Below are 245091 nucleotides of genomic sequence, written 5' to 3'. Positions count from 1 at the left end.
CCCTGGCTTGATGGTATTTGCTGGGCCATGAGTTTACAGATTGTAGTTCATAATTCTGCGGCTGATGGTCCACAATACCTCCTGGATGCCCAGTTTTGATTTGTTAGATCTGTTTGAAACCTGTCCCATTTAGCATGGTGGTCGTGCTGCTCAACACAATGGAGGGTATCGTTGATGTTAAGACGGTGCTTTGTCTCCATGTTGGCTGTGTGATGGTCACTCCTAATACTGTCATGGACAGATGCATCTATGACAATTCGATTGGTGAGGATGAGGTCACGTTGTTTTTTCCCTCTTGTTAGTTTCTTCCCCACAACCCGAAAACCCAGCCTCGCATTTTTGTCTTTTCGGGCTTGGTCCGGAATGGTGCTACTGAGCCACTCTTTGTGATGGAAATTGAAAACTCCTACCCAGTGTACATGCTGTACCCATGTCACTTTCCATGCTTCTTCCAAGTGATATTCAATATAGAGGAGTATTGATTCATCAGCCGAGTAGGGGAGAGAAGTGATTGTAGGTGGTAATCAGAAGGAGGTTTCTTTGCCCGTGTTTGACCTGATGCCATGAGACTTCATGGGACCAGAGTCAAAGTTGGGAACTCTTAGGACACCTCCCTTGCGATTGTAGAGGACTGCGTTGCCAAATGTGGAGGGTCTGTCCTTTTGGAGGGAGGGACATAGCCAGGGATAACGATGATGGCGGTGTTTAGGACATATTTATAGAATCATACCTTATGGACAATGTCAGGCTGTTGCTCAACTAGTCTGAGACAGCGCTCTCTCAATCTTGGTGCATTCGAGGTTAGCGAGGAGCATTTGGATGGTTTGACAGGACTGGGTTTGCAGTTTACTTTCCTGGTGCCTTGGTCGTTGCTGGGAGATTCAAATTGTTTCATTCCTCCTTGTCGACTTTCTCGCAGTTGGATACGATTGGCTGGTTTGCTCAGAGGGCATTTAAGAGTCAACTTTCAAAGTCATGTAAGCATATCTAACCTCTTAGTTGCATCTATACTCTTTGCCTGAGTCACTTGCCATGGTAGTTAATTCCACATTCTTACCACTCTTGATAATGCCGTTTCTTCTGAATTCCCTTTTTGAGCTTTTCATAATTATATTTCTCTTTATGGCCTCAGGTTTTCTCTTCTCACAAGCAGAAACACTCTCTGTGCAAACTAACAACAGCCTATCCTAATTTAAAATAGCTCAGTAATGTCACCCCTCAACCATTTCACCCATAGAAATGAGACCCAGCCAGTTTATTCTTTTCAGTTACTCATAGTCTTGCTGAGCCATCAGAAGGCTTTGCTAAAAATCAGCATCTGTGATTGTCTGATGGTAAGCCGTTCTGGAGATGGAATACACAAAGGAAATTATTGCTGCAGCAATTGGAAAATAATCCTGCAACTTCTCTTCCCAAAACCTCAAGTTCTTCTGCAAGAAAATATTTATATGCTATTTTAAGATGCAATAGCCTCGTACCCACGCAATCAGAAATTTGGAAGTCTAGGTGCTCAAACCATTAAAACCCAGCAGGCAAGCACAAAAGGAATGTTGGCCTCCGTGTCAAGGGGCTGGGATACAAAGGGGAGAAATGCTTCAGTTACACAGACCCTTGGTCGGGGCTCACCTGGAGTACTGGGTTTGGTTTTGAGCACTGCACTTCAGGAGAGATATTTTGGCCTTGAAGGGAGCATGAATAATTCATCCGATTGATACCAGAGCTTCAAATTAGGAAGAGAAGACGAGTTTCGTAAATTTGGCTTGTGACCCTTGAGTCAAGGAATTGGGGGAACTGATTGAGGTGTTTAAGATGTTCAAGGATTTGATTGGGTTAAATACTGTCCCGTTGTTGCTCGAGAATATGGGGACATGAACTTTAAATTGAGATGTTTAAGGATGAAATCAGGATAATCTGGAACACCACCATAAAGGCTGTAGCTGCGGGAACAGTTGCAGCTTTCATTACTAAAATGCAGATTTTTGTTGGAGTTAGGGTATGAAGGGATGTGGAACAAAGGTGGGTAAATGCATTTTCTAATGCAAGTCAGCCATGATCTAATGGGAGAATGCCTGAAGTGCTGCATAGCCTGTTCCTGCACATTTTGTTCCATGGTTAAACCATTATATGCAAACAATTTTTCATTAAGAAATGTCTCCGAACTCTTTCTCTTTCTCCCCCCCCCCCCCCCCCCCCCCCCCCATAAAAATCCTCAATGCCTCTTTGTGACGTTTTTGCGTGAACATCCTCCCAATGGTGAAATTATTGCAGGAAACTGCGAAAAGGAAGAAAATGAACAAGCAGTGGTTTTCTCCTTGACAAATGTTTGTTCCTCTTCAAAACAGGGAAAAGCCGTGCTTCTGTGTGACAAGCTGACAGATGGCACTTTCCTTGTGCACCACTTTCTTTCTTTTTATCTCAAAGGTGAGTGATTTTCCTTTCTTTGGGGGTAACATTGAGCTGGATGTGTATTGGAGTGTTGCAGTATTGAGTGTATTGTTTACAGACCATGAACTGTTGCTTCACTGAAGATGCAACTTGCACACTGTTTGACATTGATGTCACTCGCATGAGATGGATTGATATTTGACAAACAAGGTGATCAGGCGCTTTGGGGGATAAGCTTTGGGGGGGGGGGGTCGAGTAAGCCAGACCACAATATTCAACCAGGCATCAAATAACTACTTAACCCTTCACTTTGCTTGTTAAACTGTATGAATGGCAATCTGATCATTTGTAGAATCATAGAACCCTACAGTTCAGAAGGAGGCCACTTGGTCCGTCAAGTCTTCAACCCTTCGGAAGACCACTCTACCTAGACCCAGTGACCCCACACAACTCTCGGACGCTTGGGGGCAATTTTACATGGCCAATCCACCTAACCTGCACCTCATTGGATTGGGGGAGGAAACCAGAGCACTCGCAGGAGACCTACGCAGACATGGAGAGAATGTGCAAACTCCACACAGTCAGTCGACCAAGGTTGGAATTGATGCCTAGGACTGAATGATGCCTTTGGCTTGCTAAATATTATTGGATCAACATATTTCTAATTATACCACCAGCCTTCCATTAAAATACCTACCAATTGTTGGGTAAATTAAGTCTTCCCATTCATCAAAGGTCAAATAACATGGTCATGAACTAACAATTTGGAGCCAACTAAACAGTAAACTTTAAACGTTGAATATGTAAATAGATTGTTTTTATTCATTCTCGGTATGAGGGTGTTGCTGGCAAGGCCAGAATTTATTGTCCATTCCTAATTGCCCATGAGAAAGTAATTAAGTGGGTTACTCACCCATTTCACAGTTTACTGACCAGAAAATCAGCTTCAGTGATTTTGTTTGAAGAATAAACGTTGGCTTCTGTTATTTTTACACTACGTTTGTGTGGGTCTGGAGTCCGCTACAGCTCAGACTGGATAAGGATGGCAAATCTCCGTAACAAAATAACACGAGTGAATCAATTCATTTTTTTCAACAGTCTGATAGTTTCGCAGGCACCATGTCTGATGCTAGCTTTTCATTCCAGATTTCCTGACGAACTGAATTTAATTAATAAACTACTGTCACGATATTTCAGCTTTCAAGTCCAGATTGCTACAGTATTCCAAATCTCTGAATGACTTGTCCAGCTCCAGCAAAACCGTGCTGTTGCACCCTTACGTTATTACTGATATGGGATTATTCAATATTGAGTTAGCGATAAAATAAGGTCGAGGTTACAAATGTTACAATTAATCCACAGTGCTTTGGCTATTAACTGATTGACTTACAGATATAAATGTGCGATATTAGATGACTTGGATGACAAGTTGACAGCATTGAATAGCTTGTGTTTTGAATTCAACCCTGCACTTATAGCTACCTATATTTCCTGAATTTATCGTCTAAAAATGTTCAGGTTAGGTAGATTGGCCATGCTAAATTTGTCCTTGGTGTGGAAAGATGGGTTACAGGGGATAAGGTGGGGGTCGGGGTTGTGTGCCCTCTCAGAGGTTCGGTGCAAACTCAATGGACCGAATGGCCTCTTTCTGAACTCAGGATTTTACGATCCACAAAAAAAGACTACATCATAGTTATGAAATGTAGGCCAGACCAGGTAAGTACGGAGTGAACCAGACGTGTTTTAACAACAGTTGACAATGGTTTCATGGTCACCTTTAGACTTCTAATTCCAGATTATTATTGAATTCAAATTTCACCATCTGCCATGGTGGGATTCTAACCCAGGACCCCAGAGCATGCCTCTGGGTCCCTGGATTACTAGTCCAGTGACAATACCACTATGCCACGGTCTCCCCAAGTATTTTATTTGGGGCGGTAAGAATCCCAAAGCCTGCTCCAATGGGACAGACAGACAGGGGCTTGGCTCTCCCAAATTGATTGTTTTATTACTGGGCTGCTAACATCCAAAACATTTGGGGCCAAATGGAGGCTCTCTCTCTTGCACTATTTCTCCTCTCCTTGCCATAGTTACTGCACCATTGCCCTTTTCACCTACTAGATTTGCCTCGAACCCAGTGGTGTGCGCCTTTCTTTGGATTTTGAAAGTTTTAAAAAAATAAATTCAAGATGAATTCAAAATGTTTAAACTTTTTAAGCTCTCTTGGAACCATTAAATATCGAAACACCATATTTCAAATAGTTTCATTTTCAATGCCAGAGGTATTAACTGCCAGTAATTAACACTTATCATTTGGAATATAGTGAGCTGTTTTGGGACTGGTATGTAAGGAAGGATGTGTTGGCCTTGGAGGGGTCCCAGATGAGGTTAGCAAGAATGATCCTGGGAATGAAGTCACAGAATCCCTACAGTGGAGAAGGAGGCCATTCTGCCCATTAAATCTGCACTGACCCTCTGAAAGAGCACCCTATCTAAGCCCACACCCTACGCTATCCCATCACGCAATAACCCCCACCACGCAATAACCCCCACCTAACCTTTTGGACACTAAGGGGCAATTTAGCCTGGCCAATCCACCTAACATGTACATCTTTGGACTGTGGGAGGAAACCTGAGCACCCCGAGGAAACCCATGCAAACACAGGGAGAACGTGCAGACTCCACAGATAATTGTCCAAGGCTGGAATTGAACCCGTGTCCCTGACGCTGTGAGGCATCAGTGCTAGCCACTGCACCACCGTGCCACCCTGAGAGAAGATTTTAAAGCATGTTTTGGGAGTGGTGTTTGGAAACACTCGCGTGACAATCACCTGGAGTGATTTTCAGGAGACATTCACTTGGGGTTCAGAATGGAGAGTGTTTCTGGCTGTAGGGATTCGATTCTAGATACTACGGGACTTTGCTAGATAGCTTTTGGGTGTATTTGTCTACTTTTGGCACAGATTCGAGCTCCGAATATACTTGGATCGACTTGGTGACAACAGTATAATGGGTGGAGTAAGAGTGGGATTCACATCCTTCATGGGATGATGCATTACAATTAATGGTCTGATGGATTGGAATGGCTTTGTCTGCAGTCAAGTAATTTTCCACAACCTGGTCCTGTAGTAAAACGAACTACAAGGAGAAATTATAGACAATAGGAGCCTTTAGGGAGTATCCAAGCAAACATTTTCCTCAATAAACTAGGTGAGGGTCCATGGTAGAGTAGCTTAACCATAGAAGGATGGATTTTGATCAAGTGAATAACCTTTTTTATTCATGCTTATCCTTTTCATTACTCTAGCATATGGGGCAGCACGGTGGCACAGTGGTTAGCATTGCTGCCTCAGTCCTGGAAACTCGGGTTCAATTCCAGCCTTGGGTGACTGGGTGGTGTTTGCACTTTCTCCCTGTGTCTGTGTGCGTTTCATCCAGGTACTCTGGTTTCCTCCCATGGTCCAAAGACGTGCAGGTTAGGTGAATTAGCCATGCTAAATTGATCCTTGGTGTCCCAAAGGTTAGGTGGGGTTACGGGGTAGGGTGTGGGTCTAGGTACGGTGCTCTTCAGGAGAGTCAATGTAGAATTGATGGGCCGAATTGCCTCCTTCTGCACTGTAGGGATTTTATGATATTTGTATGATTCACATACCTGAATTATCCCGGGAAGCTGGTACAGTTGGTTCTGGTCCCATCTCACAAATTGGGCAGGACATTCAAAAAAGGACCCTCAATTTTCCATAGCTGCTCACTACCCAAAGATGCCTACTGGAAACTTTTCCACTGTTTACAGTCTGACCAGTTTCTTGCAATCTGAGCCCATTTGACAAGCAAGTATTAAAAAGACCAGTCTGTATTGTACATTCCAGATGGTATATCTGATTGTTTATACTTTACACCAGCCTACTCTCACTCTAATGTCCCCTTTTCCTCTTGTATACATCAACGCTCTGTTGAGATGATTGATGCTTTGACCACTCCACATGTCAAGAAATTCCTTCTATATTCTTTCTTTGATTTGTTTGTGGCCTCTTGTTCTGGATTCAACCATAAGTTTCTCCATTTAACCCTGCCAAAGTGCTTCATAATTTTAAAGGTTTCTGTCGAGTCTCCTGATATTTATTTGACTATGTTAGAGAAGAAAATCCTGGGACACAGGCAAGAACAAGCCAGTCCTCATTTGTTTTGTACAACTTGTATATATTGGGTATGACTAATTGGAATTCTGACTTCGATGCAGTGTTGGATTTCTGTAAGGGTGTGCTTTGTTTAACTTGTCACTAGATTTCTGTAGAGTTAATGGAAGACGGAAAATGATGATTTGGGGAGTCAACTTATCCTGAGAGAGCATTTTGGGGAAATCGAGAGTAGAAACCCAGTTTAAATTACGCAGCTTGTTTTTTTAAAAAAGTACTTAGCGTGATGTTTGTTTTTCAGGAGGTTGCAAAGTTTGCTTTCTTGGCCTGGTCCAGTCTTTTAATCATTACAACCTCGTTGCCCAAAAGCTGGTAAGTATGGAACATAGCGGGGCTTGTTCATTTGTATGGTGTTTATTGAAGATAATTTAATGCTACATTAAGTGTATATTTTAAATTTTTACCACTGTTTTTCTGTTTTTGTACGTTTCTAATATTATATCCACAACTAAGTTTGTCATACTAACAGGGACAATGGGGCGGAGCAAATGTGCTGAATGGTTGATTATGAACTAATACTGCTTTGGTCATCTGTATTCCTTATGTGATGACTCCCTCTTGACTATCCAGCACTTCCTTGGTCGTCTTCAGCTTTTTGTTCCAACAATAACTATGAGGAGCTCATAGATTTTGTCACTAACATTGACACCATCTGATCAGCTGCCTCTACCATGTGCCCCCCGCCCACCCTGCTACCTGTGAGGTCACACCCTATTTTATTTCTCCTGTCTTCCTTCATACTTTTTCTGTTCTTCTTCATTAGATCCTCCTCCTGCCTGAACCCAATTCCCACTAAACTCCTGATCAACCCACTCCTGGTTCCCACGTTCGCTGGTGTGAACGCAAGTTCGCAAATGACACCCTGTGTGATTGTCACAAAGGCAAACCCATCAATACTCACACTTCTTGTCCTGATTCAGACATTGGCACAATTTACCACACCATCCTCCTTCAATGCCTCTTCACTTTCGGCCAGTTAACTGTGTGGATTTTATAAGTTAGAACGTAGAACATACAGTGCAGAAGGAGACCATTCGACCCATCGAGTCTGCACCGACCCACTTAAGCCCTTACTTCCACCCTATCCCCGTAACCCAATAACCCCTCCTCCTAACCTTTTTGGTCACTAAGGGCAATTTATCATGGCCAATCCACTTAATCGGCACATATTTGGACTGTGGGAGGAAACCCATGCAGACACGAGGAAAATGTGCAGACTCCGCACAGCCAGTGAACCAGTGGGGAATCGAACCTGGGACCCTGGCGCTGTGAAGCCACAGTGCTAGCCACTTGTGCTACTGTGCTGCCCACATGGTAGCACAAGTTGTAATGTCTTCTCTTGCTGCTCCCACACCATTGCTTCTTGGTGTCCGCCAAGGTTCTATTCTTTCTCCCTCCTATTTCTCATCTACATGCTTTGCCTTGATAACATCATCCGATATTGCACCATTCATTTTTACATGTACGTTGACGACCACTGGCTCTACCTAACTACCACCTCTCTGGACTCCTCCTTTGTTAAATTATCATAACTGGTTCTCTAACAACCACTGCTGGGTGAGCAAAAATTTCCTCCAATTCATTATTGGAAAGAATGAAGCCACTGTTATTGGTCCCTGTGTGAAACTTTGTTCCTCTTCCCTGGGAACAGTCCGAGACACAATTAATATGTTTGCAATCTGTTGTCCCATTTGAATCGGAGATGAACTTCTGGCCACATATTTCTGCCATCGCTAAAATTGCTTACATCCATCTCTGCTACGTTGTCCCATCTCGGCTGAACTCTGTTGAAATCCTCAATCCCTTTGTTACACCTGAACTTGACTATTCCAACACAGTCCTGGTTTGCCTCCCACTGTGAACCTGAGGTCATCAAAATTCTGCTTACCTATCTTTTAACTTGCACCAAGTCCTGTCTTCCTGTTACCCCTGTGCTCAGTGACTTGCATTGGCTTTTGATTCAGCAATGCCTTGATTCTAAAATTCTCAAATCTCTCCATGGCCTTGCCCATCCCTATCTCTGTGATTTGCTGAAGCCCCATCAAATTCTGGCATCTTGAGCATCCCCGATTTTAATCACTCAATTTTTGGTGGATGCACCGTCAGTTTATTGGGCCCCAAGGTCTGGAATTTCCTCTCTAATGCTTTCTGCCTCACTTCCTTTGAAACACCTGTTTGATACAACTTCTGACTTACTATTTCCTTTTGTAGCTCATTGTTGTATTTAGTTTTATAATCGACTTGGGATGTTTTGTTACAGAGGTGCGTTACAAATAAGTTGTTCTAGTGTGGACTCAAGGTTATAGAAGGTATAACCAAAGTTGTAATACCTTGTGTTACAGGGAGTTCATCTATCTGCAGCCAGAGAAAAAGGACAGCTAGTGTTTCTGGAAGGACTCCGGTCTTCGCTTGATCTCATACTTAATAACGGGCAGGAAAGTGCATCACAAATACCATCACCGTTGCAGTTTCTAAGGTAAGGGACCTGAGTAATGTTGTAAATTGTGACATACAGTTTTGTGGATTATGATTCTTACTTCAGGGAGTTGTAGAAATTGGAGTTCTCAATTAATTCTAGTTCTTTTGACTTCCCTTAGTAATTACGTTTCTCAGATAGAAGAACAGGAAATGCATAATGCAGTCCAAGGATGTGCAGGTAGGTAGACTGGCCACACTGAATTGCCCCTTGGTGTCCAATGGTTAGGTGGGGTTACAGGGATGGGGCAGGTGGTTGGGCTTGGGTAGGTTGCTCTCTTTTTATTTTTGGAAGGTCGGAGCAGACTCGCTGGGCCAAATGGCTGCCTCCTGCACAGCAGGGATTCCAAAGGGGCTGTCAGCACCTGAAATTTGTAGTATTGCTTGAAGCACTTTTTCAAGAAGGTACTCCCTATTACACCTGATGACTGATTGTTCTCTATGGAAGAGAACCTGTTTACCTGACCCAGCCTGGCCTAAATTAACTCCAGTTTTTTGCCAGCTTGGTTGACTTAACTGTGCTCTGAATTGCACCTTGAACATTATTTAGTTGCATTAAAATCATACGACCATCAAGAGAAGCCGTAAATGTCAGTCTTAATAGCAATGCCCATGTCCGTCCTGAGAAGGAATAAAAAGAAACACAACGCCCATGTGTCCAAAGCATCTTAAGTAGTCTGATGTCTGTCTGTTAGTCTGGTTTGGTAAGGCCACTGTCTTTAGTAAAGATTCTAATAATCTGAGAACTGTTGAGATGAGACAATAGTTGTAACTGCTCATAGATATGAGCTCCATTTACCATCTTTTTTTAAACTACATTTAAGATCTCACACTGCTGTGGTGGGATTCAAATGCAAAATCTCAGAATTATTCATTCGGGCCTCGGGACTACTTCATCGGTGAGAATTGGAAAAACAGTGAGGCTGCCCCCCCCCCCCCCCCCCCCCCCCCCCCCTTCCCTGAGCTCTGTGTTCTCAGCCCCATGGGAGATAGAACTTTCAGGGATGCCAGTCTTTTTATCTGTGACAGCATTATTGGCCTTGGGTTTTAACAGTTGTGTGAATACTGTTATCTGGTAATTGAAACATAGCTCTTGAGAGCAGCGGTCAATGTTAAAGTCTGTGCCAGAGCCTTGTCCTGTTGACTATGTAGAGAACGCCCTTGAAAAGAGAGGGACTGTAGACGTGAGACATTGGGAGACTGACACAATGGTTAAAATGTATCTGCTGGCCACGGCAGTATGAAGAATGTATGAAAGGTAGTTAAACATTTTTTGTGGACTGTTTCATTTTTTTAAATCAAATTTTAAAATGTAAAACCTTTCACGATCTCTGGATGTTTCAAAATGCTTTACAACCAATTAAATACTTTTAAAAATATATATATATATATATATATATTTCTATTCTCCTTTTGCACATTTTCTCCCAAATGTAAACCCGAAAATAAACAATCATCATTAACGAATGCAATGTCAATCCCCATATCAATATCCATGATCCCATCCTCCCACCAAACCTCCAAACATTAGCATGTTAACATAAACAAGTAACAAAAAGGAATCCGGAGTCACCCATAGTCACCATTAACACATACAGTCCCAGCCACACCCCCCCCCCCCCCCCCCCCCCCCCCCCCAAAATATTCAATGTAATCCAAAGTGCATAATGAATAACGCCCATGAATTGTAGAACCCCTTCATCCTTCCCCTCAGTTCAAATTTGACCTTTTCAAGAGTCAAGAATTACAGCAAGTCATCGCCGCCCCTCCACCGTAACAGGATCCGCCTTCGGACAATCAACGAGGTGAAGGCTACAACATCTGCCTCTGCGCCCATTTCCAACCCTGGCTGGTCCGACACCCCAAATATGGCCTCCCGAGGGCCCGGGTCCAGTTTCACGTGCACCACTTTAGAGATTACCCTAACACCTCTGTCCAATAATCCTCCAGCTTTAGACAGGACCAAAACATATGAACGTGGTTTGCGGGGCCCCTCCTGCAACGTTCACACACATTTTCTACCCCCTCAAAGAGCCGGCTCATCCTCTCCCTTGAAGGTGTGCTCTACATACCACCCTCAGCTGTATCAGCCCCAACCTTGCACACGAGGTGGCGGCGTTCACCCTCCAGAGCTCCTCACACCAGAACTCCTCCATACCCTCTCCCAACTCTTCCTCCCACTTTGCCTTGATCCCTTCCAGCAGCGTCTTCTCTTCCAAAATAGTCCCGTAAAGCACTGACGCTACCACCTTTTCCAGTCCCCCTGTCGTCAGCAACTCCTCCAGCAATATGGAAGCCGGCTCTATGGGGAGCTCTGTATCTGCTTTCTGGCAATGCTTTGAATCTGCATGTATCTAAATATTTCCCACTGCACCACCCATACTTCGCTCTCACCTCTTTCAATCCTGCAAAACAGGTGGCATGTGATGCAGTGGTTAGGACTGGGACTACGGCACTGAGGACCCGGGTTCGAATCCTGGCCCTGGGTCACTGTCCATGTGGAGTTTGCATATTCTCCCCATGTCTACGTGGGTTTCACGCCGACAACTCAAAATATGCAGGTTAGGTGGGGCAGCAGGGTAGCATGGTGGTTAGCATAAATGCTTCACAGCTCCAGGGTCCCAGGTTCGATTCCCGGTTGGGTCACTGTCTGTGTGGAGTCTGCACGTCCTCCCCCTGTGTGCGTGGGTTTCCTCCGGGTGCTCCGGTTTCCTCCCACAGTCCAAAGATGTGCGGGTTAGGTGGATTGGCCATGCTAAATTGCCCGTAGTGTCCTAATAAATGTAAGGTTAAGGGGGGGATTGTTGGGTTACGGGTATAGGGTGGATATGTGGGTTTGGGTAGGGTGATCATGGCTCGGCACAACATTGAGGGCCGAAGGGCCTGTTCTGTGCTGTACTGTTCTAGGTTGATTGGCCACGCTAAATTGCCCCTTAATTGGAAATAAATATAAAATTGGGTACTCTAAAGTTTATTTTTAAATCCTGCAGAACGGCCCCCAATAAACAAATCTTCTAAGTGTCTTAATTCCTTTCTCCTCCCATCTCTGAAAATTTCCATCCCACTTCCCTGGCTCAAATTTATGGTTCCCCTGAATCGGCATTTCCCTTGACCCTGCCCCCAACCCGAAGTGTTGGCAAAACTGCCTCCAGAGTTTCAATGAAGCTATTATTACCGGACTCCCTGAGTATTTCCCCGGAGCTATCGGGAGCGGGGCTGTTGCCAGTGCTTTCGGTCCCGACTCCCTGCACAAACTCTCCACCATTCTGATGCACCGGGAATCAACCCCTCTGACCCAGCTCCGCACCTTCTCCACATTCGCCACCCAGTAATAATACATCAGGTTCGGAAGACCCAAACCCCCTGCCTGCCTTCCCCTCTGTAGTCGCACCTTTCAATTCTGGCCGCCTTCCCTCCCCAGCACGGTAGCATTGTGGATAGCGCAATCGCTTCACCGCTCCAGGGTCCCAGGTTCGATTCCGGCTTGGGTCACTGTCTGTGCGGAGTCTGCACATCCTCCCCGTGTGTGCGTGGGTTTCCTCCGGGTGCTCCGGTTTCCTCCCACAGTCCAAAGATGTGCAGGTTAGGTGGATTGGCCATGATAAATTGCCCTTCGTGTCCAAAATTGCCCTTAGTGTTGGGTGGGGTTACTGGGTTATGGGGATAGGAGGATGTGTTAACCTTGGGTAGGGTGCTTTTTCCAGGAGCCAGTGCAGACTCGATGGGCTGAATGGCAGTTCTTCTGCACTGTAAATTCTATGTATATGAACGAGGTACGAATTAAGTACTTTAAAAGTATAATCGCTATTCTGATATAGGAAGAGTGGAAGCTAATTTGCATATTAAATCCCATAAACGGCAATATGATTACCAGATCATCTCTGTTTCTGATGTTTGAGGGATAAATATTAATCAAATATTTTAACAAGTTATTGGTTCGTCATGTATTTAACAAAACAATTGATTTACAGAATGATGTTTCAGCTTGCCATGGCAGCATTTCTTTAGTAAATATTTTGTCTTCCAGCTCTCCCAATGCAAGTCTCCAGTGCCTCTATGACTTTGTTCGTGTATCACTACAGGAGACCAGTGAAACCACTTGGCGGTTTCCTGTGCTTATTATCGATGACCTCAGTGTCTTGCTCAGCCTGGGAGTGAGCCCTGTAAATATCATGAATTTCCTGCATTACTGCAGGGCTACAGTATGCTCAAAGTTCATGGTAAGTTTCTCCCCTGCTCCCTTATCAAATCTCCTGTAGGATGTTGCTGAGCCTGTTAGATTTTTGTGACAGTTCAGTGTCATCCTAGACATCCAAAAATGTACTGAACTTATTTTCACAACTTGATATGGTGGGAGTTTTACTTAAAACGTACTGAATTGCTAGCCCATTACCAATGCCAAATACATTGAATTAAGTAGCCATACAGCACAGAAACGGGCCATTTAGCACAGCGAGTCCACTCAAGCCCCCTTCCATCTTTCCTCGTAATTCTTTCAGCATAACCCTCTACAGTATTTACTTCTCCCTTGTGCTTATCTAGCCCCTCCCCTCAGTTAGGTATATCGGTACTATGTCACTCCCTGTGTTAGTAAGTTCCATATTCTAACTTCTACTCCAGCGAGCATAGGCCTAAACTGCTCAATGTCTCCTCATAAGATTCCAGTTTATTGCCCTCGTACTGAATTTGGAATTGAAGCATGCAGTCATGATCACTATTCCATAGGGAATCCTTTATTACAAGATAATTCGATAATCCCATGTCCTTACACAATACAAATTGTAAGTTGTACTTTAAGTCCTCAACTAATGCTCTCACTCAAACAATATTTTTGGGAAAATCATTTGTCTTGCAGGGAAATATAGTGACATTGGTGCATAACACAGAAGATTTAGAAGATGAAGAAAATAATTTTGTTGTCAAATCATTGAGTCACCAGTGCCACATGATATTACAGGTGGAAGGGTTGACTACTGGCTACTGTAAGGATATCCATGGTCAGGTATGACAGTTGCAATGATGCTTAAACAATTGGCTCCATTAATTACTGATTAATGTTTTTAAGGGCTATTATAAGCTATAGTCACATTTCACATACCAGTGATCTATAATCCTGCTGATTATTTTTCAGTTAAATTGAATTACTTCATAAATGACATATAGGTTTATAAGGCCTGATTCTTTCTGCAGGCTTATCAATTAATAATCTTTATTGTCACAAGTAGTCTTATATTAATACTGCAATGAAGTTACTGTGAAAACTCCGGCGCCTGTTCGGGTACATACGGAGAATTCAGAATATCCAATTTGCGTAACGGCATGTCTTTCGCGACATGTGGGAGGAAATCAGAGCACGCAGGGGAAACCCACGCAGACACATAGAGAATGTGGGACTCTGCACAGACAGTGACCCAAGCCGGGAATCGAACCTGGGACCTTGGCGCTGTGAAGCAACTACTGTGGTGCTGCGCTGCCCAATGTAGTGCAGTGATGGTGAAATCCTGAGCCATACAAGCCCGAAAGCACTGGGATCCTGGATCTGTGCTGAGTTGAAAGATCTTGCACGTTTTCCTCAGTGACAATTAAGTAGAAAGGGTTTTTTTTTTAAATGCTATAAATCCTATTCAATATTGAGTGATCCCTGGTGCAGTATGGTGAACAATGCAGCTGAATGATCAAAATTCTATCACTGTCCCAGCTCATGTAGGAAGAATGACTACCGGGGGGAAGAATACCTGATGGCTATTGTCATCTGTAATACTACCACCCAGTCCTTGTACTTCAACTGGGACTCAGCTGCATTTTCTGTCAGCCAGGCATAGACCCCTGTTTATATAGAAAATATCTCATGAAAGTGCATATCTGGAAATGGGGACCTTTCCCCAATCATTTAGGAAAGAGAGCAATGAGGGAATGTTCCCTAATATCTCAATACAGTTGATGTCATATTAAATATCTAGGAAATCCATAAATAGCTTTGGAGTGATTTGTAAACCTTGCATGACACTAGATTTGTATTGTCAGACCCAGTTGATGGGTGCCATGACAAGTCTCCCTGCACTTCCCTTCAGAGTTGATGCAGATCCTTATTCTGAGAAGATCCTGGAGGTTTTGAATTTATTGAATATAAATTACTATACACCAAAGCTAATGTGTAGTCTAAATGGGCCCTTGAATACTGGCAAATTTGCACCATACAAAAACTATGGGCATAAGCATGTGCTTCTTGAATTCTGAGTGACAATTCTTTAAAAAGATTTTTAAAAATCTCTCATGCATACAGTTGACGGTGACCTGTCGTTCCCCTTCGCCTGTCAAGTCTGAAAAGAATGTCAACAAAATCTTCCAGTACAAGATACAAGACAAAAATGTGACCTTTTTTGCTAGAGGAACCTCATCTGCCGTGCTGTAGGGAATTATTTTGGAATTGCTTCACTGACGTGAGGAGTGGAAATGACTCAACCTTTTGAAATACATATGAATCTAATTGGTTATGATGTGGGTGGAACAAGTATGAGATGTCTGGATTTCAAGTAGCGACTTCTTTGGGGTTCTTTCGATGCATGTGTATTTGGTCATTTATTTGCAAAGGGTGTAACAATTGTATTCAGTTGTTATATGTCACATTTGTAAGGCATAAATTCATCCACAAAGATTCATCTGCTAGATAAATTTTACAGTGCCGAACCGAGAATTTCTATTTTTGAACTCTGGAACTTTAATATTTCCATTTATTGACTCATATCCACGTAACTCAGTTTATTTCAGTATTCACCAGTTCAAACTGAGCAAAAGAAAATATTTTTTTTGTAAAAGTTTTATTGAGGTATTTATGATTTTATAACAGGAACTGAAGAAAGTGCACATACAAATATAAGCATAGTGCAAAGGCCGTCTTCCTCTCTCGCAGGTCCCACCTTTCTTGCACCCTAATCTAAATTAAACTAAACACCAACCCCTCCCGTCGGTTAATTTTCCCCAAAGAAGTCGACGAAAGGCTGCCACCTCTGGACGAACCCTAACGTTGACCCCCTCAGGGCAATCTTGATTTTCTCCAGACAGAGAAAGTGAGCCAGGTCTCTGACTGTGGGGCTTTGAATCCCTCCAAGCTAATAGTATCCGTCTCCGGGCTACCAGGGAAGCAAAGGCCAGAACGTCTGCCTCTTTCTCCTCCTGGATTCCCGGATCTTCTGACACTCTGGAAATCGCCACCTCTGGACTCGGTGCCACCCTTGTTTTTAACACTGTGGACATCCGCAAACCCCTGCCAGAATCACCTAAGCTTCAGGCATGCCCAGAACATATGAACATGGTTCGCTGGTCTTCCCGCACACCTTGCTTACCTGTCTTCTACCCCAAAGAACCTGCTCATCCGGGCCACAGTCATGTGAGCCCAGTGAACGACCTTAAACTGTATCAGGCTGAGCCTGGCATATGTGGACGCATTGACTCTACTCCATGCATCTGCCCAGAGACCATCCTCGATCTCCTCTCCTAACTCCTCTTCCCATTTGTGTTTCAGGTCCTCTGTCTGCGTTTTCTCTGACCCCATGAGTTCATTTTAAATGCCCAAAACCCCCCCCCCCCCCAACCCCCTTCTCCCATCCACATTCTGGAAACTACCCTGTCCTGTATCCCACTTGACGGTAAGAGCGGGAAGGTTGAAACCTGCCTGTGTGGGAAATCTCGCGCCTGCACGTACCTAAACTCATTTCCACCCGTCAATTCAAATTTCTCCTCCAGCTCCCTCAGGCTGGGAAAGCTCCCCTCTATAAACAGATCACCATCCGGTCCTGAGGCTTTACCCGACTGCATGGCCTTCAGCCCTTCTGCTATTTCTTCCATCCTAATCGGGGCCCTCAGCCCTTCCACCAACCCCTTGTCCACCTTCGGGAACCTCAGCCTTCCTAAGAATTGCCTCATCCCCTTCTAGCCAGCTGGGAGTTCCGACTAATATAGCCTGCTATAAAACTTCTTAAACGTTCTATTAACCCCTGCTGAATCTCCGACCAGGTTGCCATTCCAGTCCCTTGCTTTCCCAATCTCCCTGGCTGCCTCCCTCTTTCTGAGCTGCTGCGCACGCATTCTGCTGGCCACCTCTCCATATTCATAAATCACCCCTTGCCTTCCTCAGCTGTTCCACCTCCTTTCCTGTAGTTAACAAGCCAAACTCCGCCTGTAGCCTCCATCGTAACCTTAAAAGCCCTGCCTCTGGGGTCTCCGCATATCTCCTGTCGACCTGAAGTATTTCCCTTATTAATCGGTCCGTCTCTGCTCTGTCTACCTTCTCCCTGTAGGCCCGATCAAGATTAGCTCCCCTCTGACCACCACCTTCAGCGCTTCCCAGACCATTGCAGCCAAGACTTCCCCCCCCGTATCATTAACTTCCAGGTGTTCTGGATACATTTCTTCACCCGTCCGCACACCACTTCATCCGCTAACAGTCTGACATCAATCTCCAATGCAGGCGTTGGCCACCCTCGCTCACCCGTAGGTCCACCCAGTGCGGGGCATAATCCGAGACTATGATCGCTGAGTATTTAGTATCCACTACCCCTGTCAGTAAAGCCCTGTTCAGGATGGAAAAAGTCGATCCGTGAGTACACTTTATGCACGTGTGAGTAGAAAGAGAACTCCTTCACTCTCAGCCGCCCAAGCCTCCATGGGTTCACTGCCCCCATCTGCTCCATAAACCCCTTTAGTTCCTTTGCCATTCACGCTAACCATGATGTAACAGCCTCCCACATCCGCAACTATTCTTCCCGCCTCGAATGACACGCCTCTAGTCTTAGCGTCCAGCCCCCAGTGAAATACCTGTCCGACCCATCCCTTCCTTAATCTAATCTGATCGGTTGCTCTAATGTGCGTCTCCAACATTGCCACGTCCGCCTTCAATCCCCTCAAATGCATGAACACGCGTGTCTTCTTAACTGGCCCATTTAGACCTCTAACATCCCATGTGATCAGCCTGGGTGGGGAGCTTCTTGCCTCCCCCGTTGGCCAATCAGCCATCACCTTTGTTGGGTCAGTCTCCAATATGCAGCAGCCCCAGGATCAATGCAGAAGGCATACGGATATAGTCCAAAAACAAAAACTTTTTTAACATGAACTCTGCTGCAAAGTTCAAACACCTCAGTCCACTGCCAGCCCATCCTTCTGGCGAATTCCATCGTTTCCTCGGGCGACTCTAAAGTAGAAATGTTTCCCGGTTGAATTTTATAAGAAATATGCGGACCTGCTGGGCCCCCTGTTGGTCAGGACCTTTAACGAGACATGGGAGGGGCGTGTTCTGCCCATGACGATGTCTCGGGCACTAATCTCCCTGATCCTGAAGCGTGATAAGGACCCCTTGCAGTGTGGTTCATACAGGCCGATTTCACTGCTGAATGTAGACGGCAAGTTGCTGGCGAAGATCTTGGCCACTAGAATAGAGGCCTGTGTGCTGGGGGTGATACATGAAGATCAGATGGGTTTTGTGAAGGGGAGGCAGCTGAACACTAACGTGCGAAGGCTGCTAAATGTGATAATGCCGGCAGTAGAAGGAGAGGCGGAGATTGTGGTGGCATTGGATGCGGAGAAGGCCTTTGACAGGGTTGAGTGGGGGTACTTGTGGGAGGTGTTGGAAAGGTTCGGGTTTGGGGTGGGGTTTATTAAATGGGTGAGGTTGCTGTACGAGGCCCCGATGGCAAGTGTAGCGACAAATGGGAGGAGGTCCGAGTACTTCAGGCTCCACCGTGGGACGAGGCAGGGGTGCCCCCTATCCCCCTTGCTTTTTGCGCTGGCAATAGAGCCTCTTGCCATGGCTCTCAGGGAGTCGAGGTGGAGGGGTTTGGTGCAAGGGGGGGGGAGGAGCACCGAGTGTCGCTGTATGCAGACGACTTGCTGTTGTATGTAGCAGACCCGGTGGGGGGAATGCCAGAGGTGATGGAGATTCTTGCTGAGTTCGGGAGTTTCTCGGGCTATAAATTGAACCTGGGCAAGAGTGAGCTGTTTGTCGTGCACCCGGGAGATCAGGAGGAGGGGATTGGTAGGCTCCCGCTAAAGAGGGCAGTGAGGAGTTTTAGGTACCTGGGGGTTCAGGTGGCTCGGAGCTGGGGGACTCTGCACAAGCTCAATTTTACTAGGTTGGTGGAGGAGGAATTTAAAAGGTGGGACATGCTGCCGTTGTCGTTGGCGGGTAGAGTACAGTCCGTTAAAATGACAGTGCTCCCGAGGTTTTTGTTTTTATTTCAGTGCCTCCCCATTTTCGTTCCGAGGGCCTTTTTTAGGAGGGTGAACAGCAGCATTCTGGGATTTGTTTGGGCGCATTGGACTCCGAGGGTAAGGAGGGTTTTTTTGGAGCAGAGCAGGGATAGAGGGGGGCTGGCTCTGCCCAACCTCTCTGGGTACTATTGGGCGGCTAATGTCTCGATGGTACATAATTGGGTAATGGAGGGGGAGGGGGCAGCATGGAAAAGGATAGAGATGGCATCCTGCGGAGGCACGAGCCTGAAGGCACTGGTAACGGCTCCGTTGCCGCTCCCTCCAACGAGGTACACCACGAGCCCGGTGGTGGCGGCCACCCTCAAAATTTGGGGGCAGTGGAGGTGACAGTGGGGGGTTCAGTGGAGACCCCGCTGCGGGGAAACCACCGGTTTGTCCCAGGGAACATGGATGGCGGGTTCCTGGGGTGGCACAGGGCAGGCATTAGGAAGTTGGGAGACCTGTTTATTGACGGGAGGTTCGCGAGCCTTGGTGAACTGGAGGAGAAGTTTGAGCTCCCCCCGGGGAATATGTTCAGGTACCTGCAGGTCAAGGCATTTGCTTGGCGACAGGTGGAGGGGTTCCCTTTGTTGCCCCCGCAGGGGGTAAGGGATAGGGTGCTTTTGGGGATGGGAAGGTGTCTGACATCTATCAGGTAATGCAGGAGGTGGGGGAGGCGTCGGTAGAGGAGCTGAAGGCTAAGTGGGAGGGGGAGCAGATTGAGGAGGGGACATGGGCGGATGCCCTGGAAAGGGTGAACTCCTCCTCTTCATGTGCGAGACTTAGTCTCATCCAGTTCAAGGTGCTGCACCGTGCCCACATGTCCGGATCTAGGATGAGTAGGTTCTTTGGGGGGGCGTCAGGTGTTCGGGGAGTCCAGCGAACCATGCCCATATGTTCTGGGCATGCCCGGCACTGGAGGAGTTCTGGAAGTGGGTGGCGGGGACGGTGTAGAGGGTGGTGAGATCCAGGGTCAAGCCAGGTTGGGGACTCGCAATATTTGGGGTTGGGGTGGAGCCGGGAGTGCAAGAGGCGAAAGAGGCCGATGTCTTGGCCTTTGCGTCCCTAGTAGCCCGGTGGAGGATCTTGCTGCAGTGGAAAGATGCGAGACCTCCAAGTGTGGAGACCTGGATTAATGACATGGCGGGATTCATTAAGTTGGAAAGGGTCAAGTTCGCCCTGAGGGGGTCGATATAAGGGTTCTTTAGGAGGTGGCAGCCTTTCCTCGACTTTCTGGCTCAACGATAAGGTACTAGGTCAGCAGCAGCAGCAACCAGGGGGCGGGGGGGGTTAGGGGGATAGTGTTTAAGTTAATTTGCTTATTGTTAATTTATTCTGTTGTTTATTGGGGGGGGTGGGGGGTTTGTTATATGCGTTGTTACGGGTGCCGGGGGTGTTTATTGTTATTGTATTGTTTCGTTGATATATATTTATCAAAAAATTTCAATAAAAATTATTTTTAAAATGTTTTTTTTTTAAGTTAAAATGTTGCTCTTCAGAAGTGACCCAAAGACATACAGCATACACCAGTCCAAATTTCACCTCCTTGAAAAGGGTCGACTTTATTCGGTTGAACCCTGCTCTTCTAGCTACGTCCACACTCTGATCTTGGGAGGTACGCAGGATGCTGTTCTCCCACTTACAGCTCTGTGTCTGCCTGGCTCATTAAAATACAGTCCTAGTCGTACCTGTGGAAACTCGCCACCCTGGAGGAGGGGGGGGGGGGGGGGGGGCTACCGCCTCCTTGCTAGCCCTGTTCACCTCCAAGGATGGGGTGAACGTCCCATCCCCCATTGGCTTCTCAAACATGTCCACTATATATGCCCAACATCCGCACCTTCGCACCCCTTCAGGAGACCAATGATTCTCATATTCTGCCAGTGGGATCTATTCTCTGGATCCTCCACGTTCTCCTGGAGCCTATTCTGCTGGTTTCTCAACATCCCCACCTCTAACTCCACCGCTGTTTGGTGTTACTCCTGCTCAGTCAGCGTCTTCTCCACTTTCTGGATCGCCCAATCTTGAGCATCCAGTCTATGTTCCAGCAGAGCGATCGATTCCTCAATCGGGTCCAAGCATTCCTGTTTCTGCTTGGCAAAGCCCTCTTGTATGAACTGCATCAACTGCTCTGTCGACCGCTGGGTTGTCGAGCCGGTCCTCCGCCATCCTTTCTCCCGCTGCAATTTCAACCCAGGCCTTCTCTGTTTGCCTATTTCTTCCTTTGCGAGCACTCCTGGTCTGCCTCTCCATGCACAGATGTAGGATTCCTCCTCACAATTACGTCCACCATCAATTTTCCGAGTAAAAACCGAGAAAAAATCGGGGAAAAGGTCCAAAGGGTGGGCTCGAGTGGGAGCCACCAAATGTGAGACCTACTCCTCCATGGCTGCCACCGGAAGTCCAAAAGAAAATGTTGCTGTATTGCTTTCTAAACCCTCATTTTCTCTTTCTTTCCTTTACCCACACTTTCAGCCTTCCCTTCTGAACAATCATCTTGTATTTTTTTAATGTATTCATGTACCGGTATTTTCTATTAAAGGAATAAATCAAGTTTCTGCAACAGTTCAAGTTCCTGGTGTCTAAGGCAGCCTTTGACACAAGTTAATTTATTAAGCAGTTGGCTGAGACCTATAGTAATGGATGAGCTATCAAAGCTTAGCCCTCTTGCAGCATGTGACAAGTGTTGCACTTGGTGTTGAAGTCATTGGGCATCTGATCAAACTAAACTGGGTTGACCAGGAAGGTGATTGTGGTTGTTGGAGGGAATTATCTCCGGCCTAGAATAGTGTTGCAGAACCACAGAATTGTTACTGCACTTCAAGTGGCCATTTGGCCCATTGTGTCTGCACTGGCTCACCAAAAGAGCAACATGGCTTTGTGCCTTTTTCCCATACCCCTACGCACCCTGCTCAGCTTAGTGATATTTTCAACGACTTCATCAATGACTTTCATTCTGTCTTAAATTCAGAGGAGGGGATATTCACTGATGAATATGCCGCATTCATTACAATTCACAACTTCTCAGATATGGAAGTCATTAATGAAATGAAATGAAAATCACTTCTTGTCACAAGTAGACTTCAACTGAATTTACTGTGAAAAGCCCCTAGTCACCACATTCCGTTGCCTGTTCAGGGAGGCTGGTACGGGAATTGAACCGTGCTTCTGGCTTGTCTTGGTGTGCTTTTGTAGCCACCTAAGATGGACACTGGGCTAACAAAATGGAGAACTGCTAAGGCTGTAGGGAGAAAACAGTCTTAGCCAGGACAAGCAGTTTGCAAAGGCTAATTAGCATTCTGCACGTATCGAAACTAGTTTATGGCCAGGTGCAAGATCTCAACCAAAGGTGTAAATAGCAAAACGCTTTGCATAGTAATGAGGTGATCAAGATCCAGGCCCACACAATAGCAACATTTGGGTTTGAATGGATACTTTGAGTGGACGCCCAGACGAAACGGCACCAGAAGTATCCATCACAAAAGACCCTAGAGACCACCCCACCCATCGAGAAGAGACCCTCAGATTGGGGGGGGGGGGGGGGGATTTGTAAGATATCGATTGGGAAATGACTCAATCGATACATGGCAGGTAAAGGCCCGCCCAGAAGAGGCACGGACATTGGGGGACCTATAAAGGTAGACCCCGCACATGGTTCTGTCTGTTGACTCCGGCTCAGGTCTGTTTTTGCTCCGGCCTCGCTGTCTGTTGTTGCTCCGGCTTACTGTTCTGACTCCGACTCCAGCCTCCAGATCCTGTCTTCCATCACCAGCCGTTGAGCACCAGCCATCGTTCAGTAAGTGCCAAACGACGCTCGCTACGTGACCCCGGCATTACCTATACTCTAGCCGACTATTAGAGAACAGAAGGTGCAGTCCGGAAAGGAACAAAGGCCTTGTCCCCTGACCTTGCTGGTTCCTACTTAGATAAGTATTTAGTCGTTTAAATAGTAGAAATAAGTATTAGTCTTTAGCGTATGCATGCGTATTTATTATATTTGTATAATAAATATCAATCGTTTGAACTTACTAATCGGTGTATAGTTTTATTACTTTGAACCTGACCTTGAAATACTTGTGAGGTGTCTATATACGGCACCTGGCGACTCCGAGCTGAAAATACACACACAGAGCTGTAGCAGTGTTAAGCACACGGCCTTTAAACGGAGGCGTGTTAATACACTCCAATAAACGCGTAATACACTCAAGTAAAACGTGCAACACTTTCAAAGCCAGCAACTTAGCCCTGTGCTAAGTCTAAGGCTGTGTTAAGGCTGTTCACTTTGAAGAACTGCAGCGTGGTGGCAGCACACGAGAAGGTTCTTGCACTTGAAAGAGCACTTCCCCAGGTGAGGGCCTGTCGTCTTATTGTTGAAATCCTGTTGAATGGTGTTTTGTCCATCCGGTCTGGTTCGGGGGAGGAGCCGGGCAGGGTATGTCTCTGAGCCCGATCCCTGGTGAGAAGTGGGAGACGAGTTCCCAATTTCAGGTTGAAAATTGGCTGTCATGCTTTGGTAACCGTGACCCGGAGGCTGCGTGCCTCAGATTCAATGGAACACAACATATCCTTGTCTTCAAGATCAGGGGTCAGTTTGGCCCACCAATCACTGACCCTTTATTGTCCTATTCTCAATGGGTGTTGTGATGGGCTGGAGATGGCTGAGCCGTGGCCTAGTCTGTGGACCGCCTATCCTAGAGAGATGGCATGGTAGACGTGGTGATGTCTCGGGCTTCAATCGTTGGAATCCTTGAGACCCTGAAGAGTGCTCGTTGATCTAGCTTCATCCTTTGTCTTCTCTTGCAACAGGGAAGATGTCTTCATCTTGCAAATTTCCCTGTGGTCCTTCTGTAATCGTGGACATCGCTCCCAGGTGATCATTTGTTGTCTTTTCTCCTGCAGAGAGGTGCAAAATGTGAGTGTGGTGGCCAGTTTTGTTGGTTATCCTAAGCCAGCAGAATTATATTGAGTCAATTGTGAGAATGTGATTTGTGCACAGTTTTACTATTGGTTATTGGGGAGGATGAGTAGAACTGGGGTGGTGGAGAGGGTTGGTTCAGTCCTCACTCAGATTGAGGATAGCCGCCAATTAGAGCGAATCTATTTCTGGTTTGGTTTTCTGTTCAGCAATTATTTATTTTGTTTCTTTTTAGGTTAGCGAATTTAAGAATTAATGTGTTTATCCTGCGACGGCCTGGGCAGATTTCTTTATCCTTGGGAGGGCTGGTTTCCTTCTGACTCTCCCTTGAGGTTTAGGTTTTTTTTCCCCTCTTTCTCTCCAGTTGGGGGTCTCTATCTTCCAGGGTGGGTTTGAAATGTGGCAGAGGCATTTGGCTCCCATTCCCTTGTTAGCTTTTTGGTCTTTTTGTTGAGATTGTCTCTCTGGGGCACCCTGTCGCTTTGATCATAACCTGTGTGTGTCACTGCCAGTCCCCTCTTCACATTTGTCTGGAATTACCTTATGTCTACCTGGGGCCCGGATTGGTATTTCACTGTGTTGTGCGGCCTGTATGTAACCCCTCTTAGGACTGTGGTTATTGCGCTTTTTCCTTTTGGTTTTGGAAGGATGAATATGCTCTTGGCTTCCACATGGGTGCAGATGGGTCTGGTGTCCAAAAAGGGGTCGGTGGTCTCTTTGGCGCTGCTGGAGTTGAGGGAGATGAGTGTTGGTGTGCACCCAACCATGGCACAGGAGGCTCATCATAATTTTCATGGTGATTGTGGGCCTGTGGGGCATGGGAGAGAATGGGCCGTTTTGTCATGTTTATATGACTTTACCCTGTCTATTCCAATTTTAAGAATACCCCTCGGTCTCATGAGGCTATATGATTACCTAATCTTGTCGAATGATTGTATCGCGCCGATTCTGATGTCATTTTCCTGTTCCACTCTGAACTCAGGTATGTTAAGCCCTATTGTGTAACTTTGTTGCGTAGTTCTGTAAAATCTCAAATGTTCTGTTTAAAAAGAAAAAAAAAAATCCACACCGACAGGGGTTGTAAATGGGGACATGCCTGCTCTATGTGCCACTAGCATCATCAAATCCTGAGCATCATGGGATCTGGAAGAGATGTTTGTTTTCACTGAATTCAAGTTTGAGTGTGACATGGTGTCCTCATTACTGCTCTGGTTGGTATCAGCTCAGGTCGGTACAGATCGTAAGCTGAACCTGGATCTTTTAGCTCTGAGCAGCCATCAGTCTGAACTGACTTATTGAGTAATGCTGGCTGCTGTGAGATTAACATCAAAAATTTGGCTAAACTGCAAATATTTTGACCGTGACTTTGCCTCAGTCATTCTCACTTTCCAGTAAAGGCAGCAGCACTGGAATTTTTAGTTTGCAGGTGTGGCACGTCATTCATGTTTGATGAAGGACATGTTGATGTAAGGAGTTTTATTCTCCAGCTATTTATTTTCAGCCCCATGAATGCACTGATCATTTATGACTTCACCCAAATTAGGCATTATGTGTTTGTTAGCCTTGACAGTGAATGACAGCAGACTTAACTATAGGGAATGCCACAACAAACTGCCATGATCTTCTGACGCCTGTCAATGACCATGTGTTTCTTCTCGTGACGAGTTGCTCGGTAATTTTTCCCCCTTTGGGGAAATGAGGATTATGAAGGTTGTGGGCTGTTGTTTTGGGTTGAAGCGTTTGCTGGGGAGGGCTTGCCTGATATGGACTGAGACAGTGGAAGGATTGAGGAAGTGAGCTGGGTGGTCATTGACACGTGGAAGCAAAAACCATGTAAATTGTGATCAAGGAGGGTTGATGAAGGAACTAACTTTGATCCAAGGAAGGATCCTAACTTTGGAGGTGATGAGAGGATTAAAGAGAAGTCAGTTGTTGAGATACCCTAGCTTTTGGGGGTGGGGGGGAAGGGAAAGTCAGGGAACCAAGAGGTGAAGGGATCAGTGGGAAGCGTAGCTGCTTAGGATTACAAAAAATCAAGAAAAGACAGAGCTCAGGAGAGGTTACGATAGTCCCCATCTCACAAAATATGACACAGTGTATGGAAAGGCTCAGTAAACCAAGGTCCACCACACTAAGAAAACAAAAAGGGACAGTCAATAGGGAATTAAAGGTGCTATATTTAAATGCCCGCAGTGTACGGAACAAGGTAGATGAGCTTGTGGCCCAGATTGTGACTGGCAGGTATGATGTGGTAGGCATCACAGAGACGTGGTTGCAGGGGGTTCAGGACTGGCAGTTAAACATCCAGGGATTTACAACCTATCGAAAAGACAGAGAGGTGGGTAGAGGGGGCGGGGTTGCCTTGTTAATTAGAAATGATATTAAATCAATAGCACTACACGACATAGGGTCAGACGATGTGGAGTCTGTGTGGGTAGAGTTGAGGAACCACAAAGGCAAAAAAACCATAATGGGAGTTATGTACAGGCCTCCTGACAGTGGTCAGGACCAGGGGCACAAAATGCACCACGAAATAGAAAGGGCATGTCAGAAAGGCAAGGTCACAGTGATCATGGGGGACTTCAATATGCAGGTGGACTGGGTAAATAATGTTGCCAGTGGACCCAAAGAAAGGGAATTCATTGAATGTTTACAGGATGGCTTTTTGGAACAGCTTGTGATGGAGCCCACGAGGGAACAGGCTATTCTGGACTTAGTGTTATGTAATGAGCCAGAATTGATAAAAGACCTTAAAGTAAGGGAACACTTAGGAAGCAGTGATCATAATATGGTAGAATTCAGGCTGCAATTTGAAAGAAAGAAGGTAGAATCAGATGTAAAGGTTTTACAGTTAAATAAAGGTAATTACAGGCGCATGAGGGAGGAACTGACGAAAATCGACTGGAAGCAGAGCCTAGTGGGAAAGACAGTAGAACAGCAATGGCAGGAGTTTCTGGGAGTAATTGAGGACACAGTGCAGAGGTTCATCCCAAAGAAAAGAAAGGTTATCAGAGGGAGGATTAGGCAGCCATGGCTGACAAAGGAAGTCAGGGAATGCATCAAGGCAAAAGAGAGAGCCTATAATGTGGCAAAGAGTAGTGGGAAGTCAGAAGATTGGGAAGGATACAAAGACAAACAGAGGATAACAAAGAGAGAAATAAGGAAGGAGAGGATCAAATATGAAGGTAGGCTAGCCAGTAACATTAGGAATGATAGTAAAAGTTTCTTTAAATACATTAAAAACAAACGGGAGGCAAAAGTAGACATTGGGCCGCTCCAAAATGACGCTGGTAATCTAGTGATGGGAGACAAGGAAATAGCTGAGGAACTTAATAAGTACTTTGCGTCAGTCTTCACAGTAGAAGACATGAGTAATATCCCAACAATTCAGGAAAGTCAGGGGGCAGAGTTGAATATGGTTGCCATCACAAAGGAGAAGGTGCTAGAGAAACTAAAAGGTCTGAAAATTGATAAATCTCCGGGCCCAGATGGGCTACATCCTAGAGTTCTAAAGGAGATAGCTGAAGAAATAGTGGAGGCGTTAGTTATGATCTTTCAAAAGTCACTGGAATCAGGGAAAGTCCCAGAGGATTGGAAAATCGCTGTTGTAACCCCCCTGTTCAAGAAGGGAACAAGAAAAAAGATGGAAAATTATAGGCCAATTAGCCTAACCTCGGTTGTTGGCAAAATTCTAGAATCCATCGTTAAGGATGAGATTTCTAAATTCTTGGAAGTGCAGGGTCGGATTAGGACAAGTCAGCATGGATTTAGTAAGGGGAGGTCGTGCCTGACAAACCTGTTAGAGTTCTTTGAAGAGATAACAAATAGGTTAGACCAAGGAGAGCCAATGGATGTTATCTATCTTGACTTCCAAAAGGCCTTTGACAAGGTGCCTCACGGGAGACTGCTGAGTAAAATAAGGGCCCATGGTATTCGAGGCAAGGTACTAACATGGATTGACGATTGGCTGTCAGACAGAAGGCAGAGAGTTGGGATAAAAGGTTCTTTTTCGGAATGGCAACCGGTGACAAGTGGTGTCCCGCAGGGTTCAGTGTTGGGGCCACAGCTGTTCTCTTTATATATTAACGATCTAGATGACGGGACTGGGGGCATTCTGGCCAAGTTTGCCTATGATACAAAGATAGGTGGAGGGGCAGGTAGTATTGAGGAGGTGGGGAGGCTGCAGAAAGATTTAGACAGTTTAGGAGAATGGTCCAAGAAGTGGCTGATGAAATTCAACGTGGGCAAGTGCGAGGTCTTGCACTTTGGAAAAAAGAATAGAGGCATGGACTATTTTCTAAACGGTGACAAAATTCATAATGCTAAAGTGCAAAGGGACTTGGGAGTCCTAGTCCAGGATTCTCTAAAGGTAAACTTGCAGGTTGAGTCCGTAATTAAGAAAGCAAATGTAATATTGTCATTTATCTCAAGAGGCTTGGAATATAAAAGCAGGGATGTACTTCTGAGGCTTTATAAAGCACTAGTTAGGCCCCATTTAGAATACTGTGAGCAATTTTGGGCCCCACACCTCAGGAAGGACATACTGGCACTGGAGCGGGTCCAGCGGAGATTCACACGGATGATCCCAGGAATGGTAGGCCTAACATACGATGAACGTCTGAGGATCGTGGGATTATATTCATTGGAGTTTAGGAGGTTGAGGGGAGATCTAATAGAAACGTACAAGATAATGAATGGCTTGGATAGGATGGACGTAGGGAAGTTGTTTCCATTAGCAGGGGAGACTAGGACGCGGGGGCACAGCCTTAGAATAAAAGGGAGTCACTTTAGAACAGAGATGAGGAGAAATTTCTTCAGCCAGAGAGTGGTAGGTCTGTGGAATTCATTGCCACAGAGGGCGGTGGAGGCCGGGACATTGAGTGTCTTTAAGACAGAAATTGATAAATTCTTGATTTCTCGAGGAATTAAGGGCTATGGGGAGAGAGCGGGTAAATGGAGTTGAAATCAACCATGATTGAATGGTGGAGTGGACTCGATGGGCCGAATGGCCTTACTTCCACTCCTATGCCTTATGGTCTTATTCCAGTACTGGCACCTATGGTTAGCTCAGAAAATTACCTTGCCCTCATTGCTTTTGTATCTACTTTGAAGCCCAGTCATTTGCCAAATGTTTGGCCTCCTTTTTAAACCTCTAATGGATGTCCTGAAGCAGTTCACGGCCAAGTAAGTACTTCTGAAGTGTAGCCACTGTCCTGTGATGCAGGAAAGGTGGCTGCTGTTTTTTGCACAGTAAGGTCTCACAAAACTCAATAAATCACGAGCTAATTGTTTTTTTTCGTGTTCGTTGGTTGAGAAATAACAATTAGTCAGAAGGGAGAAATGACCTCCACTTTGCAATAGTGCCTGGGGATCTTTTATGTCTCATCCAAAAATAGCAATTTGGAAAGTGCTGCGTTTCCTAATCACTGCATAACTGAATTCTGGTGAAGACTCGATGAGCAAAAGGGGCCTCCTTGTGCCAAAACAATTAATACCACCAATCAATTGGAGATGTTTTCCCTTCTCTGCTCTTTGTGCAAGTTGCTTCAGTTGTGGGTGACCGGAGTAAATCCGTCACTCCTCTTTTTAACAGCTATGCTGTTGCCTGACAATATTTAACCTTTTCTTTAAAAAAAAAAGTCCATTAAGCCAACGATTTGTGCAAAAAAGACAGGAGCAGGAAGCGAGACATTTTGTGCGTGGTAGTACAGTGGTTAGCACAATTGCTTCACAGCTCCAGGGTCCCAGGTTCGATTCTGGCTTGGGTCACTGTCTGTGGCGTCTGCACGTTCTCCCCGTGTCTGCTTGCGTTTCCTTCCGCGGTCCAAAGATGTGCAGGTTAGGTAGACTGGCCATTCTAAATTGCCCATAGTGATCACAAAAAAAAGTTAGGTGGGGATCGGGTGGAGGTGTGGGCTCAGTTTGGTTAGTCTTCCCCGTGCCGACCTGACGGGCCAAATGGCCTCCTGCACTAAATTCTATGTCGACGTCTGGCTACAATGCTGCATCCAGCCTCCCACCTGGTGGGCGGGGTTAATCGAGTGCAGAGGGAGGGCTGGACGGGGTAAACACGGGAGCGCGGAGGGGTAGGCGTGGCTGACCTTGTTTCGGAGCGCGCGCGTGTGGCGGTGGGCGGGGTTAACCCGGGAGCGAGGAGAGGTGGGCTAACCCGGGAGCGCGGAGGGGTGGGCGTGGCTGACCTGGTTTCGGAGCGAGCGCGCGCGCCGGTGGGCGGGGTGTGGCTGACCTGTTTTTTTTGGGGGGGAGGGACAGGCGCGTGCAGGTGGGCGGGGTAACCCGACGGCGGGGGCCGCGCGCCCGCGCAGCAGCGACGCGCGCGTGCAGGTGGGCGGAGTTATCGCGGAGCAGCGACGCGCGCGTGCAGGCGGGCGGGGTTAACCCGGCGTGCGGCGGCGGGGGTCACGGAGCAGCGACGCGCGCGTGCAGATGGGCGGGGCTAACGCAGCGGCGGGGGCCGCGTGTTTCGCGGAGCAGCGACGCGCGCTCGAGCGGCGACTCAGCTGAAACTCAGGGACTTTACTCCAGTTCTCAAAACCCCATCGAGGAGGTCGGCCAGGGGTGCCGGGGTGGAAGGGAGGAATTAAACTGCTGCCAGGTAAGGGGAGAGGATCCACCTCGGTCCGCAGAACCGGTGAATGTCGCTGCTTTACTTGCCTCAGCTGGTCGGTGTGAGCTGTGGGGAGGGTTTATTTGAACAATTTACTTTCTGCCTCAGCCTGTGAGTGAGAGAAGCTCAGCTAGGCCCAAGCGCCCTGCTGGATTTGTTTGTACACCAGACAGGCTACTCTTTATTGTTATTACTTTTCGTTTAAGAAAAGCTCATTTCGCTCCCTCCTTATTCGGAAGAGACGCCGACACCTGCCAGAAAATCTCATCGCAGCCAGAATCAGCAGCAGTCACTGCTTCTCTTATAAATTCTTTTGCATTCATAATGTCTTCATTTTTAATCAATTATTTTAAAATGCATTTGCCCCACGGCTTAAAATATTACGGATTTTCCGAATGTTTCATTTATTTACTTTGCTTCTCGTTATGACTTTAGTTTTTAAAAAAAATTAAAGTCAGGACTGCTTTCGTCTCAGATATTGCGAAATTGGCGCATTTTGAATTGGAAACTGTACATTTAATTTCTAATTTGGAATGAATCTCGAGTGATTATATTAGAACCTGCCAAGCAAACCTCGTTTCCAGTGAGATTTGTTTATCGTAGGTTACAACTATGTTTCCGAAAAATTAAACGTTCCTCTCTATATAGTTTCTGCTACAAGTCCGCGTTTTCTTCTAAAAATCTACTTTTCGACCTCTAACTTTCTTCCCTTTCCACACCCTGCATGCCTTTCCGTGCACTCTTTATGGTCTGTCGTCTGTTGGGTGTTGTTTCTTCCCGATGTTTGTTTCCATTTAGTAAAACATTGCAGGTATTGTTCAATTCGTCTAAGTGGGGCAACCACTATAATGGCAAATTGATCCTCTTATTTTACATTGCGTCCCATTTTTGAGGTTGATACAATGAGCCGATCCACTGCACGAATTTACATTGTAACAATACAGCATTTTTTGTATATATTCGGGAAGGACGAGGTGCGCAAATTATTACAGTGCTGCATTTTGGCCTTTCTCCATGACAGCGCTAGCCTGTTTACAGATCGCGTGTTGCAAAAGTGTACCGAAATCATAGCTGTGAAACGGCAATGTGATTGAAATTCTTCGACATAACATTATGAACATGTTCGCCCATTGATGTAATTGGGACTTTACATCGCTATGGTTATTGATGCTTTAGGCTATGGTTATTTCATGATGGGACTACCACTCCGATTCTCTGTATTCTCAGTCATCACCAAGACCATATTGTTACATTGTATTTGATACATTACAGTGAATCACCATACGATTATTCAACAAGAAATTTTCTTGCCTTGTCCATGACACGCTCAACCTACTCAACCCTATCCCACTAAACTGCTGACCTCTCAACTCTTTCCCCCCCCCCCCCCTTGCTGTTGGTTGACATTGGTGTTGGTATTCTATCCTGGGGTACTGTCCACATGATTCCTTCAAATCTGGCGACATCACCCCTCTCAAACAAAAATTCCATTCCCCTCCAATGTCTTTCAGCATGCTATCGCTTCCCAAATCCATGCCTCATTTCTGGGAACTCTGTGTTTTAAACCTTCCAATTGGGTTCTCATCCTTACCACAATACTTAAACAGCACTCCTCAAAGTCACAACTGACACACTATGCAGCTGTGACAATGGTAAACTATCCCTTCTTGGTCTTCTGGACCTGGTTATAGTTTTTTTCAAGGTTACTGGCTGCAAGGCATACTGAAGAAGAAGGGCAAACAGACATCTATCATGGTACATGTTGGCACTGACAATGTCGGCAGAAAAAGAGACGAGTTCCTGGAAAACAGAATTTAGAGACAAGAAAGTAGATTAAATAACAGGACCCAGAAGGTAGAAGCTCTGGATTACTTCTGCGCTAGAAATATGAGAGTAGTCCAGATGAATGGTTGGCTGGAGAGATGGTGCAGGAGGGAGGACTTTAGATTTCTGGGATGGTGGGACCTGTACATCGTGTTGCACCTGAACCAAAATGGTATCAGTGTCTTTGAAGGAAGATTTGCTAGTGCAGTTGGGGAGGGTTTAAACTAAGTTGGCAGGGGTTTGGGATCCTGAAAAAAGGTTCAGCAGGGATACATACATAGACAAAATTAGAGGAGACAGCAAGTGAGTCAGGAAGGCATAGAATGTCAAGACCAGTTGAAGTCACCAGGGAATTTGGCAAAATTGGATGGTATTTATTTTAATGTAATGCATCAGACGAACAAAGCAGATGAATTGAGGGCTCAAATTAAAACATGGGAGGTATGATGTCATTGCCGTCACTGAGACATGGTTGCGAGATGGGCAGGAGTCACAGCTCAATATTCCAGGATACAGCAACTTGATTTGAGATAGGGAAGGAGGTAAAAGAGGAGTGGTGTGCCACAATTTTAGTCAGGGAATCAATTACAGCAGTAAGAAGGAACAACATCTTCAAGTAAGGTCTTCAACTTAAGCCATTATGGGTTGAACCTAAAAACCAAAAAGGAACAGTCACATTGCTGGGAGTGTTCTACAAACCCCATAACAGTCCAATAGAAATAGAAGAGCTGACATATAGGCAAATTTCAGTAAGTGTAAAAGTAATAGGGTAGGTGATAGTGGGGGACTCAACTTTCCCAATATTAATTGGGGTAGCCGTAGTGGAAAAGCTTAGAGGAAGTGGAATTCTTAAAATGCATCCAAGAGAATATTTTAAGCCAGTATGTAGAAGGACCTAATTTTCGGTAGCTAAGCTGGGTATCAGTGGGGGATCATTTTGCAGACAGTGATCATAACTTTGATAGGTTCAAGATTGTTAGGGCAAAGGACAAGGATGGGCCTCAGATCAAAGTTCATAACAGGGGAAGGCCAATTTTAATAAGCTATGATTTTGCCAGAGTGGACTGGGAGCAGACACTTTTAGGTAAATCTGTGACAGAACAATGGGACATATTTGAGAGGAAATGGGGCAAGTACAGGGCCAACATGTTCCAAGAGTGGGACCAACAAATCCAGTGAACCCTGGATATCGAGGGATATACAGCATTAGATAAAAAGGAAAAGGGAGGCTTCTGTCAGATATCAAGGGCTCAAAAGAGCAGAAGCGTTGGCAGTATGTGCAAGAGGGAACTTAAAAAGGAAATCAGGAGAGCAAAAAGGGGACATGAAAGGATACTGGCAGGTAAAATAAAGGAAAATCCCAATTTGTTTTACAAATATTAAGGGTAAAAGTATAACTAGGGAAAGAGTAGGGCCCACTAAGGACCACAGTGGTAATTTATATGTGGAACCAGAGGATGTAGATAGGGTTCTGAATGAATACGTTTTGTCAGTGTTCACTTGTGAATGGGGCAGTGTGGATATAGAAATCGGGGATAAGGACTGTGTAGGGGCTGGTTTAGCACACTGGGCTAAATTGTTGGCTTTCAAGGCAGGCCAGTAGCACGGTTCGATTCCCGTGCCAGCCTCCCCGACCAGGCCCCGGAATGTGGCGACTAGGGGCTTTTCACAGTAACTTCATTGAAGCCTACTCATGACAATAAGCGATTTTCATTTCATTTCATAAAATTAAAAGATTAGCATAGACACAGAGTGGTCTGGCAGGCTTAAAGGTAGACAAATCTCCAGGGCCAGATGAAATGTATACCAACTGTGGAGTGAGGCAAGAGAGGAATTAGGGGTGCTGGCAATAATTTTCAATTCCTCTCTGGCCACAGGAAAGGTGTGGAGGGCACGGAGGATAGTCAATGTGGTTCTATTATTCGGGAAGGGATAAATCAGGAAATTACAAGCTAGTCAGTCTAACCTCCGTGGTGGGGAAACTATTGGAAGCAATTCTGAGAGTCAGAATTAATCTGCATTTGGAGAAGCAAGGATTAATCAAGAACAATCAGCATAGTTTTGTTAAGGGGAGGTCATATCTGACTAACTTGGAGTTTTTTGAAGCGGTGTCCAGGCGTGTCGATGAGGGCAATACATTTGATGAAATCCACTTGGACTTCAGCAAGGCTTTTGATAAGGTCCAACATGGGAGACTGATGGCAAAGGGAACAACACATGGAATCCAAGGAAATTTGGCAAATTGAATCCAGAATTGGCTGAGTGGCAGGAAGCAGAGGTTGATGGTCAAGGGGTGTTTTTTTGACTGGAAGCCTGTGTCCAGTGGCATAACCCTTGCTGTTTGTGGTTTATATAAATGATTTGGATATGAATGTAGGAGGGTTGATCAGTAAGTTTGTGGATGATATGAAAATTAGTGGGTGGTAAAGAATGAGGATGATATCCTTTGATTACAGGAGGATATAGGCGGGCTGGTCAGATGGGTTGATCAGTGGCAAATGGAATTCAATCCAGTTGAGTGTGAGGTGATGTACTTGGGTGGACAAACGAGGCAAGGGAGTATATGATAAATGGCAGGACCCTGGGAAGCGCACAAAGATAAGAGGGATCTTGGTGTACAGGTATACCCGTCCCTTAAGGTAGCAGAGCAGGTGGATACAGTGGTTAAGAAGGCATATGGTTTCCTTGTCTTTATTAGCCAAGGCATAGAGTGTGCTGGAATATATAAACCATTGGTTAGGCCACAGCTAGAGTATTGTGTGCAGTTCTGGAATCCACATTAAAGGAGGGATGCAACAGCACTTGAAAGGATGCAGATTGAATTGAATTTGATTTATCGTCACATTACTGAGCTATAGTGGAACGTATTCTGTACAGTCCTGAGAAATTATTCCATATATGAAAAAACATGGGACATGCATAAATACAGAATGTAAATAGATAGGCACTGACATTAGGTCAGCATACGGAATATAGTACTACTCAGTGCAGAAGATGTGTGAAGAGAGCAGTTATTCAGAAGTCTGGTAACAGCGGGGAGAAGCTGTTTTTGAACTGTTAGTGCATGTTCTCAAACTTTTGTATCTTCTGCCTGATGAAATGAAAATCGCTTATTGTCACGAGTAGGCTTCAATGAAGTTACTGTGAAAAGCCCCTAGTCGCCACATTCCGGCGCCTGTCCGGGGAGGCTGGTACGGGAAAAGAGACTAACCCGGAAAGAAGTTGGAAAAGAGAATAACTCGGGTTGGAGGGGTCTTTGATTATGCTTCTCACTTTCCGAAGGCAGCAGGAGGTGTAGACAGAATCAATTGATGGGAGGCGGTTTTGTGTGATGGATTGGGCTGTGTTCTAGACTCTGCGGTTTCTTGCAGTCTTGGGTTGAATAGTTGCCATACCAGGTTGTGATGCAGCTCGATAGATGCACCATAGAATTCATTGTGTTTTATGATTTGAGATGTATAAAATTATTATTATTTTTTAAAATAAATTTAGATTACCCAATTATTTTTTCCAATGAATGGGCAATTTAGCGTGGCCAATCCACCTAGCCTGCACATCTTTGGGTTGTGGGGGCGAAACCCACGCAGACACGGGGAGAATGTGCAAACTACACACGGACAGTGACCCAGAGCCGGGATCAAACCTGGGACCTCAGCGCCGTGAGGCAGTTGTGCTAACCACTAGGCCACCGTGCTGCCCTGAGAATTATAAGGGGCATGGATAGAGTAGACAGGAAGAAACTTCTCCCCCTTGGTGGGGGGATCAATGACGGGGCATTGATTTAAGATAAGGGGCAGAGGGTTTAGAGGGGATGTGAGAAAAACCTTGTTACGCAGAGTTGTGGGAGTGTGTAACACGCTGCCTGTGGAACTCACTGCCTGAAAGGGTGGTGGAGACAGAGACCCTGATATAATTTAATAAGCATTTAAATAGGGCAACGTGGTGACACACTGGTTAACATTTCTGACTCACGGTGCTGAGGACCCGGGTCTGATCCTGGTCCTGGGTCAATGTCTGTGTGGAGTTTTCATATTCTCCCCGTGTCTGTGTGGGTCTCACCCCCACAACTTAAAGGTGTGCTGGTTAGGTGGATTGGCCATACTAAATTGCCCCTTAATTGTAATTCTTTAGTGTTTTAAAAAAAAGTAAGAGGAACAGGTGAGGCAATGTTGCTGCCCTCCTCCTACCTTTAGTTTGTGCAAATAAACTAACCCTTTGAGTTCTTCCTGTCTTGTGTTTGCTATGTGGTATTAATAGAAATTGGATCACGTGGCGGATAGCTGTGGCAGATACGTAATGGTGAGCGGTAGACTTCAAGGGGAGCGGGTGGTGCTGGTCAATGTGTACGCCCCAAATTGGGACGATGCAGGCTTCATGCGGCGCATGCTGAGCCGGATTCCAGACCTGGAGACGGGGGGCTTGATATTGGGAGGATATTTTAATACAGTGCTGGACCCGGCGCTGGATCATTCGAGGTCCAGGACCGGTAAGAGGCCGGTGGCGGGGTTTATGGACCAGATGGGAGGGGTGGACCCTTGGAGGTTTATGAGGCCGGGAGGTAGGGAGTTCTCGTTTTTCTCCCACGTCCATAAGGCTTACTCCCGGATCGACTTTTTCGTCTTCAGCAGGGCGCTGATCCCAAGGGTGGTAGGGGTGGAGTACTCGGCGATAGCCATATCAGACGACGCGCCGCATTAGGTGGGCCTGGAGCTGGGGGAGGGGAAGGATCAAATCCCGCTGTGGAGGTTAGACGTGGGGCTGCTGTCGGATGAGGAGGTATGTGGGCGGGTCCATAGGTGCATAGAGGGGTTTTTGGAAGCTAATGACAATGGGGAGGTGGGGGTGGTCTGGGAGGCGTTGAAGGCGGTGATCACGGGAGCTGATTTCTATTCGGGCACACAGAGAGAGGGGGGGGTGAACAATGAGAGGGAGAGGTTGGTGGAAGAAATGGTAAGGGTGGACAGGAGGTACACGGAGGTCCCAGAAGAGGGGCTTTTGAGGAAGCATCGTAGTCTGCAAGCGGAGTTTGACATATTGACCACCCGGAAAGCGGAGGTGCAGTGGAGGAGGGCGCAGGGGCGATATGAATACGGGGAGAAGGCAAGTCAGATGCTGGCCCACCAGCTCCGAAGCAGGAGGCGGCGAGGGAGATAGGGGGAGTTAGAGATGTAGGAGGCAACCTGGTGCGGAGTGCAAGGGGCATTAACGGGGTGTTCAGGTCCTTTTTGTGAGGAGTTGTACTGGTCGGTACCCCCTGGGGAGGAGGGTGGGATGGACTGCTTCTTGGACAAGCTGGAGTTCCTGAGAGTGGGGGAGGAGTGGGTGGAGGGTCTGGGGGCCCCAATTGAGTTGGGGGAGCTGATCAAGGCGTTGGGGAGTATGCAGTCAGGGAAGGCACCGGGGCCTGACGGGTTCCTGGTGGAATTTTACAAGAAGTTCTCAGACCTGCTCAGCCCGCTGTTAGTGCGGACCCTGAATGAGGCAGGGGAGGGGGGGGCCTTGCCCCCGACGATGTCCAGAGCATTAATTTCTTTGATCTTGAAGCGGCATAAGGACCCCCTCCAGTGTGGATCTTACAGGCCGATCTCGCACCTCAACGTGGACGCGAAGCTGCTGGCCAAGATACCTGCCAGGAGGGTGGAGGATGTGGTCCCGCAGGTCATTCACGAGGACCAAACATGTTTTGTGAAGGGGAGGCAGCTGAATGTCAATGTGCGGCGGCTTCTTAATGTCATAATGATGTTGGCGGTGGACGGGGAGGCGGAAATAGTGGCATCAATGGATGCGGAGAAAGCTTTTGACAGAGTGGAGTGGAGCTACCTGTGGGAGGTGTTGAGGAGATTTGGGTTTGGTGAGGGATTCATTAGGTGGGTGAGGCTGTTGTATAGTGCTCCGGTGGCAAGCGTGGTGACGAATGGGAGGAGGTCAGAGGACTTTCGGCTGTCCCGGGGCACAAGGCAGGGTTGCCCCTTTTCTCCCCTGCTCTTCGTGTTGGCGATTGAACCCCTGGCCATGGCACTGAGGGAATCGAGGAACTGGAGGGGTATTGTGCGGGGGGGGGGGGGGGGCGGAGGGGAGCACAGGCTGTCTCTGTACGCCGACGATTTACTGCTGTACATTGCGGATACGGCGGGGGGAATGCCAGAGGTGATGAGGATTCTGGGGGAGTTCGGAGACTTCTCTGGCTATAAGCTCAATGTGGGGAAGAGTGAGCTGTTCGTGGTGCACATGGGAGACTAGAAGAAAGGGATAGGGGAGTTCCCGCTGAAAAGGGCAGAGAGGGGCTTCAGGTACCTGGGAGTCCAGATAGCCAGGAGCTGGGGGGCCCTGCATAGATTAAACTTCACAAGGCTGGTGGAGCAGATGGAGGATGAGTTCAGGAGGTGGGATGTGTTGCCACTTTTCCTAGCGGGCAGGTCCAGTCGGTTAAGATGACAGTGCTCCTGAGGTTTTGTTTCTCTTCCAGTGTTTCCCATTATGATTCCGAAGGCTTTCTTTAGGAGGGTTAACAGGAGCATTACGGGGTTTGTGTGGGTGCAGAAGACCCCGAGGGTGAGGAGGGTATTCTTGGAGCGAGGCAGGGAGGTGGGTGGATTGGCGCTGCCCAACCTGTATGGGTATTACTGGGCTGCGGAAGGTGAATTCCTCCTCTTCTTGCGCACGGCTTAGTCTAATTCAGCTAAAGGTGCTGCAATAGGGCACGTGTGACTGGGACCAGGCTGAGCCAGTTCTTTGGGGGAGAGGGCAGGTGTTCGGGGAGCCCAGCGACATCACACCCACATGTTCTGGGCGTGTCCGGCATTGGAGGGTTTCTGGAAGGGGGTGGTAGGGACCTGCTCCAGGGTGGAACCGGGCTGGGGGCTCGCTATTTTTGGGGTAGCATCGGAGCCGGGAGTGCAGGAGGCGAGAGAGGCCGGTATTTTTAAAAATAAATTTAGAGTACCCAATTATTTTTTCCAATTAAGGGGCAATTTAGTGTGGCCAATCCACCTATCCACATCTTCTGGGCTGTGGGGGTGAAACCCACGCAGACACGGGGAGAATGTGCAAACTCCTCACGGACAGTGACCCAGAGCCGGGATTTGAACCCGGGTCCTCAGTGCCGTAGGCAGCAATGCTAACCACTGTGCCACCGTGCTGCCCCGAGGCCGGTATTCTGGCCTTTGCGTCCCTAGTAGCCCGGCGAAGGATCCTTTTGAAGTGGAAGGACGCAAAGCCCCCGAGCCCGGAATCCTGGATCAACGACATGGCCGAGTTCATTAAACTGGAGAGGGTCAAGTTTGCCCTGAGGGGGTTGGTGCAAGGGTTCTTCCGGCGGTGGCAGCCTTTTCTTGATTTCCTGGCGGAGCATTAGAGGGTGGTCAATCTCAGCAGCAACCTGGGGGGGGGGGGGGGGGGGGGTCTGGGGAGACTATGGGTTCGTTATGGGGGTTTGTTCTTACGGTTCGATGTTAACTCTTGTTAATTTATTGTTTTGTATTGGTGGGGGGGGGGAGGTTTTTGTTTTTCTCTTTTCATTGTTGGGATAAAATTTGTTGTTGGAAAATTTGAATAAAAATTATTTTAAAGGGGACTTCCGGTTGCGGCTATGCGGAGCTAAGCCGCACGTTCAGCAGCTCCCGCTATTTAGGGACTTTTGGGCCGATTTGAGGGCCCCAAACGGCGCTGTTTTAACGCATCCCGGTGGGGGAAGGTGTCTGGAGGAGCTTTCCACACAATTTATGGTGCTCACCCGTAGTGGGACGAAGGACGAAGCTGCAGCAGCTCCCCAAAAAAAAACGGGGGAAGAAAAACAAAATGGCGGCCGGCGGGACACCCGAGGACTGGTGGAAGTGGGCGCAGGAGCAGCAGGCCTCTCTCCTGCGTTGTTTTGCGGAGCTGAAGGCTGAGTTGCTGGACTCCATGAATGCAACTACAAACAAGCTGCTTGGGACCAGGCGCCCCAGGAGGTGTCTATTCGGGAATTGCAGCAGCAGGCCGTTGAAAAGGAGGAGGAGGCCGTGGTCCTCGTTGGGAAAGTGGAGTTGCACGAGGCACTTCATAAAAAGTGGCAAGACCGCTTGGAGGAGCTGGATGTTCGTACGAGGCGAAATAATTTGAGGATCCTGGGCCTGGCGGAGGGGCTGGAGGGGTCGGACCTCCCAGTGTATGTGACTACGATGCTGAACTCGTTGATGGGAGCGGGGTCCTTCCATTTGCCCCTGGAGCTTGAGGGAGCTCATCGAGTGATGGCCAGGAGGCCTAAGGGAAATGAGCTCCCGAGGGCGGTGCTGGTGTGGTTCCATCGATTCAGTGACCGGGAGTGTGTGCTGCGCTGGGCCAAGAAAGAGAGGAGCAGCAAGTGGGAGAATTCGGTAGTGAGGATCTACCAGGAGTGGAGTGCGGAGGTGGCTAAGTGGCGGGCCGGCTTCAACCTGACAAAGGCGGTGCTACATGCCAAGCAGGTCAGGTTTGGAATGTTGCAGCCTGCGCGCCTGTGGGTGACATACAAGGACCGGCACCATTACTTCGAGTCCCCGGAGGAGGCGTGGGCCTTTGTACAGGCGGAGAAGCTGGACTCGAACTAGGGTCTGGGGACATACTATGGCCGTTGCTGTTTTCGCTGTTGCTGTTTTTTCAACTTTTTTAACTTCGACATGTGTGTTATGTATGCTGGTTTTTTTCTTTTTGCTCTGTTTACGGGTGGGTTTGTCTATTGGGTATGGTTGTGGGTTAGGTGGGGAATGTTGGGGGTTTGTGTTTTATATGTTCTCTTCTGTACGGGGCTGGGGGTTGGGGTGAAACTGGATGTTGGGGAACTGTGTTAGAAGGGTGGGGTGTGGCAGTGTGAAAGCGCGGGCTTTCCTCTGGTTTCCCGCGCTGCGGGGCAGGGGGGGTGGAGTTGGCGGTGGGGACGGGGCTTCTACTGGTCTTCTTTCCCGCGCTGAAGCGGTGCCAAGGTGGTGTGGCAAGAGGGGGATGACCCCAATCCGGGAGGGGATGGCGTTGGCGGGGGCTGCCGGGGTCAGCAGAAGTCAGCTGACTCTAGGAAGTGCTATGGAGGGTGCGTTGCGGCTAGGAGGGGTCCTAGCCTTGGGGGGGGGGGGGGGGGGGGGGGGGGGATACCGGGTTGCTGCTGGAATGACCAGGAAGGAGCTGGTGTGAGCCGGGGGGGGGGGGTAGAGGAGAGGCGTTATCGCCATGGGGAACAGGTCGGGCGGGGTGCGCTGGCCTGGGGCGAACATTTCATAAGCTATGGCTAGCCGGCTGGGGAGGGGGGCGGGTTGCCCTCTGATCCGGCTGATTACCTGGAACGTGAGGGGGCTGAATGTGCCGGTTAAGAGAACCAGGGTATTTTCTCATCTGAGGGGGCTGAAGGTGGACATGGCTATGCTCCAGGAGACCCACCTGAAGGTGGCGGATCAGGTTCGTCTGAGGAAGGGGTGGGTGGGGCAGGTTTATCACTCGGGATTGGACGCGAAGAACCGGGGGGTGGCGATTCTGGTGGGGAAGAGGCTGGCGTTCGGGGCGGCTGAGGTGGTGTCGGACAATGAGGGCAGATATATCATGGTGAAGGGTAGGCTGCAGGGAGAGAAGGTGGTGCTGGTGAATGTATATGCCCCGAATTGGGATGATGCGGGCTTCACGAGGCACTTGTTGGGCCGCATCCCGGACCTGGAGGCAAGGGGCCTGATCATGGGGGGAGATTTTAACACGGTGCTGGATCCCACACTGGACCGGTCCAGTGCAAGAACGGGTAGGAGACCGGCGGCGGCCAAAGTACTGAGGGGATACATGGACCAGATGGGAGGGGTGGATCCCTGGAGGTTTGGGAGACCAAGATCGCGGGAGTATTCCTTTTTCTCTCATGTCCATAGGGTTTATTCCCGGATAGACTTTTTTGTCCTGAGCAGGGGATTGATTCCGAGGGTGCAGGATGCCGAGTATTCGGACATAGCGATTTCGGACCATGCTCCGCACTGGGTTGATCTGGAGATGGGGGAGGCGCGGGACCAGCGCCCGCTCTGGCGCCTGGATGTGGGGATGCTGGCGGATGAGGTGTGTAGGAGGGTTCGGAGAAGCATTGAGGGGTATCTGGATACCAATGATACGGGGGAGGTCCGGGTGGGGATGGTCTGGGAGGCTCTGAAAGCAGTGATCCGGGGGAGCTGATCTCCATCCGGGCCCACAGGGAAAGGAGGTAGAGGAAGGAGAGGGAGAGACTGGTGGGGGAGCTCCTGGATGTGGACAGGAGATATGCGGAGGCACTGGAGGAAGGGTTGCTGGGGGAACGGCGCAGTTTGCAGGCCAAATTTGACTTGCTGACCACCAGAAAGGCGGAGACACAGTGGAGGAGGGCACAGGGCGCGGTATATGAGTATGGGGAGAAGGCGAGCAGGATGTTGGCGCATCAGCTCCGTAGGCGGGATGCGGCTAGGGAAATTGGTGGAGTGAAGGATGGGGGTGGAAATGTAGTGCAGAAGGGGACAGAAGTAAACGGGGTCTTTAGGGACTTTTACGAGGAACTGTACCGGTCGGAACCTCCGATGGGGAGAGAGGGGATGGAGAGCTTCATGAACAGGCTATGTTTCCCAAGGGTTCAAGAGGGGCTGGGGGCGCCGATAGAGCTGGAGGAGCTAGTCAGGGGGATTGGACAAATGCAGTCAGGTAAGGCCCCGGGGCCGGACGGATTCCTGGTGGAATTTTACAAAAGTACGCGGACCTGGTGGGCCCCCTGCTGGTACGAGCCTTCAACAAGGCATGGGAGGGGGGGGCTTTGCCCCCGACGATGTCGCGGGCACTGATCTGTTTGATCCTAAAGCGGGATAAGGACCCTTTGCAGTGTGGATCATACAGGCCTATCTCGCTCCTCAATGTAGACGCTAAGTTGCTGGCAAAGATCCTGGCCACCAGGATAGAGGATTGTGTGCCAGAGGTGATACGCGAAGATCAGACAGGATTTGTCAAGGGGCGGCAGCTCAACATGAATGTGCAGAGACTGCTAAATGTTATCATGATGCCGGCAGTGGAGGGGGAGGCAGAGATAGTGGTGGCGCTGGACGCAGAGAAAGCGTTTGATAGAGTTGAGTGGGGGTACCTGTGGGAGGTGCTGGAGCGGTTTGGATTTGGGGAGGGATTCATCAAATGGGTGAGGCTGCTCTACGCGGCTCCGATGGCGAGTGTAGTTACAAATGGAAGGAGATCGGAGTACTTCAGGCTCTATCGTTGGACCAGGCAGGGGTGCCCCCTACCCCCTTGCTCTTTGCACTGGCGATTGAACCTCTGGCTATGGCGTTGAGGGAGTCGGGAAGATGGAGGGGTTTGGTGCGGGGTGGGGAGGAACATCGGGTATCGCTGTATGCGGACGACCTGCTGTTGTATGTGGCGGACCCAGAGGGGGGGAATGCCGGGGGTGATGGAGCTGTTAGCGGAATTTGGGGGCTTCTCGGGCTATAAGCTAAATTTAGGAAAGAGCGAGGTATTTGTAGTGCACCCGGGAGATCAGGAGGAGGGAATTGGGAGGCTCCCCTTCAGGAGGGCAGTGAAGAGTTTCAGGTACCTGGGGTGCAGGTGGCTAGGAGTTGGGGGACTCTCCATAAGCTTAACTTCAGACTAGTGGAGCAGATGGAGGAGGAATTTAAAAGGTGGGACATGGTGCCGCTGTCGTTGGTGGGTAGTGTGCAGTCCGTCAAAATGACGGTTCTCCCGAGGTTCTTGTTCTTCTTCCAGTTCTTGCCCATCTTTATCCCTTGGGCCTTTTTTAAAAGGGTGACCAGCAGCATCATGGGCTTTGTTTGGGCGCATGGCACCCCGAGGGTGAAGAGGATCTTTTTGGAACGGGGTAGAGATAGGGGGGGGGGGGGGGGGCTGGCATTGCCCAATCTCTCGGGGTACTACTGGGCGGCCAATGTGTCAATGGTGCGCAAGTGGGTGATGGAGGGGGAGGGGGCAGCATGGAAACGGATGGAGAGAGTGTCCTGTGGGGATACGAGCCTGGGGGCCCTGGTAACGGCACCGTGGCCGCTCCCTCCCACGGGGTATACCACGAGTCCGGTGGTGGCGGCTACCCTCAAGATTTGGCGGCAGTGGAGGCGACATAGAGGGGACGTGGGGGGCTCGATGGAGGCTCCGTTGAGGGGGAACCATAGGTTTGTCCTGGGGAACATGGATGGGGGATTTCAGGGTTGGTACAGAGCGGGCATCAGACAGCTCAGGGACCTGTTTATCGACGGGAGGTTTGCGAGCCTGGGGAAGTTGGAGGAGAAATTTGGGCTCCCGCCGGGCAACATGTTCAGGTATCTGCAGGTAAAGGCATTTGCTAGACGGCAGGTGGAGGGATTCCCTGCGCTTCCCGCGAGGTGGGTGAGAGACAGGGTGCTTTCAGGGGTCTGGGTCGGAGAGGGGAAGATATCCGATATATACAAGGTTATGCAGGAGGTGGAAGAGGCGTCAGTAGAGGAGCTGAAAACTAAGTGGGAGGGGTAACTGGGGGAACAGATTGAAGACGGGACATGGGCTGATGCCCTGGAGAGGGTTAATTCTTCCTCGTGTGCGCGGCTTAGCCTCATTCAATTCAAAGTGCTACACAGGGCCCACATGACTGGGACGAGGAATAGTAGATTCTTTGGGTGTGAAGATAGGTGTGTCAGGTGCTCGGGGAGTTCAGCGAACCATGCCCATATGTTCTGGGCATGCCCGGCACTGGAGGAGTTCTGGAAGGGGGTGGCGAGGACGGTGTCAATGGTGGTGGGATCCAAGGTCAAGCCAGGATGGGGACTCGCGATTTTTGGGGTTGGGGTGGAGCCGGGAGTGCAGGAGGCAAAAGAGGCCGGTGTGCTGGCCTTTGCGTCCCTAGTAGCCCGGCGAAGGATTTTGCTACAATGGAAGGATGCGAGGCCCCCGAGTGTGGAGACCTGGATCAATGACATGGCGGGTTTTATTAGACTCGAGAAGGTCAAATTCGCCCGAAGAGGATCGGTACAAGGATTCTTCAGGCGGTGGCAACCTTTCCTCGACTTTCTGGCTCAACGATAGGGTACTGGGACAGTAGCAGCAGCAACCCGGGTTGTGGGGCGGGGGGGGGAGGACGAGCACTATGTCTGTTTATTTTATTTAAATTTGATTTATTTAATTTTAATTTATGGTTAAGTTCTCTTGTTGGGGGGGGTGAGGGGGGTGGGATACATGTGTTGATACGGTTTGGAGGGGTGTTACGGTTGTTATGGGATAGTTTGTTGCATATTATTGTTTTTTGTTATTTTTTTATATTTTCTGTAAAAAATTCCAATAAAAATTATTTAAAAAGAAAAAAAAATTATTAAAAAAAAAGAAATTGGATCACATCAAAACCAATGGGCTGGGAAATATGGCACTCCCCCCGCCGCGCCCCCCCCCCCCCAGCGTAAAAAGGAGTGGTATAGTGATTAGCACTGCTGCCTTTCAGCGCACGGGACCTGGGTTCAACATTGGCCTTGGTGACTCCCCTTGTGGTGTTTAAGGAATAGGTTAAGAGACATTCCAATTGGATGTCTCATTGATGTTAAGGATCCAATAATTGACATTGATATGTAAAGAGGTTGCAGGTGGCCCTTTTTGGGTGTGATATGGTGACAGAGTTTTGTACAGAGTGTACTGAATAAAGGTGTTTTGGGAAAGGAGCAGAACTCTTGACTCTTTACTGAACAGCAACCAGAAGCTAACAGAGTTTGCACATTCTCCCTATTACTTTGTGGGTTTCCTCTGGGTGCTCCAGTTTCCTCCCACAATACAAAGGGCTGCATGGTTGATTTGGGGTTATGGGGATAGGATGGGTGCGTGGCCTGGATAGGGTGCTCTTTCAGAGTATCCAAAGAAGAAATTAAGAATGTTTTAGATACTAAGAAGATTTGAGAGACATGGGGATAGTGTGGGAAGGTGGACTTGAGGTAGAAGATTAGTGTTCTGATCCTTGGCCGGACCCTTGACCATCGGGTGGTGGGGTGGCAGAATTGGTTCAGGATCAATAACATTTTGTTTCAAGTTGTGATTCAAGATGAATAAAGTGAATACAGCCACAAGATTCCCATGAGTTTTGAACAAACAAAAAAAACAACTAGTTTAAGTTCAGAGAGATAAAACTATATATAATTTGGATCTTCTGCTCGAACATTCAGTGTAAGTATGAGGTTCCTGTGAATGAACAGACAGTGACTTGAATGAATTTTGTGAACCTCAGGCCTGAAAAATCACAGTATATAGTTGCTAAATTTAAGGGTCATCTGTCAAGGTATTATCAAAACGTACATTGTTTCTGATGAATGAATGAATGAATGAATGAATGCAATGACAGTTTTGTGATCTTTGTGATTTTCATTATTTTCCCATAGCACTGACTTTTTATTTTTTAGCACATAGGTTGTGGTTTCTCGAAACAAGCCGGGTGTGTTGATTTTGTTTCTTGCGTGGAATAGTCATTACATAGATGTATTACAGCCTTCCCCCAGCTCAAATAATACATAGTTTCTCCCAGATCAACTCTTTTTAAACACCGTTCTTATAGCACTGAACTACTCCTATTTCTAAAGAAACTGTTAAAATAGATTTTCTCAACCAGCCAAACAGGTTGATCTTAGATTAGGATAAATGGTTGGCACAGCATCATGGGCTGAAGGGCCTGTACTGTGCTGTTATTTGTTCAAGGTTAAACTGTGGTCGGGCACACTACACTGCAGAGTAAATGACCGATACAACCAAAATAGATTCCATAGATTTTAACAAAATCCTCCATTGATTGTCTATTTTTGAAAATTCTACCTTACAATTTGCTCCAAAGGTTGCTGTCCCTCTGAAGTAGATAGATTTCTAGACTCTAAAGGTATCAAGGGCTATGGGAAGAGCGCTGGAGACTGGCATTGCGATAGAGAATTATTATGTTGAATGATGGAGCAGGCCCGAAGGACAGAATAGCCTCCTACTCCTATTTTGTATGTCTGACCCTAACCCGGTGGCCTGCCTGACAGGGTTTTAGGCTCGTCTAACGAGATACCTCGTCCCGAGGACAATCAAAGACTTGCTCACAAGTATGCTTTTAGATCCATGGCCATGCCCAGCAGAACACACTATCCACACTCCCCAAAGCCCTTTCTCTTAACTTTTTAACTCCCCTCAACTAGGAATTCTACCCTTCCCAGTCCCTTTTCTCCAACAATTGTTGGCTGTCTGACTGTTCCTTGAACTGATTTGGTGACCTGTCAAAACACTCCTAGGGTTCCACCATTGTTACTTTGCAAGAACCAATGCAACAAGTATTGGAACGCCCTGTACCTTTAAATGTTACAATCTCTGCAGGCTGCTAATTTAACATTTTTTTTTATAAATTTAGAGTCCCCAATTATTTTTTTCCAATTAAGGGGCAATTTAGCGTGGCCAATCCGCCTACCCTGCACATCTTTGGGTTGTGGGGGTGAAACCCACGCAGACACGGGGAGAATGTGCAAACTCCACACGGACAGTGACCCAGGGCCGGGATTTGAACCCAGGTCGTCAGCGCCGTAGGCAGCAATGCTAACCACTGTGCCACCGTGTTGCCTGCTGCTAATTTAACATGCTGGGACTTTCAGATGTATTTCTTGACACCCACCATGATTTTATTGACTTGCAGGGCAGGATCAAAAGGCTAAATGCCTATTGCTGTTTTTTAAAAAAGTTTTAAAGCAACTGTATGGTGGTGAACCAGATTGCTTGCAACTTTGAAGTTATGTTTTGACACTGAGAACAGCACCTGACTGTCTCTCAACTTAACCTGCTGAAATTCTGACCTCTTCTTGGCAGTTTATTTACAAGGCTGGTGTTCTTCAGTCTGATAATTGCTAACACTTCTGGATCTTGATAGTGGGGGAAATTCCATGATAGTAATGCTATTGAATATCAAGAAGAGATGATTAGATTCTATCTATGTTGTTGATCACCATTGCATGACACCTATGAGGCCCAAATGTTACTTTCTACTAGTCCATACCCGAATGTTGTCAAGATCTTGCTGCATATGAAAATGGGCTGCTTCAGTATCTCCGGAGTTGAAATTGTGCTGAACATTGTGGATTCGGCAATGAAGATCTCTACTTTTGACCTTATGATAGAGGGAAGGGCAATAATGAAGCAGCTGAATATGGTTGGGCTACGACACTACCCTGAGAAAGTCCTGCAGCATTGTCCTATGTCTAAGATTGGGGTGCAGTAAGAATTCTTACAACACCAGGTCAAAGTCCAACATGTTTGTTTCAAATACTAGCTTTCGGAGCACTGCTCCTTCCTCAGGAGAAGGAGCAGTGCTCTGAAAGCTAGTGTTTGAAACAAACATGTTGGACTTTAACCCGGTGGTGTAAGACTTCTTACTGTGCTCACCCCAGTCCAACGCCGGCATCTCCACATTAAGATTGGGGTGGGCGCAGTAAGAAGTCTTACAACACCAGATTAAAGTCCAACAGGTTTATTTGGAATCACTAGCTTTCGGAGCATAGCTCCTTAATCAGGAAGGTAATTGGCCTCCAAAAACAACAATCTTCCACCTGAAAGCCATTGATATCAGTTTTGCCAAGGACCCTTGATGCTGCAATCTCTCAATTACTGCTTACCTCAAGGACAGTCACTTGTACCTCCATTTTCTGTTCAGCTTTTCTGCCAATGTTTGGATCAAGGCTCAAGAGCTGAGTGGCCCTGGTGGACACCAAACTGGGCACCAATGAGCAAACTTTTGCTACTTGATAGCACTATCCTACCATCATTTTGCTCATGGGATGATTGGATTTGTCTTGATTTTTGTGGACAGGGCTTGCATTGCTGGATCGATGGCAGTGTTCTGACTGTGCTGCGCAGTTTGGTTAGGGGCGAGCCTAGCTTTGGAGCACAAGTCTTTGGTGCTTTAGACAGACTGTTATCAGAATCTATAGCCTTTGCAGTATCCAGTGCCTTCGACTATTTCTTGGTGTCATGTGGAATGAATTGAATTGACTGAAGATTGGTATCTGTGATGCTGGGGACATCAGGAGCAGATTGTGTTGGATCATCTACTCGGCACTTCTGGCTGAAGATGGTTGCAAATGCTTCAGCCTGTCCTTTTCACCTATGTTAGAAGAAGGTAATTCAACACTTCAAGTCTTCACCAACCATCCAAAAGACACCCTACCAGGACGCCCACATCCCCACCTAACTTGCACATCTTTGGACTGCGGGAAGAAACCAGAGCACCCGGAGGAAACCCAAGTAGGCACTGGTGGAATGTGCAAACTCCACACAAAACAGTTTCCCAAGGCCAGAATTGAACATGGGTCCCTGGTGCTGTGAGACCGCAGTGCTGACCATGTTCTGGGCTTTCCCACCATTGAGAATGGGGATGTTAGTTGAACGTCCTTTTATTTAGTTGTCCACAATTCACGACTGGATATGGCAAGAATGCTGAAATTGGACCTGATTCATTGTGGGATTTCTTACCTCTGCTTGTTGCATGCTACTTCTGCTGTTTGGCACCCAAGTAGTCATGTGTTGTGGTGTAGATTCACCAGGTTGACATCTAATTTTCAGATATTGCTGGTACTGCTCCTGGAATGCTCTCTTGCACTATTCATTGAATAAGGGTTGATCGCTTGGCTTGATGGGATGCCACTCCATGAGGTGACAGATTGCGGTGGAATGTAATTCTACTGCTGTTGGCCCACAGTGCCTCATAGATGCTCAGTTTTGAGTTTCTGTATCTATCCCATTTAGCATGGTAGTATGATGCAGCTTGTCTTCATGAGGGTTGTTCAGTGGTTAGTCTCACCAGTGCTGTTATGGAGAGATGCATCTGCGACAATAGATTGGTGAGGAGGTCAGCAGATATTTGCCTCTTGGTGGTCAAGAGGTATTTGCCTTGGCGTCCACCCCCCCAACCCACCAGTTTGACAGATATGTCCTTTAGGACTCGGTCAGTTTGGTATGTAGCAGTGTCCCCAAGCTATGCTTGGTGATGCACTGTGATGTCCCCCACCCAGTGTATATTCTGTACCATTACCATCCCATGCTTCTTCCAAGTGATAATCAATGTACACGAGTACTGTTTTATCAGCTGAGTAGGTGGTAATCAGCAAGAGCTTCCTTTGGCGATGTTTGACCTGATGCCATGAGGCTTCATGGGGTCCAGAGTCGATATATTGGACACTCCCAAGGCAACTACCATGGTATCACTGCTTCTGCTAGCAATACCCTGCTGGTGGCACAGGCTATACTCCAGAATGGTGATGGTGTATGGGAAATTAGATGTTAGATATGATTCAGAGATATGATTCATTGAGTAAAACGATCTCAAGTGTGCTTGACTTGTCTGTGGGACAGCTCTTTTAATTTTCACTCAAGCCCCTAAGTATTAATAAGGTGGACTTGCAGGGTCAACAGGGCTGGGTATGCCATTTTTATTTCCATGTCTAAGTCAATGCCAGAGGTAGTGTTAGAGGCAGGTACAATTTTGTCCTTTTAAAAAGTAGTTAGACAGTTAGATGGGCAGGGTGGCAGGGTGTGTATAGAATGATTTGGGCCAAATGCGGGCAAGTGGGACTAGCTTAGTGATAGAAAACTGGGCGGCATGGACAAGCTGGGCTCAATGCAGATGGGTCTGTCCGACTTTTTATTCCATTTTGACTCTTTTGTAGCAGTTTTGCAACGGAGTGGCTTGCTAGGCCATTTCAGTGGGCATCAAGAGTCAACCACATTGCTTTGTGTCTGGAGTCACATGTAGACCAGGACCATATAAGGAAGGCACGTTTCCTTCCCCGAGGCTAGCTTTCAATTCTAAATTTTTAATAATTAATTGCATTTATATTTCACCAGCTGCCGTGGAGGAATTTTTAAGAATAAATTTAGAGTATCCAATTCATTTTTCACCAGTTCGGGGGCAATTTAGCATGGACAAATCACCTACCCTGTACATCTTTGGGTTGTGGGGGCGAAACCCACGCAAACACGGGAAGAATGTGCAAACTCCACACGGACAGTGACGCAGAGCGGGGATTGAACCTGGGACCTCAGCGCCGTGAGGCAGCAGTGTTACCCACTGCGCCACCGTGCTACCCGCCGTGGTGGAATTTGAATGTGTGCAAATATATGTTTGCTCAAGGGAGGAAGGTTATAATTTTGTTGGTGCATTTGTTGTCTGTGATTCTGAGGGCTTTTATTAAATTCACAGTATTATAAAATACCCTGACAACCATTCATTGGAGCATTGAGTAGTGACTTGCATTGTTTATTGGTTTAAGCTAAAGATTCTAAATTCAATGTATATGCGTCACAAAGTTAGCTCAGTTGCAGAATTGAAGGATTAGCTGACTCTGGTATCAAAGAAGGCGGATACCCAGGCTTGAACACAAATGGCATGAACATTGTGGAATTGATGACTCCCAAGTATAAAATGCTTCAAATGTTGGAAATTTGAAAGACAAACAAATTGCTGAAACATGCAGCAAGCTACAGAAACATAGAAAATAGGAGCAGGAAGAGGCCATTCAGCCCTTTGAGCCTGCTCCACCATTCATTATGATCATGCCTGATCATCCAACTCAACAGCCTAATCCTGCCTTCTCACCCCCACCCCTAATATCCTTTGATCACCTTCACCTTAAGTGCAAGATCTAATTGCTTCTTGAAAACATACAACGTTTTGGCCTCAACTACTTCCTGCGGTAACGGATTCCACAGGCCGACCATTCTGGGTGAAGAAATTTCTCCTCATCTCTGTCCTAAATGGTCTACCCCGTATTGATCCCTGGTTCTGGATACACCCACCGTCGGGAACTTCAATCCTGCACCTACCCTGTCTAGTCCTGTTAGAATTTTAAAGGTTTCTATGAGGCCCTCCCCTCTTCTGCACTCCAGCAATAGTCTTTTGTTTTACAATTTAGAGTATCCAATTCATTTTTTTCAATTAAGGGGCAATTTAGCGTGGCCAATCCACCACCCTATACATCTTTTGGGTTGTGGGGGCAAAACGCAAACACGGAGAGAATGTGCGAACTCCACACGGACAGTGACCCAGGGCCGGGATCAAACCTGGGACCTCAGTGCAGTGCTAACCACTGTGCCACCATGCTGCCCTCGGCAAATAGTCATAATCAATTCAACCTCTCTACGTACTTCAGTCCCGCCATCCCAGGAATCAGTTTAGTAAACCTTCATTGCACTCCCTCTAGAACAAGAACATCCTTCCTGAGATAATGAGACCAAAACTTCATGCAATATTCCAGGTGTGGCCTAACCAAGGCCCTGTATAATTGCAGCAAGGCATCCCTGCTCTTGTTTTCTAATCCCCTTGCTATGAAGGCAACATACTACGTATTTGCCTTTCCTGCCTGCTGTACCTGCATGCTTACCTTCAGTGACTGGTGTACTAGGGTATTCAGGTCTCATTGCATATTCCCCTCCCTTAATTTAGATAATAGTCTGCCTTCCTATTTTTGCTACCAAGTGGATAACCTCACATTTCTCCAAAATTATACTGCATCTGCCATACATTTGACCACTTGCTCAACTAGTCTAAGTCAGTCAGCATCTGTAAAAATAACAATTAAGTTAAATGTTTTGGATGCTGATTCTTTTTCAAAACTGTCAGAAGCTTGTAACTGAAACATTCACTTTTCTATTCTCTTGACTGATGTTGACTAACCTGGAGTGTACTCTGCATTAGTTTTTTAAACTTGCTATAAAAAATAAAATTAGGGGGAAACAAATTGAAATGCCCTTGCATCTTTGGCCCCTTTTGATAATCAACATACCGTAAAAAGAACTGGAGCTCCAAAATAAAAACAGGAACACAAAGAAGATCAAACACTGGGATTTTTGGGGTGTAGCTTTTGAATTTGAGTGGAATTCAAAATTCTGTGAAGGTTGTGTGGCTTTTCCTGAATGTGTTGATACCAATACACTAAATATGTACAGTCAACACACAGCATGCTGTTGTTTTTAATCATAGAAGTAAACTTGTAGCCCAGTATTTGCGCTACATGCCATTTCTACCGAGGGTTTAGTTTCTTCCCTGCCCGTATCCTGAAAACTAAGAAATAGGAGGGGCTCAGGTGAAATAAGGACTGTAAGTGAGGAATTGCAGGTTAATACACACAGCATACTACTGAAATTTTAGTTTTCAGTGCACATTTTTTAACGTTTGGATTAATAAATTTTAGAAATGTAAGAAGTGGTTGTCCTTCAAATTCTAAGAAAACGATGGATATGCAGACTTGTCAAGGATCTAATCCAAGATGGTTGTGCTGTCCCAATCTGGATGCATAGAATCGGAAGCAGCTGGGGAACTGGAACTCGTGACATGGACTATTACTGCTTTATGGCATTCATGGACAGTGGGGACGGCACATGGCACAGTGGTTAGCACTGCTGCCTAGGGCGCTGAGGGCCCTGGGTCACTGTCCGTGTGGAGTTTGCACGTTCTCCCCGTGTCTGCGTGGGTTTCACCCCCACAACCCAAAGATGTGCAGGGTAGGTGGATTGGCCACACTAATGTGCCACTTTATTGGGGGGGGAAATAATTGGGTAGTCTAAATTTATTTTTAAATTATTCATGGACAGCAATAGGACATTGATGTTGATCCTTTGCATCACTGACAGAAGCTCTAGGAATAGGGGCTCTCCAGTGAATTCATTCTCCTGTTGATTCTTTCAACTCATCAAGCTCGATGCTGCATCACTTCAGATTTCCCTTAAGGATGTATTAGTGATGTTTGCGCAACCGACTTTGGTTTCTTTTGCCAGACACTAGCGCTCCATAGAGCAGCTGTCTCGGAATGCAAAGGTCTTCCATTCTAATTATATGCCCAACCCAGCACAGTATTGAGGCATTACCTCAATACTTGTTCCTGGGCTTGATTTAAAACACTTAAAGGAAACACCATAATGTTGATGTTCAGATTTGTTTCCAGTGTAACAGTGTGATTAAATTCCCTGAATGTGTAACTATATTGAAATACTAAGTAAGCTGCTTGTTTTTTGTCTTGATGACCCACGCAACTCCTGTATTCAGTTTAAAATTTGAGTTTCCCTTCCCCCAATGGCTATAATTTTACGTGCCGGTTACCCTTTACCAATAATCATGTTTATGATTTCTTTGAAATGGTGCTTATATAACAGTTGAAAAATTCTGCTACTGTGGACTACAAAATTTATTGAATTTGAATAGCTAGTTTACTTTATCCCTCAAATGCATCTGATTTTAATATTAACACCCACTTATTTCCTTTTTTAAAAAATAAACTAAATGCAGCACTTTGGTATCCCTGTTTCTCATATGGAAAGATGTATCCTAAATTGAAATGTTACATTGATAACTGTCAGCCGTAGCTTGTGGTAGCACTCTCGCATCTGAGTCAACGTATTATCGGTTCCAGAAGCATGAGCACAAAATCTAGACTACCATTTCAATCCAACACTGTGGAAGTGCTGCACTGTAAATTGATGAGATGTTAAACCTTTCATTGCCTGCCTTCCCAGGTGTGAATGTAAGAGATCCCATGGCACTACTTCGAAGATTAGAAAGGGAGCTTTTCCTAGTATACTGGTCAATGCTTGTCCCTTAACTAATGTTATTAAAGCAGAATGTTTGTTATATTGTTACATTACTGTTAATTGGAACTTACTGTGGGCATATTTTCCCCTTTCCAGTCCCGATTGTGTGGTAGGGAAAATATTTTGTAATGTTACAGAAGATGCTGTATTTCTTTCTTTACTTTCCTAAGATTTAATTTTCTTGGAAAAGGACAATGTTTCATCTGTACTTGTGCCTGCCTTTGAACATGACACATGCTTTGTCGCCAGCTTTTGTCGTGAGCAAGCAATTAGCCTTGTTTCCTCTTGTTGAAATGTGGAAATGGCAAACAACAATTTTTGTGGTATGCTTTTTGTGGGATTTATCTTGCTTTCAAGTTGATATTATGTTACAATGCTGATAGCACCATCAAGCAGTTTTGTTAACTTTGCATGTGATGTAGGATCCTCTTTGGCCTGATTTGCTACTGTTAACATTCTAACAACTGGGAACATAGCAGGTTGAATCACAATTTTTTTTAAGCCTTGCTTGACCCTCTTCTGTTTATTGGGGGGGGAGAGAGAGAGAGAGAGAGGAGAGAGAGTCAGTAATATTGACGGCATGGTCGACAAAGCATGGGCTAGAGTGCTTAAAAGTTACAAGATAGCCAATATCAATCAGCTTTGATCAGATAACTGATGTTTGCCGTGATATCCTTCTGGAAAATGGTCAGCCAAAATAAGCATGAAATTTGTAATGAGACACCTCGAGAGAAAATTGGGGTTGGATTGGGTTTGAATTGGATTTTGTTTATTGTCACGTGTACCGAGGAACAGTGAAAAGTATTTTTCTGCGAGCAGCTCAACGGATCTTTAAGTACATGGAAAGAAAAGCAAATTTAAAAAAAAATACATAATGGTGCAACACAAGGTACACAATGTAACTACATAACACCGGCATTGGGTGAAGCATACAGGGGTGTAGTGTTAATGAGGTCAATCCTCGTGTCATTTAGGAGTCTGGAAACAGCGGGGAAGAAGCTGTTTTTGAGTCTGTTCGTGCATGTTCTCAGACTTCTGTATCTCCTGCCCGATGGAAGAAGTTGGAAGAGTGAGTAAGCTGGCTGGGAGTAGCCTTTGATTATGCTGTCCACTTTCCCGAGGCAGCGGGAGGTGTAGATGGAGTCAACGGATGGGAGGCAAATTTGTGTGATGGACTGGGCTGTCCTCTCGACTCTCTGAAGTTTCTTGCGGTCTTGGGCCGAGCAGTTGCCGTACCAGGCAGCCAGATAAGATGCTTTCTATGATGCATCTGTAAAAGTTGGTAGCCTCTCCGGGTCGAGTTGGGCCGGGTCCCGTGGTCGGGGGCTGGGTCAGGAGCTCCGGGACCTGAGTCGGGCGGTCCGATGGCTGGCGTCGGTTGTTAGGCTGGGTCGAGTGCTCAGGGGTCGGGTCCAAATCGAGGTTGGGGCTTCACTTCCGTTTTGGGCCCCATCCGCTTCCAGGTCGTGGAGGTCAGGTTGAGTCGGGTTAAAAGGTCTGCACGGGCCTCGGACGATGTTCAAGCCTGCAAGAAAAGATAAAAGAGAGAGGTTAGTAATAATGTTAGTCTTTGAATTACATTTTAAAAGATTAGAATGATTGTAAAATAAGTAAAAAGAGGATCGGTTAGGGCGAGCTCGCCCAGAATCGCCACACTCCGGCGCCATCTTGTGCGTTTTGTCAATGTCATCTCATCATATTTCAGGGATGTAATTCTGTAATGAAATGTGGATGACATACAACAGGCTCTCACACACATGTAATTGGTTAACTATAGTCCACAAATGACCGTAGGCACCTCTCTCCAATGAGCTATATTTATTTTCAAGAGCATCGCAATCATGAGGCAAGGCAAGGAGGCAGGCCTCCATGAACTATCAGAGGTGGTGTGGAAATTGCAGCTGTGCTCTTGGTGTCATTCTGCATCGCACTCGACAGCCATGTGGTCAACTGAGATAACTCACCGCCACTGTAAAACACAATTGGGTGATTTCAACATCATCATTGGATTTTGTTTCACTCCATGGTATAAAGGAATGGAATAGCCTGGGCGCGATTCTCCGCAAATGTGGAGAGTCGTAAAGGCTGCCGTGAAACTGCCCGTGTTTCACGGCAGCCGCCGCGCCCCCTCCCGGGACCCGATTCTCTCCCCCCCCCCACCCCCGGGCGGGGCTAGCAGCGCGGCCCCGTGAAGCACGGCATCGCGGGCTTAGCGACCGTCGCTAAGCCCGCGCGCCAAGCGTCACGGCGGCTGACACGCACGATGAGGTCAGCCGCGCATGCGCGGGTTGGACGGCTCCAACCCGCGCATGCGCGGATGACGTCATCACGCATATGAGTCAAACCCGCGCATGCGCGGGCCGTCATGCCCCTCAGCCGCCCCGCGGACTGATCCTGCGGGGCGGCGGAGGAACAAATAGTGCGCAGGTATCGGACCCGCTGCCCGCGATCGGTGCCCACCGATCACAGGCCCATGCCACCCTTGGCACGGCCGTGGTGCGGCCGTGCCAATCGGTGCCATGGTTGTCCGGGACGGCACTTTGCGGCCGTTTTCACGAACGGTGAGAGCAGGTGTGTTTGCGTTCATGAAAACGGCCGTAAAGGCTGGGAACTCGACCCATCGGCCTGGGGAGAATCACTGTTCGCCGTAAAAAACGGCGAGCAGCGATTCGTGTCGTGGGGCGGCCGTGGGGGGGGAGAATAGCGGGAGGGCGGGAAAAATGTCGGGAAGGCCCTCCCGCTATTCTCCGACCCGTCGTGGGCAGCGGAGAATCGCGCCCCCTGTGTTTACATAAATGTAACATTATGCTTGCCGCTGTTCAACTTGCAGAATAACAGCATCATATGCCAACTACTACAGTACAGGAAGTTGTTTTTCAGCAGACCACTAGGGAATAGCAAGACCCTGTAAAATTGTTTGAAAACAGCCTAATTTATTTTGTAATACTACGTTCCAGCAGCTAATCTTTCTGATTCCCCGGTACTTGTTCTGTTTACATTTTATTTAAATGTCATATTTCACTCACACTGACACACTTGTGTCATAATTTTGTAGGTAAGTGCAGTTAAGAGTAATTTAGAGATTTGTAATTGGGTCAGGGGCGTTGGCTTTTAAAAAAAAAGTGAAGGTCCTTGTGGGAATAAAATGATTCTAAATACAACAGTTGTTTAGAAATTGTTGCTGTCGTGAGGTACTAAATGTACAAATAATAGCACATAGAAGTTTAAGGATTGTTTTCATTAAAATTTTGGCTAACTCATAGGACTCCAGTCATTTGCTTTTATCCAGCAAGAATATAATAAGGGATCTTTGAATTCAGTGGTGTTTTGGCAAGAAACCTAAACCTGAAGGTAACATCCCATATGTAAAAGCTTTTTGAGCAGACTTTTCACATTTTGCTTCAAAAGGTTTTCCAACTTCCAGAAGTTTTTAAAAAATATATATTTTGAGGGAGAGGCTAGATAGAGAATTTTCTTTCCTTTAAATTCGGAACAACAACATTAAGAGAGAGAGTAGGTGAGGACAATTCAGCACATCGAACCTGTTCCACCAATATGGTCATTGCTGATCTTGTGCTTCAACTCCATTTTACCACCTCATTCCATGATTCCCTGAGAGAACCAAAAATATGTCTTAAATTTTATTTGGTTATGGGATGTGAGCGTCACTGGCTGGGCAGCTATTTAAGAGTCAACCACATTGCTGTGGATCTAGAGTCTCATGTACGCCAGACCAGGTCCTTCTCTAAAGGACATTAATGAACCAGGTGGGTTTTTACAACAATTGACAATGGTTTAGAACATAGAACAGTACAGCACAGAACAGGCCCTTCGGCCCTCAATGTTGTGCCGACCAATGATCACCCTACTCAAACCCACGTATCTACCCTATACCCGTAACCCAAGAACACCCCCCCTTAACCTTACTTTTTAGGACACTACGGGCAATTTAGCATAGCCAATCCACCTAACCCGCACATCTTTGGACTGTGGGAGGAAACCGGAGCACCCGGAGGAAACCCACGCACACACGGGGAGGACGTGCGACTCCGCACAGACAGTGACCCAGCCGGGAATCGAACCTGGGACCCTGGAGCTGTGAAGCATTTATGCTAACCACCATGCTACCGCACTGCCCCTAATAGTCATCTTTTAATTCCAGATTTTTAAATTGAATTCAAATTCCACCATTTGCTGTGGTGGGACTCGAACCAAAATCCCCAGAGTCTCAGGATTACTAGTCCAGCGACAATGCCACTACGCCACTGCCTCTCCCTTCAACCTTGCATATATTCATTGATGGAACATCCATATTCCTCTTGGGTAGAGATTTCCAAAGATTCACAAGCCTTTGAAGTAATTTTGCATCATCTGTCTGAAATAATTGGCCCTTTATCCGAAGAACTAGTAAGTACAGTCTATATTCCTCAGCCAGGGGAAACAACCTCTCAGAATCTACTTTATCAAGCCTGAACATTTCAATAAGACCACCTCTCATTTTTCTAAATTCTAGAGAACATAGACTCAATTTGTTCAGCCATTAATCAGGACAATCCTTGCATCCCAGAGATTAATGCAAGTGTACCTTAAATCTGGAGACCGTCATTGCACCAAGGTCGCAGGTTCGATCCCGGCTCTGGGTCGCTGTCCATGTGGAGTTTGCACATTCTCCCTGTGTTTGCGTGGGTTTCGCCCCCATAATCCAAGTCGATGAATGATTGCCACCTTCGGGCAAACCCCAATACAGATCCCCTCAACGCGAACTTGATTTTTTTTCCATACCCAGGAAACTTGACATGTCTGAAAGCCATAGTTCAGTCTTCGGGGGTTTTGAGTCTCTCCATGCCAGCAGTATTCGTCGCCGGGCTATCAGGGAAGCCAAGGCCAGAACATCGGCCTCTTTCTCCTCCTGGATTCCCGGATCTTCTGAAACCCCGAAAATTGCCACCTCTGGACTCATCACCACCCTCGTTTTCAGCACCCGGGACATGACCCCCGCAAATCCCTCCCAGTACCCCCAAAGCTTAAGGCATGCCCAAAACATGTGAACGTGGTTTGCTGGTCCTCCCGCGCATCTAGCGCACTTGTCCTCTATCCCAAAGAATTTGCTCTTCTGAGCCACCATCATGTGGGCCTGGTGAATGACCTTAAACTGAATCAGGCTGAGCCTGGCACATGTTGCGGTTGAGTTTACTCTACTGAGGGCTTCCGCCCATACCCTGTCCTCCAACTCCCCGCCGAGTTCCTCCTCCCATTTGAGTTTCAGCTCCTCCGTCTGGGACTCTTTCCCCCTTCATGAGCACCTTGTAAATATCCAAGACTCTACCCTCTCCTCCTTCTCCTCTCTCAACTATTCTGTCCTGAATCCCTATTGACGGGAGGCGTGGGAAGGATGGGACCTGTCTGCGTACAAAGTCTCGCACCTGTAAGTACCTAAAGTCATTTCCTCTTTCCAGCCCAGCTTTCTCCTCCAACTCCCTCAAACTCGCGAAGTTCCCCTCCAGGAACATATCGGCCACCCTCCTCACCCCCGCCTGCCGCCATGCTCAACCCTCCATCCATGTTCCCGGGGGCAAATCGATGGTTATCACAAATTGGAGCCCAGACCGAAGCACCCACCTCCCCTGCATGCTTCCTCTACTGGCCCCAAATCCACAGGGCCACCCCCACTACCAGGCTGGTGGAGTACCTGGCCGGCACAAGTGGTAGGGGAGCCGTGACCAGGGCTGCCAAACTGGTGCCCCTGCACGAAGCCGCCTCCACCCGCTCCCAGATAGACCTCTGCTCCTCTATCTCTTGCTGGCATTTGGGGGGCTGTAATAAATTCCCAACTTGTGATTGCTTCCTTCCTGTTCCTGAGCTCGACCCAGATTGCCTCATTGTCTGAGCCTTCCAAAGTGTCCTCCCGCGACCGTAACCAGCAATGCAACTCCCCCACCCCTTTTACATCCCCCTCTATCTCTCCTGATGCATCTATATCCTCCAATGTTCAACTGCCCTGCCTTCAACCATGTTCTGTGATAGGCACAACATCATAGTTCCAAGTACTAATCGGTGCTCCAAGTTCATCTGCCTTACCTTCTGTACTTCTGGCGTTGAAATAATTACATTTCAGACCACTGCGGTTGAGCAGACAGGGTGATTTTCTCTTATTTTTGTTCTCTATTTTCCCCTTCAGTTATTGCATCTTCTAAGTGAGTGCTCTGGTTCTCACCCCTGCCACATACTAGTTTAAATCCTCCCGAGTGACTCTAGCAAACCACCGAGCCAGGATATTGGTATTCCTTTAGTTTAGAACATAGAACATTACAGCGCAGTACAGGCCCTTCGGCCCACGATGTTGCACCGTCCTGTGAAACCCTTCTAAAGTCCCTCTACACTATCCCCTTATCGTCCATATGCCTATCCAATGACCATTTGAATGCGTTTAGTGTTGGCGAGTCCAGTACTGTTGCAGGCAGGGCACTCCACGCCCTTACTACTCTCTGAGTAAAGAACCTACCTCTGACATCTGTCCTATATCTATCTCCCCTCAATTTAAAGCTATGTCCCCTCGTGCTGGACATCACCATCCGAGGAAAAAGGCTCTCACTGTCCACCCTATCTAATCCTCTGATCATCTTGTATGCCTCAATTAAGTCCCCTCTTAACCTTCTTCTCTCTAACGAACAGCCTCAAGTCCTTCAACCTTTCCTCATAAGATCTTCCCTCCATACCAGGCAACATTCTTGTAAATCTCCTCTTGTACCCTTTCCAATGCTTCCACATCCTTCCTATAATGTGGCGACCAGAACTGCACACAATACTCCAAATGCGGCCGCACCAGAGTTTTGTTTTGTACAACTGCAACATGACCTCATGGCTCCGAAACTCAATTCCGCTACCAATAAAAGCTAACACACCATACGCCTTCTTAACAACCCTCTCAACCCGGGTGGCAACTTTCAGGGATCTATGGACATGGACACCGAGATCGCTCTGCTCGTGCACACTACCAAGAATCTTACCATTAGCCCAGTACTCTGCCTTTCTGTTATTCCTTCCAAAATGAATCACCTCACACTTTTCTGCATTAAACTCCATTTGCCACCTGTCAGCCCAGCTCTGCAGCTTATCTATGTCCCTCTGTAACTTGTAACATCCTTCTGCACTGTCCACAACTCCACCGACTTTAGTGTCATCTGCAAATTTACTGACCCATCCTTCTACGCCCTCCTCCAGGTCATTTATAGAAATGACAAACAGCAACGGCCCCAAAACAGATTCTTGTGGCACACCACTAGTAACTGGACACCAGTCAGAGCATTTCCCATCAACCACCACTCTTTGTCTTCTATCAGCTAGCCAATTTCTGATCCAAACTGCTAAATCACCCTGAATCCCATGCCTCTGTATTTTCTGCAATAGCCTACCATGGGGAACCTTATCAAACGCTTTACTGAAATCCATATACACCACATCAACTGCTTTACCCTCATCCACCTGTTTGGTCACCTTCTCGAAGAACTCAATGAGGTTTGTGAGGCACGACCTACCCTTCACAAAACCATGCTGACTATCCCTAATCATATTATTCCTATCTAGATGATTATAAATCGTATCTTTTATAATCCTCTCCAAGACTCTAATCAAATTATTCACATTTTCTATCCTCCAGTCCTCTGGCACTATTCCTGTAGACAAAGATGACTTAAAGATCAAAGCCAAAGGCTCAGCAATCTCCTCCCTATCTTCCCAGAGAATCCTAGGATAAATCCCATCCGGCCCAGGGGACTTATCTATTTTCACACTTTCCAGAATCGCTAACACCTCCTTATGAACTTCAAGCCCTTCTAGTCTAGTAGCTTGTATCTCAGTATTCTCCTTGACAATTTCGTCTTTTTCCTGTGTGAATACTGACGAAAAATACTCATTTAGCACCTCCCCTATCTCCTCGGACTCTACGCACAACTTCCCACACTGTCCTTGACTGGCCCTACTCTTACCTTAGTCATTCTTTTATTCCTGACATACCTATAGAAAGCTTTAGGGTTATCCTTGATCCTGCCTGCCAAAGACTTCTCATGTCCTGGCTTGGCTCTTCTTAGCTCTCTCTTTAGAGCCTTCCTAGCTAACTTGTAACTCTCAAGCGACCCAACTGAACCATTTTTTTAAAAAAAATCATTTTTATTGAGAAATTTTGATTTTATACAACATTGACGCACCTTAGTAAAATACCGAAAATAACAATAATATTAACAATCATATACATTCGCCCCATCCCCATGAACAACCCAGCATTTTAACAACAACGCATATTAACACACTATAAAGTTACAGAATAAACACTACAATAATGCACCCCCCCCCCCCCCCCCCCCCCCCCCCCCCCCGGGTTGCTGCTGCTATTGACCCAGTTACCTATCTCTGAGCCAGGAAGTCCAAAAAAGGCTGCCATCGTTTATAGAAACCTTGTATTGATCCTCTCAGGGCAAATTTGACCTTTTCCAATTTTATAAATCTCGCCATGTCACTGATCCAGGTCTCCACACTTGGGGGCCTTGCATCCTTCCATTGTAACAGAATCCTTCGACGGGCTACTAGGGACGCAAAGGCCAGGACACTGGCCTCTTTCGCCTCCTGCACTCCCGGCTCTACCGCAACTCCAAAAATCGCGAGTCCCCACCCTGGTTTGACCCTGGATCCAACCACCCTCTACACCGTCCCCGCCACCCCCTTCCAGAATTCTTCCAGTGCCGAGCATGCCCAGAACATATGGGCGTGGTTCGCAGGACTCCCCGAACATCTGGTGCACCTGTCCTCACCCCCGAAGAACCTACTCATCCTAGTCCCGGACATGTGGGCCCGGTGCAGCACCTTAAATTGGATGAGACTAAGCCTCGCACATGAGGAGGAAGAGTTGACTCTGTCCAAGGCATCCGCCCAAGTCCCGTCCTCTATCTGCTCCCCGAGTTCCTCCTCCCATTTAGCCTTCAGCTCCTCCACTGACGACTCCTCCACCTCCTGCATTACCTTATAGATGTCAGACACCTTCCCCTCTCCTACCCACACCCCGAAAGCACTCTGTCCATCGCCCCCTGCGAGGGCAGCAAAGGAATCCCTCTACCTGTCGCCTAGCAAACGCCTTTACCTGCAGGTATCTGAACATTGTTCCCCTGGGGAAGGCCAAATTTATCTTCCAGTTCCCCCAGGCCCGCAAACCTCCCGCCAATAAACAGGTCCCTCAATTTGCTGATGCCCGCCCTTTGCCACCCCCTGAATCCCCCATCCGTGTTCCCCGGGATGAACCGATGGTTGCCACCCAGTGGAGCCTCCATCGAGGCCCCTGTTTCCCCCCGATGCCGTCTCCATTGTTCCCAGATTCTTAGGGTCGCCGCCACCACCGGGCTCGTGGTAAACCTCTTAGGGGAGAGCGGCAACGGTGCCGTTACCATGGCACCCAGGCTCGTACCTCTACATGACGCCATCTCCATTCTTTTCCACGCCGCCCCTCCCCCCTCCATCACCCATTTACGCACCATTGACACATTGGCTGCCCAATAGTACCCCAGAAGGTTGGGCAGTGCCAGCCCACCTCCATCCCTTTCTCGCTCCAGGAACACCCTCCTCACTCTCGGAGCCCCATGTGCCCACACAAAACTCAGAATACTGCTAGTCACTCTCCTAAAGAAGGCCCTGGGGATAAATATGGGCAGGCACTGAAAAAGGAACAAGAACCTCGGAAGCACTGTCATTTTGACGGACTGCACCCTCCCCGCCAACGACAATGGCAGCATGTCCCACCTCCTGAACTCCTCCTCCATCTGATCTACCAGCCTGGTAAAGTTATGCTTGTGGAGAGTCCCCCAGTCCCTGGCCACTTGCACCCCCAGGTACCTAAAGCTCTCCCCTGCCCGCCTAAGCGGGAGCCTACCAATTCCTTCCTCCTGGTCTCCAGGGTGCACCACAAACACCTCGCTCTTGCCTAAGTTTAATTTATAACCTGAGAAGGTCCCAAACTCGGCTAGTAACTCCATCACTCCCGGCATCCCTCCCACCGGGTCCGCCACATACAGTAACGGGTCGTCGGCATACAACGACACCCTATGTTCCTCTCCACCTCGCACCAAGCCTCTCCACCTCTCTGAATCTCTCAATGCCATCGCCAGCGGCTCGATTGCCAGTGCAAACAACAAGGGACCCAACTGAACCATCAAGTCTCATCTTCACATAAGCCTCCTTCTTCCTCTTGACAAGTGATTCAACTGCTTTAGTAACCCATGGTTCCCTCACTCGACCACTTCCTCCCTGCCTAACAGGTACATACTTATCAAGGACACGCAGTAGCTGTTCCTTGAACATGCTCCACATTCACATTGTGTCCATCCCCTGCAGTTTTCCTCTCCAGGCGATGCATCCTAAGTCTTGCCTCATCGCATCATAATTGCCTTTCCCCCAGCAATAACTCTTGCCCTGCGGTTTATACCTATCCCTTTCCATCGCTAAAGTAAACGTAATCGAATTGTGGTCACTATCACCAAAATGCTCACCTACCTCCAAATCTAACACCTGTCCTGGTTCATTACCCAGAACCAAATCCAATATGGCCTTGCCTCTTGTTGGCCTATCTACATACTGCATCAGGAAACCCTCCTGTACACATTGGCAAAAACGGATCCATCTAAAGTACTCAAACTGTAGTGTTTCCAGTCAATATTTGGAAAGTTAAAGTCCCCCATAACAACTACCCTGTTATTTTCGCTCCTATCCAGAATCATCTTTGCAATCCTTTCCTCTACATCTCTGGAACTTTTCGGAGGCCTGTAGAAAAGCCCTAACAGGGTGACCTCTCCTTTCCTGTTTCTTAGCTCAGCCCATACTACCTCAGTATTCGAGTCCTCATCAAATGTCCTCTCAGCCACCGTAATACTGTCCTTGACTAACAATGCCACCCCTCCCCCTCTCTTACCACCTTCCCTGAACTTACTGAAATATCTAAACCCCGGCACCTGCAACAACCATTCCTCACCCTGCTCTATCCATGTCTCCGAAATGGCCACAACATTTAAGTCCCAGGTACTAACCCATGCCGCAAGCTCACCCACCTTATTCCGGATGCTCCTGGCATTGAAGTAGACGCACTTTAGACCACCTTCCTTCCTGCCGGTACACTCCTGCAACTTTGAAACCTTACTCATGACCTCCCTACTCTCAGCTTCTTGTGTACTGGAGCTACAATTCAGGTTCCCAATCCCCTGCTGAACTAGTTTAAAACCCTCCCGAAGAGCATGTAGTTTAGATACAAACACAGTGGGGGCAGCACGGTAGCATGGTGGCCCTGTGGATTTGGGGCCAGTAGAGGAAGCATGCAGGGGGAGGTGGGTGCTTCGGTCTGGGCTCCAATTTGTGATAACCATCGATTTGCCCCCGGGAACATGGATGGAGGGTTGAGCATGGCGGCAGGCGGGGGTGAGGAGGGTGGCCGATATGTTCCTGGAGGGGAACTTCGCGAGTTTGAGGGAGTTGGAGGAGAAAGCTGGGCTGGAAAGAGGAAATGACTTTAGGTACTTACAGGTGCGAGACTTTGTACGCAGACAGGTCCCATCCTTCCCACGCCTCCCGTCAATAGGGATTCAGGACAGAATAGTTGAGAGAGGAGAAGGAGGAGAGGGTAGAGTCTTGGATATTTACAAGGTGCTCATGAAGGGGGAAAGAGTCCCAGACGGAGGAGCTGAAACTCAAATGGGAGGAGGAACTCGGCGGGGAGTTGGAGGACAGGGTATGGGCGGAAGCCCTCAGTAGAGTAAACTCAACCGCAACATGTGCCAGGCTCAGCCTGATTCAGTTTAAGGTCATTCACCGGGCCCACATGATGGTAGCTCAGAAGAGCAAATTCTTTGGGATAGAGGACAAGTGCGCTAGATGTGCGGGAGGACCAGCAAACCACGTTCACATGTTTTGGGCATGCCTTAAGCTTTGGGGGTACTGGGAGGGATTTGCGGGGGTCATGTCCCGGGTGCTGAAAACGAGGGTGGTGATGAGTCCAGAGGTGGCAATTTTCGGGGTTTCAGAAGATCCGGGAATCCAGGAGGAGAAAGAGGCCGATGTTCTGGCCTTGGCTTCCCTGATAGCCCGGCGACGAATACTGCTGGCATGGAGAGACTCAAAACCCCCGAAGACTGAACTATGGCTTTCAGACATGTCAAGTTTCCTGGGTATGGAAAAAAAATCAAGTTCGCGTTGAGGGGATCTGTATTGGGGTTTGCCCGAAGGTGGCAATCATTCATCGACTTGGATTATGGGGGCGAAACCCACGCAAACACAGGGAGAATGTGCAAACTCCACATGGACAGCGACCCAGAGCCGGGATCGAACCTGCGACCTTGGTGCAATGACGGTCTCCAGATTTAAGGTACACTTGCATTAATCTCTGGGATGCAAGGATTGTCCTGATTAATGGCTGAACAAATTGAGTCTATGTTCTCTAGAATTTAGAAAAATGAGAGGTGGTCTTATTGAAATGTTCAGGCTTGATAAAGTAGATTCTGAGAGGTTGTTTCCCCTGGCTGAGGAATATAGACTGTACTTACTAGTTCTTCGGATAAAGGGCCAATTATTTCAGACAGATGATGCAAAATTACTTCAAAGGCTTGTGAATCTTTGGAAATCTCTACCCAAGAGGAATATGGATGTTCCATCAATGAATATATGCAAGGTTGAAGGGAGAGGCAGTGGCGTAGTGGCATTGTCGCTGGACTAGTAATCCTGAGACTCTGGGGATTTTGGTTCGAGTCCCACCACAGCAAATGGTGGAATTTGAATTCAATTTAAAAATCTGGAATTAAAAGATGACTATTAGGGGCAGTGCGGTAGCATGGTGGTTAGCATAAATGCTTCACAGCTCCAGGGTCCCAGGTTCGATTCCCGGCTGGGTCACTGTCTGTGCGGAGTCTGCACGTCCTCCCCGTGTGTGCGTGGGTTTCCTCCGGGTGCTCCGGTTTCCTCCCACAGTCCAAAGATGTGCGGGTTAGGTGGATTGGCCAGGCTAAATTGCCCTTAGTGTCCTAATAAATAAGGTTAATGGGGGTTGTTGGGTTACTGGTATAGGGTGGATACGTGGGCTTGAGTAGGGTGATCATTGCTCGGCACAACATCGAGGGCCGAAGGGCCTGTTCTGTGCTGTACTGTTCTATGTTCTAAACCGTCCTCCTTGTACACGTCCCACCTGCCCTGGAAGAGATCCCAATGGTCCAGAAAACTAAAACCCTTCCCCCTCCACCACCAGTTCATCCACGTATTTAGTTGCACTACCCTCCTATTTCTAGCCTCACTGGCATGTGGCACAGGGAGTAATCCTGAGGTTACAACCCAAGAGGTCCTGTTTTTTTAGCTTAATGCCTAACTCCCTGAACTCCTGCAGGACCTCATCGCTCTTCCTGCCTATGTCGTTAGTACCTATGTGTACTACTAGCTCTGGCTGTTCATCCTCCCCCTTTAGAATGTCCTGTGTTCGTTCAAAAACTTTCTTGACCCTGGCACCAGGGTGGCAACATACTACCCTGGAGTCCCTTTCACATCCAGAGAAGGGCCTATCTGTGCCCCTTACTATAGAGTCCCATATAACTATCATTCTCCTGCACTTTGCCCTCCCCTGTTGAGCAACAGAGCCAGTTGTGGTGTCACTGTTCTAGCTGCTGTTGTTTTCCCCTGATCAGCTACCCCCCCCCCCCCCCCCCCCCCCCCCTCCACTCCCCCGAACAGTTTCCAAAACGGTATACTTGCTAAAGAGGGGAAAGCCACAGGGGATTCCTGCACTGACTGCCTGCCCTGACTGTGGCTGTTTAGCACAGGGCTAGATCGCTGGCTTTGAAAGCAGACCAAGGCAGGCCAGCAGCACGGTTCAATTCCCGTACCAGCCTCCCCGAACAGGCGCCGGAATGTGGAGACTAGGGGCTTTTCACAGTAACTTCATTTGAAGGCTACTTGTGACAATAAGCGATTTTCATTTCATTTCTAGTGGTCACCCATCTGTCTGCCTGCACCTTGAGTGTGAACACATCTCTATAACTCATGTCTATGACACGTTCCGCACTTGCATACTCCTAAGTGCTGCTCCAACCGAACCACACAGCCCGTGAGGAACTGCCATTGGTTACACTTCCTGCTGACATAGTCAACCGGAACGCTGGAAGCGTCACAGATCTCCCACATCTCACAGTTAGAGCACTGCACCTTGCTGAGTGACATTTAAGCACTAGTTAGTTAATTTTAAATAAATACTTATTAAATTGTTATTAGATTAAGTTACAATTAACTGTATGGTCCTTGGTGCTAGATTTCTACTGTAAAATTAAATGCTAAATACTAAACACTTGGGTTTAGTTACTCGTCCGGTTTAGATCAGCAATTAGATCAGGTCCCTCTTTGCTGATTAAGATCTATCTGCAAAAAAATAGTGCTAGGGCCAAATACCTAACACCAAAGTTCTTGCAAAGTGCTGCATACTTGGTATTGAACGCATGCTTATCAGAGCTTGGATTCACTCAGTCAGTCATGTGGTTTGCATGCAGGATTCCCACATGCAGTATTCTGCAGCAGCTGACCAAACGAACCTGGAGAGGTTACTCAAACTAGACCTGTTTACGCTAGAATTTAGAAGGTTAAAGATAATCTGATTGAAGTATTCAAGATATCAACGGGAAAAAAAGGGTAGATAAAGATAAACTATTTCCACTGGTTAGAGATTCTAAAATTAGGGAGTATAGTCTAAAAATTAGTGCTAGATCATTCAAGAGAGATGTCAGCGAGCACTTCTTAACTCAAAGGGTGGTAGAGGTTTGGAACTCCTTCCCGCAAACAGCAGTTGAAGGTAGAATAGTTGTTAATTTGAAATCTGAGATTTTCTAAGTGAAGTTATTAAGGGTTATGGGTTAAAAGTAAGTAGATGGGAGTTGGGTCACAGGTCATCCATGATCACATTAAATGATGGGACATGCTTGAGGGGTTGAATGGCCTACTGCTGTTCTGATGTACCACCTGGCCTCCAATAAACCACCAAAATCCTATTCACGTACCTTCTCCCTGGCCTGTCAAGATCATTGGGCCCTTTAAACATAGCTGCTTTAAGAAAGGGGGTGCAGCCTCCTTAAATCCACCTGAGCTGCACTGTGTTGGGGCCTGATAGGAGTCTTTCAATGCAGGTCTCGAGTAGCTCCAGCGATCGCAAGTTCCAGCACGTTTCAAAAGCAGATAAGTATGCATTAAAGTCTTCTAATTCCAGTGGTTCATCTCGTTGCGAAGCTAGTCGATACTGTTTTTTGAATGAGAGCCTGAACTGAGGCTCTACTTGTCAGTTTGCATGAAAACAAAAGATCACATGACACTATTCAAAGCTAAGCAAGGGAGTTTTCCTATTAGCCTGGCCAATATGTAATCCTCAAACAACATCACTGAACAGATTAATTTATCATCCATCTTATAGCTGTTTGGCTCCCACATCTCCCTCCATTATTGCAATTGTGACTTTAATTGCAAACAACTCCATTGATAGTGAAGACTTTTGAGGTGTAGAAACAAAATGGCTTTCTTTTCTCCTTCCCATCATGTTTAGTTGCTTTCTTATCTCATGTTGTTGCTTGCTTTATTTATAAGTGCATTATTTGTTTTGCTATGTACCATTACACACTTCTGCAGTAGTAGTTTTCTTGAAGGTAGCTGGCACTATCTCTCAAATTAAAATGGCACATACCCAGGAGTTTGTTAATATTAGCAGAAGGATTCTCACACTGAAAAGTGAAATTACTGCCAAAGCAACAAATTGTATTACCCTCTGGTAGCGAAGACTTCAGTCGATTCTTGCAAATTGCAGCAGGATCTTGATCATCTGGGGAAATTGGCTGGCAAATGGAGTTCATTACAGAAGTGTGAAGTGTTGAATTTTGGAAAGTAAAATCAAGGTGGGACTTTCACGGTCAATGGTAGGACCTTGGAGTATTGTGGAACAGTGGGACCTTGGAGTTTAGGTGCACGGTTCTCTTAAGGGGATAGGGCAATGAAGAAGCCTTTTGGCACGCTGACCTTCATTAGTCAGGGCGTTGAATAAAGAAGTTGGGAAGTTATGTTGCAGTTGGTGAAGCCGCACTGGAGTATTGTAGTTTTGGTCGCTTTGCTATAGATGTTATAAAACTGGAGAGAGTGCAGAAGCAATTTACAAGGATGTTGCTAAAACTCAAGAGTCTGAGATATAAGAAGAGATTGGACAGGCTAGGACTTTTTTCTTTGGAGCGTAGGAGATTGAGGGGGTGATCTTATAGAAGTGTTTAAGATCATGAGAGGCATGGATATGGTGAATGCGTGTCTTTTTCCCAGGGTTGGGGAATCAAGAACTAAAGGGCTTAGGTTTAAGTTTGGAGGGGAAAGAATTAATGGAAACCTGAGGAGCAACATTTTTATACAGAGGGTGGTACGTATGTGGAATGAGCTGCCGGAGAAAGTGCTTGAGACAGGGACATTGACAACATTTAAAAGACATTTGGACCAATCCACAGATAGGAAAGGTTTAGAGGGATATGGACCAAATGCAGGCAAATGGAGTTAGCTTAGATGGGCTTTTTGGTTGGCATGGACCAGCCAAAGGGCCTATATCCGTGCTTTAGATTCTATGATTCTATGAATAAATGAAACTTTGTGAAAGATGAATGAATATGTAGTCAACAAGTTTTAGAATTAATTTTAAAATAGTCCAAACTTTAAAAATACGCATTTCATTCAGAACTAATGCATATATTTGATTTTTTTTACCTTGCAGATCTACTGATGCTACCAAGGCCACCTGATACACTGTGACTAAATCTCATTATGTAATGACCGCCATGTGACAAAAGGTGACGACGATGACCCTCACTGAAAGGATACGTGAAAAGATATCACAGGCTTTCTATAACCACGGGCTCTTGTGTGCATCTTACCCCATTCCCATTATTCTTTTTACGGCTGTGTGCATCTTAACATGCTGGTAAGTAGAAAATTTTGTCAGTATGTACTTTGACCAATAACTTAACTTTTTTTGGTAACTTGAAGTCATATTCAAAGTTACTAAGCTTTGCTGATGGGGAAGACAAATAGACCCCAAGTGTTCAAAGATGGTTCGGACGAGTGACTGAAGGTATGGCCAAAGAAAAGGCCTGCTGAAGTTTTTGAAGCATAGTAATATGGAAGGCATCAGGTGAAGGTACTCCAGTCTAGCACATGATACCTGATGGCTTTTGATGGTGGAGGGACATGAACTCCAAGCAGACCAGAGGCAGTTGCGCAAGTATGAACTGCTGGACTGGTTAATGTTGCAGATGATCGTGAGAGGAAAGGACTTTTTAGGAGTTTGCAACAAGGGGCATGTCCATCATCACATTTATTTTAAAATACATGAAACGAGTGGAAGTTGATAACCAGGGAGATAGTTATGTGCATCTTAAGTATGGTGTGAAGAATGATGCTTCAGACATATGAGAAAGCAAGCCAAAGGGCAAGTAAGCTATTTTCTGTCGATGACTTTCGGGTGTTTAATTAGAGATGACTTGACTCTTGCTGCTACCAGGAGCTTTGTGTAACTAATACCGTCTCTCTGATCAAACCATGCCACAAGATGTCCTGAAGACATCCAAGATCAGAGCATTGGCACCAGCTGGATCTGACCAATACCATATGTGATTCTGAACATGTGCAGTTGCCACAATGCTGAGTGTGATACAGATCACTCCATAGAATACGTGCTGGTGAGGATGAATTTTGTCATTCAAAGCAGAAATGCCATCCTCATATTAATGTCAACCAAACTGTATACCCAGGCGCGTAACTAAATTGAACAGGTGCCCTCCAGCATTCCCGCAGAGAGTACAGAAACAAAGTAGAATATACTTTGCGACACCATATACAGTACCACATTCAACATGTGGAAAGCAAGTGCAGGAACGCGCTGACTGATTCAAGGCTGACATCACTGAAATGAAACCTGATACTGAAGACAAGAAGTCTGCCCATATTTATTACAAGAGAGTCTCAAGCAAGCAAACTCTGAATACATTAAAAACCACTTGAGGTAAAGTCCAATGAACTGCTAGGCAGTGTGCCAATAACCACTGGTTCCAACTCCCAGAATATTGAGCTGCTTTTCGACATTGGGAATGTTCGGGGCACGTACGAAGGGATCAAAAAGACAACAGGTCCATCAGCAAAGAAAACTGCCCTGTCAGAAGGTCCACAATTGACATGATATTTTCAGTCCAGCTGCTGCAAGAGAAATATCATAAACAAAGGAGACCACTATATATTGCCTTCATTGATTTCTGCAAAGCACTTAACCATGTGAGCAGAGGCAGTCTATTTAAACTGCTGGAGAAAATTGGCTGCATGCAGAGGTTGTTCACAGTGATCACCACTTTCCTTCACAACATGATGTGTACGACGTTGCAACATCGGAGCCCTTTGAGATCCCCAGTAGGGTCAAACAAGATTATGTTCTGGTACGGACACTCTTCGGAACAAAGGAACAGATGTGCAGGCCACTCAGCCCCTTGAGCCTGCGTGACCATGTAACTCGACCATGACAGATTTTCTACCCAATGCTAACTTCCCGCACTGTGCCATATACCTTAATAAAAGCAAATTACTGCAGATGCAGGAATCTGAAACCGAAAGAGAAAATGCTGGAAAATCTCAGCAGGTCTCGCAGCATCTGTAAAGAGAGAAAAGAGCTAGCGTTTCGAGTCCAGGTCACTCTTTGTCAAAGCCCATATATCTTAAAGTAATTGATATCAAGAAATCTATTGAATTGTGTGTTGAACATGCTCAAATGATTTGAGCCCTTTTGGGTAGAGAATTCCAAAGATTTGCCACCTTCTGACTGAAGAAATATCTCCATCCAAGTCACAAATGATTTGCCTTTTATTCGCCATTGCAATCAGTGGCTTGGACGTGATGTTTGATATGATCCTCCAGTCTTTGGGACGTTTCGTCGACTTGCCTAGCATCTCACTTGCACTGAAATTCAAATACCACATTACTTATTTGTGTGATAGGCTAAACATCTTTTTGGCTTGACAACTGCATCCTTTTCGTAGTGAATACCACACATGATGCTGCTGCATAGTAGCAGCGTCAAACAGCTAGCTTCACCTATTGCTTAAATGTTTGCCATACCTTACCCTTCCAGGGTAATCTGAGGTGGTCTGGGCACTTTTCAGCGCCAAAAATGATGGTCTTAGTGATGCACATCACGTAAATGAATAATGTGGTATATAAATTTCCGTGCCAGTGCGATACTAGGTCTGTACGCCATACGTCAAAGACTGGTGAGCCGTATCAAACAGCTGTTTACAGCGGACAAGGTATAGACTGTACCCAACCAGCCCATGCTGGCAAAACTCAGAACCATGTCTAGCAAAACTCAGAACCATGTCTAGCATTAAATATGACTCCATGATTGCACAACTCTGGCTAAATAATCCTCTGTGTTAAACATGCTAACAACCAATTTAATGTCAATTGGGCTCATTGTCAAGTGCATTTCCGTGTTTTGGAAGCTACATTTAGTAATACACAAGGCCCTGTTCTTTGCAGGCAGAAATAACGTACACACATTGCACCTATATGCCTTTGAACTGAGCGGCTTGTTACGCCATTTCAGAGTCAAACACATTGCTGTGGATCTGGAGTCATATGGAGGCTATACCATAGGAGCAGAATTAGGCCACTCGGCCCATCGAGTCTGTGCCGCCGTTCAATCATGGCTGATATTTTTCTCATCCCCATTCTCCTGCCTTCTCCCCATAACTCCTGATCCCTTTATTAAGCAAAAACCCATCTATCTGTCTTAAAAACATTGTGACTTGTCCTCCAGAGCCTTCTGCAGCCATGCGTTCCACAGACTCACTACCCTCTGGCTGAAGAAATTCCTCCTCATCTCTATTTCGAAGGATCGTCTTTATAGTCTGAGATTCTGACCTCAAGTTCTAGTTTTTCCTACAAGTGGAAACATCCTCGCCACGTTCACTCTATCCAGGCCTCCCAGTACCCTGTAAGTTTCAGTAAGATCCCCCTCATCCTTCTAAACTCCTATGAGTACAGACCCAGAGTCCTCAACTGTTTCTCATAAGACAAGCTCTTCATTGCAGAGATCATTCTTGTGAACCTTCTCTGGACCCTTTCCAAGGCCACCACATCCTTCCTTAGATACAGAGCCAAAGCTGCTCACAATACTCCAAATAGGATCTGACCAAAGCCTTATACAGCCTCAAGTAGATTCCTGCTCTTGTACTCTTAGCCCTCCCGACATGAATGCTAGCACTGCATTTGCCTTTCTAACTGCCATCTGAACCTGCACGTTCACCTTAAGAGAATCTTGAACAAGAACTCCTAAGTCCCTTTATGCTAAGAAAATAGCCCATGCCTCCATTCCTCCTTCCAAAGTGCATAACGTCATACATTTCCACATTATATTCCATCTTCCACTTTGCCCACTCTCCTACCCTGTCCAAGTCCTTCTGCAGTTCCCCCTGCTTCCTCAATGTTCCATGTCCCTCTACAGATCTTTGTATCATCTGCAAACTTGGCAACAGTGCCTTCAGTTCCTTCTTCCAGATCATTAAAGTATATTGTGAAAATAGAAATGTTTTGAATGGGGCTGGTGGAAGGGAGATGGGAGAAAACTCGAGTGCAGATCAACATGGACCTATTGGGGCAAATAACCTGTTTCTCTGCAGTAAGTACTTTGTCTCTAATAACTTCTTACAGCATCTATGATCAATAAAAAAACATCTTTATCTTCAATGCAGCAATGGTCTTTTGTACACAATCATGGCAGTGTACTCCACGTACCAGTGATAGTTGTGCAAGGAGCATTGTGAACCAAATGTTCAATGTCACAACCAAATATGTAAATATCAGTGAAATTCTGAATATTGGTCATGGACCTGTTGTCCTTTTGATCCCTTCATACATGCCCTGAACATTCCCAGTGTCGAAAGGCAACTGAATATTCTGGGGGTTGTAACCAGTGATTATTGGCACACTGCCCAGCAGTTTGTTGGGACTTTACGTCAGTGGCTTTTAATGTATTCTCTCTAGAACCACAATCAAATACCCCCACTCTACCTGATAAAATGCCTTTTCTGCTTCCAGCGCACCAACCCCTCCCAAAATCCCCCCAATCACTTCCTCGCAAACACCTCACCCAGTATCGATTCTCCTCCCTCCACCCCCTGCCCCCACCACACCTCCGTTCACTAGCTGACTTGAGCTGGTCCCAGGAAGAAAATATATACCCCCCTCCAACAAACATATCATTGCAAACATAGAGACCCGGAAAAACAGACACTACAAAAAACAAAGACAGAGGCCCCCCCCCCCCCCCCCCCCAAAAACCTGATGAGGGAAAGGTGGGAGGAGTTTTGGGCAGGTGGGGGAAAGGCATGTGTGGGGAGAACGAGATGAGTTGATGGAGGTGGGGGGGGAGCGAGATGAGTCGATGTGGGAGTGGGTGGAGTAGAAATAATGGGGCCTGTGTGCGATGGGTGGTGGAGGTGCTGCTCTTTGGGCCTCCAGGTAGGAGTCACCATGCGAACATGATATGCTAGTAAACGGAAGCAGCTGTCTAGTAAGTTGGAATTAGGAAAAGATAGAGGGGTGACCATTTTGTGTGGGCTCAAGTCAGTTGGGGAATGGAGAATTGGGTGGTCTGGGTAGTTGGCGATGATGGCGGATCTTAATAGAGGAGGATGTTGAAGGGTGTTTGTGTACCTAAAGAATTTAAAGGAAGATGTAATTTATTTTCTGCAGAGGAAAATGCAGGTGGGGGACTAACGCTACCAGATCTGCTGCAATATTACTGGGAAGCAAATGTGGAGGGGGGGGTCTAACAGATGGCGGAGGACTCCTGCAGAGTTAAGTCTGAGAGCAATGGTAACAGCCCCTCTCCCGTTTGCCCCGGGAAATATTCTAATACCGCGGTGGTGGTCTCTTCAATAAAAATTTAGAACCAGCTGAGGAATTACTTTAAGCTGGGACCCGTTGTGCGGGATATCATAGAATCATAATGTACAGGGCAGAAGGAGGCCATTCGGCCCATTAAGTCTGCACCAGCCCTTGGAAAGAGCACCCCCATTTAAGCCCACACTTCCAACCTATCCCAGTAACCCCACCCACCCTTTTTTGGACATGAAGGGCATTTTAGCATAGCTAATCTACCTAACCTGCACATCTTTGAACTGGGAGGAAACCAAAGCACCCGGAGGAAATCTACGCAGACACAGGAGAACATGCAGACTCCACACAGAGTAACCCAAGCTAGGAATCGAACCTGGGACCCTGAAGTTGTGATGCAATTGTGCTAACCACTGGGATACCATGCTGCCCACTGCTACAGTGGTGCCCACATATGAGGTGCTGTGCCGGGTCAACGCAACCTCTTTGTGTGCGAGGATGAGTCTCATTCAGTCTAAAGTGTTTCACTGGATGTACGTGACAAGGGCCTGGATGAGTGGATTTTTCTCTGGGTTGGAAAATCGCTGAGAGGTGAGGGGGGGGTGATATAAAAGGGGTAACATTTGTACAAATTGTGTACATTCATGGTAGGTGTGAATATTCCCTGCAACTATGGTTTGAGTTTGGAATAAAATACATTGTAAAACTATTGTTCACTATTTATAAGTGCATATCTCTCAAAGTTTTCTTTTAATAGTCAGTAATGACTGTCTGAATAATGTATCTTCTGACAAGTTGAGGAACTGTTGTTTTAAAACCAAAGCACTGAACATTTGTCGTGTTCAAGTGGTAGAACCAAGCCATCTTGGCCAATACGGCAGCACGGTAGCCTTGTGGATAGCACAATTGCTTTACAGCTCCAGGGTCCCAGGTTTGATTCCGACTTGGGTCACTGTGTGGAGTCTGCACATCCTCCCCGTGTGTGCGTGGGTTTCCTCCGGGTGCGCCGGTTTCCTCCCACAGTCCAAAGATGTGCAGGATAGGTGGATTGGCCATGATAAATTGCCCTGAAGTATCCAAAAATTGCCCTTAGTGTTGGGTGGAGTTACTGGGTTATGGGGATAAGGTGGAGGTGTTGACCTTGGGTAGGGTGCTCTTTCCAAGAGCAGGTGCAGACTCGATGGGCCGAATGACCTCCTTCTGCACTGTAAATTCTATGATTAAATCTTTCCCAGCTCTGGGTGGCCATTCTTGTTTTGCCTCATGGACTTTCTGAAAACAGACTCTCTGGCCCCATCATCTGAATTTTTTTTTTTTTGCAGAAGTAGTCTGGGTCTTCCATTTTCCCATATTGCTTCCTGCTAAAATGATGAGAAGTTGATATGTGAAGTTGATTTGCTTACCTGAATAAAGACATTTTTTAACGGGCTTCCCTGCTGGCTCAGAAGTATTGATCGCTGTCGAACAAGATCATCACCGATTTGGTAACTCGACTATGCCACCATTGACCAGGGGCAAGCCTTAATTTCATGGAGAAGGGATAAAGACCTGGAGTCCTATCCTAATTCTTATTCAACGATCTGTTCTGGAAAAAGGAAATCGACTTTTAGATAGATTGAGATAGAATAGATTTAAGTTTGGTTATGAATTCTCCATTTGGTTTGATAAACAATCCAGACTTCAGCATAAAAGTTGGTCACTTGAATGAGGTATTTTCACGTGTGGAATTTTTATCTTATTCGTTCATCGCATGTGGGCGTCACAGGCTGTGCCAGCATTTATTGCCCATCCCTGATTGACCTTCAGGGGTAGTTAAGAGTCAACCACATTGCTGTGGGTCTGGAGTCACATGTAGCCCAGACAATGTAAGGAGGGCAGATTTCTTTCCCTGAAGGACATTAGTGGTCAGAAGGGTTTTTACGACAATTGGCAATGGTTTCATGGTCATCATTAGACTTTTATTGGATTCAAATTTCACCATCTGTAGTGGTGGGATTTGAATCTTGGTCCCCAGAGCATTAATCTAGGTTTACTAATCCAGTGATAATACCACTACGCCACTGCCTCCCATTGAATTGTTCTCCAGATTGGTGCCTTCAAGAAAGAGGTGTCTTTTCAGAAAACTGATTCTTATTTGATTGCGAAAAGAAAGACCCTAAAAACGGAAATAACTTGAATCTGCTGCCACCTCTTGCATAGTTACCACAGCCTACATTTATTGTGTGCATTGGAGATTCTAATCACTGCATATAAACAATAATTCTAGATTGTTGCAGTAGTATTGTTTTAAAATTCTTTCAAAAAAATATATTTTGTTTCTATAATCCTGTCATGTTCTGAAATATGTCTTCCTTTTGCCTAGTGACATGGTCATTTTCTCACTTAGTCTGTTTGCTCGTGTAGTCTTCACTATAATTCAGAAAGGTGTATAAATTTAGAATACCCAATTTTTATTTTTCCCAATTAAGGGGCAATTTAGCATAGCCAATCCACCTAACCGGCATATCTTTGGGTTGTAGGGGTGAAACCCACGCAGACATGGGAAGAATGTGCAAACTCTACACGGACAGTGACCCAGGGCCGGGATCGAACCTAGGACCTCTGCGCCATGAGGCAGCAGTGCTAACCACTGCGCCACTGTGCTGCCTTGGAAATGACTAATTTGATTCAATTATTCCTCTATTTTGTTTTCCATCAGAGCCCAGGTTGAAACACACAATATGCTCAGTGTTAATTGGATATGGGCAAGGGCACTGTTTTAAACTGCTTGCGCAAAGAAAATGTGTGAATAGTTTCACATTTTAGTGTAACCATTTTCTTTCCTTCCAGCCTCGACTGAAATGGGGTTACACAGCCATCTTTCATTCCAAGAAACAAGACTACTTTGTGTAGATTAGTCACATGGTGTAGTGGATCTTAAAATGGAACCCATTGAGCATTTATTACTTCCATTCTGTCTCAAAACACAAAATTGTAATGCCTAGCTCATTTTGCTAATGCTAATTTTAGTTTTTTTTCTTCATGTCTGAATAACCTTCATTGAAACCTTGATTTTTTTTCCTGTGTACTGCTAAATAGCTAATATAATGGATATCCATAAATAGTTAACTAAGACATGAAAAAGTATCCATGGCCCACTAGCTGCATTAAAACTTTGAGGGTTACTGATGCCTGTGCTTGGGAATAAATTACATTGTTTCTGTGCAAACCTCCTCTTCTCTCCTTCCTCTCCCCTCTCTCTCTCTTCACCTTCACACCCCCTGCCGCCACCATTTTATGAATACGCCAATGAATATTAATCGCTCTGCCTGAATAATAAACAGTGGATAGTGAGTGATTTCAATACAGTAATTTCATTGAGCAAGCAGGTGGTTTATTTAATGGATACCTGAGAGGGATTCCACTGCTGTTTCAGCAAGAATTAGGGTAATGGCACAATAAATTGTCTATTTTTTGAGTTGTAATAATATAGCTGGTTTGAAATCTAGGTAATATTTATGACTTGGTTTAGCTGCTGCTACAATGTTAGGTGATATCATAGTGAGGATTTGCAGCACTTTTGTGAAGTTGGCTCATTTGATTATTCATAGCTGCCTGTGTCACTCTATCCATATGTTTTGTATGGCAGGTAGTTGAATTAATGTAGAATACACAAAACCTAGTTCAAGTTTACAAGGATGTGCACGCAAATACTGAATTTGGAGACACATCTTGTATCCGCTTTTATAAATCTTCATGCATTTTAAATATTTAGCAGTTCTTGTCGAGGTTTGGAGACAAGAGGACAGAATCAAGGACATGTCAGTCAAAGGTGAGGTGAAAAGAAACTGGACGCTGATGCGTAAAATAGTTTCTGTGGAAAATGGTAAAGTGGTGCAGTACCCTTAAGCTGCTGTTTGATCTGGGAAAATGAATCCATCTATGCGTAAGGTGGGTGGAAGGAAGGCTGCTCAGGTTGCAGTAAGTGTAGAACAGGGTCATCTGTACAGCACTTGAAAAATCTGGGAACAAATACATGCCTTATGGAATGTTACAAGGAAATTCTGTGGTGTGTAGAAATATTCAATCATGACCTAAATAAGCCATTCATAATTTTATCATACAAAGGTTACAAGTTAAAAGTGACTCGTGTAACATTCCCACCATTTCATGGACTGCTTTATGGTATGCTCACGTACTAAATGAAAAAGAATGTTTTTCAATCATGATTAAGGAAGCAAAATGTTGTGAAGTACTTTTGGTATAAATATTTCTGTTCAAGTTGGAAGAAAAGTTTTTCTTTCTATAAGAACTTGCTCATGTGACTTTTTCTGTTATTATTATTGCTGGATGTTGAGAACTCTAATTACATGCCTTCTTGACTATTCTTATGCCTAAACCAAGACAGAATACAGTATTCTTATGTTGGGGAGGGGGGAGGGGAGGGAGGGAATGGGGTGATTGTGGGAGAAGTGAGAAGGTCATGATCTGTCTGTCCAGACCCAACTAGTTTCCAAAGAAAATTACTAGACGGTCAGGAGCTGAACCCCAGCTGATTTATTGTTCTCTTATCCAGGATGATTGCAACATGCTTTTTTTTTTCTGCCTTGTTGAATTCATTTTTTTCACAGATTAAATCCAGTGCTCTGCTTGCCTGTTACATTCCTTTTGCAACATAGAATTGAGAGATTAGTCTTGACCACTCTTTCTTGGCTAGTACAAACATGATGACTGGCTTCCTGTGCCCCACATTTTCTGTTTCTAAACCTATCCATTAGTGCTGTAGATGGCTCAAAATGTATGGCACCAAGTGTTGCCTGTTCATTTTCAAGAGTCATCCAGACTTAAAACGGTAACTCGCTTCTCTCTCCACCGATGCTGTCAGTCCTGCTGAGATTTTCGAGTATTTTCTTTGTGTTTCAGATTCCAGCATCCGCAGTAATTTGCTTTTATATGATTGAGTACTTTGCTGCACATGTTTTCAAAGGACACCATATGTCATATGATGACAGGTTGCTTTGCAGTTTGGGCACATGTCTGTCAACCTGCGTGTGTATCTGGAACTTCTACATTTCTGCTTGTACAATATGGCAGATCGTGCAAAAAGTCTGAATGAGAATAGTATCCCTGGTGAAGCATAGCTGAAAAGTCTCATCTCTGATTCACCCAAATAGTTCTAGGAATCACATGCATGGATAATAAGAAAATATACGATGTCTCAGGAGCAAACTAACCCATTTCATAAAAGCAACATATTGCAGATGTCAAAATCTGAAATAAAAATAAAATGCTGGAACAACTCAGCAGGTGTGGTGGCATCTGTGGATGAGAAACAGAGTTAACAATTCAAGTCCAAAGAAGAGTCACTGAGACCTACCAAAGTTTCTTAATTTATGCCCCTTTCCAGGGATGGACTTGGATAGGGTGCTGACGAGGCTGTTTCACCTTATAAAGATCACGTTTTTGTCTTAACCATGGGTTGACTAGCTATTTGCATACCTTTCATGCCATATATGTGCTGTTATTTTATTGAGTCTTGGCATGCACTTGATCCTTCACTCTTCCCTCATCATTTCTGAAGCTGATCGCCTAGTCCAGTTTCGTCCTCCCAGTTAACATTCCATCTATGACGTTAAAATAGCTCCCAGAATTGTATAATTCCGCTAGCAGTAGGTTGTTTGTATGACATATTCATCATGGCCATTCAGTTGATCTGTTTTAATTTTTTAAAAATATTTTTATTCTGGTTTGTAATATTTCAACATTTTCAATATACAACACAACAAAGCGAAATCAACAAAGGCCCCAATGCCGCCCCCCCCCCCCCCCCCCCCCCCCCACACACACCCCCTTAACAGCTGACGGGCACCAACTCTTTAAAATGTTATATAAACAGACCCCCATCCATTGTGGAGCCCCTTTTCCCCCCCCCCCCCCCCCCCCAAACACCCAAAACAAATTTGACCTTCTCCAAATACAAAAACTCCTTCAGATCCACTAGCCACACCGAGGTGCAGAAACTAACCTCCATCCCCACAGACCTGCCTGCGAGCAGCCAGCGAGATGAAAGCTAAAAGATCTGCCCCCCACTCCGCTCCTGTCTGCAACTCCAACATGTCCAACCCTCCAATTATGTCCCCCAGGGGACTGGGCTCCAAATCCACGTGCAAGACCGTTGGTACTGTGCTGAAGAACGACATCCAGAATTTCCACCAACTTCAAGCAGGGTCAGAACATATGTACATGATTGGCCGGATCCCACCCGCACCATTCGCAGATGTCTTCTACCCTTCATAATCGGCTCATCGTGTGGATACCCCACCTCCAGCCTCATCACCAATAGCACACCCTTCAACAACAAGGAGGACAGTGCTACTGGAAAGGTCCGGAAAACTCATGCAAAATCTTGCACCTGCATATACCTAAAAATTACTGTCCCCAACTCTTCCAAACTCCCAAACCGCCCTTCTAGAAATAAGTCCTTCATTTCCATCACACCTCGCTCGTCCCATCCCTGAAACCTAGCATCCATCCTCACTGGCTCAAAACTATGATTCCCTCATATCGGCATCCACATCGATCCCGCCCCAACCTTAAGTGCAGCCAAAATTACCTCCGTATCTTCATTGGACTTCACGAGTACTTCCCTGGGTCAAACTGGAGTGGCATGTTGCCAGTGCCCGCAACCCCAACCGCTTACAAGAGCCTGCCTCCAAATTCACCCACAAAGCCTGCCCCAGGCAGGCACCTTCTCAGCGTTTGCTGCCCAATAATAGTGCAACAGGTTTGGAAAGGCCAGGTCCCCTGACGACTTCCCTCTCTGAAGCAGAGTCTTCCTAATCCTTTCTACCTTACCTGCCCATACAAACAACAAAAATGTTTTTTATGGGAGTGGAATGGTTGATTTCAACAGAAAGATCAGTAGACGTTGAAATAAATATAACAACCACGGCAAAATATTCATCTTGATTGCCTGAACCCGGCCTGCCAACTACAGGGGAAGGCTGTCCCATCTCAGTAAATCCGCCTTCACCCTACCGCTCGGCTTGTGAAATTCAATTTATGGAGCCAGGCTCAATCCCAATCCACTTGTTCTCCCAAACACCTGAAGTGGGTATTTGTCTCCCGAATCGGCAAAGCCTCCACCTCTGAAGAAAATCTGTTTTTGTTTCTTATCTAACTGTTGAACCATGTGTTTGCTCACTCTCCAGTACCTTCTATTCTATTTCCACTCACTTGGGGTTCTGCTTTCAGCAATGTTAAATGAAAAGCTCAATGTAGTTTTCTAATATGGTTTACTTTAAGTTTGTTACACAATTTGCCCATGACAAATCCATCCAATCCTTAATTAACCCACAATGACCCAAGTGACTTATTAATTTTATCCTAAATTATAATTTCCGTAAGATTCTCCAACACAAGTTGAGTAACTTCCAGTTGCTAGGCTTAGTTTTATACCCTTTTTGTCACAAGTAGGCTTGCATTACACTTCAATGAAGTCACTGTGAAAATCCACTAGTCACCACACTACGGCGCCTGATCGGGTACACTGAGGAAGAATTTAGAATGTCCAAATTACCTAACAGCATGTCTTTTGGGACTTGGAGGAAACCAGAGCACTAGGAGGAAACCCATACAGACATGGGGAGAACGTGCAGACTCCGCACAGACAGTGACCCAAGCCGGGAATTGAACCTGGGACCCTGCTAACCACTGTGCTGCCCTGTATGAATATAACATTCTGCATTTCTTTGTCCATTAGCTTTACTGATCTTTAGCACTTCGCATTGTTACAAAAAATTACAGATCCATACTTTTTGTTACCAAATATTTGTTGTGACGTATATGGAACATGCTTGGCAATTGAAAATGACCTACTTATCTTATCTTATGTACTGAATATCAGATATGAGCATTGCTGGTAAGAGCTGACATTTATTTCCCATCGCTTGTTGCCCTGTGAAGGTGGTTGTGGGCAGCCATGTTGAACCATTGTTTGTAACGGTTTGATACAGAATAATCTATCTTGTTGCAAGTAGGCCTACATTAACACGCAATGAAGTTACTGTGATAAGCCCCTAGTCGTCACATTCCGGCGCCTGTTGGGTACACAAAGAATTCAGAATGTCCAATTCACCCTACGGCATGCCTTTCCAGACTTGTGGGAGGAAATCCACGCAGACACTGGGAACATGCAGACTCCGCACACATGCAGAGTCCGCACAGACAGTGACTCAAGCCGGGAATTGAACCTGGGACCCTGGCGCTGTGAAGCAACAGTGCCAGTCACTGTGCTTCTATGCCGTCACTTGAAGTCGTTTTGAGAGCAGTTGAGTTGAACACAATTGTGTGGGACTGCATTTGCATATAGGCCAAAACGGGGAAGGATAGCAGGCTTCCTTCCTTAAATGACGGCCATTAACCATTTGAGTTTATGACAATCGGACTGCATCATGACCACTGATACCAGCTTTTCTATTATAATATTTTTCACAGACACACGCTGGCTAGTTTGATTTATAAATGTGTCGCTCAGTGGGTTAGTTAAGATATCAGTGTGTAGGATAGCTATTAATATCCCATTATGCAGTCCAAATTGGAAAAGCAGCTTAGAGAAGTTGCTAGGTGACTTTAACATACTTGTGAACAGCACACCATCATTGTCTTTTCAGTCCAGCCCTTTGTTCTAAATCCCTCAACCTTGTTAGATTCCTCCCTACATTTGAGGTCATTCAGAATGTTTTTTGACAACCTCCAGGAAGATGACACAAATCTGTTAGGAAATAGGATTCCCAAGACAATTTCTGTTACTGGATGGATCAATGACAAATAGAGTTTGATAATTTAAAAGGGAAATCAAAGCCCCATCAGTCCTAAGGTTGCATAATGATTACAATGAAGTGCTTGAGCAAAATAAATTATTGTTCATTAGATAAAAGTGTCAGCACGGTGAAAGTCTCCTTGCATTTTGTATTACCAATAACCAAGTAGTGTTAGGCTGTACAAGTGTAAGTATTGATAATCTACGTTGGTAAATATTGCGCCTATTTCCTGATCACTCTACATTCAAAAAGCCAGATATTTCATAGTCGTCGTTCATAGCCTTCAACTGTCCTTTGAAAAGCAACATTTTCTGCTGTTAATGGCAAAATGTTATTCAAGTTGTTAAAATCATGAAGAAAATTGATGGTAAAAACAAAATACTGTGAATACTGTAAATCTGAAATAAAAACTGAAAATGTTTGAATTACTCGCAGGCCTGGCAGCATATGTCGAGAATGAAACAGTTAACGTGAAAGGGCTGTGACATTTCATCAGGACAAAATTAATGCAGTTGTTATGGGCATGGCTCAGTTGGTAGCAGTCTCATCTGAGTCTGCAGGTTGTGGATTTGTGCCCAATCCAAGGACCTAGAACATAGAACAGTACAGCACAGAACAGGCCCTTCAGCCCTCGATGTTGTGCCGAGCAATGATCACCCTACTTAAACCCACGTAACCCGTATACCCTTAACCCAACAATCCCCCCATTAACCTTACACTACGGGCAATTTAGCATGGCCAATCCACCTAACCCGCACATCTTTTTGGACTGTGGGAGGAAACCGGAGCACCCGGAGGAAACCCACGCACACACAGGGAGGACGTGCAGACTCCACACAGACAGTGACCCAGCCGGGAATCGAACCTGGGACCCTGGAGCTGTGAAGCATTGATGCTAACCACCATGCTACCGTGAGACCTGGAGCACAAATATCAAAATTGACACTCCAGTGCAGTACTATACAGCATTTAGGGAGTCCATTGTCGAAGATGCAGTTCTCTGAGATGGTAAATCAAGGAGGGAGAGAGAACTTTAGGTAGGTTAACCTGTCATCCGTAGTGGGTAAAATACAATATTATTAGGGATGTAGTAAAAGGGAACTTAGGAAGTCATTCTATGATTAAGCAGAGTCAACACAAAAATCTGAGAACTTTTAGAGATTGTGCGGAGCAGGATAGATAAGGGGGAAACAAATAATTATGGTGCATTTTTATTTTGAGAAAGCATTTGATAATGTGCCGCACAGATTGTTACATCAAATTAGGACCTATGGGATTGGGGATAATGTATTTGTATAAATTAATGGATAAAAAGAACGCAGAAATGTGGGTCATTTTCTGTTTGACAGACTGTAACTAATGTACCACAAGGATCAGTTCATGGGTCTCAGCTATTTACAATCCATTTTGATGTCTTAAATGTGGGTGCTGAATGTAATGTATCCACGTTTGTTGATCCTAAATTAGATGGAAAGTGAGCTGTGGCGATGCCAAGAGATTGACAGAATAAGTGAATAGGGAAGGACATGGAAAATAGAATATAGTATTTAAGAGTGTGAGGTTATGCTCTTTAGTCAGGAAAAATAAAAATAAAACAATATTTTGTAAATGATGGGGCGTGAAATGTTGGTATTCAGAGAGACCTAGGTGTCTGGTCGGGCAGTGGATGTTGTCTATATGGACTTTAGTAAGGCCTTTGACAAGGTCCCTCACAGCAGACTGGTACAAAAGGTGAAGTCACATGGGATCAGAGGTGAGCTGGCAAGATGGATGCAGAACTGGCTAGGTCATAGAAGGCAGAGAGTAGCAATAGAAGGGTGCTTTTCTGATTGGAGGGCTGTGAATAGTGATGTTCTGCAGGGATCAGTGCTGGGACCGTTGCTGTTCGTAGTATAAATAAATGATTTGGAGGAAAATGTAACTGGTCTGATTCGTAAGTTTGCGGACGACACAAAGATTGGTGGAATTGCAAATAGTGATGAGGGCTGTCAGAGGATACAGCAGGATTTAGATTGTTTGGAGACTTGGGCGGCGAGATGGCAGATGGAGTTTAATCCGGACAAATGTGAGGTAATGCATTTTGGAAGGTCTAATGCAGATAGGGAATATACAGTGAATGGTAGAACCCTCAAGCGTATTGATAGTCAGAGATCTTGGCATACAAGTCCACGGGTAACTGAAAGGGGCAACATAGGTGGAGAAGGTAGTCAAGAAGGCATACGGAATGTTTGCCTTCATTGGCCGGGGCATTGAGTATAACAGTTGGCAAGTCATGTTGCAGCTGTATAGAACCTTAGTTAGGCCACACTTGGAGTATAGTGTTCAATTCTGGTCGCCACACTACCAGAAGAGTGTGGTGGCTTTAGAGAGGGTACAGAAGAGATTTACCAGGATGTTGCTGGTATGGAGGGCATTAGCTATGAGGAGCGGTTGAATAAACTTGGTTTGTTCTCACTGGAATGAAGAAGGTTGAGGGGCGACCTGATAGAGGTCTACAAAATTGAGAGGCATAGACAGAGTGGATAGTCAGAGACTTTTTTTTCCCAGGGTAGAGGGGTCAATTACTAGGGGGCATAGGTTTAACATGCGAGGGGCAAGGTTTAGAGTAGATGTACAAGGTAAGTTTTTTTTTTTTACACAAGAGGGTAGTGGGTGCCTGGAACTTGCTGTCGGAGAAGGTGGTAGAAGCAGAAACGTTAGTGATGTTTAAGGGGCATCTTGACAAATACAGCACGGTAGCATTGTGGATAGCACAATTGCTTCACAGCTCCAGGGTCCCAGGTTCGATTCCGGCTTGCGTCACTGTCTGTGCGGAGTCTGCACATCCTCCCCGTGTGTGTGTGTGGGTTTCGTCCGGGTGCTCCGGTTTCCTCCCACAGTCCAAAGATGTGCAGGTTAGGTGGATTGGCCATGATAAATTGCCCTTGGTGTCCAAAATTGCCCTGTGTGTTGGGTGGGGTGACTGGGTTATGGGGATAGGGTGGAGGTGTTGACCTTTGGTAGGGTGCTCTTTCCAAGAGCCGGTGCAGACTCGATGGGCCAAATGGCCTCCTTCTGCACTGTAATTTCTATGATAATGAATAGGATGAGAATAGAGGGATATGGACCCCGGAAGTGGAGAAGATTTTAGTTCAGATGGGCAGCATAATCGGCGCAGGCTTTGAGGGCCGAAGGGCCTGTTCCTGTGCTGTACTTTTTTTTTGTTCTTTGTTCTTGTGCACAAATCACAATGTTAACATGCAGATCCAACAAGCAATTAGGAAAGCAAATGGTATGTGAACTTTTAATAAAAGAGGCTCGGAGTATAGGATTGAAGGGGTCTTAGTACAATTATGTTGAGCCTTCATGAGACCACACCTGGAGCACTGTTTGCATGTTTGACTTGCATACTGAATAAAGAATATACTTGTGAAGATTTGCCAGACTGGTTCCTCAGATGAGGATATGGTTCCTCGGATGAGGATAATGACCTATGAGGAGAGATTGAGTAGGCTGGGTCTATATTGCCTAGAATGTATTATATTGAGAGGTTATTGCAATGAAACATACATAAATCTTCAGGAGCTTGACAGGGTGCATGCTAGGAATCTAAAAGTATGACTCACCATCTCAGAACAAAGAGTTGGCTATTTAGGAATGAGATGAGAAATTTCTTGTCTCAATATTTGGAATTGTCCAAACCAAAGTGCTATAAATTGTTGAGTATATTCAAGATAGAGGTCAATAAATTTGTGAATGTTTAGGGAAATGAGGCACATGGGGAGCGGGGTTTTAGATGGAAAATCATCCCATTTTAAATGATAAAGCAGACTCAAAAGAGCCAAATGGCTGCCTCTTCTATTTATTATGTTAATTACTGTAAATGGCTTTGGAGTGTCCCAAGGCAGTACAAGACAATATAATTGTTAGATTGTCTTTACAAATCGAAAAACAACCTCAATCTACTTTTGTGACATGCCTTCAACCATGTCCTCTGCAGCCTCTGCTTGGTGTCCAATTTTCTGTGTAATTATTTGGGTCATTTCATGACATCCATTGCGCTGCATAGCTTTTTTGAGGGACATTAAAGCTGTGGTCAATTCTCCTGATTGCAGTGCACATTCTCCCCCTTTTGTTTTGTGGATTGGCCACACTAAATTGCCCCTTAATTGAAAAAATAATAATTGAGTACTCTAAATTTATTTTTTAAAACTCTCCTGATTGCAAATGACAGTTTTGCCAGATTTAATTCTTACTCTGCTAAGTGAGATGGTCTTGACCAACCAGCGTGCCATCTGGATAAGGTATTAGAGGTATTACGACACCTTGGACTAGTGCGCAGACAATTCCAGTCCCACGTGTCCTGGAGTCGCAACACTTGTGAATTGACCAATAATTCGTATAAATACCCTAAGTCTTCGGTCCTTGGATGCCCAATAATTACAGTAACTAGGTTTGTAAATGAAAATGCATTAACTGTTTGCATTTAACTTTTTGTATGTGCAGCAAATTCAACTGGTTAATTATTAATAATATTAGTATTAAGGGCAGCACGGTAGCATGGTGGTTAGCATAAATGCTTCACAGCTCCAGGGTACCAGGTTCAGTTCCCAGCTGCGTCACTATTTGTGCGGAGTCTGCACGTCCTCCCCGTGTGTGCGTGGGTTTCCTCCGGGTGCTCCGGTTTCCTCCCACAGTCCAAAGATGTGCAGGTTAGGTGGATTGGCCATGCTAAATTGCCCGTAGTGTCCTAAAAAAGTAAGGTTAAGGGAGGGTTGTTGGGTTACGGGTATAGGGTGGATACGTGGGTTTGAGCAGGGTGATCATTGCTCGGCACAACAACGAGGGCCGAAGGGCCTGTTCTGTGCTGTACTGTTCTATGTTCTAAGTAATACCTAATTCCCACTTTAACCTGCCCCCACCATCCTCCTCTTATATCGCGTGCGTGTACGCACCACGACAAAACCAGAGAGGTGGAAAAGCGTAATAATCATAAGTGATGGGAAGAAAGAGTCTTTGATTCAGATGATGGTTCTTAGCACATTTTGCTTCGCAGAAAATCTGCAACGCCTTTGGTTTACAACCTGCAATGATCATCTTTGTAGATTAATTCATTCAGATTCTCTTTGGTTTCCAAATGCATTTCTTAGGGCAGCACGGTGGCGCAGTGGGTTAGCCCTGCTGCCTCACGGCGCCGAGGTCCCAAGTTCGATACCGGCTCTGGGTCACTGTCCTTGTGGAGTTTGCACATTCTCCCTGTGTTTGCATGGGTTTTGCCCCTACAGCCCAAAAACGTGCAGGCTGGGTGGATTGGCCACGCTAAATTGCCTCTTAATTGGAAAAAATGTACTCTAAATTTATAAAAAGAAAACAAATGCATTTCTTGCAGCTTTTTTGGGAGGACCCTTCACTTCTGTTCAAACTTTGCTTTCAGTTTGAGGTTTGCATTTAACCTTCTGTAGTTTCAGTAAAACCACACTAGTGGGCCTTCTGGAGAGATTTCCAGCATGTTTCGGGCTTTCACAGCCTGCAGTGGTTCTCCTGTAAATAGATTAATCCAGATTTGTCATTCATCAGGTGAATGAGGCTCTCTTCCACAGACCACAAGAGGCCGACAGCGAACCCAATGAGTCAACCAATGAACCGGAACAGCAGACCGAGAGATCTGCGGTGCGGCAACCGAAGAGGAAAGAGTCGAATTGGACCCCTCCGGAAGGCAGCTGCCCTAGACTCTACATGGATGCTCAAGCCGCCAGGAGTCGCGTCAATGCCAGATTCATGAGTCGCATTCACAAGACAGCCCCGAACGTCACCCAAGCACAACGCAATGCCATCCGTGCTCTCAAGACCAACCGCAACATCGTCATCAAACCAGCAAAGGAGGGGCCACCGTCATACTGAACAGAACAGACTACTGCAAAGAAGTGTACCGACAACTGAACAAGCAGCAACACTACAGACAGTTGCCCGCAGATCTGACCAAGGAACATGCCCGCCAACTCAACAGACTGATTATGACCTAGGATCCTGACCTTCGGAGCACCCTACGTGCTCTCATCCCACGTACTCGCCATGTTGGAAATTTCTACTGCCTCCTGAAAATACACACGGTCTACACACCAGGCCGTCCTATCGTATCAGGAATTGGGACCCTGTGTGAGAACCTCTCTGGCTACATCGAGGGCATCTTGAAACCCATCATACAAGGAACGCCCAGCTTCTGTCGCGACATGACGGAATTCCTACAGAAACGCCAAACCCGTGGACCAGTTGAACCAGGAACATTCCTTGTCACAATGGACGTCTCGGCACTATACACCAGCAGCCCCATGACGATGGCATTGCTGCAACAGCCTCATTACTCAACACCGACAACTGCAGATGCAATTCTGCAACTCATCCGCTTCATTCTTGATCACAACGTCTTCACCTTTGACAACAAGTACTTCATCCAGACGCACGGAACAGCCATAGGGACCAAACTTCGCACCTCTATGCCAACATCTTCATGCACAAGTTTGAACAAGATCTCCTCGTCGGACCTTCAACCGACGTTATACACCAGATACATCGATGACATTTTTCTCCTTTGGACCCACGGCAAAGAATCGATGAAACGACTACACGATGACATCAATAAGTTCCATCCCACCATCAGACTCACCATGGACTACTCTCCAAAATCGGTTGCATTCTTGGGCACACTCATCTCCATCAAGGACGGTCACCTCAGCACTTCGCTTCACTGCAAGCCCACAGATTACCTCAAGATACTCCACTTCTCCAGCTTCCACCTTAAACACATTGAAGAAGCCATCCCATATGGACAAACCATCCATATACACAGGATCTGCTCAGACGAGGAGGAGCGTAACAGATATCTACAGACGCTGAAAGATGCCCTCGTAAGAACGGGATATGGTGCTCGACTCATCGATTGACAGTTCCAACGTGCCACAGCAAAAAACCGCACCGACCTCCTCAGAAGACAAACACGGGACACAACCGCCAGAATACCCTTCGTTGTCCAGTACTTCCCCGGAGCAGAGAAACTACAACATCATCTTCGCAGCCTTCGATGAAGATGACCATTTTGCCAAGGTCATCCCCACTCCCCCACTACTTGCCTTCAGACAACCGCACAACCTCAAATAAACCATTGTTTGCAGTGAACTACCCAGCCTTCAAAACAATGACCACGACACCACACAACCCTGCCATGGCAGTCTCTGCAAGACGTGCCAGATCATCGACATGGGTACCACCATTACATGTGAGAACACAACCCACCAGATGCGCGGTACATACTTGTGTGACTCGGCTAACGTTGTCTACCTCATACGCTGCAGGAAAGGATGTCCCAAAGCGTGGTACATTGACGAGACCATGCAGACGCTGCGACAACGGATGAACGGACATCGCGCGACAATCACCAGTCAGGAATCTTCCCATCCAGTCGGGGAACACTTCAGCAGTCAAGGGCATTCAGCCTCTGATCTTCGGGTAAGCGTTCTCCAAGGCGGCCTTCAGGATGCGCGACAACGCAAAACCGCTGAGCAGAAACTTATAGCCAAGTTCTGCACACATGAGTATGGCCTCAACCGGGACCTTGGATTCATGTCGCATTACATTCATCCCCCACCATCTGGCCTGGGCTTGCGAAATCCTACCAATTGTCCTGGCTTGAGACAATTAACACCTCTTTAACCTGGGGTTACCCCTATCTCTGGATCTGGAAAGACTTAATTACCTGGAAATGCTCGCATTCAAAGCATCTTTCACTTTGTCTATCTATATGTTTCTGGAACCTACCTCTTCACTCACCTGAGGAAAGAGCAGAGCTCCAAAAGCTAGTGTTTGAAACAAACGGGTTGGACTTTAACCTGGTGTTGTAAGACTTCTTACAATCTTTGGGGTGTCAGAGCAGCCAGAACCACACATGGGGAAGAGGGCCACCGACCAAGCTTTTGCTTCCGTAATCGCACGCCGGAGAATCCTGCTCTGCTGGTGATCAGCAGCACCGCCCACAGCTGCAGACTGGCTGACAGACCTGTTGGAAATTCTCCACCTGGAGAAGATCAAATACACCATCCTTGGGTCGGAGGAAAGCTTCCTCATTGCATGGGGGCAATTTGTCGGCCTGTTCCAAAACCTGTTCGGGGCGGAGATTAGGAAAAGGTGGGTGGGGATGAGGAGGAATTGTACACCGAGTCAGACGGCGACAAACTGTGAAGAGAAACTTAAAAAACCTTTTGTACTGTACAATAAACAAGTGAATGGTAATGTATATAATATTTAAAATGCCAATGAAAAGATTTTTAAACAAAAAGGGTAGGAATGTGGTAGCATGGCCCCTTTTTTAAGGGTCAATCCTTCGCGGGCCATGAGACCGGCCCTGAGCCTATGGGGACAATTTGATCCATGGCCAGAACTGAACCCAGGTCCTGGTGCTGAGATGCATCAGTGCTAACCACTGTGCCACCGGATAAATCAGTTTTTTTAAAAGTAGATTTTAACGTAGATTTTAGGTTTCATGTGTGCTATTTGTATTTTGCAACTTAATTGTAGAAGGAATGGGAATGTTAAGTTTGTTTTTCCAAGTTTTCTTCTGGTCTGGCCTTAAAAATAATCACCTGAGCCCATTCATTTTGAAAAGTAGTTTAATTTTGTCCCTGTCTTAATGGATACAGGAGGGGGTAGGTAACCAGATAACATGACCTCTCTTTTTACTCATGCCATGTAGCATCAGATGACTCAGTGGCGTTTCCCCTCTCTGGATTGGCGAAGTGTGTTCTTCGCTCTTCTCTTGCAATGACAGGAAACGTAAATAGAAAATGACATCTAATTCCATGTCTTCTGTTTTTGCACATATTGGGATTGCACATCTTGACATAACCAACTTTAAACCTTGATTGTTTGAGGTGGAAGGAAAGAAAACTCTATTCCACGACAATTATTTATTTGCCTTAAGGGTCCTTATGAACATCTCTAAACACTTTAGAGAGATGATTGCAAAGGAAAGATCATCAAGGGGAGCCAGAAGTACCATTTTTAGAAATATATTTGGAGTACACGATTCATTTTTTCCAATTAAGGGGCAATTTGGTGTAGCCAGTTCTTCTAGCCTGCGCATCTTTGGGTTGTGGGGGCGAAACCCATGCAAACATGGGGAGAATGTGCAAACTCCACACGGACAGTGACCCAGAGCCGGGATCGAACCTGGGACCTCTCCGCCTTCAGGCAGCAATGCTAATCCCTGCGCCACCGTGCTGCCCTAGAAGTACCATTTTAAGATTTGATTTTTGAGAAGATTGAAGAAAGATAATCTAACTTGCAAGAGCGTGGTATCTTATTATTATCATGAAGAAGGCTTACACAACACTGCACTGACATTACTGTGAAAATCCCCTGGTTGCCACACTACGGTGCCTGTTTGGGTACACCGAGAGACAATTCGGAATGTCCAATTCGCCTAACGAGTGCGTCTTTCGGGACTTGTGGGAGGAAACTTGAGCATTTGGAGGCAACGTACGCCACTGGGAGAACGTTCAGACTTCGCACAGACCGTAACACAAGCCGGGAATTGAACCCGGGTTCCTTGCGCTTTGGAGCAATAGTGCTAGCCACTACTATTGTGCCGCCCCTGTGCATATATACGCGTACAAAAGCAAACTAAGTAATCTAGCCCTATGTTGTTTTCTATATATTGTTCCCAAATGAAAGATTATTTCAACGATGCTGAATTGATGTCATTAGTTCTAATGCACTTTAGTGAGTAAGTACAGCCTTTAATAAGAAAAATCTTTATTATTGTCACAAATAAGCTTGCATTTACACTGCAATGAAGTTACCTTTGCCATGTTAAAGTTGGTTTTGCCAATTTAGAAACCGTTAGTTTTTAATTCTGCTGTTTGGAGAAAAAAATCCTATTTATAAAATAGGCAACAGCAATGGTATGATTTTTCAGAACTCAATTGTTCACAATTATATTTCATCAAAAGAAATAAAAAAATAATAAAGTACATTTTCAGGTGAAAATGGGAAGAACTCTGACAAACTGCAGTGTGTCAAGTACAATAGAAAATGGAGAAAGGAACAATAAAGTAAGAGGGATAACCTAGTAAGGAACAGGGTTTTATCTCTCTTAGTTTCTTTTGAGTGTGGAAGTTAAAACATTCCATTATTGTGCATCTCCAATTGTAATCCTACCACCATGATGGCTACGTCTTCAGATGAGTCTAGGCCCTTTCCGCAACTTTTCTGCTTCATCTCTTTCGAGATGCTCTTTCGAATCATTAGAGTCATAGAATTTGCAGTGCAGAAGGAGGGAATTTGGCCAATTGAGTGCACTGGCCCTTGGAAAGAGCACCCTATTTAAGACTACCCTATCCCTGTAACCCAATAACCCCACCTAACCTTTTTCTGGACACAAAGGGCAATTTAGCATAGCCAATCACCTAACCTGCACATCTTTGGACTGTAGGAGGAAATGGAGCACCCGGAGGAAACCCACGCAGACACAGGGAGAATGTGCAGACTCCGCACAGTCACCAGAGGCCGGAATTGAACCCAGGTCCCTGAAGCTGTGAGGCAGTACCTACCACCTCTGACCAAAAATTTAACTCTCTTCCCTAATATCATTGTACACCGCTTAATGTTTAGTTTTGCTTTATAACACTTATGGGAAGTGCCTTGAGGTGCTTTACTCTGTTCAGTGTGGTATATAAATATAATTTGTTAAAAGAATACTTCAGGGCGATCACAAGAATAATTTGGAGGATTTGAATCTGCGAAAATGGAACAAACACAATCTATCAACGCAATGTGAGCAGTGGTGAAAAAGAGCAAACAGTATCTTGGGATATTACAGTTTGAAAAATAGTGGAAGTCTCCATCTATAATTAATTATTTTATACAAAGCACTCAGCAGCCACCACCTTCCACTTCAAACTGCTTTGTTTACTCTGAGTTCATTTACCCAGTTTGTCCAGTGATATTTTCAACTCTGGCGATACCACCCTTGTTTATTTGAGGAGAATAAACTTGGTTTAGAAAATTCTGAACAAATCCAGAGAAAAGTTTGAGAAATGTTCTTTTTAATATCGCTGCTAAATCTAGACAGATTAAGTTATGATGCAACATCACTCTTTTCGATAGGCCATAGTGCAGTCCTGTGCTTGGATTCATCTGAAACTTGGACACCTCCGTACAGGTTCAGGAGCTGTATCATTTAGTGTGCTGACACCTGGTCAGTGCTCAGCAGTGGCTAAGAGACTGGACCAGAGCCACAAGTTTTTGTTCCATGAGTGATGATGTAAGAAATAGGGCATAGTTATTTTATTAACAAACTTTATTAAAACAAAAACAAAAAACACTATTTAACTTTAAACTTCAGCCCTGACAGTAACAGATTGTGTGCAGTTTCTTAACCTGAACAGTTCCTGTTAAACAGTACTTTACATGAACATGCAGCTCTCACTCCACCTATACAGATGGCAAAGGCAGAACTTGCATTTAACAAAGCAATTTTTTTTTCTGTTAGGGAAATTTGTTCTGGACACTTTTTCAAAGTCTGCCTGGGTGGCAATTTTCTTGACCACTCTTGATTGATTTACAAAGCCTTCTCTTGTATCTGTTCAAAACCGGATTCTTTCTAAGCTCTGCTCAGCTCCTTATGCAAACTCTTTGCTCTTCTCCTGCAATGACAGGAAACTTAATTAAATGGAAATTACATCTAAATCCATGTCTTCTGTTTTTGCACATCTCGACATAACCAACTTCAAAACCTGTTTGTTTAAGGTGGAAGGAAATAAAACTGAATTCCACGACAGAGATTTGCACTGAATAGCGGTCCTCATGAACATCTCCAAACACAGAGATGATTACAAAGGAGTGATCATGGGAAGCCAAAAAGTACCATTTTAAGATTTGATTTTTGAGAAGATTGAAGAAAGAAAATCACCTAACTTGCAATCGCATGATATCTTTATTAGTGTCGCAAGTAGGCTCGCATTGACACTGCAATGAAGTTACTGTGAAAACCCCCTAGTCGCCACACTATGGCACCTGTTCAGGTACACTGAGGCAGAATTCTCTGTCCAATTCACCTAACAAGCACGTCTTTCGGGACTTGTGGGAGGAAACAGGAGCACTCGGAAGAAACGCATGCAGACACTGGGAGAACGTGCAGACTCTGCACAGACAGTGACCCAGCTGGGAATTGAACGCTCCAGAATTCAATTCCAACTTCAGTTGTCTGTGTGGAGTTTGCACTTTCTCCCTGTGTCTGCGTGGGTTTCCTCCATGTACTCCGGTTTCCCCCCACCGTCCAAAAATGTGCAGGTTAGGCGGATTGGCTAGAATTATCTCTTTGTGTCCAAATAGATAAGGTGGGTTATGGGGATAGGGTGGAGGCTGTTTGATTGCCTACTCAAATCTCCCATTGATGGACAAAGGCCATAAGACCATAGGACATAGGAGTGGAAGTAAGGCCATTCGGCCCATCGAGTCCACTCCGCCATTCAATCATGGCTGATGGGCATTTCAACTCCACCTACCAGCATTCTCCCCGTAGCCCTTAATTCCTCGCGACATCAAGAATTGATCTATCTCTGCCTTGAAGCCATTTAGCGTCCCGGCCTCCACTGCACTCCGCGGCAATGAATTCCACAGGCCCGCCACTCTCTGGCTGAAGAAATGTCTCTGCATTTCTGTTCTGAATTTATCCCCTCTAATTCTAAGGCTGTGCCCACGGGTCCTCGTCTCCTCGCCTAACGGAAACAGTTTCTTTGCGTCCACCCTTTCTAAGCCATGTATTATCTTGTAAGTTTCTATTAGATCTCCCCTTAACCTTCTAAACTCCAATGAATACAATCCCAGGATCCTCAGCCGTTCATCATATGTTAGACCCGCCATTCCAGGGGCCATCAGACTTTGTAATTTGCTAATGGCTGGTCAGACAGGAGTGTCTCAAAGGACAATGGATCTGGGGACTCCTGTGTATTCCAACTAACGAGTTTAAGTCTTACTGGGGCCATGTAACTCGGCCAGAGGGCAGCATGTTGGTGCAGTGGCTAGCACTGCTGCATCACAGCGCACATTGTCTCCGTGTTTGTGGGTTTCACCCCCTCAACCCAAAGATGTGAAGCCTAGATGGATTGGCCACGCTAAATTACACCTTAATTGGAAAAAATGAATTTGATACACCAAATTTATTTTTAAAAATGTAACTCGGCCAAGAGTGAGTGTGCCCTCTGACTCCGTGCTAGCAATTGTTTTTCCCCCTCTCTGTTTAACCCGTAAATTGCCTGCTGCATCTTCAATCTCATTTCCTAATATCTCCCTCGTATAACACCTCCCTTCCTCAAGAGAAAATGAACCATCCGTATACTGTACACAGGTGGCTTAATTTGAGCCCTTTTCAGTTTTAAAAAATATATAAATTTAGAGTACCCAATTATTATTTTTTTCCAATTGAGGGGCAATTTAGCGTGGCCAATCCACCTAACCTGCACATCTTTGGGTTGTGGGGGTGAAATCCACGCAGACATGGGGAGAATGTGCAAACTCCACACGGACATTGACCCAGGGCCGGGATTTGAACAGAGGTCCTGTGCGGTGCAGACCCAGTGCTAACCACTGTACCACATGCTGCCCCTCCTTTTTTAATTTTAAATATATTTTTCAAATTTAGAGTACCCAATTCTTTTTCCAATTAGGGGGCAATGTAATGTGGCCAATTCACCTACCAGCCACATCTTTGGGTTGTAGAGGTGCGACCCATGCAGACACGGGGAGAAGTCAACAGAGCTGGGAATGAACCCAGGTCCTTGGCCCTCCAAGGCAGCTGTGCTAACCACCGCCACCATACCAACCTAATTTCTCTGTCTCAGTCTCTCTCTCTCTCTGGCTCTCTCTGTCTCTGGCTCTCTATCGCGCTCTCTCTGTTGCTCTTTCTCTCTTGCTTTCTGTTGCTCTCTCTCTCTTTCTGTCTCTGTGTGTCTCTCTCTATCTCTCTCTCTGTCTCGTTCTCTCTCCGTCTCGCGCTCTCTCCGTCTTGCGCTCTCGCTCTCCGTCTTGCGCTCTCGCTCTCCGTCTCTCGCTCTCCATCTCTCGCTCTCCGTTTCGCGTTCTCGCGCACTGTCTCTCGCTCTACATCCCGCGCTCCCGCTCTCTGTCTCTCTGCTAATCTTATCCCGTTTCATTTCAATCATATCCATTTCCCTGTGGAGAATCATTTTTTATTTTTTTTGGCTTCATTTATCATCTCCATTTCTCGCAGTTTGTGCTGCATTTCCAATTCTTTTGTTTCTAATGGGTTAGACTGTGTTACTGGTAAGTTTTAAATATTGAGCCATGGCTTGTATTATCTGTGCTGTTTTTGCCCCTTTTGGCAACTAACTGCAGTTTCTTTGCCAAACTCAATGTTTGTTTTCAATTCTCCTTGTAAATGATTTCTTCCACTACCAGTACATCTTTTTCAGCTGCAAAGGTCATCAATATTTCAAACCTAGAAAGAATGCAGTCGATCCACACGCACTCACTGTCTTTAAGTTCGATAACCCCAAGCCAAACAAGGAATTGTACATCAGAATACAGAGCCCCCAATTTGTTATGAGTGTCTGGTCAGTGTTTAACAGTGGCCAAGAGATTGGACCAGAGATGCAACTTTTTAAACTTTTTACGGCAGTGCGCAAAAATAGATTCATTCTAGGAGTGGTAATATAAGGAATAGGGCACGCTTATTTTATAAACAAACTTTATTAAAACAAATTAATATAATATTAAACCTTTTAAATTTCAGCCCTAACAATAACAGATTACAGGCATGATTCTCTGCGAAGATTTCTAAGTGGTGTGCTTCCCAATGCTCGGCCAGCAGGCCCGGGAACGCCATCCAACATTTCATTGGTCCACTTAACAAGGCCTCACGGGCTTCACGTCATAAAGGAAGGTTTCCCCAGCACTCAAACAGCACTTGCACAACCAACCCACTCAGCTCGCAGCCATGGCGTGAAGGCCAACGGCCCCAAGGTTTGGGGATGTGGACCTGAGGAGGCTCCTAGATGTGGTGGAGGCCAGGAAGCATGATCCCAAGCCAGTGCTGCTTGAGGCAAAGTGGAAGCGGCTGTAAACTCGGGCAGCAGGTCTAGCCTCCAGTGCCGCAACATCAACGACCTAACCAGACAGCATTGATCCTGTCAGTGGTTTTGAAAGCCATGGGGCGTGGTAAGCAGCTGGCTGCCTCCACCTCTGATGTGCATCGTGGGGGCACACCTAGACGTAGTGGTAGAGCAAGGAAGGCAAAGCATATAGAGGATCACTGGGGGAGAGGGTGGGAGGAGAGTAAGAAGTGGAGGGAAGGGATAGTGGGGAGGCGCTATTGGGATAGTGGGGTACTAGTGTATTGGCAATAGCTGTCAGCCAGAGGCCTCCGTGGTCAGTGGGAGTTGAGTGGTTGGTGGGACAGACAGGCAGTGGCTGGTTTGTCCCCAGAATGGCAACACGTGGCCCAGGGGTTTGCATAGCGGACCCGCACCCCCCCCCCCCCCCCCCCCCCCCCTCCCCTCCCCCCCCCCCTCTCCTCCCTCCCGAGCACAGAGGCAGCATGCCCACTGCCCCCAGGCTCATTGCTTGTGAGCAAAGCTGGCTGCTCACCTCTTCTTCCCATAGCAGCCCATATGCCAGGTTCAGGTTTTTCAAAAGGAGTACTAATCGGTGCCAGCATAACCCCTTTCAGGGGAGGCCACTGAATAACAGGAGGCTGTTGGATATCGGGTGGCTCGTGTTAATTATATGGAGTAGAGCTAAAGTAGTGATTGCTCGCCTTGCAGACCGGTTGCATCACAAATGGTTTGGCACATGGCAAGGTTCTCATTTTCCATCTCCCATTATTCACCGGCCTTGTTTTGAGAGAGTGCAACGAGGCCAGAGAATCTGCCTTGCATGTAGTTCTTAACCGTAACACACGAGTTCCCATTAAACAGCACTTTACATGAACATGGGGCAGCACAGTGATTAGCACTATTACCTCACAGCTCCAGGGACCCAGGTTCAATTCTGGCCTAGTGTGACTGTGGAGTTTGCACTTTCTCCCCATGTCTGCCAGATTTCTCCCGGGTACTCCAGTTTCCTGCCACAGTCCAAAAACGTGCAGGTTAGGTGGATCGGCTGAGCTGAATTACCCCCTGGTGCCCAAAAGATTAGGTGGGGTTACGGCAGGGATAGGGTGAAGGCGGGGCTTAAGTAGAGTGCTCTTTCCATTTATAGAGGCAGGCAAAGACAATTCTTGCATTTAACAAAGCAATTTTTCTTCTGTTAGGGAAATTCATTTTGAAACCTTTTTCAAAGTCTGCCTCGGTGGCAACTTTCATGACCTCGGTTGATTTTCAAAAACTGGATTATTTCTTTCTGTTCTTTTCTTCTCTTGTCTCTTTATCTCTTTCTCTCCTTGCCTCTCTCTCTCTCTCATAGCCTCCTTCACTCCCCAACCGACCAGATGACACTCATAAAGTTAGAGTTTCAGCTCATGAACTTCTCAGCTCCCACTAGATGACTTGCTAGCTCCCTGAGCACAGAAAATGCAGGTCAGTTATACATTTCTCCGTTATCTCAAGTAATTAATATACACCAATCAAAAGAATATATTTTGTTTTGAAATTATCTATGTCCATTCATCCACTCGTAACTAACAACTAGGGTTACATAATAATTATCTTTATTCTCACAAATAGGCACACATTAACACTGCAATGAAGTTACTGTGAAAAGCCAGGTCGTCACATTCTGGCGTCTGTTTGGGTACACAGGGAGAATTCAGAATGTCCAATTCACCTGACAGCATGTCTTTCGGGACTTGTGGGAGGAAACCAGAGCACCCAGAGGAAACCCACGCAAACACGGGGAGAACATGCAGACTCCGCACAGACAGTGACCCAGCCGGGAATCGAACCTGGGACCCTGATGCTGTGAAGCCACAGTGCTAACCACTGTGCTACCATGCAGCCCTTTGCTGATCCATTACATACAAGTATAATTACCAATCGTAATTTAAAAATAAAAATAAATTTAGAGTACCCAATTCATTTTTTCCAGTTAAATGGCAATTTAGATGGTCAATACACCTAACCTGCACATCTTTAGGTTGTGGGGGCGAAACCCACGCAAACATGGGGAGAATGCACAAACTTTTTTGTGCAAACTGTGCAGACAGTATCCCAGAGCTGGGATCGAACCTGGGACCTCGGCACTGTGAGGCAGCAGTGCTACTCGCTGCGCTACCATGCTGTCCACTCAATCGTACTTAAAGCACGTACATATTATAATAACGCCACACACAAAACTGTCTGCACTTTCTATTATTACTGGACATAAGATTAGAAGTTTGCATTATCTTTGGTGTCCCTTACTCCCATCCTGTTGCATAGCCTTGCTATAATTTTCAAAGATCCTTGAGACTTATCGGTTGTAGTGGCAACAGCTTTCTGCTAGCATTTTCTGTTTGTGGGAATTAAAGCTTCTCAAGCAATCCACATGAGTGATTAATTTTATTTTAGAGCCTGTGTAGGTTTGATGCATAAACTTGTCTGATTTATTAACCCCTTCAGGTTTCCAGACTTGAACTCATCACCATTAACTAAGCTGTTTGATTCCCACTCCCGTTTATACAAAAGAATGCAACCATGCTTCTGATGTGCAACTGACCTTCCATTGATGGACAAAGAGGCCATCAGACTCTGTAATGGGCTAATTGTTGGTCAGACAGGGGTGTCCTGAAGGATAATGGATCTGGGGCGTCCTGTGTATTCCCACTAACAAGTTTATGTCTGACTGGGACAATGTTACTCAGCCAGGTGTAAGCATAACCCTCTGACTCCATGCTAGCAGTTTTTTGCCTTCCGTCTGTTTAATCCCTAAATTGCCTACTCCATCTTCAATCTCATTTCTGAGCCCAATTTCCTAATATCCCCCTCGTGTAACAGTGCTCATCCACGTTCAGCCTTGGGTTTCACTGGGAATTTAAGCATTGTGTGATCTGACTCTTCAGAAGCAAGTACCTAAAATGTATATTTTCGGGGAACAAGGGAGAAGGGCATAACAAAATGCCCATTATGTCTTCGCTGGTCAAAAATAGATGGTGGTAATGAAAGCACTCTCCACCTCTTCCTCTAACAGTGCTTTCTATCTTTTATGCCTACTTAAGAAGGCTTATCTCAGTGTAAGATAGTACGCTCTCAATATGGTACTGCAGCTTTGGACGGTCGTTGGCCCCACCAGAATTGGATGACTCCGAGCTTCCAAATGGAGGCCTCATTTAAAAATAGTGAGGGAAGAAGCTGGTAGGCTTCATGGAGTGGAAGGGAAACCCTTCTGCAGGAATTGTTTGCCTTTCTGCGTGTGGTCACTGCATTGGGGCTTGGAGCTGCCACCTCCAATGTTCTCCACCTGCTGTATAGATGTCAGGCCCTGCACTCAGCAAGAGACCGCTGCATGGCTGGAAAATCTTCGATAGAGTCCTCTCCGTTCGCTTCCATAGGCCCCTAATTGCTAATTATTGGCTGTCTGCCGCTGCCAGGCAGGTAGCTGCTTCAGTTCTGGCGGAAACTCGTCAGCCCAAATCTGCAATTTTCCTCACGGTCCAGCCGTCAACCCTCCCTCTTTGGGAAAAGGAAGGTTCCGCCCATTTATTCTAAATTGTTCATCTCAATCATAGACAATATGAATGACAGAAGAGGGATATTAAACTTTACAGCTCGTATTATAAGAAGTTGAACCGTGTTAGCAGAACAGACTGGACTTTCAGGCCATCCTACAGCTGATGTGAAGTTGCACTTGCACTATGTTGACGTTGGGTGTACAATTGACGAAGTGTATCATATCCTGGCACAAGATTCTTGATGATTGCAATACAAATCCAAAATGTTGCTGAGTGAATTTCCAATTAAGTGAGGATGCTCCTATTTCTCTGTTCGTTTATCTTTCAATATAGATATGTGTCTGTAAACAAATCTTAGTATGATCTAACATGGGTGTTGCTGGCTGAACCAGCATTTATTGCCCATCCTACTTGCCCTTCAACTGAGTGAACTTCAGAGGGCATTTTTAAGAGTCAACCATATTGCTGTGGATCTGGAGTAATATGTAGGCCAGACCAGTAACGAATGGCAGATTTTCTTCCCTAAAGGCCATTAGTGAACCAGGTGGGTTTTTACAATAATTGGCAATGTTTCATGGTCATTACTTTTAATTCCAGATTGTTAAATTGAATTCAAATTTCATCTGCTGTGTTGGCATTCAAACCCAGGTTCCCAGAGCATTATCCTATATCTCTGGTTCAGTGACAATACTGCTACGCCATCACCTCATAGAATCATTGAATTCCTACAATGCAGAAGGAGGCCATTCGGCCCATCGAATCTGCACCAACCCTCTGAAAGAGCACCCTACCCTGCCCACTCCTCTGCCCTGTCCCACAACCCCCTAATCCGACCTAACCTGCACGCTAAGGGACAATTTAGCACGGCCAATCCACCTAACCTGCACTCCTTTGGACTGTGGGAGGAAACCACAGCACCCGGAGGAAACCCACGTAGACACTGGAATAAAGTGCACACTCCACACAGTCACCCAAGGCCGGAATTGAACTCTGGTCCCTAGTGCAAAAAGTAACCGTGCTCACCACTGCCACCATGCCATCCACCTCCCCCTACCTGATCCCTTCATGTACTCACGATATTTACGCAAGTGCTATCACTCGGGTCCCTGGCGCTATGAAGCATCAGTGCTAACCACTGCCACCACCTTATCCCTTCCTGTACTGACGATATTTACCTGAGTGCTATCATTAAGCTTATAGTATGTTGGGAGCAATATGATACAGAACAAATACTCTTACACTGATATATTTTAATAGATTTCTTTTAATTCGTTACACAGCTCAAAAATCCCTCTCTCTCTGTATGCCTTGGGGCTGGAAAGGCAAAACATGATGTCAGGTGTTTTGCAGTTTATTTAAGATCATTTCACATCCCTGTTTTATTTTCGAATACTGGAAACTTAGTGACAATATGACATTTTATAATCTGGTCCTGTAAAGTTCATTCCTAAAACTCTCCATTTAAATATCATGTAATTGTCAACGGTAGTTGGTTCTGCTGATAAAGAATTTGCATATTAGCTAACCATATAACTTAACTTTTTTTTAAAAGTTAAATCCAATAAATAAAGGCAAGCTTATTTCAGCTTTTAATCATGTTGCCTGAGGCATGAATTTTGGCCAAGACAACAGGAGAATTCCCATGTTTTTCTTTGAGTAAAACTACATCCACCTGGATAGAGACAGGGTCTCTGTTTACCACCTTCATCCAAAAGATGGCTTCACAACAATGCAGCACTTCCTCTGTTCTTTCTTGCCGAGTCTGTTCAGATTTTACAGCAAGTTTACACGGGTGTGTGAATCCATAATCTTCTGACTCATAAGTGAGTTTGTCATGAACTGTGTCACAGATTAATGATGGAAATATAGGTAATTTGGAAGTTGGGTTATTCTGGGAGCCAACAACCACAGCACTGTCCCAGGTCAGGGGAAGTCTCCATGTCTGGAGTTGATTTTTACCTACTATAAATATATACACTTATTTCTGAGTTGTCTGTCTTTTTTATGTAGTGATAACCAGACAAAATTACATTGTGTTGTCCATTCAGATTTTAAGAGGATTGGTATGTTGTACAGTAACTTAAATGATTTTGCTAGGACTTCAGTAACGAGCAATATTAAGTCCATTTGTGTTGTGGAAAAAACAGGCACAATTACTGATTTTGTCTTTCCAAACTTTTGTTGAGAGAATATATCGAGTGGTTTAGTACTCGTACATTAGTAGTACCAACTATAAATCTCCTCTTCAGTCCCCCATGATCAAGGATGACTTGCATTGACTCCAGTTTGATGGGTTTAGATTTAGGTTTTTTGTCACGTGTACCAAGATACAGTGAAAAGTATTGTTCTGTGTACAGTCCAGGCAGATTGTTCAATACAAGGAAAACAGCACATACGATAAATACACAATGTAAATACATAGACAGAGATATCGTGTGAAGCATATGGAGTATAGTGCTACAACAGTAGAGACGATGTGCACAGAGATTGCTATCTGTAGAGAGCTACCATGCGGATCTAGTGGCACTTGCGAACACTAAAACTCAGTAGAAATTTGAGTTAACGCTTCTCGGGTGCAAATTAGAATAGTTTTTATTGACTCTAGTTGATTACAGTTGAGAATCACTTAAATCTTATTCTCTAATAAGTCCAGCTAGCAAAAGAAGCAATTTGTAGACAACATAACTTTCAAATAATACAGAAATAGAACATAGAGAACATAGAAAAATACAGCACAGAACAGGCCCTTCGGCCCACGATGTTGTGCCGAACTTTTGTCCTAGATTATGAACAAATTAATCTATACCCCATCTTTCAACCGTAATCCATGTACCTATCAATAGCTGCTTGAAGGTCCCTAATGTTTCTGACTCAACTACTTCCACAGGCAGTGCATTCCATGCCCCTACTACTCTCTGGGTAAAGAACTCTGACATCCCCCCCTATATCTTTCACTATTCACCTTAAATTTATGTCCCCTTGTAATGGTTTGTTCCACCTGGGGAAAAAGTCTCTGACTGTCTACTCTATCTATTCCCCTGATCATCTTATAAACCTCTATCAAGTCGCCCACTCATCATTCCCCGTTCTAATGAGGGGAGGCCCAGCACCCTCAACCTTTCCTCAAAAGACCTACTCTCCATTCCAGGCAACATCCTGGTAAATCTCCTTTGCACCTTTTCCAAAGCTTCCACATCCTTCCTAAAATGAGGCGACCAGAACTGTACACAGTACTCCAAATGTGGCCTTACCAAGGTTTTGTACAGCTGCATCATCGGCTCTTAAATTCAATCCCTCTGCTAACGAACGCTAGCACACCATAGGCCTTCTTCACAGCTCGACCCACTTGAGTGGCAACTTTCAAAGATCTATGATCAGTTATCCAACTGGCCAAATTTCCCACTATCCCATGCCTCCTTACTTTCTGCACAAGCCTTATCATGGGGAACCTTATCAAATGCCTTACTAAAATCCATGTACACTGCATCCACTGCTTTACCTTCATCCACGTGCTTGGTCACCTCCTCAAAGAATTCAATAAGACTTGTGAGGCAAGACCTACCCCTCGCAAATCCGTGCTGACTATCCCTAATCAAGCAGAGTCTTTCCAGATGCTCAGAAATCCTATCCCTCAGTGCCCTTTCCATTACTTTGCCTACCACCGAAGTAAGACTAACTGGCCTGTAATTCCCAAGGTTATCCCTATTCCCTTTTGTGAACAGGGGCACTACATTCGCCACTCTCCAATCCCCTGGTACCACCCCTGTTGACAGTGAGGACGAAGAGATCATTGCTAACGGGTCTGCAATTTCATCTCTTGCTTCCCATAGAATCCTTGGATATATCCCGTCAGGCCCGGGGGACTTGTTGATCCTCATGTTTTTCAAAATGCCCAACACATCTTCCTTCCTAACAAGTACCTCCTCGAGCTTACCAGTCTGTTTCACACTGTCCTCCCCAACAACATGGCCCCTCACATTCGTAAATACTGAAGAAAAGTACATGTTCAAGACCTCTCCTATCTCTTCAGACTTGATACACAATCTCCCGCTACTGTCCTTGATCGGACCTACCCTCGCTCTCGTCATTCTCATATTTCTCACATATATATGTAAAATGCCTTGGGGTTTTCCTTGATCCTACCCGCCAAAGATTTTTCATGCTCTCTCTTAGCTCTCCTAATCCCTTTCTTCAGTTCCCTCCTGGCTATCTTGTATCCCTCAAGCGCCCTGTATGAACCTTTCCTCAGCCTTACATAAGTATCCTTCTTCCTCTGAACAAGACATTCAACCTCTCTTGTCAACCATGGTTTCCTCACTTGACCATCTCTTCCCTGCTTGACAGGGACATACATATCAAGGACACGTAGTATCTGTTCCTTGAAAAAGTTCCACATTTCAATTGTGTCCTTCCCTGACAGCCTATGTTCCCAATTTATGCACTTCAGTTCTTGTCTGACAGCATCGTATTTACCCTTCCCCCAGTTGTAAACCTTGCCCTGTTGCATGCACCTATCCCTCTCCATTACCAAAGTGAAAGTCACAGAATTGTGTTCACTATCTCCACAATGCTCCCCCACTAACAAATCTATCACTTACCCTGGTTCATTACCAAGTACCAAATCCAATATGTCCTCCCCTTTGGTCGGACAATCTGCATACTGTGTGAGAAAAGCTTCCTGGACACACTGCACAAACATCGCCCCATCCAAACTATTTGATCTAAAGACTTTCCATTCAATATTTGGGAAGTTGAAGTCACCCATAACTACTACCCTGTGACTTCTGCACCTTTCCAAAATCTGTTTCCCAATCTATTCCTCCACATCTCTGCTGCTATTGGGGGCCTATAGAAAACTCCCAACAAGGTGACTGCTCCTTTCCTATTTCAGACCAAGCAGGCCAGCAGCACGGTTCGATTCCCGTACCAGCCTCCCCGGACAGGCGCCGGAATGTGGCGACTAGGGGCTTTTCACAGTAACTTCATTGAAGCCTACTCGTGACAATAAGCGATTTTCATTTTTCATACCACCTCAGTAGGCAGATCCTCCTCGAACTGCCTTTCTGCAGCTGTTGTACTATCTCTAATTAACAATGCAACCCCCCTGTTGTCTGTTCATTGTGTTATCCTTTTTATGTCCTTGCTCCTTCTGCTATCTCAACTCCATTTCATTCAGCAACTTGCCTTGCAAGCCACCCAGATAGAGGTGGAGATTTATCCATTCTATGCGGAGCCAGCCTTTCCAATACAATTTTCCTATTAATTTTCACCACATCTATTACATGCATCTCCACTTCTACCAATATTTTGTCAAGCTTCCTCTAAGAAAATATCCGGTGTGATGGGGAGAACAGGCCCTCATCTATCTAACCTCCTTGGTCGGTCACAAGTTTCACTTTCACAAGAATGTGCCTTTTCCGAATCTGAATGTATTTAATTATTTAAGCTGTGAGCAATAAGGGGTCAATCGAACATGGTTTTCTGGAGTCAAAGAACATAGAACATTACAGCGCAGTACAGGCCCTTCAGCCCTTGATGTTGCGCCGTCCTGTGAAACCCCTCTAAAGTCCCTCTACGCTATTCCCTTATCGTCCATATGCCTATCCAATGACCATTTGAATGCGTTTAGTGTTGGCGAGTCCACTACTGTTGCAGGCAGGGCACTCCACGCCCTTACTACTCTCTGAGTAAAGAACCTACCTCTGACATCTGTCCTATATCTATCTCCCCTCAATTTAAAGCTATGTCCCCTCGTGCTGGACATCACCATCCGAGGAAAAAGGCTCTCACTGTCCACCCTATCTAATCCTCTGATCATCTTGTATGCCTCAATTAAGTCCCCTCTTAACCTTCTTCTCTCTAACGAACAGCCTCAAGTCCTTCAACCTTTCCTCATAAGATCTTCCCTCCATACCAGGCAACATTCTTGTAAATCTCCTCTGTACCCTTTCCAATGCTTCCACATCCTTCCTATAATGTGGCGACCAGAACTGCACACAATACTCCAAATGCGGCCGCACCAGAGTTTTGTACAATTGCAACATGACCTCATGGCTCCGAAACTCAATTCCTCTACCAATAAAAGCTAACACACCGTACACCTTCTTAACAACCCTCTCAACACGGGTGGAAACTTTCAGGAATCTATGGACATGGACACCGAGATCGCTCTGCTTGTCCACACTACCAAGAATCTTACCATTAGCCCAATACTCTGTCTTCCCGTTATTCCTTCCAAAATGAATCACTTCACACTTTTCTGCATTAAACTCCATTTGCCACCTGTCAGCCCAGCTCTGCAGCTTATCTATGTCCCTCTGTAACTTGTAACATCCTTCTGCACTGTCCACAACGCCACCGACTTTAGTGTCATCTGCAAATTTACTCACCCATCCTCCTCCAGGTCATTTATAAAAATGACAAACAGCAGTGGTCCCAAAACAGATCCTTGTGGTACACCACTAGTAACTGGACATCAGTCAGAACATTTCCCATCAACCACCACCCTTTGTCTTCTATCAGCTAGCCAATTTCTGATCCAAACTGCTAAATCGCCCTGAATCCCATGCCTCTGTATTTTCTGCAATAGCCTACCGTGGGGAACCTTATCAAACGCTTTACTGAAATCCATATACACCACATCAACTACTTTACCCTCATCCACCTGTTTGGTCACCTTCTTGAAGAACTCAATGAGGTTTGTGAGGCACGACCTACCCTTCACAAAACCATGTTGACTATCTCTAATCAAATTATTCCTTTCCAGATGATTATACATCCTATCTCTCTTATAAACCTTTCCAAGACTTTTCCCACAACAGAAGTAAGGCTCACTGGTCTATGGTTATCGGGGTTGTCTCTACTCCCCTTCTTGAACAAGGGGACAACATTTGCTATCCTCCAGTCTTCTGGCACTATTCCTGTAGACAAAGATGACTTAAAGATCAAAACCAAAGGCTCAGCAATCTCCTCCCTAGCTTCCCAGAGAATCCTAGGATAAATCCCATCGGCCCAGGGGATTTATCTATTTTCACACTTTCCAGAATCGCTAACACCTCCTCCTTATGAACCTCAAGCCCTTCTAGTCTAGTTGTCTGTATCTCAGTATTCTCCTCGACAACTTTGTCTTTTTCCTGTGTGAATACAGAAGAAAAGTACTCATTTAGCACCTCTCCTATCTCCTCGGACTCTACGCACAACTTCCCACTACTGTCCTTGACTGGCCCTACTCTGACCTTAGTCATTCTTTTATTCCTGACATATCTATAGAAAGCTTTAGTGTTATCCTTGATCCTACCTGCCAAAGACATCTCATGTCCTCGCCTGGCTCTTCTTAGCTCTCTCTTTAGAGCCTTCCTAGCTAACTTGTAACACTCAAGCGCCCTCACTGAACCATCACGTCTCATCTTTACATAAGCCTCCTTCTTCCTCTTGACAAGTGTTTCAACTGCTTTAGTAACCCATGGTTCCCTCGCTCGACCACTTCCTCCCTGCCTAACAGGTACATACTTAGCAAGGACACGCAGTAGCTGTTCCTTGAACATGCTCCACATTTCCATTGTGCCCATCCCCTGCAGTTTTCCTCTCCAGCCGATGCATCCTAAGTCTTGCCTCATCGCATCATAATTGCCTTTCCCCCAGCTATAACTCTTGCCCTGCGGTGTATACCTATCCCTTTCCATCGCTAAAGTAAATGTAATCGAATTGTGGTCACTATCACCAAAGTGCTCACCTACCTCCAAATCTAACACCTGTCCTGGTTCATTACCCAGTACCAAATCCAATATGGCCTCGCCTCTCGTTGGCCTATCTACATACTGCATCAGGAAGCCCTCCTGCATACATTGGACAAAAACAGACCCATCTAAAGTACTCAAACTATAGTGTTTCCAGTCAATATTTGGAAAGTTAAAGTCCCCCATAACAACTACCCTGTTACTTTTGCTCCTATCCAGAATCATCTTTGCAATCCTTTCCTCTACATCTCTGGAACTTTTCGGAGGCCTATAGAAAAGCCCTAACAGGGTGACCTCTCCTTTCCTGTTTCTTAACTCAGCCCATACTACCTCAGTATTTGAGTCCTCATCAAATGTCCTCTCAGCCACTGTAATACTGTCCTTGACTAACAATGCCACCCCTCCCCCTCTTTTACCACCTTCCCTGAGCTTACTGAAATATCTAAACCCCGACACCTGCAACAACCATTCCTCACCCTGCTCTATCCATGTCTCCGAAATGGCCACAACATCGAAGTCCCATGCCGCAAGCTCACCCACCTTATTCCGGATGCTCCTAGCATTGAAGTAGACGCACTTGAAACCACCTTCCTGCCGGTAACCATACTCATGACCTCACTACTCTCAGCTTCTGGTGTACTGAAGCTACAATTCAGGTTCCCAATCCCCTGCTGAACTAGTTTAAACCCTCCCGAAGAGCATTAGCAAAAGAAAGCAAAGTTATTCATCACAAAACCTGAAAAAAATAATAAAAGTGCGACATCAAGGCAGTCAGTCTGCATACAATGATCTGGGCCCCACACAGAGATGTATCAGAAATAAGGGGAGTTAAGTCCAATGAAATAAAGTAAAACAATGTATGGTTAAGTGCCCTTTGATTGTCCTTGACGTATAGATTTTAAATGCTGCAGCCGATTTAGGTTAGTTTGTTTCTTGGATATGGTCAAATGTAGAATATGCTACAATTATTGAGATCTCGAGTCGCTGGTAGGTTTCAGGTAGAGTTGGCTTCTTGAACCTTCCAAAACTCTATTCCAAAAAAGAGAGAGATAGAGGAAGCAATAAAAACCATTAACCTACTTCCTCGCCTGAAGACTTGCTTGACGCGCCATCTATGCCACTTGAAATCTCTCGCTACTGGCTGGATTGTCTTGCCTTTAAATACTTCACCCATTGTGTATTTTCAAGAGGTTTGAGGTCTGTGGCAGTTATTGTTTCAATATCCAGTACTTTGCATTTTTTAATGTATTTTCCTTAGACAGTTACAAGTTTCGATGGGTGTCTGGATTATAGGAAATGTATCTCTTGGAATGTGGCCATGGCATTTTTAAGCAGTTGCTCTGGCTCAGCTCAAATTGCAAAATTTCCAGCCAGTTGAAAATTGAACAATCGTATTTGTGAAAAATAAAGGGACATAGCCTTGTGACAATAGCAATGCAAAGTCTTCATTGAGTAATCTGTCTTTGCCCTGCACCTCTTAAGTTTATGTCATGCTCTTTGCCCGTAGTAGGCCCACTCCACCGGTTACTACCTGCTTAATACTTACATGCCGATAGAAGGTTTTGAACTCCCTTTTATGTTAAATGCCATTGTATTCACATATTTTCTCTTTGCCGGTCTTATTTTCCTGGTCATTCCCTCTCTCAACTTATTGTATTTTGCCTGGTTCTCTCTTCAGGAATGCGGGCATAATACACCATTTTTTATTTCTAACATGAAAGAACTTTCAGAGTAGTACTTGAGATCATCATTTAAAATATCTTTTGAACATTTTCATGAGTTCACATGAATGTAGGAAAGGAAAGACAAGAAAACCATCAGTGTTTATCTTACCATTACATGTAATGATGTGCACTCCTAAACTGTGCCTATGTTGGTAATATAGGAGGAGGCTTAAATTGGGTTAAAAATGTTTCAAATCTCAGGAAACTCGTGGAAATTCAAGCAACCATGGTTAACCATGACACTTCACTAGATGTACTAAACCAATTGATTGTTACAAATTTAAATCCTCCATTACAATTTACCTTCCTTTCTATCTTGAATATTCCTCTGAATTGAACATAAAACTTAGTAACATTTTTTCCATGTTTCCCATTCAAACTGGTGCACTAAGTATCCACAACCTCTATGTCTGAACTCGGGCTTCTGAGCTCAAGTCATGATCGGATATTTGTTATCTGACATAACCACTCCCCCTACCTCTTTGGGTCTAGACGTCTGCATTTACCAGCCTCAAAGTCTCTGATGCCTAATATATCATAGTTTTTGTCTTTATTGTAGCTAAACTGGTTTGTTCCGCAATCTCCTAGCATTTCTGTTTACAACTTTGGGTGGATACTTTTCTCACTATCCTTCCCTAGCAGGATGTCCAGCATCAAACCTTGAATTGCTATTACCCCATGCTCATTTATCATCTTCTAGGAACACGGTACAGTTGACGTTCGGTGAACCCCACCAAACTAATGCTTCCCTTGAACTGAACTGATTGTACTGACTTGGAAAGTGAAATCTTCCTTTGGCACAAATGCTTAAAAGCATCATCTACCTCCCTTTTCAAGTATGAACCATAGCGTCGAGGTGATCACTCTCCCTTTCCAAAGTGTTCCCCGTGTGCTTAATATTGGGAAAATTGATACCATTGTGGGGTGGCATAGTGGGTAGCACTGCTGCCTCACAGCTCCAGGGTCCCGGATTCAATTCCAGCCTCAGGTGACTGTCTATGTGGAGTTTGATGTTCCTCCCCGTGCTTGCATGAGTTTCTTCTGGGTGCTCCAGTTTCCTCCCACAGTCCAAAGATGTGCAGGGGTGGTGGATTGGCCATGCTAAATTGCCCCTTGCTGTCCAAAAGGCTAGGTGGGGTTACAGGGATAGGGTGGAGGAGTGGGCTTAAGTAGGGTGCTCTTTCCAAGGGCCGGTGCAGACTTGATGGGCTGAATGGCCACCTGCACTGTAAATTCCATGAAACTTTGCCACTAACTCCTTTCCCAGCCTCATTTCCCACTATGAAAACATTGTGAGGGCATACAATAGTTCTAGTTCTGTTGGATTGAAATGTTAATCCAACATAATAATAAATATTGACTTTCCAACTTGTGTTGTCTCTCCAGTCAGCATTTTGAACTGTGCGCAGAGCGATATATCGTTGTTAGCTTGTCTGTCACAGTGGATGGCAGAAAAATTTGATTTGATGAATCACACAACAAAGTTACCATACTTTAATTAGAAACAAAATATCATGCTTCTTCAAAGGTCTTTTAATTTTAAGCAGTTTGCAAGCTTGCTGGTAGCATGACTCACATTTGTTCCCAAATGAATATATTTTGGTAGATAACACAACTGTGACTTTGGATTCTGAATGCTAACAAAAGTGGATGAAGTGAAACCTCAACAATGTAGGTTTGACTAAAGTGAAGACAATACTTCTGTTTGCCAGAATCTAAGCTGGGAAAAACATCATTTTATTTTACAATGCTTTTATGGCGTAATAAGTTACTGGTTGCTGCACTTTAGAAGTAATATGGGTAATTCAAGTGTGTCAAGACTTCACGGGTTAGTAATTAAGATGGATTTGTTTTAGGTCAGAAGTGCAAGTGCTGTAGTCACTGCATCACAACACACGTCAGTCGAGGAAAATTGAAGTGAAATGCAGGATTGTCAACATTCACAATGCTCCTGGAGTGTACAAATAGGAGTCTCCTTTCCATAGGAGACGGGCTTTGGAAAATGTTAAGTATTGGCATGCTTTGCCTTCATGGCACTCGAGGCCTCCCTGTAAATCGATGAAAATCCTTTTTCTACTGCAGCATTTCCTGAGAAATCTGTATTTATGAAAATGAAATGAAAATCGCTTATTGTCACAAGTAGGCTTCAAATGAAGTTACTGTGAAAAGCCCCTAGTCACCACATTCTAGTGTCTGTTCAGGGAGGCTGGTGTGGGAATTGAACCGTGCTGCTGGCTTGCCTTGGTCTGCTTTCAAAGCCAACGATTTAGCTCTGTGCTAAACCAGCCCCAATTTATCATTGTTTACCTGTACAAACTCAGTCGTTTGCTAATATTTATAAAGGTGAGTGGAAAATAATTGAAACATAATTTCTGGGATTTTGTACTTAATTTTTTTCCCAATTTTGATTTATCACAGTTATCCCTTATTAAAGCTACCTCTGCCAGGAACAGGACCTGTGGAGTTCACAACACCTGTGAAGGATTACTCTGTACCCCCACTTGAACCAAATCCACGACACACTGATCAGAGTGATAGACCAGATTGGGTAAGTTCTGCACTGTACAACTGTTTGACCATTACATCTCCTGTAGGAAAGTTGTTGCCATTTCAGTAAAGCAGGTAATGGTGAATACTAAGGTTAGCAGTCTCTGAAGTACCCCTTCACTTTGGGAGAGGAGTGCTTCAGGGCTGCCCTTTATCTGGCCAACTACATTCTATCTGCATAGAAAGAGAATTATCAGCCTGAAAATTCATTACCAATTGTCGCAAGTTTGTCAGTAACAGTGGAAGTAATCTCAGATGATCACTTGTCACATAAGAAGTGAATCGCATTAAGAAATGTTGAAATGTTGCATGATATCGGGTATATACTTATAGTTAATATTTAGTTAGAGGCATAAATGTAAAAATCTAAATTTAAAAAAAAAACACAAATTGAATGTTCAGATGAAACTATCAATAATAATCTTTATTGTCACAAGTAGGCTTACATTAATACTCCAATGAAGTTACCGTGAAAAGCCCCTAGTCACCACATTCCGGCACCTTTTCGGGTACACGGAGGAAGAATTCAGAATGACCAAATTACCTAAAAGCACATCTTTCGGGACAATATCATTTTGTTGTTTAAAGTTTGGAATATAATTGAATTGGCCTCAAATTCTGTGACCCAACTTACTGCTGGTGGAGGATTCTGTACTAGTTTGACAATGGTGCAGTTTCTCCCTCTGTTCTCCTTCTGTTGTTCATGCGATGTAGGCATCACCAGCATTTAATGTCCATCCCTAATTCTCCTTGAGAAGATTGTGGAGAGCTCTGATCTGGAACCACTGTGGTCCTTGTGGTGTGGGTCCCCCCATGGTGCTGTTGGGTAGGGAGTTCCAGGACGTTGACTCAGTAATGATGGAGGCACAGAAACATATTTTGCTACTATGGTGGATGGCTTGGAAGAGAACTTGCAGTTGGTGGTATTCTTAGGCATCTGTTGAACTTATTCTTATAGATGGTAGAGTTGTAGGTTTGGGAGGTGCTTTTTGGCAAGTTTCTACAGTGCATTTTCTCGATGCTACAGCATAGTCATGGTGCACCAGAAATGGAGGCGGTGAATGTTTAGCGTGGTGAATGGGGTACCAACCAAACTAGTTGCTGTGTCCTGGTTGGTGTCAGACTTCTTGATTGAATTAGATCTGTGCTCATCCAGTCAAGTGGAGAGTATTGTGTCAGAGTTTTGACTTGTGTGCGACATCAAGAGTTGAGTTACTTGCCCCAGAATAGACAGCCACTGATCTGTTCTTTCAGACAACAATTTTTTATTGTTAGTTTAGTTTCCAGTCAGTAAAGAGACCCCTCCTGCCCCAGATCTGAATGTTGTATGTGGGGATGGACTGCTTCCTTTAAGAAGTTGTGAAGGGAACTGAACACTGCAGTAATCAGTAAACCCCCCTTCTAACTTTGTGATGAAGAGAAGGTCATTGATGAAGCAGCTAAGGATGGGTCTAGTACAGTGCCCTGAGAAACTCCTGCATCGATGTCTTGAGGCTGAAATGATTGACCTATAACAACCACACCATCTTCCTCTGTGCTAGGCTATGACTCCAGTTAGTGGAAGCCATCCCCATCAATCCCACTGACTTTCATTTTACTCGGGCTCTTTGATGACACACTCAATCAAATGCGGCCCTAGTTGTACAGACCTCACCTCTGGGATTTGTTTGTTTGAGCCAAGGCTCGAATTGGTTATTGAGCTGACTGGTCCTGGTGGAACCCTAACTCAACATTGGTGAGTAATTGCTGCTTGTTGGCACTGTCAACAGCACTTGCTGTTACTTTGCTGATGATTGAGAGTAGACCGATGTGGTTGAATTTGTCTCTTCCTGCAGACAAGACATACCTCCGCAATCTTTATTTTTATCGGAGAGGCGCCAATGTTGCAGTTGTACTGGTATAATGTGGTAGAATTAATTTTTCCTCCTGATGGCTCTCAGTGTCCCATGGGTACCCAGTTTTGAACTATTTTTGACATTTAGCACAGTGAATGTGTCACAGAACAAAATGAAGGGTGTCCTTGGAATAAAGATAGAATTTAATCTTCACAATGACTATGTGATGGTTACTTCTACCAATACTGTCATGAACAGATGCATCTGCAGTAGGTAGATGGTAAGGAAAAGGTCAGGTAGGTTTTTCCTTATGTTGGTTTCCTCTCCCCCACCTGCGGCAGGCCCAGCCTGTCAGATGTGTCCTCTGAGACTCGACCAGCTCTGACGGTAGTAGTGCTGTTGAACCAGTCTTGGTGATGGAAATTGCCCCAGACCAGAGTCACATTGGTGCTGTTGCTTCCTCAATGGTTCTTCAGAGTGCTACTCAAAATAGAGGAGTACTGTCAACAACTGAGAGAGGGTGATGAGCTGTAATCGGCAAGGGGTTTCCATGCTCATGTTTGACCTGATACCAGGAGACCTCATGAGGCATAGTGTCAACGTTAAACAATCCTAAAACCACTTCCTCTGGACTGCATGCTACTATACCGCCACCTCCCAGTGGGTTTGACCTACCAGTGTGAAAGGATATACCCAGGTTGGTGATGATCTCTTCTGCAATCCCTGTTCCTCGGGCTGTCTTTCCTCTTGCTACCTGTATTCTTTCTTCTGCTTCGGATGTTTCCAATTTTAATGTCTCTAATTGCAGTATCTTTTCCTCCTCAAACCTATGCCTACCTCCTCATCTTCCAACTGTACTAACTCAATGGTCACAAAGTTTGGCTCTGAGGTACTGGTAGTTTCAGCACTCTCAATGCCATTTTAATAGAAACATGGGATCTGTGTCACTTATGCCCAGTTGTGGTGTTAGTTTTCCTGAAATATTAAGACCGTTGGTGCAGATGTTCCAGATATATGCTGAGTATGCAGATTCAGAGTCTAATGCTGATTTGATGCAAGACCATCTATGCTTCCTGCCACACAGGTTAATGTCTTCTCGTAAACGTGTTCAGCAACACAGTGGCACTTCCCTCTTCACCTACCCCACCTCTCTTCCCCAACCTCACCACCACTGGTGCTGTTTGAAGAGATCATCAACAACTTGCATATTAGTTGTTTACTCCTTACTACAGTAGAAGTACTGAGTCCTTGGAGGAATTATAATCGTTGACACAATTTTGAGAAGGAGGTGGGGAGGAGGATTTATCCCTCGTCATGGCTGATGTTTGTCCCACAACCCGGGCATCATAAAACCTGCAACCCAAAAATCAGATTATTTTATGATTATCACACCTCTGTGGAAGCTTGTTGTGCAAATTGGTTGTCATATTTCCTACATTATAACAGTGACTACACTTCAAAAATATTTCATTTATTATGAAACACTTTGGGCTGGCAGCCTGATTGCAAAAGGCGCACTATAAATGCAAGTCTTGCCTTCTATTTTTAAACATTACTGTTTAGATATTAGATGAGCACAGAATTGTTTTTTTTTTCCCTTCCGTCATTCCCTATCTAGACTCGCAGATAAATAATTGCGCACTTGAGTGAAGGATGACTTCCAGCTAAGAAATTCATGCCTCATAAAGGAGTTGAGAGATCCCAGGATGATGGAAAACGAAATTGGCTGAAGGGTTGCACACTATCCTTTATCCTTAACACAATTGTGAAATTGGCATCCTTTGTCTATTGAGATTAATTATCTACTGTGAGGTGGAAGTTGATCGAAACATAGAAAATTTAGCTGTTGCTGTGTCGCCCAGTAAGTTAAGGCAGTTTAACTATATTAAAATATTTTTAGATGCAATGAACGTCCCTGCTTCTACCTCTGATACTTTTCAGTCATATAGAGAAGTAAACATGCATTTTTAATTAAAAACATACAGAATTCCATTGAAGTAGATACATGCTATTACTCTTTTAGCTGCCTCTGATCCTACTGAAGCACTCAGACATCAAAGATTTTACAATGTTTTCTTGACCAATTTTTCTTCCCTTCCTGTCTTGAAACTAATGATAGGCTGGTTAATGAATGCACGATAAAAGCAATGCTTGACTTCCTTACATGTCTTGTTTTGTTTGCGAACATTGGTACCTACTTTGACTCTTTGCGGGCATGAGGGTGAGTGCAACTTCCATCTGGGTTACATCCAACAGATTACCAGTCGGTAATCAGTCCTTCCATTCCCACTTGCTATCCCAGGGATGCTAAAATGAGTTGCACCATTTCCACTTACTGAAAAAAAGCAACACAAAATTACATAGACCAGAAGCCAAGCCTGGAATATAGAGTTAAGTTGCAGATTAACCACAATCTGATTGAATGATAGAACATGCCTGAAGGGCTAAATGATCTACTTGAGTTTTTTATGTTCTTGTTCTCTTGTCTCATTGCCATAATATATAGCATATTAGTCTAACAAGGCATTCGGCACATGTTGTGGATTTTTAAACATTAATTCTTATGTTTTCGAAATAAGTCCACCATAATAATGTACTTGTGATTATTATCATGAATAGTAATTGAAAGCAGGTTTGGAGGAAGGCCTGACAGTTTATCCTCAATTACAATCTACTGTACTCCCACATACACCTATTATTAATTTCAATCTTGCAATTTTCTTGGAGAAAAGTATGATTTAAAATGGATTGTTTTCCAGATATTCAGTAGCCCTGAGCCAGAGATAACTTTCTGTGATTTATTCACAGTTTATATCTAATTGACCTATCTCATTCTCACATGTCTTACTTTCTTTACAATGTCAGTTAAGAAGCTCTGAGTGATTTCATTCTGCTATGGAGTATTGTGTAAAAGAGAGTTTAATGCCCTGGGCCAAAAAGGCTGAAAAATGCAGCAAGTAAGATTCTTCTCCTTACTGAGTGGCCACTTCAATGTTTGAAGGTATTGACCTTGTGTTGCAGCCTTATATTCTCCATTTAATGCTAGTAACATGTTGGATTTGATCCTGAGAGTAGCTCGCAATCACGTATTTATCCCATGACGGCGACTATCTACTTCCACTTTTTTTTAAATTCCTTTATAATGTGGGCATTGCTGGCTCGGCCAGCATTTAATGCCCATCCATTCCAAGACCGGAAGCGGGAGGCAGCTAGAGAAATTGGGGGAGCCACTTGGTGCGGGGTGGAAAGGACATCAATGGGGTGTTCAGATCCTTTTACGAGAGGCTGTACCGGGCGGTGCCCCCCAGGGAAGCAGGTGGGATGGACCGCTTTTTGGATAGGCTGGAGTTCCCAAGAGTTGGGGACAATCGGGTGGAGGGTTTGGGGGCCCCATGTGCAGACAGGGAAAGCGCCGGGGCCTGACGGGTTCCCGGTGGAATTTTACAAGAAATTTTCAGATTTGTTGGGCCCTCTGCTTGTGAGGACCCTGAATGAGGCTTGGGTGGGGGGGGGGGGGGGGGGGGGGGGGGGGGGGGGGGGCTCTGCCCCCACCGATGTCCAGGGCAATTATCTCTTTGCTCCTGAAGCGGGACTTCAGTGTGGGTCTTACAGGCCGATCTTGCTCCTTAATGTAGATGTAAAGTTGTTGTCAAAGGTGCTGTCCAGGAGGGTGGAGGATGTGGTCCCGACGGTGATTCATGAGGATCAAACGGGGTTTGTAAAGGGGCGGGGGGGGGGGGGGGGGGCACCGGTTGTCGCTGTGCGCAGATGATCTGCTGTTGTATGTCGCGGATCCGGCTGAGGGGATGCCAGAGGTGCTGAGGATACTTGAGGAGTTTGGGGACTTTTCGGGCTATCAGCTCAATGTGGGGAAAAGTGAGCTGTTTGTCCTGCACCCGGGGGATCAGGAGAGGGAGATAGGTGAACTCGCATTGAAGAGGGCTGAGAGGAGCTTTAGGTATCTTGGGGTCCAGGTGGCTAGGACCTGGGGGGGCGATGCATAGGCTTAGCTTTTCGAGGCTGGTGGGGCAGATGGAGGAGGGGTTTAGGAGGTGGGACGTGTTACCGCTTTCGTTGGCGGGCATAGAACATAGAACAGTACAGCACAGAACAGGCCCTTCAGCCCTCGATGTTGTGCCGAGCAATGATCACCCTACTTAAACCCATGTAACCCGTATACCCGTAACCCAACAATCCCCCCATTAACCTTACACTACGGGCAATTTAGCATGGCCAATCCACCTAACCCGCACATCTTTGGACTGTGGGAGGAAACCGGAGCACCCGGAGGAAACCCACGCACACACGGGGAGGACGTGCAGACTCCACACAGACAGTGACCCAGCCGGGAATCGAACCTGGGACCCTGGAGCTGTGAAGCATTGATGCTAGCTACCGTGAGGCCCCTAAGGGAGGGTCCAGTCGATTAAGATGACGGTGCTCCCGAGGTTTTTGTTTCTTTTCCAGTGCCTCCCCATATTGATCCCAAAGGCTTTTTTCAGAAGGGTGAATAAGTCGATTCTAGGGTTCGTGTGGGCGCGGAAGGCCCCGAGAGTAAGGAGGGTATTTTTGGAGCGAAGAAGGGAGGTAGGGGGCCTGGTGCTGCCCAACCTGTGTGGATATTATTGGGCAGCGAGCGTGGCGATGATTCACAGCTGGGTGACGGAAGGGGAGGGTGACGCATGGAAGAGATTGGAGGTGGCGTCCTGTGCGGGTACGAGTCTGGAGGTTTTGGTGACGGCCCCACTTCCACTCCCCCCGGCAAAGTACTCTACGAGTCCGGTGGTGGTTGTGTCCCTTAAAATCTGGGGACAGTGGAGGCGGCATAGGGGGGAAGTGAAGGCCTCAGTTTGGGCCCCGATACGGGGCAATCACCGATTTGCGCCGGGGAAAATGGGTGGGGGATTTGGGAGTTGGCACAGGGCAGGCATCAGACAGTTTGGGGACCTCTTCCTGGATGGGAAGTTCACGACTCTGGAGGAGCTGGTGGGGAAGTGGAACCTCCCCCCTGGGAACACTTTTAGATATATGCAGGTCAGGGCATTTGTTAAGAGGCAGGTGGCGGAGTTTCCGCGGCTGCCACCAAGGAGGGTGCAAGATAGGGTGCTTTCGGGGACGTGGGTCGGTGAAGGAAAGGTCTCGGCTATTTACCAGCTGATGCAGGAGGAGGCCTCAGTAGAAGAGCTCAAAGCGAAGTGGGAGGAAGAGCTTGGGGAAGAGATTGAAGATGCAACGTGGTCGGACGCCCTGGAGAGGGTGAATTCCTCCTCCTCTTGCGCACGGCTCAGCCTAATTCAGCTGAAGGTGCTGCAAAGGGCTCACATGATAGGGGCAAGGATGAGCTGGTTCTTCGGAGGGGAAGACAGGTGCGGGAGGTGTTCGGGAGGCCCGGCGAACCACACCCATATGTTCTGGGCTTTTCCTGCCTTGGAGAGGTTTTGGAAGGGGGTGGCAGGGGCTTTGTTGGAAGTGGTCAAGCTGGGCTGGGGGCTCGCGATCTTTGGGGTAGCTTCGGAGCCGGGAGTGCAGGAGGCGAGAGAGGCCGGCGTTGTAGCCTTTGCGTCTCTAGTAGCCCGGCGCAGGATTCTATTACAGTGGAGGGATACGTGGCCCCCGAGTTCGGAGGCCTGGATCAACGACATGGCTAGGTTCATCAAGTTGGAGAGGATGAAGTTTGCCCTGAGGGGGTCGGTACAGGGGTTCTTTCGGCGGTGGCAGCCCTTTCTCGAAGGGCTTCCTTGCGAAGGGGTAGAGAGTGGTCGGTCTCAGCAGCAACTTGGGGGGGGGGGGTGGTTTGGGGATGGTTAGGGGGTTTGTTTTTGCGGCGGTGGGTTTGCGATGTTGTTATTTTCTTCTTTCTTGTATTGCTGTTGGTTTTTTGTTATTATTTATTTTTGGGGGGTGAGTTCTTGTGTCGGTGTGGAACCACGCCTTGTTTGTTTTAAATTGTGGGGAGAAAATTTGTTATTGAAAAACTTGATTAAAAATTATTTTTAAAAAATAATGAAACCCATGCAAACACGGGGAGAATATACAAACTTCACACGGACAGTGACCCAGGGCCGGGATTGAATCTGGGACCTCGGCGCCGCGAGGAAGGAGTGCTAACCACTGTGCCACAGTGCTGCTCAATGCTTTCAGCTTTCTTGGCCTTAGGCTCTGGAGTTTCCTTCGTGAACTCCTCTGCCTTCCACTTCTCTTGTCTCCTTTTAAGGTGCTCTGTAAAACTCGCCTCTTAGATAAACTTTGTACAGCAGACTTGAAATCTCCTGTCAAAGGTTTTTCTTGAAACCTTCCTTGATGAGCACCATGCGACATTTCGCAATGTTAAATGTGCGATATAAATGCAAATTGTTGTAGAGATGAAGGACCAAACTAATGATCAAATAGTCAATCTTCAATAATACATAATAAAAACGGAAGATGCTGGACAAAAACAGCAGATCTGTGGAGCTGAACAGAGTTAATGGCATGATCGAACGGAAACGTCTCTCTAAGTGTCATTTGTGGCGGGTGTTGCTGGGACTTGCGTGCTGGCTCTGCCGATGAATTCCCCATCGCTATCTAACCACACTTTTTGAACCCTGGGGAGTTTCTAACTAGTTTAGCCCACACTTAGAATTATTTTCTTTTCTTTAAAAATATTTTATTCAAGGCATTTTCATACAAACCATCAAAAGCAGAACAACCATACAACATTATAAACCACCAAACACCCACTACCCCTTCCGCTCCCCTAATACCGCCCCCTTCTCCCATCCTGCCTTCCCCATTTTAACCCCCTTACTCCCTCACTATTCCCCTGCCTTTGCTGACCCCTCGATACTCCTTGGAGAAATCAATAAACGGCTTCCAACTCCGAGTGAACCCATCGAATGACCCCCTCAGGACGAACTTGACCTTCTCCAGCCTTAGGAATTCTGCCAGGTCGCTCACCCAAACCCCGGCTTTCGGCGGCTGAGTCTCTCCACCCGATCAAATCCGTCTCCAGCTATCAGGGAGGCAAAGACCAAATCGTCGGCCTCTCTCGCCCCCTGAACCTTGGGTCTTCTGACACCCCGAATATCGCCACCTCTGGACTCATGGAATGCCTGGCCAGCGGGAACGGCAGTGGCACTGACAACAAAGCCTTTAAATCCGTTCCCCTCCATGATGCCACCTCCATCCGACCTCACGTCGACCCCTCCCCCACGACCCAATTCCTATCCATGGCAATGTGCGCCACCCAGTAGTACTTCATGTTCAGCAGCGCCAGCTCACTCCCACTCCAGGAGAGCCCTGCTGTCCCGCGGGGTCTCCCTGCCCACACAACCCAAAGATCATCGCATTACCGTTTTTCAAGAATGCCTTCAGGACGAAGATTGGGTGGTTCTGAAATACTAACAGAAATCTTGGCAGCACTGTCATTTTTACTGTCTGCACCCATCCCGCCAGCGGCAGCACATGCCACCTCTTAAAGTCCCCCTTCATCTGCTCTACCAACCAAGTCAAGTTCAGCTTGTGGAGCTGTGCCCAGCCCCGTGCCACCTGGTTGCCCAAGTATCTAAAACTCGCCCCCAATACCTTTAAAGACAGCTCCCCATATCTCCTCTCCTGCCCTCTAGTTGCAATCGGGAGCACCTCGCCCTTTCCCATATTCAACTTGTATCTGGAAAACTGGCCAAATTCCTCCAGAATTTCCATGATGTTCCCAATACTGCCCAGTGGGTCTGAAATGTAGATCAGCAGGTTGTCCACAAACAGCGAGACCCAACGCTCGGTGTCACCTCCGCACATTCCCTCTCCGTCCCCCGGCACCCTAAGTGCCATTGGCAGCAGCACTATCACCAAAGGAAAGAGCAACGGGGAGAGCGGACACCCCTGCCTCGTCCCCTATGCAACCAAAAACTCGGTTCGCCCTCACGCTTGCGACCGGTGTCTTGTATAGCAGCCAGAAGCAATCCATAAAACCGTGCCTGAACCCAAAGCGCCACAGTACCTCCCACAGATATTCCCACTCCACCCGATCAAACTCCTTCTCCGTGTCCATGACCACCACCACTTCCTGACCTTCCGAAGGCATCATAATTACATTGAGCAGCCGCCTCACATTCACCAACTGCCTCCCGTTTCACAAAACTCATTTGTCTTCGCCTATCACCCCGGGACGCAGTCTTTGATTCGCGAGGCCAACAACACCGTTGCAACAGCTTGGAATCCATGTTCAGTAATGGTACCGGGCGGTATAACCCGCACTACTCCGGATCCTTGTTCTTTTTCAATATCAGGGAGATGGAAGCCTGCGACAGTGTAGGGGGTGCTTCCCTCTCTCTCTTGCCTCATTAAATGCCCTCACAGCAGTGACCCCCATGTCTCCACCAAGAGGAACCTGTCCAGACCCGGGACCTTCCCTGCCTGCATCATATCCATGCTCTCCATCATCTCCCTCAACCCAGTTGGGGCCTTCGATCCCTGAACCAGCTGCTCCTCTACAGTGGGAAGCTCCAACCGGTCCAAACACCGCTGCATTCCCCCACCCCCCGCCGGAGGCTCCGGCTCGTATATCCTCCCAAAAAAAACGCCTCAAACACTCCATTCACCCCCTCCGGTTCAACACCATCCAGGGAGGCAACATACCATCCTGGAGTCTCGATTGCGTCCGCACAACCTGCACCTGGGCAGGACTGGAACCGATGTCCTGGGAGGGGGGTGTTTGCTAGAGCTGTTGGGGAGGGTTTAAACTAATGTGGCAGGGGGATGGGAACCAATGCAGGAAGTCGGAAGGTAGTAAAACAGGGACAGAAACAAAAGGCAGTAAGGGGAAAAGTGTAAGGCAGAGAAGCCATAGTCAAAAATCAAAAACGGTGACAGTACAAGGTACAGTGACTGAGGGGAGCTCAGTGAATAGGCCCAGTAATACTAAAAGGAATAAAACGGGAAGTAAAAACGTAAATGGTAAGCAATGCGGCAGGTTGTTACATGAAGATATGGGTTCAACGACAAGGAAAATTAGGAGAAAAGTTAAGAGGAAATAAAACTTAGGAGAGGTTACTGATCGAGGTGTTAAGATTCAAAACCGAGGTAGAAAAACCCAACATAAGTGTACTTTACCTGAATGCTCGTAGTATTCGGAATAAGGTAAATGAGTTGATGACGCACATCATCGTGAATGACTATGATTTAGTGGCCATTACTGAAACATGGTTAAAGTATGGTCAAGACTGGGAGTTAAATATCTGAGGGTATCAAACTATTCTGAAGGACAGAGTGGATGGTAAGGGAGGTGGTGTAGCTCTTTTATTTAAGGATGACATCCGGGCAATAGTAAGGGATGACATCGGTGCTATGGAGGATAAGGTTGAATCCATTTGGGTGGAAATCAGGAATAGTAAGACGAAAAAGTCATTGATAGGAGTAGTCTATAGGCCACCAAATAGTAACATTATGGTGGGGCAGACAATAAACAAAGAAATAACTGATGCATGTAGAAATGGTACAGCAGTTATCATGGGGGATTTTAATCTACATGTCGATTGGTTTAACCAGGTCGGTCAAGGCAACCTTGAGGAGGAGTTTATAGAATGTATCCGCGATAGTTTCCTAGAACAGTATGTAATGGAACCTACGAGGGAACAAGCGGTCCTAGATCTGGTCTTGTGTAATGAGACAGGATTGATTAATGATCTCATAGTTAGGGATCCTCTTGGAAGGAGCGATCACAATATGGTGGAATTTAAAGTACAGATGGAGGGTGAGAAGGTAAAATCAAATACTAGTGTTTTGTGCTTAAACAAAGGGGATTACAATGGGATGAGAGAAGAACTAGCTAAGGTAGACTGGGAGCAAAGACTTTATGGTGAAACAGTTGAGGAACAGTGGAGAACCTTACAAGTGATTTTTCACAGTGCTCAGCAAAGGTTTGTAACAACAAAAAGGCAGGATGGTAGAAAGAGGGAAAATCGACCGTGGATATCTAAGGATGTGAGGGAGAGTATTAGATTGAAGGAAAAAGCATACAAAGTGGCAAAGATTAGTGGGAGACTAGAGGACTGGGAAAGCTACTAAAAAAGCTATAAAGAAGAGTAAGAAAGAATATGAGAGTAAACTTGCTCAGAATATAAAAACAGATAGTAAAAGTTTCCACAAATATATAAAACAAAAAAGAATGGCTCAGGTAAATATTGGTCCTTTAGAGGATGCGAAGGGAGATTTCATCATGGGAGATGAACTGGCTGAGGAACTGAACAGGTTTTTTGGGTCGGTCTTCACAGTGGAAGACACAAATAACATGCCAGTGACTGATGGAAATGAGGCTATGACAGCTGAGGACCTTGAGATGATTGTTATCACTAAGTAGGTAGTGATGGGCAAGCTAATGGGGCTAAAGGTAGACAAGTCTCCTGGCCCTGATGAAATGCATCCCAGAGTGCTAAAAGAGATGGCTAGGGAAATTGCAAATGCACTAGTGATAATTTAGCGGGTTATTATAGGCCAGTGAGCTTAACTTTGGTAGTAGGGAAGATGCTGGAATCTATCATCAAGGAAGAAATAGCGAGGCATCTGGATGGAAATTGTCCCATTAGGCAGACGCAGCATGGGTTCATAAAGGGCAGGTCGTGCCTAACTAATTTAATGGAATTTTTTGAGGACATTACCAGTGCGGTAGATAATGGGAAGCCAATGGATGTGGTATATCTGGATTTCCAGAAAGCCTTTGACAAGGTGCCACACAAAAGGTTGCTACATAAGATAAAGATGCATGGCATTAAGGGTAAAGTAGGATAGAGGATTGGTTTATTAATAGAAAACAAAGAGTGGGAATTCATGGGTGTTTCTCTGGTTGGCAATGTGGAGGGCAGGGAAGATTGGTGTCCCTCAGGGATCAGTGGGCCCTCAGGGATCAGTGGGCCCACAATTGTTCACAATTTACATAGATGATTTGGAGTTGGGGACCAAGTGCAATGTGTCCAAGTTTGCAGACGACACTAAGATGAGTGGTAAAGCAAAAAGTGCAGAGGATACCGGAAGTCTGCAGAGGGATTTGGATAGGTTAAGTGAATGGGCTAGGGTCTGGCAGATGGAATACAATGTTGACAAATGTGAGGCTATCCGTTTTGGTAGGAACAACAGCAAAAGGGATTATTATTTAAATGAGAAAATATTAAAACATGCTGCTATGCAGAGAGACCTGAGTGTGCTTGTGCATGAGTCGCAAAAAGTTGGTTTGCAGTTGCAACAGGTGATTAAGAAGGCAAATGGAATTTTGTCCTTCATTTCTAGAGTGATAGAGTTTAAGACTAGGGAGGTTGTGCTGCAATTGTATAAGGTGTTAGTGAGGCCACACCTGAGGTATTGTGTTCAGTTTTGGTCTCCTTATCTGAGAAAGGACGTACTGACGCTGGAGGGTGTGCAGAGGAGATTCACTAGGTTAATCCCAGAGCTGACGGGGTTGGATTACGAGGAGAGGTTGAGTAGACTGGGACTGTCCTCGTTGGAATTTAGAAGGATGAGGGGGGATCTTATAGAAACATAAAATTATAAAGGGAATAGATAGGATAGATGCGGGCAGGTTGTTTCCACTGGCGGGTGAAAGCGAGTTTAGGAGGAACTTCTTCACCCAAAGGGTTGTGGATCTATGGAATTCCTTGCCCAGTGAAGCAGTTGAGGCTCCTTCATTAAATATTTTTAAGATAAAGATAGATAGATTTTTGAAGAATAAAGGTTATGGTGTTCGGGCCGGAAAGTGAAGCTCAGTCCACAAAAGATTAGCCATGATCTAATTGAATGGCGGAGCAAGCTCGAGGGGCCAGTTGGCCTACCCCTGCTCCTAGTTCTTATGTTCTAGTGTTATAGACCTGTACTCTGCAAGTTTCCCTTGCCACTTCTTGCTTCCTCAGCTGGTGGGCCACCATTCTGCTCACCTTCTTTCCGTACTCATATACTGCCCCTCTGGCCCTCCATAACTGCCCCACCGCTTGACCTCTGGACACTAACCCAAACTCCATCTGGAGCCTCTGCCCTGCCTCCTGGGCTTCTGAATACCTCCTATCCACCCTCAGGATCTCATCTACCAGCCTTGCCATTTCCCTATACGCCCGAATTGAGATAAACTCACCCCTAACCACCGTCTTAAGTGCCTCCCACAGCGTGGCAGCCGTGACCTCCCCTGTGTTACTTAGCTCCACGTACCCCCGAATGGCAGCTGCCCCCCCCCCCCACCCATGATCAACCGGTGAGTCCAAATCAGGAATCTTCCTCAGCACCCGCTTAATTAAATCTACATCATCCCAATTTGGGGGAGAAACGTATACCAGGGCCACTGGCAACTCACACCCACCCCCAAGTCTGCCACAATATTCCCCACCATGAACTCCGCCACCCTCCTCGTCTTCATATCCAGTCCTGAGTGGAACACCTGCCGCACCCATCCTTTCCTCAACCTTGTTGGGCCCCCTATCTTTAAGTGTGTCTCCTGCAGGAAGGCCACGTCCGATTTCAGACTCCTCAGGTGTGCAAACACGTGACCATGCGACCAGCCCATTCAGCCCCTTCACATTCCACGCGACCAGCGTAATTAGGGGGTTCCCTGCCCTCCTCACCAGCCTCTTCTCCACTCTCTCGATCTCTGACTTAATCGTTCCCACAACCTTGACCAGATCTTCCAGGACCTCCTTCCTCTGCTGGCAGAACTTTGCATGTAGAAACTCTTCCGTTGACCACTGGGCAGGCAGGGCAGCTCTCTTACCCTCCACCATCATATCCTATAGTGCACCACGAAGACTCTCCTGTTCCAGCAGCTCTTTTCTTCTTGCCCCATTCCAAATTTGTGGATCCACCCACCAGCCACATCAGAACAGTAAAACCTTCCACAGGCACTCCTGCGCCTCTTGCCGTCAAATACACCGCCCTTCGGATGGGAAAAGACCAGAAAATATCGCCATGAGCTGGTGTGCGACCACTCACTCCATGGCCGTCACCAGAAGTCCCACGCTGAGAATTATTTTTGTCACTATGGAGCTGAATATGCTGGCCAGACTGTCATCTCTGAGATTGGGCTGCCAATTTGAAAGGGTTCCCAGATCTCCAAGTGAGCTTGTGGATCCAACACACCTCCCACACATATGGACATTATCTCCCCCACCCTTTCATGGGCATGGCCCCTTCAGGCCCTGACCCTTGGCATTACCCATCCAGGCGCCCCAGCACTGGCAACCTGGAAGTGCTCCTCCTGGCTTTTCAGTGCTACCTGGGTGCCTTGGCTGTGCCAAGTGCCAGCCTGGCAGTGCCATGGTGCCTACATTCCACGGGGAGAGCCAGGGCGCCACCCTGCACTGTCCTTGACCTCCCAGCAGCGTCCAATGGCCCGGGAGACCCCGGATGCTGTTCCACCCGGTCCATGTTTGTGTGGAGCAGTACTGAATGGCCCTCGGCTAGGACCTCCCTGGGGAGGCCGGTAGATCCTGGGTGAGTTCGCTTAAGTAAGTTTAAAACCTACTTGAGCGAGTGTGGCTTGGTCACGCCCTTTGTGGGCGGGATCCTGATCTCGAGATCTGGGTAGATCTCACGAAGTGTACTAGTTGCAGAGAAGACTACGAGAGGCTTCACCCGGCACCTACCGGCTGCGCCTCACTCCCAGTAGAATGTTTCAGATTTGAATGATCCTTCTAGTCAATCTTCAGATTGTCCTTTTTGAATATCTCCACCATCTCTTCTGAAGGCATTGCTGTGTATATGGTATGGATGTCAACAGCAACTTTTTAGTGCTTCATCTAAGTATCATCCTTACTATGTGACTTTGAGGAAGAGTTGCAGCAGCTCATTTGAACAAGGAGTGAAACACATGTGCCTCATTGCTGCTTGTCCTCTATATCTGAACTTTCCAGCAGTCAGTGGATAGTTCCAGGAGGTGATCACCCCCAAAGGCAACAGGAGTTCAAGATAGTAGATAGCACGAGACAAAGAGGCAGCAAGTACAGGGGTTTTCTTGGTATAAGCTCTATCAAACCAGTGCTGAGCACTGGAGACTGTTGGGAGTGAGACACCTTGAAGGTGTACACAACTGACAGTGGAATCCACAAGAGGGAAATAGCAAAGAATAAAAATGCAGCCATTAGGAATTTCCACAGTTGGGGACAGAAGTGTTGATGTCATTATCATCTTGATCCTACGTGGCCTGGAGCTAGATTAAAGGATATCACGGAGAGGGTGGTACTGCAGCAGATATAATTTTTCTGGATCTTCAATAAGGTGCCCCTTAATAGAGAATGTTGAGTCCGGCGCAAAGTGCAACATGAATAGTCAATAGGATTTGAAAAGGAAAAATCTTGCTTGACCCACTTAATTTCTGTTCATAATTTACATGAACAATTTGGGACTGTGGATTCAAAAATACAACTTCTGATTTGGCAGGTGACAACAAGTTAGATGGCGATAATCATTACCTAGGAGGACTGCAACAAATTGCAGAAGGACATTAATAAAATTGCAGATTGTTAAATAATTGACATACGAAGTTCAGCACAAATAAATGTGAGGTACTGAATGTTGGTACAAAGAATAGGGAAATCACTTATTATTTGGAAGGAACAAGCCTTGGTGGGGTAGAAGAATGAAGGGATCTCCATGCAAACACATCAATATTAAAATTGTGCCACAGGTTATTATCGCCGTAAAGAAAATCAACCTTTACATCTGGAGGGATAGAATTGAAAGGTCGGGAAGTTATGCTAAACTTATACTGAACCTTGGTGGTGGTGTTACAGTTGACTCATGGAATCCAAATTGGTGTGGTAGCATGCATTTTTACTATGGATAGTGAGGGTAGAGGCTCCAACTCTCTTTCCATCATAAGGCTGACTGGGAATCTCTCCTGCTGTTGGTGCCTGTTGGCATGCAGTGGCAGGATTTACAGGTTGATCATAGACCTGCTTGACCACTTTATGACCACTCTTTCCTTGGCTGACAAGTCTTGGAATGGGACTCAAACCCAAGCTCCGAGACAGACGTGCCACGCACTGCACCTATTTAAGACCATAAGACATAAGAGCAGAATTAGGGAGAATGTTTGAGGCCACCAATATAAGATGATCACCAAAACATCCAATAGATGTCATGGATCTGCCTAGTAACAGCAGTAAAACGAATTTAATAAGGCATGATAGGATGCAATCTACCCAGCGCAGTAGAAATCTGCCTAACGACAGCAATCGCCAGCATTCAAAGGGCATGATGAGGTGCGATTTTCCCAATAACTAGATTAGCAGACATCTAGACAGAAACAGGTGTAAATCACCCTGTTAATAGAAACGGTTTACACAAACAAGAGATCAGTGGAGGTATACACTAATACGCTAATTACGCTAATAGAGTCAAGGAATTTGAAAAAGGCAGACAGACAGATACACAAAATGACGAATCAAAGGGAAACAATGGTGTTGCCAGCACCCTCTAAAACAGAGAGGCCAGTTTTTGTATCTGTCTGCCTGAGAGGCCAGTCCACAACCTACCGCCAGAAGGCGAGGAACCGCATCTAAGTCTTGGAGCCAAGGCCGTACAGAAATTTTCAGTCTACCAGTGGTATATAATGTGACCTACCTCGGGGATTCGCAGCCTAGTCTCCTGAGAGCAGATTCGGAGGGCAGAGTATTGGAGCAGTGAGTATACAAAGTAACTTACCTCGGGGACTTGTAGCCTAGTTTCCTGGGAGCAGATTCGGAGAACAGAGCATTGGAGCAGTGAATATAGAATGTAACTTACCTCGGGGATTCACAGCCTAGTCTCCAAGGAGCAGTCTTGGAGGGTAGAGCATCGGAGATTCCATTGAAGCTGAAACAAACAGAAAAACTGACGTCACAGGAAAGCTGTGACCTGATTGGCTGGTAGGGTATCTGTGTTAAATTTGAAAAACAAAATCACTGCAAAACTGATTAATTAACTAAGTAGAGATGGCTGGACAGGCAATGTGCTGTAAGATGCCTGATGTGGGAGCTGGCAGATCTTGTTGGGAGCTGCAGTGACCACATCTGCGGCAAGTGTTTGTTGCTCAAGGAATTTCAGAATTGATGAGCTGCAGATACTGCGGCACATTCAAGAGGGGTGTTTTGTTTCAGGAGGTGGTCACACTCCATAGATTTAAATACCACAAGTTCGGCCAGTGGTCAGGGACAGCAGTGTGTGACTGCGAGGCAGGTAGAGGGATCCTGAACTCAGAAACGGAGGAGTCCCCGCTCTTGACCTAGTCCAACAGGTTTGAAGTACTTGCTCCTGTGTGGATGAAGAAAAGGACTGTAGGGAGGATGAGTAGCGAACCACTGCGCTGTGGTACAGGAGACCATTCAAGTGGGGGGAGCAAAAAGACAAGTCGTAGTTGTAGGGGATTCTATAATCAGGGGAAATGATAGCATCCTTTGCAAACAGGACTGCAAATCTTGGTTTGTTGCCAGCCCGGTGCCAAGGTGAGGGGCATCTCTAACCGTGAAAGTATATTGGAATTGGAGGGGAAGATCTAGTTGTGGTCCACGTTGGGACAAACAACATAGACAAGACTAGAAAAGAGGATTTGTTTGGGGATTATCAGGAACTTGGAACAAAATTAAAGAACAGGTTCTCAAGGGTTATAATCTCTGGAGTACTACCTGAGCCACGTGCAAATTGGCATAGGGATGAGAAAATTAGAGACGTAAACATGTACGGGAAAGAGGGGTTCCATTTAATGGGCACTGGCATCAATATTGGGACACGAGGGATCTGTACTACTGAGACGGTCTTCACCTGAATGATCTGGGACCAGTGTTATAGAAGAAAGAATAAATAGGGTGGTGACAAGGATTTTAAAGTATCAAATGGTGGTTGGGGGGGGGGGGGGGGAAGGGGGAAGGGTAAAAATACAAGAAGTATAATGGTTAATGGGAACCAGAGTAGCCGGTCAGCATGTGAGGAGAAGGAAGAGGTTAATAGGATGAACAGGCAGGGCCAGTCTAATGACTACGGACTGGAAAGGAAACATAAAAAATCAAAATTTTAGGTAACTGTGGGAGTGAAAGTTGGGGATAAGGTTGAGTGTTATCAGAGATTAAAGGAGGACAGAATGTGTGAAAAGCGTAGTGCACAAGGAAATCCTGCAAGGGAATGACAAATCAGTGCGACATATTTGAAAATCGTATCTAAATGCATGCAGTATTCGGAATAAGGCTGTTTTAGATTTAGTATTATGTAACGAAGAAGGGTTGATAATAGTCTTGTCATTCAGGATCCTCTTTGAAGGAGTGATCACAGCATGCTAACATTTTGAATGCTGATTGAACAAGAGAAGACAAAGAGTGCCATACTATTTAGCGTTGGGCAGAGGTAATTATACAGGCCTGAAGAAAGAGTTGGCCCAAGTAGACTGGACACAAATAATTGAGGGTAGGACAGTTGAGGACCTGTGTGGTGAGGAGGTTGCTGGAATCAATCATCAAGGAGGAGATGACTGAACATTTGGAAAGACGAAGCTCAATTCAGCATTGTCAGCATGGTTTTATGAAGGGTAAGTCATGCTTGACAAACTTGCATGAGTTTTTTGAGGAAATAACCAGCGAGGTGGATAATGGGGAACACGTGGATGTGGTATATCTAGACTTCCAGGAGGTTTTTAACAAGGTGTTACCTGTGAGATCACAGGGGATTAGGGGTATAGTAATAGATTGGATTGAGATTATTAAAATGCTCCATCGGATCAAACTTATTGTATAGGTGCGAAAGTTGAAACATAAGCAATACAATGAAAGATAAATTAAGGCGACAGCGATGTAACCTCTGAGACGTGATGATAATGCACCATTGAGGAAATTTTGAGGAAAATGGGCATACAAGAACTTTTGCAAATTAATAACAAGAGACAAGTACATTTCTTTGGGATGTACTTGAGGAAAGAGAAACTAGAACATCTGGTAGTGACTGGAAAATTGAGGATACCAGAGCAAAAGGGAGACAAAGGAGGAAATATACTGATTGCTTAAGAAGCAGAGCAGGTAAAAGATTTGAGAGCAACACCAAAATATCAAGGACCGTGAAAGTTGGAGAGCCATGATCACTGATGTTGAAGAAGACTCCAGTGCCATCTACCTTGCATATTTTGCCCTCATCATGGCAGGTAGCAAGAACCTTGTAGCTGTTTAAAATCAGAAGAAGTCCTTCCAACATTGAACCTTAAGGCTCCCTTACCTGCTCGACTTGCTGTCATACCCTCCTCTCCCTGACCACCAACCAGATCTGTACCATTTCTTCACCTAAGAAATTTGATTGCTTCTGAATCAAAGCATCCAGAGTATTTGTTCTCCCTTCTTGATGCCAATGTCCACACCTGAGACTCACTCAACTCTGAGCTGAATTTCTTTGAGATGAAGGTTTGTGCTGCAGATGAGGTTGTCCGGTATCATTGCAATGCTCTCAATGAACTGATGCAATTATGACACATTGCTCACACTGCCTTTCCTCTCTAACTTTGTTTTGTTTAATTAACTAATATTTGTGCATTTCATCAAATTACTTGATATTGTTTAAAAGTGAAAGGAAGATTAAATTTAAATATTTACCTGTGACACAAACCATTCCAAGAATTGAAGGTATAAAATCTTAATTTCCTGCTAAGAATTTCCTTCCTGCTAAGGACTGAATTCTCACTTTCACCAAATTCCCAACATCTACACTCCATTCACGCCCTTTTTGTGCAACTGCCCATCATTAGCTCTGTTATCACCAGTCTCTTGAAACTTTGTTTTATCTTTATACACTTCATTTCTATAAATCTATTTTAAGACCCAGATTAGATTGAAGACCCAGATTACTCTGCTCCTCGCGAACCTTTTCCAGGAAATTAACTTGACCCAAATCTCTCCATAATCCTCAGATTTAAGCCCCAGAAGATGTATTTGGAACTGTACTTTGTATTGAATAGCAAAATTTTAAAAATAGGCAAGTCTTGGTCATTTTATGTCCAGCAATATTTGTATTGTTTGAAGTTCAGCATCGATCCAATTAGTTCTCAAAAGGAAATGATCATTTCTGTCTTGTTTTTCCTTTCTAGTATGTCGGATCTCCAGTTGCATATATCCAGCAGATATTTGTAAAAGCTATTGTATCCCCTTGGAACAAAAACTTAATTGCCGTGGATGTATTTCGTGCCCCCCTATCAAGAGTTTTTCAGCTGGTGGAAGAAGTAAGAAATCACGTCTTTCAAGACAGGTAGAAGTGATTTAATCATTCATACTGTCACAAGGCAGAATTTCAAAGCTCATGACTCATATTTCTATTGCACATTTGATTAGAGAATTTCAACTAAAATCTTAATTTCAAATGTGACCCATATAAGTTTTACTTTCATCTCTAAGCTTTCTGAGCTTTTCTATTCCTGCAGGAAAAAAGGAAAATAACAAAATGAGCAAGAAAATTAAATGCAGCAAACTGACGAGTGATCAGTTTTTATCAGTTGAGAGATAGTTTTATTTCTGTTTTACTAATTTTCTGCACAAGCCATTAACCCAACTCACTCAGTGTGTGGACATTGGCTGCATTCTCGACACATGGTGTCGACTTCAACTGAACAGGGCATTACAAAAAAGTCCTGTCATGTCCCCACCAGATGCATAAACACACAATCCATGGTTGCTATTGGTTAGCGATCAGGAGCAGGATCTCTAGCTATATTTTCCCAAGTGTCCTGAGACCAGTTGTAGCACCCCTAACACCATCACAGCTGAAATCGGGTAATACAGATGAACTGATCAAATCGAAGTCCTTCCAAGTCAGTAGAGCTGAACTTAACTACCCTTTGTGGAAGAAAATGTGTTCAGCTATCTAATAATAGTGCAGATTTTTAAAAACATCTACCCAAGCTGCTCAGCCTTGATGTGAGCTTTGTTTTAGTGGTTGCACTCTGTCTGGCCTCTAAGACAGAAAGTTGTCGGCTGAAACTGCGCTTGAGGATTCAAGTAACCTAATTAGGCTGCCCCTTCGAGTCTGTAACTGAGAGTGCTTTCCTTTAAGAGGTGGCCACTTTCAGATGAAATGTCAAGCTGGCCTATCAGGTCAACATAAACATTTCATGCCACAATTTTAAAAATCTCAATTCTATCTCAACTTTTGTGGGAAGTTGACTGATGAAATTCTGTATAAAACCTGATGGTGTGACATTACTTTTGAGATAAATCTAATTTATTTAGTGTGCCTAAAATGAATAATATGAATCTGCAATTGGGTCATGCTCTTAGTTTGTGATTTTTAAGTCTCAATCAATTGCTGATGTAATATTGTAGAATAGAGATTGTTGCTATTTTTCATTAACATATTCACAATTTATTAGTCTTTTTTGGATCATCGTTACCTTTTTGTAGGCAACCTTAAATTACTGATGGAATTATTTGTTAAAATTATTGTAAATTGAGAGGAAGTTTGACAATGTTGTGCATGCACACTTTCAAAAGGTGTTTTAAGTACCATGTAAAGGCTTGCTAACAAAACTGAAGTCAAAGGGGCTGTTTAGCACAGGGCTAAATCGCTGGCTTTGAAAGCAGGCCAGCAGCACGGTTCGATTCCCGTAACAGCCTCCCCGAACAGGCGCCATAATGTGGCGACTCGGGGCTTTTCACAGTAACTTCATTTGAAGCCTACTCGTGACATTAAGCGATTTCCAAAATGGCCTGAAGTAGTATAGATACAAAATTGGCGAAGGGATAGAAAACAGGAAGTTGTGCTGAATGTTTTTCCAACTGGAGGGAAATGTGCAGTCCTCAGTGACTAATGGTAACATAAGAAATAGGAGTTGGTGTAAGTCATTTGTCCACTCAAACCTGCTCTGCCAATCAATAAAATGTGAAGTGAATCTCACAAGTTTCAGTCTTTTTCCATAACCAAAAATTCCCAGCAAAGAACTTCCACAATTTCTTATCTATTTCAAAACTTTTGCTCTCACTTTTCCTCCCTCCCAGAATCATGATAGGGTTTCTCTTCTAGCTTGTAGCCCACCAGCCTCTATTCTACAGATCATCCACCTCCATTTTCACCAGCTCCAGTGTGATGCCACCACCACACACATCCTCCTTTGTTTTCCACTTTCACTCTAAAGGGACCATCCTCTCTACAACCTCTTGGTCCATTTCTCATCACCCCAATGCCACCTGCCTTCCCAGTGGCATCTTTCCATGCAAGTGCAGGAGATGCAACAGTGGTCTTTCACCTCCTTTCTCACTATCCAAGGCCCCAAACATTTCTTCCAAGCGAAACAGCAATGTACTTTCAGTTTATTTTCACAATGTGGTCTCGACATTTGGGGAGATTAAACATAGACCAGTTGTCTGTTTTTGGGTAACACTTCAATTCAGCCTGCAAGTATGACCCCAAGCTTCCAGTTGCTTCCACTCAAACCTTTCTGTCCATGGCCTGCCACAGTGTCCAATGAAGCTCAAGGAACAGCACCTCAGATTTGGGGTCAGCACTCTGCAGCCTTCTGAACTTAATCTTAGTTCAACAACTTTGGAACATAACTCTGCCTCCATCTTGTTCTATGTTATTTGGGTCTTTTTGCTGACTTGTTTCGTCAATGGATTTAGATGGCTGTCATATCGCCATTCGTGCCTCATCCTGGCACAACCTTTGTTCCTTTACTATACTCTTTTTGGCTTTTGCGTTGTGAAATTGTTAGTTAACTCTCCTGTCCTCAACATATTACAGATATTTTCTTTTATTCTTCCTGCCCCATCTCCTTTCTATTGGCTAAAAAACTCTTACATTTACATCTTTCTTCTGTTTTGGTGAAAGATCATCAACCTGAAAAGTTATTCCCTCTATAGATGCTACCGGACCTGTTGAGTATTTCCAACATTTTTTGGGTTTATTCAATAAGATGATAGCTGATTTAATTGTGGCCAGAGCACTACTTTCCGGCCAGTCCACTAAAACCTGTATTTTTGATCGACAAGTCAAGTCTAACTCAGCCTTGAATATATTTAATGGCCCAGCACTGCTGTCTAGTGAATTTTAAACATTATCGACCCTGAAAGAAGAAGTTTCTCCTCCTCTCCAACTTAAATGAAAAATGAAATGAGAATCACTTATTGTCACAAGTAGGCTTCAAATGAAGTTACTGTGAAAAGCCCCTAGTCGCCACATTCCGGCGTCTGTTCGGGGATGAGAAACCCCTTATTTTGAAACTGTGTCCCCTCATTCCCCGTGAAGTGAAATATCTCTCAGCATCTGCACTGTCAAGCCCCTCAGAATCTTTCCACCCCACCAGCCTCCACATTCAAAGAATCATCTTCCGTCAGCTCTAGCATGATTCCACCACCAAACATATCTTCCGCTCACTTCCCCTCTCCACATTACGCAGGGACCGTTCCCTCCGGGATGCCATGGTCCATTCGTCCATCACCCCCAACACCATCCCCTCTTCCAGCGGAATTTTCCCACACAATCGCGATGGTGTAACGCCTGCCCCTTTACCTCCTCCCCGCACACCATCTCAGACCTTAAACATCTTTCAAGTAAGGCAGCACTTCATGTGCACCTTCTTCAATGTGGTCTGTTGCATTCGCTGCTCCCAGTTTGGTCTACTCTTCGTTGGAGAGACTAAACAAAGTTTGAGTGACCACTTTGCAAAAGACCTCAAGTCTGTCCGCAAACAGGACCCAGACCATCCTGTCACTTGCTATTTCAACTCACCATCCTGCTCTCACATCCACATGTCGGTCCTTGGCCTTGGCCTGCTGCAATCTTCCGGTGAAGCCCAGCGCAAACTGGAGGAAAAGCACCTCACCTTCCAACTAGGCACTTTGCAGCCTTCCAGACTTAACATTGAGTTCAACAACTTCAGTCTGTGAACTCTGTCCACCACTTTTTCCCATTTTTATTTCTATCGATTTATTTTTATTTTCATTTCTTCCATTGATCTGTTTCCCCCCCCCCCCCACCACCACCATTATCCACCTCCCCCCTCCCCTCTCTCTCCCCCCCCCCCCCCCCCCCCCCCACTCCCCCACTGCACCTGGGCCAACTGTTCTGCCATTCACGCATTTTAATCTCTTTATATGCCATTATCAGCACCCATCTGAGCCTTAATCACTCCATTTATATTCCTTTCATTTTCTGTCCTTAACATCTTTGTCTATCTTCACCTATCGCTGCCCCCCCACCACTCTTCTCCTCCCCCTCCCCCCCCCCCCCCACACACACACACACACACACACACACACTGACACACACACACACTGACACACACACACACACACTGACACACACACACTGACACACACACACTGACACACACACACTGACACACACACACACACACTGACACACACACACACACACTGACACACACACACACACACTGACACACACACACACACACTGACACACACACACACACTGACACACACACACACAGACACACACACACACACACACACACACTGACACACACACACACACTGACACACACACACTGACACACACACACACACTGACACACACACACACACTGACACACACACACACTGACACACACACACACACACACACTGACACACACACACACACTGACACAGACACACACACACACACTGACACAGACACACACACACTGACACACACACACTGACACACACACGCACACTGACACACACACGCACACTGACACACGCACACACACACGCACACACACACGCACACTGACACGCACACACACACACTGACACTGACACACACACACACTGACACACACACACACTGACACACACACACACACAGACACACACACACTGACACACACATGCTGACACACACACACACGCTGACACACACGCTGACACACACGCTGACACACACACGCTGACACACACGCTGCCACACACACAGACACACACGCTGACACACACACACACTGACACACACACACACACACTGACACACACACTGACACACACACTGACACACACACACACTGACACACACACACACACACTCTGACACTGACACACACACACACTGACACACACACACACTGACACACACACACACTGACACACACACACACACTGACACACACACACTGACACACACACACACACTGACACACACACACACACACTGACACACACACACACTGACACACACACACTGACACACACACACTGACACACACACACACTGACACTGACACACACACACTGACACTGACACACACACACACACGCACACTGACACGCACACACACACACTGACACACACACTGACACACACACACACTGACACGCACCACACACACACTGACACACACACACACAGACACACACACACACACACGCTGACACACACACACACGCTGACACACACACACACGCTGACACACACACACACGCTGACACACGCTGACACACACACACACTGACACACACACACACTGACACACACGCTGACACACACACACACACGCTGACACACACACACACACGCTGACACACACACACACACACACTGACACACACACACACACACTGACACACACACACACACTGACACACACACACACACTGACACACACTGACACACACTCTGACACTGACACACACTCTGACACTGACACACACACACACACACTGACACACACACACACACTGACACACACACTGACACACACACACACACTGACACACACACACACACACACACACACACACAGTATAAATCTGACCCCAGTTCCAGTTCTCTCTAGCTTTGACAAAGTCATCCAGATTTGAAACATTAGTTCCCTTTCCTCTCCACAGATGCTGTCAGACCTGCTGAGATTGTCCAGGATTTTCTGGTTTTGTTTCAGATTCCAGCAGTAATTTGCATTTACCCCTCAGAATCTTTTATGTTTCAATAAGATCACTCTTTCATTCTTCGAAGTTTATGCTCAACCTGCTTAAGCTTTTCTTCTGTTACTTCTGTGTTGTATTGTTCCATGATTCGAGAAAAACACCTAAATATGGATTGGCACAAGAGAAAATATATTTTTTTGTGTGCTGGCTAAAAACATGTTCTTTCATCATTAACAGTACAGGCACCAAAGGCCTAGAAAGTGTATGTCTCCAGGTTACTGATCTACTCCCTGGGTTAAAGGCGTTACGGCGTCTACTTCCTGAACATGGCTGCCTCCTCATCTCTCCAGCTAACTTCTGGAAGAATGACCGTGATCACTTCGACTCTGATCCAGATATCATTCGCACTATTCACCAATATGAGCCGAAGACTCTCCAAACATCTGCTTCACTCAAAGGTAGCTTGGATTTTTTGAACATCTGATGAAAGATCATTGATCTGAAACATTAACTCTGTTCTCTCTTTACAGATGTTGCCTGTCCAGTTGAGTGTCCCTAGAATTTGCTGTTTTATTTCAGATTTGCAGCATCCATTGTATTTTGTTTTTGCATGTCTGTACATATGGTTGCTCATCTTCCCATCCTATGTCTGCAATCTTGTTCAATTGCCATGTGTACCCCATCCTCTTTGAATGCTGAACATTTTTGACTCCACCCTACCAACTGAGCCACAGCCATCTGTAGCAGAATCTTCGGCCCTTATATCATTGGCACCGCTCGTCAGCGCCCGAAAAATCACTACTACTTCTGCTTAAGGTCAACCCATCACTCACACCACCAGACCCAACCTTTTCCCACACAAAGGCAGCAGCTATTTTTTGTGCATATCAGGATCACGCCAAACATGCATTTCCAGTTAATTTATTTTTTGGTAGTATTGGTTAAATGAAGAATCTGGACCAGGACCTTCGGACATATTCCTGCTCATTTTTGGAAGGGTCTTTAACATCTATCTGGTCAGACTGGTAGAAGAGGGTTTGCTTTAAAGTTACAAATAGATGTGTTTTATTCAATCGTTGCAGTGCATCTCCTGCTAAAATAGTATGCTAAACATTAAGATGGGATTTTCTGGCCCCACATACCACCGGGCCCATCCAGTCCCGTCAAAAGTCAATGAACCTTTTGCTGGGTTGTCAAATCTTCCAAGATGGATCCCGCCCTGACAGGGTCGGAAAATCCCAGTCTGGATTTTGCTGTCAGTTATCATTTTTTAAAATAAATTTAGATTCATTTCAATTTTTTCCAAATAAGTGGCGATTTAGCATGGCCAATCCACCTAGCCTGCACACCTTTTGGGTTGTGGAGGCGAAACCACGCAGGCACGGGAGAATGTGAAAACTCCACACGGACAGTGACCCGGAGCCGGGATCGAACCTGGGACCTCGGTGCCGTGAGGCAACCATGCTAACCACTGTGCTGCCTTACTGTCAGTTATCATTATTACATATTTGTCTACCTCTTATGTTTTGATTTATATTCCATCCCATTTGTCTCAGTGATAATGTGACTGCTATGAGTGTGAAACCTGCTAGTTAAACGTTGAGAAAGTCGTAGAGTATTCTAAAAGCTTGGAGGTAAAGTCTCCATTGCTAAGCCAAACAGACCAGGTCTGATTCCTAATCTACACTGAATAAACTTACCTCAAGTCAATCATATGGCAACTGCAATTGGAGAGGAGAAATTGGGCAGGTTGCCCTGCTCCTGACCATTATTTAGCAATAGCTATTGGAAGCTAGATATGAGTAATGTGTAAGAATAGGTTCCAGCACAGTGGAACCTTCTAACTCATGCTGTTGAGTTTTATACATGAATGACCACTTCGCTGAGGTACAAGAGGGTAACTGCAACCTGGGGTATTCATTGAAGTATTTAACTTCATGTAAGGATCGAGGGGAGAAACTAGAGAAAAATGAGAAATACGTGGTGACGGGCCACGGCCTTGAAAAAGTTAGAGTAGAAGAAGAGCTATTGAAATTATTAGATTAGCCTATAGAATGGATGACCATATATTGTGCTACATAAAAAATACATTAGAATGTGTTGCACTTATGAATGGCAGGCTACAAAATTAATACTCTTAATTAATGTGTATAGATTTGCTCTTTGGAATTCCTGGGAAGCACAGTGGAGTTAGTCTACACAATCGCAAAAGGCTGGTATCCTATGCTGTCACCATCATCCTGCGGGAGTATCACTCGAGGTGAGTTCTTTATTTAAAGGCTGACAGAGCTCACACACCGTTCTATTTCCCAGTCCTGGCAAAATTCGGCCTAGAATGGTGCAGAAATGAGGTAAATTAGCTGAACGCGCCATTCTGTAGTCAAGTTGTTACATTTATATCTACACTTTGCCATGAAACATTGACCATCTATAGGGAAATAGCTTTCTTCGTGGGATAGGGAACTGAAAAAGTATCCAAAAGATGAAATTTGCAGGGATCAAACCATTTAAAATTAACACGAGGAAGGAGTTAGAAAGAGAAAATTTAAAAGTAATTTCCACAATTGACAATCTTTGACAAAGCTGGAGAGGAAAGGCATCAAGATAACAATGAAGCCAAGTGTGGAGATATGAAACATGAAAACTGGTGTGTCATCCCGTTGAAGGTATTCTGCCATTCAGTTAGATTATTGCTGATTTGCATCTTAAGCTCATCTATCCGCCTTGGTTCCGTTTATACTCCGACCAAATATATGTACCAATATATACAATCTCTGTTTTGACAGTTTTTAGAGGCAGGATTTTTCAGATTTCCGCCACCCTGTGTGTGTAGAAGTGCATTTTGACATCACCCCTGAATGGCATAACTCTTACTCTAAGGTAATGCCCTCTTGTTCTCTTTTCAGAAAAAATATTTCCTCTCTAACTACCCTCTCAAATTCTTTAATCATGTTGCACACCCCAGTTAGGCTACCCCTTACTTTCCTAAATTCAAGGAATGAAACCTAATCTATGCAACTTGTCTTCAAAATGTAACCATTTTGGCCTCACAATCATTCTGCTGAATCTATGCTGCAACCCCTCTAAGGCTAGCATATCTTTCCTAGATTGTAGTGCCCAGAACTACATACAGATGAGGTCTAGCCAGAGCTCCACAAAACTGTAATATAACTTATGTCCTTCTATATTCCAGCCCTGTTGAGATAAAGACCAATATTCCACATGCACATTAAATTATTTTTGTCCTTCTCCATCAGATTTTGGAAACTTCTGTACTTCAACTCCAAAATTTCTTCTTATTTATTATCTTTTAGAAAATGCTTTCATCCATCTTTCTTTGATCCAAAGTGAATGACCACACAGTTTCCCACATTGAACTCCATCTGTCACAGTTTTTTTAACTCACTGGGCAGAATTTTCCCAAGCTCCCATAAGGCCATAAGAAATAGGAACAGGAGTAGGCTGTCCGGCCCCTTGAACCTGCTCCGCCATTCAATAGGATTGTGGCTGATCCGACATTCCTCACGTCCACTTTCCCACCCTTGCCCCGTAATCCTTGATTCCCATACTGATCAAGAATTTAACTATCTCAGCCTTGAATACACACAAGGACTCTGCCCCACCGTTTTCTGTACCAAGGAGTTCTAAAGTCAACTCAACCGTTTTGAGAGAAGGAATTCCTCCAAATCCCAGTCTTAAATTCGCACCCTTTTATTCTGAGACTATGCCCTCTGGTTTTGGATTTCATTAGGGGAAACATCCTCTCAGCATTTACCCTGTCAAACCCCTTGAGAGTCTTTTCTGTTTCAATGAGATTGTCTTGTTATGCTCTTGGCGTAGCATAAGCGGCTTCCTTGATGTTCACTCTGACAAAGGAAGGTTCAGACGTGGAGATAACTTCAACATGTTTATGAAACTATTTACAATTCTCCTACTCGAATTCGCCACTACTGTTAATCTTTCTATAACTACTCAGACTGACAAACCAGTCTGCTACAATCCACGTGGTGGGTGTGATGTTGAATCAACCCTGTGTCTCTAGTCACTGACTGTCTCCACTGGCGAGAGGAAGATCATGTGTGCTGTGTCCTTTATATATGGGTTGGTGTAATGCCCCCCTGTGGTAGTGTCACCTCTGTGTGTGTGTGTGTGTGTGTGTGTGTGTGTGTGTGTGTGTGTGTGTGTGTGTGTGTGTGTGTGTGTGTATCGTGAATGCCCATTGGTCGTGTCCTATCTTACTGACCTATTGGTTGAGTGCCTGTGTGTCATATCTCTGGTGCTCCCATAAGACCATAAGACATAGGAGTGGAAGTAAGGCCATTCGGCCCATCGAGTCCACTCCGCCATTCAATCATGGCTGATGGGCATTTCAACTCCACCTACCAGCATTCTCCCCGTAGTCCTTAATTCCTCGCGACATCAAGAATTTATCTATCTCTGCCTTGAAGCCATTTAGCGTCCCGGCCTCCACTGCACTCCGCGGCAATGAATTCCACAGGCCCACCCTCTAGTGTCTAGCTCGTCTACTTACATTAACCCTTTGTGTATCTACAGTGATGCATATCACCACAGAGATCACCTCCCATTCTTCTAAATTCCAATGAGTAGAGTCCCAATCTGTTTATTCTTTACTCATAAGACAATCCCTCCATACCGGAGGATCAACATAGTGAACCTTCTCTGAACTGTCTCCAATAAAATAATATATTTCCTTAAATAAGGGGACCCAAACAGATCACAGTACTCCGGATGTGGTCGCAACAGTACCTTGTACAGTTGCAAAAAGACTTCTCTACTCTTATATTCTAACCCCCTTGAAATAAGGGCTAACATTCCATTAACCTTCCTGATTACCTGCTGCACCTGTGTGGTAGCTTTCTGTCTTTCATGCACAGGTTCCCTGTCCTCCCTTTGTGTTGCAGCTTTCTGCGGCTTTTCTCCATTTAAATAATACCCTGCTCTTTTGTTCTCCCTTCGAAAATGAACAACTTCACATTTTACCACATTATACACCATTTGACAATGTTTTGCCCACTTAACCTATCAATGTCTCTTTGCAAGCTGTTTGTATTGCTTTCGCAACTTGCCTTTCCACCTTTTTTGTGTTGTCTGCAAATTTGGCTACAGAACATTTGCTTCCTTCCTTCAAGTCATTAATATATATTGTAAGTGGTGCGGTCCCAGCACTGATCCTGTGGAACACTGGTTGCAGGTCGGCACCCTGAAAAAGAACCGCTTATCCTCATTTACTGTTTTCTGCCCATTAGCTAATCTCTACCAATATACTACCTCCAACACCGGTGGGTTGAATGGTTGGGGAGGAAGGGGAAGAAGTGGAATACGATGGGAAAATTGTTTTTATGTCGGCATGAATTTACATTGGGATCTCCTGCTGTGCCTGCAATGGCAGATCAGGAAATTTGTTTGAAGGCTGGTGTGAAACTCATTTGCATCCCACTATTTGTCAGTAGTGGGTCAGTCATCTGATACCTGGATGGGACAGCAAATCCTGCACCTTCAAGTCTGCACTGACATGGAGTACAACACAAAACACCCAGTTGCATAATGCATGAGATCGGGGCTGAAGGATTTGGTATGTTTTCCCACCGGCCCTCGCAGCGGGAAACACTCCATATTCCTGCCATTAATCCCCAGATGGGAGAATTCCGGTGACTTTATTTTTAAAATGCCCTCTTGAGGTGTCAGTGTCGCTGGCTAGACCAGCATTTATAGCCTATCCCTAATTGCCCTTGAGAGCAGTGGTGGTGACCTGCCTTCTTGACCATTGCATCGCTGTGGTGTAGGTACATCCACAGTGCTGTTAGGGAGTGGGTTGCAGGATTTTGACCCAGCAGCAGCGAAGGAACAGCGATATAACTTCATATCAGGATGACAAGTGATTTAAAGGGAAACCTGCAGGTGGTGATGTTTGTATACATTCCCTTGATTCTCAGTGGTAGAGGTTTGGATTTGGCATGACCTGTAAAAGAAGCCATAATTTGCTGCAGGGCATCTTGTAAATAGTACGCAATGCAGCCACAAAGTATTAGGGTGGAGGGAGTGAATGTTTAAAGTGATGGATGGGGTGCCAATAAAAAGGATTGCTTTGTCCCGGATAGTATTGAGCATCCTGAGTGTTGTTAAAGCTACACTCATCCAGGAAAGTGGAAAATGGCCCATCACATTCCTCTTCTGTGCCTTGTAGATGCTGGACAGGCTTTGGGAGTCGGGAGTAGGTCATGTATGGTTATGAGCCTCGGACCAGCTCTTGTAGCCCACAGTATTTACATAGCTGGTCTAGTTTAGTTTCTGGTCAATGGTAACCAGTAAGATGTTGTCGGTGGGGGATTCAGTGGTGATGATAATATTGAATTTCAAAGGGAGTTAATTAGACTTTTCTTGTTAGAGTTGGTCATTGCCTGGCACTTGTGTGAATGTTCCCTGCCACAAAAGCAGCCCAAGCCTGAATATTGTCCGGGTCTTGCTGCAAGTGAGCACAAACTGCTTCAGCATCTGAGGAGTTGCAAATGGTACTGAACACACAGTAAACACCTCCACTTCTGAACGTTACAATTGTCTGCTTTCATCCATACCAGATATTGTGCTGTCTAACATACGTCATCCGAAAACTTAGATTTACAACTCACTACTTGATTTTAGTCACTTATAGATAAAATGAACATGTGAGGTCCCAGTACAGTTTTCTGAGGAATACCACAAGTCACATCCTGACAATTTGAGTACCTATGCATTATCCCTACACACGTCTCCTATTTCCTAACCAATACCATTTCCAAACTCTCAGATTACTTGCAATTCAATGCACTCTTATATTTGTTAACAGTGTAGGACCTTGTCAAATCCCTTCTGGAAGTCCATATTAATAATATTCACGGACAGTTCTTTATCTACCAAGTTAGTTTTCACTGCAAAAGATACAACAAAGTTTGTTGGATATAACGTGCCCGATACAAATCCAAGCTGCCTCTCTGAGATCAACCAATATTTTTTCTAAATATTCAGTCATTCTGTCTCCGAAAACAAATTCTGTAATGAAGTTAACATAGTTTCATCCCCAAGACCTTGTTTTATGACTGACGCAGTAGATGTTACAATACACGAGATGGATGCAAAGAGGTTGCTCTGGAACTCCAGAGTATTCTCCCCACAGGACAAATCCCAGAGTAAACAACGGCCATAAAATGTTGGTGACCCTCACAGTAATAGCAGAGTCATCTTGATAATGGAATTTCGCTATAGATCAATTTAACCATTGCAGAACAAATCCATCTTTGCCTTACATGAATTGGAGCCTGTTCATTGACTGAGTTCTTTGGTCGTATCCAGGTAAACGTGCCACTGCTTGCATATGGAAGGATAACAATGAATGGGTGAAATATTCTATTGTGGTGCAGCTTTACTAGTTTGACATCTTTCAACTATTTCTGCTTTTCATTCAGAAAACACAAGTTAGAGGGAGGGGGTTGCCATGCTGAAATCCATTGAGTCACCCATGTGCACATTAAAAGATGGTAGTGCCACAAAATTGGCGCCAATATTTATGACCACTTATGTGCTAACAAAACAAGAAAAGTAAGTTTAAAAAATCATTTAAAAATACTCTCATACTATACCTCCATTCTGTTAACAACACAGAAAGTAGCACCCTTGACTGGCCATTTCCTGTGGATTACTGGGTGAATAATGTGAACGTTAAGAAATTCCATTTATGGTAAAATTATTATAAAGTTGATATAATTTGCAGGTCAAATCATACCAAAGTATTAAATCGAATTTTGATCAAGGAATTGATCATTTTGATGATGTAAATATTGTTTCCTGATGACCTCCGGTGGAAGGGACAATTCCAACTATGATCATTTCTTAGACAACTTACATAAATAGGAGGAGGAGTAGGACATTTAGCTCTTCAAGCTTTGCGTTTGACATTTTACTTCAATTCCATCTTCCTTCCTGATCCCCATATCCCTTGATTCTCTTAGAGTCCAGAAATCTATTGACGTCATTTTTTGAATATACTCAACAATTGAGCAGCCACAGCTTTGAAGTGAAACAATTTCTCCTGAGACTGTGAACAATCATTCTGCACTTACCAACCAGGGAAAATATCCTCCAAGCATGAAGCACAATCAAATCCTTTAAACATTTTAGATGTTTCAATGAAGTCACCTCTCATTCTTCTAGACTCTCTGGATTGTATGCCTCATCCACTCCATTTGTCCTTGTAGCTTACTTTTCTCATCCCACAAATCGGTTTAGTGCACCTCCATTGCTGTCCTTTGATTTTTAAAATATTTTGGGGCTGCAGGATTAAATTTGTGCAACTCGATAAGGATTGACAATAGTTTGCAATAGAACTTTTCCCAATTCACATTCGGTGGCTGTCCAAGGTCATGTCTAATGTATGCTAGAATCAAGGTTGATATTTCCCCCGGGGACTGCACCTTCACTCCATACCTCAAAAGTACAGTCCATAATGTTCTGATTGACATTTCCAATTCCCATATCAACTATACTGTGCCAGATCTACTTTAATTGGAACTATTGTGCTTGTTAGATCAAGACGACTTAATCTATATTGATATGTTAGATCCTAATTAAAGGGCACTATTCTAAATCTCTTCATTGCAAAGCTCCTGAACCATTTCCCATGGTCTCCCCCTCAATGTTTCTCACTGATGCAATTTATGGTTTTTAAAAGGTGTTGTTTGTCACTAGCTGCTACAAGCTTCAGGATAAAATCATGACTGTTCACTGCAGTATGGTGAGTGTTGTGTTCTCCATGGAAGGTGATCCAAAATTACATATATTTTGTCTTTTTTTAGATTCCTAAACAGTCTCCGAATGAGGTTGAAGCAACTTCACCCTAGTGTGAACAGCACACTAAAAGAAGATCAGATAGTCCATGTCCATTTTAAAGAAGAAATTGGCATTGCTGAGCTGATTCCTTTGGTCACGACATACATCATACTTTTTGCATACATTTACTTCTCTACCAGTAAGTTGTAATCTGGAATCTGTTGAGAGAATCTGATTAGCTGTTTTATTCAGCACTTCCGGTCTTTAATCACAATCATTGGAAATATATGGCACCACGCCTGTCACTAATTACAAGAATGAGTTACCCACGTTAATAATTGTAATGACATAATCCCTGCAAGAGGTATTTAGTCTGCATCTCCAATAGGTGACTTGGAGTCTTGCTCAGCTATGCTTCTGCCAGCAAAACAGGGACCCAGGATTTTTGTGCACTTTGAATCCATTAAATGGGAAATGGAAAAATGATATTCAGGAAATAAATTAAGTGGGATACTATAGTAACACCAATATAGCAGCAGCATTCTCCCAAAACTTTCACATCCAGATAAAAATATCTCAAATGTTCAGGAACAATTGCTTCCTTGGCGATGTATGAGAGTAGGTCAGACCAACTCCCCTGATTTTACTCTTCTCTCCATTTCGCCCAGTACGTAAGTTAGTTGAGTTGAGTATCATAGTACGTTGGGGATTGTAAAAGAAAATTTCCTTTTCCCCATTTCAGTGCAGTATCTGTTTCTACCTTCTATTCCAAGAACAACAAAGTCAGAATGAGAAGAGAAGGAGGTTTGGTCCACCAAGTTTGCTTCATACAGAGATTCTGTATGTTATGTAATCACAGATCACTTCCAGCGCTACTTTTTGACCCCCTTCCTGTAACTGCACTAAGTTCTTTCCCCTATCTCTGCTGAAAAACAAGACAAGCAGTTTAATAGATGGCAATTCAGATCCTTTTAAAGGTACTAGTTGATCTTGAAATCATTTTTCAACTCCTGACTCAATGTTTTGAGCTTTACATTTATCATCTAATTCTCTGTTCATTGCAAAGTTTAATTAAGTTATCTAATATTTAAAATTTGGTAAAACCGTGCATCGAATTTCACTCCGTATTCGTTCTTTCAGCTGAAGTATATTTTGATTAATTAATATTTTATATTTTGATTTATTTTTATGATGCCTTGTAACTTTACAGGGAAGATTGACATGGTTAAATCAAAATGGGGTCTTGCACTTGCAGCAGTGGCAACTGTTCTAAGTTCCCTCCTTATGTCGGTTGGTTTGTGCACACTTTTTGGACTTACGCCTACTTTGAATGGAGGGTAAGTGTCAATTAAGAGTGTTAAAATTCATTTACAATGGTTTAGCATTGCACTAACATGATTGATCTAAAATAATCTTTTGGTTGTACAAAACTTGGGTATTGTTGGAAAAAAGACATTTTAATGAAGCTTTTAATCTTGCACTCATCAGGACAATTGCAAGAATACCACTGTCGGGAAACAACAACTTTATACTATATGAGAAGAGAGTGCTAATTGGTTGCAAGTGGGCTCTGATTGGTCGAGGCATTGCCGTGGAAAATGCACCAGCTAATGGTGACTGACAGTTCAATGCCAAGCATTGTTTGAAAATTTATACCAGGCAGCTTGACTCTAATTGATCAAGGCATTGCCCTGAGGAATGAACCAGCAAATGGCTATCACTTATTTTGTTGAGCTGAAACACGCATAATGTATGTGCATGTTCTTTCTGTGTGCAGAGACCAGGGCCTTTTGTATTAAGGTACAGGCAATGCCAAGACCAATCTTTTTGAAAAGAAAAGGAACAGTGAAGAGCAGGAACCATTTACAATGTCGGCTGGCATAAGCGCTAGAAAAGGAAGTTGTGTTATTGGTAGTTTATTATGAAGAGATTCCAGGAAAAAAGATGCGAGTTTCCTATTATAAAGGTTACTTTCCCTATTGTACGAGCACTTTTATACAAATTGAAGTAGTCCAGTATTTGGATTGAAATAGCTAAATCTGCTTGTGGTCATGAAACACAACACTGTGAAAAGATGGTATCACATGGTTAGTTTATTATTTCCGTGCCACCCATCTAAAACATGTCCCTGACAAAGTAAAAGCTGAAAATAACTCTGGCCTGGCAGGATCTATGGCGAAAGAAACCGAGCTAATGTTTCAGCTCATTTACCACTCATGAGAAGCGGGAATGCTTAGAGATGAAACAGCAGGAAAAATGGTGGGGGTTGTGGGGGGGGGAAGGAGGAGGACAGAACAAAAGGCCTGTGACAGAATGGAAGGCAGGAGAGATTAAATGGCATGATGGTGCAAGGCAAAACAAATAGGAATAGTGTTCTATTCCAGAAAAGCAACCATTGAAGGATAATATTAGAGTCAATCTTTACTTTATTGACAGATTGAAACATTACAAGCATACATCTCCTAACTCAATCACACCACAGTTTCAGTACATTAATGTCTCCTTACATGTGCTCAGGTGGAACCCCAATTAATTACCACTACCTGCCTATCGTGAACCACAGCTATTATATAATTGACAAATAAAGAAACAAAATATGTGTCGAGTGGAGGTATAAATAGGAAACCACAATCATCACCAAATACTGCAATCCAAAAACATTTTTAAAGCAAGAAAAAAGTACGGAAGAAATTATGACCTGAAATTGTCAAACTCGAGTGTTGAATCTAGAGGCTGTAAAGTGTCTCGTCAAAAGCTGAAGTGCTATTCTTCCAGGTTGCGTTGAGCTTCATTAGACCAGCTAGGCGGCTGAGGACAGAAAGAGCAGAGGGGTGCACAATTAAAATCACAGGAGGAAGCTCGGGGTCATTCTTGCAGACCTGAACAGAGGAATTCCACAAAGCGGGCACCCAATCTGCGTTTAGCTACCCCAGCATAATTTTTAATTCCCTTGTGTTTGTTTTTTGCTTTTCAAAGTGAGATCTTTCCATACTTGGTTGTGGTCATTGGTCTGGAGAATGTCCTTGTTCTCACTAAGTCGGTCGTCTCCACTCCTGTAGACCTCGAAGTCAAACTACGAATAGCACAAGGTAAAAAAAATACATTTACGATTTAAAGTTACCGATGCTTTGTTTCATTCCTCCCCAATTGCCACTACCAGCTTCACTTTTCCCATTCTGCATCCATAAATTTCAGGTGGTCATTTACTACCCAATTCTTTTTTCTCTTGTTTCGTGCAAACAAAAAAGCAAAACATGAAAGCTAGTAACACTAGCAGTAATGAATGATGAAAAGAGAGATGGATTAAGGTTGGAGATGGAATCCTTTGTTAGTTGTAATTTATCATTCCCTCTCAAAACATTAGACCACATTGGAGGATAGTGTTCAATTCTAGTCGCCACACTGCAGGTTTACAGGGTTTTGATGAGACTACATCTGAAATACTATTTTGGTCTCCATATTTAAGACGGGAAATATTTATATTACGATCCCAGACTAGACCCCAACAGTGACAAGGATATTGGACTGAAACCCATATCTTTCGTCTTCACGTTCCATCGAGCCATCTGACCACGTCCATTGGTATAGCCCAAGAAGGTAACTTGAGCTTTTGCAAATTTGCTGTTAATCAAATTTATTAATCCAGCTTCCTTTAATTGATCGAATTTTTTAAAACTGTTCCAAATGGCCCTTCCATGCTTCATTGAACACCACCACATCATCAATGTATACTGCACAATTATCTAGACCCGAGATGACCTTATTGGTTAATCTTTGAAATGTTGGCGCATTCTCCATTCCAAATGACATCACCGTAAATTGATACCATGTTGTGTTACAAAAGTTGAAACTTCATTCACCCTGTACTTACCATATTCTTTAAGTAAGTCAGGTTTTGTATTAAAATCTGCTTGTCCCCCCTTTTCAACACCGTCTTCAAACGAGGAATAATGTACGAATCTGACTTGATAACTGCGCTAATCTTTCTATAGTCCACACGCAATAGTTGTGTTCTATCCAGTTTTGGCACGCTGCAACTCACTTCGATGATTTCATCCTTAAACATGTTGTTGATCTTCTGTTGTATTTGTGCTAACTTTAGTGGATTGAGTCTGGATGTTTAATGGGAATAGCATTTCCTATATCTATATCAGACATTACATTCATACTTCCCAATTTATTCCCATAAATAGCTCTATGTGACTGTAATAACTATTTTAGGTCATTTTGATTTCTTCTGGAAAGTAACTCAATAATTCATCCCATTTTTTTAATACTTCCTCATTATTCAATTTAATTTGAGGAATGTCAAATTCAGAATTGTTTGGATTCATCTCTTTTCCATGAGTTACAATGACTAACACTTGGCACGGTAGCACAGTGGTTAGCATTGTTGCTTCACAGCACCAGGGACCCAGGCTTGAATCCCGTTTGGGTCACTATTTGTGCGGAGTCTGCCCGTGTCTTCGTGGGTTTCCTCCGGGTGGTTCGGTTTCCCCCCATAGGTCTCCCTCAGTGTACCTGAATAGGCGCCGGAGTGTGGCGACAAGGGAATTTTCTCCGTAACTTCATTGCAGTGTTAATGTAAACCTACTTGTGACACAAATAAAGATTATTATTATTATTTCCTTCTCTATTATAGTATCTTTTGAGCATATTAACATGACACACACTTTAAGTTTTCCTTCTGTATGGCATTCTTATCAAATAATTGATCTACTCAATTTCCTTTTAATTTGATAAGCCCCATTAAATCTTGCTTTTAATGGTTCACCTACCATTGGTGACAATGCTAGTACTTTCTCCCCACCAACAAAGCTACTAATTTTTGGTTTCTTATCCATCTTTTTTTCATCATGTTATGACAATTTTAAATGTTCCTAGCCAACTCGCCAGCCCTAGTTAATCTCTCCCTAAAGTGTGACACACAGTCCAATTAAGTAATCTGCGACCACTGACTCACCAATTTCTCTTGATCAACTTAAGTGGTCCTCTCACCTCATGACCAAAAATCAATTTGAGTGGACTGAATTTAGTTGATTCATTAGGTGATTCCCTAATTGCAAATAGTACAAATGAAATTCCTTTACCCCAATCCTCTGGATAATCCTGACTATAGGCCCTCAACATAGTCTTTAGAACATAGAACCGACAGTGCAGAAGGAGGCCATTCGGCCCATCGAGTCTGCACCGACCCACTTAAGCCCTCACTTCCACCCTATCCCCTTTACCCAATAACCCCTCCTAACCTTTTTTTTGGACTCTAAGGGCAATTTAGCATGGCCAATCCACCCAACCTGCTTGTCTTTGAACTGTGGGTAGAAACCGGAGCACCCGGAGGAAACCCACGCAGACACGGGGAGAACGTGCAGACTCCATACAGACAGTGACCCAGCTAAGGAGCCTTGGCAAGTTCCTGCAGTGCATCTTGGAGATGATACACATGGCTGCCATTGTTCGTCGGTGATGGATGACTGTGGAAGGTGCAGTAATCAAGTGGGTTGCTTTGTCCTGGATAGTGCCGAGCTTCTTGAGTTTTGTTGGAGCAGCACTCATTTAGACACGTGGAGAAAATTCAATTATATTCCTGATTTATGGCATAGAGAGTCAGGAGGTGATTAACTTGCTGCAGGCTTCCGAGCCTTTGACCTGCTCTGGTAGCCACGTTATTTGTATGGCTAGTCCAGTTCAGTTTTTGATCAATGGTTAACCCCCAGGATGTTGATAGTGGGGGATTCAGAGGGTGATGGTTTGATTCTCACTTATTGGAGATGGAAAGAAGATCATTGAAGCAGTTCAATACATGGGGCCTAGGGCACTTCGCTGAGGAACTTTCACAGTGATGTTTCGGGAGCTGAGATGGTTAATCTCCAATCACCACTACCTTTATGCCAGGTAGAACTCCAACCAGTTGAGGGGGTTCCTCCTCCAGCCCATTGACTCCTTGCTGCCATATTCCATAAAATGCTGCTTTGATGTCAAGAGCATCACTCTCACCTCACAGCTGGCATTCAGCTCTCTTGTTCATGTTTGAACCAAGGCTGTAATGAGGTCAGGAACTGAATGACCCTGGCAGAGCCCAAACTGAATGTCCATGAATAGTGGTGATGATGTATTCCCTTGTGAAGGGCATAAATTGACCTGGTGTTCTTTTTCTTGACATTTCCTTGGCTTTCATGTTTATTTTTCTTCTGGTCCCAGCTGACATATTACCAGATAAATTAAGCACATTTCCACAGCTTGTGAACTCAGAATCTCTCGCTTTCTAGTTCATTAGACAGTAGTGAAATATTAAGCAGCAAGTTTATAAATATAAAAGCTAATTGATAGATATCCACCCAAAAGCATTTTAAATGTACTTAACATTTTGGTAATAAGCCTGTAATTTACACTTGTCTAGGTTTAAGCAATGAAAGTTGGTCCATTATGAAGAACATGGCTACAGAACTCGTTATCATACTGATTGGTTACTTTACCCTGGTTCCAGCTATTCAGGTAGTGCTTGTGATTTGTCTTTGCGTTTAGGTGAAACTGTTTTGATACAGAATAAAAATACTTGAATGTCTAGTATTTGAGAAATGACCTTCATTTCAAAGATAATCTTTTTGCAAAAATAAATTTAGAATACCCAATATGTTTTTTTCCCAATTAAGGGGCAATTTAGCATGGCCAATCTACCTACATTGCGCACCTTTGGGTTGTGGGGGTGAGATCCACACAGACACTGGGAGAATGTGCAAACTCCGCACAGACAGTGACCTGGAGCTGGGATCGAACTTGCAAAAGACACTAAGTAGAATACCACCTAACAGATGTCTTCATGGGATTAAAATGATATTGGTGACTTAAGGATGTAACTGGATAATAATAATAATAATCGCTTATTGTCACAAGTAGGCTTCAATGAAGTTACTGTGAAAAGCCCCTAGTCGCCACATTCCGGCGCCTGTTCGGGGAGGCCGGGAGGTGGTAATTGAACCCACGCTGCTAGCATTGTTCTGCATTACAAGTCAGCTGTTTAGCCTACTGAGCTAAACCAGCCCCTGTAAGGATTAGTAGTTGGAGTGCAGTGGTAAGTGGATGTTTTTCAGACTGGAAACGAGTATATAGCTGGAACCCCAGGGCTCAATAGTGGGCCCTTTGCTTATCCTATTCTGAGAAATGAACTGGACTAGGACATATGAAGGATTATTTTGAAGCATGTGGGTGGTTAATTAGTAGGCAGTATCGTGGTAAACTTCAGGAAGACACATACAGACTGGTGAAATTGTCAAACATGTGGCAGATACAATTTACTGCAGATAAGTGTGAAATGATATACTTTAGAGGCAACAACATAGAGAGACAGTACAATCTCAGTGGATTAATTTATTCACTCCATCAGATAGGGAGTCCAAGAGCAGAGGGACTTGAGGTGCATATTCACTTGACCTACAAAGCCGAAGACCAAGTGCTGGATAGAGCTTTTTACATCTGGCACAGGCACAATGGGTGAATGGCCTCTTCTGACATAACTTCTATGAGATCTATGAAGGTGGAAGTGCAAGTAGTTAAGGAAGTGTATTGGATACTTGGCTTTGTACATAGGGACATTGAATACAAAAGGAAGGAAGCCAAGCTAATCCTTTGCAAACTGCTGGTTAGGCCTTAGCTGGAACATTGTGTGCAGTTTTTGGGCACTACTCAAGTATGTCAAGGCCTTGGAGAAGAGATTTACCAGGTTGACGGGACTTGGTTATATGGAGAGATTGGAGAAGCTGGCATGGTATTCCTTAGAGCAGAAAGAGTTACATAGAACATAGAACACTACAGCGCAGTACGGGCCCTTCGGCCCTCGATGTTGCGCCGACCTGTGAAACCATCTGAAGCCTATCTGACCTTCACTATTCCATTTTCATCCATATGTCTATCCAGTGACCACTTAAATGCCCTTAAAGTTGGCGAGTCTACTACTATTGCAGGCAGGGCGTTCCACACCCCTACTACTCTCTGAGTAAAGAAACTGCCTCTGACATCTGTCCTATATCTATCACCCCTCAATTTAAAGCTATGTCCCCTCGTGTTGGTCATCACCATCCGAGGAAAAAGACTCTCACTGTCCACCCTATCTAACCCTCTGACTATCTTATATGTCTCTATTAAGTCACCTCTCAGCCTTCTCCTCTCTAACGAAAACAACCTCAATTCCCTGAGCCTTTCCTCGTAAGACCTTCCCTCCATACCAGGCAACATCCTAGTAAATCTCCTCTGAACCCTTTCCAAAGCTTCCACATCCTTCCTATAATGTGGTGACCAGAACTGCACGCAGTACTCCAGGTGTGGCCGCACCAGAGTTACGTGATGGGTATTCAAAATTATGAGGGGTTTTGATAGAGCATGTGTGGATAAATTGTTTCCATTGCCAAAATGGGGCAGTAACCAAAGTCACAGATTTAAAATAACTGACAAAAGAACTACAGGGAAATGAGAATTCTCTTCTCACAGGGGAAATCACTATCTGAAGGAGTGCTGGAGGCAGATTCCATCGGAGCCTTCAAGAGGCATTTGGACACGTACTTTAATCTAACTAATTTGGTGGGTTATGGGGGGGAAAAAATTAGGCTGTAAGGTAAATTGAACAGCCTTTTTAAAAATATTTTTATTTAAAGCTTTTTCAAGAGAACAAAACAACACAATATAATATAGCAGTCAACATATCCTATTTCCCCCATAAACTAAAACAAAAACCTCCTTAAAAAATGACGGTGACTAACTCCTTGGAAAAATAAATAAATGGCCACCATCTTGGGTACCGATCCCCTGACGATGTACTTGATCTTCTCTAAATATAAAAATTCGATGAGGTTACACAACCAAGCCAAGGCACAGGGCGGTGTAGGGCATATCCACCCCAGCAGAACTCACCTCCAGGCTATCGTCGAGACAAAGGTGAGGATATCTGCCTTTGCCCCTGTCTGCAGGCCAGCGAGTCCGATACCCCGTAAAAATGGCCACCAGTGGTCTTCAGATGGCGACCATGGAGTGAACGGTCGCACGTTTGGCAGCTCCCACTCTTAGTGGTCATTGAACGGCTTTTAAGCTGGATTTCCAAGGGAATTTTTCAACATAAGTGGATAAATGCGAGAGGAGAAGAAGACGACCCCTAGTTTATGGAACTGCGCCCAAGAAACAATCGTAAAAGAAGAAATCAAAAGTTGGTTGGAAGTGAAGTTCAGAGTTTGGTGGATGCAATGGCAGAGAAGCAAAGTTCAACCAAGCCAGCTCGATGGATCAGTGGGTTAAATACTTGGATGAGAAGTTTGCCTGGCATTGTAAGGAGTGTGCAGAGAACCTGACCCGGGCGGTGGTTTCGATTAAGGAGCTGGTTGACCGGGCGGAGAACAAAGTGATGACCCAGGGACAGGCGATCCAGAAGTTGTAGGAGGTGGTGGCGGAACAGGAGGAGCAGTCCACTGCGATGGCAATGGAAATTAATATCTTACAGGATTGGCAGAAACGGCTGTTGGAGAAGGTGGAGGACCTGGAGAATCGTTCTCACAGGCAGAATATCCAGATCGTTGACATGCCAGAGGGAAAGGAGGGACCGGTGTGTATGTGGAGAAGATGCTTGGGGATAATGCGTTTGACAGGCCGTCAGAGATACCGGGCTCACAGGATGCTCATACGTAAGCCCCAGGGTCGTGAGTCCCCGAGGGCAATGGTGGTGAGGCTGCATTGGTTCCTGGACAAGGAACGCATTGAGGTGGGCCAGGCAGACGAAACGGTTCACGTGGGAAGAGGCTGAGTTCCGGGGTGCATCAAAACTTAGGAGCAGAACTCACAAAGTGGAGGGCGAGTTTTAATAAGGTTGAGGCGGCCATGTATGCAAAGGGAATAAAATTTGGACTGCTCTACCCGGCCCGTCTTTGCGTGTCCTACGAAAACCGGGAACTATATTTTGGCTCGCCGGAAGAAGTGGCAGTCTTCATGAAGGATAATAATCTGGTAGAGGCATAATGACTTTAAAATCTAAACGGTAGTGGTCTGAGTTAAAAGTTTTGTGTTGCTTTACATTTTAAAAATCTCAGCCTTTCACTGTAACTTAAGTTGCGGTGATCGGGAAAAGAAGGATCTCTCTGATTGATTTGATTGTGATCCGTTGCTGTATGTACCGAGGTACAGTAAAAACGTTTTTAAGTTGCGATGTTCTCGGGGTGGGGGAAAGATGTTTGAGTTTTTGCACGCATAAATTTTTTTCTTATCCTGTTTGATTATTCTTCTATTGTTTTCGATTCTGTTTGAAGGTGATGGGACTGATGAGGTCTTGTGAAGGGAGGAGGGGTGGGCCTCTGCGCCCAGACTTTGGGGAATTGTTTGTTTGCTTTCTGTGTTTGTTGCTATTCTTTTGAGAACTTATGTTAAGAGTATGGGGGGTTGAGGATCCAGCAGGTGGTACGATGCTAGGCGCTAAGGGCTGATAGGATGCTAGGCGCTAAGCAAATGGGCTAAGGGCTGGCCTAGGAAAGGTCATGGCTGATCGACAGTGGAGGGGGGCAAGAGCACCCCCCCAACCCCCAGACCAGACAAAAGACCAGCTTTGGGTTTGAATCTTACCATTTAAATCTAATCTATTGGAACTTTTCCTGCCTTAATTTTGCCATGTTTTTGTTCCTTCTTTTAAGTCATTTAATCCATGTTTTAACACAGCTACCAGACAATAAAAAATATGTATTGAACTTTTCCTTCTTATTATGTTGTCCATCTTCCCCAAATCCCACTTTCCCACCCCTCCACTTCTTACAGGAATTTTGCCTGTTTGCTGTGGTTGGACTCGTTTCCGATTTCTTTCTGCAGATGTTTTTCTTCACAACGGTGTTGTCCATTGATATCCGTCGTATGGAGGTAAGACAAACCTGTCATATTCTGATTCAAATTTATTTTCTTTTTTTTTAAATAATTTTTATTGAAAGAGTTTTTCCATACAAACATTTACCCCTACTAATTTTTAAATTATTTACAACACAATCCCTCTAGGCAAATGTCCCTCCCTCGCCCGCCCTCTCGCGCGCACCAGTCCTCCCCCCCCCCCCCCCCCCCCCCCAGGCAACTTTAACAAACAAGGCAGCCTACAGTTTCAGACATGAGCAGCGAGCAGACTTGCCCGCGTTACAGTCGTGCATGTCCCCCCACGACCCTTGCTTCCCCCCCCCCCCCCCCGGGCTGCCGCTGCCACGACCCCGAACGTCTATCTCTGATCTAAAAAATCAAGGAAAGGTTGCCACCGCCTGGAGAATCCCTGTACCGACCCTCTCAGGGCGAATTTGATCCTTTCTAGCTGAATATAGCTAGCCATATCGTTAATCCAAGTTTCAACGCTTGGAGGCCTCGCGTCCTTCCATTGAATTAATATCCTTCGTCGAGCCACTAGGGACGCAAAGGCCAGTATTCCGGCCTCCCTAGCCTCCTGTACCCCCGGTTCTACCCCGACCCCAAAGATCGCAAGCCCCCATCCTGGTTTGACCCTGGACCCCACCACCTTCGACACCGTCCTTGCCACCCCCTTCCAGAACCCTTCCAGCACCGGACATGCCCAGAACATATGCACATGGTTCGCTGGGCTTCCCAGACATCTGACACACCTGTCCTCACCCCCAAAGAACCGGCTCATCCTTGTCCCCGTCATGTGAGCTCTATGCAGCACCTTAAATTGAATGAGGCTCAGCCTCTCACACGAGGAGGAAGAATTGACCTTCTCCAGTGCATCCGCCCACGTCCCGTCTTCTATCTGCTCTCCCAGCTCCCCTTCCCACTTGGCTTTCAGCTCCTCCCCTGATGCTTCTTCCGCCTCCTGCATTATCTTGTAGATGTCTGATATCTTCCCCCCTCCGACCCAGACCCCCGAGAGCACCCTATCACTCGCCCCCTTACTGGGGAGCAGGGGAAACCCCTCCACCTGCCGCCTAGCAAATGCCTTTACTTGTAAATATCTGAACATGTTTCCCGGGGGGAGCTCAAACTTCTCCTCCAGCCCTCCCAGGCTCGCAAACCTCCCCTCTATAAACAGGTCCTTCACCTGCCGTATGCCCACCCTGTACCAGCTCTGAAATCCCCCGTCGATGTTCCCCGGGATGAATCTATGGTTCCCTCTTATTGGCGCCGCCAACAGACCTCCCATTTCCCCCCTATGTCGCCTCCACTGCCCCCATATCTTGAGGGTGGCCGCCACCACCGGGCTCGTGGTGTACCTCGTGGGGGGGAGCGGCCATGGTGCCGTTACTAGGGCCCCCAGGCTTGTGTTGCCACAGGACGCCCTCTCCATTCGTTTCCAAGCTGCCCCCTCCCCTTCCATCATCCACTTGCGCACCATTGACACATTTGCCGCCCAGTAGTACCCCGAAAGATTGGGTAGTGCCAGCCCTCCACTGTCCCTACTCCGCTCCAAAAAGACCCTCCTCACCCTTGGGGTGCCATGCGCCCACACGTAGCTCATGATGCTACTCGTCACCTTTTTGAAGAAGGCCCTAGGGAGGAAGATGGGCAAGCACTGAAATAAAAACAAGAACCTTGGGAGGACCGTCATTTTGATTGACTGCACCCTCCCCGCCAGCGACAACGGTACCATGTCCCACCTCTTAAATTCCTCCTCCATCTGTTCCACCAGCCTGGAAAAGTTCAACTTGTGGAGGGTCCCCCAGTTCCTTGCCACCTGCACCCCTAAGTACCTAAAGCTCTTTCCTGCTCGCTTGAAGGGGAGACTCCCAATACCCTCTCCCTGGTCCCCCGGGTGTATCACAAAAACCTCGCTTTTGCCCAAATTTAGTTTGTACCCCGAAAAGTCCCCAAACTCTGCTAATAGTTCCATTATCTCCGGCATTCCCCCTTCTGGGTCTGCTACGTACAGCAGTAGATCATCCGCATACAGCGATACTCGATGTTCCTCCCCTCCCCTAGTCAGTCCTCTCCACCCCCCTGAACCCCTCAGTGCCATCGCCAACGGTTCAATCGCCAGTGCGAAAAGTAGGGGGGATAGGGGACATCCCTGCCTGGTCCCTCGGTGGAGCCCGAAATACTCCGACCTCCTCCCGTTTGTCACTACACTCGCCGTCGGGGCCGAGTAGAGCAACTTCACCCACTTAATAAACCCTTCCCCAAACCCAAACCGTTCCAACGTCTCCCACAGGTACTCCCACTCCACCCTATCGAATGCCTTCTCCGCGTCCAGCGCTACCACTATCTCAGCCTCCCCCTCCACCGCCGGCATCATAATTACATTCAGCAATCTCCGCACGTTCGTGTTGAGCTGCCGCCCCTTCACGAACCCCGTCTGGTCCTCATGGATTACCCCTGGCACACAATCCTCTATTCTAGCTGCCAGGATCTTTGCCAGCAACTTGGCATCCACGTTCAGAAGCGAGATAGGCCTGTAGGACCCGCACTGCACGGGGTCTTTATCCCGCTTCAATATCAGGGAGATCAGAGCCTGCGACATTGTCGGGGGCAGAACCCCCCCCTCTCGCGCCTCATTAAAGGCTCGTACCAGTACCGGTCCCACCAAGTCCACATTTTTCTTATAGAATTCCACCGGGAACCCATCTGGCCCCGGCGCCTTCCCCGCTTGCATCTGACCTATTCCCTTGACTAGCTCCTCTAGCCCTATTGGCGCCCCCAGCCCTTCTACCAGCCCCTCCTGGACCCTTGGGAACCTCAATTTGTTTAGGAAGTCCTCCATTCCCCCTCTCCTCGTCGGCGGCTCAGACCGATACAACTCCTTGTAAAAATCCCTGAAGACCCCGTTCACTTCTTGCCCCTTCTGCACTACCTTCCCGCCCCTCTCCTTCACTCCCCCAATCTCCCTAGCCGCATCTCGTTTGCGAAGCTGGTGTGCCAGCATCCTGCTCGCCTTTTCCCCATACTCATAGACCGCGCCCTGTGCCCTTCTCCACTGCGTCTCTGCCTTCCTGGTGGTCAGCAGGTCGAACTTGACCTGCAGGCTGCGCCGTTCTCCCAGCAGCCCCTCCTCTGGTGCCTCCGCATATCTCCTATCCACTTCCAATAGCTCCCCCACCAGCCTCTCCCTCTCCTGCCTCTCCTTTCTTTCTCTGTGCGCCCTTATGGAGATCAGCTCTCCCCTGATCACTGCCTTCAGGGCCTCCCAGACCATCCCCACCTGCACCTCACCCGTGTCATTCAAGTCCAGATAGCTCTCAATGCTCTTTCGGACCCTTTTACACACCTCGTCGTCCGCTAACAGCCCCACATCCAGCCGCCACAGCGGGCGCTGGTCCCGCGCCTCCCCCATTTCCACATCCACCCAATGTGGTGCATGATCAGAGATCGCAATGGCCGAGTACTCAGCTTCCCGTACCCTCGGGATCAGCCCCCTGCTCAACACGAAGAAATCGATTCTGGAGTACACTCTATGGACGTGGGAGAAAAAGGAATACTCCCTCGCCCTCGGCCTACCAAACCTCCATGGGTCTACTCCTCCCATCTGCTCCATGTACCCCCTCAGCACTTCTGCCGCTGCCGGCCTCCTATTGGTCCTTGAGCTCGATCTGTCTAGCCCGGGGTCCAGCACTGTGTTAAAGTCCCCCCCCATGATCAAGCCCCCTGCCTCCAGTCCCGGAATGAGGCCCAATAGGCGCCTCATAAAACCCGCGTCATCCCAGTTCGGGGCATATACGTTGACCATCACCACTTTCTCCCCCTGCAGCTTACCCTTCACCATCACATACCTACCCTCCTTATCCGCCACCACCTCCTCCGCCACGAACGACACCCTCTTTCCCACCAGAATCGCCACCCCCCGGTTCTTTGCGTCCAATCCAGAGTGGAACACCTGTCCCACCCACCCCCTTCTCAGGCGAACCTGGTCCATTACCTTCAAATGGGTCTCCTGTAACATTGCTACATCAGCCTTCAGTCCCTTCAGGTGTGAGAATACCCTTGATCTCTTGACCGGCCCATTCAGCCCCCTCACGTTCCAAGTGATCAGCCGGGTCGCGGGACGACCCGCCCCCTTCCCCTGCCGATTAGCCATGTCCTGTTCCCTGCTCGCCCCGGGTCGACCCTCCCCTTCTGACCCGCTCCCCATGGCGATGTCCCCCTCCCCCCACCTCTCCAGTCCTCCACTTCCCGTTTCTGGTCTTTTCAGCAGCAACCCGGTGTCCCTCCCTAACCCCCCTCCCCCCCCCCCCCCCCCCCTCCCCCCCCCCCCCCCCCAGGCTAGGACCCCTCCTAGCCGCGATGTACCCTCCATCGTACTCCCGTAAGTCAGCTGGTTCACGCTGACCCGGCTGCTCCTGCCACACTCCGACTCCCCCCGGCTCGGGGGGGGGGGCCTCCCCCCCCCCTTGCCACTCCTCCCTGGCCCCGCTCCAGCGTGGGAAAAGTCGCCATTGCTAGCCACGCCCCGCACTCCTCCCCTCCCCCCTCCTCTGCCCCGCGCGCGGGAAAACAGAGGAAAGCCCGCGCTTTCGCCCTGCCACACCCCACCCCGCCATCTTCAGTTCCACCCCCGTCCCCGTCCATGCCTGTAAAGAACCCCCCCTAGGAGCCCATATCCCCGATCTGCTCTCCCCCCCCCCCCGTCCCGCCTCCCCAACTTAACATTATAAATAACAGATAAATAACAAATAACATTGTACTTAACAGTCGCCCTCTACCAAACAGCATAAATAACCATAAATAACCATGAATAACCACAATAACAATAACTAAGGGAAGTTGGCAAAGGGGGAAAAAACATCAGAAGAAAAACCACAGCAAGAGTTCAAAATCCAAACAAAGAATTCAGCTGAAAGTACCCGAGCGGCTACGGCCGCCAAGTATCCCCTGGGTCTAATTCGAGTCCAGTTTCTCTTCCTGTACAAAGGCCCACGCCTCCTCTGGGGACTCAAAATAGTGGTGTTGGTTCCTGTAGGTGACCCACAAGCGCGCTGGCTGCAGCATTCCGAACCTGATCCGTTTTGCATGTAGCACCGCCTTCGTCCGGTTGTACCGGGCCCGCCGCTTTGCCACCTCCGCACTCCAGTCCTGGTAGACCCTCACCGTCGAATTCTCCCACTTGCTGCTCCTTTCCCTCTTGGCCCACTCCAGCACTCTCTCACGGTCGCTGAGTCGCTGGAACCGCACCAGCACCGCCCTCGGGGGCTCATTTGCTCTTGGCCTCCTAGCCATGACCCTGTAGGCCTCTTCCAGCTCCAGGGGCGAAGGGACGGCCCCTGCCCCCATCAGGGAGCTCAGCATTTCTGCTACATATCCCGGGAGGTCTGACCCCTCCAGGCCTTCTGCCAGGCCCAAGATCCTCAGGTTCTTCCGCCTCATTCGGGTATCCAGCTCCTCAAAACGGCTCTGCCATTTCAGGTGGAGTGCCTCGTGCACCTCTACCTTTCCCACGAGGACCGTGGCCTCCTCCTCCCTCGCAGTCATCTCCTGTTGCAGCTCCCGAATCGACGCCTCTTGGGTCGCCTGGGCTCCCATCAGCCTGGTGGTCGTCGCATTCATTGACTCCAAGAGCTCCATTTTCAGCTCCGTAAAGAAGCGCAGGAGAGCGGCCTGCTGCTCCTCCGCCCATTTCCTCCATTCCTCGGGTGCACCACCGGCCGCCATTTTGGTCTTCTTCCCCCGCTTTTTTTTGGGAGCTGCTGTTGCTTTCTTTACCACCCCACTCCGGGTACCGACCATAAAGTTGGTCTGGTTCTCTTCAGGGAGCCTTCCCCCACCGGGATTTGTCCTTACAGCGCCGTTGGGGCCCTCCAATCGGCCCGAAAACACCTTTGTAGCAGGAGCAGCCAAACGTGCGACTTAGCTGGTCATAGCCGCAACCGGAAGTCCCCTCAAATTTATTTTCAATATAACGTTTTAGAGTGTCAACTTGCTTACTGAATGACAAGATTGTTGCTGAGACAGAAGATTGTAGCTTCCAGGGCCACTCCAGGGCTTGACCAAATAACCTATGTTGACACTCCAGAGGAGAAATGAAAGGAGTGAAGCATTGCCAAAGAGATTCTGCCTTTCCATTCTTGAGGTTGAGCTATGCATTAAGTATCGCTGACACTATTCAGTGAAAAACAGGAAATTATCCAGGGCAATATTTCTCCCTCAACAGATAACCTGGCCATTTAGTCATTGCTCCTCCCTTTGTGCAAAATGGTTGTCATGACTACCTGTGGAGCAGTCGATGCATTTCTGAGGAGTTATTTGTATTTGAAGTATTTGCAATTTCTGAAAGGCATCATGTAGCACTATGAGATTAGGAGCCTCAATTGCCTTAGAACATAGAACAGCACAGTACAGCCCCGTTAGCCTACGTTGTGCCAACCATTTATCCTAATCGAAGATCAACCTAACCTACATCCCTTCAATTTACTGCTGTCCATGTGCTTGTCTAAGAGTCCCTTAAATGTCAAAACTGCTTGTCTCCCGATGGTACAATGGGTCAGGTCACGAGTGCATGTTGTATGGATTAACAGAATACAGCTTTGGGCTTTGACTCTCCCTGTATCCCTCATCTCAACTGACATCACTAAGGAATTTTCAAATGGAAGCTACCTACTCCACTCTCCTGAACAAGCAACACAGGTAGGCCTTTCAGCCACTCGGGCCTGTCCATCATTCAGTTCTATAATTTCTGATCTATATCTTAACTACCTACTTTAGTTCTGTAGTCCTTAAATGTCTACGGTTTCTATGATCCTCCATTTTGAAAATTTCGATTGATCTAGTTTCACAGCTTTTTGTGGGAGAGATTTCTGGAGTTCAATTACCTTTGTGTGAAGAAGTGCTTTCTGACATCACTTAAAGACCAAGCTCTAATTTTAGGATTATAACTTTGTGTTCTGGATGACTTCACCTGAGGAAATATGTCACTTGCTTTGCCTTGTGAAATTATTTTATTACCTTAAAGGCTTCGCTTTGAGGCAATCTATCTCTTTATTTATTTAGCTACCTTTCTGGTGAATCTGCACCACCCCTTCCCAATGCCAAAATATTGATCCTGAGGTGTGATGCCCTAAACCGAATGAAGTACTGCTCATGGAGGCTAACCAGCGCTCTGTACAGCTGCAACAAAACTTGTATTCTATCCCTATTGAGATAAAGGCCAACATTCCATTAATCCTTTTTAATTATTTCTTGTACCGGTCAAAACTGTATTGTTTCTGTAGATGTGTTAGCGATGCATCTTTAGATGCCTGTGAGTAGGCAGTAAGATTTCAGCTGTTGTTGGTAAGGCAAGCCAGAGGAGATAAACACGGGACAAATGGAGGATTAAGTAGTGTATTTTTGCCAAGATAGCTTGGCTGGTATAGTGATAATAAAATGGCAGTAACAGTCAAGGATTTGCACAGTAAAATAAACATAAAGTATTACTTAAAATAAAGCTTAACTGGAAGTTTATGCTTGTAAGCTTGTTGCAACAGGAGGCTGACTAATGTGGAGAGATGACAGTGTAAGATACATTTTAAAAAGCTATCCATCTGCTAATTTCCAATTCATTGTTGTAATTTTCATGACTTCTCTATTTCCCACCAGCTTGCTGACCTTAATAGACGTCTTCCCGCAGAGGCCGTTCAACAAATCCCAGACCACTTGAGGCTGCCTCGTTCCAAGTCAGTTGCAAAGCAACAGAGATATGAACATCAACCTACGATACGGCCTTCGGCTCCTTATACTATCTCCCTGCAGACTTCATCTTTTAGAAACCTACGGTTGCCAAAGAGATTGAGAGTAATATATTTTCTGGCTAGGACACGACTCGCACAGAGAATTATTATGGTAAGAAATGGAATGAGTTAGATGCATATATGATTAACTGTACAAATTTATTAGGTTTGGTAAGTAGTGGCCTAGTTCACAGTTTGAGTCCAATTTCTCAATTTTTTTAATTATAAAGGCACGGGCGGCACAGTGGTGCAGTGGTTAGCACTGCTGCCTACGGCACTGAGGTTCGATCCCGGCCCTGGGTCACTGTCGGTGTGTAGTTTGTTCATTCTCTCCATGTCGGCATGGGTTTCACCCCCACAACACGGAGATGTGCAGGGTAGATGGATTGGCCACTCTAAATTGCCCCTTAATTGGGAAAAAAAAATCAAAAAGTCCAAATCAAAACGTGCAGGACACTCGATGCTCTCCTCAGGTGGATGTCGAATCTGCACCTCGTGAGACCATCGATGAGTAGGATACTTCAAGAGCAACAATAGAGAAAGTGTATTATTCTGGCAACAAATCAACCACACTGCATGCTTACAGAGTGTTTGGAGGAGTCCATTTCAAGTATGCATGGCATGATGTCTCAGATCTTGGTGATGATGCCTTAATTCATGGAAAGAATAGCCATCTGCATGGAGAATCAAATGAAGCAATCACATGAGTGGGTGCAGGCCTTCACCAATGCTTTTAAAGTTATGAATGCCAACTTAAATAAGTTAATGATATTCTAACTTTGGCTGTTCGTTACTCCCCTGATCTGTAGCAAAGTGTTCGTTGCTAGTAAGGAAGTGTAACTGGGTTATGAGAGGAATGATGATGAAAAGAGACTTGGAAATAGGGACTCAGCTGAAAATCCTTTCACTTCTCACCTGTTGCCCTCCCCAATCAATACCCACTATTGCCTGGTGGCCCGATGGTTAAGTCTGCCTTTGCACAGGTACTGGTGGAAAGGTCTTTGGTGAGGTCCTCAAGAGTTCCAAAATCTATATGACATTGGTCAAGGGCTTCTCCGCAGTCAAGGTGGAGATCTGAGCAGCCTGTTCTTGTGTCAACCCTAAGGGTTGCACCATGTATAAGTGATGGGAAAAGGAAGTGTATGCATGTGTATGTCTTATACATTGCCTGAATGTTAAGTTTCCATTTTATATATGAGGCACGTTAATATTATTGTTTTGCACTCACTTTTGCTCATTCATGTTTGCTGGCTGACGAATGGCTTTTTCAATGAGAGGAGGTAGAAGTGGCACTAAGAAGTAGAAAGGCTGTCAAAAGGAAACTTGGTTTACAGAACTGCTTTATGTTAGTGGCATTGGTAGTTGTGGGATGTGGTGGGCAAATATGTGGAGTGCAAAAAGTGCTTTTGCATGTGGTTGCTAGATGGTTCTCAATGAAACTTGCAATATTTAGGTAACCCAGAGCAGATATTATGCCACTCATGGTGCGTTGTCCTGATCAGCTGCTTCTTCTGTCTCCTCCTCCTTGTCTTCATCCTCCACATGGGAGTTATTTGACGAGGTTCTCTGTTCTGCACCTTTTTCCTCATGCAGGTCTAAACTTTGCTGCTGTGCAATGTTGTGCAGACGGTAGCACACCACATTGAAAACCTTAGCTGCTGCATATTGAAGGGAGCTTCCAGACATGTCCAGACACTCCTGGACCTCATTCTGAGAGGTGCCATTAGCCATATTTTAAGTGATCATCACTTGTCTCCGAGCAGCCAGCTGGCCACTCTGCTTCCTGGTGTGAAGAGATCAGAGGGAATTAACTGCTGTTGCATCATGTCAGCTGCCTGAGAATCTTACGCACAGCTACATAAACAGCTTTTTGTCAGTGCGCTCTAGCTGCACATTAATGGTGTTCACACAATTGCCAGCCCTGGCAAACAAGCAATTTGTCACCAGTCTTGCACATTTGTGTGCTCCGTCTACAATTTCTGGCAAATTTCTCTTCCAGAGCCATGGAAGGATCCATAGCCAATTTGACAGCAGTGGTATCTTTGACAGTTGCTGTTAAAGCATGGCCAACTAGTTTCTGTTGCCAGCAGATCTTATACCAGCAGGCTGCAAATGTCTGCATCACCCTCAGTCTCCTTTGGTGTTCCAACAGGTTAGGGATGCTTCTCCTATGTCTGTACACCCTGCTTGCCCAGAAAGAAACTTTTTATCCCTTCTCCACTGTGAAGCCACAGGTCTCTGATGCTGTGCAGATCCTGTTGCTGGTAATGCAGGTTCTGCTGCTCCTGCACTTACTGGTAGTCATCTTGGATCTCATCTGAAGTCAAAATAACAGCTCCAAAGTATGTATCAAACCTCACAGCTTCACTTCCAGTGACAGGGATGTGCTGAGCGGACGCACAATAGGTGGCTCTTCCCCCTAAGAACCCAAAATTTGACTATTTTACTCAATAGCCCACTAAAACGGAAAAAAGTATCCCTTCACCTTATCTAACAGCACAAGAGACAATGTCGAGCAGCAATAGCTCCAGAGACTGCAAAGAAACAAGAAGTGGCAGAAGCCAGGAGAAACAAGCATTCAAAACAGTAGACGCACAGGATGATGAAGTGCAAGCCACCTTGAGAGAGACCGGCAAACCGTACACAGGGCTCCCCCTCGATGGAAGATGGGAGGGGGAGCAGGTAGAGGGGACTACAGTAGATTTGGGGGGGGGGGGGGGTAGAAGACTGGGGGAAACAGAATCATAAGGAAAACAATGGGACAAGGTGGGGTGAGGGCTCTTGGCTGGCTACAACAGGCCACATGTGGCGATATGGAACAAAATGGCACCGCAAACAGCCACTTTGGAGGATCCTCAAACAAACGGAAACCCCAGAATGCAGGGGCTCACACACATGGTGTACGCACAGTTGGTGGCCATGTCGGGTGGCCCCTGGACAAAAGGAAACCCTGGAGTGCAGGGTCTGGCCTAATGGTGAGTATGGTGACCATGGCCATTTTAGATTGCCCCCTAAGAAAGGGAAACCCCAGAGTGCAGGGATGCATCCACAAGGTAAGTATGGTTGATCCCACAGGTGGGGGGTTGGGACAAAAAAAACCATCATGGAGTTTTTTCCTCTCCACCAGAGATAACGTCACAGGGTAACGTCAGGGTATTAAATGGTCCAGTGAAAAGATTATCATAGAATTTACAGTGCAGAAGGAGGCCAGTCGGCCCATCGAGTTTGCACCGGCTCTTGGAAAGAGCTCCCCACCCAAGGTCAATACCTCCACCCTATCCCCATAACCCAGTAACCCCACCCAACACTAGAAAAAGGGCAATTTTGGATACTAAGGGCAATTTATCATGGCCAATCCACCTAACCTGCACATCCTTGGACTGTGGGAGGAAACTGGAGCACCCGGAGGAAACCCACGCACACACGGGGAGGATGTGCAGACTCCGCACAGACAGTGACCCAAGCCGGAAATCGAACCTGGGACCCTGGAGCTGTGAAGCAATTGTGCTATCCACAATGCTACCGTGCTGCCCAGATCCTGAGTTTTCGTCCATCTGAAAAATCTGAGAGCTCACATGGTCTTCCTCCAAGAGACACACTTGAGGGAGAAGGACCGGCTGTGGGCAATAAACAGCTCGGTGGGATAGACCTACCATTGCAGTTACGGGATGAGAGCCAGGGGGGTAGCCATACTGCTAAATAAGAGGACAGCATTTACCTTGATGAGGCGGGTTACGGACCTAGGGGGACCGTATGTCATGGTTAACGGTGTTCTGGACGGGGCATCAGTGGTCCTGGTTAATGTGTACCGCCCAACTGGGTCGACACTTGAGCTTATTTTTTTTAAAAAGACCATGGTGGAAATCCCCAACATAAATACCCACCAACTAATCATGGGAGGGGACGGGACCTTAACTGTGCACAGGACCCACGGATGGACAGATCAAACCCTAAATCAGGGAAAATTTAAAATATGGCAAAAGAACTGAACACGTGGAGCAGATGGGGGCAGTGGATCATGGAGGTTCTCACACACCCAGGGGAGAGGGAGTTCTCCTTCTCACAAGTACACTGTGTTAACTCGCGCATCGAGTCATGGAACCAGCTAAGTTAGCCCTTCAGCCTGACCGAAATGTCCATCATGACCCCCATCTGCAACAATCACCAGTTCATGCCAGCCATAACAGATGCCACCTTTATGGGGTGGAGACAGGACGGGGGGGACATTGACAATTGGGGACTGTTACACAGATGACAGACTAGCGACATTAGAGGAACTTACCAAAAGGTTGCACCTGCCCAATGGTCACGAACTACGACATTTTACAAATCAAAAACTTACTCTGCAACGAGACTACAACATACCCATAGACGGCAAGATGCTCGATGATCAAGGAACTGCTGGACGCGGGCGACATAGGTGGGGGGAACTGCAGGTACATGTACGGGCGACTGTTAGAAGAGGCACATTCCTCACTGGAGAGACATGGTAAAAATGTGAAGAAGAACGAGGGATAGAAATAGAGTGGGGACTCCGGAGTAAAGCACTGAACAGGGCAGGCAACATAAATATGTACAGCGGGCCTGGTATGTTCACACTCGGGTGTTTGAGTCTATTCTTTTTTTTTCTCTTTTCTTGTTGTTAAATCTCTTTGTTTTTGTGTAATATGTACCTCTTTTGGGGGTTTCCCCACCCTTGTATGAACTAGCATCGGGCCCAGATTACTTTCTGTAAAATACTACCTGCGGGTAGCACACCTGTAACTTAACGTAACTTAGTGGAGCTGAGTCCACAAAAGATCAGCCATGATCTAATTGAATGGCGGAGCAGGCTCGAGGGGCCAGATGGCCTACTCCTGCTCCTAGTTCTTATGTTCTTATGTTTAACGTTCAGGCTAGAAATATATAATATAAAACAAATATACAATATATGTGAAAATCCAATGAGAACAGTTTTTTTTTCAAGTACCAGGTTGGAACACATGAATGTACACTTAATTCTGTTTGGGTGGGGATCTCGAACCTCCTTCTCACTCCCCCCCCCCCCCCCCCCCCACAAACCCCCAGAAGAAAATATGTAAATGTGCAAGCTTTGAATTTGTCAGTGATAATGGAATTATGCACCAGAAAATATGAAAATCAATTTTTTAAAAAGTTTTTAAACCTCCGCTTCAAAGTGCAAGTGAAAACACTAACTTTCCCTGTCATGGCTTCAGCCTCTCAATTGACGCTGTCTTCTCACCTTGCTTTTACTGGAGAGTCCCATGAGGTGGAAGTTAAACTGCAAAACCCACTTAAATATCACATTAATTGAACAATTAATCTATTGAAATTGACTATTAAGTGAAACAGGTAATTCTCCGGTTCTGGTCAGAATTCCACATGGACCAATGGATTAATCAGCTATTCACTTCATTATTATTATTTGTGGGATCCTGTTGCACTTAATGTACTACATTTGCTTCCTTCATCATTCGATTTAAGTGTATATGAGCTATTTTGTGATATACCTATGTGGTTATGCTTTTTAAATGCAAATTGTTTTTATAAGTAAATTGCTGTGAGAGATTTGACGACACCTAAATTTCTGCTTCTCTTTTTGAGGTCGGGACAGTCATATGGATTGGGATCCTGGTTTATACTGATCCCGCTGGTGTCCGAACATTTTTAACAGCACAGGTGACTGAACAGAGCCCACTAGGAGGGAGTGGCTTGGCACCCATTGCAGTTCCACCAGGTGTTTTCCAAAGGGGAGATACAAAGAGCAGTTTGCCTGGTTTTCCATCAGATGTGACCCCACCATTGGAGAATCAGTCTCATGGCACAGATGAGGGCAAGAATTCGAACTCTCTTGATGCCTTGCCTTTGGTCGAACCTGAAAATATAACTGATAATGACAAACAACACGTCCATAGCGAGACAAGTTTCCCAGAGAATGATTTCAAAGAAGAGATCACGTGGGGCGCTCACGATCAGGAGATGTGGCGGAAGCTATCATTCCGACATTGGCCAACTCTTTTCAGTTATTATAATAACACGTTGGCAAGGAAGTAAGTGATTTTGAAAGCCGTCTGACATGATTTTCTATAAAGAAGGTAACTGAAGCATTTGCAGAGAGAAAAATTGTGAAGTGGATGTTTGCACTTTTTTAAAAATCCTAAACGTTAGCAGCATAAAGACATTTCACCTGCCACGAATGTGCCAGCTCCTAACGTCACTGTCATATGGGTCTCCCCAGAACCACATTGTTTCCTCTGCTCCAAATATTGATCCAATTCCCCTTAAAATAAGCAACCATGGGCAGCACGGTGGCACAATGGGTTAGCACTGTGGCCTCACGGCGCTGAGGTCCCAGGTTCGATCCCAGCTCTGTCACTGTCCGCGTGGAGTTTGCACATTCTCCCCGTGTCTGCATGAGTTTCGCCCCCACAACCCAAAAATGTGCAAGCTAGATGGATTGGCCATGCTAAATTGCCCCTTAATTGGAAAAAAAATGAATTTGGTGCTCTTAAAAATTGTTTTAAAATGCAACTACACCCTGTGACAAACTATTCTTGGAATCATACAGCACAGAAGGAGAGCAATCAGATTGTTGCTAGCAACAATCAGCTAGCAATCAGCTAGCTCTTTGAAAGAACTATCCAATTAGTCCTATTACCCCTACTTCTTTCCCATCGCACCACAAATTTCTCATTTCAAATATATTTTCTACTCCTTTTTAAAAGCTACTACTGAATCTTCTTCCATCACCCTTCCAGGTTGTGAATTCCAGATCTTAACCCCCTTCCTTTTTTAAAAATCCTCTTCGTTTAGGTTATTCATGAAGGGCCCACCTTCTCAACCTTGTCGCTCGCCTGAGGTATGGTGATCGTCAGGTTAAATCAGCAACAGTTAGCTCTCACCTCAAGGGCGAAAGCAGCCTATGGTCATCTGGGACTAATCGAGGGCCGAAGGGCCTGTTCTGTGCTGTACTGTTCTATGTTCTATGTATATGTTCTATGATGACTTTACCTTTATATTTTTTACAAAGTCTCTAATGTCTGTGTCCTCTGGTAATCGAATGCTGATGGAAACAATTGTTTCCTGTCTATTGATCAAAACCGCACAATTTTGAACACCTCTAAAATCTGCCATAACCTTCTCTGCTCTGAAGAGAACAATCTGACCTCTTCTCATCTCTCCCATGTTACTGAATTCCCACTGTCATGTTACCACTCCAGTAAATTAACTCTGCCCTCTCTCTCCTACTTCTAATTGATAAGCCATTGGCAGTAATTCCCATCCACAATAAAGTCTTTCCTTATTCACCATCAAAACTCTTAATAGTTTTTAAAACATCTTGTATGTCATCCTTGCTGTCTCTCAAGTGGTAATGGAACCAGCATCGCGATAGCCATAGGCTGGAATTCTTCAGCCATTCGCTGGCGGCCGCCTGCAGCACACCCAAACACACGGGTTTCTCGGCGGTGTGGGGTGGCTTCAATGGAAATCCCATTGACAGCAGTGGGAGCAGATAATCCTGTCACCAGCGAATGGGGCGCCACCTCCTGACACCGAGAAACATTGGACTGGGAGGCCAGAGAATCCCGCCAATCATTCCTCATCCCTTTAAAAGACTTCACCAAAATTAAAGGTTAATGGAATAGCAGGGAAATTATTGACCTGGTTCAGAGCTTAGTGATGTAGTCAATGACAGAGACTTGGTGATGGAAGACAGAGTAGAAATAATAATATTCACATTTGGAAGGAAATGACCAGTGGTGTGCCTTATGATGCTGGGGTCTCATCTGTTCAATATATCTATGAATGACTTGGGTAACAAAATAGAATGTCATTTATCCAAGTTTCCTGATGCTTAACACAAAGGTTGGTAATGTTGCAGTTGCTGTAGGCAGGAATATAAAGGAATGGGTAAAATGTGGCAGTTGGAGTTCAGTGCAGGTATGTATGAAGTTATCTATTTTGAACCAAAAACCAAAAAGGATGCATCAAAATAGTAGTGGAACATTAACACCATGATGGTAAAATGAGATTTAGAGGTTTAGTAGTAGTCAGTAACAAAAGGACACATGAACTCCCAGCACTTAGAATTTGGTAATTAAGTGTAGTCTCAGAAGCACCTGTAGTCTCAGCAGTGGGCACCACTCTTGGTGGTGCTGTGTAAAGTACAGAATTATTGGCCAATCAAACTTGTCATTAGCTCTCTGAATGGGGGTCTGAGTGAGAAGGGATGTCCCATCTCCAGCCACTTAACATTCCATGGAGTGTTGGTTGTCTGCATCCCTCTTGACCTTTTAACCCACAGTTCGAAAAATGTTACCCAGTATATTTTTTATTAAAATGTTCACATTTACGATAAGCAAACTACCTACGTAAATTTAGTGGAACAATATGTTTACACATACAGTGCCTGTCAGGGTACAAATTAGAGAACACTTCATCCGATGAGATGTTAGATTTATTTGAGCATCCAAATTCATCAAGCGATTACATTTTGTGATAGTTGTTGACATTTTGCCGAGTGATATAGTCACCACTTTGTTAGTATTGGTGGATCAAGTGCCCATTTGATTCTGTCCAGCTGCCTATGTTTGTTACCTAGAATTTACTAATCTAATAGTTTAATGTTGTAGCTCCTAAATGACTGTGTAACAAAGCAGAATGTTTAGCTTAATGTATACTTTTATTTGGTGTTTTTCTGGTATACTTCATTTAACTGGTTGTCCAGCAGAGTCTGCTTGGTGCAGTGCCTCTCAGGAAGTCTTAATTAAATGAATTGTTAAGCCTCAGACATATAAAGTGATATCTAATTGGTATAATAAGTATGCTTTTTTTTTTAGCTTAAATTGGCTTTTATGGAATTAACCCACATTCCTTAGACCTTTCTAAAATACTACTCACTAGCACTTCATTTACCATATCATCTTTTGGTTTGCTTGCTTTGTTGATATAATCTTGTACAATATGTTTTACCCTTCCTTTAGGTATTCTAATAAAATGTTTAAAGCTATAACTAAGGACAAAACCTAGGTACAACTGTTGAAAAAGACCTCAATTTTATTGCTACTTGTTTGTTTACAGATATGTTAGCATTCTTCCCATCATCCCAGTATCCTTCCATCTGAGTCTGCAAGATGCTCTGGATGCACGACACCCTCAAGATGCAAAACGATACCATCCCATGTTCTCAACAAGTTACCAAGAGTCAAAAAATATTGATGGAAACTGGGCAAGGGAACATGCCTCCGTAAAACCACAAGTTCCTTTAGACATCACTCTTTACAAGTAAGGTCTTGGGGATGTAAATTAGCAAAAATATTCAAAATTAAAGCCGCTTGGTCAATTGTGATTCCTTGTCAATGGATTATCAGCGCATAAAATATACCATCAGGATTGGCATAGCTTAGTGCAGGCATTGTCAAACTCAGGGGTGCGACCCGCGGGTGGGTTCAGGAGGGTCGCGGAGCCGTCCGTCGCGGCGCACCCGATCACGCAGATCTGTGCGCAGCAGCCGCAGCAGCCGGCTTTTAACTATGCCGGCTGCAAGCGGGGCCATATAAAAATAATTCGGCCACACTACACATGCATGCCCGGGCACGCGTGCTCAGTGCGGCTGCATTTTTTTTATGTATGGTCGCAGCCTTTTTTGTTTACAAGTTTGGGGGGCAAAAGGGACAAGGGGACCATTGGGGCCAAAGGGACCCAAAAACATTTCCTCCATTTCTGTCAGCAACAAACAAGGTAAGAGAAAATGGTGGGCGCGCAGGTTGGCCGGCGTGGGTCGCGAAGGTCAGCCGGCCGGCGTGGATTGCGAAGGTTGGCCAGTTGGTAAAAATGGGTCCCCTGAAAAAAAAGTTTGAAAAACACTGCTGTAGAGTGCATGGTAACTGTGTTTCATGGGTTTCCACACATGTTAGTTTACTGCATTGAATGTCTATTAATGATTTAGCTATCTGCTTTAAGCCACTCGCATTACTGGCTGTGATAACAACTCCAGGGTAATATCACATCTTGCATGATACAGTATCCAAAAGATTTTTGCATCATGTTATTGAGCATTGCTGAATTAGCAAACTATTCATGAAGGCTCTGCCTTCTCAACCTGAGGTGTGGTGACCCTCGGGTTGAATCACCACCAGTCAACTCTCTCTCAAACGGGAGAGAGCCAATGGTCCTCTGGGACTGTGTGTACATTTACATTTTTATTTTACATTTACGTCATCAACTATTTAGAATTGTTCTAATGAAATACCACATCCTGAAACATTAACTCTGTTTTTCTCCCAACAGATCTGCTGTGTATTTCTATAATTTTCTCTTTTTATTTCAGATTTCCAGCATCTGGAGTATTTTACTTTTGTTTAGAGAATTGTCGTCATTTCATAGAATCATGTAATGATACAGCATAGAGCAATGCCAGCCATTCAGCCTATCATAGCTTTGCTAACCCTTCAGTCGAGTTTTCCAATAAGTCCAACTCCACAATGCTTATTTTCCCATAGCCCTGCTAATTGAATCCCTTCAACCATTTATCCAATTTTCTTTTGAACCTAACTATTGAGACTGCTGCCACCACCTTTTAAAGCCGTATTTCAGATCACTAACAACTTGCTATGTAAAGCATATGTTTCCCTCATGTCCCCTGTTCTTTGGCCAATCATCTTAAATCTGAGTCCTCTAATTAGCAACCCTTCTACCGCTGGAAATAGACTTTCCTTACTTACTCTTGAAAATCATTCATGGTTATTATGTCTATAAAATTTCCTCTTGAACTTCTCTCCTTGGGATAGCCTCATCTTCTCCAGTCTTTCCACATAACTGAAGCCCTTCTTCCCAGGTACCATTCTGGTAAATCTCTTCTGCACATTCACCAAGGTCTTTGGCATCTTTACCAAAAGTGTGGTACCCATAATTGAGCACAGTGCACAAAAGGCATTCCATAAGGGGCTGGTTTAACACAGTGGGCTAAACAGCTGGCTTGTAATGCAGAACAATGCCAGCAGCGCGGGTTCAATTACCGTACCAGCCTCCCCGAACATGCGCCAGAATGTGGCGACTAGGGGCTTTTCACAGTAACTTCATTGAAGCCTATTTGTGACAATAAGCAATTATTATATTATTATTATAATAAGGTGCCACAGAACTGTGAGCAACCAGCTGGAATTGGTGCTATATATATGCTAAGTGGATTGCCCAGTAGATCCGTGATATCAATCTTTGTTGTGTTTGCTATCTAAAGTGTAATGTATTATTCATATTGACCACAATTTTTGGGCAACAATGTCAGCAATTTCAATGTTCCTTCCCATTGTAACTTTGGATAGTTAAGAGTTATATGACATTGTAATGCCCTATTAAGGTCAAAATTTGTAGCTTTTTCCCTTTTATAATTTCTCATTGTTTACAAGATTGGTATGGAGAGGGTCCATTTGATCTCACTCGTTAAAATACAATTTTGTATATCCTGGCTACATGGTGTTCATGAGAGGAATGTAGTGCCATGTCGAGCTTTTTATGAATGATGCAAGTTGAAGATGAAGGATAAGATACGTTGATTGATCTTGGTTTCTGCAAGTCAAGTTCAGAGTCTTTATAAAGGGTTTGCAAACTGGTGTTCCTGTTGATTGGGGTCAGTTCTTCGTGTTGCCAGTGATGAATGGTTCTGCAGTTGGGATACTTTGTGCTCAAGAACAGGTTCCAGACTGTCTAGAGAGACAGAGGTCATGTTGGAAGATTTCTCCATCTAGTTATTTTATATTTTATTTTTTGCCGAAGTCATATGATTGCTATTGGCCAAGAAAACAGTGAACAGAAAACAGTATTATTCCTCAAAAAAACATATTTACTATTGGTCAATGAAATTGCATTTGTTTTTAATTATAGACTTTGTTCTTCTTTCCTGTAGAGTTGGAGCTCTTGGATTGGCATCAGGGGTCCTGCTCGTAATTCTGCTCTTCTGCTTGTATAAGGTGTTCTGTCCAAAAACATATGGCCAGGGTGGCCTCTCTCATGGCAGAAGGCGACGTGGGGACTTGCCCTGTGATGACTATGGCTACACTCCACCCATCAGCGAAACCTTGCCACTAATTTTGAAGGGACATTTAATGGTAAGTGAAAATCTGTCTGTTCCTTTATATTGTGGTCCTGCTCACGGCCAAATATTGCAACATTTTCCTTAAAATGGTAAAGTATGATTTAAATAATAGCAAACTGGTACTTCTTTGTCTGTGAAACACATTGATACATTTGGGAGCACTGCATGAATGTAAATGGACACTATTTTGGTAAGATGCATTATTTATATTTGTTTTGATCTGGCTAGCCTAATAACAATCTACACTGGATAACCAGGCATACCTAGCACAAAGGAAGATGGTTGTGTTTGATAGAGGTCAATTGTCTCAGTCCCAGGATATCACTGCAGGAGATCCTCAGGGTAATGTCCTAGGCCAACCATGTTCAGTTACTCATCAATGACCTTCCCTCCATCTTAAGGTCAGAAGTAGAGATGTTCACTAACGATTCCACAATATTCAGTGCCATTCGTAACTCAAGATACTGAAGTGACCTATGCCCATATGTAGCAAGATAACATTCAGGCTTGTGCTGATAAGTGTCAAGTAACAGTTGCGTAACACTTGCATTACACAAGTGCTAGGCAATGACCAACTCCAACAAGAGAAAATTCAATCATCTTGCCTTGACATTCAGTGTCATTACCATCAATCCCTCACAATCAACATCCTGGGGGTTACCATTGATCCGAAACTGAACTGGACCAGCGATATTAATACTGTGGTTACTAGAGCAGGTCAGAGGCTAGGAATCTTGCAGCGAGTAACTCGTCTCCTGATTCTCCAAAGTCTGTTGACCACCAGCAAGGCACAAATGTGATAGAATTATCTCTGCTTGCCTAGATGAGTGCACCTCCAATAACATCAAGAAGCTTGACACCATCCAGGACTTATGACGCTCTTGAGAGAAAAGGGTCATGAGTCTTGGATGTGGTGAAGCTTCTTGAGTGCTGTTGGAGTTGCACTTATTTGGGCAAGTGGAAAGCTGCCTGCTTGATTGGTACTCCATCCATCTCGTTTATATCCACTCCCTCCATTACCACACAGTGGCAGCTGTGTGTGCCATCTACAAGATCTATTGCAGCAATTCACAAGGCTCCTTCAGTAGCACCTTCCAAACCCGTGACATCTACCACCTAGAAGGACAAGGGCAGCAGATGCATGGGAACCCCACCACCTTCATTTCCCCTCCAAGTCACAAATCATCCTGACTTGGAACAATATCGCTGTTCCTTCACTGTCACTTGGTCAAAAACTTTGAACTCCCTTTCTAATAACATGGTGGCTGTTCCTGCATCACATAGAACAGTACAGCACAGAACAGGCCCTTCATCCCTCAATGTTGTGCCGAGCAATGATCACCCTACTCAAACCCACGAATCCACCCTATACCCGTAACCCAACAACCCCCCCCCCCCCCCCCCCCCCCCCCACCTTACTTTTAGGACACTACGGGCAATTTAGCATGGCCAATCCACCTAACCCGCACATCTTTGGACTGTGGGAGGAAACCGGAGCACCCGGAGGAAACCCACGCACACACGGGGAGGACGTACAGACTCCGCACAGACAGTGACCCAGCCGGGAACTGAACCTAGGACCCTGGAGCTGTGAAGCATTTATGCTAACCACCGTGCTACCGTGCTGCCCAGTTCAAGAAGACTCCCCGACACCTTCTCGAGGACAGTTAGGGATGACACTAAAAATGCTGGCCTGGCCAGCAACGTCCTTATCCCATGAATGAATAAAAAAAGAACAGTATCATGATTTTTAAGCACTACATTATATATATTTTTTTAATTTAGAGTACCCAATTCTTTTTTCCCAATTAAGGGGCAATTTAGCGTGGCCAATCCACCTACCATGCACATCTTTTTGGGTTGTGGTGATGAGATCCACGCAACCACGGGGTGAATGTGCAAATTCCACATGCACAGTGACCCGGGGCCGGGATCGCACCCGGGTCCTCAGTGGTGTGAGGCAGCAGTGCTAACCTCTGCGTCACCGTGCTGCCTCTCTACCTTATATTTTTGCTTTGTTAGCGAGATTATTCTTGAGCATTGGCCTCGCAAGCAATCCAAATTAACTGGTTTATTCAGTACTATTTTGTAGCATTTCCCCAAGCTACCAAATGTACATTTAATCAAGGTGTGAGTCAACTTGCTACAATTTATTTAAAATTCTCCCCTCTAGTTTGTCAGTGCAATACAATAGCTCGGATTCCATCCATAGCTCAAGATTTTGGAACGATCAATATGTTGTCTGTATTACAAAGAGTACCATATTTAAAATATTGTGCATGAATTGCTCCAAACAATTATCTCTTATATTTGCACATTTCCTGTTTCCTGATTCCTATCTCCTTCAGGCTGAATATCGCAGTCAACAGTGGTAATATTGCTTCTATGCTATCCTCACTTTTTTATTTGTTCTGAATGCTCACAAGCTTAATCATATATATTTAAAAATTGGTACAAATGACTGTTGCGAGGTCACTTCAGAGAGCATTGAGAGTCAACTATGTAATATGTTCTTCTGTAGACCAGACAGTTATAGAAAATCTGTTTCTCTGAAAGACATTAATGAACCATTGAAGTTTTTGTAACAATCGGGAAAATTGTGTGGTCACTTTTCAAATTGCAGTGCACATAAGTGACCAGGTTTATTGAATTCAGTTTTACAACTTGTTCTCGTACGATCTGATTTTGTATTTTTGGAGTTGTGTAGACGTGAGTGTCCTTAACCAAAGCCACTAATGTGAATTATTTTGGGACAATTTTTATATAGGTAAATCAGCCCTTTAGTGAGGTGAGGCGTTGTGGCACTTCAATCCATTGATAATATTTTGATAAATTTCTCAGGATTTGGATTCGGTTACAAATATTACCACAACACAGTTCTGATGACTACCATTACAATTTAAGAGCTGATTATTAATTAAAGTAAAAACAGAAAATGCTGGAAATGCTCAACAGGCTAGACAGAATCTGTGGAGCAACAAACAGTAATGTTTCAGGTCTCTCCATACATTACCTAACTTGCAGAGAGTACTGCAGCATTTTCTGTTTTATTTCGGATTGCCAGGATCCACAATATTTTGCTTTTGTTTCAAAGTTGGTGTCCACTAAAGAGCCTTTAAAGAAGAAAATCATTCTTGTCAATTCCTCCACACTCTACATTTCACTGTAGTCTGGTGCACTATTTTGGGTAAGTTTGCAGTCCAGTATTGGCACGTCAAAGATTAAAGTATGAAAACATTTAGGACTTTGTGTATCCATTAATCCTGTACCCATGGTCATTTACATCCGCTACTGGTTGCAATCTTAGTGGGATAGGTAACAAATGTTGGCCCAGCCAGCAACACCCATATTCTGTGGGGGGGGAAAAAAATTCTTAAATGCATCTTCTTATTTTTTCTTTATCTAGGATATTGAATGCTTGGCCAGTGATGGGATGTTGTTGGTCAGCTGCTGCTTGTCTGGACAGATCAGAGTGTGGGATGCACAGACTGGTGATTGTCTAACTGTCATACCAAACCCAGGGTAAAATATTCATTCATTCACCCGTTCCAGTTGTTTTATTGCATGCCTGGAACAAGATTTCCCCCATTTTTCTTTTGACTCTTCTTGTGTTTAGGAAGTCCTGAACTCCTTTTTCCTTCACAGATAAGCTCGGTATGATATAATGCAATTTTACTGTTTGATTTTAATTTGATCAAATTGCTTACAGCGGTGATACAAAAGGAAACAAGTTTTTAAAATCAGGGAGTTTGTAATAGGATAAAGTCATGAGGGGTTGCATGAGGCTTCTGTGGAGCATAAACATCAGAATGGGTCATTGGGCAGAATGGGTCATTTGGGCTGAGTTACCCATTTTTTGCACTGTGCATTCTATGTAATGTCCAAATACGAACACATTCTGTGAAGATCACTTGATGTTGACAGGAGTTTCTTGATTTCCCTCTAGAACTGTGGTTCAGCCACACTGTTTGCCGACCGAAAGAGCTATGAAGAACTGTTTTTATAATATTTTTAATTTGATGCAGCATTGAAGGAGGATGACATGCTTCAAGCAGTCCTGAGATGTTCCTTCCAACTTGAACTATAGAGAAGTTCATACCAGAATATGAATAATTATAGGAAACAATTCTGAAAATAATTCACAATCCATATGACCTGCTGAAAAATACAGATTGGACTTTTTAATGACTAAATCATATTTGCATCACTTGATTTTGAAATGGATTAAAACACGACATGAAATTTAAAGATGTAGTGGGCGGAATTCTCCGCTCCCCACGTGGCGTGGGAGAATCGTGGGAGGGCCTCCCAACATTTTTTACCTGGTGTCCCCAGCGATCCCCCCCCCCCCCCCCCCCCCTAGGAAAAATCGCCGCTCGCCGTTTTTCATGGCGAACGGCGATTCTCCGAGCCCGATGGGCCGAGCGGCTGGCCCTTCACGCCCGTTTCACCACGGCAGCAACCACACCTGGTCGCTGCATTCGTGAAACGGGCGCCAGATGCCCGTTTGGGGCATCTAGGGGCCCGATTTGGACGGGAGCACCGTGACTGTGCTCGGGAGGGGACAGGCCCGCGATCAGTGCCCACCGATCGTTGGGCCAACGTCCAAAACGGATGCACTCTTTCCCCTCCGCCGCCCGGCAAGATCAAGCAGCCACGTCTTGCCGGGCGGCGGTGGAGAAAGACGGCACCACGCGCATGCGCGGGTTCGTGCCGTCTGCGTGCTGATGTGATCCGCCGGCAACCCGCGCATGCGCGGATCACATCAGAAAAGTGCCGTTTCCGCGTCATTTCCGGCACGATGAGGTCGCGGCCGGGAACGGCGGGGGTCCACTCTTAGTCCCCCCGGGTGGGGGTGAATTAGGTGCGGGGAGCGGGCCTCGAGGCCGTCGTGAAGCTCGGCCAATTTCACGACGACCATCCTGATTTTTATCGGGAGTGGAGAATACCGCCCATTCTGTGTGAAAACTTTGCACTCTATGTAGAAAGTTTGTTCAGACTTTAGAGTTCTAAAATGCAGTCATGTTAGAAAATGCTTTACAGTTTACAAGGTCTTTTCCATCCATTTTTAGGCAATGCAGGGATAGCAGCAGTTGCTATGACTGGCAGGAGAGCTGGGAGTATATTTCAGATCCAGAGAATGGAGCAGATGAATCATTCGAGAACGAACACAACTTCCAAAGGAGAATAACCCCTTCACAACCCATTCTGTTCACCGATCAGCCAGACTTATCTGGGTTAATAGACACCAACTTTGCAGAGCAGAGTAAAGAGGAAGATACAGTTTCCAGACAGCGGACTGTCTCTGAACATTCGCAAGAGACCGGCTATGACTTTGGAAGAGCGTATGATAAAGCATATGAAGATCATAAAATGTTGAATGTGCAGAACCTGAGGAGCTACCCATCTCCCCCAACACTTTTGAGGTGTTCTCAAACATCTGTGAACCTCAAATCACATGGCTGGGATGGTGGCTGCAACCACAGGAGGCGGAGTTTAGGAGATGAGCCATTTTCTGTGTTTGAGAAGACCTCCCCCATTCCTATGTGGGGTGGAGACTGTGAAAGCTCTGTCTGGAGTCTAAGCATACAGGGTAACCTGATTGTAGCAGGAAGAAGCAGTGGGCGACTTGAGGTAAAATTTCCATTCATCTCAACTTTTTTAGAATTTTAAGTGAACCCGTAAGTATGTTTGAAATTCTTAAAACAGTATTAAAAGAGTGAAAACAGAGAATGGATCAACTGTTCATCAGAGCTCATCCTTTTAGTATAATAACCATCTGATCACAAAGGTAGGATCTCACTGAACCATCATCTATCCAGAAAGGAATATAACTCTCCCCTCTCGCTCCCATTGCAATTTCTTAAATTATTCCCATGAATTGGCTCCACTATTCTATCTACAAATCCGTAATGACTTCTATGAGCAGGAACTCCTTGGCATCAGCCTCAACTTGCCTTTTTTGGCAAAGGTTTTTTGAACATGCCCCTTCATTACATTTAACTGTAATTTAAAGGATTCCATTGTTTTCGTCTCATTGCAAATCTGGTGGATTATTGCAGACATTTTCTTTTTCATAAATTCAGAGTAGGAGACAAAATGGAAATTATTTTGGCATACTTTAAAGTAATAAGATCAATTCCCTTTGTCAGTACCTTTCAGAGAGGAAAATCAAACAAAGCAAATAACTGCTCAGTGACTTCTGCTGGAATGTGAATGTTAGGAAGAAGAGAGGTGGTTTTGCCTGTATTGTTCTACTGTAGGCAAATAGCTTGCTTATGCTTACTGTCTCAAATTAAAATGTGAAAATGACCAATTGGCCAGAGTGAAAAGATTTGCCAATGTCAATGGAACTCAAAATCCAACATGGGTCAGCACCTATAGGAAAACTAGAGAAAACTAAAGAGAGTGGGGGAGGGAACCTTGGCCTATTTTCTAAGGAAACTGAAAGGACCTATTGTTTAATCCATGACCAGAGTTGCTGTTTAAAATAATACTGGTTTGTTTCAGGTTTGGGATGCTGCAGATGGAACACTGCGCTGTAGTAATGAAGAAAGTTCATCTGGGATTATGGTACTGGCTTTTATCACAAACAGGTAATAAACTAAATATATGTCATGAATTTACCCTGTGATTATTTAGATAACATTAAATGTTTGTCCCAGCAGCATACTGTATAAGCAGCATGTAACTTGATAGTTCTCCAGCACATGGTTTTGTTCCATAGGATTTTTTTTTAAAATACATTTTTAGTACGATTTTTCGAACAATAAGCACAACAAATAACAGCTCAATAGATGCAAAACAGGTATAGACAGGACAAGAGTTATTTCCAGCATAAATACAAACAAAGCAGTACAGAGTAGATTGGGAACATATCCGTTGAGGAACCAGAACCTCTAGCTTAAATGCCACATCAATCCAACAAGATACTGCAGTTAAGGTTCAAGAAAGTCACATTCCTGATAGAATGCAGGATAAGTATGGGAAGTTTAGGGAGCCTTGTATAATGAGGGATATTGTGAACCACATCAAAAAGAAAAAGGAGGTTTTTGTACAGTCTAGAAGGGGACAGTCAAAACCCTTGAGTATAAAGAAAGTAGGAAGGTACTTAAGCAGGAAATTAGGAGGGCTCGGAGGGGTCATGAAAAATCCTTGGTAAGTAGGATTAAGGTGAATCCCAAAGCTTTTTGTTCATGTGTAAAAAGCAAGAGGGTGGCCAGGGAAAGAATTAGATCACTTCAGGACAGTGGGGGGAATCTATGTGTTGAGCGAGAGGAAATGGGCGAGGTACTAAATGAGTACTTTGCATCAGTGTTCGCCAAAGAAAAGGACTTGGTGGAAGATAATTCTTGAGTAGTGTGTGTGGGTAGTCTGGGTCAGGTTGATATCAAAAAGGAGCTATTGGGTGTTTTAAAAGACATTAAGGTAGACAGGTCTCATGGGCTGGATGAAATTTACCCCAGAATACTGAGGGAAGCACGGGAGGAAATTGCTGAGGCCTTGACTGACATCTTTGTATCCTCATTGGCTGCAGGCGAGGTCCCAGAGGACTGGAGAATAGCTAAGGTGGTACCGCTGTTTCAGAAAGGTAGCAGGAATAATCCAGGAAACTATAGGCTGTGAGCCTCACCTCGGTAGTAGGTAAATTATTGGAGAGAATTCTCAGGGACAGGATTTAAATCCATTTGGAAACAAATGGACACATTAGAGATAGACAGCATGGTTTCATGAAAGGGAGGTTGTGTCTCACTAACTTGATTGTGTTTTTTGAGGAGGTGACAAAGATGATTGATGAGGGGAGGGTGGTGGATGTTGTTTACATGGACTTCAGTAAAGCCTTTGACAAGGTGCCTCATGGCAGACTGGTACAAAAGTGAAGTCACACGGGATCAGAGGTGAGGTGGTAAGATGGATACAGAACTGGCTCAGTCTAAGAAGGCAGAGGGTAGCAGTAGAAGGGTGTTTTTCCGAATGGAAGGTTGCGATTAGTGGTGTTCCACAGGGATCGGTGCTGGGGTCTCTGTTTGTAGTATACCTAAATGATTTGGAGGAAAATGTAGCTGGTCTGAATAATAAGTTCGTGGATGACACCAAGGTTGGTGGAGTGGCGAATTGTCAGAGGATACAGCAGGACATAGATAGGTTGGGGGACTTGGGCAGAGAAATGGCAAATGGAGTTTAATCCGGACAAATGTGAGGTAATGTCTTTTGGTAAGTCTAACATAGAGGGGAAATATAAAGCAAATGGCAAAACTCTTAGGAATATAGTAAGTCAGAGAGATCTGGGTGTACAGATCCACAGATCTTTGAAATGGCAACACAAGTGGACACGGTAATCAGGAAAGCATATGGAATGCTTGCCTTCATTGGACAGGGCATCGAGTATGAAAACTGACAAGTCATGCTACAGTTGTATAGAACATTGGTACGGCCGCACTTGGAATATTGCACACAATTCTGGTTGCCACACTACCAGAAGGATGTGGCGGCTTTGGAGAGGGTGCAGAGAAGATTTACCAGAATGTTGCCTGGTCTGGATGGTGTTAGCTATGCGGAGCGGCTGAATAGACTCGGACTGTTTTCATTAGAACGACGGAGGGTTGAGCGGCAGGCAACTGATAGTGGTCTACAAGATTATGAGAACATGGATAGAGTGGATGGGCAGGCACTCTTTCTCAGGATGGAGGGGTCAGTCACTAGGGGGCATAGGTTTAAGGTCCATGGGGCAAAGTTTGGAGGAGATGTGCAAGGCAGGATTTTTATACAGAGGGTGATGAGTGCCTGGAACGCGCTGCCAGGGGAGGTTATGGAAGCAGATACATTAATGGCATTCAGAAGGCATCTCGACAAATACATGGATAGAATGGGTGTAGAGGGATACGGCACTAGGCAGTGCTGAGGGATTTAGCCACGGATAGTATATAACTTGCATAGAATTTACAGTACAGAAGGAGGCCATTCAGCCTGTCGAGTCTGCACCGGCCCTTGGAAAGAGCACCCTACCCAGGCCCACATCTCCACCCTATCCCATAACCCAGTAACCCCACTTAACCTTTTTGGACACTAAGTGGCAATTTAGCATGGCCAATCCACCTAACCTGCACATCTTTGGACTGTGGGAGGAAACCCACCCAAACACGGGGAGAACGTGCAGACTCTGCACAGGCAGTGACCCAAGCCAGGAATCGAACCTGGGACCCTGGAGCTTTGAAGCAACTGTGCTACCGTGCTGCCATGACTGGTACAGGCTTAGAGGGTCGAAAGGGCTGTTCCTGTGCTGTATTGTTCTTTGAGTGGGGAAAAGAGAGCAAGATTATATTTAGATGGAAGGATAACAAAATAGGTTGCACATGCCAAAGTATAGCGATTTAGACTAACTTGAGATTAATTAAATGGGGTTGAAATTAGGTAAATTTGCTCATGGAAAGCCCAGCAAAAGCAAGTCAGACAAAGTGGAGCCTATCAATTTAAGATGGGGGTCCCATACTTTATAGAGCACATTGGGATTGAGTGCAGAGAACAGGTGTCAAACAGGGCAGACAAGTGACAATGCACAGAGGTGTGAGGTGATTTTGGCAGGAAGAATATGGAGAGACAGTACAAACTAAAGGGAGAAAGTCTAAGGAGGTGCAGGAACAGAAGGACCTCAGTGCATATGTACACCAGTCATTGAAGATGGCAGTGCATGTTGAGAGATCAGTTAATAAAGCTGATCATAGGCTTTATTGATGGAGCTGTTGAATACAAGAGTAAGGAGGTCGAGCTGAATCTGTATAAGACAGTAGTTAGGCTGGAGTACAGCCACCATTCTGGTTACAATAATTTTTTTAAAAATAAATTTAGAGTACCCAATTATTTTTTCCAATTAAGGGGCAATTTAGCGTGGCCAATCCACCTACCCTGCACATCTTTGGGTTGTGGGGGTAAAACCCACGCAGACACAGGGAGAATGTGCAAACTCAACACGGACAGTGATCCAGGGTCGGGATACGAACCTGGGCCTTCAGCGCCGTAGGCAGCAATGCTAACCACTGTGCCACCGTGCTGCCCTCTGGTTGCAATAATTGAGGAGGAATGCGAAGGCATTGGCGAGAGTATAGTTGACATTCACAAGGCTAATTCCAGGGATAAAGAACTGTAGTTATGAGGATAGATTGGAGAGGTTTAGTCTGCTTTTCTTGCAGAAAAGAAGGCTGAAAGGATGCTTGGTGGAGGTATTCAAGGCCCTGGGGTATGGACAGGGGAAATAGTGAGAAACTAGTGGATTTATGGAAGGGAAATAATGTTTGACAACCCTGTTAGAGTTTTTTGATGGCGTTAACTCGTAGAATATACAAGGGTGACCCAGTGGGTGTGGTGTATTTGGATTTTCAGAAAGCTTTTGATGAAGTCCCACAGAAGAGGTTAGTTACATTAGGGTGGCACAGTGGTTAGCACTACTCTCTCACAGCTCCAGTGACCAGGGTACGATTCTGACCTTGGGTGACTGTGTAGAGTTTGTACATTCTCCCCGTGTCTGTATGGGCTTCCTCCCGGTGCTCCAGTTTCCTCCCACAGTCCAGAGATATCCAGGTTTGGCCATGCTCATTTGCCCTTCGAGTTCAACAGTTAGGTGGGGTTATGGGGATAAGGCACGGGAGTCGGCCAAGGTAGGGTGCATTTTCAGAGGGTTGGTGCAGACTCAATGGGCTGAATAGCCTCCTTTTATTGCACTGCAGGAATTCTATAGGGGTGGCACAGTGGTTCGCACTGCTGTCTCACACGCCAGAGATGGGGTTTAATTGCAACCTTGGGTGACTATCTTTGTGGAGTTTGCACATTCTCCCCGTATCTTCGTGTGTTTTTCCGGGTACTGTGGTTTCCTCCTACAGTCCAAAGATGTGCAGGTTAGGTGGATTGGCCATTTAAATTGTCCCTTAGTGTCCAAAGATTAGGTGGTGTTATGGGGATAAGGCAGAAGAATGGGCTTAGTTAGGGAACTCTTTCAGAGGATTGGAGTAGACTCGATGGGCCGAATGGCTTGCTGCACTGTAGGGATTCTATGTTACTATGATTGGTATGGATTGAGAATTGGTTTACAGCCTGGAACCGAGAGTAGGAATAAATGGGTCTTTTTTGAAGTGGCAGGCAGTGACTAGTGGGATCCTGCAGGTATTAGTGCTTGCACTATTCACAATATACATCCATTATTTGGATGAGGAAACCAAATGTGATATTTCCACGTTTGCTGACGACATAAAAAGTGTTAGGAATGTGAGTGATAAGGAGGATTTTAACAGTCTTCAAGGTGATTTTGACAAGTTGTGAGTGGTAGCTGCAACATAACGTGGATAATTATGAAGTTATCCACTTCGAACAGAGAAACAAAATAGCGGAGTGTTACTTAAATGGTGATAGATTGGGAAATCTTGATGTGCAAAGGGACCTCAATGTCCTCGTACACCAGTCACTGAATACAAGCATGTAGGTATAGTGTTATGGGCCGGGGTTTAGAAATTCCAGTCTCTTTTATGGAGTTCACTTGACCTACAACTGTTTTGTTGAATTTGACTAGGATAAGCACAAGAGCCTTCACTTGAGCTGTGATTCAACAGTCTCCTAGAGACTTTAATCAAAATAAGCTTTATTCTAAGAACTTGTTAACATTTATATAAACACACACCAATGATTTTTATCAATTACAAACACAAAGATACCCCACAGCCACAGTGTTCTATGTATAAACCTTAATAAATTCCCCCTTATCTGTTGCAATTCAAAAACAAAAACCCCGGGCGAGATTTTCCGCAAATGCGGCGAATCATAAAGGCTGCCGTGGGACAGGCCGTGACTCACGGCAGCCTTCACGCCCACTTCCGGGGCCGATTCTCCCCCCCCAGGGCGGGGCTAGGAGCGTGGTCACGGCGGCGCGGCCTTGACAACGGTCGTCAAGGCCGCACGTCTAGTGTCCCGCCGGCTGACGCGGCCGATGACATCAGCCGCGCATGCGCAGTTGGCCTCTTTTCCCTCAGCCGCCCCGCAAGATCTTGCGGGTCGGCGGAGGGAAAAGAGTGCATCCATTACAGACGCACGGCCCACGATCGGTGGGCACCGATCGCGGGCCTATGCCCCCCTTGGCACGGCCGTGGTACTGCTGTGCCAATCGGGCATCTGGCGCCCGTTTCTCGACGGCAGCGAGCAGGTGTGTTTAATGCTGTGTTGAAACGGGCGTGAAGGCTCGGCCGATCGGCCTCGGAGAATCGCCGCTCGCCGTTAAAAACGGCGAGTGGCGTGGGTCGGGCGCGGGGGGGGGGGGGGGTGGGGGGGGGAGAATAACGGGAGGGCGGGAAAAATGTCGGGAGGCCCTCCCGCTATTCTCGCACCCGGCGTGGGGGGTGGAGAATCGCGTCCCCCTTTTCAAGGGCTTGGCCCAGCACTCCGTATTGGATTGGATTTGTTTATTGTCCCGTGTACCGAGGTACAGTGAAATGTACTTTTCTGCAAGCAATTCAACAGATCATTAAGTACATGGGAAGAAAAGGGAATAAAAGAAAATACACAATAGGGCAACACAAGTTATACAATGTAACTACATAAGCACCGGACTCGGATGAAGCATACAGGGTGTAGTGTTAAAGAGGTCAGTCCATAAGAGGGTCATTTAGGAAATGGTAACAGTGGGGAAGAAGCTGTTTTTGAGTCTGTTTGTGCGTGTTCTCAGACTTCTCTATCTCCTGCCCGATGGAAGAAGTTGGAAGAGTGAGTAAACCGGGTGGGAGAGGTCTTTGATTATGCTGCCCGCTTTCCCCAGGCAGCGGGAGGTGTAGATGGAGTCAATGGATGGGAGGCAGGTTTGTGTGATGGACTGGGCGGTGTTCACGACTCTCTGAAGTTTCTTGTGGTCCTGGGCTGAGCAGTTGCCATACCAGGCTATGATGCAGCCAGATAGGATGCTTTCTATGGTCCATCTGTAAACGTTGGTCAGGGTTAATGTGGACATGCCGAATTTCCTTAGTTTCCTGAGGAAGTATAGGCGCTGTTGTGCTTTCTCGGTGGTAGCGTCGCCGTGGGTGGACCAGGTCAGATTTTTGGAGATGTGCACCCCTCGGAATTTGTAACTGCTAACCATCTCCACCTTGGCTCCATTGATGCTGACAAAGGTGTGTACAGTACTTTGCTTCCCGAAGTCAATGACCAACTCTTTAGTTTTGCTGGCACTGAGGGAGAAATTGTTGTCGCTGCACCACTCCACTAGGTTCTCTATCTCCCTCCTGTATTGTGACTCGTCGTTATTCGAGATCCGGCCCACTATGGTCGTATCGTCAGCAAACTTGTAGATGGAGTTGGAACCAAATTTTGCCACGCAGTTGTGTGTGTGCAGGGAGTAGAGTAGGGGGCTAAGTATGCAGCCTTGCAGGGCCCCGGTATTGAGGACTATTGTGGAGGAGGTGTTGTTGTTCATTCTTACTGATTGTAGTCTGTTGGTCAGAAAATCGAGGATCTAGTTGCAGAGTGGGGAGCCCAGTCCTAGGTTTTGGTGCTTTGATATGAGCTTGGCTGGGATTATGGTGTTGAAGGCGGAGCTGTAGTTAATAAATAGGGGTCTGATGCTCTAAGGATGAGTGTAGGGCCAGGGAAATGGCGTCTGCTGTGGACCGGTTGCGACGGTATGCGAATTGCAGTGGATCGAGGTGTTCTGGGAGTATGGAGGTGATGCGCTTCATGATCAACCTCTCAAAGCACTTCATTATGACTGAAGTCAGGGCCACCGGATGGTCAATGAGGCTGGTTCTTCTTTGGCACCGGTATAATGGTGGTCTTCTTGAAGCAGGTGGGGATCTCTGAGTGGAGTAGGGACTGGTTAAAGATGTCCACGAATATCTCTGCCAGCTGGTCCGCGCAGGCTCTGAGTGCACGACCAGGGATCTTGTCCAGGCCCGTTGCCTTCCGAGGGTTCACTTTCAGGAAGGCTGATCTGACTTCGGAAGCTGTGATGGTGGGTATGGGTGGCTTATGTGCTGCTGGGGGACTCGACAGCGGATTGTTGGTTACCTGCTCGAACCAAGCATAGAATGCATTGAGTTCATCGTGGAGGGGTGCGCTGATGCCGGAGATACTGCTCGGCTTTGCTTTGTAGCCCATTATGTTGTTTAGTTCTTGCCACAATCGGCGAGAGTCTGTCTGTGACTCTAGCTTGGTTTGATATTCTCTCTTGGCATCTCGGATGGCTTTGTGGACGTCGTACCTGGATTTCCTGTATAGGTCGGAGTCGTCTGACTTGAATGCCTCAGATCTGTCCTTCAATAGGGAGTCAATCTCGTGATTGAGCCATGGTTTCCGGTTGGGGAATTCTCACTTGAATAAGACTGGCTTTTCCTGAGATTCTGACCCTGTCTCGCCAGCAGGTTTAAACCCTTCTGGAAAGCAAACTATATCTTAAAAGCCACCACCAAGGTGATTTTTACTGGAACATATATTTAAAATGAAACTAGAGAGAGACAGGCAAAAACACTTCTTTCTCCTGTCTGAGTCCACAACAGACAAATCTGAAAGCGAAAGCAAAAACACCTCTCCGAGCCAAAGCCCAGATCCACCCACACAATGACATCACTGAAACCATGTGATAAGACAAAAACCTTTCTTGAAGAGACATTCCCATGACAATAGCAAGCAGTTAGAAACCAAATGGCATTTTGGCCTTGGTGAGACCATACCTGGTGTATTGTGTGCAGTTTTGGTCTCGTATCTAAGAAAGGATATACTTGTCATAAAGGGAATGCAGTGAAGGTTCACCAGAATGATTTCCTGGGATGGCAGGATTGTCGTATGAGGAGAGGTTGGGTTGACTGGGCCTGTATTCACTGGAATTTTGAAGAATGAGAGGGGATCTAATTGAAACATATAAAATTCTAACAGCTGAACAGACGGGATGCAGGGATGTTGGGATGTTGTTTCCTCTGGCTGGCAAAGTGTAGAACAAAGGGTCCCAGGCTCAGGATACTGGGTTGACCACTTAGAGCTGATATGAGAAGGGTGGTGAACCTGTGGAATTCTCTACCCAAAAGGCTGTGAAGGCCAAGTCACTGAATATATTTAAGAAGGAAATAGATTTCTAGACTCTGAAGGTGTCCAGGGGTATGGGGAGAGCACGGAAGTATGGTGTTGAGATTAAGCATCAACCATGATCGTGTTGAATGGCTGGTAAGGCTCAAAGTGCTGAATGGCCTATTCCTGTTCCTATTTTCTATGTTTCTATGAAACTGTTCCCATTCGAGAGCATCAGGAACTAGAGGGCAAAATAATTGGCAAAAGGAGTAAAAGTGAGGTGAGAAAAGATTTTTTCATCTGGAGGATGGTTTGAGTCTCGAACGAACTTCCTGGTGATGACAGGTTTGATCTAGGTATTCAAAAGGGACTTTGATTGCTTTCTGAAAAGAGACAATGTGCAAGGTCACTGGGATGAAGCATTGGAGTAAGATTATGTAAAATGTTCTTTCAGAGAGCCAGTGCAGAACTCGATGGCTGAAAGCCTTCCTTGTGCACTTCAAAGATTCTGTAACCAATTGCCTATCCATTATTGAATATTTCCACTGAATTCCTGCTTCTTGATTTTCAGTTGAAGACTTTCCAAGGGAATTGTATCAAAAGCCTTACTGAAACTAAGTGCACCACATCCATTGCCTTACCCCTATCAAGCTCCTTCAGCAGTCATTGCATGTGAAGTAGTTTGTTTTTTCGCTTATGCATTTAACCACTTTGATCTCGGGTTTAACATTGATCTTCTCCTTCTAATAGTGTTCCTGCAGCCTTCCTTATAAATTCTTCAACGTGTTATTTTTGTTCAGTTACTTCTGCTAATTTATTCTTCCATTATTTAAAAATCCACTCCCTTGATAGCTGAAGTAATATATTTAACTCCAGCCACTGTGTGTTGCTCACATATCCACTGTTCAATCTTGACCTGCTGCCTTCCGTAGATATTATTAGCCCAAACTAACACAACTGGAATTTTGTATGGCAACCAGCTGTGTTTTTTTTTAAATTTTAAATTGCTTTCAGGTTTCTTCAAAGTATTTACAAGCTTTAATCCTCATCTACCCTGTTAAACGCAGCTGTGATGATTACAATTCACCACAGAATGAGAGAGGGGAAATAAGTGGTATGATGTATCATATAATCAGAGGGACCAGCATGCAGACATTTACCTGACTTTACTGCACCAGAACATGGTAATTACTATGTGTATATACATACATAAGATATTTGTTGTGTTCAATAATGTAATTTGGCTTTCTCTCTCTTGCAGAATTGTTGCTGCAAGATTGAATGGCTCCTTAGATTTCTACTGTCTAGACACCGACAAAACCTTTAACCAGCTGCAGTACCGAGGTAGGTCAAAGATAGTTATTTGGAATAGGTATATCTCTCCTGTTTCTGCTTCACTTCTCTTGAAGTTAGTATGGCTCTGTACCTTTTCCAATATACTATTTTCCAGTGTAGATTGGGTGCACAGCTAATCCTGAACATGTTGCCATCAGGTAAAGCATAAAACTAGGAGATTCCTGGCTGGTGATTAGAAGCGAATTAATAAAATGGACCAATTATTCAATTTTTTACAAAATGCTGCCAACTCATTGACCTGTAACACACTTTCAAAATCACATTCCTTAAATTCATGGTCCTCTCAGCATTCCTCTCCGCATTCCTTAAGTCCATGTTGTGAATTACTATCAAAACAAAATTTGCATATTAAAATATATAAGGTTGATCAGAAATTAAATGAAAAATGTTTTAAAAGTTAAAAGCTCAATGTACACTGGTTTCCTTGAAATCCCCCCAACTTCTGCCACTGCAACTGTCTTTTACAAGACTATTCTCCTGTATGTTCTTCCTACCTCCAGTTCTGTGAACGGTAGCAGAGACACCAATCATGTTCACAGAGTAAACACATTTGTTTCATAGAATCCATATCATAGAATCCGGAGTCTCGACGTGCAGAAGGAGTCCATCAAGTATGCACCGACCCTCTGAAAGAACACCCTACCTAGGCCCACTCTCCTGCCCTATCCCATAACCCCATCTAACCTGAGCACCCTGAGAAAATCCACGCAGACACTGGGAGAACATGCAAACTCCACACGGCAGACCTACTTTTCAAATGTGCCTTTGGCCACTTCATCCAATCTTATGGTTAAGCTTGTGCTTGATGTAGAAAATCTTCATCCAACTGATTTGAAAAGATATTTGGTACATGTTTCGTTATATGTGCAAGTCGTTAAACCACTTATTGTTCCATACTTGAAACACTAACTCTGTAGTCTGAACTTCATATTCAGGAACACCGAACAGGTCCACCATCCCATCATCACCAGTCTTCAACAGTGGCGATATCATAGTTTGTCAGCTAATCCACATAGTTCCTTGTGCACACCAAAAACCTATCACAGTACTGAAAGCAGCTGCTGGCAGAGTGGTCACAGGAAGTCAGGACCACACACTCAAGGTGAGTAAAATTTAATTATATTTAAAAGAATGGTATTGTTAGCTTAGTGGCATTCATATTTTGGTGAAGGTTTCTATTTGCAGGACTGGAGCACGTCATTTGGGCTGACACCCTTCTAGAACACTAAGGAAGTACTGTGTTGTGGGACATCTCATGCTATGTTATGGCTAAACCCTTGTCTTCCTATTCAGATTGACATCAAAAGCCACAATATGGAGATGGCCAGCATTTAACCACTATGTTTCAAGGTGCGTGGGAGCACCCAGTGGGGATTTCCGGTCTGCTATTTAAATATCAAACATATTTGAAAAGCTCTTGAAAGCACATTTAACATGGCATTCTGTCTTTGAAAGCCAGTGCATGTGTTTCTCTAACTATCTGAAACTTGCCAAGATCAACAAGGCAAGAACGCAGTGGGGATTGAATGCTCTGTGAATATGGTGGGTTACAACACCTTTAAATACAGAAACAGGACAACAGCTCCCTTGTGAAGGAGAAAGGTTTTTGCTCACAGGATTTGTTTGAGTGTGCTTGCACACTTTTAGTTTTGGAGGTTATTTCTGCAATCTTGGACTTAACCTAATCAGTATGTTCGTACTGTAACCTTTCCTTGCTGCATGGGAGCAGCCTCTGCAGCTTTGTCTTGGAGCTCTGATGAGGAACAGGAGAAGCAGCATCAGTACCATCACCTGAAGTAGCAACAATTGCCTTCTTAGCTGCTGACACTCCATATGGTAGTGGGGGTGACCACTAAGCTCAAGCATGAATGATAGTTTGTTTTTTTTAAATAATTTTTATTGGAATTTTTTTTTACAGAAAATATAAAATATAACGACAAACAATGAAATGCAACAAAATAACCCATAATAACTGTAACACCCCCCAGACCGTATCAACGCATGTATCACATCCCCCCCACCCCCCCAACCCCAATGAACAACAAGAGAACTTAAAAATAAATTTAAATGAAATAAACAAACATAGTCATCGTCTCCCCTTTCTCTCTCTCTCTCTCTCTCTCTCTCTCTCTCTCTCTCTCTCTCTCTCTCTCTCTCTCTCTCTCTTCTCCCCCCCCCCCCCCCCCCCCCCCCCCCCCCCGCCCGGGTTGCTGCTGCTGCTGTCCTCGTACCCTATCGTTGAGCCAGAAAGTCGAGAAAAGGTTGCCACCGCCTAAAGAACCCTTGTACCGATCCCCTCAGGGCGAATTTGACCTTCTCGAGCTTAATGAAACCCGCCATGTCATTGATCCAGGTCTCCACGCTTGGGGGCCTCGCATCCTTCGTAGCAAGATCCTTCGCCGGGCTACTAGGGACGCAAAGGCCAGCACACCGGCCTCTTTCGCCTCCTGCACTCCCGGCTCCACCCCAACCCCAAAAATCGCGAGTCCCCATCCTGGCTTGACCCTGGATCCCACCACCCTCGACACCGTCCTCGCCACCCCCTTCCAGAACTCCTCCAGTGCCGGGCATGCCCAGAACATATGGGCATGGTTCGCTGGACTCCCCGAGCACCTGACACACCTGTCTTCACCCCCAAAGAACCTACTCATCCTCGTCCCAGTCATGTGGGCCCGGTGCAGCACCTTGAATTGGATGAGGCTAAGCCGCGCACACGGGGAGGAAGAATTAACCCTCTCCAGGGCATCAGCCCATGTCCCGTCTTCGATCTGTTCCCCCAGTTCCCCTGCATGAATGATAGTTAACACCAGCACAGGCTATACAGCCAGAGAGTAATCTCTCTCGGCTTCGACAGCAGGTTGTTTTTGGTAGCTGCAGCCTTCTGGAACCAAGACCTCATTTCAAGTAGACCAGTTTGTTCGGCATTGCCAGTGTCAGTCAAAGGGTCCATCGACCTGGATATCTTTACCTTCGGCTCCTTCCAGGATTTTGCTGATACCATCTCCAGGATTTCATAAGTACATCTCCCAGATGACTGATGCTATCTTTGCCAGGGCGACCAATTGCAATCACTTTTCTAATGATAAGTCCAGTCAGAATGAGAGGGCCCTCAGATTTGCTGTGGTGGTTTGATTCCCACAAGCCCATGGAGTCATAGACTGTATACATGTGGCAATCAAGGCGCCTTCAGATCAGCCATCAGTCATCGATGACAGTTGTCTCTCTTCAAGAATAATGCCGACTCAGCATCGCAAGTTTCTTCCATGGATTTTGATGTGACTGAATAGACCAATTCTCAACCCACAGATCTTTGAATGCATGGGTCAGGATGTCCCACCAGGTGGTTGAATCTGGAGTGCAGGAATTTGCTACCTTTCCTTCTCTGTCGCTGCTGATCCCTCTCATTAAAACGTAACTCATAGCATCATGCACCTAATTAGACAAGCTGTCACCATTTTGAACAATCAGTTGCAAGCATCTCCCAGCCGTTACTGTCAATGCTTCAGGGAAACTTCAGTGATTTTGAAATGTTTATTTTTCTTCCTTGGAAGTCTGGCTATTTGAGAGTTGAGAAAAAAAATACCTGACCAGGGAGGGGGGGGATGCTTTTCAGTCATTCAAATAGTGTCCAGTCCATTGAAGTTGATTTTGCAGGAGATTTCCTTGAATGCTTGTGGAATTGACTTCAAGAAAGACACTAGCATTTGTGCCAAGTTATGGAAAGTGCTCGATGGATTCCAGAGTCTCTCCTTCAACATATATGTTAGGTGGAATATTTAGCTGACACGGTATCGGCCGATATGTGTGGGATAGCCTCGGGAGTATCAGCTGCCCCTGTGGATTCACGGTTGAGAGGTCGTTGAAAATGCTCATTGACGAATAGTATTGTCATCCTTAAGAGGAGAAATCCAATTTGTGAGCAAAGAAGATTTTGTTCATTTGACCTTGATCTGTTGATAGCCTTCGTGGTTTCACAAAAACTTTGTATAGAACATAGAACAGTACAGCACAGAACAGGCCCTTCGGCCCTCGATGTTGTGCCGAGCAATGATCACCCTATTGTTGGATCACTTGGGCTTTCTCTTCCGACCTTTATCTTCTGGGTTTGTCTTTGGGTGACAGCCTTGAGCTTTGAGTACTGCCTCCTTGACTTGCGACTTTGGGTTGCTCTGCCATGCAATGCAGGCTGCATGTTTTTGTTCTAAGAAGTCACATATTTCAGCATTGCTTTCAGCGAACCAATCCTGGTGACATCAGTGATCAAACTCAAAAGTCTGAGCACTTGGAATCCTTTTGTTTGATCTGGCTGCTCATGGACTTTTGGATCTTGCAATATCATGGATGTTCATCAGCGTCAAACTAGTCATAACCTGTCTAGTGGTTATCAGTATACCACGTGAATTGAGTGGCACTTAGATCTTTGACCAAAACAATGACATAATACAAGTGATGTCAGTGCTTCATTTCGAATGCCTCTGTGTAGTTTTGTATTTGTCAATCTGGCAGAAGAAAGTGTTTATTATAATGAGACCAGACTGAGCGCACTTTGTCAGCAGAAGGACACCATTTGCATTGGTTTTTCCTGCCCTGTTTTTCCCATGGTTCCTCTTCAGAAATCTGAGTCATGGCCAAAAAGGGATTTCAGCCCCCCAGAGTTTATCTTATTTTGGGATGTCAGCAAGGACCTCGAGGTCAGAATAGCATTTTACTTTACAGCTCCAGGGTCAGGGCATAAGCGCTGATGACAGTGACATATTGGTTACAGCTGAGCTGTAGCTGAAATGTCATGAACCTCTAATTTATGCAATTGTGAAGTTCTGGCAGTTCCAGAAGACAAAACCAACTCCATGAGCATGAGAGTTGCTGTCAGCCTTTCCTTTCCTGGTCCAATGTATGAGGGTTTAAACTGAGCTTGAAACTTTATCTAGAAAGAAGGATCTCCAATTTGTCCCTCACCAGGAAATCTGGGTCATGGAGTAGAACTTACCTGGCTTGAAAAGGTAAAAGGAGCTGAGAATAACTTTGGACTAATTCTGAATTAATAGTGTGTCTTTAAGGGACAGAGTAATGTATAACTGTGAAGGGAGAGTTTTGGTTGTTTTAAGTGTTCAACGGTTGATCTTTTCTGTAATTTAGATAATACTTTGCCTATTGAAATAGTGTTTTAATTCGTTACTGTCAAAGAGCATGCAATCTTGTCAAGTGACCCTTTCAATAATTATTGAGTGGACTTGCTGCAAGTTAGGACACAGGCAGCAGAGTTTGGGATGACCTCGGTTTATAAAGGATGAAATATGGGAAAGGAGGCAGGAATTATTGGAATAAACAGACCTAGAAATAATAAAGCCATGGATGAGGATTTCAAGAACAGATGAGCTGAGGCAGAGGGAAAATCATGCTGAGGAGATGCAATAGGCCGACTTAGTGATATGAATACATGGTCGGAAGTTCATTTCGGGATCAAAAATGGCACCAGGGCTACAACCTGTAAGGTTCAGTTTCAGACATGCTAGAGAGGGGGCTGGGCCGAATTTCATGGCGAGCGCCAGATAATGGCTACGGTCCTCACAATAGTCATAAAATTTCTGCTCATCCAGTACTGGAAATTGGACATGGAATCTTGACAATTTAGGGACAATGAAAGTGTTGAGAGCAGAGGTGATCCAGTAGAGCTTGGTGTCAGCAGCATATGTGCAGAAGCAGATGCTGCCTTTTCACATGGTGATATAAGAAGATGAGATATAAGAGTAGGAGAAGGCCATAGCATCTCTTGAGCCTATTTCACCATTCAAAATGATTATTTAGTGTCACCGAGGAACAGCATGTAGATTGGAAGAAATATGATTTAAACTAAGTAAAATTGGAAGCAAAAACAAAATTCAGCAGATGCTGCAAATCTGAAATAAAAACAGAAAATGCTGCAAGTCCTTGAGAGATCTGGCGCATCTGTTGAAAGAGAAACAGTTAACATTTCATTAGAAATGGGGTGGATTGATTGTACTTCATTGCAGTACATTGCTTACTGAGCTTTTGTTCCTTTTGCAGATATTTCGGCTTGAGGACTCCTGTTGTCTTTATACGCTACAGGGTCACACAGGAGGGATCACAGCAGTTTATATAGACCAGGTACTGTCATTTGTAACCAAATTACTTTGCTGAAGTCAGCAGTAACATTAAAGATCCATATAGTGTCAAGTATCAATTCAGATTACATTGTATAAAGTTGATTACTGATATGATAGGATTGCCAACCCTATACTGTTTGTACAGACACATTTCTGACATTTTTGCAAATATCTTTATGGCAGAGAAATGAATTCAGAAATTGATAAATCAATAGAATTTCCTTGCCTAATCTTCTTGAATCTTGTCACTGAGTCAGAAAACCTGGGTTCAATACTAAACAATCTAAGCTACCATATCAGTGTTGAGGGAATTCACCAATGTCCAATGTGTCACTTTACAAAGAGATGTTAAATCAAGGAACCATCTGATCTCATTGTTGATGTAAAAGATCCCATAGCATGATTCAGAGAAGCGATCTCCTTGTATCCTGGCAAATATTACTCAAGCTTGTTTTGTGCAAACTGGCTCTTATGTTTGCCAAAACAAGCAGGGTTCCTGCTGGAATTCTTAACGCTTGAAAAGGTCAAATTTGAACTGAGGGAAGGATGGAGGGGTTCTACAATTCATGGGCGTTATTCATTATGCACTTTCAAGAATTGGATCACATCGAACATTAGGGGGGTTGGGGGCTGGGAGGGTTGGGGGGGGGGGGGGGGACTGTATGTGTTAACGGTGACTATGGGTGATTCCTAATTCCTTTTTGTCATTTGTTTATGTTAACATGCGGTTCAATGTCTGGGGTTTGGTGGGAGGATGGCATCGTTGTTATTGATATGGGGATTGACATTACATTCGTTACTGATTATTGCTTATTGTAAATTTGGGAGAAAATGTGAAAAGGGAGGAGAATAAAAAAATATATTTTTTAAATGTTTGCCGAAACAATAATGACTGCACTTCAAAAATAACTATTCGGTTGAAAGTAATGTACATCCTGGGGAAGTAATAAATCGTATTTAAAAGCAAGTTCTTCCTTTCGGTGTGTACATACTTTTACTTGGGGAACAGCATATGCAAGTTGCAAAATGAAAAATGTATTAAAATACAGATGAGGTAGGGATGTCTGAAGCGCCATTTTAAAAAGCCTCATGCTCCTGCTAGGTTATGCTCCTGAGTCCTTTCTAAGTACATTCATGAACTGGAATCCAGGTGAAAAATAAGAGGCCTAGTATTGACTCTCCTCTTATCAGTCAAATTCTGATGTACCATACCGGCACAAAATGATTGAACTTTGCTCAGTGCCTGAAATTATCAGTGAGTTACAGGGTGGAGGAGAAAAAAAACAAAGACTTGAATATATGTCTCCGATTATAATTGCAAGAAACATATCCATGCCGTTCACATTTAGTGAATTTCTTTGAAGTGGTCCTACGCAGGCAAATGCACCAAAGTATTTTGCACAAAATAAGACTTTTTAAATTATAAATTTAGAGTACCCAATGCTTTTTTTCCCCCAATTAAGGGGCAATTTAGTATGGCTAATCCAACTACCCTGCACATCTTTTTAGGTTGTGGGGGTGAGACCCACGCGGACATGTGGAGAATGTGCAAACTCCACACAGATAGAGACCCAATGCTGGGATCGAACCCAGGTCCTCCGCACTGTGAGGCAGCAGTGCTAACCACTGCGTCACCATGCTGCTCCTCCGCCCCCCTCCGCACAAAATAAGACTTGACAGACAACAATGAGAGATGGTTAATTAATCTTTTTCTGATGGCATTGTTTGTGAAAAAGATATTATCCAGGACAGCTCGCTAATTTAGTGACTTGATATTTTTAAGATTCACCAGAACAGCCAGAAAGATACAGCAGCTCTAATTCAGTACTGCAATGGAGTCTCAGATTATCTGTTTTGTAGATTGTTTGAGAAAAATGCACCATCAATAGCCTGCTCCTGTTGCGTTCAGGAGCACATCAACAACTACCAGCGGGTTTAATACTATATGACTCCAGGGACCAACTCGGGATCAAAACAGGAATGATATTAACCTACCTTCATAAGATGGTTGCCAATGTTTACAAATTATAAAAGTTTAATGTATTCACATATTGTTTATTTTTTTTCTGGCCAGTTGTCAACATTTATTAAAACTAGTGACAACTGATCACTTTTGTGCCATCTTATGAGAGTTAGTCATCATATTCCTCCTCTTTTCTTTCCTTTTGCCTCATCAGTCATGGATTCATGTCTGGTATTCTGTGAATGAAGCATGAGCATTGACACTGCTTTAATACTTATCTTCAACTCCCAACGAACTGGTATACCTCTTCTGATATACCTCGCATACCTCTTCATTCACCTGAGGAGGGAGCAGTGCTCCGAAAGCTAATGTTTGAAACAAACCTGTTGTACTTTAACCTGGTGTTGTAAGACTTCTTACTGTGCTTACCCCAGTCCAATGCCGGCATCTCCACATCATGCCCAAAGAACTGATTTAAGTACAAGAAGATCAGAATGACGTAATCGGTGCCTCCGTGATCACGACAGAAAAACAGTCAGCTTTATCAACTTAACAGTTGCTGCATAATACATGAAATTTCTTCTTTCTCCCTTAGACAATGGGGCTAGCCAGTGGTGGGCAAGATGGAGCTATTTGCCTCTGGGATGTATTAACTGGAAGCCGAGTGAGTCACATGCATGGCCATCGTGGTGATGTTGTTTCTCTTATCTGCACCTCGAGCTGTGTGATCAGTGGTGGCCTGGATGACATGATCTGTATATGGGATCGCAGCTCTGGGATCAAACTCTATTCCATTCAACAGGTAGGTGCAGAAGCTTTTGTTCCCTCTTCTGGCCTTTTTTGTGTTGATTGGAAAGCCATTAGCCCCACTAGATGTTTTAGCTCATAAGAAACCTAAATTAAAGAGACAAAGCCTATTCAGCAAGCAAAGATACAGAAGTGTAACAGTCTGGTCCAAGACTACCAACCCAAAGATGGAGTTGAAATTTCACCATGGCAAGTTGTGAACAGGATTCAACAAATCAAAAGAAACTATCATAAAGGTGACAGGTTGTCATAAAAACTCTGATTTACTGGGTTGCTTGTCACCTCTGCCAGTTCTAACCTACACGTAGCTTCAGTCCCTCTCATGCCATTGACAGTTAATGATTATGGGCAATTAATGCAGCATTCTCAATTCTGTCTATATCCTGGCAAAAAGATGGATGAGGATTTCAGCAGCACATAAACTGAGGCAAAGATGGAGATGGACAATGTTATGGAAGTGAAAAACAGTCTTGGTGATGAAGAGGACATTGGGTTGAAAGCTCAGATTAGGGTCACATGGGTTGCCACGGTTGCAGCAATCCAGTTCAGTCTCAGACAGTGGCTAGGGAGAGGGATGGAGTCAGTGACTATGGAACAGAGATTGTGGCAGGGACCAATTTCTTAGCAGACCTCGTAGTGTTGCTCAGTGAATTAGATGGTAACTACGGGGCAGCACGGTAGCACAAGTGGATAGCACTGTGGCCTCGCAGCGCCAGGATCCCAGGTTCAATTCTCCGCTGGATCACTGTCTGTGCGGAGTCTGCACGTTCTCCCCGTGTCTGTGTGAGTTTCCTCCCACAGTCCAAAGACGTGCGGGTCAGGTGGATTGGCCGTGCTAAATTGCCCCTTAATGACCAAAAAGGTTAGATGGGGTTATTGGGTTAGGGGGATAGGGGGAAGTGAGGGCTTAAGTGGGTCGGTGCAGACTCGATTTGCCGAATGGCCTCCTTCTGCACTGTATGTTCTATGTAGACTTAAAATATGGGGCAGGATTCTCCATCGACGGGATCCTCCATTTTACTAGCAGCCCACTCACGCCCGCGGATTTCCTGACCCCATGGGGTGCCCACAATGGGAAACACCATTGGCTGGCTGCCAGGATGGAGAATCCCACTGCTGGCAGGGAGGGCGCCGCTCCAGAAAACGGGTGCGGCAGGATGGAGAAACCCGCCCCAGATATCTGAAGTGTGACCTAAGTAAAAGTGACAGGAACCAAATGACAATTACAAGAAATGCAGATAGAACAAGACTAAATATAAATTACACGTGTGTGTGTATATGTACTTATTTTTTGCTAAAGGAAATCTTTGAAAGTATTTTCCTTTTTCCTAAACTAGTTTCACACCATCCAGAGCTAAGATGATGCATCGTCTTCTCTCAAATGTAGATCAGTGTCGTTATCACCGGAGCATGATGGAATACTCTCCCCTTGCTTGGATCAGTGCAGCTCCAAAAACACTCGAACAGCTTAACATCGTTCTGGACAAAGCAGCCTGATTGGCATGCCTCCCATAAATATTCTCTTCCTCCACTGACGCACAATAACAACAGTGTGTACCATCTTGAAAATGCACTACAGGCACTCATGAAGTTCTTAGACAGCATCTTCCAAACCCACGACCACTACCGTCTAGAAGGACGGCCAATAAAAAGCCTGCGCACACCACCATCTGGATGTTACCCTCCAAGTCACACACCATTCTGACTTGGGAATATATCACCATTCCTTCAGTGATACTGGGGCAAAACCCTAGAACTCCCTCCCTAACCACACTGTGCTTGAACCTACATCACATGGACTGCAGCGGTTCAAGAAGGTGGTTCATCACCACCTTCTCGGGGGCAACTAGGGATGGTCAATGAATGCTGGCTTAGCAGGCGAAGCCCACATACCTTGAATACATTTTTTTAAATACCCAAATTATGCAGCTCGAATCTTGATTTGCAGTCGGTGCACATTTGCAACCGCCAATGGCATGATTCGAGGCAGCACGATGGCGCAGTGGCTAGCACTGCTGCCTCACTGTGCCGAGGACCCGGGTCACTATCCATATGGAGTTTGCACATTCTCCCTATGTCTGCGTGTGTCTCACCCCCACAACCCAAAAAGATGTATAGGGTAGGTGGATTGGCCACGCTAAATTGCCCCTTTATTGCGGAAAAAAGGAATTGAGTACTCTAAATTAAAAAGAACAATGGCATGACACGACTATCAGAAATCACACGACCTACAGAGAGCACATTGAGCTCATAAAGGCTGGCAGTGAGCTGGTGACCAACTTAAAATTTCTTGCACCTGTGCAAGATGTCAGTACAAATATATTAATACTGTGTTGCCCGTGAGTTAACAGAACAGCTGATTGAAGTACTTTCCTCCAGGTGCACCCCATGTCATACATGTGCCCTGAGCTCCAGGACAGCTGCAATGTCAGGTGCTGTACAATAAAGCCCCAGATTCTGCTTCCGCTAACATTTACATTTTTAAAAAACAATTGTTATGAATTTTATGCTCATCAAGGTGACAGACGAGAAAGATTCACAATTCACAAAAAGAGAATGAATGACAGCCAGACAGCCTAAGAAACCAGGCAGATAATGTAGGATTCCCCTGGGCTCCAGTTCACAAATCGGATTTTCAGTTTGGAAGCTGCTGAGGGCACCGATTCCTCGGAGGAGTGCAGTCAGAGCCATATTTGTGGCACTACAAACGGCTCAGCTGTGCAAAAGGGGAGGATGAAGAAAGGGAGAGCAAAAGTGATGGGGAATTCATTAGTTAGGAGAACAGACCGGTGTTTCTGTGTCTGTAGATATGACTTCAGAATAGCATATTGGCTCCCTGGTGCCAGGGTCAAGCATGTCACAGAGATGCTGCAGGACACTCTACTGGGGAGGGGTAAACAGCCGGAGGTCATGGTTTTCTGCAGCTGAATAATGGATTACCTGCAAAAATTAAATGGTTCAGGCACAGTCAAAGCATATTCCCTCAAAGGGGCATGGTAGGGCAAAGGCATCCAGAGCTCCTGAATGAAAAAGGAGACAGAAATTAAGATAAAGAATAAAAAGTGTGCTTATCGGTGTCAGGTGGAAAATAATATTTATTAGTGTCACATGTAGGTTTATATCAACACTGCAATGAAATTACTGTGAAAATTCCCTAGTCGCCACATTCCGGCGCCTGTTCAGGTACACGAAGGGAGAATTCAGAATGTCCAATTTTCCTAACAAGCACTTCTTTCGGGACTTGTGGGACGAAACTGGAGTAGCCGGAGGAAACCCACTCAGACACGGGGAGAACGTACAGACTCCGCACAGACAGTGACCCAAGCCGGGAATCGAACCCATGCGCTGTGAAACAACAGTGCTAACCACTGTGCTACCGTGCCTCCCATACAATTGCGAGCCAAGGGGAATACAGTAGGTTCAGAGGGAGGTGGGGGAAAAAATTAGAGAAGCAAAGAAAGGTTATGAGAAAAGACTGTCAGCCAGCATAAAGGGGAATTCAAAAGTCTCTCCCAACATATAAAAATAAAATGGTGGTGAAATGAAATGAAATCGCTTATTGTCACGAGTAGGCTTCAATGAAGTTACTGTGAAAAGCCACATTCTGGCGTCTCTCCGGGGAGGCTGGTACGGGAATCGAACCGTGCTGCTGGCCTGCTTGGTGTGCTTTAAAAGCCAGCGATTTAGCTGAGTGAGCTAAACCAGCCCCTCCCAAAAGGAGGAGTGGTACTGATTAGGGACCTGAAAGTGAATTTGCACATGAAGGCAGGGGCCATGCTGAGGTATGAAATTAATATTTTGCATCTGTCTTTACCAGGTGGTAGATGCTATCCAGGCCATGGTGACTGAGGAAGAAACTGTCACTAGAAAGGTTCAAAATTGATAAGGAGGAAGTGTTAAGATAGACAGCTAGTACTTCAAAGTTAACAAGGACCCAACGGGACCCAATGAGTTGCATTCAATTATATTAAAGGAAGTGGAAATTGCAGGGGCACTGGCCAGAACATTTCAGTCTTTCCTAGACTCTGGAGAGGTGCCAGAGCACTGGAGAATTGCAGACATAGAACATAGAACATTACAGCCCTTGTTCAAAAAAGGTTATAAGGATAAGCCCAGCAGTTACAGAGCAGTCAGTTTAACTTCAGTGGTGGGAAACTTCTAGAAACAATTATTCAAGATAGAATTAGTAGTCACATGGAAATTGTGGGTTGGTTAGGAGGAGCCAGCAATGAATTCTAAAAGGGAAATTGTGTTTAATTAACTTGCTGAAGTTCTTTGAAGAGGTAACAAAAGGTTCCATAAGGGTAATAATGTTGATGTGGTGTACATGGACTTTCAAAAAGCATGCAATAGAATGTCACGCAACAGAAGTGTGAGAAAGTTACAACTCGTGGAATAAATGGGACAGTAGTAAGCTGAATACAAAGTTGGCCCAGTAATAGGAAACCAAGTAATGTCGATGGATATTTTTCCAGCTGGTGAAAGTTATAGTGGATTTCAGTAGGGGATCGTATTGGGACCCTTTTCCCAATATATATTAATGATTTCATCTTGATATGCAGGAACAATTTCAAAGTTTACGGATGACCCAAAACTTAGAAACATTGTCAATTTAAGGAAGACCATGTAGAACTTCAAAAGAACATAGACAAGTTGGACTGGACAGATGGGTGGAAGATGAAGTTCAATATGGACAAGTGTGAGGTGATGCATTTTGGAAGGAAGAACATGGACAGACAGTATTAAATAAAGGGTGCAATTTTTAAGGGGATGCAGGAGCAGAGGGCTGTGAATATATATCTGCATAGATCATTGAAGTTGGCAGGACAGGTGGAGAGAGAAGTTAATACAGCATCCAGTGTCCTGGGCTTTATTCAGAGGGGTATAGAGTACAAGAGCAAGAAGGTTATGCTGAACTTATACAATACATTAGATAGACCTTAGCTGGAGTATTGTGTACAGTTTTAAGTGCCACACTGTTGGGGGAGATGTGAACGCAATGGAGAAAGTTCAGGGGAGGCTTACTGGTGTGGTTCTGGGGATGAGACATTTTTTGTGAGGATGGATTGGAGAGCTTGAGACTATTCTCCCTGGTGAGAAGAAGGCTAAGAGGAGGTCTGATGGAGATGTACAAAATCAGTGGGCTGAACAGGGTAAATGGGGAGAAACTGTTCCCGCTCATAAAATGATCGCGAACGAGAGGACACAGATTTAAAGTGATTTGCAAAACAACCAAATATGACATGAGAAATAGCTTTCTCACACAGTAAGTGGTTCGGATTTGGACTGCACTGCCTGAAAGTGGTGGTGGAGGGAGACTCAGCCGAGGTATTCAAGAGGGCATTGAACAATTATTTGAATAGAAACAGTATGCGAGGCTGCGGGGATAAGGCAGGAGAATGGCACTAAGTCATAATGCTCATTTGGAGAGTTGGTGCAGGCACAATGGGCCAAATGGACTACTTCTGCATTATAACAATTCTGTGAATTCAGGCACCAGTGTCGCTGTCCATTTAAGTAGAACACGAAGATTCAGAGTAAATATTTCTGTATTGTACTCATGACCTGCATCAACCCAAATCAGTGACCGTTTTCCAATTTGCGCACTGGCATCTTCCCTAAGTGAGGCTGTCTAGAATAGAATCATAGAATCCCTACAGTGGAGAAGGAGACCATTCGGCCCATCGGATCTACACCAAACACTCCCACGACCTATCCGTGTAACCCCCACCTAACCTGCGTATCCTTTTTTTAAAAAATATTTCATTGAGGCATTTATAATTTTAACATTTTAAACATCAGAGAAAACCAATACACGCAAAAAACCCACAATAACATACCCAACCCCCCTCCAAGCCCTAAACCCTAATTATCCATACATTAGATTCCTTGCTCTTATTCATCTCTTCATGCCCCCACCCCCTCCCCGACAGTCAGTTCTCCTTGAAGAAGGCGATGAACGGTTGCCACCGCCAAGCGATCCCCTGTACTGAACCCCTTAAGGCAAATTTAATTTTCTCTAGCCTAAGAACCCCTGTCATGTCACTGACCCAAACCCCTGACTTTGGGGGCTCCGAGTCCTTCCAGCCCAGCAAAATCCGTCTCCAGGCCACGACGGAGGGAAAGGCCAAAGCACCCCCCCCACCCCCCTTCCCCCGGACTCCCGGATCTTCCAACACTCCAAATATTGCCACCTCTGGACTCGGGGTCACCCTCCCTTCCAGGACCTCTGTCATGACATCTGAAAATCCCTGTCAAAATCCCCTCAGCCTCGGACACGCCCAAAACATATGTACATGGTTTGCAGGACTTCCCCTACACCCGTCTTCCACCTCCATGAAAACCTACTCATCTGGGCTAGTCATATGAGCCCTGTGGACCACCTTGAACTGGAACAGGCTAAGCCTGGCACATGACGAGGATGCATTGACTCTCCCCAGGGCCGCCTCCAATAACCCTACATCCAACTCCCCTCCCAGCTCATCCTCCCACTTCCTCTTCACCTCTCCAATTGGAACCCCTTCCCACTCCATCAGTTCCTTGTATATTTCCAAGACCCTCCCCTCCCCAACCCTGTTTTTGACATCACCTTAACCTGTAGTCCCATTAGTGGGAGGCGAGGGAAGCTTGGGACCTGCCTCCGAGCAAAATCCTATACCTGCAGGTACCGGAACCTATTCCCACCCGGTAACTCAAACTCCTCCTCTAGCTCCTCCAGGCTCGGGAAACCCTCCTCAATGAAGAGATTCTCAAATCTCTCAATCCCTGCCCGCTGCCACCCCCTGAAGCCCCCCCCCCGGAGCGAACCGGTGATTATCACAGATCGGTGACCACACAGACGCCCCCTCCAGTCTCATTTGCTGCATCCATTACCCCCACAGTCCCAGGGCTGCCACTACCACTGGTCTTATGGAGTACCTAGCCGGCGAGAATGGAAGAGGTGCCATTAACAAAGCCTTCGGACTCGTGCCCTTACAAGATGCTCCCACACCGACCCCTCCCCCACTCTCCATTTAACCTGCGTATTGGTAAACACTAAGGGGCAATATAGCATAGTCCATTCATCTACCCTGCACACCTTTGGACTGTGGGAGGAAACTGGAGCACCTGGAGGAAACCCACACAGACACGGGGAGAACGTGCAAACTCCACAAGGTTGGAATTGAACTCAGGTCACTGGAGCTGTGAGGCAGCAGTGCTAGCCACTGTGCTGCAGTGCCTCCCTGCCTGTGCAGGGCAGTTTTGTTTTCTGGTTCTATATCTACTTGGAATTGAACTGAGATTGCCAAAATTATTTCACATTACAACCTGTACAGTGAGCAGAGAGAGTCACATCATGTCACTCTGGACTAGCTTTGAACTTGTTTACCAGGATGAAAGGCTATTGTCCAATTTCACAGTCTTATAAAAATAAATGATTTATGATAAATTAATCCCACTGAAATGGGAGGCCCGTTTTGAGAAGGTTTTGAATTCAGTGGAATACTAGGGGGGAAAAACTTGATTCATTAAAAATGTCTCTAGTGGATTTTCCAAGCCTTTTTTCTCATTACCGTCTTTATTTCTTTTTGCAGGACATGGGTTGCGGAGCAAGCCTAGGGGTGATATCTGACAACCTTCTAGTGACTGGGGGTCAAGGCTGTGTCAGCCTCTGGGACATTGGCTACGGGGACTTACTTCAGACTGTCTACCTGGGCAAAAGTAATGAATTGCAGCTTGTTCGACAATTGCTGGTCCTGGACAATGCCGCCATCGTGTGTGACTTTGGCAGTGAGCTTAGCCTCGTTTACTTCCCATCAGTGCTCGAGAAGTTGGATTGAAAGAGTGGGAGGGAGGCTTATGCTAACAAGTCTCTTCCTCAAATAAGAAGAATTGAAGTAAAATTGCCATCCTGAATTTTTATATTACTAGGGATGTGATACTTTGGATGGTTAGAAGCTCAAGTGAATGGGGGGAAATTGCTCAGGATTTTAGGGATTGATCTATTGCAATGTCAGTGAGACGAAACAAAGCTAAATTATAATTTTATAATTTATATAACACAGCTTTGGAACTGTGCACTGAATGGTGCAGGTACCATCTTCCCTAAAGCATTATGTTGACTTATCAAGCAGGTCAAAGGTTAGTAATCAAGCCTGATTTTATTCAGTTTTGCAACATTGCTTCAAGTGAAATAGAGGTAAACTGTGATGCAAAGAAGATAGTGCAGAGGTATTTTTTTAAATTAACAGATTAATTTTTTTTGTAATGAGTTGATTTTTTTAAAGTACATTTTAAAAAAAAAAACAAGTTTAAAGAAGAATAGTACTGTGCAAGAGAGATTAAAATGTAGCTAGTCTTGCAGGTGAACAATCTATCTAGGTGAAAAGGAAAGTAAGGATAGGGCAGGAAATGCAAATTAAAAAGAGAAAATCTTGAAAAATCATAGGTTTGTCATATTGGTGAAGAAAAAAAGAAAAATGCTTTTTAAAATTCCATCAAAATTGGCTGTCATTTTGATTGGTGCTTTTTTTCTCAAAAGAGAAAATGGAATGTGTTAAAGAAACCTTATTCAGAGCCCAAAGCTTCTGATAATGAGCTACTTGTGAAAAATTAATCAGCTGTAGCTGAAAGATAACATCTTTACAGGTGCTGATGACCTGTATGTATTCAAAATATTCTCCTCTACCATACTATGTATAGTGGAATGCTGTTTATGTTAACCATGCTGCTCAGCAATCACAGGAGTTTATAACTGCTGATTAATTAACTGCTCTGACTTCCATCACCTTTGTAGTACACAGTTTCTCCTTACCGCTGCACCTCTCAGCCTCTCTTCGCCCCTAATACTTCTCCGCTTCTGTTTCTCAGCCTGTCCTCACCCTGCACTTCTCAACTGCTCCTCACCCCTTCCCTTCTCAGCCTTTTCTCACCCCTTTCCTTCTCAGCCTTCTCTCACCCCTGCCCCTCTCAACCTCCCTCCATCTCTTCACCCCTACCCCTCTCAACCTCCCTCCATCTCTTCACCCCTGCCCCTCAGCCTTCCCTCACCCTGGGTTTCTAAGCTTTTCCTATGCTATTTCTCTGTACCCCCCAGTTTCTTTTCATCCCTGTGCTGATCAACTCTTCAAGTTAGTGCTACAAACAAATGTTATAATGTTTATTTTGTTCAGTTCATTATTTTTCCCATAAATTAGGGTTGAATGAAGTATTGCTCAGCCATTTAAATAGCTGAGTCATGCAGTGTGCAAGGCATAAACTGCAAGGTTCCACTGCCTACACAGAGCCTGGTTTGATGCAAACATGGTCAAGAAAAGTATGCGGCATTGTAGCCCCACATCTATGTTCATGCTCATGTTTAACATTCAGGAAATGAGCCTCATGATTTACGCCATTTTGTGTCAACCTTCGTATACTTCGCAGCTAAGACCAAATAGGCGGCCCATTAATATTATCACCTATTTACATGTTAAATATTAAAACCAAGGCAATTGCCTTTCAATAGTTATAACTTTGTAAAATCTTCACTGCAAACGACCAAAACTGATAGAATCAGAATTTGGCAATACAGGTAGGAGCCTATTCAGTCTCTCCTACGTGTCAGCTTTCTGATAGAACTATGCACTTATGCCCATTCCCTCTTCTTTTTATTTTACTTTCAATTGTTTATCATCTATCTTTTTTTTAAAACTTATTGTAGATTCTAAATCCCCCACTTTTTCTGGGTGGGGTTTGGGTGGGTTGCATTCCATCTTGTGAATATGAAAAAAAATCCTAACCTGTCTCTTGGTTTGTTTGATGATGATAAATCTATGTGCCCTAGTTGATGATTCCATTAACCAATGCAAATAGTTATTCCCTCCTCCCAGTCAGATCTTCCCTAAATTTGCTCTATTCTAGTGATTGTGATATAATCACAATAATTTTAACGGTTTTTAAATTTTCAAATGGTGTGTTTCTTTGGAAAACTATCACTGATAGTTATTACAGAGAACGATCACTGTAAAAGGATTCCACTCTACCTGAATTGCCAGTTATTTAATTAAGGAAATTTCTAATGGTCACTCAAGTTCAATACAGAGAGGATTGATATGCATTTTATTTTTGCTGCCATATATAAAGTTGATGGGTATGTGCTATAGATTAATCTCGCTTTATTGAGATTTCAACATGTATTGTCTTCGAATGCAATGTATTAGATCAGTGTTTGAAAACACAAATGTTCTAATTATGCAGCTGAAGATGATCAGACTCAGCTGGGAATACTACTTAAAATGGAAGGTATGTGCTGACTGATTGTCCCCTTTCAGCCTCCCCTCTCCCAGTCACCAGTTTCTCCGATGCTGCAAACAGTTCAGAAAAACTGAAGTCAGCCAAAACTGTGACAAATCCTAAATTGATCTGTCTGTCCTCAGTCTTTCCTGTCTAATTGTAGAAAGAGTTCAGTCCCATCATTACTTCACTTTGTTGCACATTTAATTTCTTTGGGCAACTGTTTTATTTAATGGTTAACTTGCAAGTGTGTAAAGAAAACTGCTAAATTAGTTGAAAGGATAGTGGTTAAATTCTGTCCTGATGAGAACTTGAACAACATTCTTTTGTCATGTACTGAAATGAAATGAAAATTATTGTCACAAGTAAGCTTCAATGAAGTTACTGTGAAAAGCCCCTAGTCGCCACATTCCGGCGCCTGTTCGGGGAGGCTGGTATGGGAATTGAACCGTGCTGCTGGCCTGCCCTGGTCTGCTTTCAAAGCCAGCGATTTAGCCGTGTGCTAAACCAGCCCCAATGTGAGTACCCCAGTACCCCAATGGTACTGTGAGCTTAATTTAAAATAAATCTATTTATTGCGCATGTTTTTTTGAAGGATATACTGTGATACAGGGTGTTGTATGGTTAAATTAATGTCACCTATTTATGGGGCGTAACTATAAAAGGTGATGAAATGAAAATGGCTTATTGTCACAAGTAGGCTTCAATGAAGTTACTGTGAAACGCCCCTAGTCGCCACATTCCGGCGCCTGTTCGGGGAGGCTGGTACGGGAATTGAACCGTGCTGCTGGCCTGCCTTGGTCTGCTTTAAAAGCCAGTGATTTAGCCCAGTGTGCTAAACCAGCCCCTTACTTGATGCTCATTACTGGAAATTTGGCAGCAAGTACACTACTGATTTGATGTTGGTCATTGTCTTTTTCAGGGGGTGAGGGGACAAATATCCCTTTCCCCCCACAGTTGGCCTGGGTTGCTACAGCCACCTGTGACCATGAGGTGGAGGGGGTCTACTCCCAGCTGGCCACTAGGACATCTTGCTCTCCAATTATTCCTATCTGACTGACTATCTGGTCTTATTAATAAGGGGATCAGGGGTTATGGGGAGAAGGCAGGAGAATGGGGATGAGAAAATATCAGCCATGATTGATGGAGCAGACACGATGGGCCGAGTGGCCTAATTCTGCTCCTATGTCTAATGGTCTTATGGACTGACTCTTGTGCTTCTTCTTATCCTTCATCACTTCTTTTCCCCTCCTCTTTTGCAGTCTCCCCTCTGTTTGCCCTCCTGTGTTTGTGCCTTTCTCTTTATATATTTCATAATTAGTTATTTATTTCTCTCACCTCTTTCTGTCTTGTCTTCTCTCTGCCCCTTTGTCTCCAGCTATATCTCCCATTTCTCCTTTCTCTGGTATGTCTCTCTGTATCTTCCTGTTTCTCTCCCAATGATATATCTCATTCCACCTTTCCTTCCCTTTCTACTTTGGCCCTCCAGGCTCTGCTTTGAACCTCACCACAGCAGTGCTGGTGAGATCAGGAACTCAGAGCCAAATTGGAATATTAAATCTGTGACCCCAAAATATTGCTGCATTGAGCACGTGCTTTTTCTAAATACAGATACTTTTTATTCCGAACAGATTGTTTAATATTTAAAAACAAAATAATTGTGTGTAGAATTTTTTAAACATGAAATGTGCTTGTTTATTGTAATTAAGTTCTGGCTAGATTCTGTGCACACTGCCAGTGTTTGAAAACTTGTCTGATAGGGATCTAAACAAGCTCTGGTCTCCCTTTGATTACTGATGAGATTTTTTTCAGGTTGCCGTCGTGATAGCTGTTTTGAACATAAATAAAATATCTCCCAACTTTTTTGTAATTTTTTAATAAGTGTTAGCGGCTATTAGAAAAACAAATAGAGAAATGTACAGAACCAAAGAACATTTCTTAATCTATCATTTTTTTCCAACAAGCTTTTAATAAAAAGAAATGCAAATATTGTTTTATTTTGTTTTAATACCAATATATGCTGTTACAATCTCAGAGCAGACCCTGAAACTTTGTTATGATCCTGGACGAAACTCTCAAATTTGATGAAATTTGAAATGACAGATACCGACTAAGAAAATTAAGTAATGAGATTCCATGGTTTTTAACAAACAGAAGAACCTCTAGTCCATAAAAGTCAGCAAGGCAAACAGTCAATATTATCGAGTAAAGCAAAGAGTTTAGTGAGAGCGGGGTAATGAAAAGCTGCGAGTTCAGCAAGAGTAGAGCCAGTGGGAATCTAGGAGTTCAGCGAGAGCGGGGCCAGTGGGAATCCCGGGCTGGAATTCTCCGTTTGGAAGACTGTACTCCCGCCAGAGCTGAATTACCACAAATTTGCGCTGGGAACGAGAATCACGCTATCAGGCTGCCATTTTGAGCAGGGGGTCTGATAAGTGGCTGCCCACCCCGCCACCCGCAATGCAATTCCACCCCCCATCATGGGATTTTCTGGGTCACTAACACCCCACCCCACAGTACGAGGGTGATCCAACACCCCCACCCACCAGAGGGCCCCCATAAGAAAGTGCCCCCACCAGAAACCCCATTAAAGACACCTGCCAGAAAGCAGCTCATTAGAGACCCCTGCCAGGAAGCCAGCCCCTATTACAGAGACCCCCGCCTCAAAGCTAGAAAGCAGTGACTTTGATTATCCATTCCTTCACACCAGCAGTTCCCGCTGCAGTGAATGGAGATTTGGCTGAGCACCAAATTCTCTGTTCTCGCTGGCAGCGGTAGAGAGGCGGGCTCACAACAGACAATCCTGCTCAGTAAAAAAAAAAAAATCACTGCTTTAAAATTCACCTGTGCAGTACAGCTGCTGGCTCTGGCAGAGGAATCAGTACCTGTAAATTCCTAGCAAGAGAAAATCACATTGCTGGGTTTAAGCCACCTCTGATCTTTGTGCAATGCTTTCATTCAAATTAATGTAAAATTGATTTTACTAGGCTGTGATTGACAGCTGCCACACACAGCCATCTGTTTGTTGTTTAATTTCTCTTCATGAGTGGATTTCAAGGAGTAGCTGTGGAAGTAACCGCAATGTTTATAAACATCTAGCTATGATTGAAGGCTCTTGGGCCACATCAAAGACAGTTAAGTGCTTTCCCTTCCTCTTTTTCTTTGCAGAAAGCACTTAACTTCCCATTGTGTGAGGAGGGTGACCCTCCAATGGACTTTGGAGGCAACTCCCTTGAAGAATTACGCCTTGGCCAACCATCAGTAGGATAAATATGGCAAATTTCGGGAACCTTGGATAACGAGAGATATTGCAGGCCTCGTCAAAAAGAAAAAGGAGGCATTTGTCAGGGCTAGAAGGCTGGGAACAGATGAAGCCTGTGTGGAATATAAGGAAAGTATGAAGGAACTTAAGGAGTCAAGAGGGCTAAAAAGGGTCACAAAAAGTAATTGGCAAATAGCGCTAAGGAAAATCCCCAAGGCTTTTTACACGTACATAAAAAGCAGAAGGGTAGCCAGGGAAAGGGTTGGCCCACTGAAGGACAGGGGAAAGAATCTGTGTGGAGCCAGAGGAAATGGGCGAAGTACTAAGTGAATACTTTGCATCAGTATTCACCAAAGAAAAGGAATTGGTGGGTGTTGAGTCTGGAGAAGGGTGTGTAGATAGCCTGGGTCACATTGAGATCCAAAAAGACGCCCAAAAAGTTGGGTGTCTAATATGAAAATATTACGGTGGATAAGTCCCCAGGGCCTGATGGGATCTACCCCAGAATACTGATGGAGGCAGTATGGAGAGGAAATTGCTGAGACCTTGACAGAAATTTTTGGATCCTCACTGTCTTCAGATGATGTCCCGGAGGACTGGAGAATAGCCAATGTTGTTCCTTTGTTTAAGAAGGGCAGCAAGGATAATCCAGGGAACTACAGGCCGGTGAGCCTTTCGTCAGTGGTAGAGAAATTACTGGAGAGAATTCTTCGAGACAGGATCTACTCCCATTTAGAAGCAAGTGGTCGTATTAGCGAGAGGCAGCACAGTTTTGTGAAGGGGAGGTCATGTCTCACTAACTTGATAGAGTTTTTCAAAGAGGTCACAAAGATGATCGATGCAGGTAGGGCAGTGGATGTTGTCCATATGGACTTCAGTAAGGTCTTTGACGAGGTCCCTCATGGCATACTGGTACAAAAGGCGAAGTCACATGGGATCAGAGGTGAGCTGGATATAGAACTGGCTAGGTCATAGAAGGCAGAGAGTGGCAATGGAAGGGTGCTTTTCTGATTGGAGGGCTGTGACTAGTGGTGTTCCACAGGGATCGGTGCTGGGACCTTTGCTGTTTGTAGTATATATAAATGACTTGAAGGAAAATATAACTGGTCTGATGAATAAGTTTGCAGACGACACAAAGGTAGGTGGAATTGCGGATAGCGATGAGGATTGTCAGAGGATACAGCAGGATTTAGATCATTTGGAGACTTGGGTGGCGAGATGGCAGATGGAGTTTAATCCAGACGAATGTGAGGTTATGCATTTTGGAAGGTCTAATACAGGTAGGGAATATACAGTGAATGGTAGAACCCTCAAGAGTATTGACAGAGAGATCTTGGTGTACAGGTCCACAGGTCACTAAAAGGGGCAACACAAGTGGAGAAGTAGTCCAGAAGTCATACGGCATGCTTGCCTTCATTGGCCAGGGCATTGAGTATAAAAGTTGGCAAGTCATGTTGCCGCTGTATAGAATCTTAGTTAGGCTACACTTGGACTATAGTGTTCAATTCTGGTCGCCAGACTACCAGAAGGATGTGGAGGCTTTAGAGAGGGCGCAGAAGAGAATTACCAGGATGTTGCCTGGTATGGAGGGCATTAGCTCTGAGGAGGGGTTGGACTTCCGCTTGTGACCATGGAGTGATTGGCCACATAAAGGGCTGTTCCTGTTCAAAGTCACAGAAAAGGGCTCTTTTTACCCAGATCAGGGTGGAATTTTGATGAAAGGCGTAGGTGAATGTTAGAGGAGTAGTTTACCCCTGGAATGGTATGTCTTCTGATCACCAGACCCGGCAGAAAACAGAGAGAGGTTTGGCTGGAAAGTTGAAATAGTCTTGTGCTTCACAGACAGTCTCTTCCAGCATGCCGGGGGGGGGGGGGGGGGGGGGGGGCGAGGGGCAAGCTGTAAGGCCCCAGATACAGGAACTGATGACTTTTATCAAGGAGGAATTCCATAAACAGAGGAAAGAAATGCATGAGGATCATGCAAAGGCGATTGCAGAACTGTGGCACCCCTGAAGAGTACTTTGGAGCAGATGGAGAGGTGTTTGGAGGTGCAGGGGTCACAGATTCGGGAGATTGAAGGAGTGATCCAGGATCACAGCGATCGTGTGGTGGCTCTGGAGGCGGAGGTGGGGTTCCTAGGAGACCTTTGTAAAACGTTGAGGGCAAAGGTTGAGGAACAGGAGACTACCTCAAAGACAGAACCTGCGAATAGTGGGCCTGCCTGAAGGTGTGGAAGGTGTGAGTGCCACGAGGTACGTCTCGAGGATGCTGGTGGTTGATAAGGCACCTGAAGTGGATTGAGTGCATAGGTCTCTGAGGCAAAAACCTTGAGCTGGGGAGCCGCCTCTGGCGGTGATCGTGAGACTCCATAAATTTGTAGAGAAAGAGAAAATTCTATGGTAGGCCAGGGAGAAGAGTTGCTGCAACTGGGAGGGAAATAACGTCTGGATTTATCAGGGCATTGGAGCCGAGTTGGCAAAGAGGCGGGCAGGTTTCAACAAGGCCAAGGCCGTGCTGTACCGGCGGCAGATCAGGTTTGGGGTGCTCTGCCCGGCGAAATTATGGGGGAGGCCAGGAGTATTATTTTGAGACCCGGGAAGTGGCCGAAGACTTCATTAAGGAGCATAAACTGGGGGAGAACTCAGTGGTCAATGCTTGGGAACCGGGGTGCTGGCACTATGTAATGGGCGGGAGCATGTTAGAAGTGGGTGTAGGGATTGGGGGATTTGCGCCTTTTTTTGTGGGGGGGGGGGGGGGGGGGATTTCTGTTCAATGTTCAGATTGTAAGGAGTTGTAGGGGTGAAAGGTTTATGTGGTGATGTATGTTCCCATCCTCCCTCCTATTCTGTAGGACTGTGTAGCCACCTGGGGTGGCCACTTCCCAATTTCAAAATGGTCACTTGCAAAGAGTAAAGGGAAAATTGGACAATGCTAAGAAAACAAGCAGGGGCAAGGTTTGCCTGTGGATTGGAGTTTGCAGCTCCCAGACAAAACCGATATTACAAGCCATTAGCATAGTAATGAGCTATCTCCGGGGACAAAAGAGAAACATTTATGCAATTGGTACCAGAGCAGACTCCCCGGCGCCAGTGGAGATTAAAACAAAGGCAAGCCAACGGTCACCTAGGACCCGCCCAGCGATCAAGCAATGACCCCTTTATTGGAGAAAATCAATATAAATAATTGGGACATGGTCCAATTAATTGGGGCCAAGTTCAAGGCCCGGCCAAAAGGGCGCGAAGCCCCTTTGTGGTATAAAGAGGAGCCCCCAAGACAGATCGCTCTCTTCTTCTTCACCTGCATCTTGGCCTTGGTTCTCAGCGACGAGAGACCAGCCAAGTAAGTCTAAAGTCAACGCACGCTACGAGATAGGCGCTCCTAGCTACTATTCTATACCAGTTCGAAGCAGCCTGAGAACCGGACAACAGTCATTGTTCCTCTGACTGAGTGGGCACCCGAAGCTAAGTATAGGCTTTTAGTAGTAGTTGTAGTTTAGTGAGTAGAGTTTGTGCATGAGTATAATTGACTGTGTGTATAAATAAATGTGCAATGATTTCAAAATTACTAACTGGTGTATTGAGTCCTTCATCAGTATTCGGTTTTGAACCTTGCGGCGGTATCGAAAAGATACCTGGCGACTCTTGAGCAATACTGATTGAGCCTCCAGAATTCGGAAGTGTGTTACTGCATGCGTTTAACAGGGATATAAGGTAAACCTGAGAGATTTTGTTGCGTAAAACTGTCGGGAGTTTTCTAGGCCGGAAATTAGCGTAAGCCGTACCCGTGTCTACATCACCGCTTTATCACCCCTTGTTCCAAATTCAGTAGAGAACCCAGAGATAGAGAAAGATGGCAATGAAGGCAATGGAACGCCTTATGAACCCCGGGGAATTCGAGGTCACAGCGACCAGTAGAGTAGGACAGTGTCCCGTTTGGGAAGAGGAAATTAGGAAATACCTCGAAGGGAAAGGATGGCCCCTTTGGAGCTAATTCTGCGCTAATGAGGAAACAGGTCCCGGGAGTATAGAACATACTTGGTGGGAGAGCCTGACAGAGATGCACAAGAAGAGCTTGGGAAAAGCTCGCAAGCCGATGGCAATCGTGTCCTGTCTGGCACAATTGCGAGGCACCGAGGAAGTCGTTCGGATGCTCTGTAGAGAGATAGAGGAGAGAGATAGAACCAGTAAGGTAGACGTGAGTGAGATATAGGAGGAGAACAGAGATTTGAGAGAGAAGTTAGCAGCAAAGGACAGAGAGGTGGATGATGCCAAGAGGGCACACCAGTCTTGTCTTGTGCACTTAAGTAGCTTCCAGACGCAGTACGATCAGGCCTACCAGGACACATAACGTGCGGTCTTGGTAAGACAGGAAACCGAGCAGCAGGTAGAAACATTGCAGAAACAGTGCAATGACTTAAAAGCAGCCCTACGAGCACTCCATGCTTCCACAACGGAACAAAGGCAGACTCCGTAGGCCATGCAAAGTGCCGGAAGCAAATTGCAGAACTGTAATCCCTGCTTTCAGTTCAGAATGGATTTCAGAGCACATTCAGACCCCAATTAGATCAGGAAAATGGCCCCGATTGGCAGGAATTAAATGAAACGGCCCATAGATACGTACATGGAGCATGTACGCAGGAGAAGCCCCAGAAAAGGAGAGCACCCCAACCCCCCACTGAACAGGCAGAACACATCCCCATGAACCCAGTAACCACACACCGCAGGGCTGCAGCAGAGGGAGAAGCAGATTTTCTCTACACAACCCCCTTAACCGTGACCCAATTACGGGATACGTGTGGAAAAATTACACAGTTCCTCCCCACTTCAGACCCCCATCAATTTTTTGCTAAAGTGAAACAGCAGGCCACCAAGTACGGCCTGGACGAGAGAGAGCAGGTAAAGCTCACAGTTTTAAGCCTCGACCCGTCAGTGGTGGCAGCCCTTCCCGACCCACAGAATGTAGGAGGGGGCACACTCCAAGAGATGCCATAGCGATCCTTGATGCGATCGGCTACAACAGAGGAGACCCGGTAGAAGGCCTAAACAGGTGTCGATAAAAGACAATAGAGCACCCCACAGCGTTTGCTGGACGCTTGTGGATACACTTCACAACAGTTTTTGGAGAATTAGCCCGCGCCCATTTGTCCGCAGATAACATGGCCAGGTGGACTCGAATCCTGGTCTTTCATGCAACAGACGCAGGACAGAGAGCTTGCGCAAATTATGACCCCTCAGATGAGGCCACAATGAGAAATGGGTTTTGAAAAAGTTGTCCCGCGCTTGGGAGCAATCCATTCACAGCAAAACCACATTTAACAAACCCGAGGAAGAGCAGGCAGATGCAGATATGCCTACAGTTAAAGCGCACCAGAACCCCGCATGGGTAAATAAGAGTAGGAACAGCTCACGCCAGCCCAAATCACAGGAGTGTTACAACTGTGGACAGTTAGGACACTTTGCACGAGAGTGCAACGCGCCACAGAAACAGCAGAGTCCAACAGACAGGCACCCTAAATAGGAATCGGGCAAAGCCTATCCATAGTGTTGGCGCCCGTTCAGACATTGGAGACATGAACGGCACAGACTGACGGTGTTCGGGCTCCCCAACTTGGGTCTGCGACACCCTTTGGGATAAGTCCGGCCGACCGGTCATAGCAGGCAAAGTCCGGGGTCAGCCCGTAGAATTTCTTTGGGACACAGGAGGGTCCCACACCACACACAATTCCTCCACGATGTTTCAGAAGGACACGTGGCCCACAACAGACACCATTACACTTAGTGGCTTTACAGGTGTAGCAATGCAAATCGGTAACATAACAACCAAGCACCCCATAGTGTTAGTTGATCTGCCCCACACAGCAGAACATATTTTAAGGATCGATTTTATGAGCTCCCACAACCTTTCCTTTGATCCAGTCAACAAATGTGTATGGAAAATGGCAAAGGCATCACTAGCCCCCGCCACGCTCACAGTAGGAGAGTATGAGAATAGGATCCGCTCCGTAGGAGACTTCTGGTTCGACCCGTGAACCATTAGTGCAGACAGACAGGTTAGGGCAGTCCTGCAAGAACACAAAGCAGCATTTGCACAGCACAAGCATGACTGTGGCAGAATGGCTGGCTCTGTGCAGATTACAGGTCCTGACCCCAGACCCCAGAAGCAGTACGGAATTCCCAAGGAAGCAGAGGGAGAAATCTCGAAGGTGATAGTTTATTAGACCGGGGCATACTGAGATCAGTAGCCTCCACAAACAATGCCCCGATTTCGCCCATCAGGTAACCGGATGGATCATGGTGACTAACCATTGATTATCGGGAACTGAACAAAGTGACCCCAGCAGCAGCCCCCACCGTAGCCGCGAGTCCCGAGACCATGCTCAAACAGGGACTCCAGTCAAAATTCTTTTCAGTTTTGGATGTTGGTAATGGCTTTTGGTCCATTCCATTGGCTAAATCGTGCCAGTACAAATTCGCATTCACATTTAAAGGACAGCAGTATACGTGGACGTGCCTTCCACAAGGCTTCCACAACTCTCCCTCCATTTTCCACCGACAGCTGGCAAATGGATTAGCAAAATCTTCCCGCCCCGATTGTCTGGTCCAGTATGAAGACGACCTGCTACTCCAGACAGACACAAAAGCAGAGCATTAGTAGCCCGGCGTAGGATTCTGTTGCAGTGGAGGGACGCGAAGCCCCCGAGTCCGGGGGCCTGGGTTAACGGCATGGCCGGGTTCATCAGACTGGAGAGGGTCAAGTTTGCCCTGAGGGGATCGGTACAAGGGTTCTTCCGGCGGTGGCAGCCCTTTCTCGACTTTCTCGACTTTCTGGCGGAGCGGTAGAGGGTGGTCAATCCCAGCAGCAACCCGGGGGTGGGGGGGGGGGGATCTGTTAAGGGGGGTTGTTTTTGTGACTGTTTGCTACTTTTTTGCTTTTTGTATTGTTATTAATTTATTGCTTTGTATTGGGGGGGGGGGGGGGTCCTGCTTATTTTTGTACTCTGTTTATTTCATTGTTGGGAGAAAATTTGTTGTTGAAAAATTTGAATAAAAATTATTTAAAAAAAAAACCAAAAGCAGAGCACATTTCGCTTCTCGCAGAACTCCTAGGACTCGTGAAAGAAATTGGCTGTAAGGTAAATCCCAAAAAGGCCCAGATTTTGGAAGACAAAGTGATATACTTGGGAACAGTTATCACGCATGGTAAACGCGAGATCGAGCTAAAGAGAATTGACTCGATCGTCAAATTGCCCCTTCCCCACAATGTCTCAGCTCTCCGGTCATTTTTAGGACTGGTTGGCTACTGCTGAAACCATATCGACGGTTTTGCCACGAAGGCAGCGCCCCTATCTGACCTTCTCAAGAAAAAGGCACCTTGGGAATGGCTTTGGCAGCATACAGATGCTGTGGATGCTTTAAAAAGAGCACTCAGCACAGCCCCCACACTACAGGTCCCAGACACCCTATCCCCGTTCGCTATCGAAGTAGCAAGCACCGACCGAACCCTTTCGGCCGTGCTCCTCCAGGAACGCCATGACCAGTTACGACCCGTAGCATACACCTCATGAGTTTTAGATTTTCTGCCTGTGAAAGGCACCTGCTCGCAGTTTTTTGGGCAGTACAATACTTCGCATACATAACAGGACTCAACCCCATCACCATAACAGGATGCGGTATTTATGTAGAGGACGCGCAGGGACGCGCCCTAGAAGAGATTTCCCTAAAGTTGCCAGGACACTTAGGCTTGCAGGCAGCAGAACTGGCAGCAATAGCATATATAGTAGACCACCCCGACTCATTTTTGGAACCCCCCCGAAAGCACCCCAGTACACGCAGTTCAGGTCTCACAGACCAGCATACAGGATTTAGCTCAGGCTCAGAAACAGGATGAGAAACTCAGAAGTTTTAAAGGGATCCTTCCCAGCCCCTTATGACAAGTTTAAGAATTCTATAATCACACACGACGGTGTGATTCTGAAGGACGGTATTTATGTAGTTCCAGAGCAGGACAGGAACCAGCTCATTTGTCAGTTCCATGACAATCATGGACACCAGGGAATTGAACCCACTTTAGCCCACCTCAGACCGCTCTGCTGGTGGCCAAATTTAAAAGGCGACGTGACACACTACATAGAGAATTGCTTAATCTGTGCCCAGAACAATCCAGACAGATGTGCAAAAAAGGCCCAACCTAGTCATACCCGCGTCGTTATTGGCCCCTGGACTAATCTCCAGATACATTTCATAGGACCCCTACCCCCTTGCAGATACGGAGATAAGTATGTGTTGGTGGTCATCGACACCATCACAAAATGGGTGGAAGCTTTTCCATCACGCATGAATACGGCAAAGATAACCGCAAAGATCCTAACACACCACCTCTTTACGAAATGGGGACTCCCCGGCAGTATAGAGTCCGATCAAGGCTCCCATTTTACAGGACGAGTTATGCAAAACGTCCTCACAATTTTCAGTATAACACAACAGTTTCATATTGCATACCACCCCCAGTCAAGTGTTATCATTGAATGAATGAATAGGACACTAAAAGCCACCCTCAGAAAAATGGTTCAGCAGAATAATAGCACCTGGGATTCAGTTCTCCCATTTGCGTTAATGTTTTTAAGAAACATGGTATCCATGTCCACAGGATACACCTCCCACACTATCATGACCGGATGCCCCATGAAAGGAACAGAATATTTATTAGGATTGGATTTGGCCAGCCCCGCAGTGACAGCCCTCACACATGAAAACGCTGTACAGCAGCTAATAGAGAATGTTAAAGCCGTCCAACACGCAGCAGCTGTGAGACTGGGAGCATGGAGGAAACAGAGCAAGGCTTGTTTCGATAAACCAGTGCATGTCACTGAGTTTTCAGTAGGGTAGCAAGTGATGCTTTCCCTATACAACCCAAGTTCATTCCTTTCACCAAAATACTCAGGTCCATACTCCATTTCGGATAAAGTAAGCCCCTCGGTATACAGACAAACACACGAGATCTTAAGCAAGATAATAACAGATATTATGCTTGTGTTCACAGGATTCCAGAAACTCGAAGACTACCAGAAGAGAAGAAAAGAAGAGAAGAAAGATGAAGACGACCTCCATCTTTGTTTCATGGATATTAGCGGGATCCCTTCGGTTGCGCGCGGACGCTAACCCCCTTACCCCCACCCCACAGGCGGTCAATGATTCACTCCCCCACAGTACACAGAGCCCAGGAACAGTCAACAGTACCCCAACCTGGTGTGATAAATTTATCACTTGGTATTCACTTTCATATGTTGTAGAAGCACTTTTAGCACTGGCGATACTCTGCAGTGTCGTGCAGACCATTAGAATGAGGAAATGCCGTTGTCGAACTGGCATAGAATAGTAGCTAGGAGCGCCTATCTCGTAGCGTGCGTTGACTTTAGACTTACTTAGCTGGTGCTTGGCGGGTCTCTCGTCGCTGAGAGCCAAGGCCAAGATGCAGGTGAAGAAGAAGAGAGCGATCTGTCTTGAGCCTGATACAGTTTAAGATGGTGCACAGGGTGCATATGATTCGAGCGAGAATGAGTGGGTTGTTTCAGGGGTAGCAGATGAGTGTGAGAGGTGTGGGCGGGGCCAGCGAATCATGCGCACATGTTTTGGGGTTGTGAAAAATTGGGAAGATTCTGGGCGGGAGTGTTCGCGGTCTTAGCCAGGGTAGTGGGGAACTCCATTACGGGTGGCGGAGAATCCAGTCCATAGAGTTCATCAAGAGCAGGGGCCAGTGGGAATGCCAGTGTTCAGCAAGAGGGGGGCCAGTGGGAATCTCAGAGTTCAATGAGAGCGGGTATCCCAGGGTTCAGCAAGAATGGGTCTATCTCTATTACCAGTGTGTCGTTTCAGAGCTGGAAACAAAAATCGACGTATGCCTTCACAGGAAAGTCATATATTGATTGATGGGTAAGTATTACTGCTTAGGGACAGATTCTAAACTACTGGCAAATTTAAAATTATATTAAATATTAATGGTAAGTATTTTATTTTTAAGAAAGATTTATTAATGCCATTAAGGTGTGTTAGTATTAGTAGGAATTGTCAGTATGTCAGTAAGCATTATTAATAGTAAGGTTGTAGGTAATTTGAACATTCTGAATTTCCCTCTGTGTGTACACAAACACGCGCCAGAATGTGGCGACTTAAGGGCTTTTCACGGTAACTTCATTTGCAGTGTTAATGTATACCTACTTGTGACAATAAAGATTTTTGTAAAGATTATTATATTATTATCAGCAGCAAATAGTATAGATAAGATTCATTCGCAGTAGGAAGATTAACTAATAAATGAGAAAATGGCAAGGTTGCTCCAACCTTTAGAAATCGCATTCTGTGCTATGTGGGAACTTTAGGACCTTTTCCTGTGTCTTGGTTAACCTTTTGTACAGGAAGTGTCATCAGTTTCCGGAACTTGAGCCACAGCTGACGTCACTGCAGTGCAGTTGTATGGTTGAGGTCTGTGGATGGCATGTTTAGAGATGTGTTCACCCCACAGATTAAGAGTATACAAGAGAGGGAATGAATGATCACCAGGCTGTCAAAAAGGAACAAGCAGATAGTACAGGAGTCCCCTGAGTGCATCCACTTTCCAACAAGTATTCTAAATACTGTTAAGAGGGTTGGTCCATCTGGGGAATGCAGCCAGAGCTAAGTCTATGGCACCATGGGTGGTACAGGTGGCAACAAGGAAAACTGGAAGAGCAATAGTGATAGGTGATTTGATAGGGGAATAGGCAGGTGTTTTTTTTTATAGAACAGTACAGCACAGAACAGGCCCTTCGGCCCTCGATGTTGTGCCGAGCAATGATCACCCTACTCAAGCCAACGTATCCACCCTATACCAGTAACCCAACAACCCCCCCCCCCCCCCCCCCCCATTAACCTTATTTTTTAGGACACTAAGGGCAATTTATTATGGCCAATCCACCTACCCCGCACATCTTTGGACTGTGGGAGGAAACCGGAGCACCCGGAGGAAACCCACGCACACACGGGGAGGACGTGCAGACTCCGCACAGACAGTGACCCAGCCGGGAATCGAACCTGGGACCCTGGAGATGTGAAGCATTTATGCTAACCACCATGCTACCGTGCTGCCCACTGCATATTTTGCAGCTGCATGTATGAATCCAGGATGGTGTGTTGCCTCCCTGGTTCCAGGTCAAGGATGTCACTGAGTGACTCCAGAGCACGCAGAGGGTGGGGGGTGGGGAGGTGAACAGCCAGCAATCATGGTCCACATTCTCTGAACAGCATGGGCAGAAAAAGAGATGTGGCCCTGCAGTCAGAATTTACAGAGCTAGTTAGTAAACTAGCAAGCAGGGCTTCAAAACTAGTAAACTCCATATTATTCCCAGTACCATGGGCAAGGGAGTATTGAGATAGAAGGTTAAAGCAAATGAATGCGTTCTGTAAATATTTTGGGGGGTCAGAGCTTTGTATTTTTTGGACATTGGGACCGGCTGTGGGGGAGATGGGACCCTGTACCTGCTGAACAGGTTGGCCTTAGATAGAGCCGGAACTGATTTACTTGTGGAATGTTTTGCGGGTGCTATTGAAAATGAAAATCGCTTATTGTCACGAGTGGGCTTCAATGAAGTTACTGTGAAAAGCCCCTAGTCGCCACATTCCGGCGCCTGTCCGGGGAGGCTGGTACGGGTACTGGGAAGGCTTAAACTAACTTGGCAGGGGTGTGGGAACCAGGAAGGAATACCACGGTGCACAAAATACTAGGAAATATGGATAGTAGTGGAATAAGGAATGGTAAGTTAATACATGGGATCAGATTAAGGGAGATTGGAACAAAAATCAGTGTTACTGTGCACGTATGTGAATGCACTGAGTGTGGTAAATAAAATTGGTGGGTCACTTGCGTAGATCGCCATGTAGAAATATGATGTGGCGACAACAGACCTGGCTCAAAAAAGGGCAGGGCAGAACTGGGTGTTATATATTTGTTGATACAAGATGTTTAGAAAGATAGGCTTAGAAAAAATGTTTTGTGGTGTGGGAGCTTAACACTGATTAGGAGAGCATTGCAGGGCAAAGAGAGAGGAAGATCTTGCCACCCTCCCCAGATGATGAATCAGTACTCCTCCATGTTGTGCACCAATTGGATGAAGCCCTGAGAGCGGTAAGGTCACAGGGTGTACTCTGAGTGGGGGACTTCAATATCCATCATCAAGAGGGCTCAACAGCACCAGCATCAACTGAGTTCACTGAATCCTAAAGGACATGGCTGCTAGATTGGGTCTATGGCAGGTGGTGAGAGAACCAGCAAGAGGAGGGAGCAAAACTTACTTGGCCTTATCAAATAGGGGAGAGGGGGAAAAAAGTGTGGGAGAGCAATACTAATAGGGAATTCTATTGTAAGGGGAGCAGATAGACGATTGGTATGTTTCAGAATCAATAACATTTCAGAAGATGTCAACCAAGGCATCCACTTCATGCCCACCTCCTTTAGATTATCAGGCCCTGAGGATTTATTGTTTTTCAATCCAATTAATTTATCCAGCACGTTTTAGTAATTTACGGCAATAACTTCCGGTTGCGGTGATGCGGAGTTAAGCCGCACGTTCGGTGGCTCCCGCTTTTTTCGGTCTTTTGGGCTCTTTTAAGGGCCCATAGCGGCACTGGCTGGACTTTTCCCGGTGGGGGAACACATCTGCTGCGTTTATCTGCTGGTGGATGGACTGGACCAGGAGCAGGGCGGTCAAAAAATCGGCTTTGGAGCAAAGAAAGGTGCGAGGCAGGAAGAACAAGATGGCGGCGGGTGAGGAACCGGCAGCGTGGAAGCAGTGGGCGCAGGAGCAGCAGGAACTGCTCCATCGCTGCTTCAGAGAGCTGAAAGCTGAGCTGCAGGAACCGCTTAAGCCTCACTGGATAAGCTCACAGCGACTCAGACGGCTCGGTGCAGAGATCCATGAGTTACGGCACAAGGCCTCGGAGAATGAGGATGAAATCCTAGGCCTGGCAGTGAAGGTGGAATCGCACGAGGCGCTCCACAAAAAATGGCAAGCAAGGATGGAGGAAATGGAGAACTGCTCGCGGCAGAAGAATTTGCGGATCCTGGGCCTCCCGGAGGGGCTGGAGGGATCAGACCTGGGGGCCTAAGTGGCCTTGATGCTGAACTCGCTAATGGGTGCGGGGTCCTTCCAAGGGCCCTTGGAGCTGGAGGGTGCCCATCGAGTGTTGCTGAGAAAGCCCAGGCCGAACGAGCCGCCAAGGGCGGTGCTGGTCCGTTTTCACCGCTTCGTCGACCGTGAGTGTGTGCTGAGATGGGCTAAAAAGGAGAGGAGCAGCAGGTGGGAGAACGCAAAGTTCTGGAATTATCAGGACTGGAGCGTGGTGATGGCGAAGAGAAGGGCTGGTTTTAACCGGTCGAAGGCAGTGCTGCACAAGAAAGGGGTGAAGTTCGGCCTGCTACGGCCGGCACGCCTCTGGGTCACTTATAAAGACCGCCAGCTCTATTTTGACTCCCCGGAAGATGCCTGGGCCTTCGTCCAGGCTGATAAGCTGGACTCGAACTGAGGACTGAGGGGGATTGGGGACTGATGTATATTGTCCGGAGGCTCTGTTCTCCCTGGTACTTCTTTGTTGGTCCTTTTTTGTTTTTTCTCTTTTAGGGCTTTTAAACTATTTATTTTGGTGCCTTTTTCACGGGTGGAGGGTTGGGGAGCCTAATTGCAGGCCCGTTGGGGGGGGGGATACCGGGTTGATGCTGGAAGGGCCGAAGGGGAACAGATGGTGATTTGGGGGGGGGGGGGGGGGTGGTCGGGTTGGGGATCTGCCACTGTGGGGAACGGGACACGGGGGTACTGCGGGCTCGTGGTGCTGCATAGGGCGCATATGACTGGGATCAGGCTGAGCCGGTTCTTTGGGGGTGAGGACAGGTGTGGCAGGTGTTCGGGGAGCCCAGCGAATCACACCCACATATTCTGGGCGTGTCCGGCATTGGAGGGTTTCTGGAAGGAGGTGGCGGGGACCTTGTCCGGGGTCGTTGGCTCCAGGGTGGAACCGGGCTGGGGGCTCGCAATTTTTGGGGTAGCATCGGAGCCGGGAGTGCAGGAGGCGAGAGAGGCCGGTATTCTGGCCTTTGCGTCCCTAGTAGCCCGGTGCAGGATTCTTTTGCAGTGGAGGGACGCGAAGCCCCCGAGCCCGGAATCCTGGATCAACGACATGACTGAGTTCATTAAACTGGAGAGGGTCAAGTTTGCCCTGAGGGGGTCGGTGCAAGGGTTCTTCCGGCGGTGGCAGCCTTTTCTTGATTTCCTGGCAGGGCATTAGAGGGTGGTCAATCTCAGCAGCAACCCGGGGGGGGGAACTATGGGTTCGTTATGGGGGTTTGTTCTTATGGTTCTATGTTTATTACTCTTTCTTGTTGTTAATTTATTGTTTTTGTATTGGGGGTGGGGTTTTTCTCTTTTCGTTGTTGGGATAAAATTTGTTGTTGGAAAATTTGAATAAAAATTATTTTTAAAAAAAAAGTAATTTACGGCAATTCCTACTTCTCGCTAGACCTTTGGTTCCCTAGTGTTTCTGGGAAGTTATTTGTGTCTTTCACCATGGAGACAGAACTAAAGACGTTTGATTGCTCTGCCATTTCCTTGTTCGTCAATTTATACATTTTTGCGTTTCGGACTGTAAGGGGCCTACATTTGTCGTAGTTAACCTGAAACAACGCCGGCAGATTGGAGGGTGGCAAATGTAACACCATTATTTTAAAAAGGAGGAAGAGAAAGCAGGGAATTACAGACTGGTTAGCCTAACCACAGTATTAGGGTGAATGCTAGAATCTGTTATAAAGGATGCGATAACAAGACACTAAGAAAATATTAATGGGATTAGACAAAGCCAGTATAGAGTTATGAAAGAAATCATATTTGGCAAACGTACCAGAGTTTTTTCAGGATGTAACTAGTGGTGTATTTGGAGTTCCAGAAAGCTTTTGATAAAGTCCCACAGAAGAGGTTAATGTGCAAAATTCCAACGTATTCAATAGGGGTAATATATTGGCATGGATTGACCCACAGGAAACCGAGAATAAGATGAATGTATTTTTTCTGAAGTACAAGCCATGATTAGTGGGGTCCTGCAGGAATCAGTGCTTGGGCCCTAATTATTCACAATATATATCAATGATTTGGAAGAGGGAACCAAAAGTAATATTTCCAAGTTTGCTGATGACACAAAGCTTGGTGGGAAAGTAAATGGTGAGGAGGATGTTAAAAGGCTTTGAGGTGATATAGACAAGTGGAATGAGTGGGAAAATACATGGCAGATGCAGTATAATATGGTTAAATATGAAGTTATCTACTTAGGACAGTTAATCAGTGGCAGAGTATTATTTAAATAGTGATAAATTGGGAAATATTAAAGTACAACAGGACCTGGGTATCATCTGTTCTACCTATAAAACCTCAGATACTTTCGACCAGTTCACTTACTCAAAAGTTTTACCTTGGTGTCTTTAATAACGAGGAGAGCAAACCACAAATACACATTCAAGTTCAACAATATTTATTATACACAGTTTACCCATATACTACCCACAAATATAATCAAGATTGGTTTATTCTACCTGTAAGGATGGCTTGGTAAGTCGTGGATCTGATCCATGAGCCCCTCTGGTTTGTCGTCACAAAGACAGTTCTCGTATGCTGTTCTTTCCTTCTCTGGTCAGTCACCTTGATTGTCTCTGCATGGAGTCTTCGCTCCTGATATTATATCCCTCTTGCCCTTTTGGCTTTCTGCCAATGATGCCTCTGGAGGGGGTCTCAGCAATTAATGGTCTAGTTGATGACCATTTGACAGGCCACCTGAGCCCGCCCCAGGTGTCCATCTTGGGTGGTGTGGGCTGTACATAACCTATTCCCATATAAGGTAACGGCAGAAACTCTGGCCCGATCTGGGCTACTGACAGGGCAGGTACAGACATGTTCTGGCAGCTAGCATGTTGTGTATTTGAATTTGGCCAGTTCAAATTCCCATGGTGCTGTGTCCTGGAGGGTCTGGGGCTTGATTTAAAGTGCCAATTCTTTGATTTAAAATACCCAATTTTAAGCAGGCCTAAATCTAGGCCTCGCAAGGTTACCACACATGGTACACCCGTCGCTGAAGATAAGCATGCAACTACAACATGCTGTTAAGAAGGCAAATGTTGGCCTTCATTGCAAGAGGACCTGAGTACAGGAACAAGGCTGTCTTACTGGAGTTGTACAGGGCCTTGATGAGACCACACCTGGCGTATTGTGTGCAGGTTTGGTCCCTTTAGCCAAGAATACAGACCATACAGACGCTATGACAACGGATGAACAGACATCGCGTGACAATCGCCAGGCAAGAATGTTCCCTTCCAGTTGGGGAACACTTCAGCAGTCAAGGGCTTTCAGCCTCTGATCTTCGGGTAAGCGTTCTCCAAGGCGGACTTCAGGACACGCGACAACGCAAAATCGCTGAGCAGAAACTGATAGCCAAGTGCCGCACACATGAGTACGGCCTCAACCGGGACCTTGGATTCATGTTGCATAACATTCATCCCCCACCATCTGGCCTGAGCTTGCAAAATCCTACCAACTGTCCTGGCTTGAGACAATTCACACCTCTTTAACCTGGGGTTACCCCTATCTCTGGATCTGGAAAGACTTAATTACCTGCAAATGCTCACATTCAAAGCATTATCTTGCATCTTTGCCTTTGTCTATATATATATATATGTTTCTGGAACATACATCTTCATTCACTTGAGGAGGGAGCAGTGCTCCGAAAGCTGGTGATTTGAAACAAACCTGTTGGACTTTAACCTGCTGTTGTAAAACTTGTACTTTCTCAACAAAGCATAGGAGCTGAGTTTGATATCGCAAGCGCCTCTGTAAAATCCCAAAATGTGCGAATGTAATTTGGGCCTATGATCCATGGTTATAACAATAGCAATACAGGTAATGTTAACCAGACTGTGGTAGGAGCAGAGAATACAAACACAAGTGTAGCAGCAAATAAAGTCAGAGTAGGGAAAAATGATGAAAAGAATTAAAAGCCCCATGCTTTTGTAACCCATATCTCAATTTATAAAATCCATATCTTTTTAACCATTTTCTCAACCTGGCCTACCACCTTCAATGATTCGTGCACCCAGATCTCTCTTCCTGCACCCTCTTTAGAATTGTTTAGTTTTTACAGCATGCAAGTTCAGGTAATTGGGAAGGTAAATGGAATGTTGCGCTTTATTTTAAAGGCAATTGTTTAAAAATAGGATTTCATCTACTGAACCTCTCTTAAGAAAATCCCTCCATGCCAGCCTTCAACCAAGTGAACCTTCTCTGGACATCCTCCAATGCAGGTCTACCTTGTCTTAGGTATGGGGACTGCTCTGGAGCACGGGTTCAACAAGGCCAAAGTGGTTCTATACCAAAGACAGATACGGTTTGGTTTACTGTACCCAGCATAACTATTGGTGACTTTTGACGACCAAGAATACTATTTTGAAACCCCAGAGGAGGCCAATGGCTTCATTAGAGACCATAAACTGGAGGAGAACTGAATGCTGATGGGAGACGGAGGAGCTGGAACAAGAGATCGAGATATCAGAAGCTGCGGGGTGTGGATGCCAGAGTGTGGGGGACTTTTGTTGTTTCTAAGGGGCAATATGTTTGTAAGGCTCCCACCGTTTTTCCCCCTCTTGGAGGGGGTGGCTGGTGCAACGATTTTGGAGTCTATATGGGTGGGGAAGGTACCTAGGGTGAAGAGGGCCCTGCTACAGAGGCAGAAAGGGGGGTTGGCGTTACTAAATCTGTTGCACTACAACTGGCCAGTGAATGCGGAGGTGAGGCAGTGGTGAGAAGGAGAGGGGTTAGACTGGGTTAGGATGGAAGAGGAGTCCTGTAGGGACTCAATTGTGGTGAAATAGTTTGTTGACCATTTTTGGCATAGGGCCCTGGCTATTAGTGAGGACGTTGTCATGTTACCTGGGCTGTATGCACCTTTGCCTTGTCCAGTGTCCAAGTCAATAATGGGTTGTCCAGTTTTCACTTTAGCAAATGCAAAGTCCCTAATCGAAGCAGTTTCTTCCAGTCCTGCTGTGTTGAGTGCGGCCAGCCTCCGCTGAGTATGTGTATTGGACTTTCTTCTATGATGTGGTGCATATTTTTTTCTCTCTCATTGGCACGTAGGGGGCTGGCACTAATGCCCCATCTGTGGAGGTTGGCCACTTTGAATTTTGATTGGCTGGCATAAACCATTAGAAATGTGCAGTCCAAAGATGTGCAGGTTGGGTGGATTGGCCATGATAAATTGCCCTTAGTGTCCAAAATTCTATGATTAACCTAGGATAAAAGTTCGGCACATCGTGGGCCAAAGGGCCTGTTCTGTGCTGTATTTCTCTCTCTCTCTAAATGTGCAGTGTTACCCATATGCCAAAACTAGAAAACAGCAGGGAACTGCCCCAGCTATTGGCCTGCACTCCATTTTACGTCAGCAGTACAATAGGGGTCCGTTTAAAATAAATTTCACTGATATGTTAGAACAACTAACTTTTGACCATTTAGCTTATGAACTCTGCTCTATCTAAATTTTGATCTCAATGTGCCAGTGTCACCAGTGCAAGATTGAGGGAATACAGTACAACCAGGAGTATGGTCGGGCAGCACAGTAGCATTATTGCTTCACAACACCAGGGTGCCCGGCTTGGGTCAGTGTGTGTGTGTGTGTGTGTGTGTGTGTGTGTGGAGTCTGCATGTTCTCCCCGTCTCTGCGTGCATTTCCTCCGGGTGCTCCGGTTTCCTCCCACAAGTCCTGAAAAACATGCCTTGCGGTGAATTGGACATTCTGAATTCTCGACAGTATACCTGAACAGGTGCCAGAGTGTGGCGGCTAGAGTATTTTCACAGTAACTGCATTACAGTGTTAATGTAAGCCTATTTGTGACATTAATAAAGATCGTTATCTTACAGATAAGACACTAAGCAAACACCCCCCTGTACTTCTTCAGCTGAATGTAAAAGATTGCAAGGCACTATTTTGAAGTCTGCTCAAGCAACCAATTATTATTTCATTGCTGTCTGTGGCACCTCATTGTGTACAAATTGGCTGCCACATATCTATTAGTACTTCGTTGGCTGTAAAATATTTTGGTTTGTCCTGAGATCATGAGAGGAGCTATATAGAGCAGTTTCTTGATCTCAATTCTGGTACTTTGAAATGTCCCATTTGGGACTGTTTGGAAATTGCATCTGGAGCCCTTCTTGGTCCACATGGCTCAGATTTACTCGTTACAAATGTGGTACAATGCTGAATGATTACTGCAGACCCACTTTGTAAACTCTTTCTGCATATTATGATAACAGCACGGGATGACCACTTCAAAGACAGTAGAGGCTATATCAATTTAAACCCAGGGAAGACAAAGCTGTGAGATAGTCAATTCATGCTTGTAACCAAATACATTGTCCAAGTAACTTTCTAAACCTTTTCAGGTTTGATCCCTGACCCATATGGAGTTGGCTGCTCTCAGTAAAGCAACATGAAGCATTGAATAACACAGAATTACTGCTGGAAATGACAATAGTTTAGATATCAAGACGGCAGTTAGGCTGCAGTGCTCTCCATGACTGCTGCTATTCAAATATGAAGGAAGACAAATTACTAGAGAATACCCAGTTTGCATGGTGTGGGCAGTAATCATTAACAATTTCAGTTTTGTGTGTGTGCGCTTGGGTGCACAGGTATGCGGCTGAAATAACCAGACACAAGGTGATCAAATAGTTATTTATAGCACAATTATATTACAGTGGAATGTACCATTGAAATTTAGTGTTTGTTATTGGATAATGTACACATGCAAGAGTCTCATTAAAGACGCAACTCCGTCCCACCCCCCAATCACAATATGCTAAGCTAAGACAGTGAATCACTCATCTCTGTGCTGATAGCAGCACAGAATTACAGATTTTAAAAGGTAACAAACAGGATTAATGTGTACAAAAGAAGAGGATGAGAGGAAAATAGTTAAGAGCTGTAAACAAAGGAATGGAAACTCACATTTCAGAATAATATATTTTACAAACTAAAATTAAACCAATGAATAAAGATTCCTCATATAGCTAGTTGGTAATTCTGTGTGTAACGATGCAGGACATCTTTTGCACAGAACTGAGATGCATGACTCATAATGACACAAAGTTAGCAAGGTCTAAAGTTGACAGTTTGCAGTGCAGGTGCCAGTTGAAACTCGGTTAGTGTGTCAGCCTCCTCGGTCACACAACATCCACCCTAATCCAAGTCCAAGCATTTGATTGTACACCCCCAAATGACCTAAAGATTCACTGTGTGTGCTAAATCTTCCTGAATCTGGATGCAAGCCATTGAGGTCAGCAGCTAGTTCAAATTGACTCATCCCCAAGTTTGCAGCATTTTCTCCTGCTCCAACCTTTGGAATCAGCTCCAATTATAAATGCTTGCCAACAAAATAATGGCACATTTTAAGAAATGTAAACTCAAACCAGATTCTCTAAGTTTCTGTGGGAAAAGAGGGTGATGTGACAGGGGCCTCCGATTATTCTGCCCGACATACAGAGGCTAATTGAGGGCTAACAGGGGAGAGGAGAAGGGAGCAAATAGTCAGAATCCATTTCGGTCTGCTGTCTGGCAATCTTGCGACAATGTGGTTTCAAGGTAGGTTCTATACACTGTTGCAGGCAGGCAGCATGCCTTGAAACGAGATATTACCTTGCCCAGACCAATTCTGATAGGAAAAATGTGACTTGAACTATATATTAAATGCTGCACTAAAACACTTCTCGCATGATACATCAATTTTTTCCTGCCGCTACCATCAACAACAGACCTGCATCCATCCTATAGTTACACAGTTGAAAATATTCCCTCCAGATTCAACCCAAGTTTAGACGGGCAAAATCTGTAATTGTCCGGAGGGTTTTTTGTCCCCAGAGTGGACCCAGTGGGAACATTTTCAACCCATCTCCATGTACACTCCCCACCATTATCAGACTTCATCGCAACCCATCTGTGTATTCCAGGAGCCCTGAGACACAACAGAAATATTAAGTTGTAATTATTCACTTGCAGTTACCAAGTCAGTTCAGTGTCTCACAGCTCCCTTACTAACTGAAACAAGGCAACAATTAAAACACATCAGAGAGATTGACTCATCTAGATTTGTGTCTGCTGCATCCCATCTAAAATCTGAACGTGGACAATCTAATAAGGAACTTTTCCACCCTTCCTTGACTTCATAGGTCATCTATTTTCCAGTCTGTTCTACAATACATAGTGTGTACCATATGTGAATGGTTAATTCAACTGCTGACTTGGAAAGTCAATTTAAGACATGATCCTTTGCCCACCAAGTAGTTTGACAATTATTTTTTTAAAGTCATAGGCACTTCTGGAAATAAAAATGCCATTTTACTGAAAATCTTAGCAAACCTGGTACTTGAAATCTTTGGCTTTTATTTTTTTTTCCAATCACATAGGAAGACTAACTTAGAAAAATCAAAATACGAAGTTCAGAGGGTGGGGGTGAAGGGGATGGGCAATGTACTGACCCCGAGGCTTGGGAATTTGGTCCTATAATTGTAAGTCATTTAATCATTTTGCCCTTGTATGTCTGATTCACTAGGTGGTTTTGTCAAGGAGGATTAGAACAAGCCATTCTTGGAATAGGTTTACTGGCAGAAAGGCGGCATGAATTAGAAAATCAAGGTCTGATAATATCATCCAGTTGAGATGGATAATCACTGACATGGATCTAAACATTCTGTAGCCCTGAGGTTCTTGGCATGGGCCAATGCAGGCAAAGGACAAAAATCTCAAACAGCCTTGATTTATAAAGAATTGCACCTTATTTAAAATCCTCATTTAAATCTTCACAATGACAGTTCAATACAACCAATGGGTCAAAAGATTGGCCGAAATGTATTGCACCTGCCTCAATGCTCTAATTCTCTGTAGTTAGGAGTTCTTGTAATAAGATTAAATGGAATTTATATTACGTGCAACATGGCTAATTTGTTCATAGCAATTGCAGAAATAAAAATCAAAACCCTGCAGATGTATGAAATCTGAAACTGTCAATCATCATCTGTACAGAGATCAAAGAAGTTAATATTTCAGATGTGGATACTTCTCTCCACATGTGCTGGTAGACCCCCGGAATATGTTATGCATCGTCTGTTATTGTTTTGCTTATGTTTTGCATGTAGTTCATTGTAGACCAAACTCTTTGGGTCTTTTATTTTTTGGAGAGAACTGGTTCATAAATACGTTTTTCATTTCTAAATCAAATTCTACACAGATCTGGAGATTTGTGCATACCATTTAATCGTCAATATTTTATTTCTGTAATTTTTTCTCCAAACCAAAAAGTGGGCTATCTACATTTAAATAGGACATCGGCCAAGGGTAAAGTACTCAAATTACTACTCATTCTTCCTCTAATTTTCACCTTTTATGAAATATTAACATACACGTGTTAATGTTCGTACAGTTCGTGTTTCAGCATTTGCACTGCAGTTGTTGAAGACGTCTGGTGTACTGCTGTGTGTTTACTCGGAACAGTGACCATAAAAACAGAAACACACAAAAACATCAAGGTAAAGCAGTGTTATAGGCAGTAAAAAAGTTCCTTCACCGAGACGTGCCTCCCTGTCAGAATTGAGGGAATCCCAATTTAGGATGATGAATATTCCAGAAACAGAATGAGCTATAAACACAAACATGTGACAGGGGTAGACATGACACCCAAAGGCTTCTCTGTATTAAGTTTGGGATTGCACATAATGGCCCAAGGAAGAAAAAGCAAATCTAATTGTTCTTTAAAGGTGTTTTAATGTCCGTCAAAAAGGAGGGCGACAGCTGTGTGCTCACAGACTACCTGAACAGGTACCTGAACTAGCTGGACAGCTGAAGAAATAGCAAGAGGACAGAAAGTTAACTTTACAATAGCAGGAGGGTCAACCAATTCTAATGTAGCTTCCAGTCACCGTCAGAAAATGGATTTGGGCCCATTGTTAGTGGTATAATTTAGTGTAATTGATAATGGTTTTATAATGCTCCAAATACATTGATTGTGACAGGGAAAGCAATCATGTACTAGCTCCACTTGCAATTGTAGAATAGCAATCAAGTGCCAAGTAACTATCCAAGTCATATGTCCTCATCCTACAAACCTCCTCCTCCTCACTTCTCAGCTGACAGCTAACTTACGCCTCCAGTCGCGTACAGAGCAACATACCAGGTTTCTGGCAAAGTAACTCAGAAGGGTAAGCCATTCAAATAAATCACTGCAGACTTCCTAATGACACTCAATAGTGCATTTTACAACTATGGCCACTAATCATACTTTAATCAACTTTGATAGTTCACTATGCTGGAGGCTGCTTTTTTTAAATAGATATAAATTTGTTTCCAATGAGCAAGAAAATTGCACTCCATTAAAGCAGTGTT

General features: G+C 45.3%; 2 protein-coding genes across 3 annotated transcripts in view; both read left to right on the top strand.

The window, feature by feature from the left end:
- The window catches only part of elp6 (elongator acetyltransferase complex subunit 6), a 16369-nt gene extending 466 nt beyond the window's left edge, over positions 1–15903 (top strand). The window contains exons 2-7 of the mRNA XM_038808859.1: positions 2343–2421; positions 6823–6893; positions 8924–9057; positions 13084–13276; positions 13912–14058; positions 15340–15903. Coding sequence (XP_038664787.1) covers positions 2343–2421; positions 6823–6893; positions 8924–9057; positions 13084–13276; positions 13912–14058; positions 15340–15468 — 753 coding nt within the window. The 3' untranslated portion in view covers positions 15469–15903. The remainder of the gene's footprint in view (positions 1–2342; positions 2422–6822; positions 6894–8923; positions 9058–13083; positions 13277–13911; positions 14059–15339) is intronic.
- A 14774-nt stretch (positions 15904–30677) lies between these two features.
- LOC119972331 (SREBF chaperone) lies at positions 30678–220340 on the top strand. 2 transcript variants are annotated; one of them, XM_038808857.1, is made up of 23 exons: positions 30678–30826; positions 72006–72212; positions 116487–116616; positions 137496–137653; positions 143500–143720; positions 145417–145522; positions 152109–152281; positions 153293–153419; positions 155059–155171; positions 158483–158577; positions 162865–162963; positions 170596–170838; positions 176331–176776; positions 179808–180011; positions 182632–182833; positions 186227–186342; positions 187893–188454; positions 189331–189416; positions 199109–199191; positions 200139–200305; positions 205249–205329; positions 207887–208093; positions 215673–220340. In XM_038808857.1, the coding sequence occupies exons 2-23, from the start codon at positions 72091–72093 to the stop codon at positions 215916–215918; spliced, it is 3987 nt and encodes a 1328-aa protein (XP_038664785.1). In that variant the 5' UTR covers positions 30678–30826; positions 72006–72090; the 3' UTR covers positions 215919–220340. The 2 variants fall into 2 exon arrangements, with proteins under 2 accessions (XP_038664785.1, XP_038664786.1); XM_038808858.1 differs by lacking the exons at positions 30678–30826; positions 72006–72212 and adding an exon at positions 102519–102539 and having other exon boundaries at positions 137496–137627.
- Positions 220341–245091: the final 24751 nt, after the last annotated feature.

Source organism: Scyliorhinus canicula, chromosome 10, assembly GCF_902713615.1.
Source record: "Scyliorhinus canicula chromosome 10, sScyCan1.1, whole genome shotgun sequence".
NCBI lineage: Eukaryota > Metazoa > Chordata > Chondrichthyes > Carcharhiniformes > Scyliorhinidae > Scyliorhinus > Scyliorhinus canicula.
The sequence above is the reverse complement of the archived record's forward strand: the minus strand, read 5'-3'. Positions and strand labels throughout refer to the sequence as shown.

Bases quoted from the DNA above. Each gene is read 5' to 3' on its own strand.
- LOC119972331 (XM_038808857.1), top strand. From the start codon at position 72,091: ATGACCCTCACTGAAAGGATACGTGAAAAGATATCACAGGCTTTCTAT. The intron at 137,654-143,499 runs GTAGAAGTGATT...CATCATTAACAG, and splicing joins AATCACGTCTTTCAAGACAG to TACAGGCACCAAAGGCCTAG. The intron at 186,343-187,892 runs GTAAAATATTCA...ATCCATTTTTAG, and splicing joins ACTGTCATACCAAACCCAGG to GCAATGCAGGGATAGCAGCA.